The sequence below is a fragment of the Ambystoma mexicanum genome, chromosome 1p (assembly GCF_040938575.1).
Source record: "Ambystoma mexicanum isolate Mex_15411 chromosome 1p, UKY_AmexF1_1, whole genome shotgun sequence".
Lineage (NCBI taxonomy): Eukaryota > Metazoa > Chordata > Amphibia > Caudata > Ambystomatidae > Ambystoma > Ambystoma mexicanum.
The window spans coordinates 790,953,175-791,241,532 of record NC_090921.1 but is presented as its reverse complement, the minus strand read 5'-3'; the positions used below and the strand labels follow the sequence as shown (position 1 = coordinate 791,241,532).

The window sequence follows — 288,358 nt, the reverse complement described above, 5'->3', positions numbered from 1 at the left end:
ACCTCAGAACTAGATTCGCCTCAGCATTTAGAAATGCCTGCAGTTAGTCATTTACATTCTACTATTACACAAGCCTTTAAAGAGGCAACAGAACATTTGAAACAAGCAAAAGAGAAATATAAGAAAAATGCTGATCAACATAGAAGTGAAACTCCACAATACCAGATTGGGGATCAAGTTTGGAGGCTACAAAACACATACCTCTGAAGGGAACTCAGACTTTTAACCCTAGATATTTGGGACCTTACACTATTAAGGCCATTATCAACCCGGTAGCCGTCAAATTGGAATTACCCTCTAATATGCGCATTCATCCTGTCTTTCATGTTTCACTTTTAAAACCAGTTCAACCAGAAATAAGATCAACCAAACCACCCGACCACATCTTGATAGATGGAGAACCTGAATTTGAGGTAAAAAATATCCTGGACTCCAAGATGGTTAAATCAAAACTTTTTTATTTAATCGATTGGAAGGGCTACGGACCACAAGAAAGGTCATGGGAACCTAGTGACCACGCCCATGCACCTCGGTTGGTGAAAAGATTCCATCGGAACTTCCCAGACAAACCAGGGCCCAGGGGAAGAACAACTTTAGGAGGGGCCTTGGGGGTGGGGCAGAGTGCTGTCATGATGCCTACCCCCAGGCATCCAGACCAAGCCCATCAGCCCTGGGAGCAGGCATCTAGACATTTAGTAAAACCTCAGCAGCCCCGGCTAGGGGCTATCTGGGTTCAGTCCTTGCGCCTTAGGCACAGGCTCATTGTAGAAATCAGTCCTGGCGCCAGGCTCATAGTCATTACTTACCTCAGGCAGACCATGCTGCAAATGCCTCCAATCCAACATGAAGCTTGAAAGGGACTATTTTTCTACAGGGACTATTTTTTACTCGGGTGTGGTTCTAGGGACTTCTTACCTGGGACTACTTTTGAGGCTATTTAAACCACGCCCGACCAGCAACACACGCTTCGCGTTATTCTGCATCCAGCAGCGTAACGCTCACCGTGCCTGCAGCCTGCATCCAGTCTTCTGCCACGCCCGCCTCGAATCCGGAGCTCCTAAAACAAAGAGGAAAGAAAGGGACAAGGTTAGAAAACGAACTTATTTCTATTCCACACCTGATTCTGGATCCATCTCGTCTCCGGACCTGTAAAGAACATAATTTCTGCACGCGCCGCACCTCCAGCTGCAGCGCCGCACCATACAGGTCGGTGCTGCCTCCATCATTTCTTCGCCGAACTTCGGCACCTAGGAGACAAAAGAAAACCACAAGGTGAGCCGAGGGAACCAACAAATATAATTCTTACCACCATAGACTTACCTGATTTACCACCGGAGGCATCCTTTTGTGACTCTCCATATTTTCACGTGACGCATCTGTAAAGAGAGACAAAACAACACGTTTTCCACGTGCAACATTTACCGGACAGCGCCGAGTAATACAGACTCTTACCTGAGCGCCACCAGCTGCCACAAGAGCATCTTTTCACGAGCCAGCTGCAAGACAAGAAAGGAAGGGGGGAACAAGAGTGAACATCGGACATATTGCACTGTATGAACTTAATACTTACTGGTCCTTACCAGGAACCTCAGAGTCAATACTCTCCGGAACTCTCCCGAGCCTTCAAACCAGTGAAGTAACTGGAATCGACGCGCCCCTGCAAATCCACGCAGGATGGAGAGCTCATCTTTGAAGAATATAAGGTGAGATTGCTGTGAGGGCATTTCGGAGGTGATTAGTTGGGGAGGACTGTGGGGTGCCATCACTTGAATCCACAAGTGGCTAAATCCATCTCTCCACTTGCAGGAGAATATTTCTTCTCCTTAATATTTCTTCTCGGCTTAAGCAGACAAGATTAGGAGGGCAGATCCAGTCAGTCATTGCTGCACTACGCATCACGTGGGTGGAGACCGCAGCTGTCCGGGTCCGACCGACGCCCCTGTGGGAGCCAGGTGAGCATAACAATCCCATTCCTATGGCTGACTCCCACCCTGACACAGCCGTCACGAACCTCAACCTCTCTTTCTCCAACACACTTGACACTCTTGCTCCTGCCATGAGGGTCTGACTGAGCCTTCCAAGAAGTGCAACTCTTGGTACAACTCCGATCTGGCTGCCCTTAAATGCAAATGTAGGGCAGCTGAGCAGAAATGGAACTCATCGGGTAGACCATCTGACAAACTAGCCTGCATCCTCCATCAAAGGCAATATCCACTCTGCATCTGCTCCAAGAAAAGAGTCAATATTCAAGCCTGCATCTCTGCGGCATCAAACAACATGGCTGAGCTTTTCAAAGTCTGCAAGGAACTGGCCAATCCTGTAGCAGCCTCTTGTTCTGTCACAGCCACTCAGGACCGTTGCTCGCCCTGGCTGCACACTTCATCAGAAAAACCCAAGACATCCTTTCCTCTCTCTCTTCCACCCCACAGCATACATCAACACCAGAGCCTCCTTTGGCCCCTCTCCTCTTACCCACTCCTCTCTCTCCCCCGCCACACCGGATGAGGTCCCCAGACAAGTCCGGTCTATGAAGGCCTCATCCAAACAGGTGGACCCGTGCCCCGTAAAAACCATTAAGGACAATATTGACTCACTCGCCCCAGCATTGGCTGATCTCTGCAATCTCTCCTTTTCCACTGGAGTTTTCCCAACTGCTCTTAAGCACCCTCTGCTCAGGAAACCCTCTGCCGACCCCTCATTCCGGGAAACTACTGCCCTATCTCCATCACTCCTTTCTTGAGCAAACTCCTGGGGAAGTTGGATATCACACAGTTTACCCTCCACACTGAATCTGTTGGCTGTTTCCATGAGCATCAGTCTGGCCTTAGAGCATCCAGAGGCACGGAAACTACTCTTCTGAACACCCATGAAGACCTGCTCTCAAATCTTGACACTAACACTCCCTCTGTCCTCATTCTCCTTGACCTCTCCTCTGCTTTTGACACGGTTAACCACAACATTCTGATCGCACGTCAGGCAGGTCAGGCTTGGGTGTGGTTAATCTCCTTTCTCTTCGATCGCCCATCCCAGGTGGTACTCGGAGCCTTTCTCTCGACTATTGCGCTCTCAACCTGTGGCGTTCCCCAGGGGTCTAATCTCTCCCCCTGGTTCTTCAATGTCTACATGGCTGCCTTGGAACGTGTGATTACCACTTTTACCTCTAATTGCTAGTGTTATGTGGATGACACACAACTATCTTTCAGGCTACCCTCATCTGCCTCCTCCTCCTTGCTCATATCTGACTGTCTGTTTGCTATTCGGTCATGGTGTGCTGCAAAGAACCTCTGCCTCAAAGCCAGTAAGACTGACATTGTTTGCATTGGGACCCCTGCTCCCGCTTTCCCACTTTCGATGTGGCCAGCCTCCCTTAGCCCTGTGCCCGTACCCACCTGTCGGGCAAAAAACCTTGGGGCCATCTTCAACTCTACTCTCTCCTTCTCCTCTCACATTTCTGACATCTCTAAAAAGTCCAACTATCAGCTACACCTTCTCAGAGGTACTCTTCCTTTTCTCACTTACCTCCAGTGGCTCACTGTCTCCAGAGCCTTGGTTCTCTCTAGGCTGGACTATTGCTTCAGCCTCTTCCTCAATCTCCCTTTTCTGCCTGCGCCCTCTCAACTCATCCAAACAGAACTGCAAGACTTATTCTTGGCCTCAAGCCCAGGGGCTGCATCTCTCCGGCACTGAAATCTCTTCACTGGCACCCTGTGGCTGCAAGGATCAAGTTCATGACCCTCTGCATTGTCCACAAGACTTTCTGGGCCTGGGACCTACCTACCTGCAATGCTGCCTACCTAAATACTGTCCTTCACGAGCCCTCCGCTCATCTACCTCCAACCTTCTGCGAGTGAGCCGGTTCTCCAAGCAGAGATTTGGAGGGAGATCCTTCTCCTCAGCAGTTGCCTCCTTCTGGAATAGCCTCCCTGCCACCCTCCATCTTGAGCCTGATCTTCTTAGGTTCTAGAAACTCCTCAAGACCTTCCTCTTCTCCTCTTCCTTTACTTTCCCTCTACCCTGCTAACCTAGCCCTCTCCACTCTCCATCTCTCCCTCCTCCTCCTTACAGCTTGCTGACTGGCCGCCTGGTGTACCTCAGAGTCTCACTGATCCCGGGCACCCCTGCCAGTCCACTCTTGCACTTGTCTCAGGGCCCTACCCCCTGCCTCCTATACTGCACTTAGAATAACCCAAGAGTGTGGCTCTCTCTGCAATTATCCCAGTCTCCACTGAACTGATTGGGTGCACTTGGACCTCCCCCTCCCTGTGACCTTCTATGCACTTGCACGATCCAAATGCAATGTTCCTGAGGATTGTCTGTTCTCCCTTGTCTTCTCCCCTTAATTGCACTGGTAAACTGCAGAATCGCCGTCAGGCCCATTTGATGTGTCTCAACTAGTAAATGTATTTTATGCACGTACTCTGCCTGTTCAAACAGTTATCGTCTCAGAATTTCAAGGGCTCTGAGCGACTGTTGTTTCTCCCCTTGTTCCCACAATCCTTGAGCGCTTTGAAACATTTTCATGTGTAGAGGAGCTATATAAATAATGAATACAATACAATAGAAAAGATTTTTAAAGAATGTATTTCTTAACATAAAAATATTTCCTGGTGGTTTGTCCAAAACTTAAGCTTGCCCTCACAGCTATTTGTATACAATGTGTAGGGATTCAAAGCAAGAAGTGATTGCAAAGGGTTTTCCCTTCCCCAAGGTTCAAGATCATTCACAATGCAAAAGGGGTTCCCTTCCCCCATGCTTTCTAGTCTTTTAGCTTTTCCAATACACAGTTCTTTGTGATTCATTTCCTTCTCTTCTGGTTTGGTTACCTTTCACCAATTTCACAAAGTACAGTTCCTTAACTTAAGTTCACCAAAGTTCCTTTATATTCAATTACAAGCTTCTTTGCAGTCTTTTAAGTGGCTTTCACATAAGTAGGTGTCCTCGGGCTAGGTGCAGTTGTCGTACCACATGGTCCACCCATTACAGATTACGCAACCGAAACACCCGTCTTGCCTCTTCTTCTTTCTATGCACGTTGCCATTGTTTCAGCTCTACCGTGGTACTTGGGTTCTTCCCATTTCACATCCTCATGATGCTTTACCATTGCTTGTTTTGCCACTATTCACTTGTTGCACTTTCATCTTTCTATGGTTCTTGCCGTTGGTTGTTCTCTTAATTTAGAAAGTTCCTTTATAGCCTAGGAATTCACAAAACTGCTTTCATTCAGATCAGTTTTAAACAGTACTTGCTTTCATTCAAATCGGTATTCAAAAAGTGCTTATTTTCTTACTTTCATAGTTTAAGTTTAATGGTTATTTGTAATGTGCACTTTACATCCAAAATTGTCTTTCAAGGCGCATCAAGACAAGGGAGTGTTGAGGGGAGGACAAGCATAAAGTAATTGAGGAATGAACATTCCTACAAGGTCTTGAGGCATTCGGATCGTGTAAGTGCTAAGTAAAGAGAGCAGGGGAGAGGGGAAGGGAGGCAGTGTAGGAGCAAAGGGAGAGAGGACAAATGGAAGCTGTCCCTACAAGGGCGTGAAGGTGATTGGGGTCGAGCAAGTGCTATAACAAAAAGAAGGATGAGTGGGAGAAAGGGGGTGCAGAGGGGAAACGGGAGGCAGGGAATAGTTAGGTGCAGTATACAAATGACAAAACAGGCCGTACAAGGACAGCAAAACACCACAGAGTAAGGAGAAGTAAAGGTAGGTAGAGGGAGAAGTTTAGCTGAACGAGGATCAGAAGAAGAGTACAGCAGTAGGAGGGGGGAAAAACAAAACATGTGCACAAATAGAGGCACCACTCTACATGGGTAGGAAAACCATCTATACAGTGACACAAATATAGTACAGAGGGGGAATGAAATGAGAGACCAGTTGGGTTAGAGTCAAGCTGTAGGAGGCAATGATAAAAAGTCACAGTGAAGGGAGGATAACAGCAGCAACAGGAGCAGCAACAACATAGGCAGTAAACAGAGGGGAAAGTTGTAGGGCTTGCGTCAAGCAGGGTGTAGGAGGAAGGGCCTTCCCGAAGGATCAGAAAGTTATGGTTCAAGTCAAGGCAAAATGTAGTGGATGGATGGAGACAATAGATCCTGCAACGGACCTTGGAGGCAGACGATGAGGAAGCAGAGAGGCAGCCAGACAGGAAGGGCGTAGAGGCCTTAAACGCAGGCCTTTAACAGGGCTGGCATCGCCTGCCGGCTCGGATGCAGGAAATGGTAAAGAAGTGAGTTCTGGACAATCGTCAGACCCTGGAGGCGGGTCCATGGTGGGGCTGGAGGCTGCAGTGCAGGTTGAGACAAAAACCAAGTGGCCATGATTAAGAGGCGCACACACAAATTAAAGTATAGCGCAACAGGGCATAGAGGCCTTAAACACAGGTTTTTAATGGGGCCGGCATCGCCTGCCGGCTTCTATGCAGAAAGTGGTAAAGAAGAGAGGTCGGATCCCGGAGGCAGGTCCGTGGTGGGGCTGGAGGCCGCAGTGCAGGTTGAGACAAAAACCACGTGGCCATAATTAAGAGGCCCATGAACAAATTAAAGTATAGCCCAACAGGGCTTACTAATGCTGAAGGCACACTGCAGGGCACGCACAATGCCACGTAGATCTTGCAGCAGCGAAGGGCCAGACAGGAAGGGCCATACAGTTCGATCACTTTGTCAAGACCAACATAAAATTCCCAATATACTGTTCTGCCGGGGTCTTGTGCACTGGTTCACTTGTGTATTCACAAGTTCAGATGTTATAGTTTTCCCTAGCCCTTTCTTGGCTTTAACAATACTGGTCCACTCTTGACACTTGGCAATGCTTTTGTCCTCTTGGGCCTGGATAATGCTTGTCCTCTCTTAACTCTTGGCAAGGGTTACAACCTCCACTTGGGACTTGACAAAGCTTGCTTGAACTCACATTTTCATGTAATTCACCCTAGGGTTAGCCTTTCTTTCATCTCTTTTACAGTTCGGTATTCAGAAAACCTTTCACTTGGATTTCTTAGCAGTTTCATGTCATGATTATCAAAAGTATTCAGTAATTTGACTTGACTTAACAAAGTTCACCGGCATTCATATCGCCCAAACGGCCTCTCGCTCACTCGCAAGTGACCTGACCTGCAGCAACCATGCGCTCTAAACCTCAGCGTCCCGGAGTCACTCAGGCTTCTCTCATTCACCCGGTACAATGTCTCTGGGTGCTCTTCTCTGTGACAGCAGTCTCGCTGTGGCTGTCGCTTCTCCCTGCTCGGCGGGCCTCTCCGCAAGGGTCTCCGCCACCTCTGCTTTACGGAGAGCAAGTCTCTGGCTACAGGAGGTATGCAGACAAGCTCTGCTACCAGTGACCTCTCGAATGCTCCTGCCATGATCAGTTACCGCTGCAACGACTCTGCAGCTTGTCAGCACTTTGGGTCTTTCTCAGGCTTCACCTCTAGCTTCTCCGGCAAGCGTTCCACTGATGATCCTCTTAGCCTCACATGAGCAGGCCATTTATACTGTCCCCTTGGCTTCAGGTGTAGGCAATGTTCATTCATTAAATAACGATCTTGGTACTATGAGAAACCTGAGGGCATACTTGCATCTATTCCCCTTGGATCCCCTTCTCAGGTGGCTAGGGAAATGCCATTGCTTTTGGATCTTGTTACCCCTTTTCCTATGGTCAGGGTAACATCAGGAAGAATTATAAATCTTGGAGACACACAAGGAGGGTGAGAGAGAGGGGACAGCCCACATGCGAGACATGGTATCCCCCTTTCCCTATTCAAACCTAACCCTCCCCTACCTTTATGGGCTACTGCAAAACCTCTCCCCTCATTTCACATTTGAAAGTACTGGGATGAGGAAGAGGAGATTGAGAGTAATGGACACTAGACCCTCATTTTACCACTCTGGTACTGGGATGAGGAATATGCCTGCAGAGTACTGTGAGAGTGAGGCATGTCCCCTTAATCACGCTCCGGCAAGTCTAATAATGCATCCACAGCTGCAACCTGTTGGGGGGCTGCAGGTGTATAAAGAGAGACTAGGGGACTCTTTCCATGAGGGGGCAGCCGTGATGGGACCTGAATAGGAGCAAGGAAGCCAGCCGAGATTCCTGAGGTGTGGAAGACTCCTCGTTGGTGAAGAGCAGCTGGCACTGCAAGCAAACGAGAGAGCAAGCCTCCCACGTGCACCCAGAAGCAAAAAAAGTTACTGGCGTATGCAGAATTCCAGCCAGCGTGTGAGCAGGGCTCGAGAGGTCAGAGTGCCAGCCTGGGAAACACAAAGAAGCAGCAAGAGCTGTCGGAGCAAGACACTGAAGACCGGTGAGTGCTGGCGGAAGCCATTCAGAAACCAGGGCACTCGGGCAGGCTGCGTACAAATAATGAACCACAATATGAGTGAAAGCTTCAAACCAAAATGATTGGTGCATATTGAATACCGAGCTGAAATGGAAGTTTTAAATAGCGCTAACTTATACATATTGAATACTGAACTGAAGGGAAGTTTAAACCAGTGCTAAACTACCCATATTCAATACCGAACTGATTGAAAACTTAAAATTGAAACATGTTGAACATTGAGCTGAAATATAACTCTATAGACAAAACAAATAACCAATGAAGGCTTAAAAGGAGAATGCCTATATAAAGGCAACCTGTCACGACCCGTGACCCCGAACCCCACTGGCATGGTCACATGCCAGGTAGGGTTAGGGCTCGGGGTTCATTTGGGGCCCCAAGGGCCTTGCATTTACACCGGGGACTTCTGGAGTCAGTCCTGGCGCCTTTGGCGACAGGCTCATATTTGGAATGGGACTTGAAGGGACTACATTTTATGTGGAGGCCTGCAGCCAACATGGAGGCACCCACACAGTCTAGTCCCTAAGAACCAGACTGTGCAGTGCAGTGTTTTAGGGTGTGGTAGTCCGGACTACTTTACCTGGACTACTTTACAGGGTAGGCTATATAAACCACACCCAGCTAAAGAACGTGCTTTGCGTTATTCTGCAGCCAGCAGCGTAATGCTCACCGTGTTCAGAGACCAGCACCCGGCGTTCCTGGAATCGTGGACCTGCAGAGGAGACAATCATTAGCAGTTCCAGCTTACCTGCAGTCTTCCATCCTTCGATCCCAGCTGCTCGCGGTCTTCCATCCCGTTGGCAGCATCTTGAGGACATCACGCTCACACCGGAACGAAGCACCTGGAGAGGAGAGAAAAAGGGACAATGTTAAACAGGTTACTCACGGCAATCACAGCAGCAACCAAAATCCCCTCACCTGGCTGGGCATATCTTGGCCGGTTCCGCTCCAGAAATCACAGCACGCCCAGAAAGACCATCGTAATCTGAAAAGGAATAAGGAATACAGGTTAGCCCAAAAAGACATTAGCGTGCCGCACTTCGCGCTGAACCTACCTTTCTTCATACGCTTCGCATCCATAAATCCCGGCAGGAGCCGAACCCAAGCAGCGCACCCAGCGAACCTCTGCATACCTAAGGGGGAAACAATCAGGGAAAGACATTAATAGCCGGAAAGAAAGCAAAGGCCCTCAAAGACTACTATAATCAAATTTACCTCTTTAAAGACACTTGAATGGGTTGGCAGAAACTACGCGCCCCTGCGCAGAAAGCAGGACGGAGAGCACGCCCGACATCATAACAAGGCCCACCTGCCATAGAAGACATCATCCCGAATTGAGTACATCTAGGGGGAATCCGGCAACCAGGGCATACAGGCGTCCCCGTGGATATCAGGTGAGCGTAACAAGCCTACACAGAAAAGAGCAAGTGTGAAGGAGTGCAACTAAAGTTGGGGCATGAACAAGACCACCACAAAGTAAATCTTGTAAACCGACGTAGTACAGCAAGACCAAAGACTGACAAGAGGTGTGTAATACAAAATGGCAAAGGCAGGAGGCTAAATAGGAAAAGCCAGAATAGTATAAAACTGCTTATAAAGTCAAGAAACTGTGAGAAACGTGAAGGTGTCTCACCTGCTAGTCCGCTGGGATCTGTCACCCAGGTGGCCAGGACATGGCCATCGCTATTGGATCCAGTTCCTGGGGGTGGACCAGTGCGGGAGGATCACCTGGATGAGGGGTCTTCGGGGAGTGGAAGTGGCACACCCAAGGGTGAGACGCGGTATCCTCTTCCCTCTAACACCTTTTCCCCATCCTGCCAGCTAGGATACCTAGAAGCTCAGTCCCCCCGCCTTTCCCGACACAAACACTTTCTCATGGACAGTTCATCATGAGCGATAACGGACTAACACTAGAGCCATATACCTGACATGTCCCAACACTAGGGCCAGGCAGAGTCAGGCAATTACTGATTACACACACCTGACTTCATCACACTTCCCCACACGGCTAAAAGGCGGAGCACGAAAGCACACTCTGAGCAAGGCAAAACACATGAGGAAGCACTGCAGCAATTCTGAGATGGCAGTTTAAACCGAGTGCTAGGTAAGAATTGGTGCAGTCACACTATGAGACTACTCTCGACTTATCTGCTTTGTATTAGGTAACCCACCCTTTGGTATAGGTCTGTACTACACACGTTGGTAGCCAGGCCTATCTCAAGAGGGGTAAATGTGAGCTGTAGAGCTGTACAGATGAAAACAATCAATACAAGTAGCCAAGTAACACTTATACTCAAGGTTTCAGTTATAAATATTTATTTATTTATTTAACATCAGTTTTAAATAAGCATTCTTTAAAAAGGCAAGTTAAGTAAACTTTGAAATTACTTTTCAGAATCAATAAGCTAGTGGATAATCTTTGGATATGCTCAATACACTTCTACACCCTGAGGTGACTTCAATCACAAGAATAGTATTTGCATTTATATATCACACCAATATACTTTGTCAGTTCTGCGTTGCAGAAAGGAAGGGTTAAGGGAAGCAAAAATGTTAGAACAGTTTCTCAGCCAATTTGAGGACAGCTGAATCCTCCAATGAAGTCTAGACAAGCCCTTCCCAGCAGTAACAGTGTTCAACAATCTACAACCTATGGGGGGATAAGCAATACCAAAGTCAATGGATTTAGAAGAGTGCCTTTACGGAGCCAGGACAGCCAAAGTCATTTGGACACAGTCTATACTTCTGATGCACTTCTTGGATAAAAGTACTGAACAAAGTTAGAGAGTTCAGAAAAATCGCTTGTAGGAACACAAGCTGTTAAGCCTGTGCAAAGGGAGTTGAAGTCAACTCAGAAAGTAAGTAGGTGCAAATCTTAAGTGAGCCTGCACGACTTAAGGCAAGGAAATACGCCCAAGCCCGAATAAGTACCTTTGGTTAGAAGAAAGGGGTCCAGCTGGATTCCATCAGGCTACAGCCAAGCAGACCCCGGTTCCTGAGCCTCAGTCATGGGGTCAAGCGGGAGGACGCCTGGAGAGATGCTCCGGTAGTACTCAGGGAGGTCGTCGGCAGCTAGAGGTTTTCTTTGTTTCGGTGGCACTTTGTGATTTCAGCACTTCGTAAACAGCCCTGATGCAGAACGGTTGACACTGGTTGGACTTTCCTTGCTCCTCGGTCCTGCACTCTGATGAGGGGACTCTAGATCGAGATTTCCTGCTTCTGGAGTGTCCTGAGGAGGCTCCTGGAGCTTTTGGCTGGATTCGTTCCGCGACAGATGTTGCACTCGGTTATGGACACTCAATCACTGGCATTGGGCTTCTGTAGCAACGGAGAGGCACTGCAAGTCAGGGATTGCGCCAAAGTGGTGTTTGTCTCAGGGTTAGTTGGTCCCACTAACCCAAGGGAAGAAGTTGTCCATCCAGACCTTCTCTGTCGAGGGGAAAAAGGAGGTCAGCACAGCAGCAGGGCTTCACTGGGCAAAACGAGGTCCAGGAGGTTGCAGCAGGCTTCTCTTCATGATTTCTTCTCCGGATGTTTCTTTCAGTGGTTGACTCTGCCTGTAGTCCCAAAACCCTCACCTTTTTAAGCATGTTTTCCCATTCATACTCAGCCTAGGCTGTCAATCATACAGCAGGGTGGCTGTCCTCCCAGGACAGCCAGCCGGCCAATCAGGACTGGTTTCTATCAGGCATACCTAGAGAGAAAGGACAGGGAAGTTTTGGGACCCTTCCCCACATTCTGTCCTTCCAGACACACTGGAGGCAGGGGCAGGCTTCAAGGCTTTAGCATGCCAAAGGCAAGACAAAGGGCTCAAACCTGTCTCAACGCACAGAGTAAAAGCCAAGAAAGACCCCACAAACAGAAAAATGGTGAAAAAAGAAGACGGGGACCATTTTGACAAAATGGTCACCCATGGGTGCTGTACTGCAGCTGAGGGTTCAGCCTGCGGTAGAAAAGCACAATGGTAGGGAAAAGTAAACCACTGCCACCAGCCATTTAAAGTAGTGAGCGTAACAAAAATTGTTACATGAGAAAGTAGGATAAAGGGCTACTAGGTAACCCCCCAGCACTCCACATAAAATGGGGTGTGCTGTACCTACAAAGTGAAAAGGTAATAAAGTCAATTTCACTTTACTATTCTTGAGAATTGTAGTTCACTCAAGAAAAGGTATTTAAACCTTAAGAGAAATCCAAATGATTTCTTAGTGACACTGCACTGAAGGTACTGTGTGTCACTATACAAAAAGCAGATGCATATGGAGTTAATCAGACTCAAAAAACAGTGAAAACATGAAATCCAAAACAGGGAAAAACACATGCGAGAGTGAGAAAAAGGTCCCACTCACGCAGGAGTTAAAATTAAAAAGTCCTAAGTCCAGCAAAAGAGCTGGGGGTCTCTAAGCTGGGAGGAATTTAGCACTGAAATGAAAATTCTCCCTAACGCCGAGAAGAAAGCCGGCGAGACCAAAGAGGACTGCAAGGAGGGATCTACCCTTGACCTTTTCGGAGAAGGACTGCGACTTTCAAGAGGCCTCAAGGAAAAGAAACATAAGACCGGCAATTACAGTTGAACAACAGTCCAGTGTATGTAGAAGGTACACAGGGCCCTTCCACATTGATAGCCAAAGCAGGGAGAACCGATTGCTGCTGTGGTACTGTCCTTGGCTCCGACAACAAAGCGCCAATTAATTCAGCACAGCCGGTGAGTCAAAGAGACTGATGCTGACCGGACTGTGTTATGCTCGAGGTTGTAAGCGTCAACACTGTGTGAAGAAAGATGACTCGTGCGAGATTGAACTTTATGAAACCGAAATAGGTACCAGATGCAGGGCCTCATCACAAGTTTGGCGGTAACCCTTAAATCCGGCGGTCTTGCTATTACCGCCGGATTTAAGGGTCCGCCAAATCAGGGCTTCAGCGGATTTCTCCCTAGCTCTGAGCTGGGGGGAAATCCACTGAAAATTTGCGCTATTACCGCCGGCGGGAAATCCGCCGGCCGTAAGAGCGCGAAAATTCCCCATTGAGCCCAATGGGGAATGGGGAATTCCCGAATGGGCTCAGTGGGGAATGGGGAATTCCATTACCGCCAAACCCGTGATCCGGCGCTAATAGCGCTGAGGGGTTTGGCGGTAGGGCTAATACTGCTGGCAGTAATACCGCCGACGTTACCACCCAACTTGTGATGAGGCCCACAGAGTGGTCCGGCGCCACGTGGGTGCTCACTCAAAGGTATCTGTTTGGTAACCAACTGAACTGTGAAATTGAAGTGGTCCTGCAGCAGGTCAAGCTAAATCCTGTCCACATTCGAAAGTCTTCGATAGCCTGTGAACTGAAATTGGTCTGAGCCTGGCTGAGGGAGGCTAATTGTATAAAAGGGGATCTGGTCCGGAAAGAGGGGGATCGGGGTGGAAGAGCAAATGGCCAGACTTGAATATTTGGAAAGGAACTTTTTTTCATTGTTTTGGTACATCAGGCCCTCTGATCAAGAGACTTTGAACGTAAGAGACTTGAGCAGAGAAGGCCCTGATGTTGGTAAAAGGAACTGTGTCCTTGTGCCGAAGAAGCCCAAGAGTGTGCTATGCTTGAGTGAACCGCCTTGTCCTGTGCTAAAAACGTGGGGCAAGGGGAGGTCAACTGCCTGAACATCCTGACTTATCATTTTGTGAGCACATCTTTCTTTTTCACAAACATTACCCCACACGATTTGTAACTTAGTAGTTAAATAAGATTATTGGCCCTTTTTATTTGACGAGACTCCACCAGGACTGTATTATTATTATTTGATGGTCGTAGCTTGCTCCCATCTTAGATTTAGGTTTAGATAGGCGTTTTTCACACCCTTGATAAAGTTCAATAAACACCCTTGAACTGTGGTCAGTTGTGTCTGTCTTACTTTGATACCATGCCTTCCTTCCAAGACCGACAAGAAGGAACTAACTGTATAGGAACTTTACACAAGGGCAAATGCAGAGGAACCTGTGTTGGCTGAATAACTCAGCGGTCCTGGTTGCACGACCTGTGATGGGTGGACCGTGTGGTCTGTCAACTGCACCCAGAACAGAGCCCTACATTGTGAAAAACAAAGAAATTGCACTTTGAAAGATTGAAACACCCTGAGAACCGATGAACTACAATACTATATTGAGTACAGGGCCTCAAGACCCTTTTTGTTTGAACTGTATTACTTTAAACTTTGGCAAGGCAACTCCGGAGATTGAACTGTAGTACTTTGAACTTGGGGTGGGGAACCCTGAGGAGGTTGTGGAACTGTTTGAACTTGGAAAAAGGTAAATCCTCAGATGTTTTTGCAGAACTTTCTTAAACTTGGGGAAGGGGAGGTGAAGAAGAAGCTAAGAGCTGGAAGAAGCTCAGAACTTTATGTTGATCACCATTTATTTGATTATTGACATCACTACACACTTTTTAGCTTTAGTTGTGAGGGTAAGCATAGGTTTTGCAAACAGACAGACTTTTAAGTTGAACTCTTTGACTCAGAGCTTCCTTAGTTTTGTTCAGGTAGGGACATCCCACCTTATCATAGGGCTAGTTAGGCCTTCTACCATCCTGACATTTAAGTTAATAAATATCTTTTGTTTGAACTTGAAGTCTTTTGTCTGTGTCTTGCTTCATGATGCCTTCACAGTATACGGCACCCGTCTTTCTTGTCCCAGTACCAGAGTGGTATTTATTAGGGAAAGATCCCATTGAAGGGATTGTCAACAGCCTATAAAGGCCTGCGAAATTGTGGACTTATTGTGAAAGGGGAATGGGGGATACCGTGTCCCACCCAAGGGTGCCTCGTCTCCACTCCCCAAGTCTCCTCCACCCAGGTAGTCCTCCCTCACATATCCACCCCCAGGGTCAGGATCCATAAGCGAAGACCTTTCCCTGGCCACCTGGGGGGAGGATATATAGGGGAAAGAAGTGAGGATGCTCTCAGATTCCTGACAACTGACACTTTGTTCTGACTGGGAATACTTATTTATTAAATGAAATATGTGTGTGTGTGTGTGTGTGTGTGTGTGTATGTATATATATATATATATATATATATATATATATATATATATATATATATATCACTGACCAAAAAAACGGTGTTAAATGTACATTATGAGTAAGTTGCACGACTAAAAAGCTATGACATTCACTGACAAAAAACGTTGTTAAAGGAACAATATGTTTCAGCTGCCCTAAGAAAAACCTATCAAATTCAGTGCAACAAGAACTTGAAAGGAACATTACACTTACTCTGCACTAATAACAACCTATCCGTATTATGGTTACAAGGATGGAAGGGAGGTATCAAAATACAGGGCAGAACGGGGGAACAGGTGTCAAATGAAGAGCAGAAAAACACCATCAATAGATGCTACTGCTCTGAATTTAATATGAAGAACGTATGGCCATTCAGGATGGAGATGTGGCAAGACTGGGGTGAAGGGTGAAAGAGGTGCAGCAAGAAAGTGAGGTTTGGGAGATAGATACAGAACAAAGCAAGAGGAAGGTGAGTTATGTGGGATGGGAGAGAGGGAAGGAAAAGGCTAACAAGAGGACAGGATGGGAGGAAGAGATGCCAACAGAGGAGTGGAAAGAAGAGTTTTGGCTGGAGGCAGGAGTTGAAGAGTGGATAAGAGGTTTAAGAGGAGAGTTGGGGAGAGGACAGGAGGGTAGAACTAAGGGAGGGTGGTGTGACAAAAAGATGAGAAAGAATGAGTACATGCTTTCTTTTAAAATTGAGACTATGGTGGTATGACATATGTTGAGACTCAACTCATCACTCCTGCAACAGTGGTACTACCAACAGGTTTGTCCAATGGGCGATAGAGGCGCCTCATCAAAGAGGGGTGACTGACACTTGCTCATTGGAATATAGAGCCACTTTTGAAAAAGAGTGGGAAGCTGGGTCAGAATAAAATTGCCTGCTGTGTTGAGAGGATATGGTTGTCAGTGGTCTAGACCAATTGAAGTGAAAGAAGTTTTCAAACATGCTGTGAGGACGAAGGATGGAAATTCGCCAGTTATGGTAACCTAAGCAACCATAACTCGCACCACCACTGTGCACTGCTAAGGTTAACATCCATGACATCACAATGACCAAGGAGCTAGTTGTGAAGGGGGATGTGGGGGTCTATTTGGGTGGGGGCACATGTTTCTTGTTGTCTGTTCATGCAATAAAACACATGGTCCTGCATATGAATTCACGTGTGCATGGGTTGTGTGCAGGTGCTCAGAAGTAGTTCTGTATGAGTCCCTTGCGGGCTGCACGCCGCTACCTGTCCTCCCTGTGATGGCGTATACGCGTATCTGCAGCTGCTTCCACGTCACGGTCATCATCATCGTCCACCGGTGGCATGTCTATGTCCGGGCGGCAGGGGAATGTTCCACCAGATGCACATATTGTGAAACATGGCACAGGCCAGGACTATCTTCCCCGCTTTCACAGGCCTGCACATCAGTGCTCCACCAGAGCGGTGAAGGCCACTAAACCTTGCCTTCAACAGTCCGAAGGTCTGCTCAATAATTGTCACCCTTGTTCTGATGTGTGCACGATTGTACGCTGTCTCCTGGTGGCTCTGTGGATGTCTCACAGGGGTCATCAGCCATGGTAGTAAGGGGCAGCTGGAGTCACCTGGATGGAAAGGGACACAGGGAATGACACATTATTGAGGTGACTGGGCTGTGCATGCATGTTAAGATATGGGTGTGTGACACGTGCATCTGGGTCTGTGCACTTGCGGTCCGTCAATCACCTTGCTGCACCCTGAGACACATAATGCTTGTCAGGACATGAGAAGGATCAGACTCCCAAGGATGGGTTAGTGGTGGTGGGTGGGGCATAATGAGGATATGCAGCGATTGCATGGGAGTGATGCATTCTGGTACCTGTGGCCATCCGTGCCCAGATTGTGCTGGTGTGCCCTTCTGTAGACTCATGTGGTACATACCAGTCGTGGCCACCCACTCCTGCGTGCAGAAGGTGTCCCTGCATTTGCATGGTGCCTGTGGGTCATGCACTGGTGACAGTGAACATCCTCCCCATGCCCTGGTGTACATGCAATGTGGTGTGTGGGTTGATTCTTTGACCACCCAATAGCCATGTCCGCTGTCCACCTGTTAGGCAGAATCCTGTGCAGTTCCCTTGGGGAACACTGCAAGAAGATTAAGACTACAGGAGTAAGCAGTAAACCCAATTGGTAGCAGTCTGCACCCAGATTTACCTGGTAGCTGTGGCTGAGCGGTCAGACTTCTCTCAAGATGAGTAGGACAGTATATAGAGGATACACAATCGGGCTAAAAACACAGTAGAGCAAGCAAACACTGACCAGAGCTTGGTATCAAAAGCATATCATTATTTATTTAAAACACACTTTAGGAAATACACTAAGCACTCTAAATCAAAGTAAATTCAAACACAGTCAGAAAAAGTATACACACATCCCTTAATAATTATTAGACAAGTCTAGGTCAAAACACCACTATTTGTAAAAATAGATGTGAGCGCGTAACCTAGATGGCACTCCAATAATTAAGTTAAAGGAAGAGAATAAGGCAGGTCATAAAAATAAAACAGTTCCCAACACTTTTATAAGACCACAGCAAGTTAGTGAAGGCAGAGTCTACTGTAGAGCCAAAGTTCATAGGCCAGGCCCACTTTAAATGGAGCAAGGCGAAATGTGCCCAAGATCACACAGTTTAAAAAGCACTCAAGTCTTTGCAGAAATGTTGAAAGGAGGTTGGTTTGATGCGAAAGGTAAAGTTAGAAGGTCTGGGGCCAACCCAGTTGGAAAGCAAAGGATTTAAGGGTCACCTTTAGCAATCCGCAGAAAGGGAGGCAAGGCGGAACACAGTACCTTAAAGAGTGAGGAAGCTCCAACGGTAGCAGTTGTTCCTGGCAGCGGGTGCAGTTTGTGGTTTCGACCAGGGGAAGAGAAGATCTCGTCGAGGAGGAAACTTGGAGTCGTTGCACTGCCCAGGGAAGAGACCAGCCGCAGAGTTTGTCGGTTAAAAGGTGTGTTCCTGTTATTCGCGGTCACAGTGGTGAAGCTTGGCTATCCGGCTGCAAGGGGGTGCTTGGCACAGGCGATTCGACCAAGGGACGTCCTGGAAGGCGAATTGAGAACTGTCCCCACCAGCTCAAAGGGAGAAGACTCTTACAGCAGAAGATCTTCTCTTGTCGTCGGGAAAGTGGTGAGGTCGTTGCAGCAGCGCTCCACCGATGGTGCCGTCGTTGCAGACCCCAAAGCCCTGCTTTTATGCAGAAAAACCCCCATTCAACAGCCTAGCTGTCACTCATACATGCTAAGTGGTGAGCTGGGCAGCTCACCACTGGGCCAATCAGAACAGAGTGCGACTTGAGTTGCTAAGGCAACGCAGTCCAGGGTGCCAATTCCCCCACTCACACGTCCTGTGGAACCCAGACAGAGTGGCACCAGTTGGAGGGCTTCTGTGGAGAAGCCCGCCAAAAAGTGGAAGAAAGGGCCCGACCTTGGTTGGAGTTACAGAGACGGACACAAACGCCATTTTAGAAAAGAGTTCTGGTGAAAAGACCCAACCGGTGATTTTATATTAAATAAATAAACCAGCGGTATCTTTAACATTGCACCAAAAAGTGGTGCGTTTAAAATCAATGGGAAAATCCCATAGGAAATATTCCGGTGGAATATTTTGCATGGTAACCACTGCCACCAGCCAGAAACTCGACAAGGGGGGACTGGACAGTGCCCCCTTGGAAACAGACCCAGGGGCAATCGAATTCACCCCTTCCAGTACTTCCACAATATGATGGTTTGTACTGGTTCTGTTCACAATTTTGGACTAGTAAAGTCAATGGTGACTTTACATGCCCTGGGAGACAGTAGTCAGTGCCTGGGTATGGAGTATATGTTTGGGGGTCACTATGACACCCCTGTGTTACTGCACTGAGGGTGCTGTGTAACACATACACTAAAACAGATGATACCCTATGGAGTAAAAGACCCCGTAGCCCATAAGCACACAATAAGTCAAAGACATACCTCAAATCATGCCTAAGAGTGGGAGGAAAAGTCTCACTCTTAGCAGGAGAAAAAAACAAACCCCAAAAATCCAGCAAAGCTGCTGGGGACTCACTAGGTTTGGGAAATTAGCCTTATAAGAGAATTCTCCCTAACACCACCGTAACGCCCCATGTACTCAAACAGCGTGCTATTGTGCAGGACAATGGAGTCATGTGTTGATTCCGGGAAGCGTGCGGAGCAGTGTGTGATCGTCAGGTCTGCATCACAAACGACCTGCACATTCATAGAGTGGCACAGCTTTTTGTTCCGATACACCTCCTCTGGGGCGTAGGCAGCCACTAGCTCTGTGTGTGCAGTCCACTGCTCTCAATACATTAGGCATGCCTGCAAGGGCATGAAAGCAGACCTTGGTGGCGTTCACCTGTGCTTATGTCTTTGTCAGGGCGATGTGCTGGGACACATGACGCAGGAGGGCATCCAGGAACTGCACAAGCACAATTGAAAATGTTGGGTGAGAGATGCCATGCAACTCCCGGACTGTGATGGAATGTGCCTGTGGCAAGAAACTGGAAAATGCAGCACAGACGCCACCTTCAACGGGTGGGGGATGGCAGTCTGAATGCCAATGACGCTCTGGATGTCGTCCTTGATAAGGTCTACTACTGCAAGGATGGTCTCCCTGTTCAGGCGGTGACTGTGATGCTGGATATGCATTGGAGGGACAGGGCCTCCTTGTCCTGTACTCCTTTTTCATGTGTGTTCTGTATTGTTTTCTGCCCAGGAGTCCATGTAGAACTCGTGTCAGTGCAGCTCTTCCTCTTTTTGGTCATGGTGACCAGACCCTTGGGATACCCTTATGGCACCCATGGGTGGGTTTACAACCCTGTACAGCCCTAGTGTCTGTTTTTGGCACTTGTGTGTGGCCCCAGAGCAGGGTATGGGCTGGTGGCAGTTCCATGCTGAATTTGACAGGTGCTCTGAGTATCCTCCATCTTGGGATACCCAGGCCCTGCCATTGGAATCAGTTGATTCCTGATATGAGACAAGATGGCCCCTGTGGCCTCTTGTTTTCTATTGCTTGTTACCTTGTTTTCCCAAAGTCATGAGAAGCCCTGGCTCTGTCCCTTCCCCCTGACTGACTGTTGCGTGGAAGTTCCATATATGGTATTGTAGCGAAGATAAGGCCAGACTGGCTGGAGCCTTCTCAATGACTGTATGTTGGGGGTACGCCCCTGGGGTGGGATCTGGGTGAATAGAGTATGTGACCAATATATGTTTCATGTTATAGATTTCTAGTTTCTGGTGTGTAACACGATGACTGAGACAGCCGTGCCCGAAACTGGTATGAATGCAGTGTGGAGTGCTGAATGGCGCAGTGCTTGTCCGAATCCACATTCCGTGTTGTGAGTGTCTGGATGGAGAAGAATGGCCTGAATGCACTGCGAGCCTGATTGGCTGCCTGCATGAATGCCCTTCTGAATGATTGGTTGCCTGAGTGTGACCCAGCAGAGTGAATGAGAGACCAAACAGTATATCTGGCGGCCTCTCACTGATGTAAATCGTTCAGAAGCTGAAGTCAAAACTTGATGCTTATTCTCGAAGCCTTGCCTGACGAAAAAGGTTATCTGCTGCTCCCTTCGACGCAATCTGAAAGCTGCTGTGCCTTCAAGGAACTGATCCAAGAGAGGACCTGGCTAGGAGACCTCTTCCCGAGCTACGAGGGACCCTCGTGCACCAGCTAACCTTCACCAAGGCTCACTGGAAGTCAGCCTTCGAAAGACTGTCGACCAGAGATCGACCAGAGACTGGGATCGCAGAGGAAACTGAAGAGAAGTGGCCGGACATTCCATCCACCGTCGTCGACCAGGGTTCGGAGGACCGCTGTAACCGCTGTAAGCCCATCGAAGCCGTGTTGCCCAGAAGTGGGGATAGCTTGACACTGTGCCGCTGCTGACCGGAGCCGCAACGTTCCATTGCTTAGGAACACTTTGAATCAAGGACTCCCTTGCTCATCACCAACTACCACTTTGTCCCGCCAGAGAAAGTCAAGGGCGCCGACGACCGAGGAGAATCTGCCAGTGGGTTTCCCGCGACCCGAAGACCACGAAGACACCCACGACCTGACGCCCTTGCTGGGCCAAAGTTCTTCTTTGCGGCAACAAACTATTGTCATCGAGGTGCAGTGCACGCCTCATCTTCGCATGATGTCCATGACCGATCGTCGACTAGCACCGCCAGGACCGAAGCCGCTGCCTCGACGCCTTTGTTCACCTTTTCATCAAGGGATCTCGATGATCCATGGCTCCTGCCTTAAAGGGAGTCACTCAAGAAGGATCCGTCGACGACCCGACGTTGAACTCTACTAAACCAGGTACATTGGGGTGGTAGAACCTTTATAGAAGGAAATAAGACTCTAATAGACAGTATATGGACTGGGCCTGTCAATATACTTTATTTTACAGGTTGCCCAGGTGGGGGGATCCTCATACAGAACTGTGCCTACTGGTAGGGGCCCACTATTCTGCCAATTGTCTAACCAACTTGTTTTCCTCCTAAGTCTATTGTTGGTTCACTTTATTAATTGATTTGTATGCCATTTGAAACTGTCTACAGTTGATGCATTTTAATGGAATCTAAGAAGTAATTGTGATACCACAGTGAGACTGTGTATACTTTCCACTAGAATTACCTGAGCACAAAGTGGGTTATTGTGATTGTGTATATAATTGAAACCTTATTTATATAAAGAACTGTGATATCCCTAACATAGTGTGTGGACATTCCTTTGTGGGTGCTTGGGGACTACGCTGTACTTAAGAACCAGCCCACATCACCTCCTGAGAGCTTAAGCCTTGATTGTTCATCCATAGCTATCCTATAGAGAATCTTGGCTGGGGTGCTCTGTGCTTCTACTCTGACATATACAGGGCAGGAGTACAGATACCCCCCTCCAGTCTTTACGGTGATGTTTGTGGATCTGGCTGTCAGTGTATAGGTGCACGCCTCCAGAGCACAACTTGCTGCCCATTGTTCCTCTCCATTCTTCTTCTCATCCTCCTTCACTGCTTGTCGGCATGTTGCCACTGTCGCACCTCCTGCTCACAGAGCTGCACTCCTGCATGCAGCAGCTCCATATACAGGACTGCTGCTATGAGTGGCAGCATGGTTGTGTTGGAAGGTGTGTGTGGTATGGGTGTGGTCCTTTTCGTCAGTCCCTATACTCATTGTGTGCAGCTGGGTCAATTGGGTGCACCTGTGGCCTGTTCCTCCACACCTTGGCCTGGTTACCACCTGTTTCGCGGTGTCAGTGTTTCCGGCACAGTTTTCCCGGTGGCACTGGCATTTTTTTACTGGTGTTTCAGGGAAATCCAATGTTATAATGCTACCTTCTTTCTGTAGTGCCAGAGTTTCCAGCACTGATTCATGTGGGTCCTGCAGATTCAGTTACCTGTGCTATCGGCAATGGTAGCACACTGCACACTGTTACCGGCACTGTTGTTACCGGCATTCCCTCTTGTATTGCTGCAGTCCGGAGTGAGTGTCAGTAATCTGAATAACTGCCACGTTGTTTCCGGACCGCCACACTTGTAATGAGGGCCCATGACTGTGAAATACTTGGCCTTAGATGGGATGTTATACAATATTGTTGCGGGAATTAGAACTATAGGAAACTACGCTTAGACTATTTTGTTTAGGGGCGAAGGTCCTGTATGAATCTCCACGACCCTCACGTTGATTTTTTTCACCGGGTACACAGCCGTGTTACATGGCGAATCGGACGGCAGCATTATTCCATGCTACATTAAAACTGAGATGGTCTCAAATACACCTTCATCTGCCTCTCTGGACATGAGGTAATGCTTTGCCCGTGGCAAAAGGGATTCTGGTTTAAGCTGCTGCTACTCCTTTCAACAAACACACATCATATGAACTCATGGTCCATAAAGTATTTGGCACTTTCTCTAAACCTTCTATGAGAAACCAAAGGGTGTGAAAGATACGTGGAGAAGGGCAAATCCCAAACAAGAAGGCTCCATTGTTTTTCAAGGATGCCAGCGACCCCCCCGGATGAACGGCAGAGTTGGGGAGGCGAGGCCAAGCCTGTGGTACTAACCTTGACTTGTGAATTGGAAAACTGTGAAGACAAAGAAACGCACACAGCCGGTGAGTTGGAAAGTGACATGAAAGACTGGTGTGTGCTAAGGAAAGATGGAAGTTAAAAACACTGTCTGACTTTGGGTCGGTAATACAATCCTGAAGGAGCTAGTGGACATGATCATCTTGGAGCAATTTTATCAAGTCTTTACTTCCTTTTTTACACAAAGCAGTATTGCAATTAAATCGCCCCACCCTTAGCATTGCTATTGAGACTGTGCAAAATCACTCAGATGCAGTAAAACATTTCCACTCCATACATAAAACCGAAGATAGGAAAGATAAAAAACCAACCCACTGCTCTCAAAATCAGACACTAGACCGAGGAGGATGACTCTCTAAAACCAGAGAGAGGCCCCGAAAGAAAGGGTAGAAATAGAAATAACGACATTAAGGGTAAAGAAGAGCTAATGGGGGACCAACCCAGAGGAGTTAAACCATCCTCACCCATCTGCTTCTCATGTAGAGGGACGGGTCACTTGGAACGGCATTGTCACAGAAATCAAAGGGAGGCACCTATGGAAAAAGGATGCCCAACAGGAGAGGTGCGGGATGAACAAGAGCAAGACCTAGAAACCTTTAGCATATGTTTATGCTGATCCTCAGTGATTTCACCTATGAGAGAGTTATTGTGAATGGTGAAGGCATTAATTGAGTCTGGCAATAATATTTGGTCACTCTAGAAAATGCGACTATGGTTAGAGTTACCTGTGTGCAGGGAGAGAACGAGATATATCCCAGAGTACCCATATGTATTAAAATCATGGGGGAGTCATGGCTAGGGTCACCAGCCATTATCCCTGGACTTCCAGAAGAGGTCATTTTAGGAAGGGGCTTCACAGAATTTTCCACCTTTCTTCAAGACCTTTCAACTCCACCTTGAGAATTTATAGCGGCAATCTGATTGTTATTCCCAGACCTCTCCGGTATGGGAATGGATGGAAACAGACCCTTACAAACATATATTTTGTATGAAAACCCCTCATTCTCAGTTCATGGGATACTTACAGGGGACTAAAGCCATTATCTGGCCCCTACCAACACAGTCGAAAAGAAACTCTGTGAATATGCGAGAGCCCCTAGATACAATTTTCCCTTGTTCTATCCAAGGCCCTCAAACTGGAGGACCTCAGAGAAGAACACAACTATCCACCTTGCATAGGGAGGGGTATGTCAGAAACCAAATGGTGTCTCATCCGCTAGTGCCTGGAGACCTGTCATCCAGCTGGCCAGGACACGGCCATCGCTTTTAGATTCAGTTCCTGGGGGCGGACCAGTGCGGGTCTGGCTGAGAGGTCTCCGAGGAGTGGGGGCAAGGCGACCAATGGTGAGACGCTGTATTCCCCCTTTTCATTATTTGTCAATACCACTCCCTCTATGGCTATTTTTGACCGTTTTTTCAGAACTAGCTTCGCCTCTTCCTGCTTTCTACTCTCAGCTTTGTTCTTATTTTTCTCCTGCATTAATTGGCAGTGATGCATGATCGTCAATTGCATTTCTGCCCATGGTTTTGCTTCCATTCCTACCCATTTCTTCATTTGCCTTTGCACTGGCAGTCCTTGACATCAAATGTGGTAAATAATGCCAGTGTTTGATCCCACAGTTCACGCGTCTCAAGGTGCCATCTCTCTTGAATATCTTGAATATAAGCGACAGGGTCTTAATCATCCCCCATTTTCCTAGTCATAATCGCACCCATATCTGATGTATAGGGATATTGTACTTTGAGCGCCCGCCATACATCTGTTCTTCAATTATTGAATGGCGCTCCATCATGTCATGTTCTGTGCAGTCAATCCTGCGTATCCTACTCGCTGCCAAATGTCGTCAGCTCTCTCTCCTCGGATGCCTGCCAATAAGCCGTTTATGTCACCTATGGCTAACGTCATTTCTGATATAATTTTCTCTAATTCATAAATCCATTTCCTGCACCGTGAGTTAAACTCACTAATTTACATTTGAAATTGTCTTTATCCATTTGTGGCCATGAAATATATTGCCCCCCCCTTTCTCTAATAATGGGAATTATGAAAATCCATGTCCGTAATCATACCTGCCTACACTCCTCATTTTCCAGGCAGGGATAGTCCCACCCGTCTGTCTTCGTCCTGGTAGTGCCCTTAATCTATTTACATAAGGTGAGGATACATCCCCTGCACAAAGCGATTGTGCTTGTGGTCGATCGGTATATAGTGTCGATTCTGTCACTCTTTGGGGTCCTCTAGATCTGACCATTTTACCTCTTTTTCTACACTCGATTCTTTTGAAAATCTGCATGTGCCCTCCCTTCGTGCTCTCTCGTTTTCTTCCCTTTCTTTGTTTGACATCATTATCCCCCAGCTTGTATGGCTATTATCCCTTTCTGCATCATCAAGATCTATTTTACTTAAAGACAGCATTCTGTGCTCGTCTGTTATGGCGTTATCTAGCCTTCCTCCAGTTTCCCTCGATAGAGATCCTTCTACGTTCTCCTGTGGTTTATAACCTTCTTTAGCCCTCATTTGCCTACATAAATCCCTAGTTCTTTTCCCTACATTTTCTGTGTCTTGTCCTTCCGCCCATGTTGGTTTTCTTGGTATACTTTGCGACCCTCTCTCTTCCTCAAATCGTTCTTATGCTTCGATCAGCACTATGCTTCTATGGCATAGATAGTCTATCTCTTCATCTTTTAGTCAACTACCTCTGTTCATTTCTTCTTCCCTTCTCCTCATGTCCCTTAATTCATCTTCCTCTTGCCTTCTTTGCAACCTTCGTGCTTTCATTCTATGCAGTTCTACCTCCTCTCGACTCTTCTCTTCTAGCCTTTCCTTTTCCTTCTTCGCCTCATACCGTCCTGATTCTTTCCTTAGCAAGCATTCTCTTTTGTTTGCTTCTTTATGTGCTCTCTTCTTCCTGTTATTCCTTTTCCCACTCTTCTCTTTCTCGAACCCATCAATGCTCTTGTCATCCAGCTTGAGTAATATTTGTCCTCCCATCCATTCATTCTGTACTATTGTTATTCCCTTTGCTTTGTCTTTTATTTCCTTCTGCTTCCTTGCTTCTTCCTCTATCTCCAACTGTCTATCTTGCCTATACTTTCTCTCATCAGGCTGTTTACTGTCATCGTATGACGAAATATATTTATGTTCTCTACTTTTGCTCTCTTCAGGTGATCCTAACTCTTATAAGCGCAGGGCTCATATGTCGGACTAACATACCCCACTGCTACTTTCAATTCCGTTAAAGGATAAAATCCATTCGCCTCTGTGTCTGCGCTCTTGTTTCCAGGAAGGGAAAGAGGAGCCCAAGGCATTACACATCCTTACCTTTATGTTGATTAAGCATCCACTCCTTCTCGGCTGGATCTTCTTTCTCACTCTGCTACATTTTCCAGAACTCTAAAACAGCCTACCTTTTCTGTAGCTTCTTTCCCTTTATATGCAGCATGCAAATACGTTGTCATATGTCGCAATACTGTTTCTGACGATGAACCGTCTTGAGGCCACGTCATGAGTTTCTTATTAGTCGTGCCTTGAACCCACTCCCAATGATACTTCCTTATTTTAACTGTGTATCCTGGCAATGTCCTGCAGTGTAGAAGTGGAGTGCCCTCCATGGTGACAAGTTGATCTCGACTGTCTTACCCAACGTTTTATTCTGTTCTTTATTTTGTCAAATATACCACACTGATCAGTTTGAGCAGGCACCATCAATCGCTGCTTATTATCTGAAAATCTAAATATTTTATCCGCTTTTAAAACTCTATGCAACAATGTTTTTTATTCGTTCATTTACACTTTCTATCAATTGTTAGTATCTTATTGTTTTATCATTGATGTTTTAAGAGTCTTTTCTTTATTTATGTATTCGTTTCATTCGATTTTTATCCTTCTGATTGACGTTGATCTTTTAATTAAAATATCTGATAATCACCTTAATTTTGTACTATAGTTATATATCCATTAGTTTAAACACAACAAAAGCTTTACACTGACCTATTTATAACCCCACACGTGCACTTTAATAAATGTTCCCTGCATACACCTTCCTTTACTATCTTTAGTAAATGTCTCTTATCTCGTTTTTACTCCATCTTGGAGTTTGATACGCACTCTTCTTGTTGGCCTTGCCTCAGGAATCCTTAACACCCCTATTTGGAGTCTTTTTAGTGTGTACCCTTCTCTCCCCTCTAACCAGGAATCGAGGTATCTACTTCTTCTCTTTAGAATCACCAAAAAAATCCCATTCCCTTTTTATATATATATATATATATATATATATATATATATATATATATATATATATATATATATATATATATATATATATATATATATATATATATAAAACACAGTCCCTCCCCCTATTTCTGCCACTTTCAATGTTCTACTTACGTCCGTGGCACAGCTCGATTCCCTCAGCATCGACTCTCCCTCAACCGACAAGTTCGCCTTCGGTCCACCGGGCACCTGCGGGGACCGGACAGGAATTTCGTCAAAGGGGGACCTCTCAACCGTATCTTCTTACATGTGTTTTTGCACGCCATTCTCCACAGGTAGCTCTGCAGTCTTCTGACTAATTGCGGGAGGAGTCAATCGTCCGGAGGTCTGGATCTGGGCCTAGGTCGATTAGACCTGAACCATCCGCACTGCTACTTTGAAGCGTCTCTTGTGCTAGATGGAATTACCAATAAAGATCGCAGACTGAATAACTGGACAGACTCAAAGAATATGGCAAAGTACTACTTTATTCTTCATGTACTAAAGCAGGGCAAACTGGCAGACATCGGACTGATGCTTTTCACTCACAAACTGTATTACACAGAGGTCTTATATCCCAATATGCATCATCTATGATGTCATCCTACATAGCAAACTGTAAAACGTATTGATGGGAGGGCTTGGTTAGGGGAACATGTCTACATATAGAATACATATGGGTTAGTACTTCATTGGCTGCCGCTTACCTGTAGGATATGCCTCAAACTACCTCTAAATACATATAATACTGATTATAGCGGACAAAATGGCAGCAGACTGGTCTATGCAACATTGTATAGCAGGTTGCCCCATAGACCCACCGATTGGTTGGCATTCACACCCAACCTTGGACTTTTGGCTTGGCTAGCAGCACGTAAGCAAAAAGAAACCCAGGTGTTTGAGCCATGTCAGATTATTCCCCACTTTACCAATTAGACTGACATCTCTCAGAACTACATATCGATCCATGCATCAATGGCGAAGGTATGAGCATGTAGTTCCGTTGGACTAGAATTATGGTCTATGATGAAATATGTGCAGAAAGGATTTTAATCCTTAAGGTTTGGGTAGATTAAGGATAAACTACCATCTTTCTACACCTTGATGGTTAAAACACAGCTATGGAGTAGAGGGTCAAAAATGTTTTTTGAACAAAAAGGCATAGCATTTAACTAATTAAGATAATGTGCCTACATTTGACATCTGAAGAGACTCGGACGCTTTAAGCTGCCAGACTAAGCTTTTTAGCCTACCACTTGGTGTAACGTTTGTGTCATTGTGTACCCTGTATACGTTGTTCAAACCAAAGAGAAAGTCGTAGGACTTCCTTTTGCTTTGATTTACAGAAGCTTAAGTCAGGATTGCATATGATATACGGGTAGAGGACTAAAGAAATAAGGATCCACCCAAGACTGAGTTGAACTGCAATTAGGTAAATAGTTCCTCAATTCAAAATAATAAATAATTAGGAACCCCATGACCGCTGGGAAGGTCTTTAAGTGTATTATCAGTGTTGGGCCATGTAAACATTTTTAATAGGCATATATGTTTTTATTGTTTTTTAGTAAAATTTCAAGCAACTACATGAGAAGAACTTTTCCTATTCTTATACAAGTCCTGAGAAAGACGGGCCTCAGGACCCAGATTAGGGTTTCTAGACAGCACAGAGTCGAAACTACAATAGAGGGTTGTTTGTGAAATTTACCAAGGAGGAATGTCACAGTGGATAGTATCCTCTTAAAACGCCCATAGTGGGACAATTAGTTGTATTTTGCTATTTATAGCAGAATAATTGAATGTTAGATATTATGTGTACAGTCCTTTATAGTAGAATGATTTAATGGACTTTACTAGCATATTGTTACCTCTAGCAGTATAATTGTATGCTAGATATATACTGCACACATTAATCAATTATTGGCCTTTTTGATACATACACTACTATTATGGAAATTGTAATGAATTGTAATGAAATGTGTTGTTTATTCATTTAACATTGTATTGGTATTTATGATATATATGTATCCCATTTCTTTATTGAAGAGTATCCACTTTTACCTCCCATGTAGTTCGCTGGTCCTCTTTTTTTAATAATGAAGATTTAATAGTGTTTCCATGAGGCATCTCTTTCTAGTTATGGTTATGATATTTATCTCCAGATGCCCATGAAGTAGGGGAAATCCACCTTCCTGGTTTTGATCTCTCATCAGTCCAACCATGAGCCAAAGTTTCCCCATCTGTAGTTGACTGTGTAGCCTGCTCTCTGTTCTAGGACATTTGAGGGAGTATAAGTATAAGTATATAGTATAAGCACATCACTATCTTCAACCGAGGCTTAATGAATAGCCCTTGTTTTCGACTTCTGAATCATGTGTGAAGAGACCACAAATGTGCCCATTTCAACCTCTTATTTACTGCTATTTAATTCAATTATGCTGGGTGTCATTATTCCTTTTGGCCTCTAGAGACGCGCTCACTCCATCTTGTAGGAGCTTCATTCACTGTTAATTGTCCAATACTTGGCTCTTGTAAATGTTTTCTTCTTCTTTTAATCTAAGAGAAATATGTCTCACGTTCATGGCTCATCCGTCTGCCTCCCTTTGTGCTCTGCAATTATTCCTTGAAAAAGCATCCTTGATCCCAGGCCAACATAGACTCCTCTTTATTCTGCACACAAGACTGCTTTCCAGCATCTCCTGACTCAGCAGCCCTGATCTGTCTCTGAGGTAGCTGTAATGAATCTTTACTCGAGCCAACGTCCATCTTCCTATCATGGCCATCCTTGCCACGTTATATTTTCCTCTATAGCAAGCTTTTATATGTCTCATCTACCTTGCATTACTGTGTATTTACACTTATCGGTTAGACGGTTACTTTATCTTCTTTTGCATGCGTGATTACTTTATCATTTTGGATATATTTCTATTGTTGCTTCGGTTGCATCGTCACTCATAAGTAGTTTCATATTGTTTCAGTATATTCTCATATATCTTCTTCATGACATCACTCTTCCCTCATCAGATTTCACTCAATGTTACATGATGGCCAATGGTAAGTGCAGACATCCTTCCACTCTTTCAGTGCGAGGGAACATTTTGTATGGTTGCCTGAGTGCATATCATCTCTTGTTCACTTGATGTGGTATAGCGACAACACAGGGGGTCCCACATACAGCTCTTCTCCTGCTGTTTCAGTATGACGGCAGTGAGGGGGCGGGAGTTAGGGTAAATGCGCCAACCTGCTCCTCTACACAGGCATGACAGGGTACAATAATTAAAAGAGGGAACACACAAGCTATGAAACAAATGGAAAGGGGAAATAACCTTTCAAGAACAAAATGATTCGAAACTAACCTTTAAGACATGTTATTGGGGACTCACCTCAACCTGGGGAAGTGTAGGAAAGAAAATAGATCAGGATACTGACCAGAAAGTATAGAGTGGGGGGCAGGAGCCCATGAGATGCAGCTTACTGACATTTATATCCTAAACAAGGAACGGCATCTGACTAAGACGACATACTAAGTCTGCTGAGGGTTACATCTCAACCACTTCTTGAGATCAGACCATGTGGGAGAGCATAACGACTGCCAAGGGCTATATTTTAATCACTAGCTGAAATCAGCCCAAAAAGCAAAGCGAAAAATCATCTGAGGGGTGTATATTGTAGCGGAGGCATGGTTTCACAAGTATGACACTGACACAAAAGGTACAATTTGTCAAAACCTTTATTAAAGTTTTGGGGTTTGGAAAAACTGGGATGGGAGTAGTCTCGACCATCAAATGTTAAATAAACCAGTCCTAGTGAAGTTCATCAAATCAAAATTACCTATGCTAACAAAACCTAACGCCTACCCTATCTCTTGTATAGAAAAGTATATACAGGATATTATGTATATAAAGGAAAATCAGTGTTCAAAAGAATAAATGTGGTTGAATCAGCTCTCCTCCCCACGTTAGACCACACAGAAGAAGGCGGTCCCTGTAGGCAGGATGACACACTGTGACTCAGGTTTATAACACGAAAACAGTTCAAGACTTGGATCGAGGCCCCCCGGGGCTTCCACGCTAAAGTCTCCCTTTCCAGCCTTTCAAACAATGTTCAACAAAAAGTTCACTCGGGTCCCCCCTCTATCGGGCTCAGACCTTTCACAACAAATTTCAACAATACTTGCAGGGGGCTCCCTTGACCAAACTTATTACACTTCGGGTCTCCCTCAATCGGGCTCAGACCGCTTTCGGATGTCGAAGAGAAGACTTTCAAATGTGCGTGGCTTTCTTTACAGACCTCCGCAGGACCATTTCGACTCCAGTTCAATGTCCAGCTTTTTACTCTCCCTTTCTCTCAGGGTTAATTTTGGCTTACTTCGCTTTTGCAGTTCCTTCACGTTATCGCTAAAAACAATGCACCTTTCACATAGACTTTTGAGGCAGCTACTTCCTTTCGTCGGACCACTCCGTTACTCAGTATCACTGATTTCACAGCTGTCCTTACTTCAAAGTTCATTCAAGGGTCTGCCTTTCTTCGCATCTCATCCCCACGCGTGCAGCCTTCACTTGTGATATAATGCTGGCAATTCAATCTTTTTTTAACACACACGGGTCTCTCAGGTCGCTTGCCAAATCACCGGCTGTGTGCGTTTCTTTCTTGGTTTTACAATTTCCAATTCACGAGTCAAGGTTAGTACCTCAGGCTTGGCCTCACCACCCCAACTCTGCCGTTCAACCGGGAGGGTCGCTGGCATCCTTGAAACACAATGCAGCCTTCTGATTTGGAATCTGGCATTCTCCTCTTGTCTTTCGCTGCCTGTTTGCGGCAACAACCTCCTGTAGGGAACTCCTGAGGTTTTTCGACTCGCTGCTCTCGTCCTTTGGTCTGTCGCTCTGCTCCAGGAGGTTTGCCTTCGTCCTGGAAGTTCTGCTCGTACTCGTGTTCCACCTTGCTCCGAGTGTGTCTCTAGGTTCTGCCTTTTATCCGAATGAGGAAAGCTAATTGGTATCCAGTGTATGAACATGTCCAGTATGATGTATAAGAGTTAGTCTTGTTACTCTCAGTCACTCTCTTCCTCGGCCCAGTGTTTGTGTGGAAAGGGGGGCAGGGTGGAGTTGGGACATCGGAGAATCCTGAAAAATAGGATGGGTTAGGTGTACGACAAAGGGGGGAATTCCACATCTCACCATCGGATGCCTCACTACCACCCCCCGAAGATCCCTCATCTAGGTGATCCTCACGCACTGGTCCACCCCAGGAACTGGATCCAAAAGCGATGGCCATGTCCTGGCCACCTGGATGACCAGTCCATTCGGACTAGCAGGTGAGACACCCTTTGGTTTCTCACACTATATATATTTTGTGTCATTCCCCTAGATCTCATAGGGCACTCTCCTAGACCTTCTGCAAAAGTGGCAACAGGTGCCAAGAGAAGAGCTGGATGCTCCGACCCAAAGATTATGCAAATCGACCAAGTGAGGTATTCTCAATAGGTAAGGAACTCTGATAATGGGCAATGGGCCTCATTACACGGTAGGCGGTAGGGACATACCGTTACCGGTATCAGTAAATCCCCTCCCCAATTACGACCCGGACATACCGCTATTAGCGGCATCGCTAAGTACGGTGGCACTATTAGCGGCAAGTCCGTGAGCGCGCGCCCCCTCAGACCGGAAATAGCGGCATAGCGCTAATATCACGGCATCACGAGCCATGCGTACATGGCAATACCGGCATGTAGTAGACCCAAAAACCCCTTACCGGCAAGGCGCTAATACCGGCATCGCGAACCACACGTTAAAAGAGCACAGCAGAGTTCCCACCTGCCACAGGTGGACAAAATCAGCACAGGTGGAGGCAATGGAGACTGGCAGCACAAAAGAGCACACCACACCCCTTCCCACACCCATTCCCACACCAAGATGGATGCAATACTAGCAGCATTACATGGGCTAGAGGACATGATTGCAGTGCAGCAGCTACAACAACAGGCAGCACAGAGGAGATGCAGGAGGAGGAGGAGGAGGAGGAGGGCAAGACAGGCACAGCAAGCACCACCAGTGCACCTAGTGATACCACAGAGGCAGCCACCAATTCCCAGGATCAGAGCCAGTCCAGTCAACCTAACCCCTGAGCAGATACACACCCTGTACCGTCTGGACTGGGATACCATCACCACCATTGTAGACATGATATACAACGACATTGTGAGTCTCATTGACATCCGTACTGCCACCCCCCCTCTACTGAAGGTTGTAACAGAGCTCCACTTCATGGCCACAGGCACCTACCAGCATACGGTAGGTCAGATGCATGGCATATCACAACCAGTATTCTCACGCACACTGAACCAGGTGCTCGATGCCCTCCTGAAGCACACAAGTCAACACATATACATGCCACGGACTGCCCAGGAGATCTCCAACACCAAAGTTGGCTTCCATTCACTGGCAGGCATCCCAAGTTGCATCGGGGCCATCGACTGTACCCATGTTGAACTGGTGGTCCCACATGCCAATGAGGTAGTGTACCGTAACAGAAAGCAATACCACTCCATCAACGTCCAAATGGTATGTGACTCCAACAAGATCATCACACATTGCTGTGCCCGATATCCCGGTTCAACCCATGATGCAATGGTCCTGCGGAACTCGACAATACCACGATACATGGAGCGACATGCTGGACAACGTTCGTGGCTACTTGGTGAGTAGCAGGCCAACCACATGTCAGTGTGATGTGGATTGTGAGTGGGGGGGGAGATGCATACTCCAACTGGGCGTGATTGGGGGTGGGGGAGATGCATACTCCAACTGGGCGTGATTGGGGGGGGAGATGCATACTCCAACTGGGCGTGATTGGGGGGGGGATGCATACTCCAACTGGGCGTGATTGGGGGGGGAGATGCATACTCCAACTGGGTGTGATTGGGGGGGGGGAGATGCATACTCCAACTGGGCGTGAACTGGTATCAGGAGAAGAATGGACATACATATTTGCATCACTGTACAGTGAGGCAGCCACAATGGACCAGACACAAAACCACATGCTGGAAGTGAGTGCCACGACAAACATATCAATCCATTACGCCAAACAGGCCATTCCAAACAACATGCACACCGCACAACACACCATTCCCCCCATTACACAAATCAGCAACATGCATATCAAAATCACATCTGAAATGTACGCTGAACAACATCAGAAATGGTCCGCGCACATGAGTGCATACAAATGGATCCCCTGTAGCCATTGTAGTGAGCCACACCCGTACCCCACCACTGAATTGCCATTCAACAGCATGGGGACATCAACTAAGGAATGGCAGTGTACTAGCAGTGTGGCACTAACGTTGCCAGGGCCAGGAAACACAAATTACTTAAACTCAGGCGGGACATGGCAATCCCTGCCGTATGCATGCATGGTGCATGTCCACTTGCAAGGACCACCTCACCTTCCCACATTGCAGTTACCCTGATTGCCATGCGTGCTTGGATCAGTGGATGTCGTTGAAAATGCTATGTTTGTTTGTGTGATATGTGCACGCTCCACATTATGTAGACACTTACACATACCCATTGTTGCACCCATGCAGGTGATGCAGGTTATCCCCTGAAGAGGTGGCTCCTTACCCCTGTGCGGAACCCACAGAACAGGCACGAAGAGGACTACAATCATGCACACACCCGTACCCGCGTGGTGATCGAGCAGACATTCGGCCTATTGAAGGAACGCTTCCGGTGCCTCAGCAGGTCGGGCGGGGCACTCCTGTACGGGCATGAGAAGGTGGCCAAGATCACCATGGCATGTGTCATGCTTCACAATATGTGTATCAGACGGAATGTGCCAATGCCCCCTGACATTGAACTGCGACCACCGTCTGAGGATGATGACGGGGATGAGGATGGAGGAGAGGGGGCTGCAGGTCATGCAGGTGGCGATGCCCATGAGGGACGTGCTGTGCGGTAGCACCTGATAGACCATTGTTTCTGATGCACATGGATTAGGAGGGTGCAATTGATGTTGAGCTCAGGGCATGGGGTGAATGGAGGACATTAACACAGTGCACCCTTCAACAATAAAGCACACATACACAATAATCAATGTCCAGTCATGTGATTATCCATGCCATTACGTGTGTATTGAGCATTATGTATTCAAATGTGCATGTACCCTCCACCCCAAACACCCTCCCCCCTCCCCCCACAACTCCCCCAAACACCCTCACCCCCCTCCCCCCACAACTCCCCCAAACACCCTCAACCCCCTCCCCCCACAACTCCCCCAAACACCCTCCCCCCCCTCCCCCCACAACTCCACCAAACATGGTGTGCACATCAGTGCTGCATTAGTCTCCAAGTGTCAACAGGGACAGGCTGGCCCTACTTCCCTCCTCCACTACCACCATTGGGGGGTTGTGAGTCTGACCGCCGCAAGGACCGGCTGGACCTGTGCAGGATGGTTGTTTGGTCGGAGCTAGTAGACGAGGGGGTGGCTGGTTGATCTGCTCCCTGTGTGTGACGCATGCTCTCCTTCGCCTCAGCAATGCGCGTTAGGACCTGCCTCACAGCGGCCATCTCGTCACATAGGCGCGTCGTGTTGCTGTCCATGGCAGCTTTCATGTCCCTTGATAACCCCCGGATCTCCTCCCTGGTCGAGGCAGCCTTGCTCACTTGCCGGGCAACCAGGGCATTGAGCTCCTCCTGGCGCTGTCGTATCAGGCTCATGCTGTCGTCTGCGGCCCTGCCCCTGTTAATCCTCGGCGCAGTTTGCTGCATGTGGCCGACATCAGGTGAGCTCGCCACGGGACTGAATGACCCATCCATTAAATCTCCGGCATGCACCTCATGGATGCTGCCATTGGATGTGTTGCATGGGCTGTGGAGTGGGGACAGCTGGGTGCTGGGTGTACGCTGCCCTTCCGGTGTCGGACATGGGTCGTCCACATCACTCATAGGTGCCGTGGCTGCTGCTTCCCCGACGGAGCTATTGGCTGCGGACGGCGTGCCTTCTGGCACTGGCTCCTGAGTGGTGGGGGTGGGTGGTGGGGGTGCTACCACAGTGTCGGATGGCATTTCGACCCTTGGTGTGGTCGGTGCGTGTGTGGCTTTTGAACGCTGGGCCACTCCAGATATCCCAGTGCCCCTCGATGTACTGGGCCTGGGGCCTGCGTTGCAGAGTCCAGCTCCTCACTGTCAGAATGTGACCCTGTGGGGGAGCAAGACAGGGATAGCATCAGTGATGGGTCAACGTGCATCATGCATATGTTGTTGTTGCTGCAGTTCTTTGGATTTGGACATCTAGTTTGGGCATGCAGGTTGTTGGCCAGATGGGTGGGTCATCCGGACATGAGTCAGGGTGACACGTGTGTGAGGTGCTGCATGCATGTGGTTGTGTGGGGATGTGCACGGCATATATGCAGGGTTGTGTACATGTGTGTGTGATGACCCCATCCATTAGCTAATTCCCATTTCACATTTGGGGGAGGGACTCATGCTTTGCATTGCAGTGTTTTGCGTGGTCACTCACCTCCGTCTGACGTTGTTCCCACACCACACTACATTCGGCCCACTCCCTCGATGGATTCTATGCCAATGGTGCTGGCACATGTCTCCTCCCACTCCTGCATCTTCATCGGGGATCCTCCTCCGCCTCCTGTGCCCATGGCCAGATTCCTGTTGGCCGATAAAATGTTGCGTACACGGAGGCGCAGATCATCCCACCGCTTGCGCACGTCCTTTACGGTGCGGGGGAGCCCACCGCACTGACTTTCTGCGCCACCTCAGCCCAGATCTCCTTTTTTCTCAGGAGTGCAGGGCGCCGCATGTCGCTAGCAAACACTACGTCTGCATTTGCAGCCAGGGTGTCTGCCAGCATTTTCAATTCCTCGTTTGAGAAGCGTTCTTTGCGCTGGCACACATCGGCTTTCTTTAGGGCCTTGGGCATTGTTTGTTCTTGTGGGAAGTGGTTTTGCCAGTTGTGGTATTGCTGCAGGTCCTGAGTGCAGGGGATGGCAATGGATTGTGTTTTTAAAGATGGCCGCCGGGCTCTTTCCCGTTCCTGTGCGATGACGCTATTTCCGGTTCCGGTGTTTTACGGTGACCGCTAATAGCAGTGACCGCTAACAGCGGTGACCGCTAATAGCGGAGACCGCTAATAGCATGCAGCATGAGGGCGGAGGTGCTATCAGCACTTTGGTCGGAGCCGGAAAGGTGCTTTTGCGCCATGGCGGTAGGGTCATTTAGCGGCATGGCCCTATGCGCGTGTCCGCTTACTCGTAATGGAACGCTATTAGCGGTCTCCTGCGATGGCGGACACGCTAATAGCGCCATGATGGTAAATCGCATTTTTTACCGCCTACCGTGTAATGAGGCCCAATGTGTGGTTTAACCGATCCATACACTGTTATTGAGCTTGTTCTGATAGATAATCCTATTTAACTGTGGAAAGCCACCTTATTCTCATAGGAATTCCTTCCAGTCCCATCCGGATAACGCTAATAAAGGTTAAGACATTTCTGACCTGCATTTTCTGTTGGGCCTCCCATCACAGCAACCAACCCACATGGAGGCGATGTGCAGAAGTAATTGTAGTTCGCAAGAGGTTTAAGAGCATGGGTAATAAAGTTGAGAATCTTGTCAAAAGTAAACAAGCATTGGCAAATCCAACAGTTTGAGATTTTGGTTAGGTATGGGATAGGCATTTGCTAGGCACTGATGTAATGGTACTACCTAGACATAAGATTACAACAGCAGGAAAATGAAGTGATTACGTAGCAGATGTCGAACTAATACCTCAAGTCAAAATGGTTGGCTTTGTCGTTGCTTGTTTTTAACAGAACTTCTGTGCATGGAAGAGATATACATCAAGTGGCTGAAGGCAAACTTGCTTAAGACATTTATATTACACCAGTAGCCATTTACAGCTGCAATTAACTCCCAGCAGACAACTTAGCAATAACATTTGCAAGCAAAAGTTAGATGTTATTTGTTGATAAATAGAGCTCAAAAGAGATCCGAGGAGGTTGTGTTTTGGGCAGGAGGTGCAGATAGTGGGTGGGAATGGCCATAGGTATTAGCATGGTCATTGGCAGTCAATGGGTGGGTAAATAACCAAACACCACCCACAAGCTGTGTGTCCCGCCTCCTGTGTCATATCCCTGCTACCTGTACTCCAATGCAATAGTTTCAGCTTACAAGTGGCACTTAAGCAACACCTAACAGCCCAAACTAAAATGGTGTCCACAAGTAGGGAGTGCACTGAATAGTACATTTAGCACCCGGCTGAACACTGCATATTTTGTCAAGTATTCAGCCGAATATGAAGCTGAATAATTATTTTATTTAACTAATCGTGGTTCAGACATGAAAAACACATTTAAAAAATAAAATGGAAGCACTATTTTAGATGCATCCCAGGAACAAACTGTGCTCACCTTTCATTCATTCTCACCACTCCTTCTCTCCAATGTGCAAACGTATGCACCTTAGTATTATATTTAATGTTTATTTCTCTTCATTTGAATCAATATATCATCCTTGTTGAAAACATATAAATCTGAAAAGGACACATTACCAAAGAAAGCATGGACCAGATGCCTTTTGAGTTTAGTGCGCTTTACAAATGTAATGTAAAAAAAACAAATGTTGCATAGCAAATCCAGTGGTGCACTGAATGCCAGAATTCATAAATGCAAGGGTTGAACAAATACAATGGATATTGCAATTTTCAAATTACACTGTGAATCATGCAAAATGCAATCTATTGAGATTTTCAAGGCACCTTAGTTGGAAAGTGTGTTGCGAAAGTTTCTCGCAGCTAAGTAAAATTGTATAAATGCCTGCTCTCACATGTCACGAATAGAGAGTATATGAGGTGAAAGATTTCCATGACCCTACTATTTCTGAAGCCACGGCCCCCTCCAGCATAGGCCAAATGAACAAAAAGAGTCTACCAGAACGGATGTTGGATCAAAGCCAGACATGTGAGTGAATCTTCTCAAATGCCTGTTGGACACTCGCTCAATTTCAGCAAATCTCTATCCACTTATCCCACTTCCTTTCCACCAGACTACAGGAACAAAGCTCTGTGGATTTTTCGATGCCTCTCCCTCTTTAACTCTTTACCACACAAGACCAGTATATACTGTGTTTTCTATCCTTCTCTTTTTTGTTCGGGCACACTGGCCTGTAACCAACGTTTCCGAGCACGGTTGGCCTAGAAGAGGCAACCGACTTGTTGGGATGTGATTTCATTTTCAAACACACTCCTGTCCTACCGCTTGCACAAACAGAGCTTAGCTCTTTGACTATGTCCCATACAAAAATAGTCCTCACACCTATCTCCCTATACTCCATCAGGTAGACTGGCTTACAGGAGAACTGGAGAGATGTCCTTACATGAAGTTCCTCAGAGAGGCCTCTTGGTTGGAGGCATGTAACTCTGCCTGCCTTACGTAGCCCTGCTAGTCCCCACTATCTGTTTTGAACTTTTCAAATTTCTCAATAGGTAGTTCCCAAACGAACAAAATGTCTTCAACTCTCAATTAATCCTCAACACTCCTCCTCTCCACTATACAAACATATGCACTTTCGTCTTATATTTAATCAGAAATGGTGTTAGACAGTGGGCCTCATTACAAGTAATGACACCGGTGCTGGTAATCCCTTTGCACCCTACTACGAGTTCCCTTCGCGGGTCCTTCCTTAACACCTGCGTTTAGAAGGCGTTAAGGACAGGACCCGCAAACGGACACTGGGGTCAATAACAATACTGAAATTTACGGTACCATTATTGGTGCCTTCCCATTGAGCTCTATGGCGGCTCAAATGGGAATGGGGAAAGGTTCCCGGAATGGGGATTTACTAGTCCCGCAAAGGTCGGAATGACATGGTAAGTCCCCATTCCAGGAACACAGACCCGGAATGCGGTAAGGGGGTAGCCATGGCGCTAATAGCGCCATGGCTACCTTCCCTCTCTTAATGAGGCACAATGTTTAATTCCACTGCCTTCTGCAATCATCCCTCCATATTAGCATATCTTAGTTGTTCTATTGCATTCAAATAAAAAAATAAAACATTTGGTGAAGCAATTATGCCAAAGAGCCATTTTTCGGATGGAAGTCAGCTAATATTTACTTGAAGCTGGACTTCAGTAAAGGGGTGTAAAGTAGAATCTTGGTAGAGTGGAAAGTGAGGAAAGGGCAAATTTTGCAGGTGTTCAGGAGGTTGGGTCTGGTGCAAGGTAGAAGTGATACATTGTTGTACTTTCAGATTGTGGGCCTCATTCCTAGTCGGCGGTAAGGGGTTAACGGCGCCGGTAAGGATGCTGGTGCCGTTAACCCCTTACCGCCGCATTCCGAGGTCCTTTTAGCAAGTTCCGCTTGCCGCTAAAGGACCAGGGAGCTAATAACGGGCCTGTTATTAACAGGCCCGTTATTAGCTCCCTCCCCATTCCCATTGAGCCCTATAGGGGCTCGAATGGGGATGGGTTTTTTGAATGAGGACTTACTGGGTCCTCCAAGGTTGGAATGGCCCAGTAATTCCTCATTCAAGGAATTCGTACCAAAGTTTGGAGGCAGCCATGGCGCTAATAGCACCATGGCTACCTCCAAACTCGTAATGAGGCCCAGTGTGTCTACTCTGATACATTTACCCCTTGGTGAGCCAAATAGGTCCCCCAAGTTGAGGGCAATGGTGGATGGAGTGAGGGTGTCAAGTGGGAAGTAAATGGAAGAGGGAAAAGGGGCATTTGTTGAAGGATGGAGATAGATTACCTCATTTTTAGTTGGCTTCAGCATCAGCCAACGGATCCGCATCCTGTGTTCAATAGGGGTCCTGAACTTGGGGATGAAGGAGGAAAGCTCTGTGATGAAAGAGGAGAACAATATTTTGGCAAATAGGTGATATGAGGATACAAAAGAGGAGGGGCGTTTGCAAAGGTGTGATATCTAGAGGATGAAAATGTAACAGCCAAAGACAAACACACATTCCGGGAGACAGATAAGGAGTGACCAGATAAGCAGGAGGCAGTCCATGCAAGGGAAATGGCCTGGAAGCCAAGGTGTGAGCAGTCATGGGGAGAGAGATGGTTGACGGCAATGAATGTTGTATAGGCTAAGGTGGATGAAGAAAGAGAACGGTCCAAGTGGCAGCCAGTACCTAGAAAGTTAAAGTAATAGTTGCATTCAATACCTACTACGAAATCCACACTGGAGGGTATTGCTGGTATGTGGTAATATGGTTGAACACTGCTGGCTCGCGGATTTTAGAGTAGCAAGGGAGGAGAGGGACAGAGCAGTAGTTAGCAGGATTGTTGGGTGTCAGCCATCTATTTTTCCAGGAGGGGAAGGTTGGGCAGATCCCAATGGACAGGAAGAGGTTAAAGAGATGAGATAGGTGATGGGTGCCTGTTTTGTGATGGTCCTGTGTGTAAAGGGATCATCAGGTTGACAGGACAGGTTAGCAGAGCGAAGAATGTGTGCAAGTTCAGAAAAAGTTGTAGCTGACAAAGAAGGTAGTGTGCTTGGGGAATAGCGGGGACAAGAACAAAAGGGGAGGAGGGTAAGGAGGATGGTGAGTGTATCCCAGATTTGAGTGATACTAGCGGAGAAATAGCAAGTAATCGGGACAATGAAAGGACAGGATGGAAGAGTAGGCGGGGGAGAATACAAGGGAGGGACTTGGCTAGCTTGCAGGGTAGGATTGGAGAGAAGAGATTAAGTTAGTGTAGTAGGCTGACTTGGCATTATTTTCAATAGCAGAGGAAATGATGCAGAGAGATACATCATAAGCTGTACCGGGAGCCGGTTTTTGTGCTAGCAACTAAGATGAAGTTGCATGTTGTCTCTCAATTGCTGGATTCAAGGAGGAGGTCAAAGTATTTGAAAAAGAGGCTGAGGATGACAGAACAGTGATAGGTGACACTATTGAGAGGAGTTGGAGGAAGATGCTGATCATGAACATATTTAAAAAAGGATGGGACGAAGTAAAATAGGGAGAAGTATTTTAGTTAATGAGAAGACCCACTCATTCACCCTTTTCGAATAGGGAAATGTAGAGATGTAATGGAGAGTCTGTATGCAGGGCTGGAAAGTGTGGCTGAGCTGTGGGGTGAGCCAGGTTCCTGTGCCAGCCATTAATGAGAGTTGGTAAAGGTTAGAGTCAAAGTGATCAGTGTCTAAGGAAGTCTTGTTAAAGAGAAGTTAAGTGGAAGGAGAGAGGGATGGGTGCAGGTTTGGTCAGTAGTTATCAGTGTGGACCCACTAAATTTGTCACATCAACATATTTAAGTTGAAAAAGGCCAGTAGTGACCAGCTGATTAATGGTTATCAGACTAGTAGAAACCAACATAGTTTACCTTAAATACACCAATAGTAACTATCCGGTCAGAATTTAAAATGACCAAAGAAACCAATAGGTTAAAAGCTAACATGGCTGATAACAACCAACAGCTGAAAAATGTATGAATTTCAACGATATTACTAGTTCCCTATGAAATAAACCCCACAAAAAGACTGTACTTGCAACTTTAAAGCTGCATCGATGAGATATAAAACAAGAAGATATGGGTACTTAAACGAGGTCTCATGTGGGAGGCCGGAGGATAAGGCCTAAGGAAACACCTGCTTACGATTATGGCTCCAGAGGCGGTATATTGAAGATCCCCAAAGACCCAGCCCTACCCTACCTTTGGCCTGGTATTTACATTTTATGAATCCCAGATATAAAGGGCTAGTGAGAAGATGTGGCAGTTAGGAGTCAGATAGAGGAGAGGTAGAGAGAGTGCAGAGTAGGGCGTGGCAGAGAGGGAAGGAGGAAAGGTGAGAGCAGAGAGGAGAATAAAAGGAAGAGTAGAGGGAGCAAAGAGGAGATGGGGAGAATGGAGTGACCGGGTGGTGGTGAGTACGACAAAAGCAGAGGGGAGGGCAGATGGAAAGCAGAAGGAGTGGAAATTAGGAGATGCGAAAGAGGAAGTAAGGAGAGGAGAAGGAGGATTGAAGAGAGAGAACGGCTAGATGTACAATGAAGGACAACATAAGCAAGAAGAAGGGAAGGAGGAAGTAAAATGTCTAACATGAGAGGAAGAAGAGGGAGGGAAGAGCATCAGAATAAAGAGGAAGTGGCAGCAGAGCATGACAAAAAGAGGATGAAAGGGTAAGGAATGAGTGTGGAAAGGGAGAGATCAAAAGAAGGAGACAGACCAGGTGGATGCAGCATAATACCTTGAGGAGGAGGGTGGAAAGTTAAACTTTTGAAGGAAGGGCAACAAAATGCACTCCTTATTAGTTTGGTGTGAATGCAGGGTCATGTTTTGACCAAGTCTGTGGCATTGATTTTTAAAATAATTTTTCTGCGGATTTCTACATTATATATGACTTTGTTACTTTACAATTGTGTTTTTGAGCTAGCCCTTTTTGGTTTGTTTAGTTATTTTGTGTGTTAGGGTTACATTTTATATAACCTGAAGGTGTCCCACCACGCTAGTCCCCGGGGATCTGTTATCCAGGTGGCTAGGACACCGCCGTAGCTGTTGGATCCAGTTCCTGGGGGTGGACCAGTGCGGGAGGATTGCCTGGATGGGGGGTCCTCGGGGAGTGGAAATGGGACACCGAAGGGTGAGACGTGGTAGCCCCTTCCCTATAACACCTTTTCCTCATCCTACCCTGTAGAATATTCAGAAGCTCTACCCTCCCCCTTTTCCGAAACAAACCCTTTCTTACACCACGAAAGACAATGGACTAACACCAGGGTCGTTTACCTGACATGTCCCAACACCAGGGTCAGGCAGAGTCGGGCAATTGACAATAATCACATACACCTGACGGCCCCTTCTCTTCCCCACAGGTATGAAAGGTGGAGCACAAGAGCACACTTGGAGCAAGTCAGACCGCACAGCGAGACAGCTATTCCAGGACAGCAGTTCAAGAGGAGGAGAAAGGCGGTGATAAGCGAAAGGACGACAAGGAGGGAAGTGCCCTTGCCCTTTCCGACCCAGACCTGCAAGGCTTCCGTGAAAGGAACATTAAGGCTGGGAACAACAGCTAGCTTGTGGTTTAGCAGATGTCAACGGTGCACAGAGCCCTCCTTCACTGATAACCAAGTCAGGGAGAGATGCTTGCTACCGTGGTACCATCCTTGACTCCAGAGACAAGAAATACCAAGCAGTTCATCACAACCGGTGAGTCGGAGGGAGAACCGATAGTACACAGAACTGTTTCGAACAAAGCTTGCAAATGGCAACATAATGTAAACTGAAAGAACAAAGACTTTGTGTGTTACTTGAAACAATCCAGGGAGACATGGGCGCTCATTCGAAAAGCTATGGCCGGTCCCCGTTTGTTAAAACTACAGATCCCAGATGGCCCTAGGAGAGCCGACGCAAGAGGTCAAAGTGGTCCTACAAGGGATGAGTAAAAACCCCTTGTATAATTGAAAGTCTTTGACCCATGACCAAGAAGAAAAAGGTAAGCGTGAACTCGACGGAGGGATGCCAAGAGAAAGTTAGGGGACGGGAACCCCGCTTTCTGATTAGATTGTGTTAGAATGGCTATGTGAAGAAGAAAGCTAAGGGAGGTGAATCCTGTACTGTGATAAAACCAAGGGTAGGGAAAGGGAAGTGAACCCCACCTTGAGATAAAACCCAATTGAACTGTATTGTTTGGCAAATGTGAACTCGACCAAGGGATGCCTGGGAATAAGGGTGAACAGTAACACATCCGTGAACATTGTGGTGACAAATGTGAACCCGACCGAGGGATGTCCACAGTGAGTGATTTGTCATAGTGAACCCGGCTGAGGGAGGTCCACGTTGCAAGAAGAATCGGATACTGGTTGAGGGGGATCCAAGGGTGAAGAGAGATCGTCCCACGTGAAGATTTATTGAAGATACTTTTTTTGTTTGTTGTTGATGGTCCATCAGGCTTTCTAAGGCAAGAGACTTTGTAGAAAAGAGACTTGACACCAGAAGAGCCTAGTATCGTTGCAAGGAACTATAACCTTGTGCTGGCGAGGCCTGAAAATGTGCTGTGCTCAGGAGTCCCGTCTTGTCCCGTGCTTAAAACGTGGGGAAGAGAGACCCCAGCCATACCATCCTGACTTATTATTTGGTGAACTCTTCTTTCTTTTCTGGTGAACATTATCCCACACTATTTTGTAACTTAGAGGTAAGGACTGACAATAGTCATTTTTTTTACTATAGGCCCTTTTTATTTGACTAGACACCATTCGGACGGCCATATTATTATTTGATGGTTGTAGCTTGCTCCCATCTTAGATTTAGATTTAGATTAGGCGTTTTTCTCACCCATTCATACAGTTTAATAAACACTCTTGAACTATAGTTACTTGTTTCTGTCTTTACTGTTGCCACCATGAGGTCTTTACATTAATAATTGGTGCATTTTAACAAAGGGATAAATGAATTATTGTATTAATAATTGACATTGTATTTTTACTCAAATAAAAGGTAATCAGAATAACAGGAAAGAGCATTTTGATGTACGCTACAGTCCTTCCCATCTTGGGCTTAAAACAATCTCATGAGTTGGTAGAGGATGGGGCATGACAGAAAAGAACCCAAAGACATTAGGCCAAAACCAAGAGTGGTAATTTAACAGTAAAGATGAAAGGTTGGTGGAAGCTATAAAACAGTGGGGTCCAACTACCTCAGAAGTGCTGACACCCGGACGACTATGATCTGCAGAAATTCTGTGCTACTGAAAGAAAACCTGCCCATGCTGGCTTCACCCATGTAGGCACATATCCCCACGTAGTAACACTCATCAGGTAGTGCCGATAATGATAGTATAAATGCCATGCCACAAAAAGAATCATGTCCTTGCTGATTGTGCCCATGTAGGCCAGTATCCCCAACTAAGAACACTCGTCAGGCTAATTTTGACCAGAATCCTAGTGGAAATGCCTGCCACTGAAAGAAAACCGGTCTATTCTGGCTGCACATATGTTGACCAGAATCCCCACATAAGAACATTCACCAGGTCAGCTTTGCCAATAATGAAAGTAAAAATACCATGCCACTGAAAGAAAACATGTCCCTGCTGTCTGTGCCCATGTAAGAATACTCATCAGGTTGGTCTTGCCCATATTGCCAGTAATAATGCAATGCCACTTCAAGAAAACACCTCTCTGTGGGCTGTGCACCCGAAGGCCAGTAGCCCACCGCAAGAACATTAAGTTGGACCTTGTCAATATCCCCTCCCCACTCCTACGTGCGATCACCAGTCTCCTTCACCACACACACACACATTCATGCAGAATCAACCTTCACACAGTATTTACATATACACCACTACACAACAACATACACACTGCACTCTCATACACACACTCACATGTGTACTCAGACAGACACAACCCCTGTCATGCACACATACATACATAGAATTATTTTGTCTTTTTCTTACTTGCTTATTCTGATCTTCCGCAGCTCAGGACATTTGTACCGCCAAAGGCTACTCCACATTGTCCCCACATGCACGCTGGTGTAAGCCAGGAATCAGGGGGAGGTTTCAATCAACACCTCAGCTTCCCTGGTTCCTAACTTATGCATAGTAATGGAGCATGTTACAATGAATGCGCCAGGTTATCCGGACACACTAGGATGTGCTAGGCCATCCCCTACACACTTTTGGGCCTTCAGCTACCCTCATGCATGTCCAATGGGCATTCTAGGCTGGAGAAGCAAAACATCCCCAGCCGTGCATGACCCTTTGGGCACGTGCATCTGAGGTACTCTAAACCAGGTGAAACCGTGCTTTCATAACAATGCCAGTCATGGGGAGTACCCTCCGCTGCTTGCTGCAACCGAGGGAACACTCAGGGCTTTCACTAGGCTGGCTTGGCTGCTCCATAGTGGGTGGTGGGTCGACACCTTGTCTCTCGTTATTGATGAGCTGCCACTGCTGGGCCATCATCATTGGAAGACAGTCACCACTCTTGAGGCCCTTATTTTGTTTAGCCATTGATTTAGGATTTCTTCTTATGATTTCTATGGGGCATTACACAAGGTATCGAGAAGGCATCTGGGGCAGATGGAACACAAACAAGGAGAAAACATCCACCTTTCAGAGGAAGAAAAAAATGATTAGCGAATCCAAGCAAAAGAAGCAATTATTAAAAGAGGTGAGTTTTCAATTCCCAAAGAACTTAAGAAGCAGAGTTGTGGATGGTGGGAGATTAGTCCAGAGGCGAGGGCACAGAAAGGAAAAACGTCTGTCACCACTAGCAGAGTAGCGAGTACAGGGAATTTATAACAAATTTTGACTAGCGGATTGGAAAGACAGTGCAGTCAGATGAGGCTTGATTTTTATTCATTCTTTATTTTCAATTTTACGAAAAACAACATTACAAACAAACAGTGCAGTCCATACCCCATTATGCAAATCCACCCTCCAAGCCCCATATAAAGTTAACCGGATGTCAGCGCCACACCAAAGTCATTGTCAATGCCCACGAATCACTATCAACTAGCGTGGAGGCCCCAACGTGTTGAGTTGAGAGGATGTTTGAGTTCTCCCATCTTTTGCTCCCGGGGATGTATTGTATACTTAAATGCAGCTTGATTTTTTAACAAAGATATTTAAGTGCCAATCCATGGATTCATTTAGAAACAAGACAAAGAGTTTTTAAAAGTTGTCTCCTCCCCGGCTTCGTCCCCCGGGCGCTGCCATCTTGCGCACTTCGTGTATGCGCGGGCAGTGGCGTCGCCAGGAATCAAATTTAGGAGGGGCACAGAGGGGGCTAAAGACAGAAGTAGGGGGGGCACAGACAAATGTAAGGGGAGAACATGGTCACTGCTCGTTTTAGGCAGGGGGGGTACAAGGGGGGGCACATGGTTTCACAGGGGGGGCCCTGGCTCCCCCAGGACCCTCCTAGCGACGCCACTGTGCGCGGGAGACCAGCAGCTGGTTTCTGCGCATGCGCTGTTCATGCTGCTTGTTGCGGTTGCCATGGCAGCCAAGGGAAAGCTGTTAAGCCTCGGTGTGAACTGAAAGCAATATAAGGAAACTAGACACTGCAAACCATGCATCGCAGCTGTCCCTGCTTGTGGAATACTGACGCTCTGTTCTCTGTTCTCCTGTTACCTTGAGCCTGCCCTCTGCTTTTCTGTGGTCAGCCTGCCTGTTACCTCCTCCTGGCTCCTCTTCTCTGAGTCTGGCTGTGCTCCTTGTTTCTTCTCTCTTGCTTCTTTCTGCCTACTTACTCTGTACCTTTCTGGGGCACCCACGCCAGGGATTGCACTGTTCTGGCACCACATTAATATTGTGGGTGGTCCTTCCTGTGGTGCTGGGAGAGTACTCCCGGCTTCTGGCTGAGTCTTCATCCTCAGACCAGGGATTGGGGGTGAACTTCTGAATCATACAACAGCCAGACCAAGGAAAATCAGTGTTCAAAAGAATAAATGTGGTTGAATCAGCTCTCCTCCCCACGGTAGACCAAACAGAAGAAGGCGGTCCCTGTAGGCAGGATGACACACTGTGGCTCAGATATATAACACAAAAACAGTTCAAGACTTGGATCGAGGCCCCCCTGGGCTTCCACGTTAAAGTCTCCCTTTCCAGCCTTTCAAACAATGTTCAACAAAAAGTTCACTCGGGTCCCCCCTCTATCGGGCTCAGACCTTTCACAACAAATTTCAACAATACTTGCAGGGGGCTCCCTTGACCAAACTTATTAGACTTCGGGTCTCCCTCAATCAGGCTCAGACCGCTTTCGGATGTCGAAGAGAAGACTTTCAAATGTGCGTGGCTTTCTTTACAGACCTCCGCAGGACCATTTCGACTCCGGTTTAATGTCCAGCTTTTTACTCTCCCTTTCTCTCGGGGTTAATTTTGGCTTACTTCGCTTTTGCAGTTCCTTCACGTTATCGCTAAAAACAATGCACCTTTCACATAGACTTTTGAGGCGGCTACTTCCTTTCGCCGGACCACTCTGTTACTCAGTATCACTGATTTCACAGCTGTCCTTACTTCAAAGTTCATTCAAGGGTCTGCCTTTCTTCGCATCTCATCCCCACGCGTGCAGCCTTCACTTGTGATATAATGCTGGCAATTCAATCTTTTTTTAACACACACGGGTCTCTCAGGTCGCTTGCCAAATCACTGGCTGTGTGCGTTTCTTGGTTTTACAATTTCCAATTCACGAGTCAAGATTAGTAAAACAGGCTTGGCCTCACCACCCCAACTCTGCCGTTCAACCGGGAGGGTCGCTGGCATCCTTGAAACACAATGCAGCCTTCTGATTTGGGATCTGGCATTCTCCTCTTGTCTTTCGGTGCCTGTTTGCGGCAACAACCTCCTGTAGGGAACTCTTGAGGTTTTCGACTCGCTGCTCTCGTCCTTTGGTCTGTCGCTCAGCTCCAGGAGGTTTGCCTTCGTCCTGGAAGTTCTGCTCGTACTCGTGTTCCACCTTGCTCCGAGTGTGTCTCTAGGTTCTGCCTTTTATCCGAATGAGGAAAGCTAATTGGCATCAGGTGTATGAACATGCTCTGAGTGTGTCTCTAGGTTCTGCCTTTTATCCTAATGAGGAAAGATAATTGGTATCAGGTGTATGAACAGGTCCAGTATGATGTATAAGAGTTAGTCTTGTTACTCTCAGTCACTCTCTTCCTCGGCCCAGTGTTTGTGTGGAAAGGGGGGCAGGGTGGAGTTGGGACATCGGAGAATCCTGAAAAATAGGATGGGTTTGGTGTACGACAAAGGGGGGAATTCCACATCTCACCATCGGATGCCTCACTACCACCCCCCGAAGACCCCTCATCCAGGTGATCCTCAGGCACTGGTCCACCCCAGGAACTGGATCCAAAAGTGATGGCCATGTCCTGGCCACCTGGATGACCAGTCCATTCGGACTAGCAGGTGAGACACCCTTTGGTTTCTCACACTATATATCACACTATATATATTTTGTGTCATTCCCCTAGATCTCATAGGGCACTCTCCTAGACCTTCTGCAAAAGTGGCAACAGGTGCCAAGGGAAGAGCTGGATGCTCCGACCCAAAGATTATGCAAATCGACCAAGTGAGGTATTCTCATTAGGTAAGGAACTCTGATAATGTGTGGTTTAACCGATCCGTACACTGTTATTGAGCTTGTTCTGATAGATAATCCTATTTAACTATGGAAAGCCACCTTATTCTCATAGGAATTCCTTCCAGTCTCATCCGGATAACGTTAATAAAGGTTAAGACATTTCTGACCTGCATTTTCTGTTGGGCCTCCCATCACAGCAACCAACCCACATGTAGGCGATGTGCAGAAGTAATTGCAGTTCGCAAGAGGTTTAAGAGCATGGGTAATAAAGTTGAGAAGCTTGTCAAAAGTAAACAAGCATTGGCAAAGCCAACAGTTTGAGATTTTGGTTAGGTATGGGATAGGCATTTGCTAGGCACTGATGTAATGGTACTACCTAGACATAAGATTACAACAGCAGGAAAATGAAGTGATTACGTAGAAGATGTCTAACTAATACGTCAAGTCAAAATGGTTGGCTTTGTCGTTGCTTGTTTTTAACAGAACTTCAGTGCATGGAAGAGATGTACATCAAGTGGCTGAAGGCAAACTTGCTTAAGACATTCATATTACACCAGTAGCCATTTACAGCTGCAATTAACTCCCAGCAGACAATTTACCCACCCACGGCAATCAATGGGTGGGTAAATAACCAAACACCACCCACAAGCTGTGTGTCCCGCCTCCTGTGTCATCTCCCTGCTATATGTACTCCAATGCAATAGCTTCAGCTTACAAGTGGCACTTAAGCAACACCTAACATCCCAAACTAAAATGGTGTCCACAAGTAGGGAGTGCACTGAATAGCACATTTAGCACCCGGCTGAACACTGCATATTTTGTCAAGTATTCAGCCGAATATGAAGCTGAATAGTTATTTTATTTAACAAATCGTGGTTCAGTCATGAAAAACACATTTAAAAAATAAAATGGAAGCACTATTTTAAATGCATCCCAGGAACAAACTGTGCACACCTCTCACTCATTCTCACCACTCCTTCTCTCCAATGTGCAAACGTATGCACCTTAGTCTTATATTTAATGTTTATTTCTCTTCATTTGAATCAACATATCATCCTTGTTGAAAACATATAAATCTGAAAAGGACACATTACCAAAGAAAGCATGGACCAGATGCCTTTTGGGTTTAGTGCGCTTTACAAATGTAATGTAAAAAAAACAAATGTTGCATAGCAAATCCAGTGGTGCACTGAATGCCAGAATTCACAAATGCAAGGTTTGAACAAATACAATGGATATTGCAATTTTCAAATTACATTGCGAATCATGCACAATGCAATCTATTGAGATTTTCAATGCACCTTAGTTGGAAAGTGTGTTGCGAAAGTTTCTCGCAGCTAACGTAGAAATGTATAAATGCCTCCTCTCACATGTCTCCACGAATAGAGAGTATGTGAGGTGAAAGATTTCCATGACCCTACTATTTCTAAAGCCACGGCCCCCTCCAGCATAGGCCAAATGAACAAAAAGAGTCTACCAGAACGGATGTTGGATCAAAGCCAGACATGTGAGTGAACCTGCTCAACTGCCTGTTGGACACTCGCTCAATTTCCGCAAATCTCTATCCACTTATCCCACTTCCTTTCCACCAGACTACAGGAACAAAGCTCTGTGGATTTTTCGATGCCTCTCCCTCTTTAACTCTTTACCACACAAGATCAGTGTATACTGTGTTTTCTATCCTTCTCTTTTTTGTTGGGGCACACTGGCCTGTAACCAACGTTTCCCAGCACGGTTGGCCTAGAAGAGGCAACCGACTTGTTGGGATGTCATTTCATTTTCAAACACCTTCCTGTCCTACCGCTTGCACAGAGCTTAGCTCTTTGACTATGTCCCATACAAAAATAGTCCTCACACCTATCTCCCTATACTCCATCAGGTAGACTGGCTTACAGGAGAACTCGAGAGATGTCCTTATATGAAGTTCCTCATAGAGGCCTCTGGGTTGGAGGCATGTAACTCTGCCTGACATACGACTGCCTTACTTAGCCCTGCTAGTCCCCACTATCTGTTTTGAACTTTTCAAGTTTCTCAATAGGTAGTTCCCATACGAACAAAATGTCTTCAACTCTCAACTAATCCTCAACACTCCTCCTCTCCACTATACAAACATATGCACTTTCGTCTTATATTTAATCAGAAATGGTGTTAGACAGTGGGCCTCATTGCAAGTAGGGCGCAAAGGGATACCAGGCACCGGTAATGACATCGGTGCCGGTAATCCCTTTGCGCCCTACTACGAGCTCCCTTTGCGGGTCCTTCCTTTTTAGCAGGCGCTAAGGACGGGACCCCCAAAGGGACACCGGGGTCAATAACGGTACTGTAATTTACGGTACCGTTATTGCCGCCTTCCCCCTTCCCATTGAGCTCTATGGGGGCTCAAATGGGAATGGGGAATGGTTCCCGGAATGGTGACTTACTGGTCCCGCAAAGGTCGGAATGACATGGTAAGTCCCCATTCCAGGAACACAGACCCGGAATGCGGTAAGGGGGTAGCCATGGCGCTAATAGCGCCGTGGCTACCTCCCACCTCGTAATGAGGCCCAATGTTTAATTCCACTGCCTTCTGCAATCTTCCCTCCATGTTAGCATATCTTAGTAGTTCTATTGCATTCAAATAAAAAAATAAAACATTTGGTGAAGCAATTATGCCAAAGAGCCATTTTTCGGATGGAAGTCAGCTTAATATTTACTCGAAGCTGGACTTCAGTACATCTTAAGAGGATGGGGCAGAAATCCAGCCTGCCTGAGGAAAGGGGTGTAAAGTAGAATCTTGGTAGAGTGGAAAGTGAGGAAAGGGCAAATTATGCAGGTGTTCAGGAGGTTGGGTCTGGTGCAAGGTGGAAGTGATACATTGTTGTACTTTCAGATTGTGGGCCTCATTCCGATTGCGGCGGTAAGGGGTTAACGGCGCCTGTAAGGATGCAGGTGCCGTTAACCCCTTACTGCCGCATTCCGAGGTCCTTTTAGCAAGTTCTGCTAGCCGCTAAAGGACCAGGGAGCTAATAACGGGCCCGTTATTAGATCCCTCCCCATTCCCATTGAGCCCTATAGGGGCTCGAATGGGGATGAGTGTTTTGAATGAGGACTTACTGGGTCCTCCAAGGTTGGAATGGCCCAGTAATTCCTCATTCAAGGAATTCATACCCGGGTTTGGAGGCAGCCATGGCGCTAATAGCACCATGGCTACCTCCAAACTCGTAATGAGGCCCAGTGTGTCTACTGTGATACATTTACCCCTTGGTGAGCCAAATAGATCCCCCAGGTTGAGGGCAATGGTGGATGGAGTGAGGGTGTCAAGTGGGAAGTAAATGGAAGAGGGAAAAGGGGCATTTGTTGAAGGATGGAGATAGATAACCTAATTTTTAGTTGGCTTCAGCATCAGCCAGCGGATCCGCATCCTGTGTTAAATAGGGGTCCTGAACTTGGGGATGCAGAAGGAAAGCTCTGTGATGAAAGAGGAGAACAATATTTTGGCAAATAGGTGATATGATGATACAAAAGAGGAGAGGCGTTTGCAAAGGTGTGAGATCTAGAGGATGAAAATATAACAGCCAAAGACAGACACGCATTCCAGGAGACAGATAAGGAGTGACCTGATAAGTAGGAGGCAGTCCATGCAAGGGAAATGGCCTGGAAGCCAAGGTGTGAGCAGTCATGGGGAGAGAGATGGTTGACAGAAATGAATGTTGTATAGGCTAAGGTGGATGAAGAAATGCGGTCGAAGTGGCAGCCAGTACCTAGAAAGTTAAAGTAATAGTTGCATGCAATACCTACTACGAAATCCACACTGGAGGGTATTGCTGGTATGTGGTAATATGGTTGAACACTGCTGGCTCGAGGATTTTAGAGTAGCAAGGGAGGAGAGGGACACAGCAGTAGTTAGCAGGATTGTTGGGGGTCAGCCATCTATTTTTCCAGGAGGGGAAGGTTGGGCAGATCCCAATGGACAGGAAGAGGTTAAAGAGATGAGATAGGTGAGGGGTGCCTGTTTTGTGATGGTCCTGTGTGTAAAGGGATCATCAGGTTGACAGCACAAGTTAGCATAGCGAAGAATGTGTGCAAGTTCAGAAGAAGTAGTAGCTGACAAAGAAGGCAGTGTGATTGGGGAATAGAGGGGACAAGAACAAAAGGGGAGGAGGGTAAGGAGGATGGTGAGTGTGTCCCAGATTTGAGTGATACTAGCGGAGAAATAGCAAGTAATCAGGACAATGAAAGGACAGGATGGAAGAGTAGGTGGGGGAGAATACAACGGAGGGACTTGGCTAGCTCGCAGGGTAGGATTGGAGAGAAGAGATTAAGTTAGTGTAGTAGGCTGACTTGGCATTATTTTCAATAGCAGAGGAAATGATGCAGAGAGATACATCATAAGCTGTACCGGGAGCCGGTTTTTGTGCTAGCAACTAAGATGAAGTTGCATGTTGTCTCTCAATTGCTGGATGGCACAGAGGATCCAGAGTTGAGGACTTGGATGGGAGGTAAAGGAGCGGGCTGAATAGTGGTGTTTGAAGTGAAAGACTAGTTAAGCTTAAGGAAAGCTGATTCAATAGAGTAGGGACGAGGTGTGAATTTCGACTAGATTTCTGTTTTGACTGGGAACCACTGAGTACGGGAATAGTTCTCTAGTGATGGGAGAGGGGTGTGCAGAGAGGATGAGAGAAGGCAAAGATCCAGAGAGTTACATGAACATGGGTAGGAAGATTGTAAAGGGTTACCCAGAGTCTCCACAAGAGAAGTGTCTCGCTGAGCTTTCAATATTTGAGATTCTGACATTACCCATAAATATGGTTGGGACCTCCATGGGAAGGGATTCAAGAAGGAGGTCAAAGTATTTGAAAAAGAGGCTGAGGATGACAGACCAGTGATAGGTGACAATATTGAGAAGAGTTTGAGGAAGATGCTGATCATGAACATATTTAAAAAAGGATGGGACGAAGTAAAATAGGGAGAAGTATTTTAGTTAATGAGAAGACCCACTCATTCACCCTTTTCGAATAGGGAAGTGTAGAGATGTAATGGAGAGCCTGTACGCAAGGCTGGAAAGTGTGGCTGAGCTGTGGGGTGAGCCAGGTTCCTGTGCCAGCCATTAATGAGAGTTGGTAAAGGTTAGAGTCAAAGTGATCAGTGACTAAGGAAGTCTTGTTAAAGAGAAGTGGAAGGAGAGAGGGATGGGTGCAGGTTTGGTCAGTACTTATCAGTGTGGACCCACTAAATTTGTCACATCAACATATTTAAGTTGAATAAGGCCAGAAGTGACCAGCTGATTAATGGTTATCAGACTAGTAGCAACCAACATCGTTTACCTTAAATACACCAGTAGTAACTATCCGGTCAGAATTTAAAATGACCAAAGAAACCAATAGGTTAAAAGCTAACAAGGATGATATCAACCAACAGCTGAAAAATGTATGAATTTCAACGACATTAATAGTTCCCTATGAAATAAACCCCACAAAAAGACTGTACTTGCAACTTTAAAGCTGCATCGATGAGATATAAAACAAGAAGCTATGGGTACTTGAACGAGGTCTCATGTGGGAGGCCGGAGGATAAGGCCTAAGGAAACTCCTGCTTACGATTATGGCTCCAGAGGCGGTATATTGAAGATCCCCAAAGACCCTGCCCTACCCTACCTTTGGCCTGGTATTTTCATTTTATGAATCCCAGATATAAAGGGCTAGTGAGAAGATGTGGCAGTTAGGAGTCAGATAGAGGAGAGGTAGAGAGAGTGCAGAATAGGGCGTGGCAGAGAGGAAAGGAGAAAAGGTGAGAGCAGAGAGGAGAATAAAAGGAAGAGTAGAGGGAGCAAAGAGGAGATGGGGAGAATGGAGTGACCGGGTGGTGGTGAGTACGACAAAAGCAGAGGGGAGGGCAGATGGAAAGCAGAAGGAGTGGAAATTAGGAGATGCGAAAGAAGAAGTAAGGAGAGGAGAAGGAGGATTGAAGAAAGAGAACGGCTAGATGTACAATGAAGGCCAACATAAGCAAGAAGAAGGGAAGGAGGAAGTGAAATGTCTAACATGAGAGGAAGAAGAGGGAGGGAAGAGCATCAGAATAAAGAGGAAGTGGCAGCAGAGCATGACAAAATGAGGACGAAAGGGTAAGGAATGAGTGTGGAAAGGGAGAGATCAAAAGAAGGAGACAGACCAGGTGGATGCAGGATAATACCTTGAGGAGGAGGGTGTAAAGCTAAACTTGTGAAGGAAGGGCAACAAAATGCACTCCTTATTAGTTTGGTGTGAATGCAGGGTCATGTTTTCACCAAGTCTGTGGCATTGATTTTTAAAATAATTTTTCTGCTGATTTCTACATTATGTATGACTTTGTTACTTTACAATTGTGTTTTTGAGCTAGCCCTTTTTGGTTTGTTTAGTTATTTTGTGTGTTAGGGTTAAATTTTATATAACCTGAAGGTGTCCCACCCGTTAGTCTCCAGGGATTTGTCATCCAGGTGGCTAGGACACGGCCGTAGCTGTTGGATCCAGTTCCTGGGGGTGGACCAGTGCGGGAGGATCGCCTGGATGGGGGGATCCTCGGGGAGTGGAAATGGGACACCGATGGGTGAGACGCGGTACCCCCTTCCCTATAACACCTTTTCCACATCCACCCTGTAGGATATTCAGAAGCTCTACCCTCCCCCTTTTGCGAAACAAACCCTTTCTTACACCACGAAAGACAATGGACTAACACCAGGGCCGTTTACCTGACGTGTCCCAACACCAGGGTCAGGCAGAGTCAGGCAATTGACAATAATCACATACACCTGATGGCCCCTTCTCTTCCCCACAGGTATAAAAGGTGGAGCACAAGAGCACACTTGGAGCAAGTCAGACCGCACAGCGAGACAGCTATTCCAGGACGGCAGTTCAAGAGGAGGAGAAAGGCAGTGATAAGCGAAAGGACTACAAGGAGGGAAGTGCCCTTGCCCTTTCCGACCCAGACCTGCGAGGCTTCCGTGAAAGGAACATTAAGGCTGGGAACAACAGCTAGCTTGTGGTTTAGCAGATGTCAACGGTGCACAGAGCCCTCCTACACTGATAACCAAGTCAGGGAGAGATGCTTGCTACCGTGGTACCATCCTTGACTCCAGAGACAAGAAATACCAAGCAGTTCATCACAACCGGTGAATCGGAGGGAGAACCGATAGTACACAGAACTGTTTTGAACAAAGGTTGCAAATGGCAGCATAACGTAAACTGAAAGAACAAAGACTTTGTCTATCACTTGAAACAATCCAGGGAGACATGGGCGCTTATTCGAAAAACTCTGGCCGGTCCCCGTTTGTTAAAACTACAGATCCCAGATGGCCATAGGAGAGCCGACGCAAGAGGTCAAAGTGGTCCTACAAGGGATGAGTAAAAAACCCTTGTATAATTGAAAGTCTTTGACCCATGACCAAGAAGAAAAAGGTAAGTGTGAGCCCGACAGAGGGATGCCAAGAGAAAGTTAGAGGACGGGAACCCCGCTTTCTGATTAGATTGTGTTAGAATGGCTATGTGAAGAAGAAAGCTTAGGGAGGTGAATCCTGTACTGTGATAAAAGCAAGGGTAGGGAAAGGGAAGTGAACCCCACCTTGAGATAAAACCCAATTGAACTGTATTGTTTGGCAAATGTGAACTCGACCAAGGGATGCCTGGGAATAAGGGTGAACAGTAACACACCCGTGAAAATTGTGGTGACAAATGTGAACCCAACCGAGGGATGTCCACAGTGAGTGATTTGTCATAGTGAACCCGGCTGAGGGAGGTCCACGTTGCAAGAAGAATCGGATCCTGGTTGAGGGGGATCCAAGGATGAAGAGAGATCACCCCACGTGAAGATTTATTGAAGATACTTTTTGTTTGTTGTTGATGGTCCATCAGGCTTTCTAAGGCAAGAGACTTTGTCGAAAAGAGACTTGACCCCAGAAGATCCTAGTATCGTTGCAAGGAACTATATAACCTAGTGCTGGCGAGGCCTGAAAATGTGCTGTGCTCAGGAGTCCCGTCTTGTCTCGTGCTTAAAACGTGGGGAAGAGAGATCCAAGCCATACCCTCCTGACTTATTATTTGGTGAACTCTTCTTTCTTTTCTGGTGAACATTATCCCACACTATTTTGTAACTTGGAGGTAAGGACTGACAATAGTCTTTTTTTTTACTATAGGCCCTTTTTATTTGACAAGACACCATTAGGACTGCCTTATTATTATTTGATGGTCGTAGCTTGCTCCCATCTTAGATTTAGATTGGGCGTTTTTCTCACCCATTCATACAGTTTAATAAACACTCTTGAACTGTAGTCACTTGTTTCTGTCTTTACTGTTGCCACAATGAGTTCCTTACATTAATAATTGGTTCATTTTAACAAAGGGATAAATTAATTATTGTATTAATAATTGACATTGTATTTTTACTCAAATAAAAGGTAATCAGAATAACAGGAAAGAGCATTTTGATGTACGCTACAGTCCTTCCCATCTTGGGCTTAAAACAATCTCCTGAGTTGGTAGAGGATGGGGCATGACAAAAAAGAACCCAAAGACATTAGGCCAAAACCAAGAGTGGTAATTTAACAGTAAAGACGAAAGGTTGGTGGAAGCTATAAAACAGTGGGGTCCAACTACCTCAGAAGTGCTGACACCCAGACGACTATAATCTGCAGAAATTCTGTGCTACTGAAAGAAAACCTGCCCATGCTGGCTTCACCCATGTAGGCACATATCCCCACGTAGTAACACTCATCAGGTAGTGCCCATAATGATAGTATAAATGCCATGCCACAAAAAGAATCATGACCTTGCTGATTGTGCCCATGTAGGCCAGTATCCCCAACTAAGAACACTCATCAAGCTAATTTTGACCAGAATCCTAGTGGAAATGCCTGCCACTGAAGGAAAAACGGTCTATCCTGGCTGCACATATGTGGACCAGAATCCCCACATAAGAACATTCACCAGGTCAGCTTTGCCAATAATGAAAGTAAAAATACCATGCCACTGAAAGAAAACATGTCCCTGCTGTCTGTGCCCCTGTAAGAATACTCATCAGGTTGGTCTTGCCCATATTGCCAGTAATAATGCAATGCCACTTCAAGAAAACACCTCTCTGTGTGCTGTGCACCCGAAGACCAGTAGCCCACCGCAAGAATATTAGGTTCTGTGCCTGGACCTTGTCAATATCCCCTCCCCACTCCTACGTGCAATCACCAGTCTCCTTCACCACACACACACATATTCATGCAGAATCAACCTTCACACAGTATTTACATATACACCACTACACAACAACATACACACTGCACTCTCATACACAGACTCAGACAGACACAACCCGTCATGCACACATACATACATAGAATTATTTTGTCTTTTTCTTACTTGCTTATTCTGATCTTCAGCAGCTCAGGACATTTGTACCGCCAAAGACTGCTCCATATGGCCCCCACATGCACGCTGGTGTAAGCCAGGAATCAGGAGGAGGTTTCAATCAACACCTCAGCTTCCCTGGTTCCTAACTTATGCATAGTAATGGAGCATGTTCCAATGAATGCGCCAGGTTATCCGGACACACTAGGATGTGCTAGGCCATCCCCTACACACTTTTGGGCCTTCAGCTACCCTCATGCATGTCCAATGGGCATTCAAGGCTGGAGAAGCAAAACATCCCCAGCCGTGCATGACCCATTGGGCACGTGCAGCTGAGGTACTCTAAACCAGGTGAAACAGTGCTTTCCTAACAATGCCAGTCATGGGGAGTACCCAACGCTGCTTGCTGCAACCGAGGGAACACTCAGGGCTTTCACTAGGCTGGCTTGGCTGCTCCATAGTGGGTGGTGGGTCGACACCTTGTCTCTCGTTATTGATGAGCTGCCACTGCTGGGCCATCATCATTGGAAGACGGTCACCACTCTTGAGGCCCTTATTTTGTTTAGCCATTGATTTAGGATTTCTTCTTATGATTTCTATGGGGCATTACACAAGGTATCGAGAAGGCATCTGGGGCAGATGGAACACAAACAAGGAGAAAACATCCACCTTTCAGAGGAAGAAAAAATGACTAGCGAATCCAAGCAAAAGAAGCAATTATTAAAAGAGGTGAGTTTTCAATTCCCAAAGAACTTAAGAAGCAGAGTTGTGGATGGTGGGAGATTAGTCCAGAGGCGAGGGCACAGAAAGGAAAAACGTCTGTCACCACTAGCAGAGTAGCGAGTACAGGGAATTTATAACAAATTTTGACTAGCGGATTGGAAAGACAGTGCAGTCAGATGAAGCTTGAGTTTTATTAATTCTTTATTTTCAATTTTACGAAAAACAACACTACAAACAAACAGTGCAGTCCATACCCCATTATGCAAATCCACCCTCCAAGCCCCATATAAAGTTAACCGGATGTCAGCGCCACACCAAAGTCATTGTCAATGCCCACGAATCACTATCAACTAGCGTGGAGGCCCCAACGTGTTGAGTTGAGAGGATGTTTGAGTTCTCCCATCTTTTGCTCCCGGGGATGTATTGTATACTTAAATGCAGCTTGATTTTTTAACAAAGATATTTAAGTGCCAATCCATGGATTCATTTAGAAACAAGACAAAGAGTTTTTAAAAGTTGTCTCCTCCCCGGCTTCGTCCCCCGGGCGCTGCCATTTTGCGCACTTCGTGTATGCGCGGGCAGTGGCGTCGCCAGGAATCAAATTTAGGAGGGGCACAGAGGGGGCTAAAGACAGAAGTAGGGGGGGCACAGACAAATGTAAGGGGAGAACATGGTCACTGCTCGTTTTAGGCAGGTGGGGTGCAAGGGGGGGCACATGGTTTCACAGGGGGGGCCCTGGCTCCCCCAGGACCCTCCTAGCGACGCCACTGTGCGCGGGAGACCAGCAGCTGGTTTCTGCGCATGCGCTGTTCATGCTGCTTGTTGCGGTTGCCATGGCAGCCAAGGGAAAGCTGTTAAGCCTCGGTGTGAACTGAAAGCAATATAAGGAAACTAGACACTGCAAACCATGCATCACAGCTGTCCCTGCTTGTGGAATACTGACGCTCTGTTCTCTGTTCTCCTGTTACCTTGAGCCTGCCCTCTTCTTTTCTGTGGTCAGCCTGCCTGTTACCTCCTCCTGGCTCCTTGTTTCTTCTCTCTTGCTTCTTTCTGCCTACTTACTCTGTACCTTTCTGGGGCACCCACGCCAGGGATTGCACTGTTCTGGCACCACATTAATATTGTGGGTGGTCCTTCCTGTGGTGCTGGGAGAGTACTCCCGGCTTCTGGCTGAGTCTTCATCCTCAGACCAGGGATTGGGGGTGAGCTTCTGAATCATACAACAGCCAGACCATGGAGCACTGGAGCCGTGGGTAACCTGGATCACAGAAGATCAAGACACACAGGTATTCGGGATTCCCAGGGGGTGTACCTCGACACAACATTTACCTGGGAACCCCACTAGCCCACAAGTGGTCGGATCCTTTTCCAGGGTACAACTCAAGGCACTAGCATCCTGGGTTGTGATGAAAAGCCAAGACGACATGAAGTTCAATGCAAAGCTGGGCAGAGCCGGACTAAAAACAAGTAAGGCAGAACCTGGGACAGAATGTCGTCTGACGTGAGGGTGAACTAGTCTGAGCTTTTAACATTTATTAATATATGATGCTGCCAATTCTGCCTTTGAAAGTGAGCTCTGCTAATCAGTTTCACTTCCAAAAAAGGGCCATATTGAAATGTTTATATGTCATCACTAAGTTCCCTACACAGTTTTATCTCTGAAACAAGTATTTATTATTTGCAATATAGTGCCTCTTCATACTCAATAGAAACACAAGGAATGCACTCACTTTTCTTTTTAGCATTTATGTATATTTATTCTCCTGCGAATATAGAGCATTAGTATTAAAAGTATTAAAGATAGTATAGTCAAACCATAAGCAGCCCTGAATATTAGCATGAATGTAGTTGAATATGTTTAGCATCCTACTCCTCTCCTGTTCACTGCTTTTTGATGTAATCTTTTTATTGAAGCATGAAACAGATCGCAATAGTCAGAGTGAAAACAAAAGTGTGGCAAGCTTGCTGCAAAAAGGATAACCATAATTGGCAGTGGCCATTGAGACCATCTCCCAACCCTGTATACAAAATAACAAAGGCTTGGTATAGGTGCTACAGATAATATTTTGCTTGAATAGAGTGACTAGCACAGTTGTATCTCACTTGTAACAGTCCTCGCTCCCTGGAGTCCTAAGCGGCTGCATCGCCGCATGGGGGCAGATAACCATAGGAACACTGGCAGGAACATCAGATGCTGAATACAGCCATATGGCCGCGGACAGGTGACCGATTAGAGGCCAAAGTAGGGAAACCGCAGGGACCAGGACGAGGGCTGCGCCAGCCCCTATCGCCACGTGTCTTCCACGCTTCATATGAAGGGGTCAACTAGTTCCCAAAATGTGTCTGCTCTCTTATTGTTCGCAATTCATATGAAGGTACTTCTCTCGAGGTAACAGGTTTTGGATAATAGGGCTGCCCATTGTTTATGAGTGGGGGTGTAGTGCTTTCCAATTAAGGAGTACGACATTCCAGGCCGTGAAGATCATGATGTGTAGGAGCTTTTGAGTCCTCATGCCAGTCTTCCGCATTAGCTCTAAACAGCATGGTCCTCATGGACATTTCAATAGCAGCACCCTGAAGCCTAGAAGAATGTCTATGGACCCTGCCCCAGAAAGTCAAAATTTGTGGGCACAACCAGATAATGTGTCCTATAGTCCCGCGCCAACCACATTCCCTCCAACAGTCTGCCGACTGAGTCAGATTCATACTCAATAGTCTAGTGGGAGTGGAATAAACGCGCTGTAGCAGCTTCTATTGTATTTCTCCTTCCTGATGCTGTACACCACCCCCTTAATCACTGAGAAGTAGTTATGCATGTCCCCAGCGTCCAGTGATATGTTCAAGTCTTCAGACCAGCAGTTAGCCAGTATGGTGTTTCTCAACAAATTGTTCGGGATACACAAATTATAAAATGTCTTATGTTTTGGGTAAATCGTTAGATCCTGGCCCAATTCAGCCTTGACAGCTGGGGGTTCGCTGTCGCGTGATGCTGCGGTTGTGTGCAATTGAATAGCAGACAGCAGGACGGCATATTGAAGCGACTCTGTGCCAGACAAGCCGAGTGTCCGTTTGGCAACTTCAAATACATGCAGCTTAGCGTCCTCATAGAGATCCATGATCCTTATGTGTTGTCAATCTGAGTTCTGTTTGTCGTGTAGCGTGTAGTGTAAGCTGTATGATAATACCGCCCTAACACTACTCCATGGTGGAGCAAGCCTAACATCAGTATTAGTCATGGAATGCATTTTGTGCCATTGTGTAAGTGTGGGTCCACTGATCGGGTGTTTTTAATGGCCTTGGGAAGCCTCGTCAGTGAAATGGTCAAAACTTCTACCGGGAGTATGGCTGGAGAACCGTCAGCTCTGCAGAGCGCCAGCTCGATACATCTTCTGGTTTAGCCAGCGTTTAGCCCAGCATACTTGTGTGGCCATGTAATAGGTTTTCTAGGACAGGAGCACCAGGCCCCCATTCGGTTTAGATGCCTGGAGGACTGATTTGTTAAGGCATGCTTTTTTGCCACAGCAGATGAATTTCAGCATGTATGTGTCTTACTCACTGAACATAGAAGCCGTCGGGGTCAATGGGATCATGGAGGCCAAGTATGTTAATTTCGGCATTGAGGACATTTTTATAGCATTAATTCTATCGCAGAGCGAGAGCGTCAAGGATGGCCACCTAGCCCTATCCAACTCTCTCCTATTCACTTCTAGGACTCTAAAGTCTACAAACAATAATGTGAATAATCACCTAAAATATGGCACAGTATAAGTTAAAGATCTACTCACAGTAGTTAAATCAAGATTGATAAGTCAAAAGACAGGTAATGTTATTCCCACCACTGTACATCCAATAGTTGTTTAGTCTTCGTTTGTTTGCTGATGTCCAGTTGGTTCTGCTTTGGTCTGGTTGTCTTGTGGTGTATTACTGGGTGTGGAGGGCTGTCCGCTACCAGTTTGGGCTCTGTCTGTAGGTGGTATTCCCGGCTGATGTTTCCTACTCGTTCAGTCGCTGTCTTGGTAGGGGTATGGGAGGTGGTTAAGGGTTATATAGTTGGGTGTTATCGGTGGCTCTCTTTAGTGTCCGTCTCCCTGAACGCGGTCCACTGCGGTGAGCTAGCTATGTGGGTTTGAGAGGGATATGTACTAGTTGCAGAGTGACTTTGAGGGGCATAGCTAGGACTTACGCCTTATGGGGCGTGAGCCCCTAATCGGAGTGTCACTACACAGTAGTTCACTAGTGGATTCTGTCTCACTTTAGGGTAAATTGGTAAGTGGATTTGAGAGACCTGTATAGTGGGAGAGAAGTCTATCAACGCAATCTTAAGTATCATACAGTGTGATCTGGACACAGAACCCCTACTAGATTTGAGAGACCTGTATAGCGGCTGAGAGGCCTATCAATGCAGTTTAGATCTCATACAATGCAATTTGGAGGCAGAACCCCTGCTAAAATTTGAGACCTGTACAGTGGGAGCGAGGCCTATCAATGCAGTTTAGATCTCATACAATGCAGTTTGGAGACAGAAACCCTGCTAACGCTTCAGACCTGCAGAGTGGGAGAGAGTCCTATCAGTACAGTCTAGATATCATACAATGTGATTTGGAGACAGAACCTCTGCTAAAACTTGAGGAGAGACCTTTATAGTGGGAGCGAGGCCTATCAATGCAGTCTAGATCTCATACAATGCAATTTGGAAGCAGGACCCCTGCTAAAATTTGAGAGACCTGTATAGTGGGAGAGAGGCATATCAGTGTAATCTATGTGTCATACAATGCAATTTGGAGACAGAACCCCTGCTAAAATTGAGAGACCTATACAGTGGGAGAGAGGCCTATCAATGCAATCTAAATATCATACAATGCGGTTTGGAGGCCTATCAGTGTTATCTATATGTCATACAATGCAATTTGGAGGCCTATCAATGCAATCTAAATATCATACAATGCAGTTTGGAGGCCTATCAATGAAATCTATATGTCATACAATACAGTTTGGAGGCCTATCAATGCAATCTAATAGACAGAACCCCTGCTAAATATTTGATAGACCTGTATAGGCCTATACAGAGGGGGGAGGTCTGTGCCTAGTAGGTCAGATTAGTACAATATTAAACAATGATTACATTGTGTCTAAGTTGAGGGTGAGGGAGAGAGATACGGTGGGGAGTAATTACCTTGTTTAATATGGGTTTGCTAAGTGGCTCGGATTCTAGTGTAGAGTGGTTGCTCTACTCCTAGGACAGGGCCACTCCTATCTTACTGGTCCTTGTAGTTGATGGTTGAGGGCTGGCTACTGGCTTCCCCTGCGGACACCTGCTGACACTTCCTGGAGCCGCCTCTGTTGGAGCCACCCTTGGCCTTGGGGCCCTTAGCCGATGGGTTGCACAGGCAGAGGGCTGCCCTGGGAAGACCAGTGATGAAGGCTGAGAGGACCAATCAGAGCGGGGGAGGGTGGGTCGGGTGGTAGGAGGGGAGGCAAAGCAGGAAGAGGGTGCGGGGTGGGAGCGGGCTGCTGGGGGCTACCAGAGGACCACAGGCCTATGAAGATTTAAAAAATAAGGTTCACCAGGATGGCAATGAAGATATTAGGGCTTTAAAAACTTGTAGTTTCACGACACTCAAATTAGGTTGTCAGAAGATGGTTTTGATGGATCTCGGCCTCAAAGATTCTGATGATAATATCTTGGAATGTATGATAAACAGATTCTAAATCAATAATTAATCATATTTAAGAAAGAAGAATATCCCCCCATCTTGTGCCATAATAAGGTTACATTTGATCGCATTACTATGTTGTCCCAATCAATCCGATTGCACTAAACACTAAAAACATGAATGAAATATTCCTTATTCATTTTTTATACAGTCATGGATGGCAAGTCAGTGAGGTTATAAGCAAGACTATAATGCAAGAATAGATTGATCAATCACATCAAAAGTGAGAATACATTTCAGCAGTTGAATTCCATAACAAAGAAAGTTACTATAGAAACACAGTGAGTTCATCTGAACAGTTTAATCTGATTTTTGACTGTATCCATTTTGAAAGTACATTTAGGCTCGATTTGTCTCAACTGGAGTTCACGGTCACCTCTTTCCTCCTGTGGGATGTGCTGTACTTAAAACAATTTTATTTTAAACAAACAGTCTGCCAATCTACGCCTCCATGCTGTTGAATCCAGTGAACCGAAAGTGGGTGGTTTATATTTCCATTTTCTATGTTTCTGATTAGTTCTACGATTCTGACTTTAAGTTTCCATTTGGTGCTGCCAATATATCTCCTTACACAGATACATTCAATAACAGACACGGAACATAGTACAATAGTTGGTGAATTGTTCTAAGACATATTTTTTGTTATTCAAAATGTAGATAATTTTGTTCATCACAAATCTGCATATTTGACATAAAAAAAGCCCTTATGTTTTCTTGAGAGCCATGTATCACATATATTGATTCCTAAATGGCTTGCACTAATTCACTGTTTAATGTTCTTAGCTTTAGTGAATACCATCCTTTGGCTTTCATTTAGACATTTAAGATCATAGTCCACTAGGATTAAATCATATTTTTTAAACAAGTATCTAATTCTGTTATCCTGTACAGTTTTTTTGTGTTTCAGACTTTATTACTTTTTATAGTGTCACAATCCTTGTCAGGTAAGGCCTTTTCTAAGGGTTTTGATCAGATTGCCACTCTTTCTGAATTTTTTAAATCATTTTGTGAGTTTCCAGTTCAAAGTCAGAGGTATTACTGCAATATCTTTTGGCTCTCAAGCATTCCCCCAATGGGTATATTTTGATGACATTTGTTAAGAGCCCATATTCTGCATGTAATATTTAGTTAGCAGGCATGGGTTCAGATTACATCTTACTCAATGAACAATTTAACATTGAGATATGGTAAATTAGTTTTACTAATGGTATAACCCAATTGAATTCCTTCATTGTTGATGTTACTTTTTGCAACACAGTCTTGCAGTTCAATATTACTACCATTCCATATTAAGAGGATATTGCATGTAGGTTATCATGTTACTGAAATGTTCCTGCAACATGATGTTTCATATGTGTTTGTTCAAAATGAGACATGAAAAGGTTGGCAAGTGGGGGGAAAATGTGGCACCCATAGCTACTCCACAAATTTGTTAGAAAGAAAGAGTCCATGGTCATCAACATATTCTAACAGTTCTAGGACCTATTTGATGCAGAGTAAGTGTGGAACTATAGACATTTTAACTTGCCACAATATAGAATTGAAGTAGTTTGTTACTTTGAAAGTCAGTTTTACTGAATGCAGTACTAGTTTACCTTTTGAATAAGAACAATGTAGAAAACAGTGAACATTAGTGTAACACAAGATGGGATGGAAGGGACTGTAGTCTTTTGACTCACCTTATAAGTGTATTTTGTATTCTTAATTATATAGGAAAACATGGTATTCCTGCCCGCTCCGACACTTAAGAGGGTTAATTTCAAAAGTAATGTACCAGAAAGCAATACTGCATTCCTGATTTGACCAAACTGTCATCCTGGGAAAGACCCTTTCGATAACTGTGCACTATTTTCCATAAAAACAAAATTGGGATTACCTAAAATGGACTTGTGTAAGTATGCACCACACAAATATCTATCTATGAACTGTTCAACAAAGTTCAGTTTTGCTGTTATGGTATGTTATCTTGTTTCTATATCACGCACAAAGGTTTGAAGAGTGCTGTCGTACATCAAAATAAACATTCAGAAAATAGGATTAAGGATTGAAGTAAATGTTAAACATATATGTTTTAGTCCTTTCCTGAATAGAGCCTAATTAGATTGAAATCTGCGGTCAGGCAAATCGACGCAAATCTTAGGAAATTGCACAGTGAAACTCCATCTGCTAGCAGAAGACTGATTAAATCTTGGAGTCACTGAGTATTGGTGGAACTGAGAATACTAGTCTGGGTACAGAGATGATTCCGTCTTTTTAGATTTTAATGAGACTTATCATAGATATTCAGGCTTGGCAATGACAGCAAGCCTGTGCAGCCGGCAGAGTATTGGAGTTATGTGGGATATAAAAAGGACCATTCTTAATGATCTGTGCAGTGTTATTTTGCACATGTTGGAGTTTTTGACATTAATAATTCAGTAAGCCTATGTTCAGGGCATTGCCATATTCCACTCCAGATCCTATGATTGCTCTAGTAAGGATACTTAGGCAATTATTTTCTAAATAGGGGTGTATTTGTCTGAACAGATAAAGGTAGTTGGAAGTGCTACTAACAATCCCATTTAAATCAAGTTGGGGTCAAAATACACACCCAGAGTTTTTAGTTTATTTAACATTAGAGCATGAGATTCCAACTGGATTCCAAGAAGTCGATATAACTTTATGACGCTGTACCTTAATTAATTCAGTCTTGGAGGTATTCAGGCTGAGCCAGTTGCTTTGTGTCCGGTTTTGATTTTCCAAAATGTTATTATTATGGGTAATAAAGCATGTAAGTTTGAAAAGTAATTAGGTGTCAGCAGCATAGCAGTCATACCCAATCTGAGGTCTGCAAGCAGGTCATGAAATGGTTTAACATATACATTGAGCAATATAGGAGAAACAGAGAAGCCAGAGTGTCATTGTATTTTGTTGACACGCTTTGTACAAATTCAATTTAGGGTTGAACAACATTGGCAACCAGAAAGGAAAGAATAAACCATTGTAGTGCAGATTTTGACATTGATGCAACATAGCTCAATCTTTGAATTAAAATACTTTGAATTAGAATACTGTGGCCAAGAGTGTCAAAAGACACTGAAAGGTCAAGCAGTATCATCAATGATGATTCATGCATGTCCTGATTCCATACATCCTGCATAATCTGTGAGGGGCAAAGGTTACCTGGACAAAATGTGGGTCAAACAGAAGTACCTATATGTTGTAGATGTTCCAGAGTAATGTGATTACTATACAAATGTGGCACATTATGATTAAGCATGGCTATTATATTTGACATAGATGAGCATGTTTTAGAGGCTTGAATTGAGTTTCTGATTAGGTCACTCTAAGTTTCCTTTGATGTTTGGATATCCTGTAGTCAGTCAAACATAATGGGTATATTTGGTGATGGTGTCCTATTGTTTTCTAAAAGATGCAAAGGTTGGAAAATGGCTTTTTGTGAGTGATTTGCGGCATCTGTGCTGGATGTGAAGAAGTGTTTATGCAGCAATAATTTCAGTTTTATATTGTTGTCTAGCTACTTTTAGGAATTCTGGGTTAGGTTGCAATTTATTTGTATGCCTTTTACAGAATAGCTTACTAATTTTCTGCCACCGGGACATAGAAAAGCAGCGCACCATGAATGGCGTACAGGTTTAGGGTGAGCATTAACAGTTTATCACAGTCATTCCCACCCAACTTCCTTTTTTGGCCAAAATGCACACACTCATTTTAAACTTCTCTGTCAAATTTCCCATACTTTGGACTTCAGTCCCCCGAGGGCGTTTAACCTATAGTGCTTTGAGGCCATAATAATGGAATAAAGGCAATATACAAATGACAAATTAAATTACATTACAATGCATATTTAAGAAACACAGTGGAGGCTGCGCTTTGCAACACGCCATAACCATGAGGACGAACATCCGGGGAACCTTACAAGCAACATAAGTAAGTTAAGAAGTAATTACCTATATAAACATTGTCTAAGGACATCATTAGTAATGGAGTGACAACTTTATTCCTCAAGTCCATGATTAGAATTTTTGAAGGTATAATTTAAGACAAGCCTTTTTTTTTCTTTTTTAGTTTTTTGAACAGAATACACCCTATCTTTAGGATGAAATGATCAAAAATATTTCACAAATAATAAGGCACAAGTCGCATACCAACATCGTTAGTTATTTTATAATCCTGATCTCAGATGAATTGTACATTAACAATTAAATGGGGAAGAATACCAATCATATAAATGATTATATTTTACAGTTACCTGGACAACTCAAAAGCCTATTATGGCTTCGGAGCCATAAATATGGATTTCTATAGAACATCGTACTGAAGTAACTAGTGTGATCTATCAGTGAGCTAGTAGCTTTAAGACAAGTGTATATGTTTTAGTATGATTATAATCAAACGTACTTTCTTCCCTTTCACACTCTATGTCTATATCCCCTAAACCTCAACTTGCTGTAGATAGGACATACATTATTTTATGATTTGGCATAGATTGTATAATTACCAGTAAGAATTTGTTAGAATTAGCCCTGAAGAAGCTCAAAAGAATGGTAATAAACTTAAACCTACATGAGCAAAACACACGTAGGCTATCGTTTCTAATGGGACATGGATTTTCAAATTCAGCTATAATAGAGGAGATTGTGGGCTATTGTCTCTAATTTGACATGGATTTTAATATATTCTGTCTATTTTTTCATTTTTTGAGAATTGTTAAAACTTAAGCTAAAATAGAGGAGATTGTGAACCCAAGAATATGATATGCCTGGGGGAGTTTAGAGGTTTTTCACAAATAGAAAAGAGTATACAGCAACATAAATGTACATGTTTAAAAGATGTATTAAAAGGTCTTTTTGCAGACAATACTGAGGGAAATAGTGATTATTATATTAAAATTAACTAGCCTATGATCAGTCCATTCTAAATACACAATCGAAGAAATCATAATATCATTATACATAGCTAGAAGCCAATCCATTTGGTTCACTTTTGTATGAGTTAAACCTGTATTTACTAAAGCAAAGCCAATTGCTCAGTCTGATCTTTACAAATGCTGACATATTGGTTACTTAAGCCATTTGTCCACATGTTAATATCACCAAGATGTAGTAAGAGATAGAAGCAGATCTGATAACTGGTCTGGAAATTATTTTTGCAAATGTTCTGTATATACTACTAGTACTAAGAGAAGCCTTTATTCTGTGCAGCAGTGTCAAAGAAAAGAAATTGTAAATCTTGAGTAAATGTTATCTTCTTTAATATAGCTTTTGTTTTATTAATTTATTCTCATTTATTAACCTCAGTGTTGCCACATTCTGTGATGTTATCGGTTCAAATGTCATTTAGCTGTTACCGCTGGCATGTTAGCAATTTCATAACACTGCCCTAGCCCCACCAATACATTTGTAAATCTGCCACCCATGCTTGAGATGCATCGTCCCCTGTGGCACCTATAAGCAGACTCCTATGGTTTTCCATATTTGGTCTATCCCCCAGAAACATGTCAGTATCTCATACATATGTGTTACATACCCAGGACACTGCTTTGGAACCTAGGCGTAGGGTAAAAAAGCAATGGGCAGAGCGAGTTACACACCCAACAGAAAGACAGATTACACAGGTTGGGGTGACTCATAATCACTTTCCTGGAATAGGAAAGTGTGTAATATCCATGAATAGGCTACATACCAATGATGTATTTAGGCACTCTGAATCTGGTGTTAAGCACCCATTGGCAGGACCCTGTCACACACCTTAATGTCAGGGTTACATGCCATAAAATGAGACACTAACATATGCTGGGTTCTGTGTTTAACACACAAGGCAGCATAACACATTTGGGGATAGAACAGTATATACAACCAGCTCCAGGAACATGCAGTGAATTTGATATAGGCTATATACCAAGAGAATGTGCCAAGTGTGCATTTACAGACATCATTTTGCTGTAAATACCATGAACATATAGCAGTATGGATGAGGTAGGAGGTGTAGGATTGATACAAGGGTTAGGATTACAGTATACATTCACCTATAAATGTGAAGGATGCTATCCCTATCAGGTCTTAACATTCAGTGTTGAACACAAACGAATGCAGCCTTGTCCGACAACTCAGTTCATAGGGGAGTGGAGCACGGACAAACCCACCTGTGTAAGAAAAATCAGGGATATGCTCTTTATCAGCAACACCTAAATCTAGATTCTGAAGCAGGCTGGTGAAAAAGATGAAGAGTTCCATCTGGACGAGTTGCTCCCCCGGACACTGCCGCTGACCTGAAATAAGATACAAGGCATCAGAGGAACCCCCAAAAGCAAAGAGGCACCAGTAAAGGGGACTACAACAACTAGGACATTGGAATAATGCAGGAGATCCAACTAACAATGTGATTGAGAAGCAATCTCACACAATTAGGACATCAGGAACTCTAGTAGGGGGGCATAGAAACTGTAAAAACAAGAGAAGCAACCCCACACCAATTCTGAACATATGGGGCACAAGGCATACAATAAGCAGTGTCGCATAGCAATTTGCTATGCAATTCTGTAGGTTTGCTAATTAAGTTGACACTTGTGCAGCAAAGCTAGATATTTAAGTTACCCTGTTCAATAAAAGCACCGCTCACGCTGAATTCCTCTCTGGCTCTCAATGCCTGCTCCACCCTCTTCTCAGTTCACTGCAAGTTCAAAGGTGCTAATGGGGAGAGAGAGTGCAATAGTAATCATCTCTTTCACTCTTATTTTCTTTTTCAAACATTAGAAAACCAGAGGTAATCTGGATGATATTTTTATTAAGCTAACTAAATCGTCTTTGGCAAAGATACATTCTCTTTGGCAAAGACCAGTATGTGTAACTTTAATGAAAACGATTATGCAATTCCATTCCTAACAATTTAAGTTGTTGCATAATGCAGAACTGCATTATTGCTTCTGTAAAACACTGCATTGTCTCCATGCTTTACAGTAATGTTTAGGTTAGTGCATCTAAATCTCAGTGTCGACTAGATTTTGTTGTTGAGGAAGATGCATCACATTGATGACTGAACACTTTTGAAAATGTACATGATCACACGGCCAACTGCTTTTAATGGCAAATCTAGTTCTGTAACCTGACCTGCTGATTGCACACATCTGTGCAACTGGTGCTCAACGCATGAGCGGTTTTATACCAGTTACCCTGAAAGTGCGATGGCAGCACACTACAATAATCCACCTAGTTTGACAGTTCTCTACCTGCTACACCTACTACTCTGCTTAGTCTCTTACATTGTTTCCTCTTACATAATGAATACACAAGGCTAACTAGATGTTTATGGAAAAGAATGATCAATAGTTCCATCCAGACTGTATATCGACACATCTACTGCAATACCACACACTGTAGTTAGCCTCCAGAGCTGACTTTACTCTATGATTATGATTGCATTATATATTAGTACCTTCGGGAGAGAGCTGGCCAAACTGTTTGCGGAGCCTTTTTATGAAATCTATTTATTTGTGTCCATTCCTGTAGTTAACCTTTTACTTTTTACAGACACTCAGCCAGAGCTTGCAAAGTCCACTCACTCACTTGAATAGTCCAGTAGAGTTTATGAAGAGTGAGTACCATTTGCAGGGGATGTTTGAAACTTTTGTTTTAACATTTGCTTTTTTTGCAGTAAATATCAAAGAAAGGTTCACTGTGCATGGCTGGCTTCTGGGTTGAAGCAGTGTGCTAAACATAAAGTGGGTTTGTGGTGACATGCACCATTTTACAGAAAGTGCATTTACATTTTTTGTCACCCGTTGCTATGGGCTGAGTACTTTTCTTTTAGGTCGAGTAGGTAAACTACATTACTTAACCTTCAGGTCTAGTGGAATTTTAAAGAATTTGCTTGCCCTGATTCGTCTCACTAATATCTTACTTCAGCGGTACACAAAAATGTTGCATTGATGCTCATTTGATGTTTTGGATCCAAATAACTTCAGATGACATTAAAAATATTAGTACAACATTGCTAATCAAATGGGTGCGTTTACTAGTCAAGAACAATTTAATTAGCAAACTCTGCTAATTCATTTTTGAATACGAATGTATGCCTTGTGGGCAGGTATAAGACAAATCCAAAATCGGAGGCGGTGCACAAGTGAGGAACAGAAAATATAGAATACAAGTAGCACTGTTTGAGAGGGGCTCCAAATACTTGAAGTGTAAGAGAAGCAGCCCAACACACCACTGCATCATGACACCAGGGTCAGTGCATCAGCGAGGAGCACAACAAAAGGAGATGAGGAATCAATCGGGACAACAGGAACGTTCCGAGAAGTGGCCACTGTTGAGGAGAATTCTCCCTGCCCTTTGTTCGGTTTGGGTAGTCCCCTTCCTAAAGTAGTCAAACAGGATTTCCTTATGCTTTCTTTAGCTCAACTATTGGTATCTGTGACAGAGCAGTCAAGACTAACTCTCAGGAGTGAGGCCGGGGGAGGCAAAACTATAGGGCAACACAGTACTAATTTGAATAAAGGACTGTTCACATAGAATTATTATTATGATAATATACTTTATATCTAGTTGGTAAATGTTTTGGTGCAGGTCTCACGTGAGCAACCTTTTAGGAGCATTAAGTACTCACTACCCACAATGACAGTGTTCTCTACGGGCATAAGAGACATTTTCTTTTATTTTTATTTTGCCCTCTCTGTCCTAAGCATCCTAGCACTACTGATGGACTCATTGGGAATTTGTCATTGACCTTGAAGGTGAGTGAGATTTATATCACTCACCTCCTGCATTTACTTTTGTTCTTGGATCACTGGGCCCTTCATATAGAGTTCCAATATGGGGGAAACCTCTCTCCTTAGTCTTGGCTCCATGCTTTCCTATAGCAGTATCCGCCATCTGTCAGTTTGGGGAAGTTGCATGTAGCTGCTCTGTGTGTAGGATGCCTGGTCCTCTGGCTCCTCCATGCCTACCTGTATTAACTACCTGGAATCCTCTACCTGTTCTCTTGGACTCCCAATGTATTCTATTATAACGATATTTGTAAAGTGCTGCGAGAACCAGATGGCATCTAGGCGCTGATGACCGATAAACCCACTGATGACTATACACCTGTGCCAGCATGTTTCCTGAACCTCCAGACCTGGATACAACACCATCTTGAATCGAAGCTCTGCTGGGACTCTGGAAATCTGCTGCTCTCCACAGAAGACGAACCTGCAGGAAGACTGAAGTGCAACAGCTGAGTTGCTGAGGGCCTTGTGTAGCTCTTTTACTTACTAATTCTTCTAAGTGTTAACTGTACTACACAACAGTACCCCCTTCATCCTTAGTTCAGCCATGCTGCTTGGTCAACACTACGAGAGAAGCTTTGCTCAACTGGGGTTGTGATTCACTTTGCTAGCCCTATGGCGGCTTTTCCAAGTCCTGCCCCAGGTAGTGACTTTGGAACACCCTCCTAACAGCGGGTTTGGTACACGATGCTGACCAAAAACTCAGTTGCTGTCATCTGTGGGAGCCGTTTCACCAGTGACAGGGGCTTCTGGAGTCAAGGTTTTGATTGAGTCACAGTTGAGCATACTTTGTTGCTGGTTTGCAATGCAGTCCTTTCTGGTATTTCAAACCGTCAGCACTGGTGACCGAGACAAGCAGGCATTCCCAGCAATGATGAACAAGATGCAGATCCATCAGTGGAGTGTGGGCACCAAAGATGTGGCCCCTGGGTTGCAGAAAAGATGACAACGCCATTCCTGGTTTCTTCATTAGCTCAACCCTGGGGGGGTTAAACTTTGAAAACTACAGGCAGCAGACTTCAAGTACTGGGAATCTTGGGCATTCGCGCTCACCTTTTTGTCATTCTGAGTCTGCGCAGCGACGAGGTAAAACAAGGATTCCAGAGGGCACACTGTAGATGGTGCCCCGCGTGACTGTAGATTACTTCTCCGTCTTGGATTTCAATTGTATGCCCAAAGCTTTGTTGGTTTCCGGTGATCTTCATGTCAGATGCTTCTACCTCTGTGTCAGGTCTGTGCAGGACCTGGGTAGAATGTGTTTCTTAGAAGCCATGGATTCTTAGAACTTGTGAGGAAAATGGTCCCTACAGGTCAAGGTAAGAACATCCACAGATATCGTCTAGACCTTAATCAACAGAACAGTTTGTCGAAGAATGCAAGAAGCAGCAGCGCTTTTACAAGATTGCTATTCTGGTTATGATTTCTATTCAGGTTTAACAATTTAGGGATGCAGACCTTCAAGTTAGGTATGAGATCGTTTGGGGGCTGAGTGAATATCTACTCTCACAACCACAAGCTTGCATTGATTCAAACATTTGGACGCTACGCATTCACTATTGGGCTGCCGTATATAACGTTTGGGGGCTTTGTCCTGGGCTCTCCCTCTCTGGTATGGATTCTGACCCTGAATATAGGCAACATTCACAAACATTTGCTTCAGCCCACACCCCAATATCTGGTTCTGGCAATTGTAGCCCTCACATTTTGGAGGCAGGCAGTAGCCATGACCATGTATGGCAGCATACATATCCCATGCATATGTCCCATAGGAACAATGTCAAAATGTTGGACTGGATCTACACAGGCTTCTGGTAGAGACACCACAGAGGTACCCTTCTTGAATCCAACAAGGCTGACACCAATCAGAGTAGCCCACACAGCCTGCTTGTGGCACCCTAACAGCAAGAGTTTAGTGTCTCTTAGGGGCACAATCCATATTTGTTTCTATGTTTGGGACTTATTGGGGAAAGGTCATGTAAACCTGGTTAGGCAACAACAAAAACAGTCATGCCCTCAAACCAGAAGTGCAGGACGGAACATTTGTCTCACACACACACACAAAATTCAAGAGGCACGAGAAGCTGCTCCAAACCAAGCAGGATACCATAAGTGCATGAGAGGTGATGACAAAAACATGCGGTGCAGAAACAACACAATAGGAGGAGAGCAGGGATAAAATGGGGGTTGGAGGGGAAGTAGTAGAAACAACGACCACCAATCAAGACATCAGGAGCAGTAAATGGAAGAAGACCCAAACATGGACAAGCAAGAAAACCCACTTGGGACATCAGGATCAAGGCATTAGACTGGACACAAAAAGGTGGGGTGGAGGATAAAGAAGCCCTACGCAATGTGAATCAGGTTTTACCTGCCCAATTCACCATAGCCATTTAACCACATTTGGTGAAAGGCTATTTTACCACATTTTTGCCAAATTGTATAGGGGGTTAAGGATCAGGGAGTCCGAAAAAGGGGAAAATGAGGCTTAGGCAGTCATGGAGGGGCAGGAGGAGAATCGGAGGGGCTGGCCCCTCATAAACAATGCTCCGAAAAGCAACCACATTGACTGGTACCAGATCCCATTAAACATCAGAGTGCAAATCTACACCAAAGCCTGGTTTTGTAGCTCAGAATATACAGGAAGCACATTGTGCATCGGATGCTGTGGACATGTTGGTTTGGGATAGTGCCTCCAGCACTGTGAGGGCTTTCAGGGAGGTGGAATGTTGTTATTTGTGTTTAGAAAGGTAGATTTGCAGTTCCTTAATGAAGGTGACAAGGCCTGGAATAAGCCACAGAGTAACAAAAGCTTATGATTTGCCTTGTGAAGGCTTTGTTTCACGTTGGAGGTTCTCCAGAGTTATGTCAAATAGCCAAGGTGGATTGTTTTATCAGCTGGACAAGCTGTCTTGCAAGATCTATCTGGCACAGAGTGGGAAATATGATACAAGCAGATAACATCAATAATTAAAAGTGCTACCATGTGTACTTTTGCTTTGAGGGGACCCAGTTGGGACTTTGGGACTTTGGAAAGCCAGTAAGGAATGTCCAACCCATAGATCTTCATCGATAGAACTAGGACAAGGGTCTGCAACTCATGGCTCTCAAGATGTTTTGGATTGCACTTCCCATGATCTATTGCCATTGACTATGATTCGTAGGGATGGGAATTGTAGTCCAAAACATCCTGAGAGCCATAAGTTGCAAACCCCTGAACTAGGATAGCCACCAAGTTGGCAAAATATGAGGCTAGGACATGTTTTTTCACCAGAATTGTTTACCAGGTTCTGTAGAAGTTATGCTGTTTAGAAAGTATGTATGCCAAGGTATAGGCCAAAATCCAAGCCAAGACAAATCCTTAGTATTTAGCCTGTCAGAGCAGGGTGGGTGACTGCAAATTGGAAGTCAGCAGTGGTTGCACAATAACGGTCTTCCCCTGAACAGCGATGACACCGAGGTCCTACTACTAGGTGAATCCAATTTGCAGAGTCCGTCTTCCTCTTGGCACTCGCCAGTTGCTTCAATCCACACACAAGTGTCATCTGAACATAATCCTCCCATTTTTTACAGCAAGCCACATTTGAGACCAAGGTAACCTTTACAATATCTGAAATCCGTCCCCCCCACAAGATCATTGTAAACACCCGATTCAGGTCGTAGCCCTTCCCTGCATAGAATAATGTGCCTCGGTATACTCAATGGTCTTTAGCCAAATGTCTGGTCATCCAGAACAGAGGAATTAGAATCATCTATAGCTTGAAATAGTGTCATTTATTAACCTTCTGAAAGACTCTGAACTTGCGTCCCATTGTCCTTCTAAAACAAAGTCAAGTGATGTGTCTGCTCTAGAAAATGATCAAGAATCCCACTCCAGACTACATATTTGGCCTTCAGACATCTTGTGTGATGCTTGCAATCCAATGCTGAACGATCCAGGGCTGTTCCCAAGAGTAGGACTAGCACTCTTCCTGCAATTCTGCTTTGCTTCGAATTCCTTAAAGGTGTCAAACTTTTGAATAACCAACCAAAATGCTGTGTGATTCAACTGTTACTTAGGTTTTAAAAAAAACACTTTGCTGCTGCCGAGAATCCCATAATTTTATAGTAGCGGTATGGCATGCAATGCATAGTAGATGCCCCTGCGTGTGGCTTGGGTAACTAGTGCAGATGGGCTGTGCCATTCTTCATGTATTTGACTGCATCTAATCTTAACCCAAAGTGAATCCATCACCTCACAATGCACCGTCTAGCGCTAACCGACGAGAACATGTACAGTATTTATCCCTCAGACATTGTCTTTAATAAAGATGACAAATCTCAGCCAATCAGACCTCCTGCACTGTGAAAGTATAGAGGGGCATTGCGAAAAATCCACCCTCATGCCATTACTGTGGGGGCTGTCTCACCTGCACCGAAGGGGATCATACATTCTGGCTTCATAAAGCGACCCTTTTCATCCAGGAAATTCTGAGGATTAAAATGTTTGGGGTCTTTCCACATCGAAGGATCGAAGAAGATGGCGGCGTAGTTAACCATCACTGTAGTGCCCTAGGAATGAAAAAGTAATAAAGACCATGAAACGAAGTTCAGCTGACAAGTGGGGTTGTTCCCCTGGGAATAGGGGATGCTCAGGTCTCGAGGGGTTGTCTCAGCTCAAGAGGCGGTAAACAGCTTAAGGGTAGGAAAACAGTTTAAGGGTGCAGGTACTAAGATCAATGATGGTGAGAGGAGAGAGAGCCGATGAGGGAAGAATTCAGCTTAAGAGGAAGAAGGCAGACCGCTCCAGCCAGGAAGCAGGGTAGGGTGCAAACAGCTCCAGCCAGAAAGCTGGACGGGGGCAAACGGCTCCAGCCAGGAAGCAGGGTGGATGGTAACCCTCTCAAGCCCAGAAGTGGGGTGGGGGGGGTAATCGCTCTAGCCAGGAAGCAGGGGTGGAGGGAGGAAAAAGGCTCCAACCAGGATGCGTGATGGAAGGGCAAGCCGCTCCAGGAAATGGGGGGAAAACTGCTCCAGGAAGCAGGGGGCAAACAGCTCCAGGAGGTGGTAGGGTTAAACAGCTCCAGGAAGCAGTAGGGTTAAATAGCTGCAGGAAGCGAGGCAGGGGGCAAGCAGAGGGAGTATGGGGTGGAGCGTGCACAGCTCTAGGAAGCCGGGGTGGCAAACAGCTCTAGGAAGTGGCAGTTCCGTGAAGTAGGCCAGGTGGGGTGATGAGAGGGGTTGGTAGGAGCATGTGAAGGGGGGAAAGAGCTCCAGATGGGGTAGGCGGGAACAGCTTCAGGAGGAGGGGTTGGGGTGAGGCAGCTTCCGGACAAACAGGCTCTGTGCGGTAGACATCCTGTGGAATAATCAGAGAAAACAGTATGATTTGTCAGAAAGCCCACACAGGTTGCACAAAAGGCTGAACTCGGACAGTACGATTCACTAGGGCTTATTTAGAAAAAGAACAAACAAAAGGAATGCAACCACAGGACACTGAAGAAATCAAAAAAACTATACTTCATTGGGTGTGATGCCATCTCACCTACCAGTGGTGTTGCAGGTGTGCAAGGGTTTAGAAACACTTAAATGTCTACCAGCGTACCCTTTCAAGTTTTGTAGAGCCCTATGGCCAGTCGTAGTTCCAAAAGAAATTTCTCTTGATCCATAGGGTCAACTCCTCCACCAAATGCTCATAAAGGTGCAGCTTATTGGTTGGGATGAGAGGACGTCAGTAGTCGTTTCCACCTCGTACCACCCCGCGTGTCCCCATTGCTGCTCTCCCCCATCCACAAAACGTGCAGTCTCCACCCCTCAGTTGCCCTAACTAATGCTCCTCTTACGACCTGCCTATGTCTCGTTTCTCCTCCCTCCCTCTGGCACTGCATGGGTCCAACTAGGCTTGCCAAACCTTCCTAGTCTGTCTAGGTAGAAGGTGGCTCTCTTTTCTTCAAGCTTGCTCTCCCCACCTGTTAACACCTTCTCATTGACCATTATTCATTTATTTATTTTAATATTTGTAACATGCCCACATCCCCTAGGCAAAGAGGCGCACAAAGAAAACGAACAAAGCAACATTGAACATGATACATACATATACACTAGAAGAAACCAACAAACAAAACATACCACTAAATACCTAAGTACAGGCTATTTTCAATGCCGCAGGACTCAGAGAATGAATCGGCAAAGAGATAGATTTTGAAGGCTTTTTTTAAAGTGTGGCAGACAGTGAATTTCTCTTTGGTCCGGCGGAAGATTGTTCCAAAGACAAAGAGCTGTGGAATCAAAGGCCAATCTCCCAGCTAGTTCCAGTTTAACACGTGGGGTAACCAATAAGTAATTATTGCTGGAACCCAAAAGGTGAGGGCTGGATTTGATGGTTAATCTAGATTTCGGGTAGCGTGGGGTTCTTCCACACAAGCACTTGTGAGCAATGATAATGACCTGAAAAGGCAAAACGCTCCTTCACTGGGAGCCAGTGCAGTGCACGATGGGCCTCTCTAATGTAGTCTCTGTGCTTAAGTTGATTCACAAGCCAAACCACACTATTCTGCAGGGTCTCCAATTTAGAAATATTGATGTGCCATGTAGGAGGCTGCTACAATAATCCATTTTGGCACCAACAATGGCTTGCGCCAAATGGGCACAGTTTACTTTAGAAAGAACCGGGTGGATTGGACAGAGCAGTTTAAAAAAGTATGACATCGTAGAGACAATATAGTTGGTTGGGGTTTTTATGTTTAGGTTAGTATGAAAGAAGACCCCTAAAGTCTTAACTTTGGCCGCCACTGGGATGACACAAACAGCAATGGTAAATTCCTTAAACTCAGGGGAAAACCTACCTAATCTATATTGTGTACCAACAATGAGGAGCTCTTTCTTGGCATCATTAAGCGCTAGCCCAATGAAGGCCATCCATCTTTGAATGATGTCATAGATCTTGTTGATGTTGACTGCATACTGCTTATAGTCCTCTGAGAGCTGAAGCAGGATTTGTTTATCATCGGCATAGTTGGTGTAAAAGACGCCTACAACATCCAAGACGTCAAACAGAGGTTTAGTGAACAGGTTGTAAAGAATAGGAGACAAGCAGGATCCCTGTGGCACACCACATTCCAGTTTGACGGGTGCAGCCACGGTGGATGCGCTACAGACTCTAGCCATATGTTCAGACAAGAATGAAGGAACCTACTCTGCTGCTTGAGATGAAAGATTTGCTGCAGAGCACAGTCTATCAGTCAGTATGTTCTAGTTGACAAAAGTCAAATGTTGCAGAAAGATCCAGAAGCATAAGCAAGGATACCACATCCTCCTCCTGTTGTTTACCAGTTACTTCACCTATCTCCCTCCTGCTGCTATCTGCTTTTCCTCTGTTACCACTTCCTCCTCCCCTATTATTATTTGTTTTTTTACCAGTTATACAGCAGGGAAAAACAGCTTTCTAACACAATAAAAAAAACACAATCAACTCATTTAAACAGTAAGCAAAATGATGATCCAAGAAGACCAATAATATCACAGGTAAAACAGTTAGTTACTGGCAACAGTAAAAGAGGTCTCCAACATGCATGCATTGTGTTTTTTTACTATTTTTTGGAAAAAGGTTACAAGGTTTGTGATTCCCCCCATATACAACTGCCATATTATGGGAGATGGGAGTGAAGGCTCCAGGCCTGCTGCCATCAGAGCAGAGAGTCCCCTATTAACACATCCTCCTCCTCAGTTACAACCTCCTTCTCCTCTGTTCCACCTTCTACTTTTAATGTTACCAACTCCTCCTGTCTCTTCTCCCTCTCTTGCTTTAAGCACCTCCAAGTTCTCCTCATTAAGCCTCGTCTTTATCCAATGCTCTCCAACCACTTACCACATCCGCCTTCTCCAATAATCCACACTGACTGAGCGGGATCTCTGGGTTAGTGCTTCCCTTCTCCACTTTAGTTGCAACTTTGGTGAAAATAGGCACCTGCTTTCTGTAATTAAGGCAGGAATGGGATTGTTTTCTGCTCCGGAGAGTATCTGTCCTTACGTAGGTCTTCAGGGACCAGGCCAATGCTTTATCTGGCATGTTCACCATCTTGGATTCTACTTTCGCCGCACTCAAGCACTGCCTGTGCAAGGATCGGGTATAATATTCCCTCAGTGTGTGAGTTGTATGCTACAAAACCCTTGTATGCTTTTGAAACATTCTGAATGCATCGATAATGTTGGCTCATGGTGAATTTGCAGAAATGTATCTTCCGCGAGGGAACATTCTGCCAGAAAACAATGAATTGGTAACTTTGCATTACATGCAGGAAAACCTACTGTCAGCTGCAAATTTGCAACAATGTATAATACAATTTGCAGCACTTTGGAGCTCAAATACCATCTTGCTAGGGCTTTGAATAGACTTCTCCGATACCATGGATTGGATTATAACAGTACAGCTACTAATATCAAATGGACAAAATAGATTCTGGGAATGTGAAGTTTTGCTTTTCCTCACTGGGAATTTGGATCTGCTTAGGCTTCATTTTCTCACAGTTGGGGAGTGGTTCCATAGAAGGGGATTGTGACGAATCTGAGGATGCCGTCCCTTCTCCCCTAAAACACTGTGACGAAGAAGATAGCCAGGAGTACAAGGATTACTTGCATGAAGGTGAGCAAGCAGTCTAGCCTTCTGAGCCCAGGCATTGGCTCACAACTAAAGCCAAGTTTAAAGCCAAGAGGGTCTGGACCATGAAAGAAGAAAAGAGACGTTACTAGAGAAAACATTTGCTTGGCATGGAAGTAAACCAAGCTGTGTAAAGTCTTGCAGGTCTGGGACCCGCACCCACTTAAGAGTTTAAGGATAAGAGGGTCAAGAACCCTAGGACTAATAGGGAAAAGGAATCCTATGCTTGGTAGCGAACCATACCAAGCTGGTAGGATAAAGGAACTGGTAGATCAAGCAACAGGTCCTCATGAGAGATCTAGCAACTTGAGAGAAGAATACGTCTAGGAGAAAGGAGCACAACCCTAGCCTTTGGAGTTACAAATTTTGGAACATTATTTTGCAACACTTTATTACCAGAAAGACTGGGAACGTTTCTGTTGTTTGAAAGCACAACAAACACTTATTACTTTAAGACCATCCTTGCACAGTTATCTTAGATTATTAGTGTTAGGGACAGAAGCAGGTTTTTGGACACGGCAGTGACTGGCTCTTTATTTTGTGACTTTCTGACAATTTCACTAGTTTCCTTTGAGGTAGGAAAACCCCTCTTAGCTTTAGGGACAGCAAAGCATTTTTCCAACCTTTTCTTATTTAATAAATGTTTATATCCGGAAACATGCCACCATTGTGTCAGAGCCTTACTAGTGCACCCTTACAGGGTTCTGTGACTGCGCCTTGCATGCAACACCGACAAAGAGAGGGTGAGCAGGGCTCCCCAATGTTGACCCAAGCCCATAATCCACTGGCTTAGGTAGGCATCCGATCTACTGTATTGCTTCTTGGTGGCCCTTACCTTAGCTCCAGAGACCAGAAATGTAATGACCGAGAGGATGCCTGTCATTGACCCTGATGTATGTTCTGTCCTCTGGTTCTCTAGATGCACGTACAACATTACGTTTTATCATGTGCTCTCGCATGTTATTAACTTGTGTCCATCTACTGTTCTCACTCCTGTCCATCGCGGCAAGGCTGCTCACCCCTACACCACCTATCCACCTCTCCTGCCCTCCCTCAGCCACGGCCGCACTTGGGGTTGTCTCTTGCCAGCGGCTAATGAGCACAATCATAAAGATGCCTCCACTGACCAGTACCTCCATGCCCCTGCTCTCTGTCTAGAACACTTTGCAAAGAAACCCACACCAAATCAACCTTGTGCCATCCACATGAGAAATAAGAGACTAGGATCCAGGCTCTGTCACGTGAATAAGCGTTCCAACTCTACTGCCCACACCTTGCCCAAACTCCCCTTACCTGGTCACAGCCCCCTTACCACATGTACACCCTTCACTAGTAATAACCCTACAACTGTAGCCCAAGCAGCCAAAGCTGCTCAGGGCAAAGGCGCACTTATTAATGCTAGATCGATCATAGCCCACGCACTAGACATTGCTGACCTTATCACAACCCAAGAGCTTGACTTTATTGCTATATCTGAGACATGGTTACATGCAGCATCTGGACCTGCATTATCTCTTGCCATGCCTCCAGATTACAGTATTACCCGCTGCGATCGTAACACTGTCCAATCTAGAGCCGAGTGGAGTTGCCTTCATCCACAAAAATTCACTTGGCCTAAGAGCTGTACCCAATGTCAACTTGGAGTCTGCAGAGCTAATCTCAGTCAAGCTACCTCTAACGCCCAACCAAACTGCCACCTTACACCTTATCTACAGACCACCCGGCCCAGCTTCCTCCTTTGCGGATGACATCTCTACCTTATTACTTGATAAATCCAAAACCAACTCGCAAATCATTCTCCTAGGAGCCCTCAATTTGGGATTCTGTGACCTCAATGACCCTACCGCCACTGACCTTGCTAATACTCTAACCAACCTCGGATTCACTCAGCACATCCTATAACCTACCCACATCAAAGGAAGGACACTTGACTGGGTAGCTGATACCAATTGCAACATCAATGTAATATCTAATATACCCTGCTATGGTCTGACCACCATATCATCACCTTTACGATTGAAGCAGCCTCACGCCTTCCACCTACAATGGCTCCTGCCATCCCTACTAGAAACAAAAAGGACATAACTAGAGAAAAACTACTCCCTCTTTTACTCCCCGCCCTTAACAAGGTCCCATACTCCTGCTCCGATCCTATAATCCTTGCTGACACTTACAATCAAGCAATGCTCTCATCTTTAAACTCTATTGCCCCCATTAAACTGAGAAAGCCTAAACAGCATGCGCACCTTAACTCCTGGTTTACACCGCAGCTAAGAGTGCTCCGCAAAACTAAACTTTGCGCGGAAAACCGCTGGAGAAGCCATCTGTCAGATGCTCACAAGGATGGCCTTATCCTAGCCACCCTTAACTATAAAGAAGCCAACTACCATGCCAAAAAAAGTCCATTAATACCCGCGTCATGCAAGCAGATTTGAATACTAGAGAACTATTCAAGATCTTAAAGGAACTGGAATCTCCTGCCACACCTCCTGACACTTGTATTAAAGATAGCAATTGGTGCACTAATATCCAGACAGCCCTACCGAATAAAATCACCTCCCTCCAATCTAAAATTAAAGATAAACAAAATGGATGGAAGCTGGATAATCGTCAGCCCACTCCTATCACAACCCCTCCCTTGGTATCACCTAAGATCAAACCGTTTGCCTTCTCTCCACTCACCATTGTCCAAGTGGAAGTCATCATCAATAAAATTAAACCGTCAAATTGCCAAGGTGATTCCTGCCCTGCTTCCATCATCAAAGAATCGGCTCATGACCTTGCCCCTTTCATAACGGCCTTTATCAACTCTTCCTTTAAAACAGGTATTGTTCCTGACAATCTCAAGGATGCCTGGGTGATCCCACTGCTAAAAAAAACCTTCCTTAGACCCGAGTATACCAACTAATTACAGGCCTATTACAACTGTCCCGTTCATGCTCAAAATACTTGATTGTGCGGCCTATCTGCAGATTCAAGACTACTTGGAACTTAACAACCTCCTTGGACTAAGACAATCTGGCTTCTGTCCCAGGCATGGGACCGAAACGGCTCTGATAGCTTTGAAAACTCAAATCGAAGTCTTGAAAGATAATGGGAAATTAGCCTTGCTACTACTCTTAGACCTGTCTGCAGCCTTTGATTTGGTCAATCACAAAATCCTGTGTCAGAACCCCCGCTCTGCTGCCTACTTTTCCGATTCAGCCACTGCGTGGATCAGTTCCTTTCTCAGTAACAGACACATGAGGGTTTTCTCCCCTTCAGCAGCCACTGACCCAGCCCCTATCCAATGTGGGGTCCCACAAGGCTTGTGTGTGTCAACTACACTCTACAATGTGTTCACCAAACCACTCTTTGATGTTCTTGATTATCTGGGTGTCTCTTACACTAATTACGCTGATGATACCCAGATACTCATCCCCATCACAGGTGATCACATTACGGATACCAAGGCATTGAACTAAGTATATTTGGTAATCAAGGCTTGGATGGCCCAACACGAACTTTGTCTCAATGATAAGACGGAGCTCCTCATCTTGGGCTCCTCTCAAAGGCTTAATAAATTAGATCACTTGTATCAGTCCTTCATCATTGATGGCAATGTCATTAAAGTGTCCAAGGATACTAAAACCTTAGGCATCTATCTTCACTCCACCATGTCCTTGACAAGACAAACTAATGCCGTCAGATCAGCGTTGGCATATACCTGCAAACTCATTGCGGCCTGCAGACCTTTTCTGACCACACCCAATAGCATCACGCTAGCTAGAACACTTATCATGTCTAAGATTGACTACTGCAGTGCCCTCTATCTGGGAACCAGCCAGTCCAACCTTAACAAACTGCAAATTACCCAGAATAACGCCATTAGAGCGGCGTTAAATATTCCAAGAAACCAACACATATCCGATATCAGGACTAACCTGCATTGGCTCCCTGTCAAACAAAGAATTGCACTGAAAACTCTTGCCCTCACCCACAAATGCTTGACAAACAAGGCCCCCCTCTACCTTTCCAACCGCCTCTCCATGCACACTTCCTCTCGACCCCAAAGAACTGCCCAGATACACAGCCTATCTCTGCCAAGATTTAAACTCCAAAAATCCAGGGGCGTAATCTTCCCTGTCTTGGCCACTAAGCTATGGAACACTCTTCCGTCCAATATCAGGACTGAGCCTTCATTCAATTCATTGAAACTGAAAACCAAATCTTGGCTTTTCGCTCAAATCTAATGTAGCCTCCGCCTGCTGCAATCACCTTGAGTTATCTGCCTCCTCTAAACTTTGCCCCGCCTAAATTATGTTCATATGATAAACTACCCATTGTGATCACCTATGTACTATACTGTAAATGTACGCTCTATTGTTGATTTTGTATATGTTGTGGAATATATTTAAATATGCCTACTATGTTTTTCATGCCTGGATGCCCCTGGGCCTGGCGCGCGCTACAAATAAAATAAATACAAATAAATACAAATACAAATACTAACAAGCCAGTGGATGATTGGCCCAGGGAGGAATGGGGATGATCCCCCTAGTCTCCTGCCCTTGGTCCCTGGCGCATGGCAGGGGACAATCATTGAACCACCAGCAACCAATCACAGCCCTGACACCATCATACACAACAGGTGCAGACCCATAACCACAGTCCCACCCAGGATAAGGGGGAACAGCAAAAAACCTAGAGAACCCATTCTTCATAGTTCAAAATATGCACAAGGTAAACATTTTTTACTTTTGATGGATCTAGTGATATTAGGATGCTTTTTTAGACAAACCAGAGTAGGACACATTCACATTAGCCTATATCTTTCATCTGCTTCTAGAAACTTTGTCAAAATCGCCAGCCAAAATAGAAAGTCTCTCATATATTGAGGAAAACAAGGATAAGGATAAGGATGGGTAAGTAACAGAATAAATCCTTTATACTAGCAATGTTCAGAAGTGATGAGAGGCAACTCTACTGCTAAATATACAAAGGATGACTATATATATTTATTATATCTTTTTCTTTTGACATTGTTTATGTCAACAGATGCAGGAAGCTAATCAAAATATAAATCCTCCTGATGATCCACAAAAAGGTGTGGAAACACGTGTAGAGGTTAACAAAAGAGGAATGCGCACACCAAAATTGTAGTTACTATATTTTGAACTATGAAGAAAGTTGGAAGAGGTTAACAAAAACAGAAAAGAGGTTATCAAAAGGGGAATTTGAATATCAAAACTGTAAATATCATATTTTGAACAATGAAGAAAGTTGGAAGAGGTTAACAAAAGAGAAAATTATATTTTGAACTATGAAGAAATTTGGAAGAGTGATATAATAAAGACATGTATTGAAGAATTGTCTGATATTACAGAAATTTTGAAGGTGTTTTTGAAGTCTGATACTTTAAGACATTTATGTTTATTTTGAAGTATAAGTAATTTAAAAAAGGATATATTGGTAGCCATCAATATACATTTGAAATTGTCTAATAGGTGCTTTGTCACAAGATAACTAAACAAATTTGCAACATGTTTTTTAAAATTTTCATTACAAGGTGTATTGTGTGTTTCATGCTTAGGGTCCTGGAACATTAATTCCCTATATCTTAAGTAACATTTCCATAGGTAATTCATATCTGAGATATGGATGCATGTGTGTGTGCGTGCGTGTGTCTCTCTCTTTTGGTGCCTGTGGCACTTGCGTGTGCACACACACACACACACACACACACACACACACACACACACACAGACACTCTTGCATCCCTATAAGTGGGAGGATCTCACCGGGAGTCATACAGCTGAAGTTGCGATACAAAGTAAATAGCGAGGGCTTGTTCGAAATGTTAATACACTTGTGAGGATCTAGTTGACCAACAACCTGCTAATGAGAACAAATGTAAGCTCTCACACAAATAGAAAAACACAGGATCTGTGTTTCACCATGTTGTGGTCTACTTAACTATTTTCGACTCTTCTCTACATGTATTTTGGGGATGTACATCAACTTATATTTCACCAATAGACATATAGCCAAGAAAATACTGATGAGGCGATGGGAGGGTGGGTACTAAGAAACACCCTCAACGCAGCCTCTTTCATGCTTTCTTACAGCATTCACTTGGCTGGCTCAATGTCCAAAATCGCTTCTTGGCCTTTTAAGGGTAATTTGCCCATGTGGTAAGCACCTCATGTTTTCTCAGCAATCTGTGGGGATATGGATGCAGGAATCTGCCAGAACATGGCATCCACTCACCTCATACTTCCTGGGTGTAATAATGCTGAAGTATGTGGAGCTGTAAAAGAGGATGGCAGCAGAAGATCCAATGTAACTCCTTAAAATAATCTGTGATAAATAATGTAATATCTACATCCGATTAGTTCCAATACTAGGAATGAGTCAAGAGATAATGTTCTTGTAAAAATAAAGCAAAGCTATCACAAGTAGGGTAAAACAAATCAACAACCTTCAAATAGGAATTAAGTACCATTGTCCTTCAAGTAAAAAGAATTAGGATTATGTTTTTAAAAACAAAGAAATGTATTTGTATGAATCTTAGCGGGTTAAGACCCTAAAAATAAACTGGGCAATGGGGTAACAGGACCAGATAGCAAAGATTGTTCCCACTGATCAGCATCCCCTTGGTTACTAGTTACTTGAGTGCGGCGGCGGGGTTCTATCAGAAGAGGATGGTCAGGGTAACCAATGAAGGTTTGATGGCTCCAAAATGGCTTTGTGGTTGCTCTTAGTCAAAATCTACATGAGAACAGATGTATTTCAGTCTAAGCCTAGATTTTGATTAAGAGAAACTCACAGTGAAGTGTTTCACTAGATTTCGTTTAGGTATGGTTAAGTTGCGTGGCACAGTCCACACTTACAAGTAGTTTTCTTTGTGTGTGCCATGATTTCTGCAAGACACTTGGAAACATGTTCCATATAATCTACCTCTGGATTCTGTGAATGAGTGGATAAGGTCTGTTGAAATTCTCCAACCTCCTTCTTTTGGGCTCTAAAGAAGGGGAATTTATGCAGATTCTCTTTAAATCCATCCAGTATGGAACTAAATAAATCCTATATGATGGGGGTCTGCCATTCAAGCGTTAAAGGCAGAGTAATTACATCTGGTGGCTCTAGCTCCTAGTGGGACGGGGAATGTTTGCAGCTGTGAGCAGGAAAGAGAACTCTATTAAGCTAGCTACGTTGAGGGTGATGTTGGTAATAAACTAGAACGGAGAACTCAGGTTTCTGAAACAAAAAGACAAATGCAGAAGAAGTTTGTTCCATTGATGGTGCAGCACAATCCACGCTGCATGTTTGGGTGAATTAAATAGTGACACATACCTTGGAATTACATTTTAAATAATCTTATATCAGAGTCACCGCTGGGCAGCTATGCTTTTAGGTTAAATGCATTAACTACCACCAAATTCCTTAGCAGAAATACATCTCTGGACACCAAAGAAACAGGTTGGACTTTTCGTGTACGCAAATGCTGCAGTTAGCTTGCACAGAACAACCACACGTTTATTAGGCCTGGTTTTATTAGGCCTGGTTTTAACTTCAACGCATCAATATATATATCAAATTGCTATGACTTAGAAATCAAATGTTTTGAGAAACAAGTTGAAGGCTGTGTGTTATTACATATTTGCACCAACCTACTGTGGCGGGACTTGCCATGTCCAGACAAAAGCTTTATCTGCACTGTGTGATGCAAATAGGTCTTACCGCCAAAAAAACTAAGGCAGTTACCTCTACTAATGCATACCTGAGTGCCTGCAATGGAGGATCCAGACAAAGCCATGTAATAGGACTGCAAGGAAGGCTAGTTATATAGACTACATAAAGGCGGGCCCAGAAAGCTGCATTTGATAAACATGCTGACATTGGCTGTACCTCTGGAAAGTGATCACAATCCAATCATCTTCACTAATGGTAGCTCTTGAAGATGGCATCAACAGATCTGAGCAAAACAAGACATCAAGTAAATACAAAACGAATACACTGGCAGCACCTAAACCATGATTCACTTAACATATTTCAACCCTTGTGGGAGCCTTGGTAGTGGACACCTGTAATACCTTTGGTGTTAGCACCATTATTTTTTCCATGGTATATCAATGATATTGCAACAAACATGACAGCTTTGGAGGCTGATGCGCCAACCCTGAGCTGAGAAAAGATACAAGTGCTGCCATTTGCAGACAATGCCGTCTTAACATCAAAGAGACACTGAAGTCTGCAGTGTAAACTTAACCTGCTTGAAGACATCTGCACGTACAAAGGATCAACTATAAGAGTCACAAAGAAAACTGTCACTAAAGCCAGTCCTTGAATCTATGTCTGAACCAATTGGGGGAAGAATGGAACAAGTTGCCATTTTTGATTACTTAGGAATGCCTATTAATAAGCATGCTAGATGTCAGGAATAAGTAACCAAAAGTGCCATTACTTTGGCTAGGCGAGGTGAAGCAATCCAGACTCTTGACACGCAATATTGTGGAAAAGTAGTTGGTCCAGCCATAGAGGTCGACAAGGCCCAAGCGTTACCAGCTGCAACACGTGGGGCGCGAGATTTAGGGCACGAGCAATCTGCACACAAAATAAATTGAGAACTTGTCCCTCAAGAAGCGGCTGAATCTTACATCTCATTGCTACCAACTGGAAACATGCACAAAAACGTTCTTATAATTTGTGGTGAAATTCTATTTGTTCGTATCATAGAATTGAAAAAAATGTATGCTCGGTCTACTTGAACTCTGCCCAAATTTAATATCAAATGAAATGTCTTTAACGCTCATCTAGCATGATACATTTATTTATGTCCAGATTTTGTATTGCCCCCCCCCGCATTTTCCTTATATGTTCCTCCAGTTTGTCTAGTCGTCCCCCCTTTTAAGTCTTAGCTCATCTAATGCATATTATATATTTCTTAGTATGGTTGAATTAATAACAAGTCTTTCGGAAGTTATGCTATGTTTCAGTTTTGTTCTCTTCATTATGGTTATATGCTAATTGTGATATTTGAGTAATTTATCTTTTTCTTATTATACTGTTTTGTGCATTAATATACCAATAAAAATTATTTTACTGAAAAAAGAAGCGATTGAATCTCCCAATGAATGCACCCACTGTCCTGCAACACCTGCAATTGGAGTAGTTTGGTGTTGCATATCATTAAATTATAGATTTTCTGTATTGGTCTAAATGTGGTCCTCATTTGCAGGAACATAAGGCTTGGAATTTGAATTGCAGATTGTTTTTACAGGTTTTTGTTATGTTTTTTATGTATTATATTAGGGATTTTGTGATAATCTATTATGTTGTCAATTTAATATTTGTGGCTTTTATGGAGAACACAATTCCTGAAATAAAGCTGATTTGAATTGAATTAATCGCTCAGGATTGTTCATCTGTTTACAAACCTATGAAGGGCAGACTTACCTGATCAATCACACAGTGGTGGGACTTAGGCAAAAATGATCTCATGGGAGGGAGACTTACCAGTGCACTGATGTTTGGGGAAAAATGGTTGCGTAAACCTTTCTTTAAAGCATAGCTTTACCTTTATGCACAAGGTGATTTGTTTGTCAGATACCTGCCTTGCTCAGGTGGTACCCACGAAGGGTGGTGTCCTTAGTGACCTGTCGAAAGACCCCAAAAGCGGTGATGCTGGCAAAGCGCATAATTTCATGGATTGTTGCCTCCACGTAGGGCATCTTGAGTCGGTCATCCCAGGCAGGCAGACGGTCCCAGCCAACCACCTGCTCAATCTCCTGCTGGCACTGGGCTGGCATCATAAAGTGGGGGAAGTAAAGGAGAGACAATCTTAGTGACTATGCAGAAATTTTCACCACCCACCGAGTGACGAATATATTGGTGCCATGGGTTGCTTCTCAATCAATAGCCAAGATGCCTCAGAGGTAAGCAACGTTCAACAAATAAACCCCAAAGTATCCCTTACGAACTCTATTGCTATTACAGTGCACTGGACCAAACTCTTGTCAATATACCACTTCTAACAACCGCAGAACCGACACCTACTATTACAGTAATGGCATTTCATACACAGTTCTGTCAAAGTTCCTACATTCTGAGCTATGGATCATCCCCGGTCTATTCTAGACGATAGCCACACACAGCTGTGTCAATGCACCTCCATACTAATCTCAATCTCAGCACCCCTTACTAATCCATGTACACTTTGCCATACTAATACACTTTAACAGGTTACAGTGCATGCAAAATACCACATTAATGTATTACAATCTGAAGTAAACTAAATAAATCTTTCAATTCGAAACGGCACACTGCTTTTCAACGTGGTGAATAACTTCCAACACATGGGCCTCATTACAACAGTGCCGGTCCGGTAACAACGGTGCTGGTAAACCGACCGGCACTGTTGTTACCGGACCAGCACACTACGACTCTGTGGGCGGGTGCAGTCCCGCCCGCCAGGGAAGACCTGGCGGGCAGAACGGCACCCATCCGCAGAGTTTCACAGGAACACTGGCACCGTTATTAATGGTGCACGTGCTTCCGTGCCCCCCATTCCCATTGAGTCCTATGGAACTCAATGGGAATGGGAATGGGGATAAACATTTACTGGCGCCTGGCTTGCCGGAACGCCAGGGACGTAATCCCCCGGTAACTCCGGCAAGCCAGGTGCCGGTAAATAGTGCAAGTCTGGCGGCAACCTGCCAGTTTTACCGGCACGGCTACCACCGGACCTGTTATGAGGCCCAATTGTTTTTTTAAACTTTATTTTGATTATTTTGTGACAAAATAACATCAAACCAGAGCATGCCCCCCATGAGAAAATACATTACCCAGTAAAAAGCACTAGCAGGTTCATTTTGATCCCCTGGATGAAGCAAGGCATGGTGCATGAAACTAACTTTGTAGATTTCCCCACTCCATGCAGAGAAATCAGCCAGTGACTCCACCCCACCATAATTGGATTTTCTGCAGAGACTGGGATCCCCATGCATTCCACACTTTTTCTGTTCTTGAAATGAGCATGAGGAAACCATTGGTATCCCTCATGGCCAGCATGTTTGTATATGGCAGCCCATATCATTGATCGCCCTTGTGTGCACCTGCCTCCACAGCAGTGATCTTTGTGCATTTGCTGCTTCGGGCAGATAATTGCGTGGAAACCTTGGGACAGCTCAGATTGCCAAGCCGTTATATGTGCAAATATGGAAACAGATGGTAACACAGATGTGGATGTGACCAAGTCTCTAAATATTTGTCTAGAGTAACTTAACGGTAGCATGTATCTATCTTTAATGCACATTTCAGAAAAAAGGAGGGAAGCATGCAATAACAGTGTATTATTACCTTTTTCCGTTTTTGCATGGCCAAACATTGTCTGCTCCTCATCTTCCCAAATTAGTAGAACATCTAGACCTCATACATCCTGTTTATCAGCCCAATAATTTCTTTTCTGCCGACAAAACTGAATACTGTTCTTTCTTATCTCAGGCTTTGATCCTCTCTGGCAAAATTCCCTACCTTTCCTCTCTGCAAACTTCATAATTGCTCCAGTTCCCCCAGGTCCCAAAATATTTTATTATTCTCTTTTAGTGTTACTTTTGTTTAGCTGGTTAAAAAAGGCCCACTGGTCAAACAGCTCCATTTAATTGCACTTAAGTCCATTCTCATTTTCACTGTATTTGTAACCAGATCAACCATAAAATATGGTGTCCCATTAACAGGAAAAGCCTTTTTCTTTTTGGTGACTTTCCTCATCTATCAGATTTGTTACAAAGGAGATCAATGTTGAACCATCTTCTCTATTCATAGATGTGCCTGTTCTATTGTTATGTTATGACATTTCTAAAGCGCACATTCGGCAGAGGCATATTGGCGCTAGTGATTCGACTAAAGAAGGCAGTACAATCATAACACTAGAATAGGAGGGGTTTTGAAGCACACCTAAACCTGAGATGGCTTTCGTGCATTTCACAGCTTTTCGGCTGCTATTGAAAACACGCGGCCACCGGTTCTAGCTAGTTTATCGCGTGGAATGACAAGAAGATAGCCATCCTGAGAATGAAGTGCCTGAGTGGGTATATAAATCAGAAATTTGAATCGAAATTTGAATCGAAGATATTCTGCTACCTGACCATATGCGGCCCGATGGGCAACACAGAGATTTAAATTTGATGCATTTCTTCACCAAAGGCCAATGAATATTCTGCAGAAGAGGTGTAATGTGCATACCATAAGGGGATGCAGTGGCCACTCGAGCGACCAGATTTTGGAGTTTCTGCAGGCGCTGAATTAAGTACAATGGCTGCGCCAAGAACAGCAGTAAGTTGCAATAATCAAGGCGACTGATAACCAGTGAGGCTACTCCCGGGGCATGGAAGTGCTTAGGTAGAAATGAAAGGACGTTCTGCAGAATTTTCAGCTGGCGATATCCTCCCTGACAGGTGTCCCCAATTTGGGCCTCCATATAAAGTTAAGAAGACAGCTTCACTCCCAGATCCCTGACAACCGACACAGGTGTGGGGAAGGTTCCAAGAATAGAAGGCCAGAATGATGGGGTCTTAAGGGCAGTGGCAGACAGAGGGCCAGCCACAAGGACTTCTATTTTGTACCCATTCAATCTAAGCCAGTTAGACCTCATCCACCTCCCCACGGCCTGCAGGCAACTCCTAAACTGAGTTAACATGTCAGTATGGAGAAGATTCAGGTGGGCTAGAATCTATGCGTCGTCTGCATATGAGTAACACCAGAAGCTGTGGGAGTGGATGAGGCCCATCAGCGGTTGCATGTATACATTGAAGAGAATGGGAGACAGAGACGAGCCCTGAGAAACCCCCCACAAGACAAAGGAACAGAGACTGAGTGGAAAGGAAAAAGAGAAAGTATGTGCGCCCTGTCAGTTAGAAATCGAGAACCATGCCAGCACTGAACCAGAGATACCAACTCGGGCAAGGCAGTCCAACAGGGTGGGGTGGTCACAACACTGCCGATAGATCTATTAAGACGAGCGCCCCCACTCCACCTTGATCGGACAGCCACACCAGGTCATCCAGAGCTGAGACTAAAACACTCACTGTCCCTAGGCTTGGACGAAAGCCCGACTGAGGAGAACAAAAAACCCCCCAAAAAACAGACTCTTCCAAGAACTGACTAAGTAAAGGAGAGATGAAAGATTCAAGATGTTTCATAGGGAGAGAAGAGAGATGGGTCGGAAATTAGCAGGGATCGAGGGATCCAGAGTAGGTTTTTTAAGAAGAGGGACCACCAGTGCCTGTTTCAATTATTTAGGGATCCTACCGGAAGTACAGGATTCATTCACCGCCATGGTGACCCAAGCAACAATCGTAGGCATGACTTCCTTCCAAACATTAAAATGGACAGAGTATAGGGGAGATGTTGATTTGAGTTTCATAGTAGCCTGAAGAATGTCTTCATCTGAAAAGACAAGAAAAAAAGACTGAGAGAGGGCAGAAGTTACCAGAGTAAGAACATTCTCTGTGGGCACTGCGGCACATATACTTGGCCGAATATCGATTATTTTCGGGACAAAAAAGGAGGCGAAAGAATCACAGAGAACCTGCGAGGGAACCACAGTAGAACAGGAGTTGACGAGGGATGAAAGTGAGCGTACCAGGGAGAACAGTTCCTTCTGTTGATTTAGAGCACTTGCAACCTTCTCCTGAAAGAAGGAGCATTTGGCTTTACGGATTGTTTATTTTATTTATTATTTGAATGTGTTTCAGTTAATTGAACTTTTCACACTAAAAAACACACATATAAAACAATACATAAGTATACAAGACTAACATAATAAATAAGAATACACTATTTCATAGTGTTGAGTCAGGCTAGTCACAGTAAAGTCAGTTTCAAAGATAGTGAACGTTCGATAGATATATATAAAAAGCTACTATCAGCACTATAAAAGTCCACAATTTATTATTGAATAAGATACAACTCTAAGAACCAATACTACACAGAATTGTTGATACAGATCAATTACTCATTATTCTTTCAATGAATGTATGCACCAGGCCAGCAGCAGTGCTGGTGTGCCAGAGTCAGTCATACAGCATGGCATAGGTGGCGGGACTATGATGGGTGTACAAGCCACTTATAAAACAAGCATTGGCAATGCCAACAGTTTGGTCTTTTGTGTAGGCATCTGAAAGACACTTGCCAGGCACAGCCGTAGAAGTATTAACAACCTATTGTTGGTAGCAGGTGCAAAATGGTGCAACCACCTGGGCATTTAATAGCAGTGCCTGGCAAAAGTTATGCACAAGCCAAAAATGTTGGCTTTGCCAATGCTTGTTTTAAACAGACTTCAGTGAAGGCCACTCAGAGTGCTTATAAATCAAGTGGCTGAAGGCAGGCCTGGTGAGACATTGGGCCTCATTATGAGGTGGGCAGTAAGGGATTGCCGGCACCGGTAAGGGCACTGGTGCCGGTAATCCTTTACCGCCCTACTATGAGTTTCCTTTGCGGGTCCTTACCAGGCTCTAAGGGCGGGACCTGCAAAGGGATACCAGGGTCAATAACGGTACCGCAATTTGCAGTACCGTTATTGCCGCCTTCCCCCTATAACTATAGCAAATTAAAAAAAAAAAAAAGTAAGTGGCCTTTATTGCCATGGTCTCTCCGAAGCTATGAAACAGCTGTGTGGATTCAGTGGCCATGGTAGTGGACCACATGACTCAAAAGTGTGTTTCGGGCAATGTCACCCTGCGCAACATGCTCGCCATCCGGGGCCTGAAGTATTTTATTCAAAAGCAGTCACGCGAGACAAAGATAATTGCCGAAAAAACAACCCCTGGATAGAATAGTGTAGTGGGAATGATGTATTGTGCCTGGCTCGTGGTATTGATTATTCTGCTTTGCCTCTTGTGTTGTGCACAGCCCGCCCTACCCCACCCCATCCCCATTCACAGAATGGCTGCATTACCAATGATAGGCAGTGTTGATGGGGGCGAAACTAGTGGAGGGCAGGTGCAAAGCGCTGAGTATGCTTCCTGAGAGAATATACATCGCAGGACTGCCCAATATGCGGGTCACAGTGAGATGGGGGTCCTTCGCAGTGGGTTATCTCCCCAGACCCTATCGGTGCAGCAGCTCCTAGTACCCGACCTTGCAGACCAGAGTCCCTACCCAGATACAGGACACAATCACAATTGCTGAAAGAAGGACACCATGGAGAAAGACGGAAGGACTGCAGTAGTCGGATTTGGCCAACTTCAGCCGTGTTAGGGGCTAGCTAGGGGGGGGAGGTGTGGGGAGGGCACTGGCACATACTAGTCTACATTACTATTGTAGATTAGTATATGCCCCCAACATGTAGTACATACTATTACTTACATTACTTATCACCAAAACACCAAATTCGAAGGCAAGGCGTGGGCCCAACAAGGCCCTACTACCCTCACGCTGCATGCACGTGGCTGTTTTGCTGTGTGCTTCAGGCATAGCAGGCCGAATCAACGCCACGCCACACCACGCCCTAGCTCAGACAGGGCCTCATATCAGAACGAAGAAGGCTGAATACTCCACTCTGCTGCTCTGCAACAAGTGAGGAGGCACGCTCTGCCTCTCCAGCGGCCACGCGACGTGAACTGACCCCACCAACACTCATTCTAACTGAATTTCATTGGCTGACAATCGGCCAATAAAATGTTAACCCCATCACTTGAGTTCTGTTACTATGCAGCAGAGCAGATCCTGTGTCTGCTCTCTCCTTACACTGTGCTGTTTGTGCATACATTATTGGCTAGCGGGGCCACAAGTCCAGCGCCCTCAAGCCTCTTAACATAATTGGATTAGTTAATATTACATTAACTGCGTAGAGCTCTGGAAGCTCTGATCGGTATGAAAAAACTGCGTGGAATGGGACGTGCCCCTCTGCCTCGTCAGAACCACGTTGAGTTCCAACACCAGGGCAGGAGCCTTCACTAGCGGGAAAGATCGGAAATGTCCTTTGAGAAATTCCTTGACGACTCAGTGGGACCAAAGTGAAGATCTTCCTGGGGACCTGGTGTAGCGGGAGATAGCCACCAGATGTACCTTGATGGAGGCATGCGCCAGTCCGGCCTTGGCCAAGGATAGCAAGTATGGAAGGATCTGTGGGGCAATGGCTCTCAGAGGGGTAATCTTCTGTGACCGGCACCACGTAGCGAAATGCTTCCACTTGTGACCGTAACACTTCAAGGCTGTCGACGCCCTGGCCTTGGCGAGGACCTCCCTCCAGCCTGTAAGAAACTCATATCCTCCAAACTCTAAGGCTGCAGGTACCAAGCCCTCAGGTTCAGCGATCCTGGGTCATGATGAAGGATTGCGCCTCCTTCTCTGGTGTGAAGATCCGGAACCACTGGCAGCTTGACCGGTGGTGACGCTGACAGGCTGAGAAGGTCCGGATACCAAATCTGCCTCGGCCTTGCCGGGGCTGATGAGTATCATCTTACATTGACACTGTCTGAGTGTGTTGATGACTCATAGCAGGAGAGGGAACTTAGGAAACGCGTACAAAAACAGCCCTTCCCACGGGAAGGAGAACGCGTCCCCCAGGCTCCCTGGCTGTTGGAATCTGCTGGCAAACCTCTGGCACTTGGAGTTTGCCGCCGTCACAAACAGATCTGTCTGGGGTCTGCCCTATTTGACGAATAAGCGGTCCACCTGACTCTGACAAAGCTCCCACTCGTGGCAGGAGCACAGTTTCCTGCTGAGAGAGTCGGCAATGGTGTTCTTGACTCCCGTCAGGTGGAGAGGGACAAGGAACATCCCCTGTCTGACGGCTCAGCGCCACAAGTCCTGCGCTTCTTTGTAGATCCCCGGGGCTCGAGTGCCTCCTGCTTCCTGATGTAAGACATGGTGGTGGTGTTGTCCATGAAGATCCTCACCACCTTGCCTTTCAGAGACAGTAGGGACAACTTGAGGGCCCAGAACACTGCCCGTAGCTCCAGGATGATGATATGAAGATCCATCTCCTCTGCAACCCACAGGCCCCTGGTGTGTAGATGTCCGTTGTACGCTCCCCAACCTTCCAGGGAGGTGTCCGTGGTGACCGTTTCCTGGTATGGGGCTTTTGAAATCCTGTGCTTTGGGCGATGTTGGAGTGGAGGCCCCACCATCCTATCGCCCGATGGAACTCTTCGTTCAGAGAGATCTTGTCTGTGAAGCTTCCGGACACCTGTATCGAGAGGGTGTCCAGGAATTCCTGTAGGGGTCCCATCTGCAACCTGCAGAGACATACTAGGTAGATGTAGGATGACATCATGCCCAGTAATGACTTGATGGCCCGCACCATGGCCGTCTTCGTCGACGACAGCCGTTGCACCTTTCCTTGAATGGCTGCTAGTCTCTCCTCCAAGGGCGATGCCAGGCAAGACACTGTTTTGAGTCTGGTGCCTAGGAACAGCATGTTCTGTGATGGCGTTAAGCAGGACTTCGAATAGTTGATGGAGAATCCCGAATCCGTCAATAGTCGGGCGGTCTTCTCTGAGTGTCCGTCGGCCAGCTCCCGTGAGTGCCGTGAATCGGCCAGTCGTACAGGTACAGGTATACGTGTATACCCTCTAGACGTAGATGGGCTGCCACCAGAGCCAGGCATTTTGTGAACACTCTGGGGGCCGACTTCAAGCCGAAAGGTAGAGCCTTGAACTGGTAGTGCTGTCACTGCACCACGAGACATAGAAACTGCTGATGTTTCTTGTGAATGGGGACGTGAAGTAGGCATCCTCCAGGTCCAACAACGTCAAGAAGTCTCCTTTTTTCAGTTGGTCGAACATGTGTTGCAACGTGACCATCCAGAACTTTTGGGACTTTAGGTATTTGTTCAGACGCCGTAGGTCTAGGATGGGCCTCCAGCCCCCTGTCTTCTTTCTGACCAGAAAGTATCTAGTATAGACTCCAGAGCCCCAGAGCCGTTGGGGAACTAGCTCTATCACCCCTTTTCACAGCATGGCCCGTACCTCTTCCAGGAGCTGAGGGATGTGCTGCTCCTGATGGGTAACCGGAGGAATCCGCGCACACCTGCCTTGAAACTCCAGGATGTGTCCTTGGGCGAGAGCGTCCAGCACCCATCTGTCGGTGGTGATCTTTCTCCACTCGCTGATGAACTTTGCCAGCCGCCCTCCCACTGGGGTGCGTGAGTGAGGGCCTGACATCCTGGTTGGTTCAGCCTTGCTTCAGTGCCAGTGTCCTGCCCTGCGGGCGACGGCAACGCTGTCCTCCTCTACAGCAGGCCTTGGAACTGCCTCTGTAGGCTTCCTGCATTGTGGATCTGGAAGACTTTTGGTACATTGTTGAGAGACCTTTGGAAGGCCTGCTCATCTTTCCCGTGGAGGAGTGAAAAGAAGAGCGGTGCTGCTGGGGAGTGCCCAAGGAACGGGCCTCTTCTCCCTATTCGCTTTGATGGCCTGGAGAGACTAGTCAATGACCTTCCCAAACAGATTCTCTTCATCGAAGGTAATGTCCAGCACATTTGCCTGGACCTCCTGACGGAAATACGTGACTTTCATCCAACCTTGGTGACGATGGCAGACACCGTTCCCCATTTGTCAGAACCCTGTGTTGGTGACGTCCAATGCCACTGTGATGGCGTGATCAGATGCCACTTCACCTTCCTAGAAAAGAGCAATTGCCTCCATCTTCTTATCGTTGGAGAGGAACTCCGGAATCGCTCCCAGCTTGTATCACAACTCCCTGTCGTACCTGACCAGGATCGCCAGTGCTTTGGCCGTCTTGTTAGTGGACACCGCGTGTGAATAACCTCCTTTCCAATGGCATCAATCCTTTTCCCCTCGCTGTCTGGAGGGACCGAAGATGATGACGAGGACGGGCGGGCCAACTGTTTCCTCACAGCCAGAGATACCACCAAATCCAGCGATGACTGTGACCTCAGGCACTTGGGTGCGTAGTCCGGCACCCTATATTTCTTCTCCAGCGTATCTCGTTTGGCTGGAGCCGTGCAAGGGTTCTTCATGAGGTCCAGGCCCTCATCCCAAATATCGTCCAGAAGTGGCACCGCCATGATCGTCTTCCTCGTGGCCTTGCGCTTCTGGTACAAGAAGTCCTCCTTCTTGGTTTCCTCGGCAGCAGCTGGAATAGCTTGGAGGCTCTGGAGATGATGGAGTGGAATGATCCCACCTCATCCGGTGGGGACACCCTATGTGGAGAATCCAAATGTGGAGAGTCACCGTCCACTCTGACGATCTCCTCGTCATCATCTGTCGTCGTGGCCGTATCTGTCCCAGTGTCTGGGTATGCTGGGGGAGAATGGACCCAACGTGGTGGCAGAGGTTGAAATGTGGGCGTCGGATGACACTTCCTCTTCTTCGCTGGAGGCAGATCACGGACCTGGGGGACCACAGGTACTGGAGCCGGAGGCATCCTCATCTGGATCTCTGACACCAAGGTGTGTAGAGTCGACAGAATATCCAAGAAAATGTCCCTCAGCTGCAAAGGCAGAACAGGAAAACTAGGCCCTGCGCCGTCGTCCTCCTCTTCGACGTCCTCGTGGACTGTATGCAGGGAGTCCTGGTCTTTGTCATCCGTGGACGAGACCTCCATGGTTTGGACCGGGGCTTGAGCCGGTTTCACCCCTTCTGGTGTGCCTACAGACTTCCCCCAAAGGCACCGCCTTGGGGGTCGGGATACCATCTGAGCCATGGGGGCTACCCTTGCAGGATCAGTGCCCTTAGCTGTCGTGGCAGTAGCAGTCGTTGACGGAGTCGCCAACGAGGTCTTGGTCTGTGAGGGTTGAGCCTGCTTAGGATGTTCGGTCTTTTTCTCCTCCGTCCGTGGCTTCTCGGATTTCTCACATAGTTTTGCCGGGGTAGATGACTTCCTCTTCGAAGAGGAGCTCGATTGTCGGCTGGCAATGGAGGCAGAGGGTTTTGTCGATCGCACCCTATCCACTTTGGGACCCGCTTCTGTGGCTAACCCGGTGGACTCAGATTTGCTGCTCTTGGCCTTATCTTGGGCCCCCACAGATGAGGCACCCTCAAAGGACTTGGAAGACTGCTCCTCGGACCGGCCGGTCTTTCCTGGGTGAGGCCTGACCCTGCTCGGAGCACGGGTCAGAGGCCTTGGCGTTAAGCCATGCTGCCCACCTACTACGCCTGTTTTTAGTCGTTTTCTTGGAGAAACCGAGGCATATCTCGCACTCTATGTCGTCGTGGTCCGGGTGCAAGCAGTAGAGGCTTTGCAGTTGCTTGTCCTCCACAAACACATTCCGTACCCTGCATTTGGTGCAGGGCCTGAAGAGGGACCTTCCCTCCTTCTCCTCTGTGATGGTTGAAGGGTGCGAAGTAGGCCCAAAGGCTTTGTAGAATCTTCAACGATCTTCACCCTTGAGGGGTGTGGAACTTCAACAACATGTCCCCGCTGTCTGCAGAGGAAGAAAACAGCACACAGGCTTCTTCGAACCAAAAATAGAACTTTTTCCATTAAAAACGCAAAAAAGCATACAAATAGCAGGACCATAAGAGCTAACTCGAGGACTCCCAACACTGAAGCGTCCGGTAAAAATCTGAAGATGGCTGCTAGAGGAGGGGCTTAGGAGAGGACTGTCATTGGATGTGGGCAGTATGACCCAGAGCACAGTGATTGGTTCAGAGGAGAAATACAGTTTTTTGTGAAAGTGAAACTGTTTTTTCTTTTACTGAGGATTCATAGCCTGACGACGGGGAATATTCATGAGCATGTGAATCCATGACAGATCCCACGATGGAGAAAGGTAGGGTCTCCTCCTGCAAATATCTTCGTAGACCAGCGCCCTCATTTGGTTCTTGCTGATTGTATTTCTAAGGAAAGCTTGGATCCCATCACACGGTTTACCACAAGACCACCAGAGCTGTCACAATCGTTAAAGACCTCCCTCACTACCCATTAGGAAATTTACTGCAATGCTAAGGCAGGGCAGGTTCAATATCGAGTCTGGGGCATTAGTGGGCATTGAGGTGGCAGAGAAAGGAGGGAATGAGGCAGGAAAGAGATGGTGAAAGAGCAGCGTAGACAGGGAAGACGGACGCCCCACAGACAGAAAGAAAGGTAAATGGGGAGGGGCAGCTGAAGTGACCAGGGCTGAAGAGAGAGAGAAAACCCCTCACCCCTTCAAAAGGAGCGGTTGGTGAAGGGGTGGGGTGAAGAGTGTACTCAACTTCGAGCAGAAGAAAGGGTTGGGGGCAGGAGCCTGGATGAATTGTGGAAAGTGGTAGTGCGGTAAAGATCCACGCCACAGGAGCAGCACAGGAATTGGAGTGATGAGAAGACATGGAACCACTTAGGAGGCTGTAACTCAGAAGAGTGTCAATCATTACCCCATATATCCCCCTAGGTAATCACGTAAATAGCTAAGGGTGGTGAGGAGTACCCTACTTGGACATGATGATCCTGCCAATGTGTCAGGAATCTGCAACATAAACACATAAAGGTCGCTCTCTGTAGGGGATTATAGTCATGGTGACTGCCATAGCAACTGAAAAAGTGGGTAAACTATTTCCTGACATGCCTGGCAGCAGTCTGTCGATCTTGATCTCACAAAGCTATGGCCTGTTTTCATCCCACATGGTCTGTTCCCTTTGGTACTGCTAGTAATCTAAGTGCTAAACTCAGACTGTTCAACCTGTTTTGCCCTAGCTCCTCCTGCCTTGTACAGGACTTCTTGTGTACAGCTACCTTGGCTGCCTGACTTGTGTATCTCACACCCATTGCTGGGTGATGGATCACCTGTGTACCTAGATTCTGCCTGTCTGATCCATCTCTGTCTACACCACTTTATTGTTCTGGACAATCTGTGCTTCTCTACTGGATATGGATTTGCTTTGCTTCTGCTCTTGAATTGCATTTTGAACCTTCTGTGCATTGAACCGTGGTCTGCAGTTTGACCTGCCTGTCTTTTCCTATTAGATTTGTGATGACTTTGCCAGTCAGGAAGTGGACTATCTCTCTCCTTTAGTTCTCGTCCATGTGCTGGCAGGGCAGGTCTGTCAAGGAAATTCACCACTCAGCAATAATCCAATCTCAAGGTGGTTGGGAACCATCTTTAATGGCAGTCAGCAATGCAGGATACAGACATCCACAGAACAGGATGACACCAAAACACCCTGATCCCAGTCTTCGGACAGAACATGGTACAACAACCCCCCTTCCCTGGCTTCCATTGCTTTTATACTTTTACATAACATGGTCTTGTATGGGTGAGGCATGCTAAACACCTTTCGATGAACAGTATAAAATGTATCAGGTTATCTTCAGTCTGTTTTACAGCTTTCTCATAATACGTTAAATAGACTTCAACTACCTTCTCATACCTGGGGGAGCACACCTTGTAACATGGAGCACTGCAGACGTATTCCGATACATTTAAGCAAGCCAGCCATATCTAGTGCATACTGCAGTTCTCACAGGACTTGGGCAATGCCTGGCCCACCTAATGTTTCTAATTTTACACTCTGAAAGCATCTGCCGAGCGAGGCGGTTTTCTACATTTTGCTTGTCTGAGCCAAAATGGAAATACATCGAAAGCAAACAGTCTACCGAGCGGGCTGCTTCCTGCAGCTTACCTGGACATATTTGATGAAGGCATGCACACAGTGACACAGTGTTAGGCCGGTTTGAGGCAGATCAACACAAATATGGCAGGTACAGGCAAAGGCTTTGCTTTGTGAGTAAGGCATAGAGGAGCAGTAAGTTAAATAGCAGCATATGTATATTTTCCACCAAATTTCCCTCTGCAAAGTATTATTTTGTGTCATGCTTCATGTGGGACATTCCGGTTTATGCACCCAGGCTCCCAAGGTGTGATTTTCCACCTTGTGTCTCCTGTTCAGTCCAGCATTCCGTAAGGTGGCGTATATTTCTTGTTTCGGTACATATAGTATTGAGTGTTTATTCACTGTCTCCTCTGTCCTCTCTTGCATAGCCTGGGGGAACTAGTTGGCAGACAATTCCTCCCATCTAGTTCTTTGCCAGTCCGTCACCACATACCTCTGCTGTCTAGGCGCTAGGTGGGGAGATTTGTAGGGCCAATTCACATGGCCACAGTTGATATATGACGCAACAAGAGATTTCTAAAAAAAAACTCTGGTGCCACTCCCTTGGAAAAGAGTTCCTACTAGTGTAGTTGTCACTTTGGCAGGTAAATACAGTGGACTCAAGCCGATCCTGACTCCTTATTAGCATACTCTATTCCAAATCTCTCATCAAGGTATTCCACTGCTGACACTGGGCCACAATATTCCATTGCCTTAACTTTATATAAAAAATAACTAATTCCTGGTGCCTTAACATGCAGTTTCATATTTTATGCTCCAGTTATCTGTTCCCAAATCCTGGTCCGTTAACCCTCCTGGTGCATTAACCCTTCTGCTCCTCTTTTTAAGATCTTATTCCTGTCTTTGATTTCATTCCTCAACCTTTATTACCTAGGTATTCTAAATCTGATCCTTTATCCTAGCTAGTGCATTGCTTGATTCGTTTTCTTAGTTTATCATTTTCAATTCCTTCTTTCTGGTATTTCATCAATTTCCTATAACCCAGTTACTCCATGTATTACATGGACAATACCTGATCTCCAGTATTCCATTGCCAATCGCTTAATCACAGCAGTCCATTGTTCAGAATGTATACCTAGTATTCCATTCCTGTTCTCTGATCAAGGGTATTTCAGTTCGAGTATGAACCCTACCTTTTATCCATGGTATTCCATTACCAGTTGTGGGTGACTAGAACACAAGAACATTAAAACAGGCACCCAGAGTGTTGAACGAGCAATGGGAACTCTGCAGTGTTGGAGTAAAGATGTTTAACGAAAGACTGAAAATTGAGAGACTTGGACTTTAGCCCCTAAATTACTTTGGACATTTGCTTACTCGGGGTCTGAGCTTTTGTGAAGGAGTGTGGACTGAGCAGTGAGCAGGTTTCTTAGCGTTTCATGCAAGTATGGGGGGACACTGCTTGAGGACTAAACATCCTGTGGCATGTCTTTAAAAAAAACAAGACCTCCGCACCCAAGAGCCTTGCAATGTGGAAACACAATTCAAATGAGCCGGTTGTACTGTGTTTCCCTTTCGCTGCTGATCAAAGATAAAGGAGTACTGGAAGAATACTGGGACACTTCCCCCTTACTTTCCAAAGGTACCTTTAATAGTTAGGGCCATAGTAGTGGCTTTATTGGTTGGTGGTCACAGTTCAAATCAAATGGACGCTGCTTCAGAGGGGAGTTGGAGGTTTACAACAACATCCTATGCTACTTAGGATAGTGTTTATATTTTGGTCACATTACACTAACTGTGTCTATATGTTCATGCTTTGGAAATAATTCTGGATATAATGTTCAGCTGCTTTCTGAAATCAATACACGATACTACTGCACAGTTTTGGATTTCTATAGTTTATTCTTGCTTTGATCAGGGATGTTTTTATGATCACTTCAAGTTGGTCAGTTGCTTTAACTGCTGAAGGAGGCTTCTTTTAGCCACAGAGATCCAGAACTTCACTTATATTTACCACAAGCAATATTTTGAAAATAAAATATTGCTTTTGGTAAATATCAGTGAAGTTTGTTAAAGAGCTTTATCTCGATGTAGAGTGTGGGCAGTTAAACCCCAGAGGTTACTTGAGGGGCTGGTTTTTAGTTTGTGTTCTAGGTTCCAGAGTCGGCCCAGGACCATAAGAGTTTCGTATAAAGATTTTAAAATAGAATATGAATATTATGTTTTGATGCATATTCATATTTGTTGGAAGCACCCGTGTGCACCTGATCATTTCCCGTTTCCCTTTCGACCCGCTTGCATCCCAAGGGGCTGGCGCTCAAGTGTAAGCCCTGATTCTTCATCTTTTTTTTTTAATGGTGGGCCACTGGCAGGTGCAGCACAGCGTGCTTGCCCCCAGTTGCTTAGCAACAATGTTGATCAGTGGCACCAAGCCAGTGCACCCCAGACATTGCAGTTCTTCTCGGGTGTGCCCGCACTGCATGCCTGATTTGCTCTCACTCTATGCCATGCCCGTGCCCCGGGCCTCAGGTACCATGCCCCGCCCTGAGGAAAGAAGATACATTTCAGAGAAGACACACGCTAAGTGTGTTTTGTGTAATGTATTATGCATGCATATTTGAATATAGTGCATGTGTGTGCATATGTATGACTAGTGGAGTGAATCTTTAGCTGTGTGTGTATGTATGTGTGCTAGCATCAGAGAGTGTGTGTGCATGTATGTGTCTGACAGTGTGCAGGTGTCTGGAAATGAATGCAATGTACAAATGTGTGCCTATGGTGGGAAGCCAAGCACTACTGATTTCTGTTGCGTTTCACACTCAGACTCATGAAAGTGGTTTACAGTGACCATTACTGGCATTGATAGGTTGCGGCCTAAGGCTCATTTAAACGATTTGCCATTTCTGGCAAAGAGAGATTATTGCAGCAGCTTCATGCATCTGATTTATGGTGACCATTCCTGGCATAGATGGATTGTGACCTTTTGTCATGAATTGCTTTAAAAACCTATAATTTGAAGAGTTCTAATTCCAAGCCAAGCCACATAGGCCTGTAGCCACAGGATGTTTAGACATCCCATTCCTCCTGATCTTGACAGGGATGCATTTCCCAAATGTGCATTCCAAATATTGGCTTTGTCAACCGTCTCTTGTCAGACGCAATTGAAAACATACAGAACATTATTGAAACTTTCAGATTGCATGATTGTATTAACCTGTTTTAACTGCAGCCACAAAAGCAATGTGCATTGAAACTGCAATTTTATATGCGAAAACCAAAAGACAATGTGGTCCGAATAAAATGTCTCATTTCTAACTTATCCAGTGTATACATGTTCAAAGCAAATGCTCTCCCTTCTGATTCATAAGGAATGTGTACCCATTTTATCAGCATTATGACAGACAAAGTCACAGAGAGCACAGCAGTTCAAAATAAAATAGCCAACTGATGAACACGAGAAGTATTTTGAAAATACTTAATTGTACACTGCAAAACACGCACAGCAATTGAATTGCAAATCATAAATACTTGTTTGTACCATGTACACATCTGGAGGTTCTTCTGTAAACAACATCCAAGCTAATATAAATAAACCACCAATCCTGCGCAAACGGTTCATTAAGACAAGCTGATAGGCGAACATTTTTAGGATGAGCATGGACGTTCTGTACTTTGGCAAAGTTCCTCCTTGTTCAAAACATGCCAATGTTTATGTACATGGTCCATAATGAAAAGTTGGTTTCACTTTAAGCATAAACCTAATAGCTGGTCATTCTCTTTGGACCATAGGAATTACATCATAACAGGAAAACCGGGGAGAGACTAATCCTTTTTAAACTAGCTGTTTTATGAGGCTGGGATGCTGTTCTGAAATTTCACCGAAGGCTATGTGTCAAGCTGAATGGAGCGCTGGCGTGTACCTGATCTCAAGGTCTGTTGAACAGGATCTGTCACGATGCTCTTCGTTACGGAGCCGTGTAAGAGCAGTGTAGAAGCGCCACCCTGTACCCGCCGACCCATACATGATACCTAGCTGGCAGGACACAGGGTAAGTCTTCTTGCACCATGGAAAGAATTCCTCAACATTAATGTGGTGCAAAAACAGTGCAAGGCACTGATTAGGGAAATCCAGATGGAAGGTCCAAAATGGATTAGCCAGTTCAATTAAGAGGTAAACAACAAGGACAAATATACAGAGCAGAATAAAGGCAAGGAAGCCAAGGTAGAGAAACTAGGACAACAGAGCAAAGATAATGCAAGGAAATACCCAGGGTCGATGCAAGGAGAAAAGAGGAGCTGGAAACAGGAGCGGGACAACAAGGATGTTGAGACGCAGAGGGCTGCATTCACTTCCTGTTTTTATGCCCACAGGAATGAGGTTGTTTAGTTGTTGCTAGACAACGCTGTGCTGAACGTATGCACGCACGCACACGTATTCCTGACCCAGCAAAGATGTGTTGGCGATGTCCAGGCAAATATTCCAGCAGCCTCACTCCTGCAGGTACTGGGAGCGCTGCTGCACCAACAAGGAGCAGGAGGAGATCACCATTAGGTGGACCGAGGTGGGACCGCGAAGACCCAGGTGAGTGGCGGGAATCAGAGTATGTCACTGCAGCAGGCGCCAGGGGGGATATAACCACCAGGCTGTCGGGCCTCGTTGGAGGACCCAGGAGTTACGCGGCAGCGTAACACTAGGACACTGTGGATTGGGCCCTGAAGGGGGAAAGAGCCTGGAAGACAGCTCCTGATCGACAAGATTTTTACCTGCTTGTGTAAAGAAGCAAGCATAAACTTTAGTGACTTGGCCAAGACTGTAATTCTGTACTATGGGCCTAATAATTGGCACTTAGCCAACTTTTCAAAATTCTGATTTTCAATGGTTGCTTCAATATTTTGGAGGCAAAGATATTTTGCAAAGCTGAACGGCCCGGGAATCTACAGCAAACAGCGTTCAGATGCCTTCACTCAGACAGTAAACTACTCAAACTACTCGACTAGTGTTCTTTCTTGGAGGTAAGCCTTGTGCCTACTAGGGCACTGTACGCTATCTGCCTTTTGTGGGGTTAATTTTAGAAGCGCTCCTGTGAGCCATGCAATCCACTTTTGTTCTCTCCCCTTCCTCATCGGCCCTGTTCCCGCCTCCCTCCTGCCCCCCTTCCTGTTTGGCTGTTGAGCGCGAGCCGTGTTGTGCAGGCCCTAGGCCCCTACACGCTCGCTTGACCCGACACTCCACTGGTGTTCTTTCTTGGAGGTAAGCTGTGTGCCTACTGGGGCACTGTAGCTCCATCTGCCTTTTGAGGGGTTTATTTTAGAAGTGCTCCTGTGTGCCGTGTAATCCACTATCCACTCTCCACTTCCACATCAGCCCTGTTCCCTCCTCCCTCCCACCCCCTTCCTGATTGGCTGTTGAGTGCACGCTGTGTTGTGCAGGTGATAGGCCACTGCACGCTCGCTTGACCCGACACTCCTCTGGTGTTCCTTCTTGGAGCAAAGCTGTGTGCCTACTAGGGCACTGTAACTCCATCTGCCTTTTGTGGGGTTAATTTTAGAAGTGCTCCTGTGTGCCGTGTAATCCACTATCCTCTCTCCCCTTCCGCATCAGCCCTGTTACCTCCTCCCTCCCACCCCCTTCCTGATTGGCTGTTGAGTGTGTGCCCTGTTGTGCCGGCCCTAGGCCTCTGCACGCTCACTTGACCCAGCACTCCACCAGTGTTCTTTCTTGGAGGTAAGCCTTGTGCCTACTAGAGCACTGTAACTCCATCTACCTTTTGTGGGGTTAACTTTAGAAGCGCTCCTGTGTGCCATGTAATCAACTTTCTCTCTCTCTCTCTCTCTCCCCTTCCGCATCCGCCCTGTTCCCTCCTCCCTCCTGCCCACCCTCCCTGATTGGCTGTTAGCCGCTCTTAACTCACCATCCCTGGCCAGCCCTCTGCCCGAGCAGCCCCAGCGGGTAAGGGCTCTAGGCAAAGGTCGGCTCCTACAGCAGCGGCTCCAGACAGTGTCCGCAGGTGTCAGTAGGGGAAGCAGCCACCCACCACCAACATAAACCAAGCCCAATTAGCAACTAACCCTCTTTTCCCTCAGTGACACACACAACCATAGAGGCACTCTGTGCCCCTTTCTACTATCTCTAGCTCAATGAACTAAGCTCAAGAGTAGGACCAGCAGTGCCCCCACCTGAGTATCTGTGTGCAGTGTCATACTCTGCCCACCCCCTACAACAGCCAACAACACAAAGAGGTGGTCGCACAGGAATAATCCCACCCAAACCAGCAGTTGCAGACGGCGGCAGTGCCCAGACACGCCATACAGGGAACAGACTGCTGTCAACCAGCATCAACGGACAAGGTAGGAACAATTTTCACAGATACTATTATATGAAACCCAGGCCTTTGTCCCACTATACAGGACTCTCAAATCTAGGTGTGTCCCCCATATCTGCCTATTATATTGTGAAACCTACTGTACAGTGAAACCTAGGCCTCTCTCCCACTATACAGGACTCTCAAATCTAGGTGTATCCCCCATATCTGCCTATTATATTGTGAAACCTACTGTTTTATGATACCTAGGCCTCTCTCCCACTATACAGGACTCTCAAATCTAGGTGTATCCCCCATATCTGCCTATTATATAGTGAAACCTACTGTTTTATGATACCTAGGCCTCTCTCCCACTATACAGGACTCTCAAATCTAGGTGTATCCCCCATATCTGCCTATTATATTGCGAAACGTACTGTATTATGAAACCTAGGCCTCTCTCCCAGTATACATGACTCTCTTATCTAGGTATATCCCCCATATCTGCCTATTATATTGTGAAACCTACTGTATTGTGAAACCTAGGCCTCCCTCCCACCATACAGGACTCTCAAATCTAGGTGTATCCCCCATATCTCTCATATCCCCATATCTCTCATTTCTAGGTGTACGCCCCTCTCCTAACCAAAAGTGTCTTTTTGTGAAAGCTAGGCCCCTCTCCCACTATACAGTGCTCTCAATACTAGGTGTGTTCCCCATATCTGCCAACTATTTTATAATACGTACTGTATTGTGAATCCTGTCTATCTCTGCCTACTATATTGTGAAACCTACTGTATTGTGAAACTTAGGCCTCTCTCCCACTATACAGGATTCTCAATTCTAGGTGTGTTTGCCCGTACCCAAAGTGTCTTTGTGTAACCTAGGCCTCGCTCCCTCTATACAGGACTCTCTATTCTAGGAGTACCACCTCCCCCTGTCCCCCGCCACCACAGTGTTTTGTGAAACCTAGGCCCCTCGTTCACTAAACAGAGCTCTCAGAATTCTAGGTGTGCCCCCCATATCTGCCAACTAATTTATAAAACCCACTGTTATTGTAAATCCTAGGCCATCCCTGCCTACTATATTGTGAAACCTACTGTAGTGTGAAACCTACTGTATTGTGAAACCTAGGGCTCTCTCCCACTATACAGGATTCTCAATTCTAGGTGTGTTGCCCGTACCCAGGGTGTTTGTGGGGCGTGGGCCTCTCTCCTATTATACAGGGCTCTCAATCCTAGGTGTGTTCCCCATATCTGCCAACTATTTTATAAAACCTACTGTATTGTGAAACCTAGGCCGTCTCTGCCTACTATATTGTGATACCTACTGTATTGTGAAACCTAGGCCTCTCTCCCACGGTACAGGATTCTCAATTCTAGGTGTGTTCCACCGTAGGTGTGTGAAACCTATTCCCAAAGTGTAATACTCTGTGAAACCTAGCCTCACCTGCAAAACTCGCCTGGTTAAGAGCCATAGACCAGACAGGCACCATGCCACACACTGGTCAAAGCAGAGCAGCACGCTGGCGCACCAGTAGGCCCAATGAGATCCACTGCAGTCATTCCCTACCCCGCCAACACACAGCACGCCACCCCACCACTCCACACCTTCAACATGCAACCCTCAAACCTCATCTATCCCCCCTCCTCGCCAGACCAACCCACTTCACCCCAACCTGTGATCCCCCCACGTAGATCCCGCTCTGAGCAACTAAGAACGGCAAGATCGAGACAGGGAGCTGAGAACCTTGCCCCCGGAACATACTAGACGACGCAGCGAGGCACATAAAATACCCATCAAGCACCACCCCCGCCACCAACCCACACCAACATAATTTTCTAACACTGTCTCCAAACAACTACACAGCACCTCCAACTCCCACTTTCCGAGTCTTAGTGCAGCAAGAGCAGCTCTGGCCGAAACCGAAGCTCCAGAGCCACTCCCACGCTCACCCACACACCTAGGACTGTCCAAAAGTCAAGGAAAGGCTGAAACCAAAGGCACCTCATGCCGCTCCTAGCATCACCCACCCTCCAACACAATTCGCAAACACTGCCACCATACTATAGGAGAAAACCCTCCCTTCCCGCACCTAACCCAGTCCTTGCCCTATTCACCTCCCCCCTTTCCGTCTTTCCCCACTCCAGCTGTTCCATTTTCTCCACACTCAACCACCACCTCTCACTGTGCCACACCCTCCGCGCTTGCCATCCTCACATCAGCCTCCGCTATCCCTTACAACCCTACCCGTCCAGCACCCGCAAGGGCAACCCACCAAATATCCTGCACCCTCATCAACACCAGGTCAGTTTCCAAAAATAAATTCCACATCTCTGACCTCATCACAGATGAAAACCCAGACATCCTTTTCATTACCGAGACCTGGTTTTCCGACGACTACGAACCCATCGCGCTCAAGACTTTCCCACCTGGCTACAACCTCACTGTCCGGAACAGATCACGAAGGAGAGGGGGCTTGCAATATTACACAAACACCAATTCAAGCTAATAATCAAGGACACCTCCACCAACACCACAGACTACAAATCTCTCTTGGTAAAACTCCTACTCGCATCCTCCACCTCACATAGTTTACTACTCATCTACAGACCCCCCAGGCTACAACAAAAATTTCACAGACACACTTGGTGAAGCACTGGCCACCGACCTCAACCTACACCCAACACTTAACATTTTAAGGGATTTCAACACATGGTTTGACTCGCCGTCAAACCCTAAGACCCGATCGCTCACAGACAACCTAGAATCACTCATCCTGACACACTTCATCTCCACACCCACCCACACAAGAGGTCACACCCTCAACGCAATTTTCAGCACCACGAATATATATACCCAGCCCCCCAGCCCTTATCATGGACTGACCACTCAGCAATGTATTTCTCCATACCTCTGAGCACAGCCGCTAGTGTTCAAGGCCACACACAACCACCGCTAACCACCCCATCTGCCTTTCCACTATGGAACAAAGTTGTAATCGCCCCAGATCTAACGCACTCACTCCTCAACTTGCTCCATACACTTTTCCTCCAGGAAGGACCTCCAGCAATCTAATCCTTCGGCCTCTGGTTTACAAACACCCTTGCACCCTTCACCCCAACAAAAAAGACCTCCCGGAGATCAGGACCAACGCTTAGGTGGTACACCGCCAATCTCAAATCACTCAAAACTCTCAAGCACCGTCTGGAATGGACCTGGAGAGCCGACCCTTCAGCCCAGAACAAAACCGTCCTAGCAAGGACAACCAGAACATTCAGACTGGAAATCAAAAAAAGCAAGAAAACATTTTATGGGAACAGAATCCTAAATGCTCGAACTACATAGAATCATAGCTGGATTCAAATCCCCCGCATGCTCGAGCCAGCCCCCACCAAGCTCCCAATCCCTATGCGACACCCTATCACTGCACTTTCACAATGCCACCAACGAAAGACACCCCGCCATCATCTCCAAATTAAAACATACCGCCGCCACCGACCCGCCCACAGGCCGAAGTTCGAAACCCCCCGATACAATCCCTCAACTCTTTCCCTTCCATCACACACCTAGAGTAACTCTCGCTCGTAGTAGAAAGCCGCCCGTCAGGCTCCCCTGAGGACCCCCCCCCACCCTCAATCCTCAAAAACATCTCAGCCTCCACCTGTGCAGGTAGTGTTGCATGCACAATCCTCAACCACTCACTCACATCAGGATCTTTCCTGAAAGCCCTGAAAAAATCCTACATCAAACCTATCCTCAATAAACCGACACTCAACCCACTCCTCCCCCAAAATTACGGCCTATCTCCAACAAATGTTTCACTGTCAAACTCATGGACCGCATGGCATACAAACAGCTTGGCCATTTTACCGAAGCCAACATCCTCCTAGACCCTGCACAATCAGGCTTTAGACCACTAAGGGGAACAGAATCTTCCCTAGTCTCCATCTGGGGCGACCTAAAAAGAACAGCCGATGCAGAAGGCTGTGCTGTTCTCATCCTGCTGGACCTCTCGGCAGCCTTCGATACCATCGACCACACCATCCTACTAGACAGGATACAAACAGTAGAAATCAGAAGCACGGCCCTCTCATGGATCTCCTCCTTTATCTCAAATCGCTCGCAAATACTGCACCTGCACCAATTCACATCCACATCACGACCAGTGAGTAAAGGTGTCCCACAAGGAGCATCCCTATCACCCCTCATTTTCAACTTCTACCTAAAACCCCTGCCCGTGATCATCCGCTCGTACAATCTTATCTGCTACAACTATGTAGACGACACCCAGATCATCCTCAAAATTCCCAAATCTCAAGGCACTGGCAGTCCGGACCTGTCGTCATGCCTCTTGGATATTGACCACTGGATAAAGACCAACCACCTCATCCTTAACCCTGGGAAAACTGAAATCAGAGTATGTGGGAAAACAGCCCTCCTCCTCCAACCAATATCATGGCCTAAACCACTCGGACAAACACCGGCAATCTCTAACTTGGTGAAAAACCTTGGATGCACATTATACTCAGACTTATCCCTCACCCAACACACCACTACCGTATCCCAAACATGCTTCTTCCATCAACGGATTCTCATGTGTATTTTCCCTTACCTCACCTATCCCCACCATTTTTCAACCATCGACTCCATCATCATGTCCCGCATAGACTACGCAAACTGCCTCTACCTAGGCGCCCCGGCATCTCAACTAAGGAAACTCCAAAGAATCCAAAACGCGGCAGCACGTCTGCTCATTAACCTACCCGCCAGAGAACACAACAGCCCTACTCTAAGAGTCCTCCATTGGCTCCTAATTGGTCGATGCACTACCGTTAATGCCATGTGCATCACCCACCGCGCTGTCCACAACACCGGACCGGATTTCCTTCGATACAAAATTGTTCTCTAGCAACCCTCTAAGCATCTCAGATCTCGCAAAGCATTTTGCCTAGTGATCCCACCTCCCAACTCCTCCAGGCTGGGCGGTTCCTCCTTCTCCGTCCAAGCGCCAATCATCTGCAACTCCCTACCACAACACACTCGCAACAATGAAAACCACCTGAAATTCAGAAAGGCCCTAAAATCATGGCTCTTCCCAATATCCCCTTGATTTCCTCGTTCCTCGAAACTACACTGCCGTACCCAACACCCCCTTACACCAGTTACAACTGGGCTCACCTGACACACTATCACCCCATTCACAACAACATTCCTACCTGACAAATACACCAGGGAAGCCAGCAGCCTTCGCTGTGGCACACCGCAATAAACTCACCCACGATCACCGCCTGCTCAGACCCTCACATTAGAGAGACCATGAATAAGGAGACCACGCCATCTGCACTAGACAAGGATCGCTCCAGCCGAACAACTCCGAAGACTACGGTATGTATACCTTACACCACATCTGTGGACACAGGCCGCAGGCACGGCCGAGCATCCATGCACAGTAGAATGCAGCTATGGCTATGCTTTCCAGTCTAGCAGCACATGTAGCCGTTCACACTGAAACACCTGACGTACCTCAACACCTCTGCCACTAGCATATAGCGACTACCAACTAAAAGAAATTTGGTATAGCTGGCCACGCATCGATTCTCTCAACAATAGCACTCTATCGCAATCCACCAACAGCGCCTACCCACGTGCCTGACCTCTTTTTGGGCTGCTTAGTCGAGCCTAGTCAGCCACCGAAGTCCTAGACTGGCGAAAATGCACACATGCATCTCCTAAACTAAACTTTTAGAATTTTCAAGCACATTGACTACGGTCACCGAGGGCGTTCCAACCACAAAGCTCATTGAGGCCATACAAATGGGTAAAGAGCGCTATATAAATAACCAAATACAATACAATACGGGTAAAAACTGGCAATTGGACAATTTTCCCAAATTCAAATTTTTTCACTGTTGCAATATTTTGCTGCTGAAATAAGCCATTTTACCCTTTTTTGCAACATATATATTATTTTTCTTTTCCATGGTACCACCATTAAGAGGCACTGTGATGTCTTTTTGTTAAGTTACCCTTTCAGCTTTACCTGTGCTGGTATTATTGAGGTACTGAGTTTTGTCACAGCGTCCATATATAACCTGTGTTGCCCATGTACTTCTTTGGCCAGTATAAAGTGACACCATTAAAGCACATAGGAAGGATGAGTGGAATCTTTACAGGTGGATTTAAATTGTTTTACCTGTAATCTTTTTGATCGCTTTTAGTTTGTTCTTAGTTAACTGCCCACAGAAGCCATGACGTTTTGATTGAGTTTTTAACCCTTTCCATCTAATGGGCTATCCAGAGGTTGGGCAGTGTAACCTCACCTGTCCCCTGACTTGCCAATCCACAGCATCGCAATTTTGAGTATGATTTTTAAGATTTATTGGACAACAATCGCTACACACATTGTTTATTGGTTGTAGGTAGTTTTAACATTTTAGAAGTGAATACAGCAAGTATCTTCTCAACTACTTTATTGCTAATATCCGGAACTGTTTATTGTGTGACTATTCTATTTTTAATGTTCATATTATCTCTACAAAAGAATACATATACATGAATGCGAGCCAAGAGAGGGAGAGCATTACCAATGTGTTTGTATGACACTGGGCCTCATTACAAGTTTGGCAGTAGCCTTGACGGTAAACCGGCAGGCTATCGCCAAACTTGCAATATTTTCCAGTGCCCACAAATGGGCAATTACCAGGGCATTCCGACACCGCCGGACCCGGTAATTGCCCATTCGCGGGCGCCGGAAAAAAAGATACTCCCCATTCGCATTCGCCCCATAGTGTTTATTACGGTGCCGGTGCATCTGACATGCTGTGCTCGCGGGTGCCTTTCTGCCCGCCAGGTCTGACCTGGCGGACAGAAAGTCACCCGCGGGCACAACTCGTAGTTTGCCGGTTCGGGAACTACGGTACCGGGAAGCTTATGAGTACCGTAGTTCCCAGACCAGCAAACTTATGAGGCCCACCATATTGCAATTGCAAACATGTGTTGGGTTAGTGATAAAACTATGTTGGAACGATATTAAAAGGATTTAATGTTCACCATACATACAAGGGTAGTAGGCATTGATACATAGATTCACTAAGAGGTAGACCCACAACAAGATGCATGTCCAATAGTAAGCCTGTCAGGTATTCAAGAATAATAGTTTCTCTTGCACTAAAGTGCAGAGATGCAACTTTCTCTGGAGCCTTACTTTGGTACAGCACTATTCCCTGCCACAGGCTTAGGTGTGCAGTGTATGATGTAAATTATAACAGCTGGCACATGCAAAGTGGTTTATAATGACTATTACTGGCGCAGATAGGATGTGGTTGCAGTTTCATGAAAGGGATTTACAGTCACCATTACTGGCATAAGTAAGTTGTAGCTTCAGGCTCATGAAAGGGAATTTACATTGGTCATTAATGGAATTTATAGGTTACAGCCGCAGGCTCATGCAAGTGGTTTCCAGTCCTTATAACTGGCATAAGACATTGTGGCCTCAGCTTCATGCATCTATTTTTAAACATGTTTATTTTAAACCAAGGCAGGACGAAAAACATACAGCATTGTCATACATATCTCATCATTTAACAACATTCCCGTTTGACTCGAGTCCTTTCCCCACCTCCCCCGGTCCCAGGCCCCCTCCCCTCGTGGTCCCCCCTTCCCAGTCCCGCCCTCTATGCCTCCCCCTCATGGGTTCTCTTGATCCTTCAAGGTCCACCGAGTGCTGATAGGTTTATAGGTCAGAGCGGGGAATCGCTGGTCATATTCCAGCACTGGGGCCAAGATGTTCTGGAAGCGATGGAGGATTCTTGCCCTTGCCACGGTTACCTTTTCCGCGATCAGTATGTCCCACAGCTTCCCCCACCACTGAGCCATGCAGGGGCTGTCTGGGGATTTCCAGAAGCAGGCGAGCACTGTTTTGCCTGCTAGGAGACACTGGGTTAGCAGTTTCGCTCAGTTCCCAGAGCGCGGGTAGACCCCGGGGATCGGGACCCCCAGCAGGATGGGTTCGGGCTCCAGCGGGAGCGCAATCCTGGTGATCTGTTCAATAGTCGACAGGCACTGTTTCCAAAATTGCTGGATCTTTGGGCATGTCCACCACATATGGAAGAAGGAGCCTGTTTGGGCGAACCCTCTCCAGCAGGTACAATCCACCCGGGAGTTCATGTGCTGAAGCCTATGGGGGGAGTAGTACCAACGCAACATGACCTTGTAAGCACATTCCTTGTTGGTGACACAGGTCGATGAGGAGTGAGTACGAGCCCAAATGTCCACCCACGTCTGGTTGTCAATCGGGTGTCCCAGATCGGCCTACCATTGGGCCATGCATCGAGTCTTTGAAGTTAGGAAGTCTCCCAGAAAACATCTATATAGGGTCGAAATCCTGCCTCGAAGTGGAAGGTCCTTAAGCGTTAGTTCGAGAGCGGTGAGGGGGCGCGTGGCCGCCTGGAGGGTTTGAGGATGCGAGCACCAATGGCGCAGCTGGATATATGTAAATCTGTCTCTTTCTTGAACTTGGAACACCTCCTTGCATTGTTCGAATGTGCGGGGTAGGTTCCCCTCATATAGCTGTTCTAGAGTCTCAAGGCCTCCACCTATCCAGTTCTGGAAGTTGCGGGTGTCCGCCCCTGGCAAAAAGGTTGGGTTGTGGAAGATTGGCGATAGGGGGCTTAATCCTCTCGGGATTCCCTTTTGCTTCAGAGCCCAATCCCAGGAGCCCAGGGTGTGTTTAGTTGTCAGCAGGAGTTTTTTCTAATGTTCTCTGAGGGGAGGGCGGAATATGTGGGAGGAATCGCCAGGGGAGTGGAAGTTGTGCTTGTTCCATTTCCACCCATCTGGGGCGGTTTGTGACTGTCTGCCAAGTGTGGATGTGTGCCAGTGGCGCTGCCACCCTGTACAACTGTAGATTGGGACCCCCAACTCTCCCAGCCTAGAGCAGCCCACCAATGTTTTAGGGGGAATTCTGGCCTTTTTGCCCCTCCAGGTGAACTTTAGCATTCTCCTCTGCAAGTCTCGAAGGGCCGGTGCTGGGATGGCTACTGCGAGGGAGGAGCAGGCAGAGGAATCGCAGGAGCAAGTTCATTTTGCAGGCCGTTATGTGCACCATCAATGAAATTTCCTGTGTCGCCCAGCTCTTCAGATCCCCCTCCATCTCCCAAAACAGTCTGTGGAAGTTGGCCTGGTATATGTCATTTGGGTTCGCCGTAATATGAACTCTTAGGTAAGGGATGGACTGTCTTTCCCATGTGATTGGGCACATCTTGGTTAGTGCCTCCCGTTCCTCCCGAGGGAGGCCAAAGCCCAGGGCCACCGATTTGGAGAAGTTAACTGCAAAGCCAGAGACCTCCCAATAGCTAGCTATTTCCACTACGGCGTGCTTTAGTGAAGAGCTGGCCTCTGAGAGCATGAGCAACACATCGTCCATGTACAGAGAAATTTTGTGTTGGGATAGGCCAACCTGAGGGCCCTTGATAAGGTTGTTCAACCTGATCCTCTGGGCAAAAGGTTCCATTGTTAGCGCGAAGAGTACGGGCGACAGGGGGCAACCCTGTCTTGTCCCCAGGTTAAGGGAATCAGGGTTGTTATGGACCCATTGATCCTCAGGAGGGTTTTTGGGGTTTTATAATTGGCCAATACCATTGTCTGAAATACTGGGCCAAAACCGAAAGCCTCTAAGGTGAGTCTCATGAAAGACCAGTCCACCCGATCAAATGCTTTAATGGCGTCTAAGGCCATGAGTGTGAGGCCTTGGGAGTTTCAAAAAGCAAGGTCCACCAGATTCAGGGTTCTACGAATGTTGTCTCCTACCGCTCTGTTCAGCACAAAGCCTGTTTGGTCGGGGTGAATTATGTCCGGGAGGATGTGAGCTAAGCGATTAGCCAGAATCTTGGAATACAGGTTAGCGTCTATGTTTAACAGGGCGATTGGCCTGTATAAAGCTGGGTCCCTCGGGTCCTTCCCTGGTTTGGGTAGGATGATTGTGATATGATAGACTCCTGCATCGACTGGGTCACCGACCCTGTTTCCCTGAAGAGGTTGAAGAGTGTTACCAAGGGGGGGATCAGCTGGGGTTTGAATATTTTGTAAAATCTTGCGGAGAAATCGTCTGGGCCTGGGGCTGAGTTTTGAGGGATTTGATGGCTTCCTCAACCTCCTTGTCAGTGATTGTACATTTTCCACCAAAGTAACCGCATCCGGTACTGCCGGTATAAGCGGAGGAGTGTATTTATTCAACTCGCGATAATCAATTGTCATTCTGAAACTACCGTCTGTTTTTTTGACGGACCAAATGGGGTTGTTCCAAGCCGTGGTCACAGAACGCAACACACCAGCTTCAACATACCCTTTGATGGTTTCCGAAATTTATTTTTGCCGCCCGGGAATACGATATTGTTTCATGGACACTCTTTTCATTGCTATCGGAACCTGCACCGGGGCATTTTCAATTGTCCAACTATTACGGATGTACAAGTAAATGGACTCATCCCAAACTGGTAAGTATTACCCCCTAATCCAAGGGTTAATCCTTCCAAAATATGAAATCCAATAATATATTCAGCAAGGGAACAATCAACACTTGATAGGTGTCTCTTTTTAAGTGACCAATTTTCATGTCAATTTCTGTTTGAACTACCGAGGTATCCTTACCTCCCAATCCAGTCATCATAAAATGTTTTCCTTTAAATCTTGAAGGGTTTCCATGTATCAAAGAGGCCTCTGCCCCGGTATTAATTAAGGCTCGAACTTCCTGTGTGTTTCCTGAATGCCAAAATAACTTTTACAAGAGGACATCTATCCACCTTAATATGAGATGCCATTACCAGAGTTTGACCCCCATCCTATTTGTTTTTAGAGTGCATGTGTTTAGATTCTCTTTCAACCTTCGCACTAACCATTTTTCTCAAGTCCGCATAAATTGGCTGGGAAGGTATCGATTTGTCGGAAGACTCATCGTCTCCTCCCTCAGGTGACGATCCAAAAGGATCCACCTCCTTTTTGGGGTTCTGTACATCCTGACGCTTCACCTGTAACGCTCCTTCCCATCACGAACTAGGGCCTCATTATGAGGCTTGCACTGACGGAATGAAGGGGGGCTGGTACGGGACCGGCCCCCTTTCATTCCATCAGGGCTGATTACAAGCTTCCCATCGCGGGACCCGCATCGGACGCCTGGTAAAAACCAGGCGTCCTTTCCCAGTCCCGCGAGGGGAAGAGGGAGATAACAACGGGACACTTATAATGTGCCCGTTGTTGCCTCCATCCCCATTCCCATTGAGCCCTATGGGGGCTCAAATGGGAATGGGGAATGGTTCATGGTTCCTGCAAGGAGGATTTACCGGGTCCTCCTATGCCGGAGTGACCCGGTAAGTCCCCATTGCAGGAACCCGGAAAAGGAGCCCGGTTTGGAGGCAGCCATGGAGCTAATAGCTCCATGGCTGCCTCCAAACTTGTAATGAGGCCCCTTGTTTCTTATATAATAAGTACATTTCCCTTGTTTCAATACCATAAATGTCTTCCCGTGGCACACCAACCTTCAACAAGGCAAGAAACATGTCTTTTCCGGACACGCAAGAATCTCGGCTGTCAAACTTCCTACCAGGAGAGCGTTTTTCATTTCGCCCCTTCCTTTCCTTTGATCGTTTCGCCGGTCTGTCCCATTCACCCAAATCTGCAAGTTGTCTGATTGCATCGACAACTTCATCAGTCACGTTACCTGTCATACCCACCAATAGGGTCATCATGACATTTTTATATGCAGGAGGGGAGGTTTGAACTATAGTGTTTCTAGCAGAAACTGACAAATTGACCAGCCCCATGTGTTCCGGAGTCTCCAAATGAATGGCCTATAGCATGCTCCCTAACTCTTTGAATAGCTTCCTTCAACGTGTAACATTTTTTTATCATCAGTCAGCCAATCCGACGTAATCTTATCGCATCCTTGCACAACGAACTGCAAAAGAGACATTTGACCTTCGTTACCATTACCATCACGAGGAGGGCCTGCATGCAGGGTCTCCTGTATCTGAACATCATGGGACAAAGGCTGAAATCTAGCAGAATCCGTCGAGTCAACTAAGTGACCCGCCGCCCCACCCTCCAGAAGTCTAACCATCCATGCTAGCAAAGATTCACCAGCCCTCTGTTTTAATCTGTTAATTATCTCACCAACCTCCTGTTGAGAATAATCTTCAAGCGCTGTCATGTCTACTATAGCACCTCACGGATTCATAGGATGACGGCCCATTTTTCTACGGATCACAGGATTAACCATCACCTCTTTACATGCCGGAACCGGCTTAGAAGCAGTGTCTGGTTCCGAACCACTATCAGCTATCGAGCACATCACCATCCCATTTATCGAGGTCCCAATCTACACCCGCGGAAGCAATCACAGATGCAACTTTGCAAGAATTAATTCTACCTATTCTCTTTCGATACTTCTAACGAGCCACTCTAACCACAGCCCGTTCAACAACTGCTTGGTATTTGTCTGCTTTATCATGATACAATTTCATCTGAAGCTGCTGCATTAAAGTAATCTGTTTTTCAGATGCTAATTCCTTTTCAAGTGTTTGCACACTCACTTGTAATTCCACATTTATTTGATGCATTTTGTGAAAAGCATGCAACAAAATCCAACCCCTTATCCTTAAAGCCGAACATTCTTTCCCCTTTTCCAATGAAACCTGCTATAAGCGTTTTATCACTTCATCCGGACTTGCTTCACCTAGACTGGTATCCCAGGTTTCACTTAAACCTGCACCACATGCCCAAGTTTGTGCAATTTTATCATATGGGCCATTAGACCACCTCGGGATTGTAACTTCAGGACAATCTCTGCCAGCCGAGTTACCTTTTTTCCTAAATAGGGAACTCATTATATCAAATGGATGTTTCACCTTCCTACTATAAAAACCTCAATGTATACACACAAAATACCAATTCTATTTGTTTTTCCATCAACCCAAAGGGAGAAAGGAAAAACTTTTTTTTCTCTGCCAGTCCGAGTCCAAAACTTAACTTGAATTTATTCAGCAGGATTCTTTGGCATCAATGTCAGCACAAAGACCCTGCTCACAGCGCCAAAATGTTTTGCTTTTGCTTGGCCACGTGAGGAAAACACTTATACTTACGTTTCCCCGGCCCCCTGGCAAAACAATTTATTGGACCCAGACAGGCAAAAAAAAAATAATCACACAGACTAATTGTTATAATAAAACAAATGGTTCGTTATAGGCCCTTTAACATATATATATACTACACGGTAGTGGCTGTGTAGTTATGGTTAAATTGCTGTTTCCATAGGAAGAGCACATTTTGGGCGGCCTATTACTGCGCTCCCCCGGGACGAATCGTTACCAAACTTTGCAAAAAAAAAGTATTGGGCCACTCTGAATATATTTGCAAAGTTTGGAGATGTTTGGTCCAGGGGGCCAAAAGTTATAGGGGGGGTCCCAAAACGTCTTTTTTTTCCCATAGACTGAATGGGGGAAAACTTTGCGCACGGCTACAGGTCAAACCGCTGGACGGATTTTCACAAAATTTGCAGCAAGTACAGGGGCTTGGTCCAGAAAGCGTGCTTTTGTAAATTTGGTGACCTTCCATACAGTACTTTTCATTAAAATGACCAAAAGTAGGTCTGAAAGTTACTGATATCCATGTCCGCTTCGCGGTCACACTTCCCTGTTCGGTCCACAGACAAGATACCGATTGGCTAAGGGGCTGGCGTCATGACCGCGGACACGCGACGTCTCTGCCGATTGGCTGCTGCAAGACGTGTTGTGCGTCAGATTGTTTGGATGCGCCCGACATCTTGGATCCGCCGATAGCGGAGCAACAACCAGCGTACACATACTCTATTTATAAAACTCTTTTGCTGTGTCACAGAGCGTTGGGAAAGGTTGAGACAGAAAGACATGGGTGATCAATGCATTTGTTCTGGGGGTCGGTCTTCATGATGTATTTTCTATGGCCACCTTGTACGCACAGAAAATGAGGGGTGTAATAACGATAGCATTTCAGTCCATGCAGTGCACAGGAAACTTGTAACTGTTGTAAGGACACGCGTAGTGGTAGCGAACATTGAAATTGACACCATGCCGTAATTGCATTACTTTTTCCCATGGTTATTGTATTCATTAGTACGCCACCATGGGTGTTACATGCTATGGTGTTTGTGGCCAGGGCCTAGAGTCTTGGATGCATGGCCGACGGCCGAAGGCCGAAGGCCTTACCTCCAAAACTCTAGGCCCTGGCCACAAACACTGCAGCATGTCACACCCATGGATACACCCATAGTAATGCGTATCGATTGCCTGGTTGTGGGTAGTATGTGCAGTCTTGGGTGCATGGCTAAAGGCCATGCACCCAACAACAAAGATATAACCACTTCACTTACAAGCCCACATGGGTTTCATCTAGTGCGGTGGTTGTGGCCAAGATGTGTACTTTTGGGTGCACGGTTGCAAGCTGTATGCCATACACCCAAGCATGCACCCAAAAGGAAACTTGTAAGCACTGGAGTTATAAGCCACTTCACAACCATATATTGAAATGTATGTACATACACCTAAGATTTTATGCCCTGCCCACAAACAGTGCAGCATTTCAGAGCTACAGAGACACCCCTAGTATTCAACATCAGTCAGGTGGCTGTGGGGAGGGTCTGCAGTCATGAGTGCATGGCCGCAGCCCATGCTCCCAACAGCACAGTTATATGTAGTGTACTTACAAGGCACAATGGGTGTGGTATGGTGTGGTAGTGCATCACTCAGATGGCTATAGGGAGGGGCTGCAATCATGGATGCATGGCCGAAGGCCATGCCCCCAAAAGAACATTTGTACGTAGTGTAGTTATATGCCACAATGGATGTCATATGGTGTGGTAGTAGTGGCCAGGATGCAGAGTATTTGAACAAAGTAATAAGCACTGCAGTTGTACGCAACTATGCATTTTATATACTGTATACCCATACATTGATAATTCTATGGCCTCAAACTCACGTCTGTAGCCCGTGGCTACAAACTACTGCACCATATCACAGCTATTGGTACACTTGTACTATGCAACATCATTAAGATGGTTATGGGGAGGGTATAGCGTTTTGGCCAAAGGCCATGGCTAAAGGCCATGCTACCAAAACCAAATTTGTACATAGTGAAATGACAAGGCACAATGGTTCCGATATGCTGTGGTGTTTCTGGCCAGGACCCAGACTCTTGACTGCATGCCCAAAGGCCATGCACCCAAGACTGAAGTCATAAGCAGTGGAGTTATAAGTGAATATGGGTGTGGTGTAATGCGCTAGTTGTGTGCACGCCCTAGTGTCTTGGCTGCATGGCTACAGACGATGGTCCCAAAAGTAAATTTATAAGTAGCTAATTTACAAGGACCATGGTTTTGATATGCAGTGATGGTTGTGGCTAGGAACTATACTCTTTGTACCTTAGTCGGAAGGCGTAGGTGGTAGGTTACACCGAAGATGCAAGGGCCAGCCTACAGGCACTGCAGCATATTACTACCATAGATTAGACATGTAGATTTGCATGTGTAGAAAATGACTGCCAATATACTTGCTCCTTACTTTGTTCAGAATCCACATATTTTTTTTAATGCCTTTCGTACTTGGCGGAAGTATCCCTTTTTTAATTTCTGTGATAAAAGAAAAAGGTATGTTAGTCTTTGCATTTTATGAAAATTTACTACATTGCATAATAGACAGTTTACCTTTTTTTTGTTACCCTCATATTTAGTTTACAAACCAGTGTACTGTGCATTGTGCTCAGTTTCTGTGTTTGCTTTTCTAATCCTTGGGTCTGGGGAAAGAAAATCCTTGTTGGATAAAAAAAAAACTTCATTTGCTATGGTACTAACTACTTCCTTGTTTCCTTTGAGTGTTTCCTTCATCTTTCTGATTAATGTTATGTTTGTTTCTTCCTGCCGATTTTTAACAACAGTTAGATACCTGTAGGCGTATTCTAACTGTGCATTTGTTCCTACATATTTGTGATATTAATTTATTTGTGTCGTTGTTATATCCTGTTTCCTTCATCTTTCCCATTAATGTTATGTTTGTTGCCTTTCTGATGATTTTTAACAACAGTTAAGATACCTGTAGGTGTATTCTACCTGTGCATTTGTTCCTACTGATCTGTGATATTCATTTATTTGTGTCGTTGTTATATCCTCTTGGGCAGTTACATACCTGTTGGCGTATTCTAACTGTTTGTAGTCTTTCACATAAGTTTTTGGCAATCTTGAAGTACACATGATTTATACAATTTTGGCTTTAAGAAGATTAAATACACATTTGTAAGATTAGCTGGCAATCTCTGCTTTAGAGTAATGGTGCTATCATTACATTCAAACCATCCACATTTCTTTTTAATGTATGCTGTGTAGTGACCTGCATTGGTTGTAGCTCCTGCATGGTAGATTATACCTATTGTTGTAAAGGTTTTCTTTCCAAGTGACACTTGACCGTGTGTGAATCCAGTCAGTTTGCAGTTGTTTTTGGTACCATCTGCATTATAACGTAGAAGCATAAGTATTATGTAGGCACTATGTGATTGTATCAGTAAGGTGGAGCGATTGTCTGAATTGCAAATAGTACATAATCTGCCATGGTTTGCATTCTGTACAAGCTGCTGAAATGGAATGCTTTCACAATTTGGTATGGAAACATACACAAATCGCTCATTTGGGATTTCTTCCTGTATCACATTGCTACAGAGAGTGCATGTATGTTTCCACATGTACGAAATCTGGAAAATTTCGTTTACAGGTATGCTTTTGTTTTCCAATAATAATAGTAAGTACATTAGAAATTCTTGTGGATCTTCTTGTGAGTTCATAGTGAATCTCAGCATTCCAGCACAGTCGTCCAATTCTTGCCTTATTCCATGAACACTGTATGTGTTGTCAGGATTGCTTGTTGCATTTCTATGCAGCACTAACATTTGCAAACACAATTGGTCTGTACTGTGCAAGTAAATATTGTTAACAATTGGTGGCAATTGAAATAGAATATTCATTGATACATTTGCATAGCAACTTACCACACTTTCATTTGCAAATTTGAATGGATCAGCTAGTTCTGTATCTGAGTGCATTTTTCGGAATTTCTGTTCCTTCTTTGATGACGTCCCTGGTTTACATTCCCTAATAGATTCTTCTTTGTTTGTGGCAATTGATGAAACTTTAGCATCTTTTCTTTTCTTTGAGGAATTTGCTGTTGGATTCTGTTGCATTTTTGTTTCATTTAGTTTTCTTTTACCACGTTTTACTTTATCTGGAACAGGGTATTGGTTCAGATGAGGGGCGTACAGTGATCACAGTCTATTGTATTCTAGAATGCAAGGAATATCAGCTTTGACTTTACTTGCATCAAAGTTCATTAGCAATAGACCGTCAAGTATATGTAGGCGTGATAATGCTACGTAGCTCATGCCTTCCTTAAAGACTGTGGGGGTAATTCATAGAATTTAGCGCGCAAGTGGCGCACGCGGCTGGCGCACAGTGTGCGCGTGCGAATCCCTGCGCCAGCCGCGTGCGCTAAAATCCATTTCCGCGCACAGCGTATTCATGGATTCCAGCTACCAAAACCAGCCGTGGCGCACAGTGGCGCAGCGTCCCTGCAGCAGCGCCAGTTACGCCCCCAAGAATGCCTCTCGCGCAGGAAAAAGCCATCAAAATCCCTTATCCAGCGCAAAGGGCTGCGCTAACCCTGTACCAGCACGGCAAGCGGGCTACATGTATCACCGGGGTGCGCGGGAAGTACCTCACGTCATTTCAGCTGGGTACGTGTATTTCAGGGGTGCGCTGGAAGTTCCACACGCGATTCCATCAGGGTACGTGTAGATAAGGGGTGCACAGGAAGTTTCACACGTGAATTCAGCAGGGTACGTGTATATCAGGGGTGCGCGGGAAGTTCCACACGCGAATGTCCTGGGTACGTGTATTTCGGGGTGCGCGGGAAGTTTCACACGCAATATCAGCAGGGTACGTGTATTCCAGGGGTGCGCTGGAAGTTCCACACGCGAATGTCCTGGCTACGTGTATCTAGGGGTGCGCGGGAAGTTTCACACGTGATATCAGCAGGGTACGTGTATATCAGGGGTGCGCGGGAAGTTCCACATGCGAATGTCCTGGCTATGTGTATTTCGGGGTGCGCGGGAAGATTCACACGCGATATCAGCAGGGTACGTGTATTCCAGGGGTGTGCGGGAAGTATCACACACGATTCCATCAGGGTACGTGTATTCCAGGGGTGCACGGGAAGTATCACACGCAAAATCAGCAGGGTACGTTTATTTCAGGGGTGCGCGGGAAGTATCACACGCGATTCCATCAGGGTACGTGTATTACAGGGGTGCGTGTGGAGCACCACATGTGAATTGCACGTGTGGGTCCTCCCAGGTGTTCCCTCTACACCCTCCACGGCCCCTGCAGGTGGCCCACACCACAGGGGCCTACCCTGCACATGTCCTGCAGGCACCCCATCCACCATGGCCATGCCCCCAGCCAACCCACATGTCACCTTGCACTACTGCCCACCAACGCATGTCCCGCTGCACCCGCAGCCAACAGGGGCAGCCTCCACCAGGCCCCCACCCATGTCTCCCATCACCCCCACCCCCCAGCCACCAGGGGCAGCCTCCATCAGGCCCCCACTCATGTCTCCCATCACCCCCAGCCACCAGGGGCAACCTCCACCAGGCCCCCACTCATGTCTCCCATCACCCCCCACCCACCAGGGGCAGCCTCCACCAGGCCCCCACTCATGTCCCCTATCACCCCCACCCCCCAGCAGTGCAGCGGCAGCCTCCACCACCCCCACCCCCCAGCAGTGCAGGGGCAGCCTCCACCAGGCCCCCACCCATGTCTACCACCACCCCCACTCCCCAGCAGTGCAGGGGCAGCCTCCACCAGGCCCCCACTCATGTCCCCTATCACCCCCAGCCACCAGGGGCAGCCTCCACCAGGCCCAAACCCATGTCTACCACCACCCCCACCCCCAGCAGTGCAGGGGCAGCCTCCACCAGGCCCCCACTCATGTCCCCTATCACCCCCACCCCCCAGCAGTGCAGGGGCAGCCTCCACCAGGCCCCCACCCATGTCTACCACCACCCCCACCCCCCAGTAGTGCAGGGGCAGCCTCCACCAGGCCCCCACTCATGTCCCCTATCACCCCCACCCCACCAGCCATGCAGGGGCAGCCTCCACCAGGCCCCCACTCATGTCCCCCATCACCCCGACCCCCCAGCCACCAGGGGCAGCCTCCACCAGGCCCCCACTCATGTCTCCCATCACCCCCACCCCCCAACCATGCAGGGGCAGCCTCCACCAGGCCCCCACTCATGTCTCCCATCACCCCCACCCCCCAGCCACCAGGGGCAGCCTCCACCAGGCCCCCACTCATGTCTCCCATCACCCCCACCCCCCAGCCACCAGGGGCAGCCTCCACCAGGTCCCCACTCATGTCCCCTATCACCCCCACCCCCCAGCCACCAGGGGCAGCCTCCACCAGGCCCCCACCCATGTCTCCCATCACCCCCACCCCCCAGCCACCAGGGGCAGCCTCCACCAGGCCCCCACCCATGTCTACCACCACCCCCAGCAGTGCAGGGGCAGCCTCCACCAGGCCCCCACTCATGTCCCCTATCACCCCCACCCCCCAGCCATGCAGGGGCAGCCTCGACCATGCCCCCACTCATGTCCCCGATCACCCCCACCCCCCACCCATGCAGGGGCAGCCTCCACCAGGCCCCCACCCATGTCTACCACCACCCCCACCCTCCAGCAGTGCTGGGGCAGCCTCCACCAGGCCCACACTCATGTCCCCTATCACCCCCACCCCCCAGCCACGCAGGGGCAGCCTCCACCAGGCCCCCACCCATGTCTACCACCACCCCCACCCCCCAGCACTGTGGTGCACCCTCCACCAGGCCCCAACTCATGTTCCCCTGCACCCCCACCCCCCAGCACTGTGGTGCACCCTCCACCAGGCCCCAACTCATGTTCCCCTGCACCCCCAACCCCCAGCACTGTGGTGCACCCTCCACCAGGCCCCAACTCATGTTCCCCTGCACCCCACCCCCCAGCACTGTGGTGCACCCTCCACCAGGCCCCATCTCATGTTCCCCTGCACCCCCACCCCCCAGCACTGTGGTGCACCCTCCACCAGGCCCCAACTCATGTTCCCCTGCACCCCCACCCCCCAGCACTGTGGTGCACCCTCCACCAGGCCCCCACTCATGTCCAACTCATGTTCCAGTGCACCCCCACCCCCCAGCACTGTGGGGCACCTGCCAGCAGGCCCCCACTCATGTCCAACTCATGTTCCCCTGCACCCCCACCCCCCAGCACTGTGGTGCACCCTCCACCAGGCCCCAACTCATGTTCCCCTGCACCCCCACCCCCCAGCACTGTGGGGCACCTGCCAACAGGCCCCCACTCATGTCCAACTCATGTTCCCCTGCATCCCCACCCCCCAGCACTGTGGAGCACCTGCCAGCAGGCCCCCACTCATGTCCAACTCATGTTCCCCTGCACCCCCACCCCCCAGCACTGTGGGGCACCTGCCAGCAGGCCCCCACTCATGTCCAACTCATGTTCCCCTGCAATGTGAATTGCACGTGTGGGTCCTCCCAGGTGTTCCCTCTACACCCTCCACGGCCTCTGCAGGTGGCCCACACCACGGGGGCCTACCCTGCACATGTCCTGCAGGCACCCCATCCACCATGGTCATGCCCCCCAGCCAACCCACATGTCACCTTGCACTACTGCCCACCAACGCATGTCCCGCTGCACCCGCAGCCAACAGGGGCAGCCTCCACCAGGCCCCCACCCATGTCTACCACCACCCCCACCCCCCAGCAGTGCAGGGGCAGCCTCCACCAGGCCCCCACCCATGTCTACCACCACCCCCACTCCCCAGCAGTGCAGGGGCAGCCTCCACCAGGCCCCCACTCATGTCCCCTATCACCCCCAGCCACCAGGGGCAGCCTCCACCAGGCCCCCACCCATGTCTGCCACCACCCCCACCCCCAGCAGTGCAGGGGCAGCCTCCACCAGGCCCCCACTCATGTCCCCTATCACCCCCACCCCCCAGCAGTGCAGGGGCAGCCTCCACCAGGCCCCCACCCATGTCTACCACCACCCCCACCGCCCGGTAGTGCAGGGGCAGCCTCCACCAGGCCCCCACTCATGTCCCCTATCACCCCCACCCCCCAGCCATGCAGGGGCAGCCTCCACCAGGCCCCCACTCATGTCCCCTATCGCCCCCACCCCCCAGCCACGCAGGGGCAGCCTCCACCAGGCTCCCACTCATGTCTCCCATCACCCCGACCCCCCAGCCACCAGGGGCAGCCTCCACCAGGCCCCCACTCATGTTCCCCTGCACCCCCACCCCCCAGCACTGTGGGGCACCTGCCAACAGGCCCCCACTCATGTCCAACTCATGTTCCCCTGCACCCCCACCCCCCAGCACTGTGGTGCACCCTCCACCAGGCCCCAACTCATGTTCCCCTGCATCCCCACCCCCCAGCACTGTGGGGCACCTGCCAGCAGGCCTCCACTCATGTCCAACTCATGTTCCCCTGCACCCCCACCCCCCAGCACTGTGGGGCACCTGCCAGCAGGCCCCCACTCATGTCCAACTCATGTTCCCCTGCACCCCCACCCCCCAGCACTGTGGGGCACCTGCCAGCAGGCCCCCACTCATGTCCAACTCATGTTCCCCTGCAATGTGAATTGCACGTGTGGGTCCTCCCAGGTGTTCCTTCTACACCCTCCACGGCCCCTGCAGGTGGCCCACACCACGGGGGCCTACCCTGCACATGTCCTGCAGGCACCCCATCCACCATGGCCATGCCCCCCAGCCAACCCACATGTCACCTTGCACTACTGCCCACCAAAGCATGTCCCGCTGCACCCGCAGCCAACAGGGGCAGCCTCCACCAGGCCCCCACCCATGTCTCCCATCACCCCCACCCCCCAGCCACCAGGGGCAGCCTCCATCAGGCCCCCACTCACGTCTCCCATCACCCCCCACCCACCAGGGGCAGCCTCCACCAGGCCCCCACTCATGTCCCCTATCACCCCCACCCCCCAGCAGTGCAGCGGCAGCCTCCACCAGGCCCCCACCCATGTCTACCACCACCCCCACCCCCCAGCAGTGCAGGGGCAGCCTCCACCAGGCCCCCACCCATGTCTACCACCACCCCCACTCCCCAGCAGTGCAGGGGCAGCCTCCACCAGGCCCCCACTCATGTCCCCTATCACCCCCAGCCACCAGGGGTAGCCTCCACCAGGCCCCCACCCATGTCTACCACCACCCCCACCCCCAGCAGTGCAGGGGCAGCCTCCACCAGGCCCCCACTCATGTCCCCTATCACCCCCACCCCCCAGCAGTGCAGGGGCAGCCTCCACCAGACCCCCACCCATGTCTACCACCACCCCCACCCCCCAGTAGTGCAGGGGCAGCCTCCACCAGGCCCCCACTCATGTCCTCTATCACCCCCCACCCCACAGCCATGCAGGGGCAGCCTCCACCAGGCCCCCACTCATGTCCCCTATCACCCCCACCCCCCAGCCACGCAGGGGCAGCCTCCACCAGGCCCCCACTCATGTCCCCTATCACCCCCACCCCCCAGCCACCAGGGGCAGCCTCCACCAGGCCCCCACCCATGTCTACCACCACCCCCACCCCCCAGCAGTGCAGGGGCAGCCTCCACCAGGCCCCCACTCATGTCCCCTATCACCCCCACCCCCCAGCCATGCAGGGGCAGCCTCCACCATGCCCCCACTCATGTCCCCGATCACCCCCACCCCCCACCCATGCAGGGGCAGCCTCCACCAGGCCCCCACCCATGTCTACCACCACCCCCACCCTCCAGCAGTGCATGGGCAGCCTCCACCAGGCCCACACACATGTCTCCTATCACCCCCACCCCCCAGCCATGCAGGGGCAGCCTCCACCAGGCCCCCACTCATGTCCCCTATCACCCCCACCCCCCAGCCACGCAGGGGCAGCCTCCACCAGGCTCCCACTCATGTCTCCCATCACCCCGACCCCCCAGCCACCAGGGGCAGCCTCCACCAGGCCCCCACTCATGTCTCCCATCACCCCCACCCCCCAGCCATGCAGGGGCAGCCTCCACCAGGCCCCCACTCATGTCTCCCATCACCCCCACCCCCCAGCCAACAGGGGCAGCCTCCACCAGGCCCCCACTCATGTCCCCTATCACCCCCACCCCCCAGCCACCAGGGGCAGCCTCCACCAGGCCCCCACCCATGTCTACCACCACCCCCACCCCCCAGCAGTGCAGGGGCAGCCTCCACCAGGCCCCCACTCATGTCCCCTATCACCCCCACCCCCCAGCCATGCAGGGGCAGCCTCCACCATGCCCCCACTCATGTCCCCGATCACCCCCACTCCCCACCCATGCAGGGGCTGCCTCCACCAGGCCCCCACCCATGTCTACCACCACTCCCACCCTCCAGCAGTGCAGGGGCAGCCTCCACCAGGCCCACACCCATGTCCCCTATCACCCCCACCCCCCAGCCACGCAGGGGCAGCCTCCACCAGGCCCCCACCCATGTCTAACACCACCCCATCCCCCAGCACTGTGGTGCACCCTCCACCAGGCCCCAACTCATGTTCCCCTGCACCCCCACCCCCCAGCACTGTGGTGCACCCTCCACCAGGCCCCAACTCATGTTCCCCTGCACCCCCACCCCCCAGCACTGTGGTGCACCCTCCACCAGTCCCCAACTCATTTTCCCCTGCACCCCCACCCCCCAGCACTGTGGTGCACCCTCCACCGGGCCCCATCTCATGTTCCCCTGCACCCCCACCCCCCAGCACTGTGGTGCACCCTCCACCAGGCCCCAACTCATGTTCCCCTGCACCCCCACCCCCCAGCACTGTGGTGCACCCTCCACCAGGCCCCCACTCATGTCCAACTCATGTTCCCCTGCACCCCCACCGCCCAGCACTGTGGGGCACCTGCCAGCAGGCCCCCACTCATGTCCAACTCATGTTCCCCTGCACCCCCACCCCCCAGCACTGTGGTGCACCCTCCACCAGGCCCCAACTCATGTTCCCCTGCACCCCTACCCCCCAGCACTGTGGGGCACCTGCCAACAGGCCCCCACTCATGTCCAACTCATGTTCCCCTGCACCCCCACCCCCCAGCACTGTGGTGCACCCTCCACCAGGCCCCAACTCATGTTCCCCTGCATCCCCACCCCCCAGCACTGTGGGGCACCTGCCAGCAGGCCCCCACTCATGTCCAACTCATGTTCCCCTGCACCCCCACCCCCCAGCACTGTGGGGCACCTGCCAGCAGGCCCCCACTCTTGTCCAACTCATGTTCCCCTGCACCCCCACCCCCCAGCACTGTGGGGCACCTGCCAGCAGGCACCCACGCATGTCCAACTCATGTTCCCCTGCGCCCCCAGCACTGTGGTGCACCCTCCACCAGGCCCCAACTCATGTTCCCCTGTACCTCCACCCCCCAGCACTGTGGGGCACCTGCCAGCAGGCCCCAACTCATGTTCCCCTGCACCCCCAAACCCCAGCACTGTGGTGCACCCTCCACCAAGCCCCAACTCATGTTCCCCTGCACCCCCACCCCCCAACACTGTGGTGCACCCTCCACCAGGCTCCCACTCATGTCTCCCATCACCCCCACCCCCAGCACTGTGGTGCACCCTCCACCAGGCCCCCACCCATGTCCAACTCATGTTCCCCAGCCAACATGTCATCACAATCTAGATCCCTGGTCCCTATGGTCAGCCTCCAAATGCAAAACACCCACTCGAGTATTGCATCCACCCACTTAGAAATGCCAATAACATGATAGAACACCAATTGCAAGTTTGGAAACAAACACATGTCCCTCACATACACCCAATGGGTGTCAGTGAATCTCAAAACCCATATCATGATATGCATGAAACCAATGAGATGATACTACACATTGAAGTTTGATCAAAAAATATGTATTAAAGGAAACATAAATTGAATCAAAAATAAACAAACAGAAATGGGAATGTAAAAAAATGAAAAGAAGCATGTCCGTGAAAAAATGCAAAACCAAAAATCATAATCCAAAGGAATGGTGTCCAAAGTCACAGTCCACAAAAGAAAATCCAATGGAAAATTATAATTGAAAGCCATTACTCCATGGGTAAATTGTAAAATAAAAAGAAAATCCAACAGTGAACTATGTACAGATGAACAAGCCAGGGTCCATGATCCCAACAAAAGAAATGAAACCTATCTAACAACACTACCTAATAAAAAAAAAACTATATACAAAAATGTGGCCCATTGTCCAAAAGGTCCAAAAAAATGCAAAAACAAAGGAAACCTAACACTAACTACAGAACTATGTACAAGGGCAGCGGGCTAGTCCGACGGCTCACTTTTGGATGTCCCGGGCCAGGGCATCATCGAACTCCTGCTCAATGTCCCAAAGGCGGCCCTCCTCCATGGCCCCGAGGGTCCGCAGGGCCGTCGACGTGTCCACCTCCAACCCCCTGCGGATTGCCTCGAGGCACTCGGCCCGCCTCAGGGCCCTCCGCATGGAGTTCTCCGCCCTGACCATCGTGAGCCGTGCCTCTTCCACCCGCTGCCGCTCCGCATCTATGGCGTGGCCCAACCGCTGCCACACGGAAGACACTTTCTGTCCTGGGTCCTCCTGCCATCCGGCCGATGCCTGCCCCTCTGATGTCAAAGGCCCCGAGCCTTCATGGCTCCCACCACGTTGCTGCTGCTGCTGTGCCTCTGCCCGTGCACTGCCTCCTGCTGCCTGCACATCCTCCACTGGCTGGGGTGCAGTTGTTGATGTGGCCACCCCTGCTGGACGTCCGACTCCCGACTGTGGCAGGGATGCCTCCTCCACCAGCCTGGCCGCACCGTCAGAGGCAGCTCCACAAGGCACCCAGGTGACTGATGGGTGGGAAGATGGCACGGAGGACGACTGGCGCATAGGGGGTTCAGTTGAGGAGGGGGTCGCAGCAAGCCCCATCAAACGGAGGAATCCGGCCTGGGTGACCTGTCCCAGTAGGCCGACGCGGTCAACGAGCCATTCGAGATGACGTGCAGTCTCCTCATGAAAAGACTGCAGGTCACCTCGCATGGCCCGTTGACGCAACGCCACACCAGTCAGGACAGGCTCAACCCGGACCCGGATAGCCACGTCCGCAGGCAGAGGAAGGCCAGTTGTCGTGAGCTCATCCCCTGCCTGAAAACGGGTCTGGACGTAGGCATCCCTGCTGGTGCAAGATGATGCAGGGACAGGATCAGGGACAGGATTGCACACAGGCACCTCCGCGGCGGCCTGTGCTGCCTCCTGTCCCTGGTCCTGCACTGCACCACTAGCACCAGTGGAATCCCCACCTCCAGACCCCGTCTCTGTTGCTTGCACGGCCTCCTCCTCCACCAAACCCCCCACCAACCTGGATGACTCCGTGCCATCTTCCCCCGTTGGGCCCTGTGGGGTCCCAGCTGCCCCTTCTGCTGCCGAGGAGTCCAACTCCAACCTCCGCCTCTTGGACCTCCCCCGGCAGCTGCGGCCTGGGACGCGGCACCGGACTCCTCACTCCCCGACGAGATCACAACCTGGGAGGGAAGCCGGGCCTTGCGTCTCCGGCTGGCGGTGGGATCCCCGCCGCTGTGCTCCACAGCACCTTCTCCGCCCTCTTCATCAGTTGACGCTGCAGACAGGGAGAAATAAAACACAGGCATCAGGGCACTGTACAATGGACACATACACACATGACAGTTGTACATGAGTGGCATTGGCAAACCTCAGACATGCCATCACAATCCCCAACACACATGTCATTTCAACTCGCACACATGAGCCATACCACAGCCATATCGCAACTGCCAGCACCATCCATACACATACAACAGCATGAGCAGGCAAAGCTGAGCCAGACATCACATGCAACACAGGAAGTGCACTACACATGTACACACACCACCACACTTGCATGCATGTGTACACCTCTGCCAAGTGTCGCAGTGTTCAGATGGGCATCCATGTCACATCTGCCAATCAGGCTTCCACATCCCGCTGTCACATGCATCCATGTTGCATCACTGTTGCACCCGTGTCAAATACACACAAATGCACATGTACACAGTGCTGATACATGCAGCTGAAAACAACATACATGCGTGACATCACGAACATGTCTACTTACATACACATTCATCCAAACATGTGTGCCCACACAACTGCATTTGGCATGCAAGCCTACACACACAAGCACCATCCATGTCTCACACATTACAGCCCTTGCATGTGTTAGCCTCACGGCCCTGTACACCCCCACCCATACTCTACCCCATACAAACAGATGTGCAACCTGCACACTACTGAAACATCACCACACGCACAGCTCACAATCAGGATGCATGTACACTTACCGCTCGACTCCAGACGGGTCTGCCTCTCAAGGACCTGGACGTGGAGCGCTGGGGATATGCGTTCCAGGACCCTCATCTGATCTTCCGACAAGTGGCCCCGGCGTCCCTTAGCATTCGCTGCCTTCAAGAGGCGCCGGGCCTTGTTCAGGGTCCTGGACCTGAAGTCCTCCCAGCGCTTCTTGACATGTTGGAAGTCGCGGACTGCCACCCCCTCCGAGTTGATGGCAGTCACGATGTCAGTCCAGATCCGAGTCCGTCCTTCCTTGTCGGCGCGGGAACTTCCGAAGAGGGCATCATACTGCCCCAGGACTTGCTCCACCAGGACACCAACTTCGCTGGCACTGAAGCTGGTGCCCCTCTGCCTCTCTGGCCGGGGGTTGTCAGTGGTGCCAGATGTTGCAGTGCCCGACATGACAACCCCAGAGGCAGGAGTGGGTGGGCAACTGGGTCCTGGGGCTGGGCTGTGGAGCGATGGAATCCCAGTCGGGAGTCTTCGGTTCCAGCAGGGGTGGTCACAGCAACAGCACCCCTGGCTGATGTGCAGGCAGCAAATGGCAGGGCACGTGGGCAGCAGGCAGTCAGGCAGCAGCAGATGGCAGGTGGGAGCGTGCTTGGGCCTCTGGGGGGCAGTAATTCGGCCTTCTGGGCAGAAGCGTGGTCTTCCGTGTGCTTATGTGTGGCCAGCTTGATACGGAGTGATTTGGCACGTGAAAATTCTGCACGTCAGCGTGTAATTCGAGGAAAGGCCCTTAGCGCGTAAGCGCGTCTGCACGCATACGCAATTTCATTGGACAGAAGGCCCCTCAAGCGCAAGCGCCCCTGTGACGTGACACGCACAGGCGTGCATGGGCATTTCAGCGCGCGTGAAAAACTGCACGTCCGCGTGTAATCCGAGGAAAGGGCCCATGCGCGTAAGTGACGTGACGCACGCAGGCGTTTCCCTCAGCACGGGTTAAAGGTGAGCGGGCCCAGCAGTTCTCTGTACGTGCCTTTCGTGGGGACCGACGTGTGTTGCTGCTTCCTGTTGTTTCGCGCGCCATCACAACTTCACAGCTATCAAGGACGTATCTGTTCTTTTGGCGGGGGTATTGGCATCGCGCTAGTCAGACGGTAAGTCGCACACGCTCTTTTTCCCACTGTGGGTGCCCCTGTGTACCGCACCCATTTTCGATGTCATAGTAGCCTGCGTGTCCCACGCGTACGATTATTCGTGTTACTGGGTGCCACCGCGTACTGCGGGAGGTTGAATCCACGCACGTAGGCTGCAGGGTTGCGTGGACGGTTTTACTGCAGTTTTGGGGTGCCTGAGCGTTGCGTGACCCGTCACTACATCACCGGGGTCACATACAGCCTTGCAGGTGCAGGGTGACTGTTAACATCTTGCTTCCCACCCCCTTCACCCCAATTGCCCAGGTCAATTGTGGTGTACACCTCCCATTGGCACCACTCCATTTGTGCCGTCACTACTACATCTGTGCCATGGTTGGGAGGCCACCAAAGGTGAGGGGCGCCTCAGCTGGGCATCCTCCTCGTGGCGTGCGTGGTCGGGGACGTGGCCGTGGTGACCAGGGAGTAGGGGGACTCCAGGGTGTCCAGGGCGGCCACAGAGGGGGAAGAGGCAGGGGTGCGCCACTTGAGCACAATGTTGTGCCATGTGTCGGTGCAGTCATGCCACCACCCCCTCTGGTTCCGGGGGATGCAGCTTCTGCATCTGGCACTGGCGCCCGTGTGACCCGGCAGTCCATTCCATCGACTGCCACGGGCACAAGGGTAGTGGTAGCTGCAGGTGCAGCTGTGGACACCGCCACCAAGGCTCAGGGTCTGCCAGCGCAGGCTGCGTTGGCACTTGAGGAGCCCTTGGTAGATCTCCAACAGGCCAGGAGGGAAACCATAGGGGCAGGCCGGGCTGCTCAGACCAAGACACATGTCCCTGGGGCAGTCATGTCATCTGCTGCCCCGAACAGCCGGGTGTTGGCAAGTGCAGGGGCAGATGCACCCAACAACATCCCGGTTGTGAGTCTGCCAACCAGGACCGTTGCGGTCAATGACCCTGCCACAGCTGATGTTGCTGCGCAGGGTCCATTAGTGGGCACCCAGCTGCCACTGACACAAGTCAGGCCTTTGGTCGTCCCTCCACCTGCCACTCCCTTGGCTCAATCCACCGAACCCACTGGCCATACTCTCAGGGCGGCATTAGCCAGCCAGGGTCTGCGCCACAGTCCAAGAGGAAGAAGGTTGCACCTGCAGCACAGGCTGGGACCCCACACACAGCCACGACCTCCTGCATGTCGAGGAAGAAGCCTTTCTGCAAGCAGGAACTGGACTTCCTCGTGGACTACGTGCGGGGCCACAGCCGTGACATGCTAGTGGTTGCCAATAGTCAGACTACGGCTGCCCAACGTGACACCCACTGGAAGCATGTTGCGGAACATGTCAGTTCATTCGGCCATGAGGTGCGCACGGCGCAAGCGTGCAAGAAGCGTTGGAATGACATCAAACGCAGCACTAAGGCTAAGCGTGCCTCTAATAACAACTTGACTCTGGTGACTGGCGGTGGGCCTGCACCAGAGGAGGAAGAGCTCACTCCGCATGAGGCACTCGTTGCGGAGTTCATACCACCTGAATTGGTCGAAGGAGTGGGAGAGATGCTGGACTTTGATGCCCAGTCCAGTGAGTGTTGATGCGTGTTTGTTGAGGACGTGTGTGTTTCACTTGTGGGATGTGTTGTGCATGATTGCCACTACATGTGACGTGTACATGGTTCTGATGTGTAAGTAATGCAATGCTTCCGTCATGCATGTATCCTCTGCCTGCATGCGGGGACTCCATGTAGGCATGCTCCCTTGCCCCTCCTCCGCCACTCTGCACCCCAGTTCCACCTTTGCACTGGTGTTCTTCAATCTTGCCAATGTGTACTTTCTTGTTCATGCGTCCTGTGTAGATGCTAACTTCCAGCGTAGAATCTGCCAGACATATGCCGTGTGGTACAGCCTTAGTACTTGATGCAGGGTATCTCACTTGTACTGTGCATAGGTCAGATGTCCCGCAGGGACATGAGTGCCCATTCATGCTCCATGTGCATTGCACGCATGCCCCTATGTGTCCTTGACTGGATGATCACCGTAATACAAGTCCTTGGTTACATACATTGCCTGCCATCTCATCAGCCTTCCCATGTCAACTGTGGCTCAGTCCTGCGTTGCACACATGTTTAGGGTCTGACAATCTGTGTGGCTCACAGGCCTCAGCCTGTTCAATGGCCAATGACTCTGTCCAACTGTTGTTGTGTCTTCTTCACACATGGGCGGCATCCAGAGTTTTCATCATGTGTCCTGCTTACTGTCCCAGCATCATTTGCAGTGTTGTCACTTGAATCACATTAAGCTGTTGATGCCAGTCAACACTGCCTGTCAATACACAGGTGTATGGTCAGCCTTTTGATACCATGCTAGGCATCCCTGCTTTGGTACTGGGGTGGAGGGGTGCTTGGCTTCTAGATATGGTACACATTGAATGCACAATGCATGTGATGTCTGAATTTGACATTGCACTGCCTTCACATTTCCTGGCACACACCATGGAGTCCTTGTACATGTCGGTAGTGAGTGGCGTACACATTTTCTGCACTGCATAGACCCACTTCCATGGAAACTGCCACCTTTCAACAGATCTGATCACAGAAGCAATTCAAAGTTGACCCAGCATGCATGCCAGGTTATATGTTGTGTGTCACATGTCTGCCTGATGCGTTTGCTGTCGGTGTGTGTGTGTGTTGTGTGCTTCTGACAAGTGTAGTGACCTTTTTTCTCTCTATTTTTCAGGTGATCACGCAATGGAGGCGGAGGATGGTGTTGTCATGCCAGACACAAGGTTGTTACCACTACATCAACCCGGCACTAGTGGGGGTCGTGGGGTGGTAGGCCACGAAAACCCCCAAGTGCTACAGTCCATCTTGTCTCTGGCTGCCTATGAGTCCAGCCTTGATGACGACACGGACGTCCATGTTGAGTTGGATGAGCATCAAGTCCATGTGTCAGGGGTGAGTGATTCTGATGTGGACACTCCTCTGTCTGCGACACCTGCACTGAGGGATCAGACAGTCTTGGTTCCTCCGCCCGTGGTGGATCGGGACACAGGGTCACCCTCCACACCAGTCACTGATGTGCCTGGGACATCACGTCGACGGGGGCATGTAGTCGTGCAGCCGCGGGCGGTGCCAACACAGCGAGGACCCCCGGTCCTTGGGTCCCGCAGGGGTCAAGCCCGGCAATGTGGTCGCTGCGCGCAACCGCAGTATACTGAGTGGGAGCAAGACATGACTGCCAATTCAGAACGGCAGGGGGCAGCAATGGAGAACATCGCTGAGAGCATGGAGCGTGTGGCCCGATCTGTGCTCCCCCCTGCTAGGCAGGTGCTTCTCCAGCAGCAGGCGGCACGGTCCACGGCCCGCTCGCTCAGGCTGGGCATGGCGGACTCAGACAGGGCACGCCAGGCTGATATGTCATCTCTGCATCAAGCAATTGCTGCTCATGCAGAGGCGCACATGGATGCCCTGAGGGAGGAGTATGCTTCCCTCAAATCCACTCTGGGTGTCCTTATGATGTCCCAGAGGCAGCGGGCAGAGGAGAGGTTTGCACAGCTTGAGCGTACCATCTCGGCTGAGCTACAGGCTTGCCGGGAGGTGCAGCGGGTGTCCAGACAGGCCTTGCAGGAGGAACTCCGTGTTACATGTGCTACCTTGCAAGAGGAAGCACGTGTATCACGTGAGGTTCTGCATGCAGACCTACGTCACATCGCCACACAGAACCAGGCTCACCCGTCCGGCAGACTTGCTGCCGACGAGGGGCAATCTGCGGCTAGGCGTGGCCAGGCTACTGTGCCACGTCCTCCTTTACAGGATGAGCCAGACTTGGACGACCATCTGTCTCCCACATAGGTCGGGCTGTGCAGGCGTTGAGCCCATGGAGGTTTTTTTTTTGGCTCAGCATCATCGCATGTGGATGTTGAGCAGCACCCTGTACCTCCCCCCTCCTGGGTGCCTCCCCTCCCCCCCCGGGTCGTATGTGGCCATTTTTTATTTTCATTTTAGTTTAGTTAGTTAAGTTTCTGTTTGATAGTTAGTTTAATTAGGTAATGTAGGTTTTCCATAGTTAGTGTAATTAGTTAATATAGTTTAAAATTGCTTGTCCATTGTGCTTTCATGTGACGGTGCGGTGCTTTGTGGCTTTTGAAGGCATCCACTGTCTGTTCCAGCTGGGCCCTTCAGGCTTGTCTTGTGTATGTGTTTGCTGCTTGGAGTCCTTGACTCACGTATGCCACTCCTGCCTCCCTTATCCATGGGCTTGCAAGGATGGTTCGGTGTCGCAACCTTTTACACAAGGGCTTTGGACTGTCATATCTGTGGCATGTCTGGTGCTGTGTGACTTGTGTTTACACCCCTAGTGGGGATGATTTTGGTGTTATTGTCCACTGTTCAGCTTTTGCTAGATGGGGTGTTTCATGATTAATGTGTACATTCATTGCTATGCATTGTGTAGTATGTTTCTTATCTTTACTGTACACGTGCTTGTTGCAATTCATGCTGTAGATAGTGTTCCACACTTTGGATGTGAAAGACAGACTGATGGTGTGATTTATGATGTGACTCTCTGACATGGTCAAGTAATGAGATGCCTGAAGAGACACACACAGATGACTTTGAAGCATTAATCATGTGTTTCATGCCCTTTCTGCAGGGGGATGAGCCTCCAGAGCACCTTTGCCAGCAGACATGGCCCATTGGACGACGGGATTCTGGGCACGTTTGTTGGTGCCCACATGCACATGTGTGCACAAGCAGAGGCACAGGGATTGCAGACCTACATCCTAGAACTGCTGACGTGTTCCAAGGAACTCCAGGCAAGGTGAGCAGCACAGAGGGGCCACAACACAGCAAAGCTTGCACCAGGCGAGTTGCACATGCAGGCTTAGTCACAGCACTGAGGGTGAGCTTGGACGAATATTGGTGTTGAAGCACACAATGCAGCTCAGATGTATTGGTGGACTGATGGCTGTTGATTGTAAGGTTGTCTAGGGAACCTGCAGGGGCAGTGGCACATACCCTCCGGTACACCAAGGTCCATCGAAGCACTTGTATCAACCATGTAGCCTTCCGAGACATGGAAAGGGGCAGCTCACAGGGACATACAGCAAGGGACATACTCGGGTGCAGTGCATTTCATTTCCATGTACATTATGATAAATGCACTGCCAACTTTGTTTCGGTCATGGTGGTACACAACTTGCTCTGAAGTCATGGCTTGCTATATGCGTATGTCTGCTTACCCAGGGAACATTGCATGTTGTGTGAATTGTGACACATTGGTGTTCCATTTGCCATGCACCCACCGGCGGCTGACTTACTGCATTGACTGTGTATGACCCATCACAGGGGTAATGTTATATATGGGTACGAAGCATCTACACCAGATTATCTGTTTGTAGAGTAGTTTGTTGCTATGGGGCATGTTTGGTGGTGTGTTTTTGTGTAATTGTCACGTACAGGTTGTTGACTGTGGCTCTCTTTGCAGCATTGCAGTGCTCCTGTAACCGGACCTGAGAGTGCGCAGGCAGGAGGCCAGTACTCAAAACCAGAGCTAAGTGTCTTGTTGTTTTTCTTTCAAACTGCTCTGCATAGGCTTGCTGGGGGGTGCACTTATGCATGGATGAATGTGTAATTCAATTTGGTATGTTTTTTCCCCCTAATCACCCGGAATCCTATGCAATTTTGAACCCTGTACCCTCTACCCGGTGTTCCTGCTTCCTGTACCTATCCAAGCAACGTTCCCTAACCCTCTTTCCCCGCTGGGGTTGTGGATGCCTGTGTAAGCCCCAAACTTGCAGGCGCCAAAACCCTAGAGGGGGTGGTTGGTTCGTGCCACTCCTAAGCCTGGACTACAGAAGGCCATGACAATGATGTCCAAGTTTGTTTGGATTGTGTATGTGTTCATGCAGGTAGTACATTTTCGTGCATTCCCTACTTTCATGTGTCATTCCTCCTCCCCTCTCCTGCCACTCATTCCAGTTATCCAGTGTGCCAACACCTGTCCCGACTGCATATCCCTGAACCTCCTTCCCCACCAGGGTCTCAGGGGCCTGTGTGAGTTTGACTTGCAGGCACCTGGGACACGGTGGGGGTGGTTGTTTCGTGACACTCCCGCGCCTGTACACGGGACCTGTGACAGTACACATCCGTTCATGGTGCATCATTCTATGTTATGTACCACACATGGTTCATATCCTGTTGTGACATTGTTTTACTGTGCTACCTTGGTTGTTGCTTCATTGTGGTAGTACTTGGCCTTTGTGAGATACTGCTACGTCAAGTCATCTACTGGAGGGTGTTCTGGTTCGTTTTTATGCCTCAGATTTTGTGATTTTGGAAATGAGTGTGGATTCTGAGGGTGCAGGCACCTTTTTACACACAAGGTGGGAGATGGTGACGAAGGGTAAAGGTGATCCTGTGGCCAGTTGGAATTGAGGGTTGAAGGCTCCATGACCCAGGTGCAGTTGTTCAGTGGGTCATGATCATTTGTGAGGGAGGGGGGGGTTGTTGTTGATAGTTGCCTTGCCCTGAAGTGTGATGGGAACCCTGACATTGTAATGGTGGTATCCTATGTACATGTTGTGTTCTGCTGATCAATGCCTGTTCATGTGTTGTGTTTACCTTTCAGGTGCGAGGGGATAGTTGTGGTTTGACATGCTGGGGTGTACACATGGTGAATGTTCACATGTGATGTGTAGAGAACACTGATGGTCACTTGATTGCACATGCATATGTTGAGTGCATGTCCTTGCTGACCCACACACTTGCCTCTGATGCACTACATGTACTACCAACCTTGCATATCCACGTGTACACTGTTTGTCTTCTGGTGCCCACTGTGTCCCTGCAGCACATGTTCTGTGACCAATTATGGATCCTGTACATGCCTAATTTGCTTTTTGATGTGGTCTGTCGCGTAGATGTGATGCTCAGGGTGTGCATCACACACAATGGCTGTTCACTGTGCTGTGTGCTGAGCAGTGTGTTGCAGGAGTAGGACACAGCACACAGAAGCTGCAGTGTTGATTTTGCAATGCACAATGTGCATGTAGACAGGCATTCATTGTTATGTTACATCTACAACTCTTGTAATGCATTTGGAAATGACTTATTTTGGGTGGGAGGTTGTTGGTCAGTCATTTCATCTGATTCCAGGTCAGGCATCATTGTCTGATGCCACTGTACATTTTGGACATGGCAATGTGTACCTTATTGTTACTGTGTTGGTGTATGGGTATTGCTTGCCATGTCATGTTGTGGTTTTGGAGGGTTTGAGTGACATAACAGTGATGGCCATGGCCTGTTTTGCAGGTGTGTGTGATTCACACCTTGCATGTCAGGGTCATCTGCTTCTCAAAGAAACTAGCTGGGGGTAGATCTCTCTCCGCGGCAGGGCCCTCCCTCTGGAACAGCCTTCCTGCCTCACTGGAACTTGAGGAGAACCATCTCCGGTTCGGGAAGCACCTCAAGACCTTCCTCTTTGCTTCTGCTTTCTCTCTGCCTCTCCCTTGCAAAATTCTTCACTGGAACTGCACTGGATCTGCAACTGGCCCACTCTCACCGACCTCGGTCCCTGGCCCAGCCACTCTCCACTTGCACTGCCCCCCTGGCAACCCCTGCACTGCGGTACTGTCTCTCTATCCCTACAGCCCCCCCTTCCCAGCACTTGTCTGCACTTACCTTTGCAGTTGCCACCAGCTGGCCTATGTATTTGTTTTTTGGTCTACTTACCCTGTACTGCACCACCCCCCTCCCCTTCCCCTTGCACTTTTCCCTTCCCCCTACCCCTGCACTTGCACAATCTAAATGACACCTGGCCTAGTAGTACCGTTGTCTGTCTTCCCTTGTTCCCCCCTCCCTGCCTCATCGCACCTTGAAATACTTGTGTATAGGCCATATCATGTCATGTCATATGTGTGCCTTTTGGTCACACAGGATAGCTTGTGTTTAAGTAGCTAGGGATGCAGATAATGTGGCACTTCCATGGCAACTATCTCAGGGTGGTAAGGTTGTGACAGTTGACTGTCTCTTTGTCATCATCGATTGTCACCTGGTATGTGCCAGGCCTGTGTGCACTCCGCAGAGGTGGGAGTTTAGGTGAAAAATGTGGCCACAAGCTGTGTCCGGGCTTCCTCGCCACGTGCCCTGTCCCCTCCCATGGGCAGCGCCTGTGCCTGTGGTTGGGGATGTGGGGGCACCACCATGTCCACCGGGACGCCCTGCCGTGTTGCAACATTGTGCAGGACACATGCTGCCACAATGATCCTGCACACTACTGGTGGTGCATAGAGTAGCTGCCCGCCAGAGCGGTCAAGGGAGCGGAAACGTGACTTGAGAACTCCGAATGTGCGCTCCACTATGGCCCTGGTTGCAATATGGGCGGCGTTGTATCTTACCTGGGGTGGTGTGGTGGGGTTCCGGATTGGCGTCATCATGTGGTTGCTCAGAGGGTAGGCACTGTCCGCTGGGGAGGTGTAAATGGTTGTGAATATTGGGGTTTGTTTATTTGTGTGTGTGTGTGTGACATGCATGCATGTGCAAGGGCATTTGTGCTCACCTAGGAGCCATGTGTCGCCATGCTGCCCAGCTTCCAGGGCCCGGCTCAGGGCGGACATTCTGTAATGAAACTGTCATGGGTGGAGCCAGGGTAGTTTGCATAGACAGAGGTGATGATTCCTTTTGCATCACATACCACCTGTACATTGATGGAATGCCAGTGCTTGCGGTTTCGGTAGATGTGCTCAGTGGCCCTAGGTGGACGTAGGGCCACATGGGTGCAATCTATGGCACCGAGCACTTTGGGGAAGTGTGCCACCCTGAAAAAATCCAGGACAACGGCCTGCCTTTCTGTGGGTGTTCTGGGCATGTATATGTGCCTGCGGACTGAGGGGCGCGCTGTCATGATTGCCAGTACCTGGTGTAGGCAGCGTGACTACGTGGCCTGTGAGACCCCCCCCACTATGGCAGTAGTCCGCTGAAATGACCCAGTGGCCAAAAAAATGCAGGACATTGAGCAGCTTCTCCAAGGGGCTCAATGCTTGGGAGCAAAGGGTGGGGGATGTAAGGTCATCTTCCCACTCCCTGACCAGGTCTAGGATGATGTGGGGTGGAAACCTATACCTGCCATAGACCTGGTCGTCCGGCATCCCAAAAAGGCTTGTCCGTGGTGCGAAAATGCGTGCCCTGGCTATTGTCCTCCTCCTGCGGTGTCCCACGATCAGTGCTGCGACAAATGGGGCATCATCATAGCTGTATATACGTGTTTGTTGTTTGCGCGCACTTTTATACTGTGCGCGGGGACGCTTCCGCCTGCCTTCGTGTGGCGGACGCGTTGACGCCTGTGTGCGTCTTTTGCCGTGCGCGGGTTTCCCGTATTCAAATCCATGAATACGGGTTGTTCGCGTGCGTGTGGGCGTTCCGTGTAGTTCCCTGCAGTACTTCCCCAGTTACGCCTTCTTTTTCACGCGTTATTCCCCATTCCGCGTGTTACGCCCACTGTTCCGCCCACTTTGGTTGTGTGCGCCTGGCTATGTGCGCTTTTGCTGTGCGCGTAGCGCACGCCGTGTATGCCTGCGTGCGCCATGGCTGGATTGGGCGCACGGACAGCGTGAAACACGCGCAGCATCTTCCTTGAATCGCACACGTGCCCGTGCGCTGCGTTTCTCGCGCTTGCGCTACCTTGCGCCTGCTTGCGCTGGGATTTTCGCCGCACGTTTGCTCCATGAATCGACCCCTGTGTTTCCTATATCTATCAATGCTTTGTCTGGGGTAAGACCTTGGGATTTATGAATGGTAACTGCATATACAAGAGTTAGAGAAAATTGCTCTCTACGTACATACATGTCTTTGAAGAGAAGGAATCGAGCAATTGAGCGCCCATTTTTTTTCACTTCTGAAACTTTATCAAAGCGAATATTGACAAACTGAATGTTGCTGTCACGTGGGTATGATTGAAAGCCAACAACTGTACCCAGTGCTCCATTAACTAGCCCTTGCTCGACGTCAAGGTTATGTTTAAGCATTACTCTACAATTTAAGGATAATTTTACTATTTTTTCCAACCCAGCTTTAGTCTTGTTGTGGCTTTCTCTCACATGGGTACTGTCATACCATTTACATCTAGTTTGTCTGTGGCGCTAATTTCCATTATTGGCTGCATTTCTTTACTTAACATTGTTTCATTGAATTTGAAACAGCTTGCAAGAGTTGGCATTAAGTCCATACAATTGACATTTTTGTGCGCTATTTGTTCCACAACATCAGTTGCACATGCATTATCGCCATAAAGTGCATGAATGTGCCAGTGTTTCAATACAACTTGTGGTTCTTTTTGCGATAGTACACCAACTCTAATACTTTTTAAGATGTTGGCATAAGTGAGATCTGCAGATTGCCACATGTCCTCAGTTAATTCTCTGTATTGGAAATGTTGCCAAAGGTTGACATTACCTATGCTACCAACAGTATTCCGACAGAGTTTGTGGCCTAAGGTTTTAAAAATAGGTTCACCTTTCACTGGTGTCAATTGTAGAAGATATCCGAAAACGATAATGTGTTTCCCTGCAAAGAGTTCTTAGTTATTATTTTTAAGTACTTCTGGCAATCTGAGATGAATCAAAGCCAACATTAGGTTGGAGACCATGCTCACTTCATCTATTAGTAGCATTTTCATTTGTTTCAATACTCTCCATAATTCCATTGCAGCTTCTGCAGAAAGTTTGTAGTAGTCACATTTATTTTGATGCTCTACTGGAAGCAGTAGTAATTGGTGTAAAGTGACACCGCCTATGTTGTAGACAGCTAAACCTGTGGGGGCCGTTACAACAGCTGACAGTTTGTTGTTTGTCAATTGTTGAATGAACTTGCTGATGATTCTGATTAAGAATACTTTCCCTGATCCAGCTTCACCACTCACGTACAGCAGTATAGGTTTGTAATTTTGACAGGTACATTCTTTATTTTCGTGTTGTACACCATGTACAATTTGTTTTGTTATGTCTTCAAAAATGGTGCACTGATCTTTGTTAAGTTTTGCTTGTTGTACAGTTAAGTCTTCTGTATCTTCTTGATACTGATACATGGTGTTTTCTACTTCTGCCATAGCTACTTCAGCCTCATTTGCTGTTAGTGGCTGTCCTAGTGGTGCTTGACTTCCTGTTACAGAAGGTTGACTACTGTCGGAAGAGTAGTTATCTAGTTGGGCCTGAAGTTCTTCTTCCTGTTGCTGCTCATTGTGTAACATTGTTTTGTACTGCGTAAAGTTCACATCGGTGATAGCGCTTTCATTTGCTTTGAAAGCATCTTCATAGCAGTCATAGTTATCTAGTATGTCTTCCTCTTTTCTCCATGGTTTGAAAAGTTGTAACAGAGACATGTAATATAGTTCTTTCTGTTGAGGAGTTTTTAATGACAATTTTACATGATTAAGCTTCGTTTGGTAAGTTTCACTAAGCTTCCTTCACAATCGGTCACTCTATATCTACGTTTGCTTTCATCGGGTTTTACATTATTTTTGTATGCAAAGTTTTGAGCTATGTGGTATAGACACATGCTTTCCAGAGTGCGACTCCTGTTTGGATAGTATGTGTCCAGTAAATAGTTTTTTAGAATGTCTTGGCTGTTGGGATCATTTCTGGCAATTGTTTCTATGTCCTCATATGATTTCAGCACTCTTTTTCTAGATTTTGCAGGACCAAGACTTGGCCATACTGTGTTGTCTAATTTTCCATACAAAGCAGTACCGGTTAAATGATATGCTGCGTCATAGGTGCAACATTCTCTATGAGAGAGCATTTTTATGCCTAGGCTGTACAATTTCTGTGACAATGTTTTGTCTGATGCTAGGTCATCCCAGAGGTCTTGAAGCTCTGTTTTTTCTGCTTTTGTTAAGCAGGCTGTAACATATCGTGCAACAGCAGTTGAATTGTCTGCAATGTACTGCACATCTATGTTTGCATTCCATAAGAGGGCAATGATTGCATTGTAATAATTTATATATTTTGATTCTTCCCTTCTTTTTATGTAATACGTGTTCTTAGGTGATTTACCTTTAACACTATGTCGAACTGAAGATATGAAGTTGTTTACTTCACCTGTTTCTGTAACTGGTCTAGGGAAACCAAAGCGGCATTTGGTGTAGTATTTCCCTTTGTTTTTGTATTTGCGGTGACAATATTTGGCACATTTGGGTCTTTCAAATTGTAAAATCTGCCCATGCAGCTCACTATGTGTCTGTTGTGAAGGGATTTCACAAGTGACATATTTTTGGATAAACTGCAAAACAGTGCTATCACTGTCGTGACCAAATTTCGGTGCACCTTTGATCCATAACAGCATGTGAATATGTGGTGCTCCTCTCGCTTGATATTCTTTTCTCCAAAAGAAGTGTTGCACTTCTCCAAGGGGAGGAACAGTTTTATTGTAAATAAAGTGTAGCATGGCAATGAAACGATGATGGAAATATATTGACACATTAACTGGATCTAGAGAGCAAAGATCTCCAGGTGTTAATATATCTATGTTGTTTTTGTTGCCGTTTGCTATGCGTAGGAACTCATGTATATATTCCCATGCATATTTTGCAAAACTTAGCGTAACAAATGAAGTCGGTGGTCCAAGGTTTCTGATCATACAACGCACGTCTCTGTGCCGTCAGAACCAGTATTCCTTTGTACCACGCATGTTTGCAAACAAATGTGTTATACTTGATTGTAAAACATCATCTTTTTCCTGTACTTTTTGTATTAACTGCGTAGCTGACATATTTTGAAAGTGGGTTCCAGATTTCAAAATGTGTGCAACTCTGTAACATAGTGTTGCTAATCCACTTTCATAGAGTAGGTGGAATATGTATTCCACATTTTGTCTAAATCTGGGATCTTGCGAATACATTCGTATTGAGCGGTATTCTGATGCCCCATGAGTGGGTCTATCATTGTATCTTCCACCTTTGCCAAAAGGAAATACACGTGCTTCTATACTTTTTTCCCATATACTCATTGGTGACCCTTTGGTTTGTTGCATTTGGTAAGTTTCTAGTGCATCATCTATGCTTTTATTGGAATGCAATGGATGAATTGTGTAATGGTCCAAAAGAGTGGATAATGTAGCAGGATCCAGAAGTTCGAATTGTCCAGTTTATTTCAGTTGTTTCCCTTAAGCTTTCATCAATATTTATTTCCTTGTAGTACTCATTATTGTCTTTTAGATATTGCAATGCTTGTGTAACTTTATGTAAATCCACCAGTTGTTGCCAATTTTTTTTGTCCTTTGTTGGTACACCATTTACCAGGAAAATTAAATAATGCTCTATTGAACGTTGCACTCCTAGAGTGTGTACATTTTCTGTTAGATCTAATGGCAAATAAACCACTTTGCCACGAATGCCGTTCACCAATTCAGAGGAATGTAATTTTGCTGTTTTTGGATGAAGGCGTATAATTGCTTGAAATGGGTGAACTGTTTGAATTCTTATGCTCTCATCCAAATTGAGCTCTTGCAGGATTTTTGGTAGTGGGAACAATTCCAAATTATTTGTAATAGCATGTGAAGGAGTGTGGTTGTTGTCTAATTTTGTAGTACAGTAACTGCAACATATTAGGCATTCAGTTAGTTCATATTTGTTTTCTGCTAAAAGGTAGAGAGCTAATTCAAACCATTTAGAATCTTCATTGTCTTCTATTGTGTATGCTATGTCTACATTTTTTGTGTTCCTTTTGTAAAACGTTCTGTGGCAACACATACACACATGGTTTGGTACTTAAGTCGATGATCTTTTAAATGTTACCATTTCTTTTCTGTATGTGTGCAATAGAAGGTTGCTATGTGCAGAATTGTTGCTACTATGTTCTAAAACTATTGCATTTTGTAAGTGGCTTTCACTTCCAAAACACTTTCTCTGAATACGGTCAATTTTTTCTTGTAAGTATTTGGGTGTACCATGCAGAAGAGTGTTATTTAAATTGCCTAATTCTGAAGCTGGACTTTTTGCATAGTATATTTTATACACTAGATTTCTTACATTTGAATGATGTATTGATAACCTTTTGATATCATGGAAGGTGCTTTTGTAAATAGGCCCAGAAATTCAGGCTAATGAATGTCCTTTTAGTCCTGTGTATTTGCGCACTGGACAAATATCCATATTTTGCAGCAATTTCATTTTACTTTTGTCTTTACCTTTTACATATTGATTGAGGAACTGAAGTAAAGATTTGAAAGCTTTGTTCAGAATGGCACTCATTGATGTGCACGGCCATTTGTATACTGGATGGTGTGGTTCTGCTGAATCGAGAGGTCATTCTGAGTTTTCAGGAGATACTTTTGTAAGCAGCGTTTCTTGTTCCATGATGGTAGTATTGATTTTCTCATACCCTCGTCCACTGCTATGGATGGCAATTGTGTTTGTTTGATTTTGTTTGTATGCTTCTTCATTAAAATATGGTTCTGTGGTTGTTGTGTGACTCCATTCACCACCACAAACATTTAAGAAATTATTTTTGTTTACATTCCGTTTATTGCTGAGTTTCTTTTGTAGTTTGGTACTTAGTTTTGTTAGTGCTTTCATCCTATTTAACACTAATATAAACAACTGCCTTTTGAGAAGGATTGCACTGTCCACGAGAGCTTGTAGGATTAACTTTCTACGGTAGGTTTTAAGGGGTGAGGATGATTTTGGTCTTCTTCTTAATAGATTCTGAAGGACTCTGTGACAAAACATTTTTGATAGAATACTTTTTTTACTATGGGTTCTTGTTACACCATCAGGATTATTAGGAGCATTGTTAGCTGTACTGGTAGCCGATTTTTTTGCCAATATTTTTGTGTTTTGTGACACATTTTGATGGAGGAGGTAAAGTTTCAGTAGTTGAAGCTTCCTTTGTTTTGCTAACCGACTGCATTAGCAGGTTTGTTCCAACATTCTCTACAAACTCTACAACAGATGGATGCTGACATTTGGCACTTTTATTTTTATTTGCTTTACTTCTGCGTTCCTTTCTACGGAGTTGCTTTTTGGTAGACATTCTTTGGTGTCTGTTGAAAAAAAGAAGGCATACTTTGGTCTGTTGTACAATGTATGTGTGCATGCGTGCATGAGTCTGATGGGGAAGCTCTTTGTCATGGTGTGTGAATGTGCATTGGACTCTTGCAATGATTTGGTAAGGCTACTTTACTGTTTGTATACTACTACAATGTGCTTCAGATGAGAGTACAAAGTTGTCTACTGGTGAAGAGAAGCATTATTAATAAACAAAATGTCATAAACTTGCAACAGCAACTTCTTTTCTAAATCTAACCTTCTAAGGATTACGTATGTTATTTGAGTTCCAAACACACAGGGATTTGTGAGCCATTCTGCCTGTTATACTTTGTTCAATAAATGGATATTTGTAGGTAGAATGGTTCAGAAATCAATGTTTGCTTTGGTGCCCAAATTAAACAAATAACCCAGGCAGCCTCTTTGAGGAGTAGTTACAATATAAGGTAGTAGGTTTCTTCGGATATGTCGTCTGCAGTGTAGATGCTGTTGATTCTCAGGAGAGTAGTCTTCACTGCGATTCAAAAAAACTAAATCAATTACTTTGTGTGTTTACAGCAGTGATGATACTGTACACATTAATTGTGCATCTTTCATCAGAGCATTCTACTTTCATATTTCAACCCAGTGCATGTGTGCATTTCACTTCACTCTGTGTAGCCTTTGCACGGTATTTGCAATATGTTACTTGAAAGTCCTTCAAAATTGCTAACAATATTAAGGTTATGAAAATGCCTTGTTTTTTACAAGGTGTACTATCTATAGGAGAGAGGTTTGTAAGCGATAGGGCATAGAAGTAGATGGGGAAAGAAAAATGTTCTACTTGGAAATTAAAAGCACGATGCCGAGAAATCGGGAGACCCTCAGAGGGAGATGTCACCACAGCAATCGGGAGCGCTTATTTTTCTCATACGATTACATTGTAAGTAGCATTACTGTAGGCCGTACACAATACACAACTCCGACATATTCTAATACAAAATTAAGTTTCGCCCTAAAAAGGCATGCTTGCAACGTATGCATAGGTTATGCGGAAGACAGTAAGAAGTCATGCAGTTTGTCAATGATAAATCGGACATCTGGCACTTAAAAGGGGAGCGTTGGTATGTATTGCCTATGCACATTTAGCAGCATTAATTTGTCTAAATTAAATCATAAGGGTTGCACATGTTCTCTGATTATAATATACATACCTGTACTCTATACTCATGCATGTGCGCATGGATGGAGCTCTACGTAGAAATTTGCAACACTTGCACAGTAGCTTGTGAAGTAAGAGCTTTGCAATGATATGCGACTTCCATTCAGAATTATCGACAGTAATTTTGAAGTGCGCAATGTTGATGACGGAGTTAGATTTAGCGATGTTCAATGTGATTGGTGGATGGTTGTGTGACTGCTTAGTTGTGTCCAATGAGGGACTCGATTTGCTACCGCTGTGGAAAGGGTGGAAGGACTGGATAAGAGTTACGTGCCGCACATAGGCAACGCTTGTCCGTTGTTAGGGCGTGTCACATACGGGTTTTTACAGCAAATCCTGCATGGAAAGGGGACTGTAGGCATCAGCCAATCGGATGTTCACATTACTCTTTTGTGTCGAAAGACGGTGCGTACACTGAAAATGGCAGAGGTGGAGAGGGTCAGGGTTTTGGTGGTTGGAGACATTTTTGTCCATGGCTTACAACACTATGCCGAGAGTAGGCATGTGGCACACCATTTCGACGTGAGAGGAGTGGAGGTGGTGTGGAGCGCTGACACTGATGCCAATGCTGCGGCAATTCTGCAAGTTTGCAGAGACATGCGTACGATGACCACTCATGTGGTAATTTTGCACTACAGTGCTTGCCATTTGGGGTACGTGAGATCACGTACTTTGTTGGCAGATTTGGCACAGTTGGTTGAAGCACTCATGACCATCTTCCCAACAACGAAAGTAATTTTTTCTGCTTTACTCCCTAGAGTAAAATGTGACAACAATTCTGTTTTCTGTCCAGATCAAAGTATTGGGAGGTGTATCATCAATCGCGGCATGCATCCGTTCATGTTACGAGCTGGTATGTTTTTCTGCAGCCACAATAACATTGCTCCAAGCAATGCAGAAGCAGATGGTGTTGCGCTATCTTCTTTAGGAAATGCGATGTTCTTTTGGAACGTAAGGCTTGCTTTAGAGAAGGTTCTGTAATGGTTGTAGGAGTAAAGCAAGGACAAAAAATACAAAAAAATAAACAAAATAACAGATGTCTGTCAGGTATCTGCCAAAAAACAAAAAAAACGGCTCTTTTCAGAGCCCACCTTAAAGAGGAAAAAGGGGAATAATACTTTAATGTACCGTCGTCACGCTCTGATCCTATACATGTCCACGGACATGGCGGGAGTTTGCAGCCAGCGCATATCACCAACAGGGATTCTGGGGTGGAGACGCATGCAAATGAGAATGAGCGGAGCTAGGGATTGGTCAATAAAGTTCAGTAGGTGTGTTCTGAACGGCGAGATTTAGTAAGACCATCTTCTCCCTGACAGGAGACTACACAGCCATGGCTTCCCATGCTCGAAAACAGATTATCTGGATTTTAGGAGACTCATGGATACATTGGTTGAAGGTGCATGCAGAAAGCTGCAGTTTATCTGCAGATCTCTGATTTCCCCATGTGGAAGTGCACTGGCATGGTGTGCGTGACATGAGGTGGCTGGACTTGGTACCTCTCTGTGTTACTTTACTGACAGAGCGTCCTCCAGATATACTTATCATTCATTGCGGAGGAAACAGTTTAGGCCATGTCTCTGGAATTTCTTTGCAATTTGCAATGAAGGAAGGACTTGCGAAGCTCATGGACATGTTTCCAAATTGTCAAATAATTTTTTCCCGTATTGCACAAAGACAAATATCGCTGCGTTCTTCTGCTTTTGGTCCACAAATGGAGAAAGCGAAAAGCAATGTGAATGAGGCTGTTTGTGCCTTTTTAAGAGATGTTGGCATGTCGTCATTCCACAATGAAAACATTTTGTTTCACAGCTCTGTCATTTTCCTCAGAGATGGAGTCCACCTCACATATGCTAGCAATCTGATTTTTCTTCGCAATGTACAAAATGCATTGCAACCTCTTTTGGATTCACAATAACCTATGTGACAATCCGTTTTCTCCAATTCATAGTTTTTGACCCACACAACACACCACCGAAAGGCTCTTTTCAGAGCCACCACTTACTCCCACTTTATTGTATTTGCTCAGCTTGCACCCTCCTTTTTTTTCCCCTACAACTGTCCGCAAACTTTTCCACAACCCCGCGCGGGGTCTACAACCGTCACTTCATAGTTCTATTGTTAAACTGAGAAGGGCGGCTCTGAAAAGAGCCTTTTCTATCATTTTTGTTGTTTTCACGTTTATTGCTTCTCAGCACACGACACACTAGGAGAGGAGGCCAAAGGAGGGTAAGGAAGGGACACCATCCACGGGTATAAGAAAGGGCAAGTGGACAGAGAAAGATATAGGGGGAGCTTTACTTCGGTAAGGAGCAGATCTTCTGGTGCTCCGTGACCGTAGCCTCAAAAGCACTTCGAAATCTCTACCCCCGGCAGATTACTGCATCACAATACATACACACTATTGTCACCTTTGAAAGGTAAGGGTCAACAGCATTGCGAATGGCTTGTGAGGCAGCTGGAGGGAGGCACACCCCCACAGGAGGGTCTCTTGTGGTGAGAGGATCGGACACGGAGGATGCTGTGGAGGAACTCAATCGACTACGCTCTTCACATGGCACCACCTTGCGAATGTCCAAATTGTGGAACGAAGTGAGGTGTCGCTTCATGGTTGTCGAACCAAAGCTGTGTACGCACCAAGTCTCCCGCGACTCAGCACCACCTGGCACTGGTTACACCTCATCAGGTTCGCACATGCTTTTGGTACGTTCCCATAAACAAAAAACAACCGCCACACCCACGACTCCCGGCGAGTGCTCGTAGTGTGGAGTTCCTCCACCTCATTCTCTTCCTCGCTCTCTACATCCTCACCCGTATATCTCTCTGCAGGCCCTTGGGGAGGTGGTGGTGGTGGCAGGTTTGGGGGTGGTGCAGAGGCTAATGAACCAACAGCAGCCATGGAAGCCATACCGATACTTTCCTTTTGGTCACTACAGCAGTAAAGGCAGTACACCTCAATCTGCTGTAGCTAGAAGGACAATGAAGATGCGCTCGGGGGTGTGGCCATTTATAGGGGTTGAGGGGTGTGCCTTGTGACCGTCTTCATCACTGCAAAGCGGTACGAAAATTTTACACAACAAGTCCTCATGTAAGCTATTGTCTGGGATATGTCAAATGATATTTTTACACTCTACAATAATTTGCCTTGTGTCTACAAGTTCTTTTGTACTGTTGCAGAAGCACACAAATTGCGCAAATTAGTCCACACACTCAGCGTGGGTGCGGTCACATGATGACGGCCTGAGCACATCTGCGACAGAAATGGGAGTCCGCTGGACAGCAAATGCAGAGTAACAAACTTGCGCATGCGCGCAAGTGTCCTACGGACAGTGTTCGGGTTCTCAAACTAATTCAAAGTGCGACACAAGTGAGACGGACAGTTAGGGAAAGGAGTGATGTTCGCTATACTTACGGTTGTACTGCGCATGTGCATACATGATATGCTCACTGTACGTACAGGTCCAGTGTCCTTAGGACAACTCCATTTTGTTTGCCTACGAACTTGCCGGCCACCGCGCCTGTTCTACGGATGGCACGATTTTGGCTGCGGACGATACGGACAGGTATACTGTCATTAACACACTCCCATTTTGCTCATTTACAGCCATACTGGACACCTGGTGTGTTCTACGAACATGTTTCATCTCGTTTGTAAGCGGTACAGCGAGGTATAATGTCCTTACGACGCCCCTTTCTGTTTATGTACGCACAACTTCAACAGATGGTGCGGTCAAACATCAACTCCATCTTACTTGACATTAGTAAGGGTAGGTGTACTGCCTTTACAGCACCCACATTCCATTCCTTATGGATTGGTCGAACACGCACGCTGTTCGCGAACATTTTAAGTCTTTTTTAAAAAAAGTTTTTACTCAAACTCTTTAACTACAACTAATGTACAAAAACATTCCAAACACACTCACACACTTCAATCCAAAGAAATAGCGGAGGAAGCAGATACTGACACAAATATAGGGGAATTAGGATTCAACACGGGCTGGTTATGAGGAGAAGATTTGTGAGAGGAAGAAGGGATGGATATTTCGTCAAAACGTCTATTTTCTTCTTGAAGGTTTGGGGATGGTTCACTAGGGAATGGAGAAGCGGGGAAGGTACAGGTGGGACAATGGTAACATACTTTTCCTCTCACACAGTCCTCCACAAACCCCCTTAAACTTTTAAAATTCTCGTTCAGTATGTCCATTTTCTGCTCAATCATTTTCATCCTGTCTTCTTCTGTCTCGTTTGTTGCCCTTTCTTCTTTTCTTTCCTGGTCTTCGGACCCGGGGCTAGCGAGCACAGTGAATCGGACTCTGAAGTCGGACCTCGTTACACACATGCCCCATGTGCTGGCTGACATGTCACATCATCATCATCATTTGCTAGGCAGCGCCTCCAACCACTTCAGGGGTTTTTCGGTTTTAATTTGAACCATAATGGGGAGGTTGAAGTGCCCAGGTTTTTGGTAGGGCAACTTAACCATAACGTCCCCTCAACAAAGTTTTTATTTTAGTGAATTTTACAGGTTTTTGGGAGGGCAACTTAACCATAATGTCCCCTTAACAAAGTTTTTTTTGTAGTGAATTTTACAGGTTTTTGGAGGGGAACTTAATCATAACATTGTGTCAATGAAGTTGTAGTGCTCAATATACACTGTCATGTGATTTTGGGAGATATGTAGTATAATGTACGTACTTGATATACATTTAACATAGAACATACAGAACCCCCTCCCTATTAATATTAGAAAGGGACGGACTGAGCGCCTGTTTGCGGACGGGGGTAGACATGATCAACATTACCCAAAGAGGCGGGGGTTATCTGAAAATGTACTATTGTTTTACACAAAAAGTGTGCAACGTAAAGAAGGACATAAAGATATTATAAGTAGTAATAAGTAAATATGGAAACCTAAAGGTGTGAAAAGAAAACGACACATTTAATAACCATGTAGAATGAAATGGATGGGACCATTAAAAAAAAAAAAAAGGATGCCTCCATCGTAATCACTTCACAGAAACTCTGCAGCTTGGACCTACAGTGGACGGACGCAGTAGGACAAAGGGAAATTACATTAAAAGAGTGAGTGAAGGTCATATTTTTGTATGTGTGTGTATTTATTTTGGTATGTGGTGCAGAAATAATAATTTCTTTCTGCTGTTTTGACACAGAAATGGCTAGTACTTTGGAGTGGCTGGAGGAGAATTTTCCGCATGGGGAAATGTCTGAAGACAGCGACAATTGTGGTACACACTGCTCTGCATATGCAAAATAATGATCAGTATTTTATAAGCATGCAACATATGTATATTTTTTTTGTACAGACCAGGAAAGAAAAGAAGAAAGGGCAACAAACGAGACAGAAGAAGACAGGATGAAAAGGATTCAGCAGAAAATGGACGAGAATTTTAAAAGTTTAAGGGAGTTTGTGGAGGACTGTGTGAGAGGAAAAGTACATTACCATTGTCCCACCTGTACCTTCCCCGCTTCTCCATTCCCTAGTGAACCATCCCCAAACCTTCAAGAAGAAAATAGACATTTTGACGAAATATCCATCCCTTCTTCCTCTCACAAATGCTGGAGTCAGGGACGTCATTTCACCAAAATGCCAGGAGTAGCGGAAGTGACATCACACGACCCTTGCCCTCTGATGACATCACAGGAAGTGATGTTATTTGACCCCACCTCGAAGTGGCATCATGGGAAGTGATGAAACACAACATTTCACCCCTTGACAAAACAAAGTGTCATCACATAGCATTGTTCCTAAGTACAGTACAAATAATATGGTTACAATATCACTATAATGTGACATACATTTCATACAAGAATGGATCACCATATGTATCATTAATACCGGTGTGTATAGGCCCATATTCCAAAATTACTGTGAATGCAAGCAGCCATCCAAGGCCAAATGATGATTATGCGTTTTTATATAGCACTTACGCTTAAGCACTTTATATAGAACAAATATACATACAACAAAACCCAACCTGTGTTGGTACTCATTCATCAACCTCAGAAGGATTAAAGGCTGGGCTGAGGTGTTTAAGAACCGACTAAATCAGTGACTCACCCCCTGAAGTGTGCTTGAAATAAACCTTCAATAAGTCTAGCAATTATTGTATAGAATTCAAGAAAGACAAATGATTTGTTATTCCTATTCTTTCTTATCTAGGATCACTGCTAAAAGTGTTACACTTGTGGAACCCCCTCTTTTTTTCAGAGGCCTGAACAAGAAAGCCATCCATCCAGAAACAAATAGCCACATGAGCTTACACCTAAAAAAAAAAATGAAAAAACAAATCTTTTTTTAATTGATTTTTTTTAGGGGTAGCAATGGAGACCTCGGGGGTCGCAGTTGCAACTCCTGGCGACCCACAAATGATGTCCCTGGTTGGAGTGTTGGGGGCTTCAATCCCCTGACGATAGACAATTACTCAAAAGCATTGACCAATCAGTTTAGTGTACAAATGGGGGCAGGTTTTACATGCTCCTTCTTACAGGAATCACCTTCATTATATTTTTAACAATTTTCCTGCCCCATCTCCTTTAACCCAGAAGTGCTCAGCCGCTCATACTGCAGGAGTATTAACTGGAGGGAAAGCCCGACACAGATCCAGGACAAAGGGATATAGATAAATGTGTACAAAAAGGGAGTTGTGTCCTGGCTGTGAGAGTCTGAGCTAGTTGCAATTTATTTAGTGCAAATCAAATCTGTTGTGTATTCACTACCCATCAGTGACACTATTTATGCATATCCTAGGGTAGGTGTACATGAAAAAGAAAATAATAATACACATGCGCTAGCTTGTTTATAAGAAGAGGTACAGCTTTTATTAAGTTGCTGTCCTCATCTACTTATAACACTTTTTTAATATAAAACTGCATTTTTTACGCAATCATATGTTGAAGGCTTTTGACACTGTCTAATGTAGAAAGCTAGGGGGCTCTTACTTTTACTTATTAGAGCCTCCCTCTGCTTTTTCTTTTCCAGGCAGCTCTACGCTGTGAGGGGAACCCACCACGTCCCAGATGAGGGGTTCACCCTATTTCATACATTTTAGCCTTCCGGCTTACACCTAGTGCAAGGTCAGTGCATGACCACCAATATGAGAAAACTAGTGTTTTGATCCTCTGTGTCCTTTCCCTTCAGTGTTTACATGGCTATGTACATGGCTTTTTAACCCCTGCGCTCTCACATTATCCCTTACACACCAGGTGTAGTGACCTCCATTTATTCTCGACAGGGGACACCTTACCTTGGCTCCATGAAGAAGGCTGTGACCCACTGAAAGCCGAAACGTCCTGGGACCCTTTCACCTTTAGGTGTTGTTAGGTCCCCTTAAAATCTTTGTTTGGATTCATTTCAGTGACGTCGAACCATTACTTTGGTCACCCTTTAGCCTGGCTACGTTAGACCTATCCAAGGTCTTCATCTTAGAAGAACAACAGGTTATGCTAGTTTTAGAAAACATGTTCAAACCTGTTGTTATAACATGGTAAATAATGAGGAGTACAGAATGTATTAGAAGCATTTTTCATGTATAGGTATTTCTCTCTACAATTGTTACCATGCAGTATATTCATGCATCAATTTGTTTTGGTTCTGGTTTATGCTCACCGCATATTGTTTATGCATTGTTGTTTGTTATATGTGCAGAATGATTGCACTTTTTCATATTGAATTCATAGTTTTATATTTAAAAAATGTTATAAGTAGATGAGGACAGCAACTTAATAAAAGCTGTACCTCTTCTTATAAATAAGCTAGCTCATACTGCAGGCGCAGCTTCAAATCCGCCTTGGCTATCAGATGGAGATAACTTGGCCAAGTATTTATTGCAGCCCTTCAACTGGTCCTCAATTCACTGGTGATTTTATATGACAACATCTCCAAAATTACAAAGGACAATAAAACCTTGTTGGAGTGGATTAAGGGAAAACTACTAGATATGAATTTGGCACCTGCCCATTCAGTGAGTGATCATAGCTTGTCAAGGCCTTTGTGATACATTGTGAAACAGTCAGTGGAAGGCTCATGTATCTCGGTAGATGCCCCATTGTGATATCATTTCAATTCAGCTCCAAATGCACCTATCTAGGACAATACGTGGTTGTTCTGGAAGATCAGATTATCCCAGTGGAGGTGTGCTCTATTATACAGAGCACCAGAAAAAGAAGGTTACAAAAAAGTGAAAAAGGCCCCCTCGGTCAGTCAACCTCCTGTAATGAAATCGAAAAATCACAATTCAGTGGGCCTAAACAGAAATAAAGGTTCAAGAAAATGCCTTCAGAGGACTAATTGAAAGTAATGGAGATATCTGAGGGGGGACACCTCCCAGAAACCATTATCAAGAACATATCCAGTTGGGCATAATCTAAATACACCTCAGGAGTCCTCCATTCTCCCATGGTAGAGAATCCCCTGAATGAACCTAGGGAGGATGGTTGCCCTTCCCTGAAGGAGGGGGGGTCTCCTCAGTGATGTCTAAAAGAGTGATCTTTAAAGGTGTGTGTCTCCTTTTAGAAAGGATTTCAATCCACAAACATCTGATTGTATTTTAAGCTCATGTTCTGGTCGAGGGAGTGAAGAAGTGAGAAATCACCTAGAAGATCTACATTGTTTGGGCCTAGAATATATGCTGAACAGGCATGATAGACCCATTTTAAATAGATCCAATGTTTTAATTCTTATTTACAATATTCCGACCCGGAGGGCGATAACCTCAAAGGACATAACCTAGGTTTTCTTTGTGGATTATAGAGAAACATATTTGGTAAAGATATATTTGTAATAAAAGGTGCTTTATGACATATTTGTCCAGACAATGGATGCCTTTCTTTCCTTAGGATATGAACTGTTTTCATTCAAAGGGTCTGATAACCTAGGGGGAAATCAGGTTAAAACGTCTGCCCAGACTGTGCCAGTTGGCAGTACTTCTCTAATGTTAAAATTCTCATGTATGAATGTGTCTTTACAATACAGAAGGGTTTCCTGTGAGTCAGGAAAGTTACAGCCTCCGGGGAAAGTTAAAGGATTGGGGTTGCTTGGCAGCCAGTTTGAATAATTCTGTCAAGAAGAAGTCGTGTTACTTAAGGTGTTTTTCAGGAAACAGTCTTTGATATTGTGAGTTGGAACTCTCAAGGATTTTCCCTTTTGCTCCTGTATCAAATTCAGAACCCATATGGCAATCTTACTTTGATCATTCTCCTACAGGAGGTTTGGTTGAGAGAACAGCCTTCGTTGAATGGGTATGTGGTAATTTGGCAGCCTGCATTCAAGAGTATAAGAGGCCGTCCTCCTGGTGGCCTATTTACTGCAATTAAATACTCCCCCCAATATGAGGGTTGAACGGTGGCCTGAGGGAAATTATGATATTCTAGCTGTTCATTTATCATGGTTAACTGCAGATCACATTTTTAGGGACATCATCTTATTAAGTATCTATTGGAAGCCGGCTGATGTGGATAATGACCTGATTGTTCCTATGGCTGAGTCCATTTTGGGGTCATGGTCTGATACCGCCACATGTCCTTAAGTACTAGTAGCAGGGGATCTGAACTGCTGGTGCCTAAACAAAACTTCTAAAATATCTGAATGCACTTTATATTCCAATATGGGGACTCCCTCCTCTGTCTTGTGGTAGAATTTGGTTAGATTTGATGTCATCATGGAGGGGGTTACAGGTTTTACATGGGAATGTGACAGGGGACTGTCCCACCTAGTTGCGGTTTGGACATTCTTCAATTGTAGATTACATGTTTTGTTCCTCTTTATTGTTTAACCAATGCACAGTGTGAAGAATCTGATGGGATTCTCTCCATAAACCTGGTCTGGGACCCTTCTCATGCGGCCAGGGAAAGGCAGGTGCTTTATGATCCAGATCTGGGGGTGATTTACTGCGGGATGATCACATTAGGGGTGGGGGAACTAGACCAGGAAGTCTGGGAGGAACCCCTTTTTAACTTTCCCCATAATCCCTCCCTTTGATGGCTTTTTGCCAAATTAAAGAAGTTGTAAAAACGAACTTTAAGAAACGAAACTACATGTCACAGAATAATATAGAGACTGAGACGAAGAAGTCGGTGAAGAAGCATGTAGATGTAGAGGACAGGCAATTAGGCCCAACAGCCTTTCCAAGGGTCAGGCAATTTACAATAATGGTTTACACCTGAAACCAATTGCCCCATCTATGATGTATAAAAAGCTGCAGCAGGAGAGGGAAGGCAGAAGGAGCTAGGAGCAGAAGCTGGAAGGCTAGCAGTAGTAGCAGAAGTTGAAGAGTACAAGGCTGGCAATTCATGAGGAAGTGTGATCACTTAACGGACGCCGGGACGTGGAGACAGCAGATTTCAGCTGCAAGTTCTGAGAGGGTCCTGTGTTCACAAACCCTGCCTTGCTGTGGTTGCATTGAGAAAGACACCGAGGCCCATAGCAGAAAGCAAGCTGAGGGGCAGGGGAGTGATGGAGACTCCCAGTTGGCGTGGCTGGACCTGAGACACCTGTGCTGCAGAAGGGCATAGCTCCCGACCCAATTGTGCCCAAAGCCATAGTAGAAGAAGTCGGGAAGGTGTAGCAGCCTGCAACCGCAGTGTTCCTGGAGCTGGTGAGTGAAGCTTGGCGTTCAGGTTCACTCCAAAACCCTTGTTGGTAACTATTACCAGCTCTAAAGTGACATGCGTAAGAGTATAAACTGTTCGGCATTGTGAAAAGTTTTGTCAACAATGGAAATGTATCACATGCACTTCTAATGAACGCCATAGTGCTTGTGTATGAAGAAATGCATTTAATTTCCCATTGTTGAACTGTTAATGTTGCCGGAGTGGTCGCATGTCTCTAATTAAAGAGGGAACGTGTGCTAAAACATTCTAAAAACCCTAATGTTGACTTTCACAATTGTTACAAGTACTTACAGCATCAAAGGAAGTGCGCGTGTGGCCAATTGTGATTCCCAACAGGAATTAGAAAGCATCTCTGTGATAATACGTGGCAATGGAAGCACTTTCAGTTATTTAAGGTTAAAGATCGACCTTAAAGGGTGGTTGTGTGTGCCTAGATCTGTTTCTCCTCTGAAGACTGAACCTTGTAACATTAAGAACAAATATTCTTTAAACCCAGAAGTTGTTGTACTGAAGAGAAAAAAAAGCATTTCCCAAGCCAAGAGGCTAACGCTTGCTACAGTGAAGCAAGCCCTGTTTAGAACTATCCACCTGACCTACAAAGTTGTTAAAGGTCCAGTGCCCTCTGATACAAGAGTGGCATTGTTACTTGAAGCTGGAAGAGTGGCAATACAGCTTCAATGTAGCAACTGGAATCTAGACAGTGTGAACAAAGCTCGGGAAGGGAGCTGGGTGCTTGTAAAGAAGATGGAACAAGTAATCCGTTATGCTGAGACTGCTGAAGTTGAGAGAAAGTCAGTCTTGAAGCAGAGGCAGGGCAGGTTATACTTGTGGCAGTAAGGCAGACAGAAGAGGCTGCCCTTTACTTGGATCATAGAAAAGAAGAGTGCCTTGCCTACCTGTAGAGTTTGAAGAGTCGTGTCTTTATATGCCTAACAATCCTGAAGTATAAAGTCGAAGCAGAAATGCCTAAACTGTGGTCATGTATACCAATGTCAGTGGATGTTACATTGAAGTTGGTTGAAGTAGTGGCATACTGTGAAACAAAGGAGTCTGTTCCTCAGTAACAGTAGTAGAAGGGTGGTTGTCAAGAGAAAAGCAACAACCAAAGAAGAAGCATCCTTACAAATATACCCAATACAATGCTGAGGTCATACCTACCGGTGAAGTTTTAAAAGGAGAAGTTGTTCATCGATTCTTTGAACTGTGGCCAAACAATCTTAGAAAGAGGATGTCCAGGATGACCATTGGTGCTATTATCTAAGCTGGAATTGGAAGGGGAACTTTTCAACCGAAATCTGAGGAACTGTTACCAGTGGACTGTTGTTTGGTGAACCTTTGGTTTTATTGCAATTTACAAGAACAGGTTGAAGACTTTCGTTTTCCTTTTGATCATTTGGGGAAATTGACTTTCCATGGCCCATGGCCCTTCTGAACCATCAGGCAGCCCCGCTTAACAAGAGCGTCTCAGGTGGGGTGCCCCCCAGCCGGACACGGCAACGCTGTGAAGGCAAGGTCTGAGCGTGCCTGATCGGTGCTCGGACCGGGCCGGTGGCAGCTGGTAGCCCGGCTGCCACCCCTGCCGGAGATGGCTGGGTCTTCTTAAGGCTGGAGGGCCTGGAGGCAAAAACAGAGCCAGGGCAGTGTGGCTTCAAGAACAACACAGGCACCTGATATCATGGGGCGCACAAGTCTGAGGTTAGGAGCCTGTGCACTTCATGATACGACTCCCTCACCTTGCTTTCTCTTGCTCGCAATCTGTCAGCGTCTCAGCCATTCTTTCTCGGCCGCTTGGTGTTAAACAGCACTTGCTCAGCTGCTCCTTCTCATACCCAATCTCACTCTCTTTGCCTTTCTGTGCTCCACCTTTTATACTCTGGGTAGATGTCAATGAGTTTCAGGTGTGTGTGATTGTGAAAGAGTGCCTGGTCCCGCTTGACGTCATTAGTGGGACAGGGTCACCGCCTATTACTAATGGTAATCTTCCTAGTCTCAGTCTTCCTCATCTCAGTAATTGGACTGATAAAAAAAGAAGGGGAAATATATGTGTTGTAGTATCCCATAAAGGTAGAGGGAATTTGGGGTAATCAAATGTCAGGAAATGGGAAATGCCATGTCTCACCTTCCGGTGTTTCCTCCCAAGGACCCCCTACCCAGGTGAATCTCCCTCACTTGTCCGCCTCTATGGGTGGGATACAATAGCGATGGCCCTTCCCTGGCCACCTGAATAAGGGATCCCCGGGGATTGAATCGTGAAACACTCAGGTTTTTTACAGTGCTAAAAAAGAAACTCTGGCATGTAGATTGGATCATAACCAAATCATAGATTGCTAAATTCAAACTGTATAAACATTGTAAAAGATCCATGGAATCAAAAAAGGAAACCTACTCTGTTGCCTCTTTTGGGAGATTACTGTGTTCAATTATATCCAGGTTTGAGCAATCAACTTTAGGTGGAGTAACTCTGAAAAAAGTATACACAAACATGCCTATGACTTAGACATTAAGCAACACAGAGCCCAGTTGAACAAGGAACTACGAGTATTAAAAAGACAAAATCTGTCCCCATCAACTTATAAAGAACAGTGTAGACTGAGCTGCCAGCGTTACAAGAACTGGAGGATTCAACATCGTGCCTCCCTATCCCAGATGGATGGCGAAGCAATGCTTACGGCAATGAAGGAGACAAACTCCAGAAATGACTGGGCCCTTATTAACAGTACTGAGGTTTCCCAAGTTCAACTGAACATCAACCCAATTAGTGAAAGAGTGTGGTGTGACTATTTTGAAAATCTATATGCGCCCTCGGAACATGATGACACAATAGATATTTATGGGAAAGATAGATGGATATTACATGTATCTGTCGACAAAATATTGAGAACAATTAAGAAGATTAAATCTTCCACTACTCCCGGTCCGAATAATCTGTCTTGTGCCACGCTCAAACAGAATGCAAACTTTTGTGGGCAAGGATACTTTGCTTTATCTTCAGTTATGTGATTGAGATACAGTCTATGCCAGATTCATGGAAATTATCGTATGTGCTCCTAATTTTTAAAAAAGGTAATCATCTGAGTCCTTTGAACTACAGACCAATTTCCTTGATTAATATTGAGACCAAGTTATTTTCATCAATTGTATTAGAAAATTTGATAAGCTGGATGGATGAGAATGAAATCCTTGATATACGGCAGTTTGGGTTTCGGAAAGGTTTGGGGACGGATGCGGGGGGACTACTTGTCTCCATCCTGCAAAGTAAAGCATCAAAATTAGAGCATCTACCATTGTATTCAGCATCAATGGATCTTTCTGCAGCCTCCAATATGGTTGATAGACCATTGCTATGGCGAAGGCTTGCTGCGCTGAAAATTGAAAGAGGTTTACTTTCAATCCTTATACATATATATATTCCAATACAGTTTTGAAAGTCAGACTGAACAATGAGGGTTTGATGTCGAAAGAAATAAGGTCTAGGAATGTGCCTTGGCGGCGATTCTATTCAATCTTTATGTGTCAGGAGCTAATGTAGTGTTGGAATCCTTTGGCTTGTTATCGCCAAAGGACGGTCAAATCGGCATAAAATGGGTTGCCTATGCTGACGACTCCCTGCTTTTTGATCGAACAAAAATTGGCCTGCAAAGGCTTATAGATGTGTTTTCAAGGTTTATAAGCGAATTGAAATTGAAAATCAATCCTCTTAAAACTGTAGTCATAAATTTAGGACAAAGCAACAGGAAATGTTCCAATCCAGTGTGGTTTGTCGAAGGAACTGGTATCCGTCTTCAGAATGCACTTACGTTCTTGGATTATTCCTTTTCAGGTACTATGACGCATAGTTTTGGGAAAAAATGCTTAGAATTAAAGGCTATTGAAGCAGGTAAGCAAATGAGAGTGATTGAAAGAAAATGTGGTCAATTTAGCATGTCAGCTTGCAGGGATTTCTATACGTTGAAGGTTATTCCGAGATTGGCGTATGGTTTTGAATTTTATCCAGATAAACTTACTCCATACCTAAAAACTATTGAAGCGGCAATCTGGAAAAAGGTTTTTTTTTTTTTAACCAAAATGCATACCAATGGAAATTAAGGTATGAGTTTGGTCTTTGCTCTCTAAAAGGTATCAGGGAATGTAAAAAAATAATGTTATACAGAAAGTGTGTCTTAGCAGGAAAAAATGTGCTGTATAAATTATTTAAAGAAGATGGAACAGGGGAGTATATGATGAATCTGAAAACAGAGGTGGAAAACATTTTGTCAAATATCAGAGTTACAATCAAATGTCTTATTGAGAGACCTGCAAAGAGCAAAATGTAGATCAAAGCGTTTGACTGGGTTGCCAACAATGCAGTTATTATGAACTCTAAACTGTATTCCCAAGTTTTATCTGTGTGGAAATGGTTTCCCGAATTAGAGTCATATCTTGAAAAATATCCCTCTCGTAAATTTTGCAATAATGTTATGAGGTTCAGGTTCAATGTAATGAATACTAATGAAATTCGTTTCATTTGGAAATTAATTCCCGAGAATCAGAAAATGTGTAGATTTTGTGCAAACGTGGGGATTAATGAAACATTGTTGCACTTGCAGCTAGTTTGTCCTGTGTTGATTAATAAGAGAATTGCATATTTTTCTGAATTTGTCTATGACACAGCATATGTTATAAGAGAACAAATATGGTTCGAAATGCTTCACTGGTCTAATATCTCGCTGAAGATCAGAGTGACAGCTTTCCTGACGACTGTATGTAATGTTACCTAAGTTGTTAAAGGAAAGAACATATAAGTTTAGATTCAAGATCCGTGAAAGCATGGACTACACATACGGTTTGATGAGCAGTAGTGAAATAATAGTTTTGGGGCGTATCGCATCTCTGGTATATTTAGTATTGTCATTAATACAAGGCTAGAAAACGTTTTTGGACTTTTTATACAAAAAATACTGAAAAGTGATTTTAGACTTGTGGAAATTATAAGCATTAATCAATGTCCTAAGAGATATAATGAAAGGTTTAAAGAGATTCTTTTAATGTATTTGAACGTTAATATTCGTGTTAATATTTGTGATTTTGTCGAGATTCCTGCCCCTCATGTCCCCAGCCCTCCAAGATGTTAGGCTGGAGCCAGGCCACGATCACCTACATGGCCCTCAAGGGCCTCTCCATCCCTCCAAAGCCCCACTTGGAGTCAGACTTGGCGCTTGTGGCACCAGACTCACTCACTCCCATAGGATAACATTGGGGATTGGACTTGTAGTGCATTGATGGGGACAAGAAGGATGCCCCCACATATTTCGGTTCCCAGAACTGCATGTTCGGTCTAGTCTTTTGGGTGTGGTTCAGCCCAGAGGCACCTGGGATACCCACAGACTATTTAAGCAACACCCAGGCTGAGCAACATGCTTTGCGTTTTCTGCACCTACAGCGTGACACTCACCCTGTTCGGATCGGTCTCCAGTAGGCCTGCATCTTTCTTCTGCGCTTAGCTCCTGCAAGAACAAAAACACTGTTAGGAACAGCCTTACCTTGCGGCGCTTCTGCCCATCAGTCATCGCTCCTTCTGTTCTGCGGGCATCTTCGGCGGTGTCATTCCCATCCCGGCATGCCGCTTCCTAAGGAAAAGGGAAAAGAACAGAAAAAAGGCATTAGTAAGCATTCTGCAAATCTTCGCTTATTTTTAAATACTGTACGAGTTTCAAACGCTTACCTGAATCCCAGCCACTCTGGGGGAACTCTGTCTCTGGAACTTCTCATCCATCTGCAAGAGGGAAAAGACACTCCAGGTTAGTGTGGAAACATCTAGAGGCGCCGCATACCGCGCTTACCCACCGCATTTCTTCTTCATAACCGGCATCCACGCTGAAAACGTTGCGGCTCCTACAAGACACAGAAAAAGAACTCAGTTCAATGCAAATACAAAAGGGGTGCATCGCGCATCGCGATCTCACTCACCTTCAGCGCTACTCATCTCAGCAGCACGCCGCCATACCGGGCGCCGGCCATCATCTCAGGAAGGAAAGGAACAAAGTTGGAGAACTGTTCAAAAGACTCATTATACTTACCTGTCGGACTCTTGCCAGTGAAGTAACTAGGCAGCAACGAGCCCGCATCAATCAACGCGCCCCTGTGCTGAAGGCAGGAAGGAGGGCGCACTATCCAAGAAAACAAGATGAGCTGTGGATCAAAGGGAAGGGTTGGACCCCGGGGAAGAAGGGGTTCAAGCACACAGAGACAACAGGGAGTTAAACTCTACCAATCCTGTGTTTCAGGCCCAGTCTCCAGTCGAATAGCCTCCAGGGAAGGGTTCGAGGTCGTAAGAGGTCAGAACAGGCTGAGTGACGTCCCCTTGGATACCAGGTGAGCGTTACAGTTTTAATGCTTTTTATGACTTTCTATGTGATTTTGTAAAGGTTTTTTTTAAACCACTATACAATAAATAAAAAATAAAAAAACATTGTAATGCTTATGAAAAGAGATTGGGGCAACTCCAACAGTATTTGCTTACATTTCCTCATCCTTTCTGGGAGAAGAAATGTATGAGAGTGCACCTAAATCTCTTTCCCTCTCTGGAGGTCTAAGGCCCCCATTTGAAAATGAAGCAAACAAATAGAATGTGTAGACTGTGTGGCCTAGGCATACAGGAAACCCTAGAACATGTAGTGATTTCCTGGCAAGTTCTGCGGGTAAGGGATTAAATATGAGTATTTTGATAATTTGTCAACAATCCTGATGGAATCATACAGTCCGCTATTTGAGACAAGATTCTTAATGGTACACAGCTTCCACTGATTTCAGCCGTTGGCTGTTTTCTACATTTTGTATTCCCTAATGACACATTCAGAACCTTGTTATAATGTGTTTGGGGTTTGAGTAAGTTTGTAATTGAGTACATTTGTAATTTTGTACTTAACATTGAATAACCTGTGTGAGAAGTTTATTCCTGTATTTTTATGTACTGTGTTTTATATAATATTTTTCTTATTCTTGTTTTTATTCAATTTTGTATGGAAATGTGCACTTAAAAAAGGTTTATAATGATTTTGCATACAACATATAACCAAAACAAATAGAAAACCACAGAGTGTCCGAAATAATCTTAAGAACATAAGGATGCATTGCACATTTAAAATTGTCTGACATCTACTATAGACATTTACATATAACATTTTTCCTTTCAATGATCAGTGGTAGATATTGACCTCGGTGTTGGTAACATCTATTGCATATATAAGGGCCCCATATGTGTAAGGTTTGTATTTAACATGTGCACAATAAATACATTTAAAAAAACAATACTTCTACCAAACCTAGATTGGCACATATGAAAGTCGCAGTGGACACCCGGGTTACCTTTGACCTCTGTGTACAGTGCAGGCCACAAGGGCAACAGAGTGTAGCTTCACGGTATTTAGTGTACCCCTTGCAAGGGTTTGAACATTAATAAAATATGTTTAAAAAAACAGCTTTTTTGGGCCATCCTCAGGATTTGGAAATCCCACGGGTATAAGCGGAGACTGTTGACACCTGCCACCCAGTGTTCCTGGTTTGGGCATCAATAAATATACAGACGTTGGAAAAGTACATTGTGCAACTGCATAGTCATAAACATGTGAAAATGAGCTTTCAGAATGTGGGGATTTTTGCAATTTGCACAGTGAGGAGATCTTTGTAAAATACATTACTTCCTCATTGAAAATGAGCCACAGTCTCATTTAAAACTGGCACTGTTATGGTCTGGTCATGCTTTGCTCGCCTGATATACTACCATCTGATACGGGGGAGGGAATGCATTACACCCAAGTATTCTACTCTTGATTGCTTAGCCAAGGTGTTTAATTCCCATTTTTGTATCCAAAGGTATCCTATTCACAATCCCCTTTATTAGTATGCCATGCCCAGCACATTACCAAAGATGATTTATATTTTTAGTTGTAATGCAACTTAAACAAATATACATTCTTTAAAAGTATATGCTTTGAAAATATATAACGGATGTTTAAAAGATCACAAACATCACAAAATAACAAAATCACATTCATTTCTTCCTAAACATACAGTTTGTCCTTTTAGTTATAATTCATATTCATTCCATTTGTCATGTCATTATCATGCTCAATTTACTAGATTTTGCACCTTATACAAACTTGCAATTAATCATTTAACAAATCAGAACCATCACAAAATAACAAACAAAATCACATAGATTTCGTCCTAAGCATACAGGTTGTCCTTTTAGTTATTACTCATGTTAATTTCATTTGCACTTTCATTGTCATGCTCAGTTTACTAGATCTTGCACCTTGTATAATCTTACAACTAATCGTGAGACAGCGGGATTTATTACATACCAGTCCTCATTGGTGATTATTGAGTTGATACTTATTATCCTTGGGTTCTCCTTTCTGTATTCTAGATAGGTATCTAAGGGCAGCACGATTTAGAGATATATGTTGAGCATTGAGTATCTTCGTCCACATTATGTCAGAGGTTAAAATCTGATATTCAACAAAACACTTTGCAAAATACTCCTGCTTAAAGCCTTACAGCACGCCATGATGTGTTCTAAGGTCTAAATGTCTGTCTCTCTTTGACAATATCTGCATGTACTAATCTGTGGTTTGTCTTTTGGCCCTTAAGCTTTTTACTGATCTTGTAGGCCACAAGTTAAATCGAATTCTCATTATCTTTGAGCGATAATCTATGTTTGATATTTTTGTAAATATTTGGGGATATCATTCATCTTCTTTTCGATAAAAATGCCCATTTTAAGAATCTTATATTTCTCACATTTTATCCTAGTGTTTACCCAATCAAAATGCCAGAACTTTTCTTTTGCCCGATTCGGGTTTGTGGTAAGTTTTGCTGATATCAGCTTCCTTCATGTTGTCTTTACAGCTTCACTTCCATATATATTCCATATCTGTTCCGTTTTCCATGAATGCTTGTGATATGATGTTAACCACAGTGCAATCAAAAGTGCCCTCAGTTTTGCATTTCTCATACAATAGAAGTGAGTTCCACTGGACAATAGCTCGAAAGGAAATTAAACCCAATTCGTAGCAAATTATTAGCATGGGGAAACTTTTTGGCAGTCTCAAAATTTTTTCCCCAAAAAGGCCCTCTAGATAGGTCCAGTTTGGTTGGCTTTCTGCTAGTTTGCATGACGCCCCATACGTTAAAGTGGGAATTACCTTCTGTTTATTGAACATGAGAATTGGAAGGCAAGTGAATCTGCCATATTTCAACTGGATTAGACTTGCTTGCAAGCATAACAGTCATTTTGTGCTTCAGTTCTTCTTTTTATGGCAGATCAAACTTGCTATCGCTTAGATGTATCCCCAGATATTTGTATTCCTTTACTATTTTAATGGGTTTCTTGCTAATAATATTCCAAAGCCTGCCCAATTTACTAGCGGATGCTTTGTTTCCTCAAATTATTAATACATTAGATTTTGCTGTGTTTATTTGTAATTTGTTTTCGTGAGCATGATCCGCTAGTGCACATAAGGACCTGTGAAGGCCAATTGGGGTTTGATCTGTTATTATTAGGTCATCCGCATATAGCAAACGGGCAACTGTATTTTTGTTGATTCTGGGCGGAAACATTCTCACCCTGTCTAAATGTTTATTGATGTCCCTAATGTAAAGATTTAAAAGGGTAGAGGCCAATGTGCACCCTTGTTTAAGTCCCACGTTTGTTGGTATTGATCGTGTTAGCAGGCCTTCACTATTCAATTTTACTTTCATGGATGTTCCCATATAGAATTGCTGAATTAGATTGATGATGTGTGACGGACATCCAGCTGCTTTTCGTTTGCACCATAATAGGGTTTGTGAAACTGAATCGAAGGCCTGTTTATAATAATCAAAGGCGATATATATTGGGCTCTTTTTACTTATCGCTTGGTGTTTCAGGGCCATTAGTGTTAATAAGTTAGGAGCAGTGCCAAGCCCAGGTCTAAAACCAGATTGTTTGGGATCATGCAGTTTCTGTTCTTTGACCCATTTATTCAATGCCACTAAAAATATCTTTGCATACATCTTTCCAGCAGTATCTCTCAAAGGTCTGCAGATTGAGGGCTCAGTTCTATCACCTTTCTTGAAAACAGGAATTATAATTGACTGCTCACATGAGTCTGGAATGTACCCTGTCTGCTCTATCTTTAGGTATATCTCCTGTAGTGTCAGTGACCATTTGTCTCAGAAAGCTTTGATAATGGCATTGGAAATACCATCAGGCCCCGGATCTCTTGATGTACTTAGTTTTTTTATTATTATTTGTGTGTCCACTATATCTGTTCCTAGTTTGTTAGTTAGTGAATCATATGTTGGCAGTATCTCTTTTTCAATCGATTTATCATGAAATAGGGTGTCCATGTGTTCAACACATTCCAGTTCTCCGATGACATTTTAGATATGTGGATCTCTACAGTATCTGGTGCCATCTTTCAGTAAGGTCCAAATTCGGGCACTTGATTTGATTGCGATGGTTTGAAGCATCAATTCTATTTCCTTTTGTCTTTTTTTAGTTCTATGTTGAGTTATGAAGTTTTTATACTTGGTATTAATTTTCGCAATTTCTATTCTATTTTTTCTCTGTTTTTGTCCCCAATCTTTCTTATTGCTTGTCTCTTTTGCCCTTTTTTTGCTCTAATGACTGGATCATATGCACCTGGTACTCTTTCTACTAGCCGTTTATTTTCATTCCTGGTATTATTATACAAAGACAGAACATTGACATAATCATTTTGTTTATACTGTTTCAAATTGTATAACAATTGGTATAATTTGGGTTCTGTCCATTTGATACGATTCATCCCCTGATTTATTTGTAGAGGATGATCATAATGGGTTTTCACTTGTTTCAATATTGATTTACATGTTATGTCCAGAATATTCACTCAATTTGGTCGGAACCACTGTAAAATTAGATACCAAGTTTAGTTATTTATCTGAAATAAAAGCATAATCGATGATTGCTTCAGATTTTGGGCTCTTTCAAGTAGGGCGCAGAGGGATATCCACGCAATATCCACGATATCCACGCAACCATTTAGAAGAGTCATATTTCTTTCCGCCATAAGTCTTAGCCATTTGGCAGCTCGTGTTGATAGGATTTTGCTATTGTGTATTTAAATCTCCCACAACAAGGGTTATGGTTGGATTAGCATCAGTCTCTTCAAATAAGACAATTATATTGCCTATGAAATCATCATCCGAGTTTATGGCCGGATTCCAGTAGGCATTTATTATTGCAGTAGCAGGCGCCATGGGATGATTTGGATCATGAATTTCGTATTTTAGAAGTTGTATACACGGGTGAGGACTTTTCCATTGGGTTAGCTTACCATGTGCATCCATTTTCAAAGCATCTATTAGCCTTTCATGGGTCTTCCTTTTTTAGGTTTTAAAGCAGGAACCCAGCACGTTTGATAGTTGGGCCGTACCGGTGGTGATGTCATCCAAGTTTCTTGTAATATCATTTGGTAATAACTGGGTTATGGGTTCTCTCTTGTTGCATTAAATGGGAGAAACCTCTAGTGTTCCATATGGCAATTTTCAGTGTGACTGACTGTTGTTTTGTTGTGCTCTAGCTTTGATGCTCATAATTAGTTTCTGTTCCTTTTTTTAATCATGCCCATTTGGATGTTTTACTGACAGGCGTCTCATCTTGATAATACACTTCCCTTTTTAAGTTTCCGGTATGGCCCTGGAAATTTATCAATAAGGTCTTGAGTTTTGAAATGGAAAGATCTAAATCATCATTTCTGTTGGCCAATTGATTGTGCCTGGCTGTTTATTTTCTCTCTCGCTCTCGTTTTGAATTTTTTGAATTTCAAATCCTCTTTCTTAGAGGTTCTGTCTTTCCTGCCATATTAATTGTCCTATTATTTGCGAGGGTACTTTGATCACGGCCATGTCCATTCTCTGGCTTCTGGAAATTGGTATTTGCTCGGTGTCCCTAGATTGTATTGCCTTTAGCTTTGGAATGGTGCGAAAGGCTGCTAGAAGAGTAGATCTATTTGGATATGGATCATTGGCCCTTCTTTCAGTCAGAAGCACGGTGAAGCATTTGGATGTCTGTATATCTTGTTCATTTAGTTGTCTCACCTCAATCTTCGCTCTACTGTCTAGAGTTGGTTTGTTTTCCTGTGTTCCTATTGTCCTTAGATTCACTCTAGTTGTTTTATCTTTATCTATCTATTTCTTTGCATTTCTAAAAGTCTCAGATTGATTTGATTTAATTCAGAAAATACCTGGTTAAAATTTGAGTTAATGTTTTCCAGGACCACAGGGTTCTGTTCAATTTTGGTTTCTGTGTTCATAGCGGTTAAAGTAATTTAATACACTGGTATAGTGGGATTTTTAAACCCGAATGATGGTCTCAGGGTGGCCCTTATGTATGACATGTCTGATGAGACAGTCGAATTCAAAGGCTGGGTTAAAGATCTCGGAAGTAAAACGGGAGAATCTGATAAATTTGAAGCATTTGTTTCGCTTGTTACAAATTGTGTTTCTTTTACTTCTATTGTTTGTAAATCCAGAACAGCAGTGTCATCTCTTGCTATGCTATGTGACTGTATTTGGTTCTTATCAGTGCTTAGTTCAGATGCACCAGACAATGGCAGATTTGTGCAAAGGTGTGATTCCAGGATGGTGTCTTTGTTTGCCATTATATCACCTAACCCTGCACAAAGGAATGCCTTCTCCGTATCAACATAATTTTGAGGATCTTCAGATCTGCAATGTTTGTTAGGTTCTGGGGGTGTATTATTCATTACAACTTGCGAATATAGTCTCAGGGCTTCCATGTTTTTTAATTGGCATAGACACTAACATAGGTTTCAGTTGCTTCAGAAACAATTGGTACGTTTGAAAGTTCATTTCTACTCAAGTGCATCCTAGTATTTTGTAGCGTCTTAGTTCCCTTCGTTAGACTCCAAGGGGCATTGTGAGTGACAAGTGAGTATTTCCTCGTCAGTTACATGTGCAGGTATCATTGTCACTCTTTCAAAGTAATCCTTTGAATACAGCGCTTCCCCAGGATTCAAAGAAGTTTTTGTGCATTTCCGCATTGACATTTGTAGATTTGGCAGCTGACAACCAAAGTTGCCTATTTTCGGCTCCCGAACGTGGTCTACATTTTTTCTGTACGTTTTTCTTGCGGCTTCCTCAGGCATCTAATCCTAGGTCAGCTGATAGTGTGTCCTTCGGCATTAGTTATTTTGCGTGCTCTGGCATCGCGGATTCAAGCATATACATGCTACTTTCGCTTGTATAAACGGGGGGCACGGTGCAGGGAGAGTGACTTCGCCACAGGCAGAGATTGTGCAAAGTAAGGCAGGAATCCACTGTCCGCGAGGGCTGCCGGCTGCTCAGCTGAACAGCCGAACAGCACTCCCAGACAGCACTCTCTGGAAGCGCCCGCACAGAAGCATGCGTGCCCGAGATTATATCGGGCTTCTGGGTGTTGTGGGAGGGGCTTGTTCTAAAAAGGTAAAAACAAGAGTTTTATGCCTTATTATGAATTATTTCAAGTTTCTAGAGTGAGCACAAGTCGGTTTGGACTTTACAGTTGTATTTCTACCACAAGATCAGCGTAGCAGTAGAATTCAGACAAAATCCAAGTCAGGTATTGATATCGCCGTATGGCCAGGGTCTCCTGCAGGACAGCACTCGCAGACAGCACTCTCCCAAAGATATTTAATTCCCAATCTCTGTCCTCGAGATATTCTATTTCCAATCCTTTAATCCCTTACAAATGTTATTTGTATATAGAAAATATTCCATTCCCAATCCCTGATCAAAATATGTGTTGTTACAAATCACCTACCCCGGTATACCATTTCCTAAACTGTTTCAGTCCTGATGGAAAATTCATATTCCTGACCTCTTACCCAAGATATTCCATTCACAATTCTTTTTAAAAAGGCATTTAATTCCCAATCATTTTTCCCAAAATACTTCATCCCCTACCTATGGTATTTTATTCTGGATTCTTTACGCAAAACATTTAATTACCAGGCTTATCAAAACGCCAGGTTATTTCCGGTCTTTAACCCCTGTATTCCATGCACAATCGAAAACCTCTGCATTCCTTACATACCAATGTTTATGTTAGTGTTTATATCCAATCCTGAATAGAAATGTGCCTATTTTTCAATGGAGAACCAACACGAACACGAGGTCACCCCAATCTAATGTGTAAAAGCATAGGACTAATGGGTCTCAAGCAAGAAACAGAAAGAGTCCTATGCATATCCGTCTAAATAGTCAAAACGGTCACAGGCAATATAAAGAACATATTTATTGCAAAAATTGCCATGAAATCCTTGAATGAAATAGAATACATCCCAGGTAGTTGCTTTAGCTGGTCATCACCTGTGTGGGAACTGTAGTGTCTGCACACTTACCAACACCACCACCTTGGAGTTTGTCCATGGTTCATTCCATTGGACATTGAATACATTCTCAAACTGTAACTCCACCAATGTTATTTACGCCATTAAGTGTTGTTGCAATCTCTTTTATATTGGCATAACAACTAAGAAGGTGTCGGTGAGGATTTGCGAGCATCACAGCAGAACCAGGAATAATATCCTCTCTGTGCCGCTGGTGCAACACTTTGTGGAACACAATCACAGGCCTGACTTTCATTTGGTTGGTTTTAGACCAGCTGAAGCCCAATCTAGATGGTTTCTCTATGGCAACTCGCCTATTGAAACCAGAACAGAAACTGATCCATCGATTGAGGACCCATGAATGTGGCCTCAATGAAGCTCTATAATGGTCTGCATTGTTGATGTGAGGGCGGGCACACGCTTTAGTGTTTTTTATTGGTTGATTCCCTGGAACATTGTGTGTGATCATTGGTGTGCGATTACTGGTGATTTTTCACCCGCGCATTGATTTAATCTTGCATGGATGAGCAGAATTTTCCCACATTCATTTGCTTTTATTTTATTACATTTTACTCAGCAGACCTCTAGCACTTGAGTTCACATGGTTCAGCACCCCCTTTAAAGATGGCAGCTGCTGTCAGCAGTGTTCAATGAACATATGACAGACATAGCTCACACGCTACTGGACAGGCACACTTGATGCCATTACGCTTGTCGGCATTTCACATGAATTGTCACCATAAATGTTCCTGGACCTTTCAGGTGCATTTCGTGTACAGGTGAAGCGCCGGTGTATGTTATTTCATGGTCAGTACCATTCACAGCCCGACAGCCATACAAACTTTCCTTGACTGAAGGTAAATGCTGGCTCGACAGGGAGAGCCGTTTAACTTAAGTATTCATTTTTACGCCTGTTGCAATTGGGTGGACCAATGGTACGCTGCTGCACTGGGGCAATTTGTTTTCTCCAGCGTCTTCCTGTGCGGGACATTTAACAACGCTTGGATACTTATTAGAGGGGATCCCTGTTATCCTACGAGACTGCGGTAAGAGAAATGTTCATCTCTTGTTGTGGATAGTAAACCAATGGTGTGATTTTTTTTAGGTCTATTGAGACTTTTGAGATCCTTGAGGTCCTTGCATGATGTGGCATGCAGTATCTTTATTTATGTGACGGTGTGCACTTTTGTACATGAAAACGTATGAAAGCACAAATCCTATATTCAGAACAGGACACTGGTAAGAATGGATGCAATTCGTTCATCCTCAAGCTTGTTGTGTTCTGCCCGGAGGGGTTTGGAGTGCACTGTGGTGTTGGCATAAGTGTACCTTTTGGGCCGAGTGTTGGTTGTTCACACTGGTCTGACTGAAGAGACACAGGTTGTCACACATAAGAGGTGGTGGTAAATATTGTTCAGCAAGCAATGTCAGGCTTGCGTTGCCATGTTTTTCATTTGGTATTTCTGTTTTTTTATATTTGGGTACACTTTCCATGGTAGAATTTGTCCCTACCTGAAATTGTCTTTCTCGTCCCTGATGAAGGCGAAGGTTATGGGAACAACGATGCCTCAAGCCGAAACCCGAATTAGCCTGAACAAGTCGGTTTTGTAATTTCTACTCATTTGCAAATTATGAATGGTTGTGCCGGACGAGTGACGGATTCCACCATGGGCTTGAGAAATTATGTTTTTTTCCATGTGGCTTGTAGCTTAGACGTGGTCACCAATATTTACTGTATTTTGTAATGTTTTTGTATTTTTCTTTCTCTATGCATTGTATTTTTTTTTATTTAGGTATGATTGATGCATGGGTTATGTATGGGTAGGGTTGTGCATTGTGTACTTTGTTTTTATGGATGTTTTGATGTATTATATTTAATTAAATGGTTTCATGGCAATTTTTGCAATAAATATTTTATTTATATTTCCTGTGGCTTTTTGACTATTTAGACTGATATGCATAGGACTCTTTGGGCCTCATTACGACCCTGGCGGTCCCGTAATGAACGGTGCCGGTACGGGACCGGCACCGTTCATTACGGGATGCCCTATTACGAGGTTCCCTTGCGGGACCTGCTCAGAACGTCTGGTAAAACCAGACGTCCTTAGCGGGTCCCGCAAGGGGACCAGTGAGCTAATAACGGGCCCGTTATTAACGGGCCCGGTATTAGCTCGCTCCCCATTTCCATTGAGCGCTATGGGGTTCTCAAATGGGAATGGGTTTCTCAATGAGGAATAACCGGGTCCTCCAAGGTTGGAATGGCCCGGTAATTAATCATTGAAGGAACCCGGAGCTGGAACCCGGTATGGTGGCAGCCATGCCCTTATTAAGGGCATGGCTGCCTCCATACTCGTAATGAGGCCCTTTGTCTACTGTTTATTTTTCCATGGAGGTCAGAGTGGGTGTTTCTCCCGGGATAGTAGTGTGCATGGTTCCATGTGTTTTTATCAAACAATTTTTCACTGTACATTTTTTCCCACAAAATGCGGGGTGACAGCCCCCGAACCAACCCAATCAACTCTCCCCATAAACTATTTCCGCACCCAAACCAGACATCTACATTTTGTGTGAAAAATGCAGTAAAAATGTGCAGTAAAGAAATCTGCAGTGAAAATGATTTAGTTCCATGTTTTTTGTACCACCCAATGTCTCCACATAACATTTTGCCTCACCCAAAACAACCATCTCTATTTTGCATGAAAAATGTATAATGGAATGTGTGGTAAAAATCTGTGGTGAAAATGATTTGGTAAAAAGATACCTTTCCTTTAAATTCAGTGTGCATATCTTATCCAGGATATCAGTGTGCAAATCTGAAAGTAAACATAAGTACATATATCTGAACCAGGTAATCAGAGTGCATGACCATACATTTCAGTGGGCTTTACTTACTTAGCAACACAGTAGATTTGTTACGCAGAATGTCTTCTTACTGTACATTTAAAGTTTCTGGACACTTTTTACCTTGGATGTCGGGGTAGGTGATCATGTACAGAAGGCCCCACCGGAGGGTGGTGGAGGTTGTGTCTGTCCCAGCTATGAACATGCCTGCGATGGACGCTTGCAAGTTCTCAGATGAAAATGTTGAATCCGGGTTTGAGTTTTGCTACAATCAGACATTGAAGTGAACAATATTATACACATGAAGGTCTGCAGTGTTGCAAACATAGGTATTAAGGCCAAGTTATATTTAAAAAAAAACATGTTTTACAAATAGCCCTCAGGGTGCTAGAAGCCCTGCCAGGCACAATGCGACCAACAAACCAAAGTAGCTAGAACACACTCCCATGCTAGACATCCCACATCTAGCTCCAATCTATAAATGGCAGTTTAACAAAGTTATTGTACTGACCCCATCCCAAATGCTAAAGACTATGCTGCGAACTAGGCAATTCGGTCCTACGGGATGCCTCAGGCTTGTGCTGTGAGCTACCTAGAGGCGGACAACTGTGGGATCTGCAGTAACCTCCACCTAGTACAGAACCACCCTTTGGATCAACCAGTTGAAGACACTAGGTACCCAGAAAAAAGAGAGAGAGAGAGAAACAAACAATTACATACTGAAACACCCCATTGTGCTGATAGAGCTGATAGAGCTAAGAGATATCCTCTGAGAGGATGAAAGATCCTAGATTGCTAAGGTGCTCAGAGAGGTAAAGGTCCTGTCAGAGCTGTGGGACCTGCAGGGCAGATAAAGATGAGTGGTTTGAGTTCACTTAGGAGTGAGAAGATTACCCTGACATAGGGTGAGTATCTGGGACAGACAGAGACCATCAGGGTGATAAATAACTAAAGGAAATGTGTACTTGGTACTATATATAGCTCTGTAGCGGCCTGGGCACTCTATTGCTGAAAATGAGACAGGCACTATATTACAGGAAGTGAAATGAGCATTTTATCTCTAGATCACAAATACTGTGCTTGGCGCTACAACCCTGAGACTGTGTTGTAGAATCCAGAATCACACTGGGCACTTGGTCCCTTGTTCCCAGCAGTAACTGTAGTTGGAATGGATACTGTTGCAATGCAGTTTAAGACATCTTGACACTGTTGCTTGGACAGTTCAACTGTACCTATAACCTTCGATCCAATTACCCACCTGGACAAGAATAAAGTCTGAACCATATATCTCTTGTGTGTTCTGTTGGTTGCCACAGCAACAAGTGCCCACCCCCCACATTCCAACATAGCACCACTAAATGCAACCAAGTTATCTTTGGGATGCCGAGCTCCCCACAAACTCAGGTCCCACTGAAAAGCCTCTGTAACATCTGTGGGGGTTACCAGGATACCATTAAAAAACACCAGTATTCTCTAGAACACCTTGTAAGGAGACTGTTTGTTGCCTGATGCCCATACCTCACAGGACACCCTGCCAACTTGTGGGCTTGTGATGGTGGAGCAACAACGTTTCCTCATGGTCCTACTTCTGAGTATGCATGGGTATGGTTGGAGGAACAGGAGCTGTTGCGCCACTGTGCAAGTGCTAGCTCTCGGCCCGTGGGCGGCCTCTGGGGCTGGGTGCTAGGTCACTTTGCCAAGCAGCCAAAAAAAGTGAAGTGTGACAGGAGACAGGGAGCTGACCAAGAAGCTGACCAAGAAGACTAAACTGAGAGGGACCCTAGGGAGTCAGGCTGGGAGAGGCGAGGGAGGCTGGGTCATGCACAGGCCATAACGGTGTGTTTTATAGGTGGAAGATGTGAATGCCAAGAGTGCATTACCAGGGGAGCTTGTGTGCCATCCTAGGATCATGCCTGAGAAACAAAGCTCCCTCGCACTACAACACACAGGACCATACATGTATCCTGGAAGCCTCTGGGGTATTCGGTTTGGCTTTCAGAGTCTCATATAGCCACATCATGTGACTGAAATGTCATGTTTTTTGCCACACACTGCATTCCCAGAGGATCCTGTGCACCATCCAAAGATCCAGCCTTAGAAACAACCGGGACCCAGCCTTTGTACTACCTGAAGTCTGGAAGCCACCTTGAACACTTTGATAAGCTTCCAACGGGTCATGTGACTGGAATTTCATTTTAAAATAATTTTTGTTTGCCACATCCTGCATTCCCAGAGGATCCTGCACACCATTTGTGAGTCCTGCCTCAAAATGAAGATCTGTGAGTCTACAACACTCAGGACCCCACCTTCACCCTGCCTGGAAGTCTGAATGCCATCATGAATACTCTGTTTGGCTCCCAAGGGTCCCCTGACACACTGCTGCCTCGTTATGGAGTCTTCCCTGCACGTCCAGCTAAAGGCCAAAGTAGCAAAGGGCAAGTCCCTGTTAGGGCCTGTAAGGACCAGGAGTGGCCTACGGCAAGAATCCCGGTTCAACCAGGACTTTGCTGAGCTCACCCTTCACCCGACTCTTGCGTCCACACACCGGGATTCTTTGACCCAATGACTCTACATGATTGTAGAGCTGCCGATACCGGAGCTCACCCTTCACCAGACTCCTGCTTCCACATATTGTGATCCTTCAGCCCAATGACTCTCCATGACTGCACAGCTGCTGATACCTCAAAGAACCAAAACACATCTCCGTTTTGGGCCCATTAATTGTTTTTTGGTGAATTATTGCCCTGTTCTAGCCCATCTCAGAACATATACCAGCCTCTTCACAGCCAACCCCCTTCCCCTTACTGCTCACCCACCTACACCCTCCCATTTGGGTTCACCCTTCCTTCACTATCCTCATGTGTCTATTTCTTCCACCCTCCATCATGCCCCTTGGCTTTGGCTCCATTCCTCCTTGCACTCGCTCTTCTCCACTTCTTCACCCACAGCCTTCAGCCACAACTCAGTCTACCTTCTAGCACCTCTTCCCCCTACCCCGTATCCCCCCTCCCTCTGCACTTTTCAATCCAGACACTCCTATTCTCCCTGGATCTCCAGCCTCATCTATACACCTTGCCTACTGCACAACACCTGCTCCTTTCCCCCATCTCCCTTTACTCCGCATCTGAAATACACAATCCCGCTACAACAAGTCTTCCTACATCACTGACTCTTATTACCCTCAACCTTCGCTTCTTTCGATCACTGAAACCTGGATCTCCCCTCATGACTCTGCTACACTATCAGTTCTCCACACAGACTCTGCTACACTCTCCCACTCTATATGACCTGTTGGGAAGCGTGGTGGAATAGACCTTCTTATCGAAATGTCCCTCCCCATTGTCCCTCTGACATCACCTCTTCCGGATATGACACTATTCAATTCCTGACTTGTCCTCTGACTGATGTTGCTCTGTATGGACCCCCTTGTCGTCTCAGCTCTTTCGTCCCAAATCTGCATCTTCTCTGTGAGCCACTTTGCCCTGACATCCCCATTTTGTTAGGGGACTTTAACCTTCCCAAAACCTCCACAGCCACCTGCCTTGAACTTAATTCCCACCGATCTGACCGCTCCCTCCATGACTAGCCTACCCACTCTTTTGGAAGCTCCCTTGAACTTGTCTTTCTCTGCTCTTTGCTCTCCTCCTCTGACCTCCCCATTGACCCCTATCCCCTGATCAAGCCATTGTTCACTTTAACACCTTGGTCCCCCCACCCTCTAACTCCTCTTCTCCCATCGTCAATGACCAAGAGGAAATTCAAGCAGGAACCTCTTGCCCCTTACTTTGATGATGTGAGGACTTCTCTCCTGTCCCTCTACCCTATTTATTCCTCTTCCATTGACAATGGTCTGACTTTCCCTGTGTACTGATGACTTCCTTCCAACACTATCCTGCAAGCAAAGTTACATCTCCCCATCCCTGTCCTCAGCCTGGACCACCTCAGATCCAGTCACTCAAAATAAACATGATTTGTGACCTACAACACTGGCAGAACTGACTCCTAACCTACAAAAACTTCTTTGCCGCCCTCTTCTCTGCCCTGTGACAAATCCTCCCAGTACAAAAACCGAATCTCCTCCCTTCCCAATCACCCCTGCAAACTTTCATCCAAGCTTTGCTCACACCTCAATAGCCAATATCCATTAAATTCTCCCTCTCTGCTAATTATTTGGTCAGTACTTAACCTGTAAAATCTCAAGCACAGGAGCAAGCGGAAGTCATGCTTAGACTGAGTTGCTCTCGCAAGAGTCGTGAAACTTGGGCCATTATAAATGCTGTCTCGAGAACGCAGATGGCCAATATGACAGTCGGTGTAAGTGAAAAACTTGGCCCACATAGGTGCTACTGTTGAATTATCACAAGAAAACCCACGTGCAGTCAAAAAAAAGGTGAGCCAGTGCGATTGGATTACGACACTCAATAATCAACTGAAATTTAAATCATGTATAGCACAAATCAGAGATGTCCGCCCAGTAAACCAAATTCCGAGGTACCTTCGACAATTCCCCTCAAGATATCATCGTGGCCAGTTCATGCGGCTGCGATAAAATTTGCTACCGACTAAAGAGATGCTCCTATTAATACAAGTTAAAGACACCGTCAACAACTGCTGTCAGTTCTGTGGCCAGCATGTGGAATCGCTGCAGCACCTAGTGGCCAAATGCTCATCTATAAACTCAGAACGGACCGTTGCCCTGGGGAAGTTCGCCCCCAACAGTGGTAACATAGATGACTTGTGGTCTGCGCTACTATCTGGACACAATTATATGCTGATGTGTGCCACTGTTGATTATCTAGACAGATTACTGACACCTCGATTAATGCATAGAAGTTTAAAAAGATCTCAAAGTGAATGATCTTCGATGCCAAGTCGTGTTCTGTTACTGTATATTATGATTTCTTAAGTAACAAGAAGGGATTGATGTGTTTTGGCATTCACGTTTTTGTTTTCTTGTTCCTTTTGATATTTCGAATGAATATTAAAAATTCTAAGGTTCTTTTGTAAAAACGTTTTGTATAAAACTAACACAAATAAAAAAAAAAATCTCAAGCTCATGACACTGTCACAGCCCTCCTCACTCTCCCTCACCCACCCTCCTTCTGTCCACCGCCTCTTCACCAAACCTTCTAGTCTCAACTACTTTTCCCCAACATTGCTTGCCAAATTCGCACCTATCCTTGAGAGCACCAACCCATTTTATGATCCTATAGACCTGTTTGCTCCTCAAACGGTCAAAGATGTAGTCTCAGCCACCTGCCTTTATGTCTCTGAGCGCTTTAAACTCTTTCGCTCCGCTGGACTATACCCTGCTTTCTTCAAATCTGCAACTGTCCTATCCCTTTTGTAGAAACCCTTCCATGACCCAAACGTCTCATTGAACTATCACCCAGTTTAGCTCCTTTCCATTATTCAAAGGACAATGAGCGGGTGATCTTCAGCCAGATCACTAAATATATTGAGGATAATGGCATTGGAGATCCACTGGTTTCCATAGAGAACATGTCTCCAACTTCCTCTCTGATGCTCATTACGCTACACTTTTATATCCTTGTCCTTTTGGACCTCCGTGCCTGTTTCTACACCGTTGACCACTTCTCTCTCATCCTCACTATCCAGGACCTTGGGTTTCACAAATCTCCTATTGCCTGGATTGCCTTCTACCTAGAAGGTTTCTCTTTTAAAACCAACTGGAACTTGTAAACCTCTGTCACCACTCCTCTTCTTGTTAGCAGTCCTTGGACCTCTAGTATTCCCCCTCTATATCTCTGCCATCTTGTCCTTTGAATTTTACCATCACCTCTTTGCTGATGACACTCTTTCTCCTTGCCCTTATTAACCCCAGCCTTCTCGGAAGGGATTACCAAATGTCTCACTGCAATTAGTCACTGGATGGCTCTCTGCTGACTCATGCTGAACTCTTCAAAAATCGAAGTTATCTTTCTCTTGGTTTCCACTCCATGCCTACCCGTTCCTATCCTATCCTTCCCAACTGACCTTCTTAATTCCTCAACCAAGGCTCACACTCTTGGGGAGCTCTTTGATAGCAACCTCCAGCTGAAACAATTCCTCACTATCCCCACCGCCTACGTTGCTCGTATTAACTTCACAACATTTGAAAAAATGGGCCCACTTCATACTCCCCTTTTTCCAAAAACTCTAATCTTTGAATGTTGCTCATGCCTACCTCTCTACTACTTCCTCTCTCAATAGAAAGTCCTCAACTTCGCTACCCGCACTCTACAACATGACCAGACCCGCTATCACTTCTACCTACCAATACCATGCTTGTTGGCTCTCCATGCACAACAGTTCCATTTTCAAATTAATTCTCCTAATGTACGAAGATATCAATGGTCTTTCTCCTCAGTATATCTCTGACTTAATCTCTGTCTTCTCAGATTTTGGTTCCCTTCGCTCCTCCTCTGCCTTGCCCGGTACAGATGGTACCACCAATTCCTGCTTGTACCTGAGCCATATTTACCAATAGGCAGCTTCCCACATAATCATTGCTCAAGGGCCTGCTGAGGCCATACTAAACAGTTCCATACATATAAGTGTCAGTGCTTAGAGGTGCACAGAAACCAACATTGGTTTTCTAATGGGCACTACAAGCAAGTGTCCAAAGGGTTCCAATCATAATGCCCTAACTTCAAAACGTTGTGATGGGCTGTCGGGACAGTAGTTACATATTGATCCTTCCGCTTGCAATAGTTTAAAGAGTGAACTGCCTGGGCGTTATCTGAGGTTGCCCCAAGCCACAGAGTGGGGGATGCAAGTTGTAGGCCTACAGACACCCGGGGGTTAAGTTTGGCTATTTCTTAGATGCAGCCCCTAGACACCCAGTAGAGGAAGCCTTGAAAGGCCTCTACCACTACAGGCATATACTGTCTGTGCCGCATGTCCTTCACGCACCAACATGCTTGCTTTCACATGTATCCCCTTTGCCGAACCAAATGTCACCATCTACTCCCAATATTTCTCCCTCAATTTGACCTCATTTCATTCTATCAAACACTTTCATATAGCGGGGGTGAGCCTTTTTTGTCTGTGTGTGTTGTGAGAGAGAGGTTTGGGGTCTTTAGGAGACAGGGTAGACTTCTGGGAGAAATAACCATGGGTTCTCACAACTGGCCTGATAAACGCTGTTTTTTGGCCCGATAAATGTTGGCCTGATGGGCAAAATCACAGTCTCACTGGGCCCAGCACATGAGCAAGTTAGAGTGAGGTTAGGGTTTGCTTTCAGGCTACCAATCAACACACTAAGGAAGGTGAAATGAGCACCTGTAGTTTTCATATGTTGAGCAGCTCTTTCTACAAGCTGAAACGTTAATGTCTCCCATAACCCTTTACACTCCGTTTAGGGTCATAGGTGAAGTCTCCAGTCAGCTCTGTCCCCCCCTCTGCCAATTCCCTGGCTCTTATTTCACACAGTATACATTGCATCTATTTGAGAAAGAGGGAAGAAAGCAGGGGTGGACTGGGAACCAAAAAAGGCCCTGGAAAAAACGTTCAAAGTGGCCCCATAACATTTTCAGCAAACCCAACCCTTTTCCTATGAGACAATGTGAAAATAAAATAGTGTCCCAGAAAAAAGAGGCCAAGGGTGCAGAGGGCTACCAGGAAATCTACGCAGTTTCCTATGGACCAGTTCACACCCTGTCTGCAGCTAGGAAATGAATTGGGTCTTTCTACATTCGATTGGGGTAAAATCATTTTAGTTTTAAAGATTTGCTGACAGAAAGGGCCTGTGCGTTTCACAAACAAGGACAGGGCTGACATTTAAACAGACAACAAAATGCCCAAGTGCAACTTCAATTTAATCAATTAGAAATGGTTTAGGTTGGAACATAGGGTTTTAAAACATCTATGAACAATTAGTAGGAACATTGCAGTTGAAATCTGGGCCTGGTTTCTCGTGTTTCCGGTGTCTATTGATTTCAGCTGCATACATTCCAACATGTTGCATTCAATTCGGAATTCATAAGTACAGTCCTGACTTTAACTTTGCATTCTGGTACTTGCAGCACTGGATTTCCCCATCATAAACACAGGACTCCAAGTACCAGAATACAAAGCTAAAACCAGACCTGCACTGGTATCCCCTAATGGAATAAGGCATGCTGTCATGTATGCAGTTAGTTTCTTTTTCTCCTGTCTGGATATAGGCAAAGAGTGCCTTAAGTGGCACTACAAATCGAGCCGGGGCTCATCGAGGGGGCGTGGCCTAACAGCGGGGGCCTTGATGGCCCGTTAGGCCACGCCCCCTTGACGAGCCCCGGCTCAATGGGCTACTGGCACCCCTGCCAGGCAGCCTTTTGTGGAGATTAGCACCCTCTCCCCTATGATGGAGAGGGTGCTGATCTCTGCACTTATATTCCATAGACTTGCCTGGCAGGGGACAGCGCCTCGCCTATTCAGCCTTAATGGTGGCGCTGCCCCTCGCCAGCTGGGGAGGGGCAGCGTCACCATCAAGGCTGAAAGGATGAGGCCACTGGAAGCAGAGGGCTTTTTCCCTAAGGACTGAAACTGCCGCGAATCCGCGGGAGCTTCAGTATTTAGAAAGCAAGGACTCTGCTTCCAGCGGCCTCACTTTTTCTCCATAATGGTGGCGCCGGCCCACGTGCATCACTTGATTAAAGGGATGCCTCGTAGGTGTGGCGCCACCATTATGGCTGAAAGGCATTTTTTTCTGAAGCCTGAAGCTCTCGCACACGAGCGAGAGCTTCAGGCTGTAAAAAAAATGCCTTTTCGTGTAGTGGCTGGGGCTGCCAGGGGAGATTAGTGGGCCCCGGCAGGGCCCCGCCTCAAAACGAAATTTCGGAGCCTGCCGGGGCCCAGCCCCGGCAGGCCCTGGCCCACTTAAAGTCCAGAAACCCAGACGCTCCAGTTAATTTTATTAGAAATGTTTTTTAAATTAGAATTTCCAGCAGGGAAGGGTTTTTCCATCTTTAGTATCACTGTACCAGCATAATCCTTAAAAAAATCTCCTATGGAAAGTTGCCATCTTACACTTAACTTGCAGCCACAGGATGTGATACGTTACAGTGTAAGCTTCCCCTTGCTATGCTGAAGCTCGCCTGGGCCCTAAATTATCTTTTTCGAAGACTGGCTCACTCTTTTCTTACAGTAAGCAGTTTAAAAACAATCATTTTGATAGGCAGCTCCAAACTATTACTGTTCTTTGGGCAAACAGAGCATTGCCTTCCTTCAAGTCGAGGCACTCCCAAAATAGCCACCAGCATATAATGTGCAGTGCCTAAAAGGCGTGTTTATGGGTGGACCCCTTTCCTGCCACTACACCCTTCCCTCCATCCTGACGCCGGTTAGCCCCCCAGCAGTCTGTGGGTCGGTGCTTTCTGCGTGGGAATCCCGGATGATGGATGGTGATGCAGGGGGATGCTGCAAGCATCCTACATCCCATCCGCACTCAGTGATGCAAGTGATGGACCACTCTCTTTCCAGCTCCAGGAACCTCCTTTAAGGCATGCTTTTCATCGTCCGGCTGTCGATGAAATCAGTGCCTCCAGCGGTTCATGGCGCCTCCTATTTCTAAAAAGCATGAGTATTGAGGTTGCGTTGTGGACTTTATAAATAACCTAATAAGATCACATGGCAGTGAATAGAGGGTTACCAAATTCGGCGCACGGCTTGTATGAAACACAGGCAGTGGTTGAAGTTCTTGTGGTGTATTTACATAGCAATGTAATCCTGCTTGATGCTACCCCAACCCAACTTGCCCATAGTTGTCTGATATGCCTTGCAAAGGATGGAATTCTGCTGTATACTGAGATTCAAACCTGCAACTTACATTCACAAGCAGCCAGCCGGTGCATTGACCCATTGAGCTGTGTTACTGGGATTCAAACGGGCGAGTCACATCCAGGCTAGAAACATATCTGAACAGCTGATGCATTAGCCCACCGAGCTATCAGCTGGAATTTGAACCAATGTCTTATTGGCCCCAAACGAAGCAGGCACACTGACCCACTGAGCTCCTCCCGCGTGAACCCCTGCACCCCAGTATTTCTCTCCTGTCTGGATTGAACCCCCTGCTCTGGTAATGGGAGAACTGTTGGTGTGTGCTCCTGCTTTACTCGTGAACAAGTGAGGTCTGAGGTATGAGGGGGTGATGGAGTGGGACTCTGGAGGTGAGGGAGGGGTTTTTGGGAGCCTTGTTTTGTCTGTGGGCAGATGAGGACAGGAGGTGGGGGGGTGGGTAAGCACCAAACACTGCCACACCAACAGGAAAGCCAGGTAGAGGGAAGAAAAAGAGGAGGGGAGCTGGGAGTGCAGGGCGAAGAGGTCATATGATAGGCAGATAAGGGCAGATACGGGAGACAGCGGTTAGGGGCACAGAAAAATAGAAGGGACACTGCGATAGAGGAGATAGGTTATGGGTAATGAAGGACAGAGAGGAGAGATATTGCTGGCATACAGAAGCCGAGGAGAAGTCGTGGGGTCAGAGGAGAGAGGCACAGAGTTACAAAGACGAGCGAGATAGGGAATGAGCACGGGAGAGGTATCTGGTGTGGATGTGGGTAAAGGAGAGTAAAAGGCAGGGAGGACGAGGAGGCGGAAGCTCCATGGAAAATATTTTCCAAGCATTCGCTCCCGAACAGAGGTGCCCCGCGTTTTGATTACCCAGCCACCCTCGGGCTCCTCCATCCAACACCTCCACCCACCGCACCACCAAGCAATGTTCTAATGCATTTGCGCACTTCGCACGTGAGTGAAAATGCTGCTCTGCTGCGCTCGCCTCGCCTGTCGCACTCGTCGTAGAGCACTTTGTGAAGTGCATCATATGATGCAACATGATTTGAGCGAGCACACTGACCAGGGCTGCATTCTGGCACATGAGGTTCCACCTACTCGGGCAGTGCCCTGGCCTCAAGAGGCGCATGCGCCAGCCTGGCTGTCGTTTGCTTTGGATGGGTAGAAAAGAAATGCGCAGCCAATTTCAGCCGAACTACCCAGACTGACTGGGTTTTCTCACATGATTTGTATCCTTGCGCAGTTCATTTGGTTAACTCCCAAAGAGGCCCTATGCCCCGAGGCCTAGCGGGGAAACTCCCGGTGTCCCGGTGGGCCAGTCCAGCCCTGGAAGAAAGAGAGGAGAAGACCGAGAAAAGAGTGAAAGATGAGGGAGACGGAGACACTGAATGATCGAGAGAGAGTTAGGCAGGTTGACAGTGGCATTGAGAAAGTTAAATTGGAGAGGCTACAGTGGCCATTTTGTGCAGAGACCATGTTATTTTGCATTGTTCGGCCTTTACATACCTTGCTATGCCTTGAAATGTTTCTTTGCACCTTGCTAAGCCATGTTCGTCCTTGCTGTTTGTTTGATTGATTATTTATTATGAGCTTATACATAAGTGTTTCAAAGCATTTGTGGCTTCCTGATTGCTTGCACCCATTACTAATCCACTCACCATTGTACTTTCTACCTTACACAACTAGCCACCCACACACTGCAGATGTCGTGTGTTACTACTCCCCCCCCACATGCAATTACAGAATCTGAACTCTACACCCCTCCCACCAGCTTGTTAAACACTGCCTTCCACCAACACTCAAGCCATTCTCACTTGCAGGACAGAATTCCTTAGTACATGGGATTCCCACCGAGATACACATACCTCAATTTCCCTACCAACCCACAAAGCTTGTGCTCTTCTGCTATGCATGCATGAAGACAAGAGCAAATCAGTCTTTTGCTGCTTCTACAAACCTATCCTAGCTTATTTCTTTTTGCAGTTCTCCAACTTGACAGGCAAGGAGACCACGAAAATGCCAGCAGTGCACTATAGAAAACCAAATAACATAACAAAACATAACTCTTTGTTCTCTTGCTCCTCCACTCCCAGATACTAATCCCTTTAAAACTGTACCTCAAGTCCTCCGAAGATTCGGGGCTCTTCATATCAGTTTATACCATTATGGTCAGCAGTCCATCAGGATTTAAATCTGGTTGGGGAACTTTTCTCTGCACAAGACTCAGCTCCAGACTAAAGTCTTAGGGAACTGGCATTGTTTGTCAGATTTGAGCCATGGCAGACTGGAACAACGTTGGATTTATAACCTTAATACCGTGAGGAACGGATTAACCATCTCGGTGGGATGGAACAATCTGATTTTGACATAAAAACGAATTACCGATCTGAGCAAAATGACTTTGGCTATATTCATAGTTCTTGGATCCCCGAGGACATCTATATTCTCCAATGCTGGAGATACAACGGCACTTGGCCACAAAGTTCGGTGACATATACAAAAAACACATATATGCACACTAATGCACTCAGGTCTTTATGAGTGTAATTATTATACAATGGACAGGGAATACTGTTTTTCTTAGTACAGATTTCCACTCGTGTACATAAATTACTGCACTGTTTTTTTAATAAGAGATACGTGGCAAAACGAGAAATGACAACATTGTGTAGGCAGACATATATGTTATGCTCTGACATGGGTCATTTGAGTACATGTACTAGTGCTTGGCCTTTAGTAAGGTGTACATGGAAACACGAGCCTGGGCTCCAACTGTGTAGCTAGACGTATATGGTTTATGTGCCCATCTACCCAGCCGCTAGACTTGAAATAATGTCATTCTACATACTGCTGTATACATCCTTAATTACAAATATGCAATGTTGCTCGGTCCTCAAGAGCTAGACAAATGTGTTATAATATGAGAAATGACCATAATGGTCTTGGTACCAACTGTATCTACTGAAACGACTACATCATGATTGGGACTGCAATAAGAATTTTGTAAACATGTGGGATCGTATTGCATGATATTGGGGTATAAATGACATAAAATGTATAAATACCATTGTATGTATGAAAGCAATAATATGTGTATGCACGTAGGGATATACACCATATGAGAAATGACCAAACTGTTTTTTTTTACCAACAGCATTTATTAAATCGACTGCATAATGATGGGCATTTTAACAAGAACGCTACAAATGTTCGAGATCGAACTGCACGATATTCGGGCACATGTGTACAAATATTATATGTATGCAAATAACAATTTGTATAGGTGCGCAATGTTAGACACCACCATAGAACTCTGAGTTGATCCCACATTGGGTGCGTGCCAAACTATTAGCTAGTCCAAGATGGCCGACAGATTTGCAGCCCCTTTAAATAAGGGCTTGTTTGCTTAGAGCGGTTGCTCGGCAACCAGGAACTCAGAACGCTCATTCTCTAAAACCATGAGTACAGGACACCACACAGCATCGCCGTGCTACATTATAATTTTTCTCTGGCACTGTTTCCGCAAATCTCCTGGGCAGTGATATATTATGTGTAGTGCCCCAGACTACTAGGAGTCCACAGGGACTGTGCGAGATACTGCAAGCACTTGCATGCTCATTTCCACACTGAGCGGTACAACTGAACACAGCGGGAGCAATCTATGATGCATGTTTATGTTTGTTTTACATTTATATAGTGCACCAGGTACCTTAGAGCTTAAGGGCACTGTGAAACGTAAAGCACTCAAACAAGACAAGGACGAGTACATAAAGCAGAGTCCGAAAACTGGCTAAAGAGTGGCATTCCCAAGAAAAGCAGGGTCAAGAGTAAGGAGGATGCACTTTATGAGAAAAGTGTGGTTTTCAGCCCTTTCTTGAAGATTTCCGTGGATGAAGTGGTCCTCAATATGGATGAAAGAGAGTTCCACTTTTGAGGGGCTGCGGATGTAAACGTGGCATCCCTAGATTTTTTTTTTGTTTTCAGGCGTGGCACAATCAAGGTGTTGGTTTCATCCGATCTAAGGGATCTGATGTTTTTCTTTCTCCATGATTAATTCTTTGAAATATAAGGGCATGATTCCATGTACACATTTATGTGTGATAAGAAGACTAAACGCTAACCTAGCCTGAACAGGTAACCAGTGTAGACTTCGATGAGCTTCTGACACATGGCCCCTTCTTGACAGGCGTTTCACCACTCTAGCTGCTCCATTCTGTATAACCTGAAACCGATGGAAGTCAGATAGAGACAACCCAACAAGGAGGCTGCAACAATAATCGATCTTTGATCCGATTATAGCCCTTGCCAGTGTTTCAGAATTCGTTTTATGTAGGTTTCCATTGTTAACCTAGATAATGGGCAGTCTTAGATTCTGATTATCTGTAATTGGGCGAATTACAGAACAGGAGCACACAAGGGACCATGTTTCACAATAATCCACATACAGGGTGAAAAATAGAATGGCTCAGTAAAAATTGTTACTGGGCACCAGAGTACTTCCCAATAGAGGTGTCCCCCTTGTCCAGGGTGTATGTGATGCTGGACTTTACTGTTGTAATTATAGAAAATGCTTCTTCTGGGTGGCATTTTGGGTGATAGCTTTCACCTTTTACTTTTAGGTCCCGCTTGTCATTCATTGAATTGGACCTGTTACGTGTTGGATTCATTCCTCTTCTTGCTTTCTGGCAGATCGCCACCACGAATAGGTATGATGGGTACAACTTTAATATTCTTTATATACAATGTTGTAAGTTACCCTTATTGTATTGGGTGACTAAGCGCTGCTTTATCATTCAGATGGGTGCCGCTGACTTCCTCTATTGAGTGGACTCCATACGTAGGGCTCCCCCCTACTAGGATTGGACTGGGCTTCTATCGAAACATGTAGAAAGCCAAACCATTTGTTGGCTCAAAACTATTTTTGAAACGTAGTGACACGTTCGCACACTGAATAATACATCACCTCCTCTTGTTTGTCCCCCTGTTTAGAGACATGGCACATTAGCTTGTGTCTCTTACTCCATCACTGTCCTGATGAAGGCCGCTTATCTTTGACACTGCAGTCTGGTGAATAGACAGCCGAAACACACAGTGTCGACCTGTTTAGAACAACTATCAGAAAACAGAAGGTTTGCAGAAAAGGACAGCGAGGTTCTGCGCAAGGACCAAACAATTTTGAGTGGTTTGAGAGGACTACATGTGAGCGCGATAGTGGAAACCTGCCAAGTTATCCACCAAGTAAATGATACAAAGAGGGGTTGTTTTGCAAACACACTGCGCACACAAACGATGTAAAAATCATTTAATTTGTAATTTAATCAAAGGAGGATGCAGCCTGACACGTGTTTCGAGCGACTGGCTCTTCTACTGAGGCTGCATATTGATTGTACAATCGAGTGGAAAACTACAAATGAAATATACATGGTACATATACCAAACCAAAACACAAAACAAAGCTGTTGAGTGGTCAAACCTGACCATAACAAAAAAAAATAATGAAAGTCATACGTTGTCAACAAGAGCGCAAATAAATAAATTCTGTCAAATGGAGCAAGTTTTAGGGACATTCAGTTTTTATTTTTCTGTTTCTTCCATTATTTCTCCCCCCAACCTTTGGCAATGTCCGAATTGGATAAACCTAAACCATATGGGTTGTATAACCTCTGTCCCTAAAACTTGCTCCATTTGACAAAATGTATTTATTTTTGTTGACAATGTATGACTTGCATTATTTATTTTTTTGTTATGGTCGGGTTTGACCACTCAACTGCTTTGTTTTGTGCTGTCAATTGATTTTTACATCGTTTGTGTGCGCGTTTGCAGAACAACTATCAGCACTGTTAAACCAGGGCAGGCCCCACAACAAAGCAAAGAATTTGATAATAAGACATTGCAGATTATCAGTGTTCTACCTATTTGTCTACAAAATGTACTACGTTGATACCAATGTGCAAAATATTGTGCGACGGCCTGATATTTGGCCAATGAATGTGTATGTATGAATTAGTTGTTTTTGGTATGGCTTTTAAGTTCAGATTTATACAAGGTCTGTAGATATAAAAATAAAAAACGGATGTTTAAGTGAAATAAAAATCGCTTTTTGTGTATTCCATGTAAAATAATCTATGTAAGAAGAGAGAGGAGTGTGACAAAATAGCCTTGACCATTCACATATTGTTTACTGTTTATTGACCTGGAGGTTCAAGGTGTACCAGGAACCCTTAGGGAAGACACAGACTGGGGACCCTTACAAAAAGTAGATAGGCATCAATATAGTCTTGTGGGTTCTCTGCGTCGAGTGTCTGCCGGTGCTCCTGGACTGCCTTGTCGATAAACTTGAACACTTGGGTGGCGTTATTCTTGATTTGCTGGTGTGGCCCAGGGAAATGCCTTAAAAAGGGGCACAAGTTCACCATCTAAAAAAGGTAATACAAACATGTTGTCTTAAAACAATGGACTGTCTGTAAATTCCTTCTAATGGCATCAAGTGTTTATTTCCAATCTGTAATCTCATCCAAAACAGTCATTTTAAGTCTACTGACAAACGAACCACTTCAATATTGGACAATCCAGTCTATAGGAAAATAAGGGAGAATATTGAGTTCACTGATGAGCTTGTTTGGCCAACCCACGTGCTTGAACATTTTGCACTAGATTTGCTTTTATCTGGGGAACGGATGGGATGATGAACAAGAAGGGGATAATCTGGGACAAATTATCCACAATAATCTACATTTTACATAATCTACATTTCACATAACCAATTGGTTTTACCCCAAAATCAAAGCCTTTATTTTGGGATGAAAACTATTTGTGAAAGGCTTCAATGGTTGCCTATTGCATAGATTATCATAGGTAATTTATAGGTTGACAATATGGCTACATGGACGCGAAGAAACTACGTTTCCAGTAGCAGTGTTTAATTTTACAAACCATTCTAATCTGGTACATTGGTCCAGATGGTCAACTTAATTTAAAGACAATAGGGCTTATTCTGAGTTTGTCCTGCGGTATAAAAAGCGATTTCTTTAGGAGGGAGGGAAATATTGCCATTTTTAACTCTACTCCAACTTCCAAGTTTGATCTTAAAGTGGAGAATGTATCTTTAGCATCTTGATACAGGTAAATTAACCACTTCAATGCCAAAAATGGGTAGATTCATCACGAGGGACATTAATGGTCACTGTAAATGAGCCGCCCTATGGATTCCAGAAAATGGGGCTTAATGGCGCTATGACGTCAGTCATAATGTATCAGTAGATCCCCCAGATCGACTGGGGAGAAAGCTAAGTGAATAGGCAAAATACAGTGGCAATACTGCCAAACCCGGAGCACCTATAACTCTAAAAAAAACTTTACTTTATTTTATTTATATATTTATAGAGCGCCCGCAGGTATCAGAGTGCTGTAAAGAAACAAAACGTACAACATTAAATAACACAAATACATAAAGCATTACTAATTAACTTAATATCAACATTCTTAACAAATAGTTAGTAGTCCGCAGGTAGTCCGCTAAGTTTTAAATCAGACAGACCCTTGGGCAGGTACTTGCATTTGCTAAGAAAATCGGGTAGATTATTGGCCCCACATCCTACCAGGACACAGACCTAGATTTTCCTGGGTACACCACTCGTCAATATCCAGTCTACATAAAATGTTCAAGTCCGAGTCACGTGGTAGCAATGTTAAGCACCCTTTTTTAGTACATGAAAGCCCAGTACTGATGCCCCCTGGTTTCTTAGTGACAGAGTCACACGGTCATGTAGGATTGCACCTTTTCTATTGCAAATTACAGTGGATTGTTTCCTCTATTTAACACTGTAATATTGGGCAGTATGGTATGATTCGGAGACTGTGGAAGGTTGAAAATGCCAAACTTTGTCAATCATTCTTACCAGTGCGCTCATGCTCCCCGTCAGGCGGATGTTCTTGCTAATAAGATCAAGTAGGTATTGGAATTCGGCGTTGGTGTAGTCAAATCGATTTCCAAAGACGAGGGAGCAGATTATGTTGGAGACCGCATTGGTCACTTTGAACTGGGGATCAAATGGCTGTCCTGTGGACGAAAAACAAGAGATTGCAATCAGTATTAAGAACTTAAAGTGGTAGTGTTGCACTAGGGCTCACAATGGTATTTCAGGCAGATACTGCACAATGAAGAAGTGCTCCATACCCAATAATCTGTGTGTGTGGCACTAATAGTATTGAGCTGTGAGGGGGTCCCCTGTAAATTCAATGAATTGTCTGCAACATACAATGGTTTTGGTGAAGTGTGGTGCATGGGGACAATCTGTGGCATAATTATAACGCTCTATCATGAACAAGAATTGGTCCTCTGATTACAACTCATAGGCCAGTGGAATGATTCCCTTAACATTAAGTCAATCTGGGTTTGTCAGTCGGCTAATGCTCCCTTTCTCTCGGCCGTGACTAAACTAACAGGGTCTGTGTACTAAGCTCCGGTTTAGAAAAGGATGTCTGAGATGCATTTCATAAATATGCCATGGTTGCCAAACAGTCCCATATCATGAGGGTCACCTTCATACAGTGCTCGTTTTTTTAAGTCAACTGCAGTTTGCATGTGCCGGTTTGAAGGCCCATAGCTACAAAGTAACAAACTGGAATGCAAGATCCAGTATTGAAATTGCTATTGGTGAACAGAACCTTATAGCCCGTTAGTTAGGACTTGATCATTCAGGCAGTGGCCCCAGGGTCAGGATGACTGTATGTAACGCAACACACCACAGAAGGAGGAATCTGTGATGAAGCATCGTAATTATTGAAGAATTGCAGATTGCTTCAGCAGTTGAGGGTAGGTGAAAGATAACACAGAGCAGCACTCCAAAGTTCTCAAAAAGGCCTACCTTTCTTTTTCTTTCTCCTCCTCATGCCAGTGACTATGGTGGTTGTGCTCCGAAGTACGCTGGCAGCGCAACAAAATAATATGGAGGTTGCCCAGGGCTCTCTATTGCCAATAACCATACATACCCCTGTTCAAAATACTTTAGATGCTTCCAATGCAGTTATTTTTATTCCAGAGGCTGGCCGGGGCACTTTACATTGTACTGTTACCTCAAATCTGCCCGCTGCCTTGCCTGCATTTGATGAGAAGCCTCAACCTCATTGCTCTTCATGGTTAAAAGCCCTGTGAGGCCTATAATGCAGAGTGCCACTCTAACTTAAAACGAGTTGAAGAGCCTATAAAGTCCTGCCCTAGCATTGGTTGTACTTCCCCTACTTATGTGCCTCCTGGACGGTCTCCTTAGCTCCAATCGGAATTTGGCACTCAGCATGCAGTAAACTTAAATAACCATGATCTTGTTTCCGATATGTCTATCCTAGCTCCTGCAATTTGTCACAAACTACGGAAACGAGTGAGGCTCTTGCTCGATTTTAAATCCAACCAGTGTGTTTCTCCAGGCCCTATTGATGAGGAAGTAGGTGTCACCAAGGTCATGTTACATCGGCCCTCTACATCTGGCTACTCGCCGAACGGCCTCACTGGAGCTCTTCCCTTGGCTAATGCACTATCAATCTCTACACAGGAAGAAAAAGGCCATGGACCCCTCGGTGCCACTGAAGCACCCAAGGCGGGAGCCTCATCCATCATCCAATTTGGCAAAGCCTGGGGGTAGTAACCCTGCCCTTGAGCAACCAGTGGTCGACAAGCTATCTTTCCTGGTTCTATCCCGTCTGCTGGACTCTATGGACATGGGTTGTGATACCCTTAACTTTGAACTAAGAGGGGTGCAGACAATACTAAAGGATGTTTGTACAAAAGTAAATTTTGTTGAAGGTTTCATTACAGGGCTTCAGACACAAATGCCTAATATCTCAGTGAATCTAGAGGAAATAAAGATACAATCTATACATAATTCTATCCCCAAAGCCCCAATCCTGATGTTAACATGTGGTTAGATGCTCTACTGAATTTTGAGAACTGCTCGGTTGTTAAGACGCAGGCTCTTGTACAGAGGAGTTTTGTAGAATTAACTCCCGAGAAGATGCCCTCGCCCACTGTTTCTATGCTTGGCCAAAGCAGCCCAGCAATACATGAGATGGTGGACGAAATTACTAACAAAAGAAACAAGATCGAAACTCCAGCGGTGCCCCCCCAAAAACCCTTGCACAGAGGGATACCAAAGGAAGGCTCCCCAAAAATCAGGTTAAACCTAAAAACTGTAAAAACCCAGAAAAAAGAGCGAACAACGGCTCTAGGAAATTCCTGCGCAACCTAAAGCTAAAGGCTGACGGGCTGGCGGGGAGCTCTGTTGGTGGTCCTCAAATGCGAACACAGGGAAAGAAAAATGGTTTTGGGGGACTGAATGTAACGCTCACCTGGTTCCCACAGAGGCGCGGCGTCGAAGGCGCAGAACTCTGAAGATGGACAGGAAGGGCCCCTCTATTCTGGCTTCCCTGGCTCGTTGGATACCCTCCTGTGCGTGAAAAGGGGGTATTACCAACTGTGGAACAATGCTCAAGCCTCCCACTCCCTTCCAACCCTCCACGATACCTCCTCCACGATTCCCTGTGAAGCCTCACCTTAGGGTTTGGAAGGATGAGCTCTCCATCCTGCTTCTGATGCAGGGGCGCGTTGAAACCCAGTTACTTCACTGGATTGAGGATTGATGGGAGTTCAGGTAAGCTTGACTGTTCAGGTAAGGCGCTGTAAATGTTCTGTTCAAAAGTTCAAGCTTAATAATAATGTTCGTTGTCTAATTGCAGCAAGCGCTAATGCTTATGTCTTTTTCCCCTTAGGGGCCGGGGTTCGGAGTGCCGGAGATATGGCGCCGACCCGAAGTGAAACAGTTCTGGATGAGCGCTCAGGTAATGTCTTTGCATTCGCTCATTCAATGTCTTTGTCTTTTTTCCCCATAGGGGCCGGGGTCCGGAGATGCCAGGAAGCGGCAGGACCCGAAATGCAGTGGGAATAATCCAACAGGTAAGACTTAAAAGGAAACTGAGCTTTCCTTATTCCTTTTCTCCCTCTCACCTTTGTTCTTGTCTTTTTTCCTCTAGGCGCCGGGGCGTAGCTGAATCCGGAAGATCGGTGCTGAAGATGGAAGCGCCTTGCAAAGGTGAGTAAAATGCAGCGCTGCAGCTATCGAAACGAAATGCCTTTAAAATGATGTCTTCCTTTTGGGGGCCGTTGGAGAAATGACTCTGGGATGCAGATTTAGCAGGTAAGGGCTTTTCTTCTCCTATTCCCTTCCTTTCTCCCCTTGCAGGTGTTCCAGGGTGCTGGCAGGCGTGGCTGAAGTCAGGATGCAGGAGCTGACACGGTGAGCGTCCAGCTGCTAGGTGCAGAACAACGCGAAGCATGTGTGGCTGTTCGGGTGGGGTTTAAATAGCCTTGGAAGAAGTTCCTGGTATGTATCCTTCCACCAATCAGGTATGTATCCTTCCCCGACCACGCCCGGGTGGTGAAGTAGTCCTACAGGTTAAGTAGTCCCATTCAGGCCTCAAGAGGGCCTGGATGAAGCAGCAAGGTCTGCATCAGGTAAGTGTGCACCCAAGCACTTAAACACATATCCTCTTCTATGAGCCTGGCACCTAAGGCGCCAGGACCAGGGTCCGCTATGAGCCTGGCGCCTACGGCGCCAGGACTGAGTCCAAAGGGCCCTGACTTGGGCCCGCTGAGACTTCCCTGGGGAAAATGATGTCTGCCTCTGGGGTTGCTGGGCCCGGCCTGGCTCCTTAGAGGTAGGCATCATGACACTGAATGAGAGAAAATCTCCAATTTGTGCAGACAAGGTTACATCCACCACCTCTCAGGGTGCTTGTTCCCGTTTTCTGGTGCCGGTACCCAAGTCATGTGAATTACTTGACCTAAGCAAGATCTCAGTTTATTCAGACACTGGGAACCAAGCCCAGGCCGAGAATTATCCCCAGGCAGAATCAATGAAAGTTGTATACAAATGGGCCTCGGAAAATGTCACACTTTGACTGAAACTTCAGTGACGACTGGGAGGGATTGTGTGAGCCAAGGTGTTCCATCAACTGAGGGCTTGAAAAAAGAACTGATTACCCTGGGGAAGGAGGTATTCCCATTATATAAGACCCTAGAAGAGAAAAGAAGGGACCTACCTGGCTCACAGACCTCCGCTTAATGTCAATTCTAATAATACAGTAGCGTGTAGCTCTCGGCGCAATCCACAAAAAAGGGGACCAACCCCGGTCCAGAATTTAAAAAAAAGACAGTGGGATCTATTGTCAAAAGTAATATGAATGTGAAATTTGCTGAGGAGCCTCATTTTGTTTACATGGGACGTTTGAGGAATTTGACAATAATCCCTTAAACCAGCGTCATATTCTATCTGTGTTTTTAGAAATACCAAGTTTAAGGTTAATTCGATCTAATGACATAAAACAGATGTTTTTTGTGTACCAAGATAGCCTGAATGTTGTAAAAGTGTGCTTACGCGCAAATATAGAAAACGTAATCCTTGCCGAGGGTGAAGCCTTACTATCATTGGGGTATGAAATTATTGAGAATTTAGTGTGTCCTGCTTCCTCAACTGGCAGGGATAGTACTGTCGAAAACTGGCTCCATTGAAAACACTCTCAGCACTTAACAGTTAATCTGAGTACTAACCAGCCTCAGAGATCCCAGAAACCTCACTCTACTATGCAGGAGGGAGACAGAAGAGCAAGTAATGACTGGGTCAGGATTGTAAATGTATTACATGGGGAAGTAGCTACCTCGGATGTCCATGCATGATTATTTACAACTTCTATGGTGTCTTGGAACTCGAGGGGTTTCAACAATATTTCTAGTAACAAAGATGTCTTAAATGCATTTAATATTGTTTGTTTACAGGAAACCCTAATGTGTGATGTCCCTGTTACGGATGGCTATGAGGTATTTGCAACTACGGCTGAACGGGCTGAAAGAGGCCGCCCTTATGGCAGGCTTTTAACAGCTATTAAACATAACAGAGGCTTGAAGTTAATTTAATCAATTCATCAAGACCAGACATGTTAATTACCCTTCTGTCTTGGAAGAGACCGGTCGTATCTGAATTCACGAAGTGTCTCCTCTTTAATGTTTACTTTAATCCTGATTGTGTAAGTTTGGATGATTTTCTGTCTGATTTTTGTTATTCAATGCTCAGTGAATCCCCGGAGGAAGGGGGCCATGTTATAGTTGTGGGTGATTTCAACCCAGAATGTCTCGAGCAGTTTTGGTACCAAAAACAAGATCAGCTGGGTGTGTCAGCCAAAAAATGGCAAAATGGGCGTCGGATCTCCCAAGAACTCCAGTCATGGGATCTGTCTCCTTTGAACGGAGTATTACAGCCTGACATTCCGCCCAGCTTCTCATGGCAAAATATTCTCTAGCTATCAACCATAGACTATGTCTGTCTGTCTTCGGAATTGTTAGATAGGGGTGGATCACTAGAGATACGGTCCACCCACCTAAGTGACCATTTGATGCTAGTGTATAATTTCCATGCAATATGAACGTGCACAGGTAGCAATGTAGAACTGCCAATAGAGGTTAACCCAAGGGACCATAGTATCCGCTGGTAATATAGATTTGCGAGGCAATTTAACAGGCTAATGGAAGCAGAGTTTGAGGAAAATATGCCTTGACTATGCTCTCTCGATTACTTTGGACCAACTGTCTCCTCGACTCTGAGGATTCTATGTACTGCAAAGTCGCTGGCAAAAGGTGTTGGTATTGTTTCCCATGCACATGCCTTTGACAATGCGGTAAAGTCCCGTAAAAAAGAACTGAGGCTTAACATAAGGAGGCTGAATAAAAACAGCCTATCTTCCTTAACAGAAAGGCACGCCCTACGGACAAGGTTTTTTAGGACAATTAACGATGCCGAAAAAATGTTGAGCTATTTGTTAGGGTCTAATTCTGTTAATTTCTGGCAGCTCATTAGGTCAAACTGGATGGACCCGTTTTTACAGGTGCAGTCTATAATGAAGACAAATTGGGTTGCTCACTTTGAAGCCCTCTACAATGCAGATAAAGAAGGGTACAGAGTTGATTACAGGGTACCGTGGCAGAGTGCTCCCTCCTCGGACTTGGACGACCTGTGGTCCCTTATTGGCTCTAGCAAGAGTTTTAACGCACCAGGCTCGGACGGCTTGTCAGTCATGACACTAAAATCTGATCCTATATTATGGGCAAAGATCATCTCAGCACTCTTTGTGAACGTACTCCAATCTTGGAAATTGACCACCGTGGTGGTCATTTTTAAAAGAGGCGACAGATTCTCGCCCCTTAACTATAGGCCGATATCTCTTTTGAATGCAAGTTGCAAAATGTTCTCCAAGTTGATGCTACAGGACTTGCAGACTTGGGCCCGAGATCTAGGCACGCTTGCTTTTATCGAAAAAGGCTTCAATAAGGGAGTGGGGATGGGCCTAAACAGTTTCTTGGTAAATCTATTAGATGCCCAGGCACAGGGCCAAAAAACGGCACTATATTTGGCATTCCTGGACGTCAGCAAGGCGTTCGACTGTAAATCAAGAGCTTTTATTGGCAAAATTATCAAAGCACGGCTGCCAGAAGGCACTAATAGACATCTTGGTAGCGCTACACAGGGATACAAAGATTAGAGTCAGACTTTATGCTAATGGGTCCTGCACTGCCTGGACCACTACGACCAGGGGATTGCGACAAGGATGCGTGCTGGTCCCTTTCCTTTTCAATTTTTATATCATATACATGGGTCTCTGTTGGAAATCTGTCCACGCTAATCCACCTCTCTTAGGCCAGTCCAAGATCCAATATCTAAACTATGCGGACAATGTCATTATCTTTGACAAAACTCCGATAGGACTACAACGGGCCTTGGACAGTCTAAATTGTTACTTTGAAAGCCTGGACCTTAAAATAAATGGTGCAAAATCGAAGTTTTTGATTTTGAATGTAGCAAAGTGCAGATGGAAAGCTCACTCATGACGGTCCAGGGGTGTGCTTTGGAGCTAGTAAAGGAGTTTAAATATTTGGGCAGCATAGTGTCATCACATAAAAATAAAGCTGAAACTTATAACATCTTTTCTGGCTTCAGCTTCCCAGTAACGACTATTCAACAACAATTTTGGTACTACTCAACCCTGCCCATGCTGAAATTGTACAGGCAAAAGATCTTGCCAGGTGTGATTTATGGCACGGAGAACTTGGGAATCACCATAGATTGGCCATCACTAGAGGCCCTCCTGTGGAGAAAGGCACGGCATTTGCCAAATTCTCTTCCAATGGTGGCATTAAGGCATGAACTGGGTTTAATACCTGCTGGCTGTCTGGTTGAATGGAAAACGCTACACATGTATACGTTAATTCTAGCTTCCCCACATGCATCTTTATACATTGGGTCATGAACTCAATCGAGCAATCTATAAGCCACTAGTAGCCTTGAGGGCCAATTGTGAGCTGATACTAACAAGGATTGATTCCTCTGCTGTGGAACTAGTCAGCAACCCTACCAAGGTGAAAAGTAAACTTTATAATATTGAAAGGCTGAAGAATAGGTCAATTCTGATGAACTACCGATGCTTCAACTACCATTTTCAATACAACATAAAAAGCTTTAATACCTTGTCTGTCTATCTGAGAAAGCATCCGTCTAGTGACTGTCGAAGGAAGGCCATAAAATTAAGATTTAATCTATACTTAACAAAGGAGGTACAAGGTTCACGAGAAGGCATGTCATCCAGCTTGAGACTATGTTGCTACTGTAACCAAGATCAGGAGACATTAAAACACCTATGTGTGGAATGCCCCAAGTTTACCCAGCTCTGTTACGAGAAGTTGGGTAGACATATCCACAACCTTGGGGCTATAAAAGCTGACCATTTATGGATCCACATTTTGAATCTGAACGAAAAAAAAAATGCTTTTTAATTGCAACCTTTGAACTTTTAGAAATAATTTTACCTCTTGAATGTGAATCATGACTTTTTTTGAAAAGTCATTAATTTCCCTCAAAGAGCTGTTTCTTTTGTTTGTTTTGTAAATGTAAATGAAATAATGTTTATACTAGGTCTAAATTTATGTGTAATTGCATGAATTGATGTTTTTGACTGTGTGAAAGGTTTTAAAAATGTTAACCAAATGCACAATAAAAAATGGAATAGCAAGGCACCAGGAAGAAACCAGAAGTAGTATATCTACCACCGCTACAAGTACTCTATCACTGAAACACTGGTTGAGGTGGATAATTACTTTTAATGTTGTTCGTGACTTGCCTGTGTCTGAAACTTCATTGCAGCCAGCCCACTGTGATGAATCCCCTTGCCATACTCTACGATCATCAAGTGTGGTGACCAAAAGGGCCAGGAAACTCACGCAGCGGACAGTCACATATCAGCCAAAGAGGTACTTTACGGGCCAGGCCAAATGACCGTTACCCATGCTTTGGTGCAGATTCTTGCCTACGACATATGCTACACCTGAGGGAGGGAAGCAATGTCACAACAACCAATCACTCTCTAGTCCTAATGACAATACAGAGGCGCAGGTCCTTACATTCATACAAGATTGGGGGAGAGGTGGATATTATAAAAGGAATATTCTAGAAATAAGAAGCATGTGTGCTTGGAGAAAAGGGTGCGGCAGGAGCTTGGAGCAGGTTTGTGATTCAGGAACGAGGCTGAGGAAGGAGATAGGAGAGAGACTGGTAAGAGTGAAGGAGGCTGAAGACAAGATGAGGGGAAGAGCCATGAGGAAGTGATAGGTGGACGTCATTGCGACGTGGCGATAGGAATTCATCAGGAGGTATTTTCTGGATATCATTAGGAGTTGGCACGTGTAGGTCATCACTAGTCGGTGGAAGTCATCAGGAAGTTGATGGTGGAAGTTATTCAAACGAGTGTTGGTGAGGTATAGTAGGCTAGTGAGGTGGTATGTAACAAGAGGGCTTGTTTAACCCCAGGCAGCAGTTGACGATGAGACACAAATTAGAAGGTGGTGGGAGGATGAATGGGCACATGTCAAGGCATCAAAGAGGAGCAGGTTCAGAGGAGTAAAAAGATTGTGCAAGAGAGAAAAATCAGGACCACAAGAATGAGAGTTGCTAGGGCCCTCTTAACCTTGCCCCTGGGAACTGATGAAGATTAAACGAATCAGCTCTCCCGTCAAGTTAAATAGAGACTCCAACTATATCTACATTTCATGGCAGAGACACAGCAGAACCTACAGGGGCTACAAGGATGACTGGTGGCAGCAGCATCCCAGCTTTAACTAGAGACAACCAGAAGGAAACAGAGACAGTACCCAAGAGACTGCGTGAATGCATCATTCCCTAAACCCCTGTTAAATTTGTCAGGGGACAATCAAGAGTGTGAAATCCTTTGGTGAACCAGAAATTTGTGTCTGAAGAGGCTTACACTGAAGGGAAATTCCAGTATTTCAGGTATATTGCAGAAGAGTAGGGAAGGAGAAGCTAACCTGACTATTCAAAGAAAGACATTGTTTTGGAACTGTTACTCTTTGTGCTGAAGAAGTGTGTTTGAAGAGCTTTGCAGAAGTGGCAGGAGAGGTCAGCCTAGAATATCTTGGTGGAGGGGAATTTAGGTTGGGAATCTGCCTAGGGCACTGACATACACCAGGCTTGGTCTTGTCTTCTGATGCATATGGCATGGTCTTTAATAATATCAGAGTCTGGCACAAGTGTGATTGTATCCTATCCACGCATGATGCAATAGACCATGGTACAAAGTCAAGTTTTGCAGGGGTCTGTGGAGGCAGCAGCAGAAGAACCACCCACTAAATTGGTTTCAAAACTGGGTTTGTTTGAGAAGGGTTTGAAGTTGCAGCTCTAAGAGGGTTAGGGGCAGCAGGTTAATCGCCCATGTAATAAGTGCAGAATGTTTCTCTATTGTACTGCGATCCATCCCTACCACTCTTTTGACCTATGAATCAGATGACGGCAACGGTGATGATGAATCTAGTAAGGGTGATGATGACCACCACATTGGCTTAATACCAGCTTGTTGGAAGAGAAGGCTGAGACATATCTGTGAACCAACCACAGCAGTGAGCCAGAAGGACAGATAGAAAAAAGCCAACTCTGGCTCAGCGCCTGTCAGCACAACCTCTGCATGTATTTATAGTGAAAATATTCCACAAAGCACGCATTCAGTTCACACTCCCTTTGCAAAACCTAGTCAAAGTGTTAGTTGGGTAGACTGTCATCAGGTAAAGGCACCTATTGTTGTTTCTGCAGGCCCACAGCATGTGATGTTTTTGTTGACGTTCGAGAGCTGCAACTTGCCACCTGCACTTTGTGCCACAAAATAGTGGCTTGTGGAAAATCCAGGAACCAATCTGGATATCTTATCAATTGTTGATCATATGAAGTGATATCATGCATAGGAATGGGACCATTATAGACTGCAGCAGCCCGCCAGGAATTGGCAAACACTCAGCAGCATGCTGGAACTGTTCTGCCCTATCACCCCGTAAGCAGGAAGTGTGTTGAAGTACACACAGTAGCAGGCAAATCTGTAGTAATAGCAGGATGACAAATGGTTGTACCAAAGCCCTATCTCAGTGATTTATTTGAGTGCAGCCAGAAATTACACTGTAAACCTCCATGAATATCTACTAAAAGCCAAATTGGGACTAACTGTTCTGGTAGACATTTTGGCATAGGCCTTTGTTGAAAGCAAACATTTTAGGGCCCTTATAGGATGTGCTGAGGTATTTTGGCAAATTCCCACACAGAATTATTCAGCATGCCACAGTATATCAGAGTTGTATGAGGCAGCAGTTCTTTCGGTGAAGAAGGGTGGACGGTATTAAAGTTCACTCTGCAATAGATATGTGGACGAGTGGCCAAAGCACTGACTACATGACTAACAGCGGATTGGGTTCCCTTCCCCTCCAGAGAGCAAGAGGAGTCTTCACAGCAGCAGCATGCCATGCACCCAAAAGCCACTTTGTGAATCCAAGGCTTTGATTGCAAGAGACACGCCAGTGCAGACATCTGGAATAAAGTCGCAAAAACGGCCAACTTCCTGACAGCTATCCTTGGCCTTTGGACAGTGGCTCTTATGTCACTGCTACTCTAAGTCTGATTAACACAAAGCATGTGCTATGCTTTTTCACATGTTCTTCACCCTGTGAGACTCCTTGTGCATGATATGCTTGCTGTGGCACTCAAGAAATACTTTGACAGTATTGAATGCCTAACACAACCTCCCCCGTTGCCAGATGTAAATGGATGTGATCATCCACTAGAAAAGGAGTATGCAACCAACTCCGATCAGCCCTAGCCAGCATAGTCAATGGCAAGGGATCATGTAAGTTGTAATCAAAAACATCTGGAGAGATGCAGGTTGTAGACCCACCCGCCCCTGCACTGGAATTCAACTTTGCATATGCTCGATCACCTGTGAATGCAAAGCAATCCTGTATGGGACTACGTAAATAGTGACAGTCGAGCACCGCACTGCAAGACCAACTCAGTGGCAGCTCTAGCATAATGCCTGCGAGCTATGGCCCTTTGACGAATTCAAACAGCGTGTGAACCATAGCTATGTGTCACTTAGTGAAGTAATTCCATTTATATATTTGTAGGAACCTATCCTGTCTAAAAATGTAACAATACATAAAAGCCTGGACTGGTGAGACTTTTCACAGCTGGTGAGATGCCAGATGTCAATCTTTCATAATGATCCACGCATTAAATAAAAGAAAACATTGAATAACTTTTTGCATCTTTCCTTGACCACCGCATTAAGGTGAATGCATCTGCATTCCAGACTGTGAAGTGTAGGATGACGCATCTAGAAGCCTTTTGCTTATCTGCTTATCTTGGGACAACCTGCACTGGACTTCCACAGCGGTTCTACAAACACATCCACCGCACGCTAGCTCTGGGAAAGAGCCTTCGGCACTAGCCTAGTGGAACATCAACCAGCAAAGAGCAACTTCCACCCAAATAGGTGTCGTAGCCACCAGAAAAAAAGTCTTTTCCTTTATCAATGTGACTCCAAAACCTGCAACCAGACCACATGGCTAGTAAAGAGACCCCTCCACCAGCAAAGGGACCCTATAAACAAAGGTAGCATTTTGCCCTACCCGCGGCTTCCTGGAAGGACCGGATCAGAAATTCTGCCTCCTCAGATATGCGGGCTTCCGTGCTCCTCTTGCCCAAGCCGAATTTGCGGAGAGTGGTCAAAGCAAACCTTCTCTGGTGTTTCCAGGAAGATCCATATGGGGCCATCAGTATGCCTGAAAAGAAAAACGCCTGTTTTAAAAGAAATTGTTAAACTTAGTAGACGTGTGCATTCCGTTTTATATGCAAACATTTTCAATCCGATTTTCCATGCTTATTGACAAAATGGTTTAACCAGTTCTACAGAAGGCTGGATGGTGTGTTATCAAAATATACTTTTTTATACCTGAACATGTGCCGTTCTTGCAGTGAAGGTAGCTACCAGTGAGACCTTGCTGTTCTAAAGTCAACTCTAGTTGCATATCCCTGCAGCAACGACGGGTGCAGTAAAAGCACCTCATGGGCGAGGTCACCGCCTGCGAGGGCAAGTCTCAGTAAGTTGTCTCTGTACTCCGGACAGTTTACTGGCTGATATCACGGATGTAAGTGCATATTGAAAAGAGGCGAAGACAAAGAAAGCTTAGAGGTAAGCTTTATTTCAGCGGCCCACCTCCGCTCTCCTCCAACAATCCATACATTTCAAACCCCGCATTCCAGTTCCACGAGACACTGTGTACGTGTCTCGTGAAGCTGGAATACGGTGACATATTAAAGTTCCTTACATATCTTCCCCCTTATAACAAATAAGTAAAACCTCAAAAAGAAAACTTCTTAGGAATAAACGGTAGCAAGGGAAAAAAAACCACAGAAAAGAATTAAAAGAAATCTATAGAAACAACAACAACCTATAAGTAATATAACAAGAGATTATCACTGAGTAAAGTCTTTTAACCAGTTAGGTTTGCGTTTAAGTTTCTTGTTGCCTTCACAGTTATTATCTGATCTGACATGCATAGTTGCAGGAGAGTCATCTGTGGGAGGATCATCATCACTTTCCCCCTTCTGCATTTCCTCACCTACTCCATCTCCAAACTCCCCAGCTTTAGCCAACCTGCCCTGCGACCACACTTCTCCTCCCTCCATGATGACAACAATTCCACGCACTGAGGCAATTCTTTTGGGGCCTAAACATGTACTGTCTAGACATTTTTGTGTAGCTCTGGGATTTTTTACCCACACCCAATCTCCAACATTCCACTCTCTACTCTTGGCACACTCCCTCCTGTCAAACAACTCCTCATTACTAGTTTGGCTTTTGGCAATCAATCTCATAATGGCTTCCCTGTCAACTGTCCTGTTCCTGTCAAACCTAACCAACCCGGACATAACTTGGTTCCAGGCTCTCTTCCCTTAAGAGAGACAAAAGGAGATACTTTCGTAGTGGAATGCAGGGTTGTGAAGTAGCTCCACATCATGTGATTCAATACTTCCCTCCAAGGTTTTCTATTGCGCATCGCTAACTGAATCCCACCCTTAATAAATCTATTTACTCTTTCAACCAACCCATTCACTCTTGGGTGGTACAGAGCTGTCCTGACATGCTTAATGCCATAGTCCTCTAAAGATTTTCTCATAAATTGAGAGACAAATTGCACCCCATTGTCTGAAATTAATTCAGCAGGGCAACCTTCCTTAAGAAACACCCTTTCTAAAAAGGCCACCAATTCCACAGCTGTCACCTCTCTCACCACCTCCCATTCTACCCATTTGGAATGGAAATCCACTAGCACGAAAATATACTTAAACCCATCTCCCAAACCAGACACCGGTCCCAGGGTATCAACTGCTAGTTTCTGCCACGGCTGATCTGGTACACTGTTTGGTATTAAAGGTACTTCTCGTACCACCTTATTTTTGTCACTCATTTGACAAGCTTTGCACCGTTTCACAAGATCCTCCACCATTCTGTCTATTTTGGGCCACCAGTAACAATGTCTTACTCTCCTTTTTGTAGCCCCTTCACCCAGATGACCCTGGTGTTCTAGCTCTAGCAAGCTCCTTCGTACTGCCTCAGGGGCCCTATACAGCTTGTTCTCCTTAACCTGTCCCCCACTAGGCTTAACTCATCACGTATCTCCTACCATATCTCAATTTTTTTCTCTAGCAACTCTTTTTCCGGCCACCCCTCAATAGTCCACTGCTTTATAAGACTGAGGTCATGATCCACCAGCTCTGCCTGTTCCCACTCCTCTCTGTCTACACACCCCAATTCAACAACTACATACTCTTCCTCCTCGTCTTGTGCCTTAATGGTTTGACCTTGACTTATCGGTAACCTTGATAGACAATCCGCCACTAAAGAAATGTTCCCAGACAAATAGCAAACCTCAAAATTATACGGTTGAAGACCAAGATCCCATCGACTTATTCTTGGTGATCCAATAGCCCACCTGCCACTATTAAATAGATGCACTAAGGGTTTGTGATTTGACCGTACTGTGAACTTCCTTCCCCACAGAAAATATTTGAAGTGATTTACTGCCCAGAACATGGCCAACACTTCCCCTTCTATCACAGAATACCTCCCTTCAGCTCCTCTGAGAGCTCTAGAGGCAAAAGCTATCACCCTCTCTATTTTATTCGCATCATATTGCAGTAAGGTATCTCCCAATCCTAAAGTACTGGCGTCAACCACCATCACAGTACTGTCATTAGCATCAAACTTCCCTATAGAGGGAGCTCGCACAATACCTTGTTTAATTAATTCAAAAGCCTCATCACACTGTGTAGACCACTGGAAACGTACACCCTTTCTCAATAGTGCCCTTAATGGAGTCAAAATGCAGGCAAAATCCATCACAAACTTTTGATAATATTCTGCCAACCCTAAAAAGGACCTGACTTGATCCTTATCACTGGGACATGGTGCTTTCTGGATCGCATCCACTAGACTTGATTTAGGTTTAATCCCTTGTGCGGACACCACGTGACCTAAATATTCAACACTCCACTGATAGCCTAAATTTACTCCTTTTCACCGTAAGACCTGCTTCCCCCAACTTTGTCAACACCACTCTCAACAACCTGTCATGCTCTTCACCAGACTCTGCATATACTAAAATGTCATCTTGGAAAATGCTCACATTCTTAATCCCCTCCATCACCATCTCCATCACCCTCTGAAAAACAGCGGCTGCTGAAGCTAATCCAAATGGCATCCTGCAGTACTTGAATGTTCCTTCTGTGGTGATAAACGAGGTTAGGTGCTGACACTCCTGTGAAAGTGATATCTGATATGCTTGGGATAATTCAATCACTGAGAAACACTTTGCTTTGCCCAATGTGGCTAGTTCTTCAGTAATGATGGGTAAAGGATGACGATCTACAACAATATTCTTATTAAGGTCTCTTAGGTCAACACAAAGTCTTATGTCTCCGTTGGCTTTCTTTGCTACCACAACTGGTGACAACCCCTCCAATCACTCTATTCTCTCTATAATGCCTTTCTGAAGTAATACTTCAATTTCCTCCTTCACTTTTTGCCTAAGATTCTGTGGAACGACTCTAACTTTGTGTATTTTCGGAACAGCTCCCTTCTTTAGTCTGATACAATGTTCATAACCTTTTAGTCTTCCCAGATTCTCTGTAAATACATTGGAAAACTCTCTCCTATTAGTCTCTTACTTCCGCCACAGTGACTGGGCACTCAGCATTAGCCTGCATCCTTATGCCTCGTTTTGTCTGTTCGGACCATCCTAGCAATGATGATCCTTCCTTGGTGACAAACACATCAGCTTCTACCTTTAAATTTTATGGTGGTCTGGAACTTTCCTAACAACTCTATTCTGACATTCCCATATGATTATGGTTCTATGTCCGGAAGTTCCAATTGCTTGATATCTCCATTCACACATTTCTCAAAGGTTTTTCTAGACATTATTGTCCATGGCGAGCAGCTGTCCACTTTCATTGTGACTACCCTACCGTTAACCATAAATACATCAATAGGTCCCTTATCCTAACTGGACAATTCTCCAATTTCAAACACGTGTTTAACTTGTTGGTATTCTCCGACACTTTCCTCCTGATCAGGGCATCTAACATTGGTATTTCCCTCAATGTTCTCCACTGAAGCGTTCTCCTTGCAGACTCTGGCAAAGTGTCCTTTCTTTTTAAACTTGAGGCAGTTTGCATTCCGCGCTGGGCAAAACGGGTTTGAGGAAACATGTCTGTTACTACCGTACTTAAAAATGTTCCACTTCTTGTGTAATTTGTCTTCTTAGTATTGCGAATCGCTGCCACCTCATTAATCTGTTTGTCCACTCTCATACTGGCCATATATTTGGATATCTCCTCCATACCCCTAGCTACTTCTACTGCTTGTTCCAGGGGTTAGTCTTTCAACAGTAGCTTTTCTTGCACCCTACTGTTGTTAGTGCAGCGCACCAACTGGTCTCGAATTAGTGATTCCGCCAAATGTCGAAACTCACATAAATGACTGAGGGTGCGCGGAGTGCTGCAATAAATGGTTCCACAGGTTCATTAGGTTCTTGGCTCCTTGAAAAAAATGTGTGCCTCTCAAACGTGACATTTTTCCTAGGTTCAAAATGCAACTGCAATTTCCTGATGCCACCGAGAACTGATCCTCTTCTCCTTGCCCTGTCTCCGTGGGTTCTGCAAGGCCGTCAAAGACACTGCATCCTTCTGTTCCCAAGTTGTGGAGCAAGACAGCTTCCTTTCTGGCCGGGGCAAATTTATCTCCCCCAATGGCAACCAGATAAGTATCAAATAACTTCTTCCATCTGTCCCACCTGATGGGTGGAGTACCTGGTTCAGATAAGAAAGGTGGGGGAGGAGGCATACTGGCAGCTGCCATGATCACAGCACGAACTCTCTAGGAGTCAAAGTTTCTGCTCTTCACATTTAGGCAATTTCAACTTTAAAACTCTGTCCTTTCTTCCTAGATGGCAGAGCCTTCACTGTTAACCTTGTGGACTGTGAGAGCAAATGCACTTTTTTTGCCACTGTGTAGAGAAATCTCTAGTTCCCAATTACTTAACAGGCCTGCCTCTCCACCATCCTTCCCTTAGGTGGCACTCTCAATGTTGTATAACTTAGGGTTGTGGTATTTGTTAAATAATAGCAATTGTGGTAGTCCCAGTCTGCAGTGACAGGCTATCTTCCTATTTTTATTTGCTGCAGTCTTACAGTACATACGGTAGTATCCTCTGCACTGTCTTCTAGGACTGCTGCCTCTCTAGTACAGGTAATGTTGCAATTGATTCTAATTCTGGCTTTTGGCCGTATTACAGTATGCACGGTATCAATACTCTGTTCCTCTGTCTGGGTCCACTTCCCATCTATTACAGTTAATACTGTAATTAACTCTGTCCTCGGAGCAAGTGGGCGGCGGAAATAGAAGCACACCATGTTGGCTGCATCAACGCCCACAGGGAGTGGAGCGGCTCACCTGGGGACAGCGCACGGTTGTCCCTGGTCTGGAAACAGCACCCCTTGTCTTTCGGACGTTGGCCGCCTCAACACCCAGGGGCGGGGTGGAGTGGCGTGTGCCGTGACTGCAGACGTGGCCCAGCTTCCCTTGGCCAACAACAGCTACCAGCTGGCAGTGCGGGGAACTCCTCCCAGCGCAGTGATCAGCTGCTCTGCGGCAACCCTCAGCTGCCTGGACTCCTAGCATGTGGCGGGCCCGCTACTATCCTCGTCGCCAGTGAAAAGAGGCGAAGACACAGAAAGCTTAGAGGTAAGCTTTATTTCAGCGGCCCACCTCCGCTCTCCTCCTCCAACAATCCATACATTTCAAAACCTGCATTCCAGTTCCACGAGACATCGTGTACGTGTCTCGTGGAGCTGGAATGCGGTGATATATTACAGTTCCTTACACATATCCTTGTGTGAACCCTTTGCAGTGAGAGCAGCTCCCATTCTGGTATCATTGTTGTCAATGATGTTTCTAAATTCAAGATTTTTCATTAATGGGAAACAGATCACTCATAGAAACCTACCAACCCTACATTTCTAGAAAGTAGACCTAATAGGCAATACCAAAGAATAGATAAGCATTTACATATTAACTGAAAGAAAACTTTAGTTGAAGGGTTGTTATGGTCAAAATGAAAACTAAATATAAAAATACTGGGAATTGCCAGTTATGGTTCACAGTACAATCATAACTCGCCCCCTCAATGCGTTGCTCATAATGTCTCACATGACATCACAGATGGCATCATCATATGCCTTGACCCAGGTATAGTGATCTTTCCAGCTGTGCCCGTTAAGCAGAGTCTGCGGGCCTGCCCATGTCACAGCGTCCCTAATCGCAGTACTTTCTGGGAATGGCCTGCTTCCTGGACCCAATGACATTACCTCAAGTGCACGCTGGGCATGGCTTGCAGTCCTGCCCAAGCTGCAGTGATTCAAGTGCCCACTCTTCATGCCAATGGTAACTGTGCCTGGAGCATTTCCTTTGAATATGCCCAGGGCATAGTGACCCTCCCTGGATTGCCTGCAGTGCCTGGCTTCAGGCCATGCCCGGAGGTTCCTGTGCTTTGATATATCTAATGAATACTGCGCCCTGGACTTGGACATTGGCCATGTCAAGAGCTTATTGGCCCAAACTGCAGCACCTGTTGAGCAAGGCTGATGCCCCAGGCACAAGGACATTCCCTGCAATGTCTTCTGGGCCCAGAGCATGGCATTTGCCCATACCCCACATACAAGAGTCGCTACCTGCTTTTCTCACTGAACATGGATTGCAAACATGCCCCCGGCACAGCGACCCTACCTGAAGTGCCCACTGGGAAAAGCATATGGCCGTGCCCCGGGTTACAGTTGCAGGAGCATGGTCTTTGGCTATACACTGGGCACAGTGACTCTCCCTGCTGGGTATGGCTTCAGGCCATGCCCGGAGCTCTCAGGACATAGTCACTGGTTACCCCCAGACACATGGACCTTCCTTGCAATGCCTGTTAGGGATGTGGCATGGCATTTGTCCATACCCCAAGCTCAAGAGACTCTAGCTGCACTACCCAGTAAACATGGCTTGCAGCCACGCCCATAGCACAGTGACCCCACCAGTCAACTTTCCTTTGACAATAATTGTTCTTACTGTGTAAGGATATGAGAACAGACTCAGGTTTCTGTGTACTGTAGCACAAACACTAATGCATGCCGCCTAACGTGTACGTGCGTAGTGTGAGGGATTTACATGGCTTACTAAGGAAAAAGCCATCTTTTAGTTCTTACACAGTCCTGCTCCCTGGGCTCAGAGCCATGCCATGGATCTGCATGCCCGCCACCAAATGTGGATTTGTGTTTATTCATATGGGCATATTTTAACACACAGGGGCATGGCCTTGCCATCCCTACATCCATGACTTGCCTGAAGGGTCTGCTATTGACCCCTTTCTAAAATGTTGTAGCGTTGCATCGTTGGTTCCTGTGGTCACATTTGTCAGTTTTTCTTCCTAAAAATTGTAATATTTCACCAATCTCTTGTATGGTCTTGCCCTCTGCTGTGGTCAGTACATGTCACAGATAGATACTGTGTGCGTCTTTGCAGCACAGGCTGCATGGATTTGGGTCCTAATCCGCATATCTAAGAAGCAGGCAGATAAAAACTATTCAGCGCACCTTCAACCTCTCAGAATCTTGGATTCAAATTTGAATTGGGATCCACAAGACACTGCACGGGACACCCAGCAAAACAAGGTTATGTCACAATGTGAGTATCTAAAACAAAGGCAATAGAAGCTCCAACTGCCCACGGAGCCATTCCCACCGGTGTCCACAAAGTACATAGGAGCTCATTGTGATAAAATGAGTAATTGCCGACAGCGACTCGTTACGTTTGCACTTTGCAATGCGGGGTGGTGGCATATAGGCGTGTATGCCGCCTTTTGCCCTTCACATTTGCACGTCGCAATGCAAAGTGGCCAGGCAGCGTTTGCTTTTGATTGTTCCCAAAAGAACATTTCTATATTTTTATGCATGCGCCTTTTTTATGTTTGTTGAAACACTGGGTGGACTTTCAACATATTCAAGTGAAATTTGGTTAGAACTGATTTTCTATACTATGGCCTGGTGGACAGATGTATAGAAGTCCAAACTAGTTTAGTGACAGGGACAACTCTGGGAGCAGCAGCCAAACCAGTTCAAGGTAGCCAGGCAAGTGGTCAAGGCTAAGTCTGAAGAGGTGGTGAGCCTGTAAGGGGTCCTCAATGAGTGCACACAGTGAAACAGTCAAGGAAGACACTTAGACAATCAGTTACAAAAATATTTATGGCCATATAACACTATGAACTATTAGCATATAATATTGCACAAAGCTAACTAAAAGACACATATATACAATCACTGGAGTAGGGCAAAATACACAACCCCCTGCAAAGGAAGGTAAGTACTAGTATGCAGCACTCAAAATCCACAAAGACACAATACTAACTTTAAAAGTCCATCCCTAAGATGTATGGGGCCTTGTGCCCAAAGGTTCACCAAAGTTCTGCACAGATTTTTGAGAAGGGAAACAATTAGTGTAGAGCTTCTAGGGTCCAATGAAGAGTTCCAAGGGGTAAAGGGCAAGTTATTCTTACTAATAAAAGTGGCCCCAATTTTCAGAATACTTGCGTGAGCAAGCAGGCAAAGCCAAACTGTTGTAAAGGTTTCTAAAATTTACCAAACTTTTAAAAGAGAGTTAGGGGTTCAGTTAAGTACTGTTACAACTCACCCCCTGTACTGTGATTCTTCTTAGGACTTGGCAGGTCTTCTGAAGAGGGTCCATGGGCGCTTTTCCCGCTTTCAACTCCAGCCCCTGATGCCCAGGGATTGAAGGTTCGAGCAGGTTCGAGCACTTCTCCGGTCGGTGACAAATGCTGGTGCAAGGTCTTCAGGTTGGAGAATGCAGAAGAACTCGATGCAGGGCCCCTCTCGATCCACAGTGACGCGGGAGGGGGGGTACTTATCATGGACAGACTTTGCCTCCTATCTTGGGTCCCCTTGCTACTGGAACCACAACATTTGGCAGAAGTGAGTCTTGTAGCACAAGCTGTTGATGCCCATAGTTCGGGGCCAAAATCACAACAGTGACACCTGCAGTATTGTAGCCCAAACCCTGAGCTGGGCAGCCACTGGGTGATCCAAGGGCACTTCTGAGGGCTCTTCTTCACAGGACCCTGAGCTGACTTTGGGAATGGATGTTTCTTCCACTCTAAGGGTCAGAACTCCTTCACAGGACTTTTGAAAATCACCTTCAAGACCGGGCTCTTCCAGGGCAGCAGCATAAGTTGGTTACCAGGCCTTCTTCCAATGGGTCCACAGTTTCCTAACATGTCTTGCAGCTGGACAGGATACTTGGCTCCTTCAGGTTTCTTCCAGGATCTCTGAAGAATGGGTGCAATGGCCTCTTCTTATTCAAAAGCCAGGTAACACACGCAATTCCCACTAGCCAATCAAAGATCTGGCCCACACACACACCCCAGCAATTGTCCAATCAGGACCACTAGTCGTATATTTCACACATACAATTCAGACACACTGAAACCAGTTTGTGGATTGGGACCACAGTGCCAAACCACTTCCTGGCAGCAAACACCCATGGCCCTGCAGTAGGCTGAAAAAAGCACTGCTTCTCCAGGCACTGGAAGTCCATATAAGGATTTTCCTGTCCTCACAGGTCTGGTAGAAGGGTTAGTGACAAGATGGCCAAGGGACAAACGAAAAACCTTGTGGCACGGCCATGTTTGGACACTAGCCACGGTAGGTGGTCAAACGTGGTAAACGCAGTAAGACTTAAGTAAAATACACAAAGAAATAGCAAAAAGTAACTGCTGCCCCCAGCTTGTCCCTTAGGCACACCAAAAGTAACCAAAAATCCTCTGTGTGTTAGTTTAGGGTAAAACAAAATGTGCACCCCATTGTACTGCTTTGTAAGATGCATTGTACAATGATAAAAAATTATCACAATTGATAACAATGTAGCAAAGCTAAGGGAAACAATGTTTCCCAGAACTGACAGCCAAAAGGACATGTCAGTATCCCCATGAAAAATCTATTTTTTGAATGTTTTGTTAACTTTTCTCCATGGATGTCCAAGTTAAAAGCCACATCTTTTGAATAGAAAGTCAATGTAACCCTATATACTAAGGAGCTAATGGTGCTGTAGTGTGCTTGTCATCAAAGTCTTAAAAATCAGGCAAAACATGATGCACACTTTGCCCCAATACGAGACCATTTATCTGAGAGAGCCCCTGGTTGATTTATTTTTTCCTCCTATCACAGATAGAAAAGAGAAAATATCAACGATTCTTCATGGTGTAACGCTAGACAAAAGCTGTGCCTGTTCAGAATTGTATTTGTGCAAGCACGTGTGGCATATGATTATGTGTTAACGCTCATCTAAGCTTTTACGGGCTTCGAGGTTACAATGTAGTTGTAAATTGGTTTGGACGCTTGCCTCAGGAAAGGAGAGCAGCAATGGTAGCTGGGTTCAAATCTCACCTCCATCAATGCCTTTTTGAATCAGCTTTTGTTTTTATTTATTTTAAGTCTTTTGTTTTTGTCTACCTGCTCCCCAGGGATCTTCTGTTCAGGTGGCCAGGGAAGAGCCATCGCTTTTGGATTCTGGCCTTGGGGGTGGATTAGCGAGGGAGGATCACCTAGGCAGAGGGTCCTTGGGGATTGGGACGAGGGTGCCTGAGGGTGAGAAACGTTATACCCACTTTCCTAGCAGTGACATAATTCAAGCTCCCTCAGCTTTTGTAGGTTATTGTTGCTCTTATCCTATTTCCCCCCCTGAAGTGAAGTCTCTCACTGAGAAAAATAAGATCATGCCAGAGTAATGCAGGTTACCTGTGGAAAGTACCATTATAGTACTCGGATGAAGAGGGTAGTCTGAGAGTTACAGACCTGAGGGTCAGGCACAACCCAATAATTTGCCTGATTTGCATGAGAAAAGCTGTGCACACCTGGAACCCCTTAAAAAGGGGCATAGGGGTATAAAAGGTGGAGCTTTTCAAGTAAGACAGAGACTGGGAAGCCGGTGTGGAGAGAGAAGACCAGCACAGCTCACAGGAAAACCATGAGGAGAACGGGACACTGTGTGGCAAAGTGTCAATGTATGGCGAGGGAGCCGTGTCTCCAAGGTGCTGGAGAACGAGAGAGAAGGGAGCTGTGGAGGTTGGCTGTCCATTTGCCGTGGCTGAGAAGTGCTCATTCCCCTGAAGAGATGAGCCCTCCATTGTGTCTGAGGGGCAGATGGTGAGACCCTGAACTCAAAGCAGTTGAGCGGAAAAACCCAAGAAGGAAACACATGAACCGTTGAGTTTCAAAGAGATGTGCTGAAACCTGGTGCACGTATGAAAGCGAAGGTAAGCTAAAGCATTACACTGTATCAGAGTGGTTGCATGCAGCCGCCACAATCTCGAAAGCCGCTGAGTGAAATAGACGGAAACAAGGGCAAGGTTTAAAGAGGACTTTGTAATTGCAAAGACATTATATTGTATTGGAGTGCTCCCGTGCAGTTGGCACGTTGCTAAAAGCCTCCGACTGAAGTAAACTGAAAAGGCTTGAATTTTAGACTGTTAAGAAAATAAGAGAAACTAGGTTGCTAGGAACAAGACGCTGACAATGTGAACATGCACCCGAGGGGAGCCAGTGAAGTGCCAGCAAATTGCTGAGTAGGCAAACCTACATGAAACCAGCAAACGTACCTTGACCAGCAGAGCGAAGGCTTAACAGAACGGCAGAAAAACATCTTAGAGGAAAAGAAAAGCCTGAGAATTATCAATGACAGATAGATTTCTATGTACGGGTCATTGTGAACTTCTAATGAATACTGGTTGTGTGACCTGTAATGGGTGGGCTGTGTGGCCTGTTAACTGCGCCTAGACCAAGGAGGTTGCAGCACATCCAGAAGAAGGCTGAATCTTAGGGGATTGAAACTCCTGAGCTCCTTTAAAATATTTGTTTTTGTGAACCAGAACTTGAAGCTTGAGGAAGAGCCCTGCGCTCCGTTAGAACATCGTGTTGGAACTTAATGCTTGAATCCTGGGGAAGGGGATCCCAACCGTCTGGAGAACATTGTCCTTTGAAACTGTATCATGAACTTGGGAAAGTGAGCTATAGACTGCTCCAGACTTTTACTTTGAACGCTATTTTTGAGTTAGAATATCCCTGCACTACATTAAGGTATTAGATGTGAGGGCAAGCATACGTTTTGACACAGACAGACTTTTGTGTTAGACTTTTGGAGATTGACGTTCCTTAGTTTCTTTAGGTAGGGCAATCCCCAAAATAGTAATAGGGCAAGTTAGGCGTTACACCCATCCTGATATTTTAATAAAGGTTTTGGAAACTATTACGGTTGTTGTTGTGTCATCTCTTGATACCATGCCTTCTCACAGTGCTGACAAGTACAGTAGAACAAAAACATACACTATGGGGTCAATTTGAATGTATGCTTTGAGAAGCAATTAGCTCTGCAGCTTGGTGGTTGAGGGGGTGTGCTACAGCATGTGCAATGATTTGAGACCGGTTTAGACAGTGCACCAGAGAGCACAGGTTCAAAACCCCTTTACTTCCAGTGACACTTTTTAGTTCCTTCTCCACAAACAGTCACACATTTTAATGACAGAACTACAGAATTGTAAACATTTGCTTTTTTATGGAAATGTGTAATGAATGTTGGGTTGGGTTCGGGCCATGGCATCTCTGCTCCCACTTGTACACTACACTTTTTTTACATTCTGATGGTGTCATGTACAGTACTGTATGGGGGTTGAAGCTTATGCACACTCTGAGGAGCAGTTAGCCGCGTGGCATGGTAGCAGAGGGGTTCTGTGCACTCGCTTGATAGCTGAAGATAGTCCTATAAAATTTGCTCGGGACGGTTTCAGATAGTCCATCAAGGGATCAAAATGGCCATATTTGGTACCACAGAATATGCAGTGCTATTAATTAGTTCCTTCTCTGCAAACCGTTGCACTTTTTAATTACTATAGAAATACAAATGTGCTTCTTCATTGAAATGTTGAATACGCTCTTGGGCTGCCTTTTAAACCATTTTCTCTTTGAATTTTGGTTTGGGGTTATGTGTCATGGCAACTCCCTTACCGCTTGCATAGCACATTAAACTTCTGAATATTTTAATTGTGTCTCTTTAATAGAATAGGCGTTACCTTTCAGGGTGCCTATTTTCATCATCCTCCTGCAGAGTACAGAATACTGGTCTTGGTATCTTGCTTGTCTTTGCATCTTTTCACATTTGAGATTTCCCTCTACTCAGGATGTAAAAGGTTAACAGGCCCTAAATAAGACATCTGTGGCCTCATTACAGGTTTGGCAGTAACTCCGCCAAAAATACTGCCAAACTCCATTGCAGTCAGTAATTCTCCGTAGGACTCCATGGGGATTTTTGGCAGATTTACCACCAGCGGAATTACTGTGCATTAAAACTGTCCATTTTTGGTGGAAAAGTGGAGAATTTACCTCAAGCAACAAACAGAAGGTGAATCCACCACTTTACCCCCGAAAATCGAGGGATTTACCATACAGTCATTCAGCCGGCAGTAAATCCGGAAAAAATATAATTTGTCAGTGCCAGAAAAGTGGTGATAATGGCATTACAGCCACTTTTTCCCTGCACCGCCAAACTTGTTATGAGGCCCCAAGAGTTAATGGATGTACATATGTTGGTACTCTATGAGACAAACTGCAGTCTTAAATGACTCGTCTACCCCTTTATCGCACATATCCTATCCTTAACCATTTTTTAGATGACCATACAGTTATTCATTGTGCATTGCAGCTTGTAGCCCACTTCACTTCCAGTATGATGCCGTACCTGCCAGGCATATTATTGTCAGCCCAGAGATGTGCATGGGTCTTCAATTACAGAAATTCAGCACCGGGTCATCACTCTCGGGATTACTCACATGATATGCCTTCTACTATCACATCAGTGGGAAAGTACACAGACGGAAGAGGAAGATTAAGCATCAGGACAAGATCCCTATTTACAGCACAAGAGTAGACACAGAATGTGTGGTTCTTCCCTTTTTTCTCCCTCCGAAACATCACACACAACAGTGCAAGCCAAAGGTCACATTTGCTTCTTCAGGTTTCCCTCTCAAAATATCATAAACGTTTTGAGTGCTTCGAACACCAACATTTGTGATGAAATCCCAGCATGGAGGATAAGGGCTAGGACTGGAGTGACCCAGGGGGCCAGGGACTGCCACCCCCGTTCCATGAAGCTGGACCCATAAGGGGAACACAAAGGATCGCCTACAGGCTCCCCATTGCATCTACTGCTTTGACTTATTCCCCAAAATCCTGTCCACCAGGCACCCAGCAAAACAAGGCTATGACAAAATGTGAGTAATATAAAAGAAAGGTAATAAAAGCTCCAGCTGTCCACGGAGCCATGACCGCTGGCATTCACAAAATACATAGGAGCTCAATTTCATGAAACTGGTAATTTGGTGACAGGGACCCGTTACGTTTACACTTTAACGAAAGCGGGTGCCGTTACAAACCTTTGGTCATTTGCACTGTGGGGCGCAAATGTAAATGGAAAAAGGCAGCATAGTAGTGTGTACGCCACCTTTTGCCCTTCACAGTTGCACTCCGCAATGCGAAGTGAGTAAATGCTACCTGGCATGCCAGCATGCCAGGCAGCGTTTACTTTTGATTTTGAGTACCGCTTGCCATGCCGGTGCAAATGCTGGAGCATTCGTATAGCGGAGAAAAAGGAGGGGCGGAAATGCAAGTTCTCCACCTTACAAATGATTAAAAATGGAGGCTTACATTAATGGAAGAAGTAAAAGTCTTGTGCAAGGCTTTTACGCTTTCCATTAACGTTATGCCCCCAGTGAGCAGGAGCCCCATAATGCCCATGAGGAAATGTGTGTGCTTCATTGGAAGTCAGACGTCTGTGACCGTCACTCACACAGTAATTGCTGGTCTTGCTCCCTCCCTCCCCCGCAAGCTCCCCTCCGCCGCCATGAGCCATCAAATATCTCAGAAACTTTAATTGTTACCTGGTTACCAAACTAAGGAGAAGTTGACACTAAACAGGACGTGCTACCACTGCAGTCTCTGCTGTGAAAGCAAGATGGTGGATATAAGGGCAATGGCCATAGCTAGTGAAGCCCCAGCACAGTCCACCAGCCAACTAGCACCAGTTGCTGAAGCTGTAATGCCAGGGCTCTTCTGCCAAACACAGTGTCTGTCAATAGCCTAATACCAACCGGGACACTTTCACCAATGTCACATCCTGTGGCCCACTCGGCAGAGGAACACAAGTGGGCAGGGAGCAGGAGATGGTATGGGCTTCAGGAGGGCAGCAAGTGAGAAGGATCGTTTTTTTTGTTTTTGTTTTATTAGTTTATTTCAAAACTTTCACAATTAAAAAAGAGAAGTGACAAATATACATATAAAACAATATAAAAAGGAAAGTACCTTTCCAAATTGTACAAATACATGTAAATAACATTCCTAATTCAGACAAACAGATCAAACCAAAAGAAAAACAAACAAAACAATCTGCACTGTGAATTAAAACTGATCAATAAAAATCGAATTAAACTCCGTTCCCCTCTTATTTGACACCTGCATCACCATGGACCACTTTTCATGTATCTTCCAAATCACCAAATGACGACACTCAATACTATACAGTAGCCTAGGGCCATCTCCCAGGGGGATTCCATTCAAGAACTTCACCAGTGCAAAAACCAACAAATGACTCTCGCCTATTACATGTTTTAACCACCAATCATCTGCATCTAGTGTGGCGGCTGAGGAAAATATAGGGCCCAGAAATCGAGTTTGCCTGTCTGTCCAGCCTACACAGGTTATTATCAAATGCTTCAATGATTGTATCTCTAAAGGGACCCAGCAATATCTACAAAGCGACGTAACCCTCTTCAACTGTTTCCTGGCCACCACCAATGCCCTGGTCGGGTACAAATTCAAGCCAATTCTCACAAAGTCTCCTCGCACCTTTGGGCAGGGAAAGATGTTCAAATATTTGGGTACCTGTTTCACGTATTTGGTCTCCAAAACATAGTCTTCCATGACACCGAGTTTATTTCTTTTAGTCCGTGTCAGTATCCAATCCTGTTGGTTGAGTTTTTTTTTTTTACCAAGGTAGGATTCGAGATTAAAATTGCCACTGAAGAGTCCAGATCTGATAGACAATCAGTGCATTTGGTTTTCCATAGAGATAAAGGATCTTGGTTGCTAGCATTTCCACTGTCTCCCATAATGGTCAATTGCAGAGTACATTGAGAGAGCAAGGATTTGAGAAAGAGTTCGACGGATTTCCATAGGGAAACGGAATACAAGGATAGTAGGCCCAATTCAAACTGAATGCAGACCATGGGCATACGCCTAGGGAGTCACAGAATTTGCTTCGAAAAGAGCCCTTCTAACAAATCCCAGATTTGCCAAGTCAGGTTCAGACATGATTCCGCCCCATATGCAAGTATTGGTATCACTTTTTGATTATAAAATGTGACCAATAGAATCAAGGAGAACTTGCCAAATCTGCAATGTAATACCGTGCCCTGGGAAGCTACATTTTTAACCTTAGATCTTAAGGGGAATGCCCAGAGAGTTTCCGCTACACTCTGGTTGAAACAGACGCCTAAATAAGTAATCGGGTTAACGCAATCAAGCAGATTGTTGGTTTATTTGCCATTTGAATCCAATGGAGGCCTTCCTTCTACGCTCCCCCTTAAATATCAGAATCTTTGATTTCTTTGCGTTTACTCTTGGTCGTTTGCAAGCATATAGGAATAAAGTGCACCTAAGCACCTTTGAAGTCCTATAGGTGCCAGGTCAATCAGAAGAAGATCATCCGCATAAATCATCCACTTTATCGAGGTCCCATGAAGTTTAGGAGGGAAGCCACGTATCCCATTTAATGAGTTAGCTATATCGCAAATATACAAATTAAAGAGAATGGGGGCAAGGGCACAACCCGGCTTAAGGTCCCTATTAACCATAATTGTTTTAGATAGCAGACACTGTGAATTCAGGCGAACCTGCATTGAGGTGTCCAAATAAAGGGCTTCCATCCGTTCCAGCAGATCTTCCGGGCATTTCCAGTCCTGCAACTTGCACCACAACCGTTGCCGGTTTACGCTATCAAATGCTTGCTCCAGGTCAATGAAGGCCACATATAAATTATGTTTAGCCTTCGTCGCCTGGAGCTTTAGCAAATTGAACAGAAATAAATTCAATCCCGCCCCTATGCCTCTAACGAAACCTGTTTGTCTGGGATCCTGGTGATTTGATTCTACCGCCCACCTCGAGAGCCCCTTCAGTAAGAAAGAAGCAAAGATTTTACCAAAACTGTTGAGGAAAGCTATTGGGCGATAATTGCCCGAGTCGCTTCTTTCACCCTTCCTAAAAATTGGTACCATAATGGCCTTTTTCCATGAAGGAGGGATTCGTTTTTCTTTTAGTACTTTGGAAAAAGCATATGAGCAAATTCAGACCATTCCGCATGCACCTGCTTTAATGCAAAATTTGAGAGTCCATCGGGCCCCGGTGCCCTAGAGGAGCTAAGTTTTGCCATGCCTCAAGGATTTCTGGTTTTCCTAGGTTCCAAGCCCACTCGCTGGGTTTTCCAGTCTGTCTGGGAACAGAATCAATGGCCTTGTCCAACAGCAGTTGGTCAAAAATAGCCAACCATTGTTTTTCATTCACCATGTTTACTTGCAGGGCCGCCTGCGAAGTCCCCACTTTATTAATCCATTCCCTTGTAAGTGTGTAGGTTTTTTTTTGTTTAAGGATCAACATGGTCCCCATGTCTGCCTGAATACGCTCTATTTTGAAGTTTTTCAACCAGTTTTTATATTGTGTTGGTGCTTTCTTTTACTCTGCGTCCTACTATTTAGAGGCATACTTTTTAGGGCTTTGCTCTGTATCTCTTACATTCAATGACTAATTTATCATTGAACCTATGCTTCTCAACAAACTCTGGTCTGGGTCCCTGCCCCTGAAGGTGCTCATATCTGGACAATATAGGCACATAGTTGGGGGCCCCCTTCCTTGATTCCAATCTAGAGTTTAGGAAGGAAGTTATCTCTAGAACATCCTGTCGAAGGGGACGCAGTTGGTTCCGGCCTTGGGTAACCTCAATACCCATGGCTTTGGTGTTACATGCTATTAGAAGTTGGTGAGCCCAGTACATTTTAAGGAGGGCTTGATCGCTGGTCTCCATCTCTACCATTTCCAGGGATTCAATGTCATAATATATATTACGTGAGACAAAACAATACTCTAATATTGCCTTGTTTATTCCCGTATCCCAAGTAGCCTTAGCTGGCCTATCTCCTGTTATGTTGTTGTTTAACATTAGTAAATCTCTAGAACCCATTCCATTCAACCATACCTTTGATCGTTGCTCGTGACTGACTTCCCACTTTCCCCCCTTGAAAATCACTCCCCTTCAAGGGGACACACCTGATGTTTATGTCACCAACCAGAATGATAGGTGGGTGTTCCCACTCTGCCCTTATCTCATCAATTACCTGCATCACAACATTCACAAATTATTCACACTCAATTATATCCGGGTTCCGATCTAAATTTATTTTGATAACAAATTTTATGATAACACAACATAAACAAGGAGGACACACATAATACAATTAAATCAACAAACAAAGCAAAACAATCACAGTTCCAGTACCATCATTGAAAGTGATGCAGTAGGACATGTCCATGGCATATGATCTTCACATATTAACTGTTATGTAGTTGTTATCGCTTTTTTGTTTTATTGTGCATCTGCCCATTTCTGCCATATTTTCTGGGCCCTCCTGGGGCATGCTCTGGCACTGTAGATGTGCTGTTCCTTTGACATACAAATGTCCACATCTGTTACCCATTGCTCATATTGCGGGGTTACATTGGAGCCCCATAACTTTGCTGTATTGCGTTTGATTATTCCTGTGGTCGTCGAGAGGAGCAGTTTTTCATAGTGGGTGGTGTCTCCCTTCTCCATAACACCCAACAACATCAACTTGGGGTCTCTAGAGATGGTATACCCAGGACTGCAGATAGTTTGGCACAGCACTGTTGCCAGTATACCTGGATCCGTGGGCAATCCCATAGTATATGAAAGAAGGAGCCCTCTTCCTGTAGGCATCGTAAGCAGTTGGGGTCTGTGGCCCTACTCCAGCGACAGAGAGCCACTCTCGGGTAGTACTCTTTATGTAACACTTTGAGCTGTAACACTTTGAGCTGTATCAGTCTGAGCCTAGCAGAGATTGCCGATTCCCACAGAAACATTAAGATTGCAACCCAGTCTTCAGGCAGAATTGGACCAATATCCCCCTCCGATTTACGTTTCAGGTTGCAGAGTTCTGGCGTTGCAAAGGAGGTTATGGCGTTATACATAACAGAGGTAATTTTGCTATTAATGCAGTCAAGAACAATATTTATCACTATCAGTGTACATTCAGGCATGTCAGGAAGTAGGGGGAGATGTGCATGTATTGCGTGTTTTAGTTGGGTATAGTGATATCGCTCATTATTAGGAAGACCGAACCGAGTCGCCAGGTCTTCAAATGATGCCAGCTTCCCGTTTACGATCAAACCCCCTTAGTTATCCCCACTGTTTTCCAATTCGGCCAGCATGGAAGTTTACTCAGTTCGGGGAGATTTCTATTTCCCCACAGTGCTTGTACTGGGGCAACCTTCTTGTCCCAACCAATATATTTTTGGGATTCTCTCCAAATCGGAGCGGTGTATATTGTCATGGTGCATGGGAGTGGAGGTTTGAGCGTCTGATAGAAGCTTCCCAATGGGGACGACTTGTGCATAGCGGCAATTGCTGCTTTAACGTGGGGTAGGTCTCTGCCCTCATATAGTATCTCGTTGACCACTGTCATTTGACTATCCCAGTAGTAAGCCTGCAGGTGTGGTAGCCCAATGCCGCCCTCCCAAATCGAGCGTTGAAGTGTCTTTAGTACTATTCGCGGGTGCCCTGCGCCCCATAGAAGTTGTCTAAGAGTGGGGTCAATTTTGTGAAATACAAGGGCTGATACATGGAGCGAGGCATTTTGCAAAAATAACGAAGCAGGGCCCTCATCTCAAACATTGCTGCTCTCCCCAGTAGAGTCAGTGGAAGTAGACCCCAGTGGCGCACATCTTCTATGACTGTCTGTTATCGGATGCAGGTTCCTGTTCACATATTCTGTAAGGTTAGTTGTGATCTGGATGCCCAGGTAACGGAAATGGTCTATTTCAACACGGTATCGGCAGTCATTCGGGATGGCATCACCTGCACTTTTAACTGGGAAGAGTATAGATTTGGACCAGTTTACCTTTGGACCACTGAACGTTCCATATCGTTTCAGTAGGTTCGTAACCACAGGACAAGAGACGGTTGGGTTCCCAAAGTATATCAGGAGGTCGTCGGCATATAAGGAAACTATCTTCCCGGCCCACCCGCCAACTGAAGCACATCCATAGTAGTATAGATAGAGGTTCAATTATTATCGCAAAGAGCATTGCCCATAGGGGGCAGCCTTGTCTTGTTTCCTTACCCAGTTGGAAGGCTCTCGAGGGCCAACCATTCACCTTTACCTCTGCCTCTGGAGAGCTGTATAGGAGTTGTACCCAGCCTATGAATTGTTCCCCAAATCCCATTTGATGCATAGGGCGTCCCAGAAGACAGAATCAAAGGCTTTTTCAAAGTCAATCGCTAGGAGGGCGAGAGATTCTTGAAGGGTGGGGGCCCTTTCTAGCGTTAGGTGAAGTCTGCGGAGGTTCATGCGTGTGGACCTCTGTAGCATGAATCTGCATTGGTCTGGGTGTATCAGCGAGGCTATCACATTTTGTAATCTGTTCGCTAGCACGTTTGCCAGGATTTTGGTCTTGCCGTTGATTAGGGAAATCGGCCTGTATGAGCTGCATCTTTCTGGGGGTTTGTCTGCTTTGGGAATCACGATTATGTTAGCTTTCCTCTGGTCAGGTGGTAAGATCTCTTGCTCCTTGCAGTGTACGAAAATCGTAAGTAGGGGTGGGGCTATCTCGTTCCCTCCCAGCCTTTTCCATATGTCGACAGGGAAGCCATTCGGCCCCGGTATTTTCCCTGACTACAGTTGCGAAATGGCTTCAACCACATCATCTTCTGTTATGTCCTTTTCAAGGAGGGCTGATTGTGTGGTGCAGGGGGAGCGTGATCCTCTCAAGCAGCGTGGTCTCCACAGGATCCACTGGAGGTTTATAAGTTCTGCATAATAGGATGCAAGCCCATTCATAAATGTCGCAATCAGTTTGCAATAGTTCTGAGCTATCTGTTTTGATTTCCCTGACCTGATGGTGGACATCATCTCTTCGTTCTAGCCATGCCAATAGTTTGCCAGCTTTGTCACCCATCTCATACAGATTGGTGCGCATTGCTCTATATGCCTGTTTGGCGTTATCTAGGGCTAAATTGCGTAGGCGTTCCTGGGCTAGCAGGAGGGGTCGATGTGTATCAGGTGGTTCTGATATAAATTAACGAATGCGGTCACTGAGGACTTGCTTCCCACACCAAAAGACCATTTAACTATTGAGGCTTGCACCAAGGGATTGGGCATAATGTGCCTCACTATTTCCAAAGATAGAGATTTTTTAATGAGGATCAACAATCCCCTTAGCTCCATTTTGGGCATGATTTAAAAATACTGTATAGTTATCAGCCAAGGGAGGATCACATAGCCAGGTTTCTTGAAGGAGTAATTTATCAAAGGGAGACCAATCCATGAGTGCCTCATTCGTTAAATGAAGAAAGCCCCTAGTATTCCAGGATCCCATCAGAACAGAGTGCATTTCATGACCCCCCTGACCCTAATGTTTATTTGAGGTAGTCAAATCCGAGTGGATCCATGAGCAGTCTTTGTCTTCTGTTGATATCTTGAGATGAGCATCATCATATTCTACTCTTCGAGCTTCATTGGGCATCCTGGAGAAGGTAATTTTCAATGGTCGATCAAATTTAATTTGCATCTAAACTGGCTTGATCGAGGTCAGGTGAGGGATCCCTGTATCAGGTTTCCCCAAGAGCCTAGACGATGGTAACACCAGTGAGTGTTTGCTACATCCTCCGAAAGTAACCTTCGATTTTAACTGTCAGATTTTCATTTTTTTTTGTTTATGTTTTTCAACTTGCGTGAGCTCAAAGTTCAGTGACCAAAATAAGGGGGCTGCACTCCATATCCTTTCCCAAATGGATTGTTATCTCACATGCAATCTTACGTAATCAAATCTCGACCCTTCAGTGAATTCCACAACCAGAATGTCTCTAGATTTTATAGATCGCAGAGCGGGAACATGATGCAGTAAGATAATGACATTAGATCTATTCAATATTAGACCATCATTCACATGATTAAGATTTTCAATTGGAATATAAGGGGCTCCAGTTGATGTCGGCCCCTACAAGGCCCGGAATTCTCTTTTGCGGCTTGCTGTCTGAAGCTGGTATGAAATGAGGTCTATTATCCGAGATCTTGCTCTTTTCCACCAATTGGCGATGCTCTGCTAACGTCAAGCATTGTTCCTCCTCTGAATGAACCAAAACTGCCTGCTTGGGCTTGAGAATAGCGCGACAGGTGAAGGACACAGATTTGCTGGTCACGTTTGCATGCTGAGTCTCTGCCTGACCCACTTTAATGGCCAGCGTTTCTTCCGTTGATTCAACAGAGTAAGTTCAATACTCCATCGAGGCGATCGAGTGGCTATGAGCGAGATCCAAAAGGCTGACAGGCGCATCCGCCTGTATAGGCAAGGGCGCATTACTACTCTGCACATTATCAGAGAGAAGTGGGACAATGGCCTCCTTGCTCATCATGCAATTAGAGCACACCATAGATTGTGGCCCTTTCATAATTGCGTATGAAGGCTCTGGAGGCATTCTTTTGGGTTTCTGTTTTTAGGTGGATTATTAAGTTTCTTCTGCTGATTTATAAGAGCTGGTTTGTTGGTCTTCTGCTTTTCCCAAGAATTGAAAAGTTGGAATCACACTTGTCTGTCATCTGGGGCGTGGACATCAATGCCTTCTCGGGTAGGGGGGTTTATCGAGCCTTGCTGCACCTCTACCCCTGTATCCATCAGGACGATATCCTGTGTAGAGGTGGCTGTCAAGAAAGCGATAATCTTGTAGCTCTGTTTCCGTCCAGGCTCTTCCAACCGCTTACTAGATGGTTCATCTAATACAGCGATGGGCTGGTTAATATGGAGTAGAGTAGACAGAGAATGAATACAATTCTCACTTTCTAATGAGCTTTTCGCCTGTGGTTGTGCAGGCTCATCCATGGTATTCTGGCCCGTTCACAAAAATGGTCAGGAGCGCCTGTCTCTCTAGTGTTCAGCAAGCTTTAAGTCAATTTTTGAGAATCCAGAATTGATTCCATCATTGCTCGTGTGGTCTCCTCTAGCCACGTCACATAGTCTGTTTTGCAACTTGATGGACTGTTCCACTGTTAGGGGTCATTATAGGGCAATTTGCTTGGAAAGATCAAATGTAAGAGTTTCCTTCCTGGGCGCTGAGTTTATCAGTGCCATGCCCACGCTATACGGAGATCCCCTCTCCACGCCCTTCATCTCGTCATCTGTCACGTCACGCCTTGATGCCGATAGCTGGGACACTGAAGCCGTAAATAAAGGTGTAGAAGTGGGCCTCACTTAATGTAAATCACCACGAACCGGAGGAGGTAGCGGTGCAGTAGGGGCCGCCTTCATTAAGGGCATGATTGAGGGAACGGGAGGAGAAGCCGTAACAGATTCGCTGCAAAGGGTTACAGGTAGGTGGAAGCTCTCACCTTGCACATGTGTCTGGAGTCTCGTTCTTCCTCGCGGCATATCTCCCTCCGAATCCATTGGGTCCCATTCACGAAGTTCCTTGCAGCAGCTGATGGTCAGCGCGCCGTACCCTGCCGTAAACTGTGTCCACTGCTGCACCGCTGACTCCACTGCGCTCCGTGCTTCCTTGGGGGTTTTAACCCCTCCTGCTCCCCAGGGCAGCAATAGACAGCAAGGACAGACTGTCTTGGAAGCAATTCACCGGCAGTAGTTGCACACACACAGAGCACAGTCAACTGTGACTCAGTGAAAGGGATAGTGAGCAGCAGTTAGGCAAAAAGGGAATATGGGAAGCATGGACAGCAGAGGCAAAGGAGGGAGAAGTGAGAACGGAGGTTAAGGAGGGAGACGAGAGCTATGCGAAAGGAGCAGAGATAAGCATGTAGGGTAGGTGAAGAAAGAAGAAGTGACAGTGGAGGTGAAGGGGGAGATGAGAGAGGATGGATGGAGGGAGAAGAGAGAGTAGAGGCATCGGTCTGGGGAATGAGAGCAGAGGTTAAAGAGGGACAAGAAAGAGCAGGCGTGAAGGAGGGAGAGGAGGGTATGGAGACATTGTTTGACAGGGGGTGGTATCAGCATTTGCAGTCATTGCACAAGATGGGAGTAAAGTATTGACCTCCTCCCTTCTCTCCCCACACTCCCCTTCCCTAGCTTTGAGACAAGGGCGCCTCTGGCTTACACCCAGGAAGCCTCCTTTCCTAGGTCGGGAGGGGTCCCAGGTTCCCCTTAACCCGAGTCAGGCCCGTGACCCAGTCTCAAAGGCCAGGGCACAGACAGAGGTAGACTATGGGCCACCTCGCAGAGAGAAGGACCTGGTTGGGTTTCCAAGCAAGAGTAGAAGGCTTGAATAGAGGAGCTGGCAGGGTCCATACAGTGACGCAGACAACCTGAAGCATGTCAGGGGTGATATATACCGGAAAAAGTGGTACAGCATTCCGGCTCTATATCCCTAAAATACAGGAAGGTTACACCAGAAAGACAGGATTGGAGGTTCAGGCTAGGTTATGTTGCAAATGGAACAAGGATAAAGAAAAAGCCTGCACAAATCGGTCTCTCCACGGTTCTTTGATGTGGGATTTTCTCAGATGGCTACATCAAGCCATGCTCAGACTAGCGTTTGTGTGGGTCCGTTTTTTTGGTGATAGTGGGCCACTTTTTTAGCCAATTTGGGCCAATTTTATGAGTTACTGTACTAAGCAACTAATAGTTTGACCAGTGTTGCTGAGAACATATTCTCTAAAATACATAATTTGCATCACGTTTTATCCAAACCTCCCCCTTGGGTACTATTGAAATATTGTCACAAAAGGAATGAATAGCCATTTGAAAACTGTAGGCCACCTTTTCATTGGTGCCCGAGACAATTCTATGGCCCAGTCCGACCCTGCATCAAGCTAAACTTTAGAATGCAAGAACATATACAGAGATGTTGGCTTTAATTTTCTTAGGATTCTACTTCTCTAAGGGTTGTTCACATTATCCCCAGTGTTTTTTTCTGGGTGGTCTAATGTGACAGCGGCTCTGAGGTTGGTATCGTAATAAGAAAAGGTCAAAGCAAAAGTCCTCCCATTCATGCATGGGTCCGGCTAGACTAGGACACTCTTTGCGATGATGTCTACCATTTTCTCCTGAAATCTCGCAAAATCCTCCTGATGTTCTTTACCACCTTTTTTTGACATTTTTGACTCTCCTCTATCCTCCTGATCACCTCTAGCTTTGTTCCTTCCACCTGTTCCAACATTCTGTGCTCCCTTATGCTCCTCCAGGTTACTGAAAACGCTCTCCTACTCAGACTCTAAACACCCACAGGGTTCTGAATCCCCTTTCCTTAGGTGGGCCGCTAATACGCCAGATAACAAGGGTAATGCTTTTACATGCATGGAAATGGGACTGGGGCCTTTGAATTTGCTGAGCACGATTCCCAACTTGCATGGTGTTCTAAGGATTTCCACACTACAGATTTATGGCACAAGGGATTAAAACAGGGAGTTCCCACCTGGGCTTTAAACTCTCTGGGAGTCATGGTGCAGAGGTGCTTGCATGGGGCTCTGCAGCTCTTCACCATTTTTCTTCTAAAGCCGCTTGGTGGAGAGGATGCCTTCTCCAAATGCTGGGCCCTTGGGAGGTGGCAATGAGCATAAGTTTGCTTTCACTTGCAGCTTCTTTTCTCATGCAACGTAGGCCTCTTTTATTTTTACAATCAGGTATATGTTTTGTAAGAAAGAACATTGATAATTTCTGAAAAACATGTTCCCAGAGAGGGAATGTACTGATTCTCTATGGGGGCTCACGATTGTGTCTAAAAAGAACAGTACCCAGCAGCTGGGGCAATAGGACAAGTTCATCCAACTTTACCAGAAGAATGTGGGGTTTGCCAAGGGTTTCTACCCATGCTGCCCCTGTGTCGGGCATCACCCACCCACCTGGTATTACACGGCCACCTTGGCGACCACCCCATCCAAATGCATGGTCAGGTAGGGAGGGATCCATAAGAAGTGGCAGTGAGCAAGCCATCAGTTCGACCCCAAGAGTACAAGACTTACCACACAGATAATGGGGATGGGGGGGGGGGGGGGTAATTCAATCCAGAATGTCGCAAGGTGGAGCGACCATGCACTAGAAACCCCCAGAGGACGAGGGGAGGGGGACTATGCACCTTCCCAATGAGAAGAACATCAGACTCCTTGGGACATGAGGGGTCCAACCACTGCTGGAGGCCATCTCACCATCCCAGGAAGAAATGCAGCTGAAGCACAAGTGATGACCAGGATCACTGACAACCCAATTCCACAAAGGAAAGAAGTGCGCCGGAATGCTATAACTCCCTGAGGCTCTGAGGAGCATCTTTGTTGGATACTGGCCTGGGAAATCACCCGGGAACCTTGGGGGCCATTGGTCTGTCTAGAGCAGTTGATACATGCAATTGTTTCACCAATGTGGAAACCATTTTTGAGTGGAGAAAGACCCATCCTCAACCTCATCCTCTGCGCATAGAGAAAACCCTATATCCAATAGGAACTCACCCAGCACATTCCTGAGACCCAAGGGGAAAAAAGGAGGTAGAAATTACAAAGCTAAAACCCTGCCACCAAGTCAGGGATTCCAGAACAGAAACAGTCCATTGATATCACGTGAGCGTCGCCAGATGTACCGGCCTGGTACACTTGGCTCGGTCAGGCATGGGTCACAAGAGCAGTGGCATTGGAAGAAAGCAAAACACAGTTCCGAGAGCCAGCTTTCTGTCTTGGAATAGAGGGGGGCAGTCTCTTAAGCACAGGAGAGCATCCGTGGCAAGAGCTGTGTGTGTTTTGAACTGTTAATAAAACAGTTTGATAAGTCAGTGCTATTGCCACATGCTTATGCAGATAAAATAACGTGGTTGGTGTAAATAATATGAAGGTATTTGGTTGCTTGAAACCTTTTCTTTATCATGAACGGGTTGTTCAGAAATGACCTGCCCCAACTACATAAGAACGTGTGCGCTTAATCAGCTTCTATATATCTCTAAGATCACACATACAAGTCATCTCTGAAATGCTCAGTACTAGCTTTCGTATATATGCAACCTGTGGCTCTCTAGATGCTCTGGACTATGACTCCCATGACCCCCTCGCCATTGACTATGCTGGCTCGGGGTGATGGGAGTTTTGGTTCAAAACATCGGGAGAGCAAAAGGTTGCTGACCCATGACTTCTAAAATGCTGATGTTAGGTAAAGTGCTCATCTCATAATTGGAGTTCGCTCTGCCATGGTGATGGCTCTTTCTTTGTCACACAATACCTGTTGATTTGAATAGTTGGTAGTGGCAAAATACAGCATACTGCCTACCGCAAAGGATGACTCTATTTCCCGACAAAGCATGTTAGGTCAACAAGTTAGTCAAAGGTTACAGCACCATGAAGGTCCTGGGCCACTTCTACCATCTCCCCTGGAAAGTGGAATGGGCATTTGTGGCACTGCCATTGCATCTGGTGCATACCTGCCCAGTCTCTGGGTTCACTCCAGAGACCCTGGGTTTTTACGCTGTTCTCAGCGTCTTCCGGGAAGAGCGTGGAGTCTCTGGGGTTTCCCGCCATCCAAGGAAATCCGCTCATGCCTCGATGTGATTGACTACAAACACACTGTTTGTGGCCAATCACATCGAGCTGTGGGCGGAAACTTAGGTTCTGCGACACATCTGAAGGCCGACATATTTCAAAAAGGAATTTACAAAGATCTTCACTGTCAAGTCTTTAAAAATCCTGGCCTTTATGTTAAACATGAAAGGTTTGTATTAGGGGTAGAGTTCTTGACTGGATGAGTCACTAAGAGCTTATCGTGAGAATGTGTTTTTTTGCATTTTTAAATATTTGCTACTATATACATGGCAACAAGCTCCATGTCAAGCATCAGTGCTGCTCACCTGTGCCTGCTTTTTTCTTACCATTATGAGACTTATAACCGTGAACTCATAATGGGAAAAGCACATCTACAAGTATTTGAATTTAAAGAAAAAAACACAACTTGTCGCAGTACCGTAAACTCACTGTTAAAGGGTTACGGAACAGGCAACTTCCCATGTACTTACTGTACCATTATAATGTGCAGAGGTATCTTTAATCTTGCAGTTTAACTAGTACGTTGCCTTTGCAATGTTTTCCTCCATTCTATAAGACAAACAAACATGTTCCCTTTTGTCAGTGAATTGCATGGTGGTGACTAAATGGAGTTTAAGGTACCCTAGGAGGTAAGAGTGATGTCAGGGAAAGATAGGTCATGATGGTGGCACCTACACATGAAAGGCTGTACCTTACATATGATGACTATATCATTCATATGAGGCACTGACTGCCATTAGATGCCATTAATGGGAATTTGAGGCTGCACGTGGCATATGATGATAGCAGCACCTGAACATATAATGGTGTTACTTTCATACAGTGACTGTGACAAGTATACAAAGCACTAACTAGCATTGTAATGCAATATTACAGCATTTACGGCTGCACTTAACATGGATGTAATGCAGCACCTGGACATGTGTTGCTGTTACCTACTTATGTCTCTTACGGTCATAGAAGGCTGTATCTGGCATAGAATGGGATTGCTTCAACATCCGACATTGCACTTGACCTATGATGGCCGCACTTGGAGATGAGCTACTGTTTCTTGGCTATGGTGACTGTGCCAAGAAAACGAGGCTTTAACTGTCATGAAATTGATGTCCTTGGTCACTTATGACTGCACTTAACATATCATGGTATCACCTGGACTTGTGAGGCATATTGAAACTACACCAGGCACGTGGGGCTACCCACGTATAAGAGAAAATACTCAGTATAGTTTCGCAGCACCTGAAAATGTGTTGCTCGGTTTAGAATAGTATGCCTATACATTATGTATGAGTCTAGAATGAAATAAAATGGCAGTAACTGACAAGGTATGGCTGTGATTACATATGAAGGCATTGCCGCAGGCTTAAGCTGCTTATGCTGCTGTAGCCCTGGCATATCATGCCCCTGTCAATGGCATATCACGTAAGCCATCTAATTTGAATATGGTTGGTAATTAAAAAGCCTTGTCGGCTTTTGTAGGTGTTCGTTATTTTATCAATCGCAATCTTATTTGAATTCTTTGCATCCGATATGTTATTTTCTACGAAATAACAACCCCATCACACAGCCTAAGTTTATAAGGCTAAAGCTAGGTCAACTGCAGATAATAGTAGTGTCTGACGCCTGTCGTGCAGTAGTAATCAATGGCAGTCGATCTAGACACTACTCAGCAAGCACAATCAAGGATGATCTCTGCCATCCAACCCCATACAAGATCCCCTCTCTGCTGCAATCCTGGTCTTTGATTACTACTAGGACAGGCTACACCATCCAAAGACCTCTACTTCGCACCACCACAGAGGGGTTTCATCCAATGTGAATTCCTTTCAGCCCACTATGCTTTCCTCCTTCATGACTACCCTCCACATGTAGATACCCGCGCCCATTTACACCTGTTTGTGGAAAATAATCTTTCCATCTGTTTAGAGATGCTAACATTCCTCTCCACCTTTGTGTACATGCTTACCACAGGATAGCCAGCCACCGCAAGAGCTACTGTTGGTGAGGTCTAGTATTCCAGAGGTCTGGGGGTTACTACGAGCTCACCCGTTCACCTCCCAAGGGCCCAACAACCCTTCCCCAAGAACAAACGTAGGACTCAGCCAAGGGCAAGTTAGAACTGTTGTCTATTACAAAAACCGACAGGGATCATACATGACATTCAGAAAATCTCTGCAGTCATTATTCACAAAGTAATGTCAACCTTTTTTGATACAGAATTGCATCACAATCTGGGCCCGCCTCAAAAAACCTATCACATGTACTCATTGGATGCTCGGAGTGGTAGACACTATGGATTGCCCTTATACATCCTACCCAATTGGCCCTTCCATGTCAGGTGGCTGGCCTGCCCCTTTCCCATGAAACTATCTATTACATTGTTGCAGGGTCACAGGATTACCATTGGCCTTTGTCCCCTGCCATCAACCCCTGGATTTCTGTCCCCTGATTGGCTGGAACTGGTTTCCTCAGGCCTGGGACCCAGTTCGGTTCTCAGCCCTCTGTGCACCTCTTCAAGGTGATGTGAATGACTATGTGTGCCCAATGTATCTGTTAGCAGTGCCACTTTTGCCTATGAGAGTGCTCTCCATGTTGCAATATTGTTAACTTGTTCGTGTTTCACTTCATGTCTGGGTTGCTGACTTCCCACCGCGGGTGAATACCCATTGACTAGCTTTGTCTCATCACCTGGTTGAGGAACACACAATCAAGCTCTTCTGGTCTGCAGGTGTAAGGATTTATTCTGTTTTTCTGCAGATGGTCTCTTATCGTTTTAAGTTTGGAATGTGGTGCTTGTCTCTCACCTTGGCTATGAGTCCTGGTCTTCCTGCTTTCGGCAGCCTGGTTTTGCTTCCCTCGTCTCTTGTCCTGCAGTTCGAGGCCTTATATGATTTTCATTATACTCATTCTATGATTTCTGCACCCTTATATAGTGCTATCTTTGCTATAGGTTAGTCCAATTTGGTCCTGCCAGGCTCCTTATATGATCCTGTAGTTCCATAGAGTTAGTTGCCATAAGCATCTGCAAGCGTACTCTGTATCTCTTGGTTGCCTTGCGTTCAGCATTTCTGCACTTAGCTAATGAGAAAAATAATAAAAGCTTTAACAGTATGTATATGTACTCGTCCTTCATCTACAGACCTGTGTAAGCATGCTCTTCATGTATGTGAGTGTGTGTTTGTGTAAAGCTGTGCATGGTTGCGAGCGTACTTCATGACTAACAAGGCTATGTCATGGTGTCACTAATGACGTCAGCACAATGGTTTCTCTGCATCTAGTCAACGTCATCCATCATGGCACTTGGGTCTATGACCACTGTTGAAGCACCTGTAGCCATAAAGACATTCACTGGATAAGGTTTGAATGGCTGTCTGAGAGAGTACTTAAGTTTCAGTCCCTGGTGCTCCTGGGGGCTGTTCGAATAGTGAGTGACTTTGTGCATTTTTGACTCTTCAGGCCATCATGTTTGTGGGGATGAGGGGGGCATTTCTGGGACCCTCTCTTCACTACACTATTCAAAAATCATTGCCTGCTTCAACTGAAAAACAGACTCTCCAACATTTACATCCATGGAGGTGGGTACGGGATGGGGGGCCGTCTATGAATAAATGCCCGTATTTTGAAGCACCTTCATTACTCCAGCACTGTGCCTTAACACCATATCTTATCGGCACAACAATAACTAAACCACACACTGCCTTTATGTTTCCGCCTGTAACCATAATTAACATTGACTGGGTCCATGAAACCATATGTTATACAGATTAAGTCTGGCCAGATCTCCATCACAACAGCTTGAATGCCCATCATCACCACCACCTTACTTTCAACAGAAGGGGCACTTAGTACATACCTAGGCCATGAAGTAGCCATTCAATGACAGGGATTGATGGCCAGCTGGCAAACTCCACGGCAGACTGCACCAAAGCCTCCTTCACCACCTGGTAACTGTTGAGGAGAATGGTGGGGGTGCGGCCCAAAAAGATGGTGCTCATGTCGCCATATTTTCTTTGCATCTTAGAATAGAGAGAATCCCAAAGGTTTCATTGAGAAAAGTAGCAAATACAAATAAATCTAATTCCTATACACAGAAAGATTTCCTGGTGCTCCACATGTAAATGCTCCCATGATGCACCCGAATGGTACTTATTGGCTGGGTCCGCTCCACTGTTAAGACAATGTTCAGGTTACACACAAATTTAGCGGGTGCAAAAACCACAGAGCAATGTTATTGGTTTCAGAGAACCCCACCATGGCAAAAATCTTTCCCCACCACGTCTGCCCATTCCTTTTGGGAAACATTTGTGGATCTCTTTGGATAGAGTATTCTTTTTATGCTCACATAGACTGGTCCACGGTAACACATGCATGAAGATGCCAAGGACTCTCCAAGCACCAAGTTTATTTTATTTTATCCATTTATAAATCTCTAGCAAACCCATGGGCATCAGGGCGCATAATCATCATCAATTAAGTTTATTCGGATTTAAAAAATCCATTAACCAGTTTACAAACATCAATACAGTAATTTTACAGTAATGATTATGCCTGTTAAAAACAAACCTTATAAGAACATATTTATACACACAATATATTAAAAACATCAGAGAAAAATAAAAATGCATGTACAGTTTCATATATCAAACAATTTCTTCCACTGATACAAAGCTTTTCTTAAAAATTCTAGGCAGCCCCAAACCACTGTGATAGTTTCAGCGCGAAGCAAGAATATGAGCACTGGTCTAACTTGGGAAAACCCTGCTTTTCTAAGCAGTGGTGCAATCGTCCTGTTTCTAATATCTTCGCAAACAGGGCAAAACATCACAAAGTGTAAGAGATCTTCCTCTGGCCAATTAGACCCTGGGCAAGCTGTGGGCTGTTCCATGTTCGACCAATTTTTCATTCTCGACCTGAGCGATAGACAGTTGAAACGTGCCCTGGTCAGTGCCCAACGATCTGTGGGCTTATGGCTATGCAGGAGATATGGCAGGGTGCCCTGTAGGCCAGAGATGAGCATGTGTTTTCTATTGGATGCCACACAAAGCCCAACTGTTTCTCTGTTAGATACCGTAATTAATTGATACAGTTGCTTATATTTGTTAACCATAGACAATGATAACAGGGCAGAAGGACATTGCAAACTTTGAGCATTCAACTGCAGTGTACACTTATAAATATGGGATAGCCATGGTATTTTGCACCTTGCTAAACTGGTGGTCAGAGATTTAATAAACATGTGAGTTAGGGCAGCCTTTGGGTTAGACCACACCGCCAGCCAATGAAACAGAGGAGCCATTTGCCACTCGTCCCCAATAAGGGGGTTTCAAAGTTCAGTATGTACAGCAAAATGAGGTGCCGAATGGGGAAGACCAAGCAATTTTTTTTAGAAATATGTTTTCTAATACTTCAATTGGGGTAACTTTTTCCATGTCCCACAGAGCTGCCCCATAATTTGTTGCAGCCTTCATTTTGGCTTTGTAGACCTCCAGTATCAGATTTATCTGCTGCCCTGAGCACATGTTCTAGAAGCAAGAGCTTGCCTCATCTTCAAGCACTGCTTCTCTATATGGGAATTCCCCTGCCAGTTTTCAGTAAACATTACTCTGAGATAATCAAATTTGTCCACCCTGGGAATAAGTTCACCACAACTCCACATTTTGCATAGTTTTAGTGGTCTGTCACCTCCACTTGAGCATGCCATTACTGCAGATTTTTTACAAGCTTAAGGTTTGCCATAAACGAGGTGTAGGCATCTATTAGATGTTGTAATGTTATAGGGGTGCACATGATCAGAACCGTGTCGTCCTCCTAGGCCAACACTGGAAGCAGAAATCCACCCAGCCTAAAATAGTCACCATTAGTTTCCACCAACGCCCGATAAAGACCATTAATATAGAGAGCGAATAGCACTGTGGCTACCACGCACCCCTAGCACAGTCCCGAGGCCACTAAAAAAAAAACACAGTGCATTTTCCTTAGTCACCAAATCTCACACAGGCGGAGGTGTTCTCATGGACAATCTGCAGCACTTTCACCAGCACTTCTGGGCAGCCCATGGAACTGAGCATCCTCCACAGCAGCTCTCTGTCTACTTTATCAAATGCTGTGCTCAGGTCCATGAACGCCAAGTAGAGTGGTTGACCCCTCACAAAAACAGAGGATGTTCCCACCAGGTACAGATTAAGGGCTTGATCACGGGTCTCCAATACTGGTCGAAAGCCATACTGAATATTTGCCAAAACATCACTATCAGTGATCCACTGCTCCAGGTGTTCCAGAAATTCACGACCAAAGATCTTAAAAGGGGTGTCTAATAGAGAGATTGGCCTATAAGACAGTGGGCTACCTGAGTCACCCTATTTAAAAATAGGGTAGATTATGGCTTTACTCCAAGACTGTGGGTATTCACCAAGTTCAAGGTAAGCATTAAAGCAATTAGTTAATAGAGGGGCCCACAAGTTGTTTATGTTTTAGAATTTGTATAGCGCACCAGGTACCCGAAGGCTTAAGGTCGCTGAACATCAAAGTAACTGACTGACACAACAAACATATAACTAGCTGGAGGATTATAACAGTAGGTTCACAGGAAGGCCATCTCTTTCTTAAAGACCTCAGTAGATGCAATGGCTCTCAAAGGCGGAATGAGGGAATTCCATGTCTGAGGAGCTACAGAAACGAAAGCAGCATCCATGGACTTTTTGGTCTTGAAACGGGGAGCCTTAAGATTTGACTCGTCGGAACTAAGGGTTCTGATGTTCTTCTTGGGGATGATACTTTCTTTCAGATAGGCGGGCATCATTTCATGAACACATTTATGTGTAATGAGAAGTAACCTGAAGGAAACCCCAGCCTGAACAGGAAACCAATGCAGACTTCTACGTGCTTCCGACACGTGGTCACTTTTGTAAGACGTTTAACAACTCTTACAGCTCCGTTCCGTATGACCTGGAGACGATGAAACTCTGATAAGGACAGGCCCACCAAGAGACTACAACAATAATCTATTTTGGTGCCTATAATAGCCCTTGACAGAGTTTCTGAGTTTTTTTCAGTTACAAAAGTTCTAAGACATCGGAACAGTTTAATGAAATAGGATGCTGAAGAGATAAAGCTATTAATTTGGGCTTTCATATTTAGGTTTTTATCTAAATAGATGCCCAGGGTTTTAACTTTACTCATAACGTCAATTTCACAATTGTCTATAGTAAAATTCTTATAGCTGGTTCCTAACTTCTCGAGTTTAACCTCTTACCCAACTAAAAGAAGCTCAGTTTTAGAGGTATTGATGGCTAAACCCTTAGCCACCCTCCAGTGCTAAATTTTTAGATACATTTTGTTAATGAGTAATTCATCCTCTATATAAGATCCTGAGATGGGGATAACACACTGCATAGTCTGCAAATATGATCCCTTCCTGTTCCAACATCTGGAAAAATGGTATGATAAAGATGTTGTAGAAGCAGGGCGACACACAGGCTCCCTTTGGGATGCAACACTTCAGTGTGGTTGGTTTTGCTTCACTAGTGCTGTCACTAGCCACTCTGACTTGCCTCCCCTCCAAAAAGGAGGTGATCCAATCAACAGCTGCTTGAGAGAAGTTAGCATTATTCTTTAACCTGGTGGACAAGATGGAATGATCCACCAGGTCAAAAGCTGCTGACAGGTAAATAATCATAATAAGTGATATATGACCCCCATCCATCCTGTGAAGTAGGTGGGACTTGAGAACCAACCGAGCAGTCTCGGTTCCGTGATTCATACGGAAACTCGACTGATAATCATGATAAATATGATTCTGCTCCAGAAAGATGGAAATCTGGTTTTATGCTACTCTGTCCAAAATCTTCAACAGGAAGGTGGTATTTGTGATGGGTCTGTAGTTCGATGCATTCTGAGGAGAAAGATTCGGCTTCTTAAAAAGTGGAGTAATCCATGCATTCTTGATGATGTTTGTAACCTTATTAAGGGCAAAAGAGGAGTTGACGAAATTCGTCAGTGCGGGAATAAGAATGGGGGAACATTTTTTATGATGATGGAAGAACACAGATCGCCTTTACAGCCAATACTTTTTAACTGAATGATGACTTTAGCCAATTCTAGTTCCGAAATTGGCTGGAAGCTAAAGGCGGGTTGGTTAACCCCCTGGTTGACAGAAGTATGTAAATCAGCCTCCAGAACTTGTATCGGCATATCACGTTTTTTTTCTTCAATCACCGCTCTAATTTTTTCAAGCTTGCTAGACAGAGCATTCTGAATTTCCGTGCTCCATGACTAATTTTTAAGAGCAATATCTTGCGTAGGTCAAGGTGTATGAGATTGCTCCTTTAAGATTTTAAAGAGTTCTCTACTATCAGACTTCGCATTTATTATTCTTGTGTTGAAAGACTCTTTTTTGGCAGTGTATATGGCCAATTTAAATTCTACTGAATCTTTTTTGTAGGCTTCAACGCTGGATGTATCTCTACAAAGACGCCAAGCATAAAAAAATTGAGTTTTTTTTTTGGCTCGAGTTCCTTCAGGTCCTCATTAAATAAATTCTAGTTCCTCCTTAAATAAATCTGCTGGAATTGCATCCGGGCCCGGCCCCGGTTATGCAGTTGTTTGTTGACTGCTATTTGAACATCTTTGACAATTAGGCGAAGAGTAGTACCCCGCACCCCATCATATTTATTGAAAGCCAGTGCTTTGTATAAGGACCGAAAATGATCAGACCAGGCCTTCGCACTCACATTATTTTCTCTGTGGGTTATGGCTCTTTTATGAACAGGACCATCCCCTACAAACTCCCAGAATTGTTTTGAGTCCCCCACCGCAACGGTCTGGAGGAGTTCTTCCCATGCCTGTTCCTCAAGGAGATTTTTCATATTGGACAGCTCAGTTTTATACAGTGCTTGTGCCCTAATTAGCTCTGCTTTAGTGCTAAGCCTATTATGCAGTAGCCCCTTCAGGTTGTGCTGTGCTGCCCGACAGGGTTCATCAAACCAGCTTTGATTGTTCTTTTTCCCTGTTTTAAAATCATGCTGAAAGCGGTCATAAGGGAATTCCATATTTTTTGTGAGGCCAAAATGATACACCTTGGTTCCTCATCTAGGGAAAGAATAGAAGTAATATGTTCCACATTTAATTGAACTGCCTTAGTTTGAGTGACCTCTGGATCAAGTTTAGCCTGTTTCACTCTGCGCTTGCACAAGGGGTTGACTTCACAGTGGTCCAGGTGCGGGAAATTAACAGATGGCACTACCAAGTAACCCACCTTCAGTACTAACCTTAGTGGAAAGTGATCGCTATACAGTTTATCCAGCACTTGAAAATCCATAATTAAGGGCCAGTGTTTTGAATGGATGTAAATATAGTCTATATTGGAAGTGCCTTGGGTGTCAGCGAATGTGGGCTTCCCTTGGTATATCCGGACCCACACGACCATTTAAGGGCTGAATACCCCAGTCCAAGAACCAGGTGTGGAACTGAAGGCCCCCAGCACACATTCTCTCATCCATCATTTGGAGTGTTGGGATCCCACAGGCAAAATCCTCACCCGGGTCCACCAATTCGCTAGTCACCCCCTTACCCAATTTGGCGTTAAAATCCCCACCCAGTATCACAATCGAGTTTTGACACCTTGGTGATATACATTCTCATTCAAAGAGGTCCTTCAATGCCCTTGGGCACCCCTTATTAAGGGCGTGCAAACTATTGTAGAAGTTCACCAGGATCAATTCACGTCGGTGCTCAGGCAAAGCTTTGATTCACTGTAGTGTCACATTTTTACTTTCCCTTAATGTTAATTTGTAATTTAATGCAGACTTGAACAAAATTGCCATACCCCCATAGCAGCCACCTCTCCCACACTTCTTAGCTACAATGCAGTTTGAGACAAAACCATCTAAACATACTGGAGTAAGGGGGGCGTGGCTACAGCGCCATGGAGTAGGTCGCAGATCCTAAAGGCTCCCGTGATCTGTCTGTGATTTTGCGAATAACTAGATAAATATGTAACAGCTGATATGCCATCCGGATGCCACGGATGTCAGAACATGCCAAGAGCGTGAGGAGTGGAGATTGCGGTGAAACGGAGACTGTCCGAAGATAGAACAGGGGGATGAATGCCAGCGCGTTGGAACAAAGGAGAGGGCGCTGCAACGCACAGCGCAACGCATGGTAATGTGGCCAGGCTTCTGTGAGGAAGGCTGCAGCAGCTGGGATTGAACACTGCAGAAAGCCCTTGTACATTGTACTGTGACCTGCAACATAGTAGCAGCGCTGTGGAACAAAAGGACAGAAGTGGAATAGATACATTGTTCAGCTTCATTCGCGAGTCACTGAAGAGATGCGGTTCGCGGCACGGGGAGAGTGAAAGCCCGCACAGGAACTGCTAGCATTGCACAGGCTCGGCTAACGGTGAAAGGCCCTGCTTATTTAACGCTGAGCATCATAACGGTTGTTGCGCTGGGTGATTTCCCATATTCTGACTGCACAGGAAGCCACGACGAAACAAGATGGCGCCTGGCAGCCGTAACAACAAAGGACTTTGTGGTGGAGCATGAACCGCAGGCACCCCAGTGGAGACGGCCAGTATAAATAAAGGAGAGGATGAGACTTGGTCGTGCAGGCACCCTGAAGTAGCGCAGAGGCGGGCGCGAGGATAACGCAGTAGTATATAAATTGGGTGCACACGCTCAGGTGGTATCTAGACCCCGAGCTGACAAAGGAAAAGGAAAAAACTCCACGAAGCGCGCAGGGGGCTCTTGTGTGGAGACTGGAGCGTGTGGGGCAGGCGTGATAACAGCAGCTAAGCGTGCACAGGCGTAGTGACCTTCGCTTGCAGAAGAGAAATAAAGCAGCAAGACGAAATGAACATGCCACTGGGTGCCTTTATAGGTGCTCAGGTTGGAATTCCAGCAGAAGGTACAACCAGGGACAGGCATAACCCAGAGGTGCTCAGTGTGACAAGGGCTCGCACAGGAGGAGGAGATAGTGGGTAGTAACACTACTATCAAGGAACATACCAGCATTTCCAGACAAAGGGGAAAGTACATGGTGGATGATATACAAGATGCTCTGGAAAGGCGTCCAGTCAGCAATGGAATGGAGGTTAGTAGGTGAAATTTAAAAGTGATGGGGCCACCCTGCTAAGGAATTGACAGGACGGAATCGCGCGCACCCGGAGAGCCCCATAAGCACTGGGGTGTGCGCCTTTGGACCCAGACCAACAAGGGCTGGAGCTTGAGTCTTGAGAGGATTGCATAGCTCAATAACAATTACATGGGAGGACACAGCCCACTCCAGGAGCAGAACCAGAATTCTGGGGGTACTCTTGACATGGCTTGCCCGGGCCCTGACACAAGCAGCAACCTTACCTACCGAGGACTAAAGACAATACGTGGTGGGGCCTGAACACACAGCTCTGGCACACCACAATGACTAACAAACTCCCTAGAGCAAAGGGCAAGCAACCCACACTCGAAGAATACACCAGAGCATCGCCAGGGGCGGAAGGGGCCAGAAGCAAAGACAAAACCCTCGTGGGGGGCACGGACACTATGGGCAAAGACCAGAAGATCCTCGCTGTGATTGCTGACCTGAAAGTGGCTTGGGAAACCAAACTTGGATTGCCCATGAACAAGCTGAAAGCAGCACTAGAGCTCAAAGTCGGGGCAGTATAAGCGGAGGTGAATCTTCCCCGGCAAGATGTCAGGTCGCTGGCAGAACACACAGGTGACCTAGAAAAAGAGGTGGCCCCGAATACAGCAGCGTGTGCATCCCACAAATCCGAACTTCATGCCCTAGTACAACGAGTGGGCAACCTGGAAAGTAGAGCGGAGGATGCGGAAGGACGTGCCCGCAGGAATAATATACAGATCGTTGGATTGCCTGAAGGAGCCGAGGGACCCAACCCTACGGAGTACAATGAATCAATGCTACTGCAGGAGATAACTGGGGGAGTGCTGACTCAAGGGTTTTCTGTGGAAAGGGCGCATAGGGCCCTGATGAGGAGGCCACCACCGGGAGCTCCCCCCGCAGGCCGGTGATAGCTAAGATCCTGAACTATCGTGACCGGGAGAAAATTCTTGAACACTTTCTGCAAGGCGGAATGATACAAAGAGCGTAGGCAAACATAACCGCATATCCGGATTACACCCTGCAGGTGCAACGCAGACGCATGAACTTTGGGGTCGTGAAAGGAAGATTGCGTGAAGCAGGCCACAAGTATATGTTGATCTACCCTGCAAAACTGAAAGTGTTCCACAAGAGCAGAACATTGTTTTTTGAAACCCCGGAGGACGCCATGGGGTGGCTGGATGCTCAGAGCTGCCCCCAAGAATCGGGTATCCAGACAGGAGAAGGCACAGATAAGTAACATGTAACTGTGGCACCCGCGATGTCACAGTCCAAGACACTGGGACTTGAATATAGTATAGGTATACATATTTGCATGATCCGTGAGCACCTGAAACTTGGACAACAGCAGGGGAGCCTTACGGAATCAGCCCTCATACCCCCATAACTAGTAGATTAGTTAGGTCACCGGTAGTCCGGTGGCACCCTGCCAAGTTCCTGACCTCGGCATTCTGAGGCAGGACTAAACGCGGGGGAGCCTGAGATCCAGGGTTGGAGCTGAGCATTTGTCTGAGATCCAGGGATGGAGCTGGGCACTTGTTGGGGTCGGGTAGGGTGGGGGGAGGGAAGGGGCTGTGTGTAGTGTTGGTAGTTGGGCAGGGGGGACAGGGGGTTAGTTGGGGAGTTTTTGTTGGGAGCGGGAGGGGAACGAGCCCAGTCTTGTGCCAAATCAGGCGGAAGGGAGAAACAGGGAGGGGAGGCGGGACAACCCATAGATGGCATCGGGTAGCCTTAGGATGGTGACTTGGAACGTGAGGGGCCTCAACAGCTATTTTAAGCGTAACCAAGTAATGATGTACCTTAGAAGGCTGAAGATTGACATAGCACTACTACAGGAAACCCACCTCACCAGGGAGAAGCTGGAGTTGGTCCAGAGAAAGTGGAGATGGTGTACCACGGGAGCCATATACTCAGCTTACGCGGGGGGGGGGTCATCACGTGGGTGGCTGCGCATGTACCATTTCAACTGCTTCAGACCATGATAGACCCAGAAGGCAGAATGACAGTGGTGAGGGCGATGCTGGAAAACAGGGAAGTGAGCATTATAAATGTATACGTCCCTAACCAAGATACAGTGGCCTACTTTAGGACCCTGTATGGCAAAATTGGCCCCATATTGGGTGGCGCGATCTTATGGGGAGGGGATTTTAACTGTATATTAAACCCTAAAATGGATAGACCAGATGGTAAACCAGACAGACCCACTCCGGCTGCAAAGGCATTACAGGCCCTACTGAGAGACTTGAGACTCGAAGATGTCTGGAGACAGTTACACCTAGCAGACAGGCAGTACTCACACTACGTGGCCCCACATAACCTGCATACGAGACTGGATTACATTTTTGCCGCTTAGGAGATGTTGGGAGAGATGACGGGGGCGGAATACAAGGCCAGAGTGCTCTCGGACCACTCCCCCTTGGTTCTGGAGTGGCGACACCAGCCCCCTAGAACGAGAATCCCGATGTGGAAGCTCAGATCGGAGAACCTGCAGGATTTGGGATTCCAGGAGGACTTGAGGGAGGCGATCACTGAGTATTTTGACACTAACACAGGTAGTGTCCAATCAGTGGGAACCTTGTGGGAGGCATTCAAAGTAGTGATATGGGGAGTAGCCATATCAAAATCTAGAGGGCTCCAAGGGGGCATAGAGTGGGAGTTGCAAGAAACAGAGAGGGAGCTGGAAGACATAATGGGCAAGGGGGGCACCTCACAGGAGGAGGTGGAAAGGACGAAGCTGTTACACCAAGCCAGCAGTGAGCACTGGGATAGACTATGCAAGCTGAGTTACAAGAAATATATCGAAAAGCAACACGCGGGTGGAGACAAGCCAGGTAGGCTGTAAGCCTGGTTATATAAAAACGAAACACCACGGCCAGCGATCAGGGAAATTAGAGGGGACGAAGGCCAGTGCTGGGATACCCAAGAGGGAGTTAATGAGGGGTTCCTTAGATATTATAAACTTCTTTATGGAGATGCAGGGGAAGGGACGGATCAAGAGATTCAGGAATCACTAGAGGACATAGGCCTGCCCAAATTAGAAGATCAGGAACGAGAGGACCTTGACGCCCCAATCACGATAGAGGAATTGGAGATAGTGGTTCAGCACCTGCCCACGTGCAAAGCCCCGAGGTCGGATGGGCTCCCCAGTGAATTCTACAAAACTTACAAACAAGAGGTGCTCCCCCCCGCTATTGGCCACGCTTAATGAGGCGTTTCAGCACGGCGGGTTGCCGGAGTCCCTACGGGAGGCAGTGGTCATCCCACTCTTGAAACCGGGAAAGCCAAGCACAGACTGCGGGTCATACAGACCCCTATCGATGCTTAATCAGGACAGCAAAATCCTCACAGCAGCACTAGCGAACAGGCTCAAGTGAGTCATTGGCAAATTGATACACCCAGACCAAACAGACTACAGTCCTGGCAGGAACATAACCAACAATCACAGGAGACTCCACCACATTATTGACCAAACAGAGAAGGACCCCGGCGAACTGGCAATAGTCTCGCTAGGTGCCATTAAGGCTTTCGACTCTGTGAGATGGCCCTGGTTGCTGGCGACTCTGAGAGAATACGGGATGGGGCCGAGATATCTGAGGTGGGATAAAATGCTATATAGCTCTCCGATTGCCAGGGTCAAAACGGGCGCCACAATCTCAGATAAATGGCAACTCAGCAGGGGCACTAGACAGGGTTGCCCCTGGTCGCCCATGCTGTATATGCTTGCGTTGGAGCCACTGGCAATCTGCCTCAGACAACAATACGGGGAGTTAGTTATCCATACTGCGGGGGGCTTGCACCTTATATCATTGTACGCCGATGATATACTCATGTATCTTCGCTTCCCAGAAGAAGATCTACAATATGTCCTGGAGGTGATGGAACGTTACGCCACTCTGTCGGGCATAGCGGTGAACCCCAAGAAATCAATCATGTTCCCCCTGGGGAGGTACAGGCAAACCCTGCCTAGGAACCTACCGGTCTTGCCAATATCCTACCAGACCGAGACGTTCCGGTATTTAGGAATCAACATATACCACTTGATTGAGCAGGAACACAAACACAATACAGTAAAGGCAGTGGACGGTATTAAGAATAGCATGGGGTTTTGGTCCAGACTGCCCTTGGCTATGATGGGTAGAGCGGCTTTGATTAAGATGGTAGTCCTGCCTAGACTGTTAAATTTTTTTGTGAACATTCCGTATGTGATCCCCAAACGCTTTTTTGTTATACTCCACAGCTTGTGCAGGGGTTTCTTATGGCACAACTCCAGGAACAGGGTGGCCCTTTGGAAACTACAAAACTCGTGTGACGGGGGGGTATAAACCTGCCGAACTTTGAGTTATATTACTTGGCGGGACAGCTGCAATATGTGGCCAGGTGGCTGCCTGAAGAAGAAATGGCTGAAGCCAGGCTATTGTATAAGGACCCTGCCCCCTTCTTCCTTAGAGAGACAGTGTGGCTGCCGAAACCAAAGGTGCTAGGTATGTTGAGGCTGCTGGTGCTAGGCTGGGAAATGTGGCACAGGGCATGGCAAATGGTGGGAAACTCAACTCCATTCTCCCTGCAGGTGCCGTTAGTGGCGCTATGCGGGGAGGACCCCCAAATGATTAAAGGGATCCGCAGATATTGGGAACCGGTGGGCCTGGCGATCCTTGGGGATATATGGCAGGAGGGGGTGGCACTGGATTTTCAGGAACTAGTAGAGGACACTGGGGTGCATAAAGGGCAACACATTACTTACACCAGAATGTTGGCCTGAGGCAATGCTCACGGAACAACCTGATGCAACCATCGAGACGATGTATGATATTTCGGAGGGTGGGCATGAAATATCTCGTCTATATGAGCTACTGGGGACCAGGGTGGGAAAGGAGCCGCTCCAACTGAGGCGAGACTGGGAGGAGGAAATGGGAGAACCCATGTTGGATGGGCAATGGGAGAGAGCCCTATGGTATCATAAGAAGGTATCCCGAAATATGAGGCTTCAGCAGATTCAATTGTATGTCACTCATAGGGCATACATGACCCCCAGTAAAATCACCAAGTCTGGAGGCCCGACAGCACAGAAATGCCCACGGTTCGGGGAGGAGGAAGTGGGAATGCTACACATGTTTTGGGCCTGCCCGGAGGTGGGGAGGTTTTGGATAGAGCTGAAGATACACCTCGCGGAAAAAGGAATTACTTTGGAGGTGGAGTCAGCTTGGGCATGCATGCATGCATGCTGGGACGTTTCACTAGACCACGTAACCTGAAGCACATCAGTAAGATGAAAGACCTGGCCTACATTCTGGCCAAACAGAGAATTGCTATGAGCTGGAAGGCAGCTCAACGGCCTAGAATTGAGATATGGTGGGCGGACCTCATGAAATGGGCAGAGGCAGAAACGGCTGCTTGGTACGAAGCAGTCAGCAGGGGGGGGGGAGGTGGGACCCCTGATAGCATGGAGACAACTGGTGGCCTCGATGATGGGACCCTCCCAGGCCGACCATAGTGAAGATGATACGGAAGAGATAATCCAAGTAGACACGCCTGGAAATAAGTAGGTATTGACAGGTAAACAGGGGCTCGAGTTAAGGGGACGGGAGGGGGCAGGACCGAAATGTTTAATTTGTAAAATAATGATGTGAAGCATAACTGCAGATGTCCTTATAGTTTGTAATGTTTGGAGTTTGTTGATAAAATAATAAAATAAAATTAAAATTAAAAAAAACATACTGGAATAAGGGCCCACGTTTCCTGCAGGAATATTTATCATAGGAACCCAAGAGTGACACTACTTCCTTCTTTAGTAACACAGTGCAGCCTTTTGTGGGTCGTTCATGTTCCGCGGTCGCCCCCTTTGAGGTGTCAAATCAGTCCAGCTCCTCGATATCCGATAAGGCCTCAAAACGATTTGCCGAGATCGTAACACCCCTCCTTTCCCATGGTTTAACCTGATCCCAGCCTGAGCCAACCCATTAATCCCCTTTTTTGCATTAAGAGCCTCATGCTCCCGGTGTAGCATAGATGGGCCTGGTTGTGGCGGTAGAAGGCAGCTAGGGGAAAAAACATACCATTTCGGGATGTGGAGTTCCTCGGACACCACTCAGGGTTTAAAGAAGAGACCAGGTAATCCAACATGGCCGGTGCGGTCATTGAAACTACCACACAAACCCACACTCTGCCCATTTTGTTGCCTTTCCCACCCAAAATACCCATCTAGCCATTAGGATGCCTTTAGGGTTAATTTTCATCCCCGGTAGATGGGTATTGATCCATTGGGAAGTTTTATTTATAAGGAAGGTAGTTGATTCTATTGTGCCTTTATCTAAGCCAGGCAAACCTGTAATAACTCCCACCCACTGATGGATATGGACAGGGGCTAGTGTCGACACCACCTGTTCTGTTCACCGTTCCCTATCACCGGTAAGTAGTTAGCGTTATTTGACACTGGTAAAACAAGCTCTGTCACCGCTAGGCATATTTAGTTTTTGTTATGTTCATTGTTTGCTACGGTATATATCTTTTGTCGTGGAGCGACCAGGCTATGTATTGGTCCTTTGACACCTGGACCCAAACATTGCGAACCTATCAAAAAAGAAGCTGGATGAATAACCCAGCTAAGTCCGGTGCTCTCACTTTAGCTCTACCTGAGCTTTTTAGTTACTTAACTATAATTTGTAGTATGCTTCATGTTAGAAAAATAAAAAATTGCTTCAAATTGGTAAATCACAATTTATTATTTATTCATTCCTCTTGTGAGGTTATCCATATGCTGTTCAAAAAACATTTGTATCTGGAACCATCTTTTGAGACTGAACGTGGTTTGGTTGTTTGCCTATGCATTTCGGAGTCTAGCTCCTTCTTCAGGGCCTAAACCACCACATCTACACGAACAATTATATGACAGATAACCAACAATTTCATGCATGTCCAAGTACATTTCAAGATATAAATAATTAGCAGTAGGTAAATATTACATATCCAAAGTACATACAATGTGTATCCATTCGTAAGTGGAAGAATAAAAAAGGGGACAAGGAGACAAATATGGCATCCTGTTATTAGTTTAAACTCTGCTTATCATGTGCTACCCTTAGTAATTCACTGTAAATGATGGTACTACCTTATGTCTCATAGTCTCGTTTCTGGGTTCCCCAACGTTAGTGACAAATCGTAGCAAAAAGAAAGAAAGAAAGAGAGAGACTCAAGTTTAGGTTGTGTTAGAGAAAAATGCGTGAAAAGTAAAAAAAACGCTTTCAAATGCTAAACCGACATTTTACCTTGTGTTCCAACATTAAGAGGTATCTCTCGACTCCTCAAGTGAACGTGCTGAAGAAATAAAAATAAATGTAGCAGTCAGTTGCTGCTTGTCTCCCTTTTATGTAAAAAAACTCCTGTGGGTATATGTAGTGATACTTACCAAAATCTTCCGATGCTCAATCCCGGAGAAATGCAGCCCGCCGTGTTAAAGGACGGCCGTAATAGTACCTGGTTTGTTTCACCGTTACTATGGCTATCCCACGAGGCGTCACAGTGTGTCAGCATGCGTGCTGACGCTGCAGCGCCTCGCATCCTGCATCCCCATGGTTGTTAGAACAAAGTCCTTAACAAATAGAGTGGTAAATAAGGGCAATGCATATATAACAAGCATTATCTATTGGATTACGTGCTACCATGGTTAATGCAACACCATTCGTAAAGCTTAACCTATCACTTTTTCTGTGATGGAATCAAATGGTGATAGAATGTATGTGTGCCCGTCCTCTGGTAATTCAAAGATGATTGCTCTGTGCTAGATCTCAAACCGTATGTGTGTTCTGACATTAGGAGTACTTATAAACATCTCGTGTTGTATGTGAGTTATGTGTATATATATATGTGAGCCCATTAAAGGGTTATGATGTATACTTATATGTTGTAATCGTATAAAACCAATCACCTTACATTGTATGTGGAAGAAAAACTCCTATGACATTATTAGTGAATCATGGTAAGTTATAACAATGTCATTAAGGACAAAATCGCCTTACATTGTATGTTGAAGAAAAACTCCTATAGCATTATTAGTGAATCATGTTAGGTTATGACAATGTCATTGAGGACAAAATTGTGGTATACAATTACATGCTTAGGAGAGTGACAACCATAATTTGGCTGCATATAACCTGTGAACAATCATTAGAGATAACATGCCCAATTGATTTCTTCGTTGAGTCCTTTTGGAGCAAGGGTCCCCAAACGTTCAATCCAGAAACATTCTCTTCTGTCTAACTTTTCCTGTAAATTCTCATGGGGCTCATTTCTGTGGATTGCTTCTAATATTAGAAATCGGATTTGTGCCAAGTTATGTCTCTTGTCTATCCAATGTCTTGCCACTGTAGAGTTTGTGTTTTTGTTACGTATAGACGATCGATGCTCGTTCCTGCGCAGTTTCGCTTCGCTTTTCTCTTGGATTGGCCCACACAGCATTGTCTGCAAGGACATTTGATCCCATATATTATGCTAGGTGTGTGACATGTTGCATAATCTTTAAGTATCAACGTTTCACCAGTAGGAGGATGATTTATAACCTGGCCTTTCTGCACATAACCACAGTTGCTACATTACAAACATGGGAATGTTCCTTTGCGCTTAGTTTCCAATTTCTTTCGGGTGGGGCGTGTTTGAACCAGGCAATCTCTGAAGTTCCTGCTCGTTGATATGCAAAAGTTGGCTGGTCTTTAAATAGATGTTCAATCTTTTGATCGCAGGACAACACCTGCCAATGTTTCTTTATGATCGATTTGATTCGGTTACACTGTGTACAATATCTCGACATAAATACCAATTGTGATTCAGTTTTTAATTTCCTTGGTGCTGATATTAATTCCTCTCTATTCATTCCTTCCACTTTGGCCTTATGAGGCTTGGCTGATGGAAACTTAGCCTATGAAGTAAATTATTGCGATCAGTCAGTTTGCTGTAGATATTGGTCTTATATCCATCTTTTGAAGATTGAATGTTAACATCTAGGAAGTGTATGTTTTCTCTAGAGTATTCATGGGTGAATTGAATTCTTTGGTCAATGGTGTTTAGATATTTAAAAAAATCTTCCACTCGTTCTTCAGTGTCTGTCCATATGCCAAAGACATCATCGATGTATCGTATCCAGATTGTTAGATGCGGTTTCCATGTGGGGTTGTTCAGTATGTGGTTCATCTCAAATTTATACATGAATGTATTTGCATATATGGGTGACATGATAGCCCCAATAGATGTTCCGGCGATTTGTAGATAGAATTGTTTGTTTTATTTGAAGTATGAGTTCTTTGATATGAAATAGAGTAAAATTATTATGAATTCTTTATTTGCCTCGATTTCTCATGTGTTCAACAATAGCCAATCAACAGCTCGAATACCCAGATCATGTGGGATTGATGTATATAGATTTCTGACATCCACTGTGAACAGTATCTGTGATGGTGCGTACGGTATTCCTCTGAGTTGTTGCAAAAAATGAGTTGTGTCTTTAATGTAGGTGGGCGATTGTTGAATCAGAGGTTATAGGAAATAATCTATGTATTTGCCGATTTGTTGTAGCACACTGTTAATACCTGCCACGATTGGCCTTTCTGGTGGATCTTGTGGGTTCTTGTGTACTTTCGGTATTGTGTAGAAATTAGGTATACGTGGGTTATCATTCCATAAGAATCTCTGTTTATGGTGATTGATCCATTCATTCTCTTCTGCATCTTCCAGTTTTCTCTCCAAATCCTGTATGATTGTAGTTGTTGGATCATTATCCAATGGTATGTATGTACTGGTGTCTGCAAGCTGTCTTTTACACTCATTGTTGTAGTCTTCTGAGTTCAAAATTAGTAATGCTCTGCCCTTATCGGCAGGTCTGATGGTTATTGATTTGTCACCATACAAGTTTTTTAGCAATGTCAATTCGTGTGGTTTCAAGTTTTTATATTTGGTGCTGATAAATTTTACTTTTTATAAATCTTTCAAAACTTGTTTCTCAAAGATTTCAATGGCTGGGGTACTACAAGACGGTATAAAATTACTTCTGGTCTTAAATTCTTTGTACATAGAATCTGTGTTTTGTTGCAATTGTTCCTCCAGTTCCTCAAAGAAAATTTTCAGTTTCATTTTCCTTACTAATTTTAATACTTCCACTTTAGTATCAAACAGTGAGCTGTCATATGTTGGTACAAAGCTAAGCCCCTTGTAGAGTGTTTCTTTTTCCATTGTTGACAAAACCCTTCTTGACAAATTTATGACTAAGTTTTCCTCTGCTGGAAACACGTTATTGGTCCTCCGTGTCCTCTTTCTTTTCCCCCTTGTTCTTTTAACCCTCTTCCTAAAAAAGATACTCCTGATATACCTGCCCTAGCCGGCATAGATCCAGATGCTTCCGTTGCTTGTGTATCCCTTTCCGTTGTGGGTTCAGCCGTTGCTTCAGACTCGGAGCTGGATGTATTACTTGAGTTATTTTGTCTGGGTCTTCTCACTGGTGGTCCATATTTGTCCATCCAGGTGTAGACTTCCTCATTAATATAATCATAGGTTGCGGAGTGTGGCGAGTGTTTCCCGTGTGGAGAGGCTTTGGAAATTTTTTTTCTTTTTTTTTTTTGGTTGCCGAGCTGCGTTCAAGGAAGAGGAGGAGCCACCCTTTAAAAACGGCAGCCACGCCAAGCGGAGCGTAGCGGAGTGTGGCGAGTGTTTCCCGTGTGGAAAGGCTTTGGACATTTTTTTTTTTCTTTTTTTTTTTGGCTGCCGAGCCGCGTTCAAGGAAGAGGAGGAGCCACCCTTTCAAAACGCCAGCCACGCCAAGCGGAGCTTAGCGGAGTGTGGCGAGTGTTTCCCGTGTTCCCCGGTGGTCCGTGGCGGTCTGCGGGGAGGACTTTGGCCTGTGGAAAAACGCCCGGTAAGAGTAGCTGCACATTGTAAAGAAATTGACTATTGACTATGTGTCGGCGACTGCAGTACGAGCTGCAGTATGAGTCGCATAATGAGTCTGGGAGCCCCTCCAAATACACGTGCCTATCTGAAACGAGGGAAGCTAGCAGAACGAACGTTGTCAACCACTAAGGTAGCTGAAAAACCCACTATCCTATTACCAGCAGAGGTGGTGGACAGACTCTCTGAACTGGTGGAGAGATCGGAGATACCATCCACGCAGTCCCAGGGCCCACGACTCACCTGCCTTAATTCCCACTCTCCTTGCTTTAGTCATCACGCAGACCCACGCACCCTAGGAAAAAGAGGTGGCTCCGTGATGAGGGTGAGTGGTGGACTTACTGAGTATGCAGTATTTGACGACAGGCACAGTGAGAGAGAGAGAGTGGGTCGGAGAGCGAGAGTGAGAGTGAGAGTGAAAGTGAAAGGGAGAGCGGGTTGGACAATGATGAAGACGATGATGGACTAGAAAAAACAGATGATGTGCGAAAGGGCAAGCTTGAACGCCCAGAGTTACAGGAGTTGCAGGTGAACAAGAAACCGGTGGGAGTCTTGAACAGAACAGTAACTAAGATAAAGAGGCGGCTTACGCCAAAGGAAACAAATCAAATAGAAATTGAACCTAATAAAGACTGCCTCTTAGAAAATAACAGAACAAATGATTTAGTTGAAAATGAAGATGTGGGCTTGATTAATGTACCTAAGACGATCGCCTGTGCAGCATTGATTCACCGCGTTATAAAAACAAACGCCTCGAACCCTGAAGATCAAGTTTCACAATATGCGAATGCAACAACCAAAAGGAGTGCACGGCGAAGGAGAAAACTAAGTGAATCATCATCCAATGCAGACGATGAGGACAAGGCCAAAATAGATGACTCCTCAAAAAGAGCAGAGGCGTCTCTGAAGATGCTGGCATGGACAAAAGTCACCGAAATGTTAAAATTAAATATTAAAACAGGAAAATCAATGACCAACACATGTGAAGAAGACTCACCTGGAAAACACACGAGCCAGGGTGTAGTGACAAATACACCACGCCCTACATGGTCTGAGAATGTGTGGTTAGAAGCAGAGGAAGGTGAAGCAAATGAAATAAGCTCCTCTGGGGCAAGGTGGAATGGAAAAGGACCACCAGAAAAAAGTCAAGAACTGCCTGGCAGAAGAGACTCCCTAGGGATTGCCGATCAAGTCCTAAAAGATCTGGTTGAGATGAACGCCAAATGTGCGAAAACAAGAACTGACCTGAATAGAAAAAATTGCGAAAGAATAGTCTCCCAAACCGCACGGCAACAGCCCAAAGACAGAAACCTACAGGAAGTGATGAATTTGGAGGTCAACACTCCACACTTTGAATTAAGAAACGAGGAGATTGCGATCTCCCAAAAAAGGAATAGAAGAATGCTAAGCTCAGACAGAGACACGGAAGGGGTGTCAAAACGGTATAAGGGTAGAACAAGCCAGAGGGCATCTATCACTCCAAAACATTTGAGCGAATGCCTTCAAGGCGCTGGATCTTCAGAGTCAGAAGACGAGGGTACGTTAACAACGGTGTTAACTGATAATCACCCAAGCGAAAGCCCGGTCGAGCAGAAAGAACTGGAAATTCGACATGTGCTTAGTTTAAGTGTTCAGACGATTGTAGCAAAAATAAGTCCGCTACTGATGTCATCAACAACAATAGCGGTGGCTCCGCTAGTGAAATTATATGAAAATTTAAACGAGAGCCTCAAAGATCAAACAATGCTGATTGCTCTTTTGAATTCGAAAATTGTCAAACTAGAGATGGACCTGATAGAGATGACAGCCCAAGTCCGAGCGACGAGAAATGGCAATGACATCACCTTAACAGCCTTAAGGGAGTCTCTAAAAAATACAGCTGAGGATAAGAGACTTCTAGCTGAGGTTCCGAAACAAGCCCTGGTACTCCTACAAAGAGAACATCTTGATAGAAGATCGCCTACAGCACTCGGAGCCTTTCAAAAACCTCATTTAAATGAGGTTCATGTGACCGGGAGATGTCATGTCTCTACCAGCACAGTCACTGGAGATTCTAATAAAATCACAAAAGTAGTGAATCAGGAATCGAAGAGAACACAGAACTGCTGTTCTAATGTAGTGGTGGACATTACGACAGAGATCTGTGACTGTCCAGTTAAAAGTCCAGAGAAGAAAGAGATCAGAAAAAAAACAGAGGGAATACTGATGCGACAGAAGACGTTTCCATAAAAAAAGGAAAGGCTAATGACAAGAAAGACATTGAGGTCATAGAAGACACGCCCACAAAAGAAAAAGAAAAAGTTGACCAGATTTTTACAGGGATTGAGATGAGCACCTTGGAAAATGAAAAGAAGACAGAAGCTGAGTGGTTTGACATATTTGAGAAAGATAAAAGAAAAGAGCGACCAGAGAAAAACTCGCAAAACAAGTCTGTTAATGTAAAAGCAAACACGAGCAAGAAAAAAACTAAAAATCAACAGAAACAAAAGTTTCAAAATCCAATAAGCTCAACGAATTTCTTTCGAAATATCAAAGCCCTAAACATAACTGTGAATAATCCAGAGTTGATGGTCTCAAAAAATAAAAAAGGAGACTATGGCGTCATCGAAGAAGTGGAAAAGCAGAAGCCAGAACGGCAATCCACAAGTAGCAAGCCTCCAGCTAAATTAAACGTAATTGAGAAAAATTCAACATCTGTAGAGAGGATTATAGATGAAGAAGTTGAGGAAGAAGCTGATGACGAAGAGCTGGTAAACTTGTCAACATATAGTGACCAAGATGTAGATGAACAAGAGGATGAGTCTTCAGATGAGAATACTCAACAAAAGGCGGTAAAAGAGCAAAAGACGGATAAGGAAATTCAAATTGGGAATAAAGAAGCAGGACTTAAAAGATGCTCACCCCCAAAAGATATGGAACTGGCGAAAATGAAGTTGAATAAAGGAAAAAGAACGATTACTTGGCCGAAATCACTGGGGAAAGAGGAGCCTCCTAAAAAGAATAAAGATCTAAATGAGAGAATCGGTCAAGTGTTCCTTACACTTGAAGAGAAACGGGCCTTGAGTTCGCATCACCAGAAAATTGAAGAACACAGAGATACAACATCTATGGACTCTCAAAGTGTGGTCCAGTCTGAGATGAAACAAATGATGGGGGCTAAGAAAATAAGTTTAGGAGAAAACAAAACACCAGATACTGCCCCTAAGAATAATATAACAACTAAGAGAACGGATAATGTTCATAAAGAAAAGTCATTCAGGGTGCTGGTTGAGAAAATAGAAAACAAGAAGAGCGATGCGCAGTTAAATAGATACACGATTCTGCAACTATTCCAAAAGATCCCGGTACTATGAACAATAAAGAGCCAACGAATAGACCGCGTCGAACTGATACCAGATGCCCTGCAGAAATTCGTGTTGCTCCATATTAACGAGAAAAAGGTGGCTGAGCAAGTCATAATGTGTGAAAGACAACTTTTGGATGCAGGCTATCAGGTTTATGAAGTCGATAATGCACTGGTGGAATCGGAGAGAGAAGATTCAATTGGCAAAATCAATCAGCCCGGTATTGAACCAAAAGACCAACTGAACGAGTTATCCAAAAGGCCCAAAAAAAGTAAAGGAGAAGAAGCGTCGAGAAGATCAGAAGATGAAGAGGAAACAAGGCAGCAGTGGTTGAGTGAAGAGATACAGCTGAAAAAGATTAAAATAACAATAGAGAACCCACAAGAAGACAATGCTGCACTAATAGAAGACTTGTCAAATAATAGTGAAGAGGGCTTAGCCTGGAAATGGCTAGCCCCAGCCCTGAATGGAGCAAAGAAGAGCTAATGGCTAGATGAAAGAACCAACTTGGTGATAACCACTTGGAATATGAGAGGCTTCTCACATTTGGTGAACCAAATTCCAGAAATTATGACAAAGGCAGATCTTATCGTATTGCAGGAAACGTGGATAATGGAGATACCATGCATTGAGGGGTTCGAAATGGCGTTTAACCCAGCCATTAAAAAAACAAAAGGCCGCCCTATGACAGGTCAACTCGCGTTAGTCAACAGGAAATGTGGGCTGCGAATTAAGTCATCAAAAAATATATCACCCTATATACAATGGAGTTACATTGTATCTGAGCTCCAATCATCAGGACTCCACAAAGCTTTTCATCTTATCAATGTGTATTGGAATTCAACAACAAAATTCCATCAAACATTTGAAGATGATCTATTAGATGTAATTGATAATATCCTAACAGAAGATCCAAAAGCAAGAATGATAATGTGTGGAAACTTCAATATGAAAATGATTGAGATCTCGCAGTCGACAGCGGTACAAAAATGTAGATAGAGGATAAAATGTGACCGCTGGCTAGAAGAAACAGCTCAGAGAAATCTCATAATGATGAATGGAGTAACTGGTGGTGATATACCGGCGCAACCGACTTGGGAAAGAGGTACCCAAAGATCTATTCTAGACTACATCTTTATATCGGCGAATCTTCTGGCAGAAATGATCTCATTGAATGTACACACAACGGAACAAAGTGACCATCATATTGTAGCAGTTGAATGGAACAAAAGTAAATTAGAGAAAAGGGAACAATGGAGACACGAAATATCGGTAATCCCAGGCCGAAACAGATTGCGGATGGGAAAAAAGGACATTGTGTCAGTAACCAACCAGCTACAACAATACCAAAAGCTGAGCTCAGCCGTTTCAATCGAATACCAACAGTTCCTTGAGGTTTACAAAACGAAAAAGTGGCCCTCCTTGAACAGACCGGGATTTCAAAAACATCAATATGACCCCGAGGTGACTAAAAGAAAAAGAGAATTAAGGAAGGCAATAAAGATAATCCTGTCATCAAAAACCAGCGATGAAAAAAGTCAAATAAAAAGTATAAAAAAATGATATAACAACTGGTGTAAACAACATAGATCGAGATTGGAACAAAGAGATGCTGAGGTGATCCTGAAAGCTCTAAATCAAAAGAATTCAAGAGGCTTTTGGGCCATACTAAATGATACACAGAGCACTGAAAAAGCACTATTGACAAGCGCAGTACAAGAAAAAAAGTGGGGAAAGCACTACACTGAGCTATTCAAAAAAAGGAAAAAGGGAAGTCTGACAAAGATGGACACAAGCCAACCCTGGATATTAGAAATAGCGAGAGATGACATTAGGACAATCAACCGAAAAAGTAATGCGTCACGCTCAGCAGGCCCAGATGGCTTGTCAAATGCAGACTTAAAAGGAAATGTAGATGAATGGACAGAGTTCTGCTATACCCTGTTCACTGCGATAACAAAAGAAGGCAGAATCCCGACAAATTGGAAACAGGGGATCATAGTGCCGATCTTTAAGAAAGGCATTTGATCCGATCCGGCGAATTATAGGCCAATAGCACTACTCGATGTACTAGGAAAAGTGTTTGCATCGTTATTATTACAACACCTAAGTGCGTGGATTCGGCAACAAGAAATCTTTGACAAACGCCAGTCGGGATTTGTCAAGGGAGTCGGCTGTAGTGTTAGATTACTTATGTTAAATCTCCTGAAAATCGACGCGATAAGAACTGGCCAAAAGATATATCTGGCATTTATGGATATGGCAAATGCCTTCGATGGAGTCGATAGAGAAAGCCTATGGTCGAAACTAGAAAAAAAGGGTGCAATACATGTCTGCTCCAGGCGATAAAAGTTCTTTACTCTGAAACTTCGATCCAAGTGAGGTTAGACAAAGAAGGAAATCTAACAAGACCGATACCGACCGAGAGGGGTGTCAAACAAGGATGCCCACTAGGAGCGACACTTTTCAATTTCTACATTGCTGATGTAGGACCTGCACTAGCATCGGTGGTGTCATTTCCACCATCTATAAATGGAGTTGAGATAAATCATATTCTATACGCAGATGACATGGTAATTTTGGACCGAACCCCGATTGGTTTACAATGAAAACTAACGGCTCTCAGAACATTTACAGAAGATCTGGGGCTAGAGATCAATGCTGCGAAATCCGAAATTCTGTTGCTGGAAAACATAAGAGGATGGAAATCCAAAAATCAGAAGTTATCATGGTATGTAGGACCAAAAAAGATATATAAGGTACCCTATACGAGATAACTAGGAACCATCATTAATTCCAGCATAAACGACGAGCCGATGTTGAGAAAGCTATTAAATAGTTGCAAACAGCTCACAACGCAAGGTAACATCATACAGAAAAAATACGGGAAATTTACGTATGATCCCGTAAGAAGATTCTATCAAGGAAAAGTGACCCCAATCCTCACGTATGGAGCTGAAAATATGTTCGGGGTTGATCATAAGGTATGGTCACGATGTGAAGGAGTCTTTTGGAAGAAAATATTGCAAATTCCTTAAGGAACGCCAACGTATGAAGTAGGGGTTTCATCACTCAATGCACTGATTGCCTGGAACAAGTTGGCCCTGTTTAGAAAAATGAACGCAGAAGCAAGCTTACCATCTGTTAAAATTTTAAGTCAAAAGAAGAGTATAAGGCAATCTGCATTAGATAAATGGAAGAGCCAGTGCAAAGAGATTCTTGCACAGGTGGGGTCGGATGAACAAACGTTATGGCAGAACCCCGACCTGGTGAAAAATAAATTATTAGATCTAGACTGGATCCAAGTATGTGAGAAAAGAGAGGCACAAAAATGTATGAACAATGCACCATCAGAAGCCAAAAAAGTAACACACTTGCAAAATATTTAATGCTATCACCGTGCAAACGACTAAGAAAATTATACCTGAAGTTCAGATTAAATATCTACGAAACAAAAGAAGTTCTAATTTGGAGAAGGTCAATTGAAATAAGTAACTCCAAGTGCAGGTTGTGTGCTAGAGAAGATGAAAACCTAAAGCATTTGATATTGTTTTGTGCTGAATTAAAAGATCAGCACAAACTATGTTTAAGGCGTGAGAGGAACGGAGTTCTGACATACAATGCAGAAGAACACACTGGCGAGAGCAAAACCCTAAGGATCGCCACAATGAGATTCCTAGACCAAATCCAAATATGTTTAGAAACCAATCCAATAGAATCAGCTGACGTGGAGCCGCCATAAATAGAGGTGATGTTATCGATTGACAGAAGAAAGTGAAGGAATGCAAAAACACAAGAGTGAATAGACTATTAAATAAGCAAAGCCATGGACTATCTTGAATAGCGGAAAACGAATGTACAGAAGCAAGATGCTGAGTTTTAGTAGTAGTCTAAATGTGGAATTGTAAATGTTATTTTTTCTCTTTTATATAGTTTTTATGTCTTATTAAGATGTTCTTTTTTGTATTCTAAGTTTTTCTTTTGTTTTCCTTATTTTTTTTGTCTCTCACACGCAATGTGTTCTTATAGTTATACATTTTCGAAAAGTTTGTAAAAACTAAATGAAATAAAAAAAATAAAAATAAAAAAAATATATAATCATAGGTGTCTCTTTTAAATTTTCTGATCTTCTTATTTTCCAATTGCGATTTGTAATCTGCCAGTTTGGTGTTAATATCTGCGAGTATTTCTTCTTTTTCCTCTTTCTTCAGTTTCAAGGAAGTAGTTAGTTCTTTTTGGATTTCTTTTATTTCCAAATCTATTGCTTGTATGTTTACAGTGAGTTCCTGAATGGTTAACAAAATCAAATCTAGAGAGCATCTATTCAATATTGCCTCCCATTTTCTTACAAATTCTTTACTTGCTTTGCAAAGTGTGGGTCGAAGTTGAATTTTGAGGCCTCTTGGTATCCTTTGGTTCTTGTAATATCTTCCTAATGTTATAGTGTGTAATTTACGGTTAATTTCCTTTCTAATAAGGTACTCTAATTGTTTTATTTTCTTGGTGGGGTCTTGATTTGTTGTAGTATCCTTGTTAAATCCACTGTCACTGATTAGTCCCAAAATGGTGCTTGCTTCCTCCGTGGAGAAGCCCAGTGTTTCTGCTCTTTTAGTAGTTAGTGCTTCTACGTTCTCAAAAGACATTTTACAATACACTTCGTTATATGTACATGCTTCAAACTTTTCTTCCCAAAAATGGTGATGTGTATCATGTACAGCCGGTGTGCCTCCACCTCATTGGTGTCAGAGAACAAGAAATGTTCACAAGGCGGTGAAAGGTGAGCACTACTCAAAGTTTTTTGTTATGTTCATATTGTTTGATAAGGTATATAGTCTTTTTTCGTGTAGGGACCAGGCTATGTATTGGTCCTTTGACACCTGGACCCAAACGTTGCAAACCTATCAAAAAAGAAGCTGGATGAATAACCCAGCTAAGTCTGATGCTCTCACTTTAGCTCTACCTGAGCATTTTAGTTAATTTGTAGTATTCTCAGTTCCACCATCCCTTTGAGTTCCTGGATGTCACTTTTTGGCCCCCTGATTAAATCATCAATAATACCCCGCAACGTACTCAGGGAATTTTTAAGAGAAGTAATTCTAGTAAGGACAGGTGCCAGCTTCATATCTAGCACCTCGTCCAGGATCTTAAAGTCACTAGAAGCTGATACCGAACTGTCATTAGCATGACTTGGTATTGGGGGTGGGGGGGGGTTTATCTCTTTACCCCTCCTGCATGATGTCAGGGTTCTCTGCCCCTCCTTTTGGAGTTCCAGATTCCTGGTACCCTGCTCCAAAGTAGGGTCCCATTCTACCAAAACACTAGCATTAGAACTTGCATTAAGGCAATGAGATAAACTAGGGGGACTAATATTTGGCGAGGGGTAGCAATATATTGTCACAATCGCTTGAGTGGGAAATTGTGACCTCAATTGCCCTTTCAGTATGCTGGGTGTGTTTGTCTAGTTTTCCATCCATCTGTTTTAATTAATCATTTAGGGAGGGTTGATTTAGGATGAGCTGGCTATGTTTACCCTTCTTTGATTTGCTTACACTACTACTGCTAACCAGCCCAGCTACTTGGCTGGGCTGCCTTTATTTTTGTTTTATTTGTCACCAAAGTTGCATCCTTAGCTTGCGCTTGGACATGGGGGACAATAATCAGCCCCAAACCAGTAAATACAGTGCAAAAAGTGCTAGTGCAAACAGTGCAAACAAATGCAAACAAGCAAATAGCACACAGTGAAACCTCTACTTGACTCAGACCTCTAACACGGATAGCAAAACAATGTATGTAAAATGTAAAATGGTTAAAAAAACTTTAAAACCGTTAAAAGCAGAATAGATACAAAGTTTAACAAGCACTTCACAGTGATGACATTTTTTTAAAAAAGAGATGATGATGATGATAATTAATATTTAGGTCATCCCAGAAAGGAAGCAGTTTTGGTCAAAGGCACATAAGCTTGTTCACACGCCCAAATGTAACAAGGACAATCGCAGTGGCTAAGTATTAACAGGCAGATTTCCCACAGCTTCTTTGGATTATACATTTTAATTAGTCATTATAAATGTTAGCTGCTTGTTTAGATCAAAAGAGTGTTAGTGCACAATCTGAACTATGTCAAAGTAGACAACGGCGGGCCATAGAGAGCGCGTTTCTTCTTCTTACTGATAGATTTTTATCCATCACCAGTGATTTTTGGATACCGAGGCTTGAGCTTCATTGCTCCATCTTCTCGGGTTGAGTATGTAGCCGTGGGTTAGTATTCTTCTTGGTCTGTGTGGTCTTGTCACAGTAGGGCTGGTTTCACAGGGTCTTCGCAGTGGGAGGACTTACGGCAAGCTCTATATTACAACAGTTTTCCTCCTTCCGTGACCCATGTGACAAAAAGCTAACAGTTCCTGCAACATAGAGGAGTTTGAAGGAGCAGTGACGAGCAGAGGGAAATCACACAATAGCCCATGCACATGAAGCAGACACTGAGGACGGGGCACACCAGATGGCTCGAAGAGCCGCCATAGTCTGTCTCCCCCCGCCCCCCTGTCTCTCAGGCTGCAGGCAAAGGCTGTAGCTGTTCAAAACAGCAGGAGGTAATGTGGCAAGATACACACTTCTTTTTACTGGGGTAACAGCAACTCATAGCAACTCGTAGCAATTTGGTCGTAGCAGTTAGCACTTTACTTAAAGCGCAATCAGCATGAAGATATCAGACAGCGGCCGAGTTCTACTCACTGCTCACTGCCGTGCTCGCTGTGCACTGCTTCACCTGCTTCGCCATGCCAATCAGCCAGGTCAGGTAGTTAATTAGAGCTAGGTCGATGCAGCGCTGGACCTCTGGCGTTTTTCAAAGTTATGTTATGTTATGTTAAAGGTATTTATATAGCGCACCGTCACCAACGGAATTGGTCCCCAGGTGCTCTGGCGGATCTGTGAACAGGAAGGAGGGTGGGTAAGGTTAGTCGGGAGGAGGGCAGTAGGAGAGTTGGAGAAGTGGTGGTCTTTTTGGCAGCTTCAACTCGGTATACACCGAGTGCTGGGCTTTGGTGCAAGTATCGGATCGGGCGAGACCTTGTGTGCTGTGGGTGCTGTTTATGCGTTTTTGCTGTGGTGTGGTAAAGTGCATGCAGATTGCTGGGAGAGAAATGGTTGTGTGACTTTTGAGGGTGTTAAGTATGCAGAAAGTCGAGGGTTGAGTTAGTGGGGTCTGTATCCTGATGCCAGGTTTGTTGTCAGGTACTTCTGGTTCCGTTTGGGCTGTATCCCTGTGGGTGGGGTTGTTGCTGGTTCCTTATGGGCCATCTCGCTGTGGTGGTGCTGCTCTGATCCACCCTTATCGTAGTGAATATTGTATGGATTGCCTACCATCTCCTACCATGGAGCGATAGGTGTGTCTGAACCTTTTCTTCTGGTGTGGAACTGTGTTGGTAGTATCTATTCTCTTGTTGTCTAATGTGACCCTGGTCGGTTGAAGCTTTGAATGGTTCAGGGTTGGAGTGCTGTTGATGGGGCGTCCTGGTGTATCTGTCTAGGTCAGCCTGTGTATTCACTCGTTAGTTTCCTCCTGCCATGACTATCTTTAAGTTGGTTCTTTGGTTTCCGTGGGGTGACTTCCTTGGGCTATTGTTTAGTTGTAGTTACTGTGTGATGGTGCATTTTGCTTCCCGCTGTATCTTGGTGGACATTGTGTAGTGTGGGTGCTCATTCTGTTTCGCACCCTCTGGATTGGTGCTAATGGTATGGGGTTTCCTGTTCCCTTGCTATCTGCCGTGATTAGGTCTGTTGTGGGTGGTTATAGTTTAAGGTCATGGTCCTATTGATGAGTCGTCTGGGTGTTTCTGTCCTTTGTCTTGCTATGTAGTTGGTTTTTGGTCCTATTATGGCTGTCTCCCAGTAAGTCGTTTGGTATGTCGTGGGATATTTACCTTAAGGTTTTTCCATTGGTTGCTTGGTGTGGATCCATTGGTTGCTTGGTGTGGATCAGGGCCGGTGTCTTTGTTCATCAATGTTTTAGTTGTGTGTGTGCCCCTGTGGCCGGGCTTTCTAGTTATGACGTGAAGAGCCAAGTTTTGAGTAGTTTCCTGAATAGTAGGTTGTTTCTTGTGTTACGGATGTACTTTGGGAGGTCGTTCCAGGTTTTCAGCGCTTGGTAAGAGAAGGAGAATCCTCCAAGTTTTCTTTTGTTGTAGGGTTTCGGTTCCAGGCGGATGTCAATGCTTGATCTGAGCGTTCTTGTTGGTTGATGTAGACGCAGTTTGTTCTATGCATGATGCACATTGTTTCGAATTGTATTCGTTGTTTTATTGGTAGCCAATGTAGTGTTTTCAGCGCTGGTGTGGTGTGTTCTCTTCGGGGTAGTTTCGGAAGCAGCCTGGCTGCCGCATTTGGTATGCGTTGTAGTTTTTTTTAAAGTCGTTCAGGCATGCTATAGGCTGTTGGCATAGTCTACGCTGGACATGACGAGGGCGATGATGGTGGTTGTTTTGTTGGCGAACGATAGGAACGATAAGATCCTCTTTGCCGCTCGCAGGAGGAAGAAGCATTTCTTGAGGAGAGCATTTACTTGTGGTTCTAGCATGAGATTATTGTCCATCAGAACCCCCAGGTTTTTTACAATGGTCAATCATTTGAAAATATAAGTCTTCAGGGCTCGTTTGAAAGGCAAGACAGCATTTATTAGTGTTAAGTCAGTTGGAAGAGCGTTCCAAAACATCAGTGCCATATGGTCAAAGGCAAGTTTACCAGCTCGCTCAAATCGATATCTGTGCTGGGATAGTTGGCAGGTATCGTTCAAGTGCAACACTCTATGGACAGGCAGCCAACCGACTCTGTCCTTGAGGTGTGCTCGAGCTACCCCATACATGCACTTGTGGGTGATAGTAAGTATCCTAAACACCACCCGCGACTCCACTGGTAGCCAGTGAAGCTCATGACGTGCACTTGCCACATGATCCCTTCGAGCAAGACCATAGATAACACGAACAGCCCCGTTCTGAATTGCCTGGAGCTTCACAACGTTATCAGCGCTCGTGCCAGCCAAAAGACTGCCACAGTAATCAATCTTAGAGTAGATGATAGCTCTGGCAATGATGGAACAGCTGGCTTTACACAAAAAGGGCTGTATTTCACGTAGCAATTTGAGATAGTAGGCACAGCTGGACGCTATACCATTGACATAAGGCCTCATGGAGAGATTGGAATCTAACTAGATTAGTGTCTGTCGACTCCTTGAGCCAAGGATTTCACATTTGCCACTTATTATTGGGCAGGTACTCATGGCATGCGCAACGTATTGCCATCAAAGGCCGGTGACTCACTTCATATGGTAAGCATTCTCATCAGATGCCCGTGTACTTTTATAGTTTACCATGGGCCGGATTACCGATATTCACACAGCACAACAGAATGTGTGCATGTGCGCAAATGTTTGCGCATTAGCAAGTGCATTAGGGCTAGTGGAAAAGGCACTAGCACTAAAGCAATTGCGCATGCGTAAACGCTATTTGCGCAGGCAGAAAAAAGCACATGCCCTCTGCAATTGTGCATCCCACACACATGGTATTCCTGTCAAATTTCCAGTTACTATGCCATTTACAGTTATTTCTATTACTTGTCCAGTTACTGACGTCGTATGCTCGTTTTTCCAATAAATTCCCAGTAAAACACATCATATACTATACCATCAAATGCCCAGTGTCTCGCTTCATATCACAGATATTGTCATCACGTGCCAATCATAGAGTCGCATCAAATGCTAGAAACTCCCAACAACTGTCGGGGGTGCTCACATAATAAACCAATGCATCCAAAGTGCACACCATCAGAGAGTGAAACAAAGAAAAGACAAAGCTGCCTGTCAAATGAAGCAGGGGCACCACGTGAAAAGATGGCGCGCTTTCCACGTTTCTGTGGTGCACTGTGTAATGGAAGAGGGCAGGTGATAGGCGGGAACGAGGAAGGTGAGGCGCGTTATGGAGACTGCTAAATGGAAGGAGGCATGACTACTAAGCTTCGAATGGGGAGTCTACCACGCCAGTGAAGGGCCGCATTCAGCGTTTCTACCGGGTGCTTATTGTTTATATTGGGGATTACGACAACAATCTGACCCTGTAAAAATGCCTTGAAAGTTCGGTCTGGCCTTATTAGGTCCTATATGTTAGCAGCAAGATACCCAAAGAGCGAAGCAGAGCCCTCATCAACACACGAGAATGTAACCTCACACCAAGGCAAAGACGACCCTACTACTCACGTAAACTGTGCAGTGTGTCTTAGTGTGCATTTCTGAGTGTTTTTGTTTGGGTGTCGTGTGTGATTTTCACTGTGTATCATGAGAGTGTCTGCGTGTCAAAATAGCCAGTTTGCGGACTGGTATACATAGGAGCTCTGACAAGTATAACTATGCAGAAAGAACCCGTTTTTTTTATTTTTTGTCTGGTCTCTCTTTAATTTCTGGCTTAAATCAGGCAGAACTATTGTATTAGAAGTAAACATTCATTTAAATCTAGAAAAAAAGGTTTCGTTTTAAAAGTATATTGCCTTTATTAACATAAAAATGGCTTATTGGAGTTTGAAAACAAATAAATGTACAAACAGCACATTAGTTGATAGTGCTGTTTTCAAAGTTTATATTGGACATTGCTAAGATATGATAGGTTATTTATAACACGCTTATAAATACCCGGTCCCGGGGATCGAACGCCTGTATCTCTGTGTTGTGTTGTATTGTTTCCAAGGCGAGCACGTTGCCCTGAGCTATCCTCCGGAGACAGTACATGTATTTATATTTAATTATTCTATAGCATGGACCAGGCGCATATGTTTCGGAATGCAGAAATTTGAAATCTCAGAATAGAGAGGAAACAGATCAGGACATAGGACCACTTAATGTTTTCTGTTCGTGTTCCCCAGTTAAATCGGACACTGATCCTGCAGAGTACTGCACAGTTAATAATTAAAGGATCATTTACAGCACACTCAGGTGTGACTGGTTCAGCCAGACCTGGTTTTGTATTTCCATGCTGCTACTTGTAGCTTTGCCAAGTATGAACTAGAATCCAAGGAAAAACCAGCTAACAGATCACAGGGAACAAGCAGGAATTGTTATGGGATAACCATGGCACCAAAGCAAGCAATTGCTGAATGTCAAAAAAGGCAACTCGGTGGCAGCAAAGGGCAGCATGGGCTGTTTGGTGATAAAACCTAAATGCAGTCACTAGCCATTCAATGTTATAATGGAGGCGCCATCCTTCAGGAGAAGAGTAGCTTTGAAAGGCAAAGCTCTGAAAACGCTAGCTTCCGAAGAGGACCCTCAGTCCCACAGTTGCTTCGGTCAGGAATCAAAGGGCACAGTGGACATCTGGACTGGAGCGCTGAAACCACCATGGAGCTTGGGTTCAGTTGTGGTTCAGCTGCTTCAACCTAGCTCTGATAAAGCAGGATCAGTCTCCAAAATGTGCAATACCTCAGTAGGTGCCATGCTGGGGGATGTCTCTGGCTGTATGGTACCCATCAGGACAGCACCAAGAAGGCCTGCAACTGATTATTGTGGTGTCAGGCCTTCTAGTTGATCAGTGCAGTGTGATGTGTGAGAAGAAGTGCTTTTATTTCGGGTATGGCAAATGGCACAGATTATTAAAGCCTTGCTGGGGGAAATGGCCTTGAATATCACGTCCTGAACCATTCAATGCTTTATGGACCACAGACACAGGTCCTTCCTAGGCTAGAACACATTTACAGGCTACTTAAAGCCTGGACGGCAAAACACTGGATGTGCTTGAACAGCAAAAGAACGGAGCTGATGATCTTTGGCTCCCCACAGGTTAGATATGATATGATATAATATGATATGGTATTTGTAACGCGCCTATACACAAGTGTTTCAAGGCGCGAAAAGAGCCAAAATTACTCCTTATTATGCCAGTATGGCAATTAAAGGGAACTGTATAAAAGTTGTAAAAAAGTGAAAACTTTAGGAGCCCACCTGGAAGCATCTCTCGGTGTGGAAACGCACTTGGATGGAATTCTGCGCAATTCTCAATATCACCTTAGAGGGCTATGGCATATTAAACCTCTCCTATCACCCACCAACTGTAAGACCTTGGCGCCGTTATCATGCCCCGCCAGGCTTGGAATACTGCAACACGCTGCTGATTGGAGCTAATAAGAACTGTGTAAACAGACTCCAAGTCCTTCAGAATGAAGCAGTTTGCATGGTCTGTGATTTCCCAAGAAAAGACCATGTCTCCGGTGCCAGGAAGAATCTCCATTGGCTAGCGGTCGAGGAGAGATTACGCTTCAAGGCGCTCTCTCTGGCCCACAGATGCATCTATGTTAACGCACCTGTGCACCTTAAAGATCGTTTAAAAGTGTAAGACCCTCCAAGATCCCTCCACTCAAGTAAATGTGGGTACCAGGTTATCCCACGCAGTAAACGAGCAAGAGGAAGTGGGTGCTGCTTCCCCACTTTAACAGTGCACACCTGGAATGCTTTACCCTCAGAGTTGCGGTTGGAAAAACACCTGGTCGCTTTTCAAGAAAGGCTGAAGACGCTTCTCTTTGAATAAGCAACCTCTTTTGAACTCCTCTACAGGGATCGCCTCGTGACGTAGCTTGCCCAGGTCTGGTTATGGCTAATACTGGATCTCCCGTGAAACAATGTCTTTTGTGTTTATGTGCGCCCAGATGCCTGCGGGCTGTTGTCGGCAAATTACAAATAAATAAAATAAATAAACTAAACACATGTCAACATTCACCCTGCATAACTGAGTAGACATAACACACATCATTAAAAGCCATTTGTCTCAGAGAGGAGGAAGATGAACAACAGGTGGAACCGGACTAGCCGTATGCACCCTTTTTTAAGAACACAGTTGTTTGTTTATTTACAATTTATAAAAACACTACACAAACATTTTAGAAAAACATAATAAAAAAAACACAATTTAGAAATATGATTAAAATTAACAATAATTAGCTGTGAGTATTGATTGATTGTTTATTTGTATAGCGCCTATACACAATGTGTTTTAAAGCGCTTCAAGGAGAGAGGGAACATAGGAAAATACAGTTACATTCTTACAGGTCCTTGAAACAAATCAGAATGTGAGAATAACTATGATATCATAAGCGATAGTACAAGTGCATGGAACAATAAAGGGGAGGAGGGGAATAAAAAAGGAAACAATACTAGCAGTAGAATTACTATGCCTGACGACAATTGTTGCAGTGCAAGAGTGAAAAGAGGAGGAGGAGAAGGGGTGGTGTGGGGGAGGGGAGAGAAGGGAAGAGGAGAGGAACAAAACAAGTGACTATCTTAAGGGTCAACAACCGGTCAAGGTAGTGCTGGGAGGGAGAGGGAGGAGAAAACAAGGAAAGAAAGGGGTGGACAGACAAGCTATTATCAAAGGTCAAGGGACAATGATAAGAGTAAGTGCTACAGAAATTGAAAGGTGAAAAGGGGGAAGGGAGGGCAAGAGGGCTGACAGACTGACCTGGGGGTGAGTGGGGCACCCAGGTGGACACGGGGACCAGTGGCGGCACATAGGTGGACAAGGGGACCAGTGGGGGCACACAGGTGGACACAGGGGCCAGTGGGGGCACACAGGTGGACACGGGAGCCAGTGGGGGCACACAGGCGGACACAGGGGCCAGGGAGCACACAGGCAGACACAGGGGCCAGTGGGGGCATCATGTGCAATAATCAAATCTGAAATGCGGAAGAGGGCGCTAGAGGGCCGACCAAGATGGCGGCTCTCTACTGAGCTCCGTGAAGCTCCGAATGAATCCTGAGTAATCGTCGCACCACTGGTTGGTAATCGACTTGGAAAACACATAAAGAACATTGCAGAGAGTCGGCACCGGCGAGACGTTCCGCTCTGCTCCTGAAACAATCTCTGTGGTCCAGACAGGTGCCACAGAGGGAGGACCCAGAGGAGCGGCGCCAGGGCCGCGTGGCTGCAACCCGACAGCAGCGAACAGCGGCCCCTATGCAAGGAGAGTGGACTGCATGGTGGAGAGCCAGGCGCCGTGTCTTTGGGCTGCCTGCGGCCCGGAGCGGCCGCCGCGGACAAAACCCACAGCGCTCGCAGCTGAAGACAGATTGCCCGGGAGGGGAGTGGGTGCACCTGCTTGTGGATCATGCAGGCGGGATCAGAACCTCCCGCGGAGACGGGGTGGCGGTGCTGGGGAGGCCCGACCTGTGGGTGGCCCCCCACCCTTCCGATGCTGCGCGCGAGAGACGAAACACAGGCCGAGCTCCGGTTGGTGTGGTAAGAGCGAGGGACCGTGACGGGGTGGTGGTCTTCCTGCTCGCCCCCTCCCTGCCGTGATAGAGGAAAGTCTGCAGCACCGGGTGGGGTTTGGCTCGCCTGGGCCTCGTCAGCACGCCGCGCAGGGAACGCTCCTCTTCCCTGGTAATAAGTCACGGCCCTCGACCGGAGCTGAACCGTGAGCCCCCGGCTGCCTGGGAGACCCCCGCAACAGACCCAAAAGCAACCCGAACATGTCAGAAAACAGAGCACGAAGAGCCCAACGGACCAAGCGCCAAGCAGTGCACAAGGCGCGCCTGACTCTGGGCCCCCCACAACCCTGTGCGACAACAGTGTACAGCTCGCCCAGGCAAGGCAGCTGCTCTTGGGCTGCAGGGCAGCTAGAACAGCTCCGACATCACTGCAAAGGAGGAGGTCTCCCACCCCCAGGGCAAAACAAAGTGGAACACCGCTCCGGCATGCTACATATTGCCAAACACCACCCGGCACTGGCACTAACACCACGGCCCGCGATTCAAGCAATACAAGAGCCCAGTGCAATGCTGCAATGCCGGCATCACAACTTAACCCCACTATCCCCAAGGTAGCGGAGCCCACCCCTGGATTGCGGTGAGCAGGACAACGGGCCCTTTGAGCACCGCTGGACACTGCGGAGGACCAGTGCAGCTGCGAAGCGCAATCAGCAATAATCATCACAGCCAGATAACCGGTCACGCCCGGCACCCCCGAATATCCAGAGACTTACCATCTTCCACCCCCCCTGCCCTGAACGCTGACGACAGCAATGGCAACGGCCAGATCAGCCTGGCTGTGCCTCATGCCCTGCGGTGGAGCGAGCGCCTGAGGCCCAGCCCTCGACCCCCCCAGCCTCTAACATGGGGAAAACAGATAAATTACAGCGCAAGCTCAACTTTGAGCAAGGACCCTCCTCCAAAACACCTAAACCAAATAGCAGACCAGGCTCTCCAATACAAACCGAGCATCAAGAAGAAGCCCCCTCCCAAACCCTCCAACCATTGGACATCAGAGAGATTCTACTTGAACTGAAATCCGGAATAGGCAACCTGGACTGTAAAATCGATACCCTATCCTCCAAAGTGGACCGGCTTCAACACCGTCTTGACAATCATGAAGACAGACTCACTTCAGTTGAACAAAGAGTCTCTGACCTGGAAGACAACCGGACCTCACTAACAGCTAGGGTCTCCACACAGGAGGGCCAGATGAAGGTGGTAAGTGCAAAGAACGAAGACTTGGAGGGACGCTCTCGAAGAAATAACATCAGACTAGTTGAGGTTAGGGAGCAACAACTACAAGTAAAAATGGAAGACTACGTGGAAAAATTTGCAAACACCAGACCCATTCCGGGTGCAACCCCACGACCAATCATCGCCAAACTGCTTAATTATAAGGACTAGGACACAATTCTGCGACTCGTCAGAGAGAAGGGAGACCTCCAGTTCGACGGCGACACCATTCAAATGTATCCCGACTTCTCCCCGGCAGTCCAGGTACAAAGGAGATCCTTTGCGGGGGTCAAGCGTAAGCTGCAAGATAACAAACTGACGTACTCAATGATCTTCCCGACAAAACTCTGCATCCAACACGACAGGAAAACCCAATTTTTCACCTCACCAGAGGAGGCCAATACCTTCCTTGACAAAATTGGCTGCAGACCCCCCCAACAACAATCCACGGCCACCGCCGAGGCAGCAAGCTAGAAGGAATCCGCCATGAAGCCATGACACAACGTGAAGCAGCCTTCCTCCAACACCAACGATTACCACCAATGGTACACTATTCTGAAAGGCGAGAGGAGCCTATTTCCTTGGAAAGCTGCTAGCGCCCCAAGCGCAGCCATGTTACATGTTACAGTTTTTTGGGAGGGAATTACCTCGAGCCAGTTGGGGGTTGCCTGAGCATGGGTGGGATTTTTGCAATCAAAGTGGGAATATGCCTCTGGGACCCGGTCTTCCCCCGCCTCAGGTACCTTGACTACCAACAGTCGTGGCGATGCACGCCACGTATCAAGATGCAACAATGTGCATCCAGCGCTCTGCCTCAACACCACACCAGCCCCAGCAAACGCCAGGACCCAACATCAACGACACCCCGACACTAACTCAGCAAATCCAAGGTAGCCACTTGGAACATTAGAGGGGGCAATATACCAGTGAAAACTCACAAGATTCTCCAATACCTCAAGAGGCATAACATTGAAGTGGCCCTGAAACTCACCTCCTCCCGGAGTCAGAACACTGCTGGGCCCGCAAATGGGGGTGCCACCAATATTTTTCTTCATACTCCTCATATGCCAGGGGGGTAGCTATTCTGATAGATAAAAGAGACAACTTTAGCTTAAGAAAAGCCGAAAAGGACACGGAAGGCAGAGCACTCCTGGTAAGAGGAATCCTGGCAGGCAAGGAGGTGGTTTTCGTAAATTCATACGGCCCCAATGTTGACGGCTCAGACAACTTCATTGGATCCAATCACACCTCGGAAGATCAGGCCCTGCCACAATTATCTGGGGTGCCGATATAAATACAACACTGAATTCCCAAATGGACAAGTCACACAATGTGCACTCAAAACCATCCAAAGCTAGCCTCCAGGTTAAAGAAATCTGTCAAGCGCATGATCTGATAGACATATGGAGGCACTCTAATTGGGAAACCAAGGAATACACTTTTCACTCGACAGTCCACAGTCCACAACACTAGCTCACGCATTATCTCCTGGTGTCCACAGAAGGTTCCTTTCAGTGGGGGACAAGTCAGATACTTCCTAGAACCTTCTCTGATCACTCAATGGTAACGCTCGAATTCGGCTTCCTCAACAGCAAACAGTACCCACCCCACTGGAGATTCAAACCAGGATCTCTATCGGATCTGGTGTTTGCAACTGAACTTCAGCACGAGATCAGCACGTTTCTGGAACTCAACCAAAAATCTGTCGCCTCAGCGGGGACACTCTGGGAAACGCTAATATGCTACATCAGAGGAGTGTGTATAGCAAAGGAGAATGGGATCCTCAAACTGATTAGACGCGAGCTGACTGCCAGCGAAACCCACCTAAAAGGACTCGAACTCGAGTATACAAACTCGAACAACCCCCACGCCCTAGCTGACCTCAAGGAAGAACTCTTGAAATTCAAAGCCACAGATGAACGTGAGCTAAAATTCCTAGGCCACAGACATCGGATTCGCCAATATGGTGAGGGCCATAAACCAGGAGCCCTCCTAGCATGCCTGATAGCCGCTGACAGGAAGCACACCTGCGTAGTGAGAATACGTAACGCTCAAGGCACACTGGTGCACACACAAGAAGAAATTGTCGACACCTTCCATTCATTTTATTAAAAACTTTATAGCTCCCAGCTCACCAAACGCCCTGACACTTTGCATAACTACTTCAATGATATAGAACTCTACTCTGTAGAATGAGACCTGCGTGAACCTCTGAACTCACCCATCTCACTAGAAGAGATCCTAGACGCTATAAAAAAAAGCTTCCCAACACTAAAGCCCCCGGTCCCGACGGCCTCACAGGCAAATTTTATAAAGCCTTTGCAGCCATAGTGGCTCCGCTTCTACTTCACGTCTATGAAGAGGCACTAGAACGCGGGGTACTGCCACTGACCCTACGTGAGGCAAATATTCTCTTACACAAAGACGGCAAATCCCCCGAAGAGTGTGCTTGCTATAGGCCAATCTCATTAATCAATCTCGATAACAAAATACTGGCTAGAATACTAACAGCCATATTACTGCCCCTTATGCCAGAGTTGGTGTTGGGCGACCAGTTGGGTTTTGTGCCCGGACGGAACACGTTATTCGGCATTAGAAGACTATTCGGTGTCATGGAAGCTCTTGACCCAGCGTGTCAAGCAGCGGCGGTTCTGCTCGACGCAGAAAAAGCCTTAGACTCAGTCGAATGGCCTTACCTATTCGTGTTACTACAACGCCTAGGTCTAGGGAACTATTTTGTTAAGCTAATCTCTCTACTATACAATAACCCACAATCCTGTATCACCCTAGGTACCTCAAAGTCAGCACCCATCAACCTACAGCGGGGAACCAGACGGGGATGCCCGCTTTCAGCCCTAATTTTTGCATTAATCATGGAACCCCTAGCATCCGGACTGTGCGCCCGACAACTTCACAGGGGCCTTACACTGGGTCCCCACAAACTGGTGGTCTCCCTCTATGCCGACGACGTCATACTATACATCCAAGATCCCGAGGAGAACTTGAACAACATCATGCGCGAAGTCATTAAGTTCGGGGCGATATCGGGCTTAAAGATTAACCAGTCCAAATCGGTAATATTTCCCCACACACGTGAGACCAAACACTTTAGAGATGATTACGGATTCAAATGGGAACATTCCCAAGTGCGATATCTCGGAATCTTTATGTGCTTTAGTCATCACGACTTATACAGAGATAACTACGAGGTAACACTAGGATCACTCCAAGATCGAATAACCAGATGGAAAACCCTCCCACTGACGTTATGGGGCAGAGCCTCGCTTGTCAAGATGGTGGTTCTTCATAAATTCCTCTATTTGTTCACCAACATACCCATACTATTACCGCTTTCTTTTCTCAAAAGAGTCAAGAGCTTAATCCTAGAACTTCTATGGCAGGGTAAACCGGCACGGGTAGCATACACGATACTCATAATACCAACGTCCCAAGGTGGTCTCGCGCTCCAAAACCTAGAACGGTACCACTGAGCAGCCCAAGCACAGTACCACAGTCATTGGTATGCCACACACTTCATTCGACCTCATGTACAGGTAGAGCGTGCCCTTGCCTCTCCCAATCTGTTAAGGGCAGTTATCATCGGACACCTGGCAGTACCACATAACACGATGAACGTTGTCCGTCTACATATGCAATTTGGAAGAAGATAGCGCAGAAGTACGACACTCAAATCAGGTTCTCCCCCCTACTGCCAATTATATTATTACCGGGAGTTCCCCTCACCTCAGAAAAAGTTTTTCAGCAATGGGTGGACAAACTGCACATTAAAACCATAGGGGATTTATTCCAGGAAGACGTGTTAATGACACCCCAGCTGGCCAGGGAGAAGGGGGGTAACACACCCCTCGATACATTTGTATACTTCAGGCTTCGACACACACTGCAAACACTGCTTCCATCATTCTCGCTACAACCGCCCACGTGGCACCTCCTACACGGTGTGATCCAGACAAAGGGCAAGGGTAGATTGGTTTCCCAAATGTATAAATCCCTACTAACTGACACCACACATACTGATAAACACACAAAAGCCAGCTGGGAAAGATCACTACAGACCACAATAGCTGATGAGGATTGGTCATATATCCTTAGAAAGACGCAAAAAGTGGCACTGAACACACGTTTGAAACAAATACACTTCAACTATTCGCAGCAAACCTACTACACACCAGCCAAAAAATGCTGACAGCAACCCAAATCCCTAGCCTCATGTGAGAGATGTGGGACTGCAGCGGCTGACTTTCTCCACCTCGCTTGGCGCTGCCCCACGGTGGCCTGGTTCTGGACCCAGGTTCTCCAGACAACAGCCACGATAATTGGAGATGAGCCATCACCCATTCCAGCCGTAGCTCTCC

General features: G+C 45.8%; 1 protein-coding gene across 1 annotated transcript; it reads right to left on the bottom strand.

Moving 5' to 3' along the window:
* Window positions 1–72,608: 72,608 nt before the first annotated feature.
* Window positions 72,609–264,416, bottom strand: LOC138512071 (cytochrome P450 2B12-like). Its single transcript, XM_069627678.1, has 11 exons — window positions 264,233–264,416; window positions 249,077–249,393; window positions 246,937–247,099; window positions 215,193–215,345; window positions 203,041–203,201; window positions 201,388–201,558; window positions 185,492–185,633; window positions 93,538–93,729; window positions 82,157–82,320; window positions 79,720–79,861; window positions 72,609–72,817 (listed from the first exon to the last, which is right to left on the bottom strand). Exons 1-11 carry the CDS (start codon window positions 264,414–264,416, stop codon window positions 72,609–72,611), a joined length of 1,998 nt encoding a protein of 665 aa, XP_069483779.1.
* Between the last annotated feature and the right edge of the window lie 23,942 nt (window positions 264,417–288,358).

Bases quoted from the DNA above. Each gene is read 5' to 3' on its own strand.
- LOC138512071 (XM_069627678.1), bottom strand. From the start codon at position 264,416: ATGGAAAAAGAAACACTCTACAAGGGGCTTAGCTTTGTACCAACATAT. The intron at 201,559-203,040 runs GTAAGAATGATT...TACCTTTTTTAG, and splicing joins CGGGGAGCATGAGCGCACTG to ATGGTGAACTTGTGCCCCTT. The intron at 72,818-79,719 runs GTGAGACAGCCC...ATCTTATTTCAG, and splicing joins TATGATCCCCTTCGGTGCAG to GTCAGCGGCAGTGTCCGGGG.